Source organism: Mercenaria mercenaria, chromosome 9 (assembly GCF_021730395.1).
Source record: "Mercenaria mercenaria strain notata chromosome 9, MADL_Memer_1, whole genome shotgun sequence".
NCBI classification, from domain to species: Eukaryota; Metazoa; Mollusca; class Bivalvia; order Venerida; family Veneridae; genus Mercenaria; species Mercenaria mercenaria.
In genome coordinates this window covers 76653249-76927403 of record NC_069369.1, presented here as the reverse complement: position 1 = coordinate 76927403, position 274155 = coordinate 76653249, and the positions used below count along the sequence as shown (strand labels likewise).

At 36.1% G+C, this 274155-nt stretch overlaps 8 protein-coding genes and 1 long non-coding RNA gene across 14 annotated transcripts; 4 read left to right on the top strand and 5 right to left on the bottom strand.

The window, feature by feature from the left end:
* The first annotated feature begins 6152 nt into the window (after positions 1-6152).
* LOC123547523 (uncharacterized) lies at positions 6153-39717 on the top strand. The gene is made up of 11 exons (XM_045334696.2): positions 6153-6239; positions 11458-11616; positions 13474-13628; positions 15493-15584; positions 19702-19830; positions 23045-23264; positions 24152-24209; positions 25019-25151; positions 25821-26026; positions 31487-31596; positions 33987-39717. Exons 1-11 carry the CDS (start codon positions 6204-6206, stop codon positions 35917-35919), a joined length of 3231 nt encoding a protein of 1076 aa, XP_045190631.2. The 5' UTR covers positions 6153-6203; the 3' UTR covers positions 35920-39717.
* Positions 39718-48633: 8916 nt separating this feature from the next.
* Positions 48634-164479, bottom strand: LOC123547522 (daf-12-interacting protein 1-like). Of its 5 annotated transcripts, XM_053551773.1 has the most exons (21): positions 164223-164479; positions 155079-155231; positions 133577-133693; positions 122308-122514; positions 113698-113782; positions 97055-97155; positions 80864-81044; positions 72683-74798; positions 69836-70037; positions 69077-69157; positions 64379-64501; positions 60796-62826; positions 60175-60342; positions 56805-57183; positions 56226-56424; positions 54849-55066; positions 54295-54576; positions 52853-53833; positions 51833-52054; positions 51153-51418; positions 48634-50693 (listed from the first exon to the last, which is right to left on the bottom strand). In XM_053551773.1, exons 1-21 carry the CDS (start codon positions 164376-164378, stop codon positions 50301-50303), a joined length of 8661 nt encoding a protein of 2886 aa, XP_053407748.1. In that variant the 5' UTR covers positions 164379-164479; the 3' UTR covers positions 48634-50300. The 5 variants fall into 5 exon arrangements, with proteins under 5 accessions (XP_053407748.1, XP_053407749.1, XP_053407752.1 ...); XM_053551774.1 differs by lacking the exon at positions 69077-69157; XM_053551777.1 differs by lacking the exons at positions 113698-113782; positions 122308-122514; positions 133577-133693; positions 155079-155231; positions 164223-164479 and adding an exon at positions 98747-98785.
* On the top strand, positions 103848-105005 carry LOC128559600 (uncharacterized). The gene is made up of 2 exons (XR_008372491.1): positions 103848-104055; positions 104333-105005. It is a non-coding gene; the product is annotated as an uncharacterized LOC128559600 (long non-coding RNA).
* A 10251-nt stretch (positions 164480-174730) lies between the features above and the next one.
* Positions 174731-177491, top strand: LOC128559713 (zinc finger protein 862-like). Its single transcript, XM_053552078.1, has one exon. The coding sequence runs from the start codon at positions 174963-174965 to the stop codon at positions 175527-175529; it is 567 nt and encodes a 188-aa protein (XP_053408053.1). The 5' UTR covers positions 174731-174962; the 3' UTR covers positions 175530-177491.
* Positions 177492-185971: 8480 nt separating this feature from the next.
* LOC123547520 (bromodomain-containing protein 8-like) lies at positions 185972-228151 on the top strand. Its single transcript, XM_053551772.1, has 20 exons — positions 185972-186021; positions 196009-196105; positions 200756-200825; positions 202413-202462; positions 204380-204508; positions 208326-208406; positions 209456-209538; positions 210122-210231; positions 212151-212321; positions 213610-213721; positions 216397-216510; positions 217721-217848; positions 218027-218186; positions 219103-219164; positions 220422-220552; positions 221225-221305; positions 223840-223908; positions 224395-224572; positions 225192-225275; positions 225984-228151. The coding sequence occupies exons 1-20, from the start codon at positions 186006-186008 to the stop codon at positions 226068-226070; spliced, it is 2013 nt and encodes a 670-aa protein (XP_053407747.1). The 5' UTR covers positions 185972-186005; the 3' UTR covers positions 226071-228151.
* A 2118-nt stretch (positions 228152-230269) lies between these two features.
* LOC123547517 (carboxypeptidase N subunit 2-like) lies at positions 230270-234549 on the bottom strand. Of its 2 annotated transcripts, XM_045334690.2 has the most exons (3): positions 234504-234549; positions 233342-234120; positions 230270-231022 (listed from the first exon to the last, which is right to left on the bottom strand). In XM_045334690.2, exons 2-3 carry the CDS (start codon positions 234110-234112, stop codon positions 230573-230575), a joined length of 1221 nt encoding a protein of 406 aa, XP_045190625.2. In that variant the 5' UTR covers positions 234113-234120; positions 234504-234549; the 3' UTR covers positions 230270-230572. The 2 variants fall into 2 exon arrangements, with proteins under 2 accessions (XP_045190625.2, XP_053407745.1); XM_053551770.1 differs by lacking the exon at positions 234504-234549 and having other exon boundaries at positions 233342-234344.
* Positions 234481-238525, bottom strand: LOC123547518 (slit homolog 3 protein-like). The gene is made up of 3 exons (XM_053551771.1): positions 238417-238525; positions 235780-236575; positions 234481-235246 (listed from the first exon to the last, which is right to left on the bottom strand). Exons 2-3 carry the CDS (start codon positions 236563-236565, stop codon positions 234794-234796), a joined length of 1239 nt encoding a protein of 412 aa, XP_053407746.1. The 5' UTR covers positions 236566-236575; positions 238417-238525; the 3' UTR covers positions 234481-234793.
* A 2243-nt stretch (positions 238526-240768) lies between these two features.
* Positions 240769-253602, bottom strand: LOC123548142 (beta-1,3-galactosyltransferase 1-like). The gene is made up of 3 exons (XM_053551768.1): positions 253467-253602; positions 252019-253108; positions 240769-241783 (listed from the first exon to the last, which is right to left on the bottom strand). Exons 2-3 carry the CDS (start codon positions 253106-253108, stop codon positions 241572-241574), a joined length of 1302 nt encoding a protein of 433 aa, XP_053407743.1. The 5' UTR covers positions 253467-253602; the 3' UTR covers positions 240769-241571.
* Positions 253603-264710: 11108 nt separating this feature from the next.
* LOC123547516 (uncharacterized) lies at positions 264711-270289 on the bottom strand. The gene is made up of 3 exons (XM_045334689.2): positions 270111-270289; positions 267947-268498; positions 264711-267241 (listed from the first exon to the last, which is right to left on the bottom strand). The coding sequence occupies exons 2-3, from the start codon at positions 268484-268486 to the stop codon at positions 267209-267211; spliced, it is 573 nt and encodes a 190-aa protein (XP_045190624.2). The 5' UTR covers positions 268487-268498; positions 270111-270289; the 3' UTR covers positions 264711-267208.
* Between the last annotated feature and the right edge of the window lie 3866 nt (positions 270290-274155).

The window sequence follows — 274155 nt, the reverse complement described above, 5'->3', positions numbered from 1 at the left end:
AAGCAAAAAAAGGAGCATGCATCTAACATACTGTAACTAAGGAAAGGCAATAAGGGTATCCAAAAAGACACAACTAGTGACACACGGAACATTTACAGCTTGGGCCGTAACATGTCCAGATCAGCCTAGTAAACTTGTTTGTTAGGCTGTTCCAGACCTGTGTCGCCTCAGACCGGAAGGATCTCTTACCGTATGTAGTGGTTCTGACATTTGGGATTTCAACTGTATTGCTGTACCTGCAAGAATATTTTGAGTTTTTGAAGGTGACTAAATCATGTAAATATGAAGGAGATAAATTGTAAAGTCATTTAAAAGTTTTGATTGCTAAGTTTCTTAATCTTCCGAGGTGTAGTGTTGGCATGTTTACTCTGTTGAGGAGTTCGTTCTACGAGGACTCGAAATCATTATAGAAAATCCTCAAGGTTCTGTGTTGTAGTTTTTCTAATTTATCAGTATTAGTTTCACTGCACATATGCCAAATTACTGGGCAGTAGTTAAAAGTAGACCTAACAAAAGATTGATATTTAAGTAATTTGCATTCAAAGTTTAAAAATTTGCTTAGTTTGAGTACTACATTTAGCTGGTTAGCGGCTTTCTGGCACATTTTTTATCTGGTGATCGAAATTCGGCCTGTAATCTAAATCAACTCCCGTGGGTTATGCTAAAAGCTTTTTTATGTTGGTGTTGTTTTTCTAGAGTTACTGGTGCAGTAATGTTTGTTTTTTTTTTTTTGTTTTTTTTTTTTGCACAAAGACTTTCATGTCATAAATACAATACTTTAGGATATAGCGGAATACAAGGTATAGAGGATACAAGGCTAATAAACCCTAGCGCCAACACTAAAAAGTGGTGATAAGTTAAAGAGCTATCGACATTTCCGTGGTGCAGCTATCACCACTTTCAAACTGTAAATGTTATAATATTCTGTCTTATATTTTTATTGATGAAACTTATTTCAAAAATCGGAGAATGTAGTAAGAACACTTTTACCACAGGATGACTGTAATTTCATTAAAATATCTTAAAAATTGTGGTGTCAAAAGCTTTTCTCCTGATTCGCACAAACGCACATTTTGATATCTGTCTGTATTCGAGCAGTAATTGGATGCATAAACATACTATAATAACATTATCGCGCATGCAGATGGTCTTAAGTATGTATGATACTTACACAGGCAAACATCAGCAGTAATGAAATCTCCCTTAAAAAAAATATGCCAGTATTTTTTAAAAGTGGTGGCGCAATCGCATCAGTAATGGCGCTATACAGTAGTGGTGACGCTATGGCTATGGCATGCGTTTTCTGTTCAACTGTGGCTACCAACTTATACTTCTATCTTGTTTAAGGGGACGCATACTGCTACATTCACAGTTCATACAGCAATGCGGAAGGGGTGCATATTCAAGAAATCGATGGTGGGAAAATAAAAAACATATTCCTAAACTGATATAATACTGATGGACACCTGTAATATTCAGTATTTTGTGGATAAGGATGTGGTACTATGAATGCAATAGGAAAACAGAGGTCTTTGTGAAAGTACATTCAACACAAAATATTAAGCTTTTGTATAAGGAAAAAACAGGTTTTTTACAATAACAGTGTTCCAAATAATGTTGAAGGGATGAGATTTTCTTTCTAACACACCAGGTTTGCTTAAACATGTAAAAATTTAACGCCACGTCAGTTCAGCTCGGGATGGACGCCATATTTCTCATTGATAAAAAATGTAAACAAAAAAATCAGAGTGGGATTAGCATTGCAAGGGCATAACGTGACATTCTACACAATGAATACCTTAGAACAGATGTCTAAGATGCTACACAGGTCAGGCGGGTTAAATGCATAATGGCGATCACTTGAAATTCATCTTGAAAAGGTGGTTAATTTTAGTTTGTTTACATGGTTTTTAATTTTCCCACGACTTCTCGGCGATTCACTGCAAATGTATTACTGCGCCGGACGAAAGGTAACTCTAATAAACAACGGGAGACCACTTAGGTGTCAGCACGTGTACGATTTTTAAAAAAAACATGTCGATGATTATAATTTCTTATCAAATAATGAATCCTATTCAGATATTCGTCTTTAATATTAGAAAATTATTAATTTCTGGGGACATTTGTCAAAAAATATTACTTACATTGGACTACTTTGCGCATCAAACTGGTTTCCGCTTCAGTTGTGAGGCACTTCCGTTATACTTTTTGACAACAATAACAAAACATAAAATTAATCAATAGTCACTTATAAACCGACTGCTACTTAAATCAGTGTAAGTAAAGTTGTTGTTACAACATTATACATGTTCGTTACGTTATGAGATAAAGTTTATCTTGAACTGCATAATCCATTAATTACGTTTAGATGATATTGCATTTACAACTTATTTGACCCCATTTTTTTACGTGAATGACAGCATTCTCGTGCAACTCGTGCAAACAGAATTATGAAAAGTATGGTGGAGAATTCAAGGACAAATTATAAATGACATTAAAGTGAGGATAACTGTATATTCGTCCAGTTTTGATCATTGACATGCCTGCTGTGTATTAGTAACTTTTGTGAACAAGATTAGAATGTTACTTTTGCACATATACACATTGATTGGACCTCTCAACCAAATTTCATACCTTATTTTAGGGATTTTTAAGACAATACATTTTCAAAAGTTTGTTAAATGTGTTTTGATATTTAAGTGCATTGTAGTTCATGAATACCAAGTTAAAAATTAATAATGGCAATATTTCTAGGCCCTTATTGTAAGCCACTAGACTTCTGTAACGATAAATGTTTAATGTATTAAGGGGAATATACTCTTTAGTTTTGGAATGTGGCATTCCTTGACCACCGTATCTTTTCTTATGCACTACTTTGTAAACAAACTAAATAATGTGTTTTAGCTTACATATGCGAAATGAAAAGCAATACAGTGACCATATTTCACATTCTTTCTTTAAATTAGAATCTGTAGGACATTGATAAATGTTTGGACAAGGTGAAGCACTATTATTTTCGCACCAAAAAGTCTTAATTGTTGACTTTGAATGTACACAAGAAGTCTTATGTAATTCAACAATAACTTTCTTGTTTCAGTTTTCTCATTTTTATTTTAGTGAGCAATCCTTTGTGTACTTATAACAGTTGAAACAGTATCCATTTCATGTACCAAAACCTTGTACTTTTTTGCAGGTAAATTTTATCATACCCCACCCACTTTTTTTCTAATTTCAAAGTATGCGTCCCCTTAAGACCTAAACAAATAGAAGTTTTATTTCTCATATATAAACAACAAATCTTCAATCAATAAAAACACACAGAACTCCATCTGCATTGAATCATTTTATTACATCTAGAAACAACATACATGTAACATCAGCATGTGGAATTTTCGTGAAATTACAGAAACTCAATTTTTACATTTTTTTTTCAAATGTTTTTAGAACATCTATAAATACTTCTGAAATGGTTTTCCCTTTGTTAAAAAGAAAGGAATCAATCGACTTATCTGGCTAATTAATGACAGAGTCTTCACGTGCACCAAATTAATACAATTAACTGTCACATTCCTCCATTTTACTAATATTTTCAAGTACCTCTCCATATTCATTGTCCTGATTAGAATCGTTTCATATCTAAAAGTTTTTCTTGATTTGAAAGCGACTGACTACTCAAAAGATTTGTTTATTTTGAATGAGTTATCTGTTTAATGACCTATGTTTTGATCGGTGAACAAACTGAGCCCTTTTTCAAAGTTTTTGAGTGACGGTATTTTTGGAAGAGTGTGTTTTTGTTGTATAACTTGCCTTCAGTGAGATAATTGTGTCAATTTGAATTAATCTCTTCGGAGAAAAAGGCTTGGCAAATATTGTTCTTCATTTAAGTTTTTAGGAGAAACCCACTTTTCCCTTTTCTCTCGAGACTTCCCATCTGCAACGGATAAACAGTGTTTGCATGATACTTGAATATATAAAAGTTTTATAATTTGATTTAGAAATTAGTCGTTCAATCATTATTCACACACATGCTTCAAAATAACTTTAAGACATTAGATTTAAAAAGGTAAATGACAATTCCTGTAATAATACCTCACTTGTTATGAATAAAACTACTTATTTTGTTGTCAGACGTTCAAACGCTAACCACAGCGCCACCACTACTGTACAGCGCCAACACTGATGTGAAAGCGCCACCACTTCTAAAAATGCTAGTGTATTTCATTTACAGGACATTTTATGAATACTAATGTACGTCTGTGCGAGTATTATACACATTTAGACAATTTGCAAGCGCGATAATGTTCATATAGTGTGTCTATGCATCGAAATTTAGCTGAAATCATACAGGTGTCAAAATTTACAAACGTCGGAATCAGAAGAAAAGCTGTTGGCACCACAATTTACAAAATATCTTAACGAAATTAGAGTCAATCTGTAGTTATAATGTCCTTACGCCGCACTACATTCTCCGATAATTTATATCAACGAAAATGTAACGTAAAATATAAATTTTAATCACCTGTTTACATTTTAAAACCAGCGATAGCTGCACCACGGAAATGTTGATAGCTCTTTCCCTTAGGCTTAAAACGAATTCTTTGTTTCCGGTAACATGCTAAAAAAATTAGGGTAGGCAGGTCGGATTTTTTTTTATTAGGGGAGACTTTTGGGAAATTATTTTTGTGTCAAAAAATTAATACAAATAAGGGGATTATGCCTTTAGGGCATCAGTAAGTTGATTTCTAACATCACTGACCTTGTTTAAAGCATAGAAAGTGCAGTCTTACAAATTTTTGTTTAAAAGCTAAAAAAAATATTTTCCAAGGCCATAAAAACATTTATGGTCGGGCCAAAAATTTAGGGTAGGTCGGGATACCGGAAAGAAACAATTTTTTACGCCTTATCACCACTTTTTGGTGGTGGCGCTAGGGTTTACTAGCCATAGGATAGGTTGATAAGTTTTACATTTAGACATTGATTATTGTATAGATATTTTTATCTCATTCTATTACCGGCTTGCATACAGACATTCTGAGATATATTTAAATGTGTGATTCTTGTGTTATTTTACACATGTCATCTTATGAAAATCAGAACTGTCCTGTACTGACTAAATCAGGGTGTATGTAGAAACATTATAGTGAGTGAAAAGTGTTTTACAGAAATTTAAAAAGCTGAATGTTTTTAAGAAGAGTGCACATTGTACGTTATTCTGATTTATAGTTAAAACACTCTTTTAAAGTCTGTTGTGATGCGTTTTAACTATTTATTTAAAAAATTACCAAAACTATCTAGTAAACACTAAATTAGTGCGTATGTAAACAATGGCAAGGAGAGAAAAAGCACATGTATTTTCATTGAATGTTTTGAAAAGAATTGCACTTTCCTTCTTGTATACAGGAAGAAACTACTAAATCTATTTTTTTTTAATTGGAATGCAGGAAAAGTTTGTTAGCTATCCACTATACCCTAAAGCACTGTGATAGGCACAGGAATTATTCCTATACTATATCTAGCTGTTTCACTATGATACTATATTAATACTGACATTTTTTGAGACCTGCAGCTTCCTAATAAAGGACTTAAATAATTATGTGTCATTCAGACGCACGAAAGACAACAAAACATAGAAACATCACACTGAAATGAACATAAATAACGTTGAGATGGTGCGGCGTCATGCAGTACGATCATATATTGGGTAAAATATGACTGCTCCACCTACACAGTTTATTTTGATAGCTCTTTGGTTATATATTGTAAAAGAAAAAGAAAAAAAAAACTTGAAAGAGAATGTATTTTAAGTAGAAAACTTTATTAGGGTGCAAGATCCTTGTAGGATGTATTTCTGCAGATGGTTCTGAATATTTCTACAGCCAAATTCTAATGAGCTTTTAGGGTCAAATTATCAGTATGGTCTTATAAATAAAAAGGAAACATATATAATACTCAAAAGATGGTACTCAAGTACACCACTCCACCACGTCCCTGACTTGGAGCCTGAAATTTCAGTGATTTGGGAGTCAGAATTTTTTTTCAATATGTTGAAGCCAGAATATTTTTTAAGCAAAACCAAAGACAGGAATTGTCCGCCCCAAGAATATCAAATGGTCGGCCCCCATCAAACAATATTATGGGAAATTGTTGCGTTTTATACAGTGCCCATATGGAAGAAGTCCAAAGTTTTCCGAAAATGTTTACAAATGAGAATGGCGGGTGGAAAGAAATATCCTGACCTGGTAAATATCGGCCAGTTCCAATTATTTTCGGCATGAAACCCGCGTTACTAAGCCTTGACTGGCTTGAGTCATTTATTTTATTGTTTGAAATAATAAATGCATGCTTGACAATGTAAAATGACCCCAGTCTGGGTGTGTCGGCTCTTTCAGTTTCACTCTCCAGACATGCCAGAAATTCAGAAATAAACAATAACAGGGTTTTTTAGCTCGACTATTCAAAGAATACGTAGAGCTATTGGACTCACACATGCATCGGCGTCTGCGTCCCGATTTGGTTAAGTTCCTGTATGTAAACTAAGCTGGTATCTCACTCTCAGTAACGAAGACTTATACTCGACATCACTAATCTCGCGTCATCACTAATTTCGCGGTATTTGAGTTGCGCCACCTACGTAGTGTTTTAAGTCAAAGTTTGTGTCCTATTTTACGCATGCTAGCGAAAAGCATTCTTACCTGCAGTTACCTTGCTAAATATCTGTCAATATTTATTAAAAGCGTATTTTTCACATATCTATAGCAAAAATAAAACCCATGATACTGAGCAGTGAATTGGAACATGTTAGATTAGTATCAGATAGAGAATATTCAGTAATAGTACAATTCTTAGGCTCCGATACATTATGACCACGCCCACGACCTTGTGCAGGGCCCTCTCTACATTTTGGGGGATTGGGGCCGGGGCCCTTGGAGGGGGGAATTTCGCGTCATTTTCAAGGGATGGGGGAATTCATTCTGGAGATATGACATCTGATCATAACCCCTTAAATTAAGGTCAATTGAGTATTACAGATATCAAACTAATGTGAATATATAAGAAGTATTGTACAGAACATAATCTATTGAAAACAGGCAACTTTTATTTTCTTTTATTAAATCAGTTAGGTGACATCCAATCGAGGTTCACATGTCGTCATTAACGGAAGCACAAGCAGTATCCACGGACATTGTCTCAGCAGCAGCCGGAGCAGGGCTTCCCTTCATCGTATCTACCTGATTGTGCATGTCTGGCCCTGATGAAACAGCGGTGTCCGTGACAGTAGTTTGTTTTTTGAGAGCATGCTGCTTAAAAAGCAAATCTGTTTTTGCGCATTTCGCCCAAGTTGCATCCGTGATCATTTTACTGTATGGTGTGGATTATGCAACATTTTTTTTCAAAGGGAAGTAACTTTGCATACACGCATCCGGGGAACTGAAAAACGAGCGTATTTTACGGATCAGTAAAATCAGGGGTTCCACTAGACCTGAAAACCCAGGAGTCCCGGGACCCTTGGGTCCAAATTTTGAAGGGTCCTTTTTCAAAATACAAGAGTCCTGCCCCAACACATCGATACAATTGACTATATTTTCTTATAAAGTAATACTACGTAATTAATAGCTACTACAACCAAGAACATGTTACAGCATAATAACAATTTCTGTTTCAGGTCATATAATCTCATATTGTAAATAAATTTTTATCAAAATTCATTTTAATTTGATGAGGTTTTTCTTCAATATTTTTGTTTGTTAGCAGAAAAGTGCTAAAACACTATGTAAAAATGTATCCAAAAACGTACTATCCGGATACTGGTACACTTTTGGAATGTCGTCTGAAATGTTGTTTTTTGCCAGTTACTTGGTCCACTAAGGTAAACCAGAGATAGTTCCTCAAATAATGATGCTACTTTTCATTAAAAATTGCATTGAAAGTCAAGTTTTTTTTAGTGAATTTTGGAAAAATTGCATATGTCATCGGGTGTAATTAGAATCGTGAATGGACATTCTAAACTTATTTTTACTTTCCAAAATCATTTAAATTTGTGGATTTTCTCGTTGAAGTTAAGGTACAATCATTAAACAATGATCTAATTTAAAGTTTGCATGAAGAAATCTTGCAGGACACTTTTCACATGCTCGGTATTCAGCTGGTCGCTTAATTACGATAATTTAATAATTGGCGCCTTTTTTGACAGTATGCAGGCTCAATACAGGTAACGCTTTATCAATTAATGTTAACACTTCATTGATTCTCATTACCTATGTGCACTTGCCGTGACGTAACTTGCTGATAAAGAAAAATCAGCGTGGCATGTCCACAGGATAAAGGGCGGGAATTTAGCAGAAGATCAAAGGCAGGAGAGCATGACCGCGAGTGTTTATTTTGAATACACGTGTTTATCGTGGACATAGTTTTACTTTAAGAAATGACTGATAAGAGGAAGGATTATCAAAGGAAAATGGCAATTATCATGCCGGGTCCTTTGAGCGTCTTTTGAAAATCTCCCGGACCCGGGCTCCTAAGACTATGGGGTATCGATTTTTTTCTTGATTTTTTTTTTCTTTCGAGGGGGAATTTTTCTGTACTAGTGGGGAAAAAAACATACTATTTCGAGGGGGGAATGGGGCCGAATTTCGGCCCCAAAAATTGGCAAACGAGGGCCCTGTTGTGGTTAACTTGCAAAATATCTGGTGTGTCCACTGCCCAGAGGAAATTACTTTCGATAGTGCCATTGTAAACAGATAATATGACACGTTTAAATTGGAGTTTAAAGACATTTGAGTGTTCCTGTTAATTTGACTTAGATAGTTTTTCAATGTTTGAATAATATTTAGTGTTTTTTAGCCTATGATAGTTTGATTGCCACAATTGTTGACCTATACCGCGAAATTAGTGATGTGACGTCACATGATGACAATGGCTGACTATTGTTGTTCGAAGTACACATGATTGTTTCTTGAATGATATGTGATTCATTTTCAAGCAGTTATTGATGTATATGACATGAAATATAGTGGTAAAGACAAGAAATACTCTGTTATTTTGTTTTTTGTTTAATGTCGTTAAGTCACATGTCAAGTGCCGCGACAATACAGATGAACGGTATACAGTCTGATTTAAATTCACTTGGGGCATGGGCAGACCATTGGCTTCTTCGTTTCAATGAATCAAAGTGTGTGGTACTCAGAATAAGACAGGCTATACAATTTCAGTACTCTTTAAACAGAACACCTTTATGTGAAGAACCTTGTCACGGAGATTTAGGGGTTACTATTACATTAAAGTCAGAATCTCATATAAATGAAAGTGTTAAAAAGGCTAACAATAGAATTGGACTTATCAAGAGATGTTTTACATGTTATACACCCGAGAAAATTAGAACTTTATATACTACCATGATACGACCGGTATTAGAGTACGATTCACCTATATGGTAACCTCATCTAAAAAAAGATATAAATCATCTAGTGTCAGGTCAACGTCGGTGCCTTAGACTTGCTAATGACACGATTACTTTACCTAGCTTGGAACAAAGAAGAAATAACCAGGATTTATGTGAAACTTATAAGTTGACTCATGGCAGAGCTTTATAAAACAGATAGTGAAAAATTCTTTACATTAAGTCAGAATGTCCAAACTAGAGGGCATGATCAGAAACTTGAAAAGAAACATACAAGAACTGATGTTAGGAAATACTTTTTTGCTAAACGTGTTATTGACCCATGGAATAAGTTATCTCAAAGCATTGTCTCAGTGCCGTCCTTGAGCAGTTTTAAGAAGAAATTGAGATCCACACCTGATGGCAAAGTGGATAATCCGGAAAAGTAAAAAGTAAAGTAAAGTAACCGCTTGTGGGTATGAATTGAAACTTTACACATTTATTTACTGCACTGTGATAAACTGACTTACATTGCACAGGTTTCATTTATACTCTATTTTGCTTTTTTATTAATGCCCCTTTTTCGACTTAGAAATTTTTAGTTATGGTTTTGTATGTAAGCTGGTGTCTCAGTACCCACTAATGGGAATGGATTGAAACTTCACAAACTTGTTCACTGTCATAAGCTGATAAGCACTGTGCAGGTCCCATGATTTGCTGGTGATTGTTTATTATATAGACCCATCAGTTCACATGATTCAATTCACATTTTCACGACCATCTCCTGCTACAAAATGATCTTTATGAACTTGAAAAATGGGCAAATTTATGGGGCATGAAATTTAATGCCAAAAAGTGTTATATTTTAAGTGTCCGTCAGAAGTCATATTTTCTATGAACTAGATAAAACCATCTTACAACAAGTGGACTCAAATCCCAACCTTGGACTGACTCTGTCAAAGGATCTTACATGGGAAACACATCACCATTGAATATATGTAAAAAAGCAAATTCAACTTTGGGATTTTTAAAACGGAATCTTAGGAATTGTGCCCAAGACTGTAGGAAACTTGCATATATTTCACTTGTTCGGTCTACACTTGAGTATGGGTCAGTTATCTGGGATCCCTACTGCATTAAGGATAGCAACTCCCTGGAGAAAATTAACGCCACGCAGCAAGTTTCATTTTAAAAGACTATCACTCCAGAGAAGATGGGTGTGTTACTGATATGTTACAAAGACTCAACCTGGACAGCCTGCACAAAAGAAGACAACAGGCAAGATTAATTTTTATCTACAAAATCATTAGGGGTATGGTGGCGGCAATTGACAAAAATAGTTATCTAACACCAGTACTTAACAGAAGACGAATACGTCCTAAAATCATAAGTGACAGTATCAGTTCAAACATTGTAGAAAAATTTTGTTATAATCATTCAAACTGTTACAAAGTAAACAACGCAATTTCAGATCAATACAAACATTCTTTATCAAGGCAGTGCAGGAATAGACTCAAAGACGAATATCGCCTGCGCAGAAACAGTTGAGAGCTTTAAGTCGGCTCTCACACATCATTACTGAATGACATCACTCGCCCCAACGCCTTATACCAGAAGTGGTCCTACGTCGTATTTCATACAGAATCAGATATGACATGCAGTGTCACGTTCTATAACTCTACTTTGCATTTTTACAAAATTATGCCCCTTTTTTGACTTAGAAAGCTGGTATGTCAGTACCCACTAATGGGAATCGATTGAAACTTCACACACTTGTCCACTGTCATGAGCTGATAAGCGCTGTGCAGGTTCCATAACCCTGTTTCGCATTTGTACAAAATTAAGCTCCTTTTTACGCTTTTGTATTCATTCAGTTGACAAGGCTGTTGAATAGTCGAGCGTTGCTGTCCTCCGACAGCTCTTGTTTACTAAGAGGGTAAAGGGCCAGGCCTGTCAAGGCCTACAAACAGTCTCTACTACAAGAGAAAAAGAAATCCTGCTGTTAGAAGCTAGCTTTCGAAGTTTTGGTATTCTAACATAATAAGTAACTGTGGTATACTGTTATGTTTATATATTTCCAGAGATATCTGTTTATGCGGGGATTGATCAACCATGAACGAGATCAACGATGTCATCATTATTTGAAGTCAGCAGCGGAGTGTACATCAAGAGCTGTAGTATCCTTAGAGCTAGCAGATGAACCTATCAGGTCTGTGAAACAAGCAAGGAGGCTGGAAGGGGTAGGTAGAGGTTTTTTATCTTCATTTACATGTACACACTACGTACAGTGCAACCTCAAAAGGAATGACCTCCAGACTTGAAAAATATCCAGGTCAGAACACAGGGTATCAGGTTTGCAGATTTTTGGTCAGGGATATGGCCCTAGTTAAATAATGGTACAGAAATGTAAAAGAGAATAAATAAAATAAAGTTAAATATTAATGTACACAGTTTGTATTGCATTGTTCACTAACAGTCTGTGGGAAACATGTCAGATATTTAACATGAAATATATTTTAATTATTTCTGTATAACCATCTTGAAATCCACATCATGTCAATGGATACTGTAACTATGGAAATGGATGTTATGGATACATAATTTAGGTTATGGTTTTAACAGTCATTTGTAATCCCGTTGAAACCTAAATCACCACAGTTTAAACTGTGATTATGCAGGTGTTGCATTTTTAGCTAGACTGCTAAGTACTGCATTTGTGTCGGCGTCGCCGTTGGTTGAAGTTTTTGATAAAGTCAAATATCTCTGTTACTATCAGAGCTATTGACTTGAAACTTAAGATACTTATTTTTTTTATTTATCAAAGTCTACACCAGGAGAAACAATCCCCATGACTCTGATTTGAATTTTGACAGAATTATGCCCCGTTTTAACTTAAAATTTTTGGTTAAAGTTTTTGATAAAGTCAAATATCTCTGTTACCATCAAAGCTTTTGACTTGAAACTTAAAATAGTTATTAACTATCAAAGTCTACACCAGGAGAAACAATCCCCATAACTCTGTTCAAATTTTGACAGAGTAATGTCTCTTTTTAACTTAGAATTTTTGGTTAAAGTTTTTGATAAAGTCAAATATCTCTGTTAATATCAAAGCTATTGACTTGAAACTTAAAATACTTATTTACTATCAAAATCTACACCAGAAGAAACTATCCCAATAACTCTGGTTTGAATTTTAACAGAGTTATGCCTCTTTTTAACTTAGAATGTTTTGGTTAAAGTTTTTGAAAAAGTCAAATATCTCTGTTACTTTCAAACCTTTTGACTTGAAACTTATCAAATATTTCTGTAACTTTCAAACCTTTTGACTTGAAACTTAAAATAATTATTTACAATCAAAGTCTACACCAGGAGAAACAATACCCATAATTCTAATTTGAATTTTGACAGAGTAATGTCCCTTTTTAACTTAGAATTTTTTGGTTAAAATTTTATAAAGTTTTTACTGGCAAAGCTCAAATTCAGAGTCAAGCACTGAGAAAAGTAGAGTGCACTGTCTTACGGACAGCTCTTGTTGTGACTAGTCCTGATTTCAGGCTTTTGAATGCCAGAGGGTGCCTCCATGGCCACATGGTTAAGGTCGCTGACTTTGAATAACTTCTCCGATGTGGGTTCGAGCCTCACTCAGGGCATTGAATTCTTCATGTCAGGAAGCCATCCAACTGGCTTACAGAAGGTTGGTGGTACTACCCAGGTTCCCACCCATGATGAAATAATGCATGGGAAGGCACCTGGGGTCTTCATCACCACCAAAGGTTGAAAGTTGCCATATGACCTATAATTAAGTCGGATGGATCCCAGGGAAAGTTGTGGATTCATGGTTTAGGTTATGGTTATAGCAATCACAGGTCATTTATCAAAGCCAGAGAAAAACTAACTCTAGATTGTTTGAAATAAACTAATTTCCTAAATTAAATAGAAACTTTAAAACAAAGATTGTCACCTAAAAAGGACATTTGGCTGCATCTCTGCATCAAACTGTATTTATGGTAAATTTTCCAGTGAAGTGATGAAAATTCTTGTATTAAAGGGAGGTAACAAAATATCAAAAACAAGCTTTTATGATTGTGCCATTTCAGATTGGTGGTGAGACATGTTCAAGACTGACAAAGTTAGAGAAGGAGAAGGAATTTAGTTGTCTGAAACCTTTAGCAGGACGTTTTGTCAGCAGTGCAGGTGGTATATTGGTAGGACTGTTAGATGCCACAGAGGAAATTAGACATCATGGGAACTGGTTAGTGAAAAGATTATACTTATTCCCGGTTATCTTGATAATTTCAAACTTATTAGGTCAATATTAATATTGAAGAATTAAGAAAATTATCAGTTATTCTTTTATATTTGCTGAAAAATGTCCCTCTCCTCTGCCACTTGTTTGATCCACATTTGTAGCAAGGTTTTTCCGTTATTTCTCTTTAAGGCTGATAATGCCTTTGTTTTAAATGTGGCATACATAATTTCCATTTTGAACATAAAATACATAATCCTGGTAATTGTTTTCTCTAATATTTCAACTTGTCAAAGGTTTGAATTTTGATTAACAGAGTAGAAAGTTAAATTTAAATATGTTGTTTTTGATGACCTCGCTTTATGTGTCAAACTGTAAATACAATGTAACTTCATGTGAAGCACCAAAAGTAGAGCTTTTCCAACCATGTCATTATGCATAACATTCATTTGGACAGCTGTTACATCCATTTGAATATAATAGTTAAAGCCTTATAGAACTTTAAATATAAGACAATACCATTTATATTATACATAACATCATTAAAAAATACTCTGATAGTGGCAGTAGAAACTTTTTAAATTTTCAAAATATCTTGATTAGCTTGTAATTACATTATGCACAAAATAATAAGGTTTTTGCATTAGTACAATACTATTAGATTACTTACATCAGCACTATGAAAATTACTCAAGTTAATAATTCATATCAGAAATACATGCCAAATATCAATACTTGATATCAAAAGATTATCAGTATATATATATCGTTTCATGTCAAAAGGTAGCTGATATCAGCAATACAGTATAGCTATACAAAGTTGACAATGAAATGTCTTACTATGTATAATTTTTATGCCCCCGGCATCTACTGATGCGGGAGGCATATAGTGATTGTCCTGTCTGTTCGTCCGTCCGTACAAGGTTAACCAAATGGGACCGTTTCGTCTAGCATCAATACCCCTTACTAGAATGACTTGATACTAATGCAGATGTAACCTGTGACCATTCCTCATCTTCAAACATCACCTGACCTCAGTTTGACCTTGACCTCGTTTTGGACTTAGGATGTTTTGTATGGGCCATCTCTTGGTTAACCAAATGGGACCGTTTCGTCTAGCATCAATACCCCTTACTAGAATGACTTGATACTAATGCAGATGTAACCTGCTGTGACCATTGCTCATCTTCAAACATCACCTGACCTCAGTTTGACCTTGACCTCATTTTGGACTTAGGTTGCTTTATATGGGCCATCTCTTGGTTAACCAAATAGGACCGTTTCGTCTAGCATCAATACCCCTTACTACAATGACTTGATACTAATGCAGATGTAACCTGCTGTGACCATTGCTCATCTTCAGACATCACCTGACCTCAGTTTGACCTTGACCTTGACCTCATTTTGGACTTTGGTTGCTTTGTATGGGCCATCTCTTGGTTAACCAAATGGGACCGTTTCGTCTAGCATCAATACCCCTTACTAGAATGACTTGATACTAATGCAGATGTAACCTGTGACCATTCCTCATCTTCAAACATCACCTGACCTCAGTTTGACCTTGACCTCGTTTTGGACTTGGGTTGCTTTGTACCGACAAGGATGCCACCGGGGGCATCAAGCGTTTATTGAACGCAGCTTCTTGTTTAAAAGCAACTTTTCCCTTACATAGAGTTTGAATAAAGTTGCAATTCACGATAAACCCTAATACAGATCGAATAGTAGGGTGTACACTTTACATAGAAGAACAGTTTCTTTTACCTTTGATAGTGTCACAAAAATTATTCCCTCTACACACTCCTGGTTTTATCGTGCCAAATTATTGTTTGGCAGTAGGTCTAAAGTATTTTTTTTTAACTTTCCCTTTTAGCAGTCCAGATAAAAGTATTCTAGTTCCGGAAGGCAGTGTGAAGACACGGGCAATCAGATTGACAGAAGAACAATTTGCAGAGGGACCTAATGGTTTGTATCTTAATGGACCTCACACTGATTCTCACAGCCTTGCATTATACATGTACTATGAAATAATATATATTTTTGGGGGACTAATTATACCCCCACAAAACGAAGTTTTCGGGGGTGGGGGGGGGGAGTATATACTAGTGAGCTTGGCGGTCGGTTGGTCCGTTGGTTTTCATGGTTTCCAGATGATAACTCTTGAAAGGCTTTATCGATTTAAATAATTTTTGGTACACAGGTGCAACATCAGAAAATACAGGTCAAGATCGAATTTGGGGTCAGTAGGTTAAAGGTCAAGGTCACAGTGACCCTAAACAGTAAAACGGTTTCCGGATGATAACTCCTGAAAGGCTTGACCGATTTAAATAATTTTTGGTACACAGGTGTAACATCATAAAATACAGGTCAAGTTCGACTTTGAGATCTGTAGGTCAAAGGTCAAGGTCACTGTGACTCGGAACAGTTAAATGGTTTCCGGATGATAACATGAGAACGCTTGGGCCTAGGATCATAAATTTTTGTACACAGGTGTAACATTATGAAATACAGGTCAAGTTTTACTTTGAGGTCAGTAGGTCAAAGGTCAAGGTCACAGTGACTCGGAACAGTTAAACGATTTCCAGATGATAACTTGAGAATGCTTGGGTCTAGGATCATAAATTTTTGTACACAGGTGTAACATGATTGAATAAGGTCACGTTCGACTTTGAGGCTAGTAGGTCAAAGGTCAAGGTCATAATAATACGAAACAGTTAAACGGTTTCCGGATGATAACTTGAGAATGCTTGGGCCTAGGATCATGAAAATTGAAAAGGAGGTTGGTTAGGACCAGCAGATGACCCCCTAATTATTTTGAGGTCAGTAGGTCAAAGGTCAAGGTCACAGTTACCCGGAACATTTAAACTGTTTTTGGACAATAATTTCAAAATGCTTGGGACTAGGATCACGAAACTTAATAGGGAGGTTGATCAAGACCAGCGGATGATCTTTAATGAGGACAGAGTGACCAGGAACATTTAAACCTTTTTCGGACAATAACTTGAGAACGCTTGGGCCGAGGATCTTGAAACTGCATAGGGAGGTTGATCATGACCAGCAGATGACCGCTATTGATTTTGAGGTCAGTAGGTCAAAGGTCAAATAAGTTCAGCTTTGACATTGGCTTAGTTCTGTGACAAGGCGATATTGTGGGAGTATAATTCGTCACTCTTGTGACAACTCTAGTTTTTAGGTCAGGTGAGTTTTTCTGATCGCTTGATGTCTGGCGTCTGTCGTCTGTCTGTCGTCTGTTGTCCATCAACATTTAGCTTGTGTATGCGATAGAGGCTGTATTTTTCAACTGATCTTCATGAAATTTGGTCATAATGATTACCTTGATGAAATCTAGGCCGAGTTCGAAAATGGGTCATCTGGGTTCAAAAACTAGGTCATTAGATTAAATTAAGGAAAAACCTTGTGTATGCGATAGAGGCTGTATTTTTCAGTTGATCTTCATAAATTTTAGTCCGAATGATTACCTTGATGAAATCTAGGCAGAGTTCGAAAATGGGTCATCTGGGGTAAAAAACTAGATCACTAGGTCAAATCAAAGAAAAACCTTGTGTATGCGATAGAGGCTGTATTTTTCAATTGATCTTCATGAAAATTGGTCAGAATGATAACATTGATAAAATCTAGGCAGAGTTCGAAAATGGGTCATCTTGGATCAAAAACTAGGTCACTAGGTCAAATCAAGGAAAAACCTTGTGTATGCGATAGAGACTGTATTTTTCAATTGATCTTCATGAATTTTGGTCAGAATGATAACCTTGATGAAATCTGGGTCAAGTTCGAAAATGGGTCATCTGGGATCAAAAACTAGGTCATTAGGTCAAATCAAAGAAGAACCTTGTGTATGCGATAGAGGCTGTATTTTTCAACTGATCTTCATGAATTATGGTCAGGATGATTGCCATGATGAAATCTAGGTCAGATTCGAATATGGATCATTTTGGGTCAAAAACTAGGTCACTAGGTCAAATCAAAGAAAAAACAATGTGTTTGCGATAGAGGCTGTATTTGTCAGTTGATCTTCATGAAATTTGGTCAGAATGATTGCCTTAATGAAATCTAGGTCAGTTTAGAATATGGGTCATCTTGGGTCAAAAACTAGGTCACTAGGTCAAATCAAAGAAAAACCTTGTGTATGCAGTAGAGGCTGTATTTTTCAATTGATCTTCATGAAATTTGGTCAGAACGATTGCCTTGATAAAATCTAGGTGGAGTTTAAATGTGGATCATCTGGCTTCAAAAACTAGGTCACTAGGTCAAATCAAAGAAAAAACTTGTGTATGCGATAAAGGCTGTATTTTTCAGTTGATCTTCATGAAATTTGGTCAGAATGATTGCCTTGATAAAATCTAGGTCAAGTTTGAATATTGGTCATCTTGGGTCAAAGATTAGGTCACTAGGTCAAATCAAAGGAAAACCTTGTGTATGCGATAGAGGCTGTATTTTTCAATTGATCTTCATGAAATTTGGTCAGAATGACTGCCTTGATGAAATCTAGATGGAGTTCGAATATGGGTCATCTGGGGTCAAAATCTAGGTCACTAGGTCATATCAAAGAAAATACTTGTTTAAACTTAAGAGACCACATTTTTGGTCCAATCCTAATGAAAATTGGCCAGAATATTTGTTTCCATGAAATCACAAGGTCAGACATGTTTACACTGTAAGGTGTGTTTCTCAGGTGAGTGACCTAGGGCCATCTGGCCCTCTGCTTTTTATCATCTGATTTTTGAAATAAAAAGTATAGTATGTTACACTGAGACGTTGTTCAAATCTACTGCTTGTTAGCAAAGGATGCCCTTCTTAGCTTGTAAATCATTTTATGCATCATCCTATGAACATGAAAAAAAAACATGTAGGTTCGACACCAAGGGGTTCTTGATTTTTCTGCACATTATATGAAAAGTAAATAGTATGTGAAATGGTTTATCTGAGGCATCAAGGCTCTTGGAGATAACTGAAATTTGACTTAAAACAATTTTTTGTGCTCATATTTTCGGGACGGGACTTGAAAACATCTTCGAGATAGCCTGAATTTTGAGATAAGCGAGTTTGAAATATGAAGTTTCAGCCTTTCATTCAATCGCTAATAACTGGAAGTCCTTGAATTAATGCACCCCAGAAATATCTGTTTTCACTGAAACAATGAAAAAATGATTTCACAGAACATAGTTCTAAACCCAGTAAAAGCGCTGATGTGTGACAAGCAATACTTGGTGGAATATATTTCAAAAGATTCATTTCTGACAAAATACAATAAGGTGATATCATTGGTTTGGTGTAAGGTAAGTTGGAATCACACATCTTACCAGTACAGCTGTTGTGGCAATGGTCCCCTGGCATGGCTAAGTATTTCTGTAATAGTTTCATTAAAATTTCTATTGTTGTAAGCCATGTGCACCCCACTTTGGTTTCTTGTAGTAAGCATTTTTATTAGGTTTTACATCACACTTATTGGTGATGTGACGACTTTCCAGCTTTTTTTGGTTGAGGAAGACCCCAGGTGCCACTACGAGCATTATTTTATCACAGACTGGCATCCTGGTAGAGCCACTGACTGATACATGTTCACCAAACTTGATCAGAAACAAGGTCAAAAGCTCAGGGTCATAGGGGCAACTTAGGGCTGGACTGCCATTGCTGTTAAGTGCAAGTTAATTGTTGTAAATGAAAAGTAGAAATATAATGAGTCAGTGCGCCATATGCAATATGTATGAAAAACTTGTTTGGTCTGACAGGCTTCCTTAAAAGTTAGACTCGAAAAAAAATGAGCAATAAAAAGAAGAAACTTTACTGTACTCTCATAAATTGTTGTTAGGGACTTACTTTCATGAATTGTGTAAGTGCTATGTATTTTATCTTTTAACCGACATCCACAAAACAAAGCCCACACAAAATAGCCATTTTTACCATAAGTACACATTTTCATGCCTACAAAATTAAGTAGTTTTACAATACTCTTTGAAATTTGATGGACATGCCTATTTTAGAAAAAAAAATATACTCATTTACTCTTTTCAAGTCTATAAAGTAAAGAGATATTTTGACACAAATGACATCCTATTTTCAGACTTTTGTAAAGCCTGGTGGCGTCTCGAGGTGCTGATCAAGAGAGGATATGTCCGGAGACGCAGTCAGAAGAAATCTGCTGTGCTGCAGTTGATGCCCATTGGAAAGGATATTGCCACAAGATTACGAGGTAGATGTCACTGTGTTGTGTTAAAGCCTGGTTTTAACAGGGCAGAATTTATTAAATGTTTTTCAGTGAATTATTGAAATTTTAGAGGAAAATATAATCTTGTATTTTTACAGTGAAAAATAACAAATATGTTTTTCACTGGTAAGAAACTATAAAGTGAGTAAATTTTGTCTAAACATGAAATAAAAAGAAAGTTAATTTTGTTAGTTTTACATGTAAGCTCACAATATCCTTCACTCAAACCCACCGCTTAGCTCAATAGGGAGAGCACAGATCTAAGGATTACTGGGTTGCGAGTCCGATCCTCGGGCGAGGCGTATGTTCTCCATGACGATTTGATGAAAGATGTGTCTGACATCATTCGTCCTCCACCTCTGATTTATGTGGAGAAGTTGGCCATTACTTGTGGAGAACAGGTTTGTACTGTTACAGAATCCAGGAACACCGGCTAGGCTGACTGCCCACTGTTACTTAACTGAAATAGTGTTGAAAAATGGCATTAAACCAAAAACAAACAAACAAAATCCTTCACTCTTGAACACCACATCTTAAATGTTCTCATGTGGCTATGCCACTGTTGAAAATATTGTATCTGGTGTTCACTCCTGAAAGATATTTCAATCTTACACTGAAACAAACAAATATCCTCTGTGTAATACATGTATATATAGTGATTTAATTGTATGATTTTATTTTGGTATAACCCCATTTTTCAGTTAATCTAAACAGTGTTTTAAAGTTTCTACAACAGTATTGACTTGTTTTCTGCTGGTTAATGTCTACTGCTCAACTTTTTCCTTTAAACAACATCTCCTCCTAAACCACCAGGACAATTTTGATGAAACTTCACAGGAATGTTCCTTATGATGGTCTGCTTTAAAAATTGTTCAAAGAATTGAATTCCGTACAGAACTCTGGTTACCATGGCAATCAAAAGGAAAACTTTAAAATTCATCTTGTCCAAAACTAATGGGCCTAGGTCTTTGATATTTGGTATATAGCATCATCTAGTGGTCCTTTACAAAGTTTGTTCAAATTATCTCACTGGGGTCAAATATAGCCCGGCCCTTGGGGTCACATGGTTAATACAGACTTATATAGGGAAAACTTCAAAAATCTTCTTGTCCAAAACCACAGGGCCTATGGCTTTGATATTTGATATGTACCATCATCTGTAGAGCCTCTACCAATATTGTTCAAATTATTTCACTAGGGTCAAATATGGCCCCGTTCTGGGGATCACATTGTTTACATAGACTTATATATAGGAAAAAACTTTAAAAATCTTCTTGTTTGAAACCACATGGCCTAGGGCTTTGATATTTGGTATGTATCATCATATAGTAGTCCTTTACCAAATTATCCCTCTGGGGTTAAAAATGGCCCTGCCGGGAGGGGGTGGGGAGGGCGCACATAGTTTAAATAGACTCAGGTTAGCAATATAGGGCCATCATGGCCCTCTTGTTTCAAAATGTCAAGGAGAACAAACAGCTCACCAGGGGATTGACTGGCCCCTGCAATATTCATACTGTTAAACTGTACCAACGGACCTTACCATGCAAGATACATAATGCTTTTTAGCTCCACTTTTCGGAGAATAGGGGTGCTATTCTACTCGCCCCAGCGTAGGCGTGAGCACTCTTGGTTAAAGTTTTTCGGCAGCCTTTGTTTTTCTTTGTTACTATTGCTTATATCTTACTGTAACTTCACATTAACATTGTTTAGCATGCAAACAAAGTATGTGCAGGAGCTGGGCCCATTATACCCAAAGTCAAGGTCACAAAGGTGTTATACTTAGGTTATTCTTGAGGTAAAGTTTTTCGGCAATCTTTGTTTTTCTGTCATATCTTTGTTACTTTTGCTTATATCTTACTGTAACTTCACATAAACATTGTCCATCATACAAACAAAGTATGTGCAGAGGCTGGGCCCATTATACCCAAGGTCAAGGTCACGAAGTTGTCATACTTAGAATTATTTTCATGTTAAATTTTTTCGAAAGCTTCCTATATATCTTTGGTACTTTGAAAGATAATGGTGGGCCGGTGGTCTAGTGGTAACACGCTTGACTGTCAATCCAGAGGTCTGGGGTTCGAATCCTGGTCCATGCGCTGGAAATTTCTGAGATGCTCTTGAGTGTCTCCCACCTAACTAAGAAGCCTGTATCGGTGCTATACACCGGGCACATTAAAGAACCAGACTGTCTATTCGCAAAGAGCTAGGCTAAGTTAGCCGGACAGGCCTGTATCTAAAATGATATCTCTCTATCTGTTCTGGGGGCTTTATCTCACTCTGTCCCTCTGGTCAGATCGCTCTGTGTCTGTACTAGTAGAGGATGAATTTCGAGCCCTGTGTGGCTGCGTTACTATATATAAAGCGCCTTTGAACGTGTTTATCATGAAAAGGGCTCTGTATAAATCTGGTATAATAATAATAATAATAATAATAATAATGACTTGAAATTAAAACTATTCCTTTATAATCATCATCTGCATGTGTGGTTACAATCCCCATAACTCTAATGGTATTTTTGACAGAATTATGCCCCTTTCATACTTAAAGTTTTTGGCAATCTTCGCTTTCTGGATATAACTTCAGTACAATATAAGATAATGACTTGAAACTTAAATGTATCTTTATCATCATCATCTGCATATGTGGTAACAATCCCCATAACTCTGATTTGTATTTTTACCAAATTATGCCCCTTTTTAAATTTTTTTGACATACTTCGTTTTCTGGACATAGCTTTGGTACTATATATATATATATATATATATATATATATTACGGACAGCCCTTGTTAATATTCCAAAATGCTTCTGATTGTATGATGCCATGAGCTCTAGCAAAATAGAAAACTTTCTCAGATTTTAAGAGAAGTTTTATAAAAGTAACAGTGGATGGAAACTGTAGTCATATATTGGAAATTATGATATGCACATATTTTTTTTGTTAGACAAAAAAAAGATCAGATAATGAACGAGTTCAGTAAAGATTTTGATCATTTTTAACAACATTTGTCTTCTTGTTTTTGAATAATTAGCTTTTAGTCTTAAAAAGGATAGTTAATAATCGTATGCAGTAAAAAAAAAAAAATACAGTTAATTATTTTCGAATGCTTTTGGGAAATAATGCCTATGCTTAGTTTATGTTTAAAAATTCTAGTAAAAGAAAATTTAATCATTATTTTATGGGAAGTTAAATTTTTCAGCTCAAAATGGTCTTACATCAACAGTACCAGATATCTACCAGACACCAGGCTCGTCATATGCTATACCAAGACTTCCTTTGCTTGGTGAACCAGGGGAGATTACTCCATTGCAGAAAACTGATTTGTCATTTCTACAGTCATTGACTGGGGAGACGACTCTACAGGAACAGAAACCAAAACTAGAGGATGCTTTGTACACAAATGATCGGGGACTTGATGGGTAGGTTTATTCCTGTTAAACTTATGCAAGTTCTTAGAAAGTTAATGCGATAGAGGCTGTATTTTTCAATTGATCTTCATGAATTTTAGTCAGAATGATTGCCTTGATAAAATCCAGGTGAAGTTTGAATATGGGTCATCCGGGATCGAAAACTATGTCACTAGGTCAAATCAAATAAAAACCTTGTGTATGCAATAGGGGCTGCATTTTACATGAGATCTTCATGAAATTTAATCAATGTTTGTCTATATGAAATCTAGATGGAGTTTGAATATGGGTTATCTAGGGTCAAAAACTAGGTCACCCGGCCAAATTAAAGAAAAACCTTGTACACAATAGGGGCTGCATTTTACACTGGATATTCATAAAATCTAGTCAGAATGATTGCCTTGACGAAATCTAGGTCAAGTTAGAATGCAATAGAGACTGTATTTTTCAATTGATCTTCATGAAATATGGTCAGAATGCTAGCCTTGATGAAATTAAGGTCAAGTTTGAATATGGGTCATCTGGGGTTAAAAACTAGGTCGCTAGGATATATCAAAGAAAAACGTTTTGTATGCGATAGAGGCTGTATTTTTCAATCAAGGTTGATGAAATTTAGTCAAAATGATTGCCTTGATCAAATCTAGGTCAAATGTAGGTCATCTTAGCTCAAAAACTAGGTCACTAGGTCAAATTGAAGAAAATGCTTGTTTACACTTAAGAGACCACATTTTTGATGCAATCTTAATGAAAATTGGTCAGAATATTTGTTTCCATGAAATCACTATGTCAAACATGTTTACACTGTTATGGTATGTTTTTCAGGTGAGCGACCTAGGGCCATCTTGGCCCTCTTGTTTATTATACACACATGATGACTTTGTATGTTTTGATACTTTCAGTATTGTTATGTTGGTAGATAGACGTGAAATGGGAGGAGAGAAAAATGGTCTAGGGGAGGTAATTGTGTTCATTTTTTGTAAATGTGTTTGTTTTGTTTATCAGGTGGCAGGGTTGTTAAAGATGTGAGTTTTAGGAGAGTTTAAGTCCTGAAATTCTGTTTTATATGGTGGCTAAGTATAAATGTAAAATGTTAATATTCTCTTATTACAAGAGGAGCTAGGTAAGATGATATTGGAGCATTTTGTGAGGTGATCTTGCGAAGGTATTATGGGAATTTTGAATTAAAAGGTTTCTTGGAAAGCTTTTACTGAAGTGGTCAAGGGGAGGTAATTCTGTTTTATAGGGTTGCATTGACAAAAAAGTTTATCATGTAAGTATGCACATCCGTACAGATCATATGGTACAATTTATAAGCAATGCAAGTTATTTGTGTTTACAGTATATATATTGACTAATTTAATATTTTAAGGAGGCTTTTGTAGACCAGAGGTTATGTGTCCTGACTGGACCAGAGGTTACGTGTCCTGACTCATTCATATACCTCTCACTGCTGTGAGTTTAAAACCCAACTTTCTATTAAATTTTAGTGAGTTTCATGTGACAAAGATGTCCAACTGGCTTGTAGAAAGCCAATGGGTCTGCCCAGGAGCCCACCTGTGCTTGAAATAATGTCTGGAGGGATTCCTGTAATCTTCCTCCACTTTCAAAAGCTGGAAAGTCCCAATATGACCTACCAGTAAGGTTAAGTTGTTACTTTGAACCAAACAGAAAAAACAATTTTAAAGTAAAATAGATTTGTTATTAGTACTTTACAAAACTTGCATGACCTATCCATCTTGTTTTTACCTGCTTTTGAACTATTTTAGCTTTGCGGTCTGTTGGGTGATAATGGGATTTGTTACAAGACCCAGCATCTTAAAGCCGGAGATTACAGCTGGTTGTGGAGAGTGAATGGAAAAGAAATTGTTTTGCCATGTCTGGTGGAGAGAAAACGAGCTGGTTTGTATTGTTCTAAAGTTAAATCATGTATTTTCTATCTATAATGGGATTTTTTGGTGCAGGGCCGTGAGTTTGATCAGCTGGTGAGGTGTTTGTTCTCTGTAACAGTTTGATAGAAGACATTGTGACTGAGATCATTCATCCTCCTTCTTCTCTGATTCATGTGGAGAAGTTGGCAGTTTCTTGTGGAGAACAGGTTACTACTGGTACAGAACTTGGGAACCCTGGTTAGGTTAATATTTACAAATATATTTATTTCGCAAACGACAGTATTTGCAAATACTGTGTAAGATATTTTCACGGGTCAAAAAGTTGGAGAACTGCTAATTCCAGATCTTTCGCAAACAGAAATAATCGCGTATCGCTGAAAATTGAAGTACCAAAGCCAAATTTGTATATCTGTACTTGACCATAATGACGTGTCTTGGTGAACATAAAAATTTAGGATGGCTGATATTTTCGCAAATTTCTTAAATTCGTAAATTTTGCAAATCTTTCCAAGTCGCAAACATTTCCGACTAAATTGTGTATGTATACAGTATTAGCTAAAAAAAAACCTTAACAGATATTATGCATTCTACAGTGCTTTAGATGTGCCTAGATAGCTTACTGTTTCTTTTGTTGTAAGAGCATACATAATATATAATATGAATATGTTTGTATAAATAGATGATATAGCCCGAACATTGAAGGAAGGTCGGTTCTGGTCTCAGGTTAACAGAATGAAGGAATGGAAGGAAGGCTTCATAGAGCGAGGTATACAGTGTGCCATACATTATATACTGGAGAGAAAGCCGGAGGAGTATGTTGTCAGGTGTGAAGATGGTTGTCAGGGTATCATACAATGTGGAAATCCAACACTTACTCAAGTCAAGGTCAGTAGACTGAGACTTCCTTTCTAATAGTGGTTGTATTTGGTTATTTAAACATGTAATAGTTATCACATGTAGTGAGAAGATGGTCATTGCTTAAACATGTAATTGAGAATGTATACATCTTGAATGTACTAATGCTAGCTTGGTATTAAGATCCTCGATCCTCGGAGTCAGATATCTCTCCAGGGTCCATATTCATTAAAGATTGAAGTCTGAAACTTAGACTTCAAAATAACAAGTACTGTAAAATCATTATTTTTGGTGGACAAATTTTTGTTGAATATGTGGTTGAACCAATCCACGAAATTAAATCCCCAAGAACTAGTGTAATTGCCATTCCATTTATGTCAAATAATTTATATCCCTACAAAATAGCCATTTTGACCCAAACAAAGAAATTTCATTCTCAGAAAATTAAATTATTTTACAGAATTCATTTTGCCTTAACAATATAGCATATTTATACTGATGGAATTGTGCTGAATTGTCTGACAGTCGAATCATATTCATGCATTGCATTACAGTCTGTGTTAATTGAATTGTTGCAGAGTAAAATTTTCAAAAGTTGAAGTAAAGAATTCAGAAATAAAATGTTGATGAAATGTGGGTCAGAGTTACATCAGATGATGCTAGTACAGGAAATGTTGGTCCTGACTGTCCATTGTTTTATTAGCTCACCTGAGCACCAAGTGCTCAAGGGTGAGCTTTTGTGGTCAGTGATTGTCCTACATCCTCCATCCATCGTCAGTCAACACCTCCTAGCCTAAACCACCAGTGCAATTTTGATGAAACTTCACAGGAATGTTCCTTGCATGATCCTCATTAAAAATTAGACAAAGAAATGAATTCCATACAGAACTCTGGTTGCAATGGCAACCGAAAGGAAAGACTTTAAAAATCTTCTTGTCCAAAACCACAGTAGCTAGGGCTTTGATATTTGGTATGTGGCATCATCTAATGGTCCTCTACCAAGTTTATTTAAATTATCTCCCTAGGGTCAAATATGGCCCCGCCCTGTGGGGTCACATGGTTTACATGGATTTATATAGGGAAAAACTTTGAAAACCTTCTTGTCCAAACCCACAGGGCCTAGGGCTTTGATATTTGGTATGTAGCATCATCTAGTGGTCCTCTAACAAGATTTTTCAAATTATCCCCCTAGTATCAAACATGGCCCCGCCCCGGGGGACCCAAGTTTTACATAGACTTGTATAGGAAAAAACTTTAAAAATCTTCTTGTCTTAAACCACAAGACCTAGGCCTTTGATATTTGTTATGTAGCATTGCCTGATGGTCCTCTACCAAGGTTGTTCAAATTATTACCCTGGGGTGAAAAGAGGCCCTGCCCAGGGGGGTCCCAATTTTAAATAGACTTATATAGGAAAAAAACTTAAAAACAATCTTATTTTCTGAAACCACAAGACCTAGATCTTTGATATTTGGTATGTAGCATTGCCTTATGGTCCTCTACCAAATATATTTAAATTATTACCCTTGGATGGAAAATGGCCCCACCCTGGGGGTCCCAAGTTTTACATAGACTTGTATAGGATTTAAAAAAAAAAAATCTTCTTGTCTGAAAGTTCAAGGCCTAGGCCTTTGATACTTGGTATGTAGCATTGCCTAGTGGTTCTCTAACAAGAATGTTCAAATTATGCCCCTGGGGTGAAAAGAGGCCCTGCCCCCGGAGTCACTTGTTAGTCCCCTACTGGTTGAAAACCAGTTTCGGGGACTATAGGAATGCGCTTTTCCGTCATTCCGTCCGTCCGCAATTTCGTGTCCAGTCCATAACTCTTTTATCCATGAAGGGATTTTAATATTACTTGGCACAAATGTTCCCCATGATGAGACGACGTGTCATGCGCAAAACCGGACCCCTAGCTTAGAGGTCAAGGTCACAATTGGAGGTCAAAGGTCAACAGGGCTTATTCCTGTTTGGTCCATAACTCTCCCATCCATGAAGGGATTTTAATATCACATGGCACAATTGTACCTCATAATAAGATGATGTGTCATGCACAACTTTGAGACCCCTAGCTCAAAGGTCAAGGTCACACTTAGCAGTCAAATGTTAACATGGCATGAACAGGGTCTGTTTCGTGTCCGGTCCATAACTCTTTCATCCGTGAAGGGATTTTAATATTACTTGGCAAAAATGTTCCCCATGATAAGACGATGTGTCATGCGCAAAACCCGTCCCCTAGCTCAAAGGTCAAGGTCACAATTTGGGGTCAAACGTCAACAGGGCTTTTTTCCTGTTCGGTCCATAACTCTCCCATCTATGAAGGGATTTTAATATCAGTTGGCATAATTGTACCTCATAATAAGATGATGTGTCGTGCACAACTTTCAGACCCCCTCAAAGGTCAAGGTCACACTTAGCAGTCAAATGTTAACATGGCATGAACAGGGTCTGTTTCCTGTCCGGTCTATAGCTCTGTCATCCATGAAGGGATTTTGATATTACTTGGCACAAATGTTCCCCATTATGAGGCAACATGTCATGCGCAAAACCCTGACCCCTAGCTCAAAGGTCAAGGTAACAGTTGGAGGCCAAAGGTCAATAGGGTTTTTTTTCCTGTCCGGTCCAGAACTTTGTCATCCATCAAGGGATTACAATATTACTTGGCATAAATGTTCCCCATGATGAGACGACATGTATTGCGCAACACCCAGAACCCTAGCTTAAAGGTCAAGGTCACACTTTGAGATCAAAGGTCAATAGGATTTTTTTCCTGTCAGGTCTATAACTTTGTCATGCAAAACAGGATTTAAATATCAGTTGGCACAAACAACATGTTGTGCGCAAAGCCCCGGCTCTATGTCTAAGGTCAAGGTCATACTTAGAGGTCAAAGGGCAAATTCAAGAATGACTTTGTCTGGAGCATTTCTTCTTTATGCATTGAGGGATTTTAATGTAACTTGGCACAAATGTTCACCACCATGAGACGAATTGTCGCACGCCAGAACCAGGTCCCTAGGTCTAAGGTCAAGGTCATACTTAGAGGTTAAAGGTCAGATTCAAGAATGAGTTTGTCCGGAGCATAACTTGGTAGAAATGTTCACCACTTTTTTTAGAATTATGTCCCTTTGTTGTTACTATAAATAGATTAAATTGTAACTTTTTTATTACTGGCCGTAGGGAAAAATTGAGACCACTTTTCTGTGGTACAACATGCATGGTACATCCAAATTTTAGGTGTATTTTGATCTATCTCTACCTGGTAAAGAGTTTCTTGTGGACTTAAATTTTATAGATTTTTATTTTTATTTTTTTTTTTTTTTTTAGGGTTTATTTCACTTTGTTGTTACTATAAATAACTTTTATGATAACTTTTTGTATAATCGGCCAAAAAAAATTCCAAATGAAAACAACTGTACGTTTTTATATATGCAAATTTTAATCCAAGTGCTTTGTTATATTATATTGTATATATAGAGTGGTGGAACCTATGCTCGCGGTATCCCTATGCTCGCGGTATTTCGATGAATATGCTCTCTGCAGAAGCACTGATAAAAATATTTCATCATGCTATGTTCAACACCGGCCAGTGGTGAAATGCCTTTGGAACAAACGTAGCGATAGTCGCGCGTGCCGCTCACGTGACGTATACAGCAGCCTATACATTTTACGCAATCTGTATCCGTCGCACAAATCTCACACAAATATGTCAAAATCACTAAACTTAAGTTAGTTTTTTTAGAAATCATGCATTACATTCAGATATAAGATACATTTAAGAGCAAGATGTGATGAATGTGACGCCTGGCTACACTACGAGTGCCTTTCGAACCATGAAAAGATCGATGTTGATCTTAGTATTTTGACAAAGTCCAAATGGTTCTTTCTGAGATGTAGGGAGAAGTAAATTTCCTACACACAAAAGAAATGTAGAAAACATTAGAGAGTTAATCACTGTCGTTGTTTGAATCTTTAATACTTGAACATTCTGTTTTTAAACAACATTATTATACGTTTTTAAGCTTTGTTCTAATAGTGACTCCATTTCTGAAAGGGAAATATACACATAGAGGCACATACTAAATTTTATCCCCATTTATTTTGTTTTTCACATAATAAATGATTAATGTTCTAAATATTATATTCGCATATGCTTGTTTGTTCATTTTTAGCCTGATGATTTTTTTTTTCATCCTTAGTTTAATCGATATTACATACCACCAGCATAGGTTCCCTTCAGGGCGAATTTTCACCTTTTCACGTATGCCGTGTCGATAGCTCACAAGACGACTAAGTCACGTGATGACGCACATCAACAATATGTTTCGATAAAAGGAGGATAACTTTATGTTTTTGCATAGGCAAATCGAAATAATAATTTTTTCTTGCTTCTTAAAAAGATTATATATGTACAAAATACCGCGAGCATAGGTTCCACCACTCTAGTACAATATTGTTTATACATCATTGGCAGTTCATTATGTTATACTGCAGTAGAGAAAATTAGGTGCCTTCCAGTAGGGGACTTTGTATTGCATGGCAATACTTCATTCACTTGTTATATGTGTTATATAGCAAAAAATACTTAAAAATTTTCTGATCATATTTCCTAGACTTAGTAATTAGGGGTCACTTGACTTTGACCTTGACCTACTGGCCTACTTTTTTTGTTTTTTAAGATAGAGCCTTGAAATTTGGATGACATATACAGTTTTGCACACCATAAATGACCATGAATGTGACCTACAGTACTGACCTACTTTCTTAATATTTTAGCATCGGTTTGACATTTGAAACATGTAGCTCATATTACTCAGGTGACCGATCCAGGGTCATCAGACCCTCTTGTTCTTTTCATGTTATTTCATGTTTTGCTTGATGTTTTCTGAGAGGGCCTCTGTGGCTCAGTGGTTAAGATCGTTGACTTCAAATCACTTTCTACTTATCTCTGTGGGTCGGAAAGCTTGCTTGTAGTGTAGAATTCTTCATGTGAGGAAGCCATCCGGCTAGCTTACAGAGGTTGGTGGTTCTTCCTAAATGTCCGCCTGTGCCTAAAATAATGTCTAGTCTTCCTCTCACAGAAAGTGGCCACATGATCTATAATTATGTGGACTAAATCTAACAAAAAAAAAAAAGAAGTTTTCTAAATCTTGTGAGGCTGTAATATATGTTTCTCTGTGATTTGCATGCTTATAAGGCAATTGAGATGGATTTCAGTGTGATTTAGAACCCAGCTTGATTGCTCTAGTCTGGATATACATGCATTACGTGACATTTTTAATGGAGCATTGATATGTATATCGGTCTTTGTAACTGACTGCAAACTTATCAGATTAATAAATCTAAAGCAGAAATTTAAAACCATCTTGAACACATGACCTGAACCTCTTTTCTTTTGCCATTCATGCAGTGTTCTCATTGTATATATACAATGTGAAACATCAACATAGCTTTTTAGGTACATGGTATAAATGTGAACTATGTGTTGACTATTGTAGCTGGTGATAGAGGACTTGAAGAGGCATCCAGATCTACTTGTGAAAGAAACTGACAGTCTGAACGTAACTGTGATACTCCTGGCATCACTTACAGCTGAACTTCGTGAAAGGTTGGTCATTGAAATATGTAAAACTTGAACACTTTTTACACAGCTAAAAATGTTTTTATTACAAGGCTGAAGTTTAGGTATATAGGTCCATCCAACTATCCATCTGTAGACATAGTCTTTTATATGCAGCTTGGGCCATTCCTGTGATGTTTATTATTTTATACTAATTTATTTTAGGTTGATTGTGAAACAAGTTCTAAAACTTATATTAATCACTCTCGACACTTCATTTCTGATGGAATCCATCACCACGAGGGTATGAAAGAAGAGGCTAGTTCCCCTTTTTTAATGCTGAGCGCCAAGCAAGGGAACTACTGGTACCATTATTTCACGACTGGTATGACGTGGCCGGGGATCAAACCCACTACCACCCGCACTCAAAGCATGCGCTGTACCACTAGGCTATCGAGGCGGTGATGTTTGTTGTAGTCACTCTCCATGACATGGTTTTTAGCTCAACTATTCGAAGAATAGTCTAGCTATTCTACTCACCCTGGCGTCGGCGTCGGCGTCACACCTTGGTTAAGTTTTTGCATGCAAGTACATACAGCTATCATTTAAAGGCATATAGCTTTGAAACTTATTTATTCTTTTTCAAGGTCAATTACCAACCTCACTGGGTCAAGTTCCATAACTCTAACATGTATTTTGAGCAAATTATGCCCCCTTTTGGACTTAGAAAATTCTGGTTAAAGTTTTACATGCAAGTTACTATCTCCAAAACTAATGCAGATATTAAATTGAAACTTCACATGTGTCTTCGGGCTTATAAAACTAGTTGATAGCACCAAGTCCCATAACTCTGACCTTCATTTTAGGTAAATTATGCCCCCTTTTGGACTTAGAAAATTCTGGTTAAAGTTTTGCATGCAAGTACATACAGCTATTACTAAAAGGCATATAGATTTGAAACTTATTTTTTCTTTTTCTAGATCAATTACCTACCTCACTGGGTCAAGTCCCATAACTCTGACATGTATTTTGGCCAAATTATGTCCCCTTTTGGACTAAGAAAATTCTGGTTAAAGTTTTGCGTGCAAGTACATACAGCTATTACTAAAAGGCATATAGATTTGAAACTTATTTTTTCTTTTTCTAGATCAATTACCAACCTCACTGGGTCAAGTCCCATAACTCTGACATGTATTTTGGGCAAATTATGTCCCCTTTTGGACTTAGAAAATCCTGATTAAAGTTTTACATGCAAGTAACTATCTCCAAAACTACTACAGATATTAAATTGAAACTTCACATGTTTCTTCGGGGTTATAAAACTAGTTGATAGCACCAAGTCCCATAACTCTGACGTGTATTTTGGGCAAATTATGCCCCCTTTTGGACTTAGAAAATCCTGGTTAAAGTTTTGCGTGCAAGTACATACAGCTATTACCAAAAGGCATATAGCTTTTAAACTTATTTATTCTTTTTCTAGGTCAATTACCAACCTCACTGGGTCAAGTTCCGTAACTCTTAACATGTATTTTGAGTAAATTATGTCCCCTTTTGGACTTAGAAAATTCTGGTTAAAGTTTTAAATGCAAGTTACTATCCCCAAAACTAATGCAGATATTGAATTGAAACTTAACATGTTTCTTCGGGGTTATAAAACTAGTTGATAACATCAAGTCCCATAACTCTGATTTGTATTTTGGTCAAATTATGTCCCCCTTTTGAACTTAAAACTCTTTTGATATTTAACATTTTGGGTAATAATTTCCTGCTTCTGTGACAATATTTCAAATAGTCGAGCTTGGCTGTCTTACGGACAGCTCTTGTTAATATTGATTTGAGATTTAGGTTCAGATATTTAGTAGTAATGTATGTTCTTTCCAGTATTTCCATTGTTTTTCTCCACTTCTGATTTATGTGTGGAAGTAGTCAGTTACTGAGAATATGTCAATACTAGTCAGTATTTAGGTGTCGGGATATGGTAAAAATCCTCCCCCTCACCTGCTCAATTTGACCAAGGCGGACAAAACCACCCTTGCCTATTATAATTTTCACTTCATTCCATTTAGAATTGATGATTATCATCGTAAAAATTGTTAATTTTTCATTTCTATTATCTTCGTTTAATTAGAAATTTTTTTATTAAAAATCAGAGTGGGAATTTTGTCCATCTTTGTCAAATCGAGCAGGGGAGATTTTGCTCTAAATCGGTGAGATTTGCTATGGTCTTTTGCCATTGCATGAACATGCATCTACTCCAGTTATAGTCCAGAGCCATTCCAACAAATTTGTAACTTTACAACAGATCTTAGAAGGGGTTTTATTAGTCAGTCTTGTTTAGCAATGGTCATAGGAGAAGTTATTTGCTTAAATTCAAGATAATGCATTTCATGTTCGAAGTAGAAAATGTTTTCTTGATATTGACAGTTATTATTTTTCAGGGTTAAGAAAGGTGACTTTGACAACTTGTTACAGTCGGAATTGTCAGAGAAGAAACCTCAGCCATGTGCTGAAACATCATTACACACAAGTTCATATGTAGATGATGTTGTAACCAAAACTAAGAATGTTCAAGCAAAGAATCTAGTGCCAGCTGACCTATTGTTTGATGAGGAAATGAGATTAGCTATTGAAAGATCAAAAACTGAAATTTCCGAGGCAAATAATGTGTTGGACAGTATACCAGATATATATAAAGATCATAGAAAACAAACAGTAAGTAATACAGATAAAAAGACTCTTCATGTCGTAGATGATGATAAAGATATTGATGCTGATCTGGCTATGGTCCTTGAAAGATCTAAGTATGACACTCGCCGGGGTGGAGAAGAGGCTGGTGGAGTAGGTAGGGACATTGAATCTGAGCACCACCCTCTGATGCAGTACCATTGTACTGAAGGTGGGTCTCTCCACTATCCATCTTCAGGTGGAAAATCTAGAGAAAAACATACAGACGCATACAGACCCAAAATTAACCGGAAACAAACTGTGTCTAGCTCTGGTTTTTCAAAACAAAATGTTTATAGTAACTTTGAATCTGAAAATATGAATGTCACATCTGTGAATGAAGTTCCACTAAATGGTTTGAATTCTTCAAGGGTTTGTTACAAAAATGATGTTAATAGTAGTCATTTGTTGAATGTAAATTCAAGGGGCACACGTACAGATACAACTCAAAATACATATTCAGATAGTATTTGGAAAGATACTGTTGTTAATGACCATTTGTTGTATGAATCACCTAGTGAAAATAAAAAGCCTGTAAAGAGAAAATATTACAAAAAAGAATTTATTTTCAAACCTGATGAAAATTTTGTTGATGAATCTTATTCCAGTAACAGTGATAGTGAAAGTTTGAATAAGAAAAAGCCAAGAACTGCTCAGTTCAGTTTTACTCCAGCAAAAGAGTGTATAGAGACCAATGTATTGCAGACTGCATTTTCAAAAGGCATTAAGGATACAGCAGATGAAAGGAGATGCCATCAGACTCCTAGAAATGTGCTTGGTAAAGTGTATAGAATGAGAAGAGTTAAAGATGAAGTACTTCATACCTTGGAAACAGAACCAAGTTTGTCATATTCTAAGAAAGTTAAAGTAAAAACAGAGACAGGGTGTTCTGATGACATTGAAAAGTTAACAACGGACCATGATGAAAACGATCAGGTTGATGGATATAATTCAGGGGATGATCTTTTTGCTGACAAAGATGATAAAAGTGAAAATAAAAGTTTTAAAGAAAAAGTAGGTCCTTCTCGGAACCTCTCTAGCCATATTGAAAAAGGCGCCAATTGTGATGTGAAGAAATTTCAGAAAGACAAAGGGAAAAATTCTTATGTTGAAAGGTGTGAGACAAGAAGAATAGATTATGAGGAAGATGTTTTAGCATCAAATGTTATTGATTCGGAAGGTGTGGAGACTGGGGGTACAAGTAGAGACATTTCCTTATCTCAGGGTAGTGAGAGTGGAGAAAGTTTACCAGATATTGAACTGGGTATCACAGTGCCTGCTGGAAATGCCTGTACCACAAATAGTTCTATTAGGGCCAAGACTAGTTCTAGAAATGTGAGTCCAGTCAGAAACTCGTGTATTTCTGGTGGATCTATTAGCGGTAAGGAAAGGTCTGAGAGAACGGCTAGAATAGATAGTAGGGGAATAGGGGATGATGTGAATGTTAGCACCAGACAGGAGAGGTTCGACTCGGGCTATGATTCCGATACTTCACACCATGTTAACAATGATGAGACAGAGGACAAAGTGAAACTAGTGTTGTCAGTGTTACCACATATACCTAAGTATTCAGCAAGAGAAATGTTGAACAAATGTAAAAACAATGTGGAGTTGTGTATCACAGAACTGCTAGAAGGAAACAGTTGAAATTCACATGTGATTTTGACCAATTTTCAGAACAGGCGTTATGGAGTTATCTAGTCATTTTACTTACATTTTACATAATTTTTTTTTTCAAGAAATCTTTGTGATAGATTCTTGGTTGTTCTAGTCTTAGTTGACTTACTTAGATATATTTTGTCATGTTCGGTAGTCCATTTAACACATCTGCTAGTCCAGTCATTTCTTCTGTCTGGCTCAGATTGAAGTTAGAACTTCCATAATAAATGTTAAAATTTCCTGTAACATTTTATTGACCTAAACAGGTCATGTGATGTCATTTTACAAAAAAGTTTCACCTGAATAAAAGTAATCCTGGAATTAACGTACCTTACCATACTTAGGTATGATAGTTGTTCAGTATCTATTGTCTGTTTTGAAATTGAATTGCGTAATTTCTCTTTGCAATGCATCCTTTAGCACTTTAAAACTTTCCAAAATAATGTGCATCTAACGTAAAATACTTTACTTTTTATTAGCTCACCGGAGGTAATGCTCGGGTGAGTTTTTGTAATTGCTCGATGTCCAGCGTCTGTCGTCTATCAACATTTAGCTTGTGTATGCGATAGAGGCTGTATTTTTCAACTGATCTTCATGAAATTTTGTCAGAATGATTACCTTGATAAAATCTAGGCCAGGTTTGAAAATGGGTCATCTGGGGTCAAAAACTAGGCCGATGTCCGTCGTCTGTTGTTTATCAACATTTAGCTTGTGTATGCAATAGAGGCTGTATTTTTCAACAGTTTCGAGGGCTTAGAGCGAAACTAGTCTAAGTGTATATAGAAATAGAAGCAGATAGACTAGTTTCGCTCTGAGCCCTCGAACTGATCTTCATGAAATTTTGTCAGAATGATTACCTTGATGAAATCTAGGCCAAGTTTGAAAATGGGTCATCTGGGGTCAAAAACTAGGTCAAATCAAAGAAAAACCTTGTGTATGCGATAGAGGCTGTATTTTTCAATTGATCTTCATGAAATTTGGTCGGAATGATAGCCTTGATGAAATCTAGGTCGAGTTTGAATATGGGTCATCTGTGGTCAAAAACTAGGTCACTAGGTCAAATTATAGAAAAATCTTGTGTATGCGATAGAGACTGTATTTTTCAATTGATTTTCATGATATTTGGTCAGAGTGATTGCCTTGATGAAATCTAGGTAGAGTTTGAAAATGGGTCATCTGGGGTCGAAAAGTTGGTCACTAGGTAAAATCAAAGAAAAACCTTGTGTATGCAATAGAGGCTGTATTTTTCAATTGATCTTCATGAAATTTTGGTCAGAATGATTGCCATGATGGAATCTAGGTCAAGTTCGAATATGGGTCATCTGGGGTCAAAAACTAGGCCACTAGATCAAATCAAAGAAAAACCTTGTGTATGCAATAGAAGCTGTATTTTTCAATTGATCTTCATGAAATTTGGTCGAAATGATTGCCTTGATAAAATCTAGGTCAGGATCGAATATAGGCTATCTGGGGTCAAAAAGTAGGTCACTAGGTCAAATCAAAGAAAAACGTTGTGTATGCGATAGAGGCTGTATTTTTCAATTAATCTTCATAAAATTATGTCAGAATGATTGTCTTGATGAAATCTAGGTCGAGTTTGAATATGGGCCTCTGAGGTCAAAAACTAGGTCACTAGGTCAAATCAAAGAAAAAACTTGTGTATGCGATAGAGACTGTATTTTTCAATTGATCTTCATGAAATTTTGTCAGAATGATTGCCTTGATAAAATCTAGGTCAGGTTTGAATATGGGTCATCTGGGGTCAAAAACTAGGTCACTAGGTCATTTCTAAGAAAATTCTTGTTTAAACTCGAGAGACCACATTTTTGATCCAATCTGAATGAAAATTGGCCAGAATATTTGTTTCCATGAAATCACTAGGTCAAACATGTTTACACTGTTATGGTGTGTTTCTCAGGTGAGCGACCTAGGGCCATCTTGGCCCTCTTGTTTAGAACATTTTGCGTGTAAGTAACCGAAGTGTATACATTAATCCTTTAATAAACAAAATATGAAAATGTCTTTAAATTTTTTCATTGCAATCACCCTTGGGTATTATTACTGGACTTCTTATATAAAATGCTGCTCCATAGGGTGCTATATGATGAGTCCACACTCAAGGACTTTTAAATTTGGAAAATTGGAACCAAGAAGATTTTCGTAATGCATATATTTATGAAATATGTATAATAAATAAGGATATCGAGGTGGTAAATTGTCTGTACTAAACGAAGCGTGAACACCACTCATGAAACTTTAGTAAGTTTTGTTCAGATATATAGAAATTCAGTTGTCCTCGCCATTAAAAGATAAATAAATTGATTCGTTTGTGCAATAATAAAAAAATAAATTGATTTTTGTGTTGCAACATGCCAATGTAGATGATGTAATTTGAAACGTTAATGTAACAATGTTAAATGCTGAACCGAAGAGCAGAAGTCTGTCTAGTATAATTTCAGTAACTTTCCCATATTTTCACTTTATAGCATTTCAGTAAAACAGTCTGAGAAATGCCTACGTCGGAGAAAAAAAAGTCCATCATTATTTTAATGAATAGGTCTTTAATCAAACTAAAGTTGGGAATTTTCAATAAAAGTTTTGTTTTTGACTTTTTAATCGACTTCAGCATGTAATAAAACTTAATTTTCATAAATGAGCACTATTTGTTTTGTATAGCATGAATAACTACACAAGCTACAGGTGCACAGGCAACTGGTCATGCTTCAGGTATCAGTCCGTTACTTAGCAGACGCTATTCTCGGTGAAGAAGTTTCAGAGACCTTGACCCCAAAACAGTAGAATTCATCATTGACTGACCATGACCTTTGACCTTATGATCTCTAATACAGTAGGGTACATCTACAGAACATGAGTAAGTATCCTATGAAGTTTTACAACTGTTAACCAAATAATTCTTTAGTTATTGAGGGTGTTTTTAGTCTCGAGGTCACTATTACAAAGACCTTTGACTAATGAACCCCCAGGGGTCATTAGGGGTAATCTAGTGACCACAGGCAATCATTCTATGAAGATTGTAGGTTAGTTATTTAGCTGACCCTTGACCAACTGACCCCTAGAGTCCTCTTGACCATATGAAGTTTCACAACTGTAGGCCAAAGCATTCTTTAGTAATTGCAGATAAACTGTTTTCAGTCTCCAGGTAACTTGGACTTATTTACCTCCAAAACATTAGGGTCATCAACTGAATGCAGGCAATCATCCTGTGAAGTATGACTGTTATGACATCAAGAATTCTCTAGTTATTATTCAGAAAACCAAATGGTCTACAGACAAACCAACAGACACTGCGCGAAAAAATATACTCCCTCTTCTTTGAAGGGTGGGTGGCATAAAAAGTGGATATAACTGTTACATGTAGTTCCATTTTAAAACTGGCCATAACTTTACTGTGGCAAATTATTCCAGTGTATTTCTTGTGGTGATTGTTATGCAGAGGTAGTGGTGAAAACATGACATGGTTTCTTAAAAATTAATTTTTATCTTGTCTGAATTTTGAAAAAAAATCAACAAGCTATTGTACTTGATTGTTGAGTGGTTAATATTTTTGTTTAGGTTAACATTTTCTCAAAAACTATAGCTTTAAAACTTTGCACACTTGTTTACCATCATTTGAGGAGTATGTTGCCTTTTTTTTGTTGGCTAAGAACCATAACTCACACTTGCATTTTTTTTCTTCAGAATATTCTTAGAAAATTGTAAATTCTTCATTAAAATTCTTGTTTAGATCCACTTTTCATGAATAATACAAGAGCTATAGCTTTGAAACTGTGTACACTCGTTTATCATTAGTTTAGTAAGTAGGTCAAGCATCATAACTTTTTAGCTCACCTGTCACAAAGTGACAAGGTGAGCTTTTGTGATCGCGCGGCGTCCGTCGTCCGTCCGTGCGTCCATCCATAAACTTTTGCTTGTGACCGCTCTAGAGGTCACATTTTTCATGGGATCTTTATGAAAGTTGGTCAGAATGTTCACCTTGATGATATCTAGGTCAAGTTCGAAACTGGGTCACGTGCCGGTAAAAACTAGGTCAGTAGGTCTAAAAATAGAAAAACCTTGTGACCTCTCTAGAGGCCATACTTTTCAATGGATCTTCATGAAAATTGGTCAGAATGTTCACCTTGATGATATCTAGGTCAAGTTCGAAACTGGGTCACGTGCCATCAAAAACTAGGTCAGTAGGTCTAAAAATATAAAAACCTTGTGACCTCTCTAGAGGCCAAATATTTCACAAGATCTTCATGAAAATATTGGTCAGAACGTTCACCTTGATGATATCTAGGTTCAGTTCGAAACTGGGTCACGTGCCTTCAAAAACTAGGTCAGTAGGTCAAATAATAGAAAAACCTTGTGACCTCTTTAAAGGCCATATTTTTCATGGGATCTGTATGAAAGTTGGTCTGAATGTTCACCTTGATGATATCTAGGTCAGGTTCGAAACTGGGTCACGTGCAGTCAAAAACTAGGTCAGTAGGTCTAAAAATAGAAAAACCTTGTGCCCTCTCTAGAGGCCATATATTTCATGAGATCTTCATGAAAATTGGTCAGAATGTTCACCTTGATGATATCTAGGTTAAGTTCGAAAGTGGGTCACGTGCCTTCAAAAACTAGGCCAGTAGGTCAAATAATAGAAAAACCTTGTAACCTCTCTAAAGGCCATATTTTTCATGGGATCTGTATGAAAGTTGGTCTGAATGTTCATCTTGATGATATCTAGGTCAAGTTTGAAACAGGGTCACATGCCATCAAAAACTAGGTCAGTAGGTCAGATAATAGAAAAACCTTGTGACCTCTCTAGAGGCCAAACTTGTGAATGGATCTCCATAAAAATTGGTCAGAATGTTCATCTTGATGATATCTAGGTCAAGTTCGAAAGTGGGTCACATGCCCTCAAAAAGTAGGTCAGTAGGTCAAATAATGAAAAAACGTGACCTCTCTAGAGGCCATATTTTTCATGGGATCTTTATGAAAGTTGGTCTGAATGTTTATCTTGATGATATAAAGGTCAAGTTTGAAACTGGGTCAACTGTGATCAAAAACTAGGTCAGTAGGTCTTAATATAGAAAAACCTTGTGACCTGTCTAGAGGCCTTACCCTTGAATGAATCTTCATGAAAATTGGTCAGAATATTCACCTTGATGATATCTAGGTCAAGTTTGAAACTGGATCACGTGCCTTAAAAAACTAGGTCAGTAGGTCAAATAATAAAAAAACCTTGTGACCTCTCTAGAGGCCATACTTTTCATGGGATCTGTATGAAAGTTGGTCTGAATGTTCATCTTGATGATATCTAGGTCAAGTTTAAAACTGGGTCAACTGTGGTCAAAAACTAGGTCAGTAGGTCTAAAATTAGGAAAATCTTTTGACCTCTCTAGAGGCCATGTTTTTCAATGGATCTTCATGAAAATTGATCTGAATGTTCACCTTGATGATATCTAGGTCAGTTTCGAAACTGGGTCACGTGCGGTCAAAAACTAAGCCAGTAGGTATAAAAATAGAAAAACCTTGTGACCTCTCTAGAGGCCATATTTTTCATGAGATCTTCATGAAAATGAGTGAGAATGTTCACCTTGATGATATCTAAGTAAAGTTCAAAACAGGGTCACGTACCTTCGAAAACTAGGTCAATAGGTCAAATAATAGAAAAACCTTGTGACCTCTCTAGAGACCATATTTTTCAATGGATCTTCATGAAAATTGGTCAGAATTTTTATCTTGATAATATCTAGGTCAAGTTCAAAACTGGGTCACATGAGCTCAAAAACTAGGTCACTATGTCAGATAATAGAAAAAACGACGTCATACTCAAAACTGGGTCATGTGGGAAGAGTATGCTACATGACCAAGTTTAATGAAGATCCCTCAAGCGGTTCATAAGTAGAAGTCTTAAAAAGGCACCTATTTTTAGCTCACCTGTCACATAGTGACAAGGTGAGCTTTTGTGATCACCCTTCGTCCGTCGTCAGTCCGTCCGTCTGTGCGAGCTCACATTTGCATACTTAGGTGGCTATAGGAACAATAGGTAACTGTACTTTTTCTTTGATGTCATTCATTCGGTTAGGCTTTCATGTGGCTATTTTTCTCTTACGTGGCTAAAAGAACAATAGAGAGAATAAAAGAGTAGCCACATAAGTATCCATATGTTGGAACGTCCGTCCGTCTGTGCGTCTGTCAACAATTTCTTGTCTGCACGATAGTGGTTTCATTTATGATTCTATTTTAACCAAACTTGCACACAACTTGTATCACCATAAGATCTTGGTTCCTTTCTTGAACTGGCCAGATTCCATTATGGGTTACAGAGTTATGGCCCCTGAAAGGGCCAGAATTAGCTATTTTGAGCTTGTCTGCACAATAGCAGCTTCATTTATGATTTGAATTTAATCAAACTTGCACAAAACTTGTGTCACCATAAGATCTCGATTCCTTAGTTGAATCGGCCAGATCCCATAATGGGTTCCAGAGTTATGGCCCCTGAAAGAGCCAATATTAGCTATTTTGACCTTGTCTGCACAATAGCAGCTTCATTTATGATTCGATTTTAACCAAACTTGCACACAACTTGTATCACCACAAGATCTTGGTTCCTTTGTTGAACTGGCCAGATTTTCTCATGGGTTCCAGAGTTATGGCCCCTTAAAGGTCCAAAATTGGCTACTTTGGCTTTTGCAGCCATATAGAGACTTCATTTATGGTTTTATTTGATACAAACTTCCAAAATAACTTCAACAACAATAATTCTTGGATTCATGACAAATCAGATCCAAGCGTAGGTTCAGAGTTATTTTATATCTGATTACCTCCCCTGATTGTAATCAAAATGGATTTATATCAGAAAGTACTTATAGGACTTATTTGAAATTTCATGATTGTCATTAGTTGGACTGAGCCAATCAGGGCAGATAACTATGGACTGATTTTATGTCAAATTACCTCCCTTTATTTCAAATTAAAATTGGTATATCTCCGTAACTAATGAAGATACTGATCTGAAATTTCATTTATGTCAGATTTATTTGGCAGATCCTTCTTTTGTTCACTTACAATAATTTTTTTAGCTCACTTGTCACATAGTGACAAGGTGAGCTTTTGTGATCACCCTTCGTCCGTCGTCAGTCCGTGCGTCCGTCCGTCAACAATTTCGTGTCTGCACGATAGTGGTTTCATTTATGATTTTATTTTAACCAAACTTGCACACAACGTGTATCACCATAAGATCTCGGTTCCTTTCTTGAACTGGCTAGATCCCATTATGGGTTCCAGAGTTATGGCCCCTGAAAGGGCCAATATTAGCTATTTTGACCTTGTCTGCACAATAGCAGCTTCATTTATGATTTGAATTTAATCACTTACACAAAACTTGTGTCACCATAAGATCTTGGTTCCTTTCTTGAACCAGCCAGATCCCATTATGGGTTCCAGAGTTATGGCCCCTGAAAGGGCGAAAATTAGCTATTTTGACCTTGTCTGCACAATAGCAGCTTTATTTATGATTTTATTTTAACCAAACTTGCACACAACTTGTATCACCATAAGATCTTGGTTCCTTTCTTCAACTGGCGAAATTCCATCATGGGTTCCAGAGTTATGGCCCCTGAAAGGGCCAGAATTAGCTATTTTGACCTTGTCTGCACAATAGCAGCTTCATTCATAATTTGAATTTAATCAAACTTGCACAAAACTTGTGTCACCATAAGATCTCGGTTCCTTTTTTAAACCGGCCAGATCTTTTAATGGGTTCCAGAGTTATGGCCCCTGAAAGGGCCAACATTAGCTATTTTGACCTTGTCTGCACAACAGCAGCTTCATTTATGATTTGATTTTAACCAAACTTGCACACAACTTGTATTACCACAAGATCTTGGTTCCTTTCTTGAACTGGCCAGATTCCATCATGGGTCCCAGAGTTATGGCCCCTTAAAGGTCCAAAATTGCCTATTTTGGGTTTTGCAGCCTTATTGATACTTCATTTATGGTTTTATTTGATACAAACTTCCAAAATATCTTCAACAACAATAAATCTTGGACTCCATGACAAATCAGGTCCAATCGTAGGTTCCAGAGTTATTTCATATCTGATTACCTCCCCTGATTGTAATCAAAATGGATTTATATCAGTAAGTACTTATAGGACTTATTTGAAATTTCATTATTGTCTTTAGTTGGACTGAGCCAATCAGGGTAGGTAACTATGGACTGATTTTATGTCAAATTACCTCCCTTTATTTCAAATTAAAACGGGTATATCTTCGTAACTAATGAAGATACTGATCTGAAATTGCATTTATGTCAACAGATTTATTTGGCAGATCCTTCTTTTGTTCACTTACAATGATTTTTATTTTAATTACTTCCCTTTTACGTTACTATAAATAGCTTATTTTTAGTAAGTTTTTTATTATTGGCCGTAGGGAAAAACTGAGACCACTTTTCTGTGGTACAACATGGATGGTACTTCCAATATTTAGGTGTATTTTGACATATCTGTACCTTGTAAGAATTTTTCTTTTTGGTTAAATTTCTTCCCTTTGTTGTTCCTGTCCTTTGGACTTAGATATTTTTTCTGAGGACCTTCTTGTCCTCAAGTGCAATGATAACAGGTGAGCAATGTAGGGCCATCATGGCCCTCTTGTTTTTAAATTACTTCCCTTTTAAGTTACTATAAATAGCTTTTTTTAGTAACTTTTTTATTATTGGCTGTAGGGAAAAACTGAGACCACTTTTTTGTGGTACAACGTGGATGGTACCTCCAATTTTTAGGTGTATTTTGACATATCTGTACCTTGTTAGAATTTTATTTTCTTTTTGGTTAAATTTCTTCCCTTTGTTGTTCCTGTCCTGTGGACTTAGATATTTTTTCTGAGGACCTTCTTGTCCTCAAGTGCAATGGTAACAGGTGAGCGATATAGGGCCATCATGGCCCTCTTGTAAGTTCTAGTGGCCCCTAAAAGGAGTCCGGTGCCTCTAATTGAACAAAACTTGGGAGGGGACCTTCTAATAATGCCACAAACCAAGTTTGATGAAGATCCTTGTAGCAGTTCATGTGAAAAAGCCATTTTAAGGTATTTCTAATTTTGGCTCAAGTGGCCCCTAAGCCAGTGCTCCCTTTTGTACAAAATTTTGAGAGGAACTTATAATGATGCTATAGATCAAATTCGATGAAGATCCAGTAAGTGGTTCACGAGAAGAAGTTGTTTAAAGGTATTTCTAATTTGGTTCTAGCGGCCCCTGCTCCCATTTGAAAAAACTTCGGAGAGGACCTTGTAATGATGCAACAGACTCAAGTTTTATGAACATATACAAGTACGATTTATATCCTCCTGGATAATACATGGTTTAAACAGTGCAAACTGTTCAATTTTGTTGATGTCATTTGGAGATAAAGACAAGTTTAATGGACTTTCAAACATGACTTGAACAGTCATTAATAGGTATTTTTACTTTTAGCCCTAGCAACCCCTAATAGGGGCCAACTACCCCCATTTGAACAAATTTGGTAGAGGACCTTATAATGATGCTACAGATAAAGTTTGATGAAGATCCATCAAGAGGTTCATGAGAAGAAGTTATTTAAAGGTTTTTTCTATTTTTAGCTCTGGCAGCTCCTAAAAGGGGCCAAGGTAAACCATTTGAACAAACTTGATAGAGGGCCAAGCCAGGATGCAACTGACTTAAGTTTGGTGTAATTCTGACCAGTAGTTTCAGAGGAAATGTTTAAGTGAAAATGTGGATGACGAATCATCCACCTATACTAATAGCTCATCTAAAAATTGGACGCAGGACGTTGAACTACGGATGCTGGAGTATCCACTTATACTAATAGCTTACCCTGAACAAAGCTAAAAATAGAGCAGGGAGGAGGGGTGGGGGCGGGGGAGTAATGTAGATTGTTTCAGTCTGCACATCATTTCCTGCCTATACTAGTATTCCAAGTAAATACATCTAATAATTTTTAAGTTATGCTCTGGACACAAAATATGATTGGCAGATTTGACCTACCATCCTGGTTAATGCTTTCTGCATTTAGTTTCATCACCACCTATCTTCAACCCAAATTTGAAGTCAGTATCTTGAATGGTTAATAAGTTATGCTCCGGACACTAAATACCAGTATGACTGACAGATTTGACATTTGAGCTCAGACTGTGTCCTCGCCCTTAAACCTACAGGCCAGGTTCATTTTCTTCGCATATTGTTTCATCACTACCTACCTACATGTCAAGTTTAAAGTCAATACCTTGACGGGTTAATAAGTTATGCTCCGGACATGAAAAATGATGGACAGTTTTGACCTTTGAGCTCAATTTGTGACCTTGACCTTTGTGCTACAGAGCCGGTTCAAGCTTCACCATCTAGTAGGCTACTACCTTTAAGCCAAGTTTGAAGTCAACTTATAATAGTTATGAAGTTATGCTCCAGACATGAATTACAACGGACAGACAGACGCACACGCCATCACATAATACGCCTAATTTTTTCAGAACAGGCATATAAAAACTTGAAAGAGTACTGTACGGTGTATACTACAGACAAAGTTTGGTGATGATCCATCAAGTGGTTCAGGAGTAGTAGTTTAAATGTGAAAATCTAATGCACACAGCCCCATCACAAAAGCTCAACCTAAACCTTTGGTTCAGGTGAGCCAACAATACCTGTCATCTACTGACCATCCTTATGCAGAAGCATTTTCCAGTTGTTGACTGGAAACCATTACAGTTATAGGATTCTGTAATCAGGACTTTTTGCCATTGTGTCATTCTGTGTGGTAAAGCTTATCTTGCCGTTTCTATGAAAACGTCATTCAATGTACATCAGAATGAAAATGTACTTTGTACCACAGAGAAGTGTATGACCTAAACAGATGTTGTGTTTTACAGTCTTACTTTTTGGCAAGACCCTGCTCTTTACAATGAAATTTTACTGTGTCCAGCACTGTTGTGATGTCTTCATTTTTAAACTGAAGCCATCACTGAATGAGAGTAATACCCCCAGACAGTTTTGTTAAAACAAGAGGGCCATGAAGGCCCTGTATCGCTCAACTGACCTATTGACCTAAAGATCATCAAGATTAACATTCTGACCAAGTTTCATTAAAATATGGTCATAAATGTGGCCTCTAAAGTGTTAAATAGCTATTCCTTTGATTTGACCCGGTGACCTAGTTTTTGACCCCACATGACCCAGATTCTAACTTAACCTAAAGATCACCAAGATTAACATTTTGACAAAGTTTCATGAAGATACAGTCATAAATGTGGCCTCTAGAGTGTTAACAAGCTTTTCCTTTGAATCGACCTAGTGACCTAGTTTTTGACCCCACCTGACCCAGATTTGAACTTGACCTATAGATAATCAAGCTTAACGTTCTGATCAAGATTCATTAAGATATGGTCATAAATGTGGCCTCTACAGTGTAAACTAGCTTTTCCTTTGATTTGACCCTGTGACCTAGTTTTTGACCCCACATGACCCAGATTCGAACTTGACCTAAAGATCATCAAGATTAACATTCTGGCTAAGTTTCATGAAGAAACAGTCTTAAATGTGGCCTCTATGAGTGTTAACAAGCTTTTCCTTTGAAAATGACCTAGTTTTTGACCCCACCTGACAAGATATGAATTTGACCTATAGATAATCAAGATTAACATTCTGACCAAGTTTCATGAAGATACAGTCATAAATGTTGCCTCTACAGTGTTAACAAGTTTTTCCTTTGATTTGACCTGGTGACCTAGTTTTTGACCCCGGATGACCCAATATCAAGTTCATCCAAGACTTTATTGAGGGTAACATTCTGACCAAATTTTAATAAGATTGGGCCTAAATTGTGACCTCTAGAGTGTTAACAAGCCTTTCCTTTGATTTGACCTGGTGACCTAGTTTTTGACCCCAGATAACCGAATATCAAACTCATCCAAGATTTTATTAAGGGTAACATTCTGACCAAGTTTCATTAAGATTGGGCCAAATATGTGACCTCTAGAGTGTTAACAAGTTTTTTCTTTGATTTGACCTGGTGACCTAGTTTTTGACCCCAGATGACCCAATATCGAACTCATTCAAGATTTTATTAAGGGTAACATTCTGACCAAGTTTCATTAGAATGGGCCAAAATTGTGACCTCTAGGGTGTTAACAGTGTTGATGACGCCGACGACGGACACAGGGTGATCACAAAAGCTCACCTTGAGCACTCTGTGCTCAGGTGAGCTAAAAACCAAGGTTGACCTTAAGAGTGACCTTGATTTTGGACCTGGTGACCTGGTTTATGTTCTCTGTCATACAGGTCAACAATTCAAAATCGCATGAACACAAAGCCATTAGTCCTTTGATCTCCAAATGAGACCTCGACCTTAGACCTGGATCATCAATGTACACTGATGGTATTTTTAAATGCAACGATATCAGATACATGCCCCCTGCAAAGAATTGCAGCAGCACCGACTTTCATGCCCAATTTCAATAAAGCCCCAATATACTCTGTATCTGGGGCTATAATACAGGACAGGTTTATGATAAACCAGCTAACTGATAGTTCATGTTTTTGGAACCAAATGATCTTGCACAGGTAGAACCACCAACCATCATTTGAGATGAACAGATTTTAAGCCTTTCAACAGCAAGGAACACTTTCAAAGACTTGTCAATGTAATGGTAATGGACAACAAAACACAAGGAACATAAATTTATATTGAGAAATCTGTTTTTATTAGGAACAATTAAGAGAACCTAGACTTCTAAAAGCCCAATAGTCTGGGCTCAAGACAGTAATAGCCATATATATAGATATATGCTAGATTTGTTTTATATAAAAATAGCTCTATAGCATATTTACATGTAACAAAGATCAAATGTAAATGTGTAACATATTATGGTTTGACACAAGATGCCATAAACAACACTACATAATGATAAACAATCTGAAAATAAGGGTTAACAATGATAAACAAGAATATACATCTTTCTAATAGCGCTACAATCTGATAAGTATTCTCAAGAAACGTGTACAATAATTTCACCATTGTTAAATCAATGGTTATTTAATTTAGCATGTTCAAACGCAATTTAACAATGCTCTAATTTTGTAATGGCAATTTTCCCACACAATAATTTACTCTCAATACTCTGAATATAATAAATTTTAACGAGTCTACGATGTAAGCGAAAAACATTAAAAAAAAAAAAGAGAAAAAAAAATAGGCAACAATAATGGTAACATAAATTAAATATAAATCAGAACGACACAATTGTTACTATAATTAATAGACAAATTTTTCAAAACATACCATGTTTTACATGTCTATATGAAACACTACTGCTGCGGATTATTAAAGATGACTGCGTAACAATAAACAGTCTCTTAAAAAATATTTGAACACATTTTCTAATGTTACAAGAACGTGAAATTTAACGGGCAAAAATATTTGAGACAGTAAATCGAAAATGTTTTTGAAAGGTGATAGATCGCAATTGATATAATGAGTCAATATGGCTAGTGCTCCCAAAATGAAATATGGTTCAAATGATAAATGGCAAGCCCTATTATTTTTTTTTTAAATCAGTCCCTGTTTAAACCAAAACAAAACAATAAATGGTCTACCAGCCTGGAGAAATCCAGGGCATGGTAAAAACCTGCAATATTAATGACAAAAAATTAACTCTTGACAAAAACATGTTAGTAAAACACTGGCTCAAACAGTCAAGTACAGGTAAAAATTAATTACATACGAGAATTTTAACCATTTTGACCAAAGCCCTTTACAACTAGAAAGCATTTCTAATCAAATAGAGTTAAAAGATGAAGAAAAGCTTTGAATGCTGCACAAATCGTAAGCTATTGGGCAGATCAAGCTCTTGTTATTTTTTTGTGTTCCCAGTTTACAAGTCACATGATCAAGTCATATGACCAATCATGTGACTATATATCTACATGTATGATAACAACAATAACAACTAGAACAATGCTAATATTAAAATGTAATTGAGATCAATAGAAAAGTTTACAACAACTTTGTAATTCCAGTCTCTCCATTTCAAATCAATCCACCTTAACACATAAAATACTAAACGTCCAATCACGTTTTTTTTTAGTGGTTAATCACATCAGTTCGAGTGCAAACATGCTGGTCTTTATACTCTCGAACAAAAATTAAACATTCGTCTATTTCATTTCACAAGGAATGTTATAGTAACCTCCCTTTAATTCCTTGTGATTTGTCTTTCTGCAGTTAAATTACTGCGCTTCTTATTAAAAACATTCAGCACTATCTATGCGTAAATATCAGCACAAAAAAAGATTCACACTTCTGTCACATAAACTTTCTGACAGACTTTTTTTATATATCTAAGTATCTAGTCCTCAAGATCTTCAGGACTGGCATCATTTAGCACTGCTGTTGCGTCTTTAATAGCATGATATACAATGTTCTTGATTTGTAACTTATCCTCATGGTTCGAGTGTCCAGCCGACAAATGTCGGAACTCTTGTGTAAGCTGAAAACAGTGGTGCACGTTTTCCGGAGAAACAAAATCCTCTGCCACTTTAATACAGTTATTCAGGTTTCGCACTTGATGAGGTGCCCCAGCAGGAACAAATATGGCATCTCCCAGGCACTGAAGTATCGTGTAGCCGAGAACATTGTACTCCTTAGCTAGCCGATCTCGTAATTCCTCGTCCAAGTACCAGCTCTGATCGTGAATTGGATCGTGGTGCTGCTCTATCTTCTCACCCCGTTCCTTGCCAACCTGAAGTGGAAAAAGGATTTTTATTACTCACCACACTTCTCATGCAGCAAGCACAGGCATAATTATAGACTTTACTGATAAACATGTTAACTGATCTTTATCTGCCACAGTTTGTAGACAAATCTGAAGAATTAATATTTGCTAAAGATGTTTTTCAACATAAAATATCTCTGCCAAAAAAAGTCCCGCAATCAGAAATGTAAGTAATGATAAAACACTTAAGTAGTTCAATTTTTTGTTCTAATTTACGGCATATTCATGCAATGTAGGTCACATGGTTTCTTTCCAGCATAGATGGGCATTCAGGTAGTACCGCCTACCTTAAGTACTCCACCTGGAATACTTTCTCATATGAAAAACTTTCCCGCATGTAAAGTTTTTAACTTGTCAAGAAAAGGAGCAAGTGATTTAAAGCAACAATTCTGCCACAGAGGCCCCTCTTATGCCAGTTATATTTACCTTGTTTAAGAAGTCACGTATCTTGTCAGCATCAACGGCATCAAATATATGCCAGAGTGCTCCTGGTGTCTCCCTTACTTCTCGTATACGGCGCTTCGTGATCGGGTCACAACGGGCCATTTCAATGGCTTTGTTTGTTTCCTGGTCCTTAGGGATACGCCCCCTTTCCTCATCCTCTAGGTATCCTACATAAACCATAACATTGGTGGCATCCGACACATCAAGATGAAGGTTGGTTGTGCCTTCCTTTGGATACTGAGCTGAACCTGAAAATGTAAATGATTAACTTATCATTTTTAATCTTAATCAACGGTTTCGAAAGAAAAACGGCACATATAGAGCTGAGCTGCCTCATTTCAGTTAAATTATCACAACCATGAAAATATTTTTCAATCTCAACAAAATGGCTCAAAAATTGTTCATACAAGTTTAAGTGTGAGGTTGGACTCCAGAGTGTGAGTCTTGATTCGAGACCAGTTCAATGATGTCTAGCCACAAAACTCGTACAAAAGGAAAGAAATGACCAACAAAAATGATTGTGGGTATGTGCAATTAACAGAAGCTGAGCCTGGTACTTTCCTAAGTACATCTAAATTTAGAAAATCTGTCACGTCTTAATCTTTGCGATTTTCTGTGAACAGTAAGACCAGTCTTATTTAAAGCAGATCATTTATACTTACCATATGCTATATACATCTTTGGTCCAAGATCTGGTTTGACTAGAAAATCTGGCAGACGAGAGACAAGGTTAAGGCGACCATCACGTTTGGTATACTCTGGCAGTGGAAGGGCGTGCATGAGGTCGTTAAACTGTTGTGGCAGAATGTCACTGAAATCGTCACCTGGAGGCCAATCCTTTAACTTCAGCAACATTGGTGTACCTTCCTCATCCACCAAACGCTCTGTGAATATTATCATTATTATAACAGTTTCATTTGCAACTTGCTACAGTGCTATTTCAAACTTACATAATATATATCTAGAACATCTAAAATTATTATATTTTAATTCACTGGCTATTGTAACTGGTACACATCTAACAAAATAGGCACATTGTTTTTCTAAGGCACTTTCCAAGAATCCTACCATAAATCTTGAATATAAGCATCCTTTTACACTAGATAGGTCTTCTTTATGCATATTTTATTCCCAAGTCATTAATACTTGAAACAATTTGTGCTACATTTAAACATAGACATGTTACATTTTTACTGGTTACATGGAAAAAACTGTTCAAGTACTCTTTAAGTGATTATGATCTTAGGTGTGACAGACATGAACCCAAAAAACTTCAAATCATTGTTACTTGAAGAAACCAAGATAAATTTAATATCTTTCATGCCAATGCATAAACCTGTCTGGTTGTCAAATGTGACAGGTTAAGATATATCCCTGATGCAATTTTCTATTTATATGCCCTATTCATCCTCTTGGTATGACAAACACATAATCCTATGAGGCAAATTGTAAAATGAATAACATTTGTAAAGGATTAATTTCAATGAATAAAGATTCCCTTTCATTTAATCTTTACAGGTTAAAATTCACATATTGAAATCCTAATGAAATGGTCATTTGGGCTAAACTCCCACAAAATTTCACACTCGAGAAATTAAACAATTTCACCGTAATTTAAAACAATAACTGAAAATCAAAAGTGTTTTTTTTTTCTTTAAGAATTACAAACTGAAGATGCTTACCTTCCAAGCAACTAAAACCATCCCAGAAATGTTTCATTGGTTGATTAACGACGAGACAACTAGTTCTACAGTTGATCAGATCATTTTCAAACTCTCCAAAGTGTTTTGAGAAGTAAGCTGGCTTCCACAGATCCCCATTCACATATTTGTCTACACCAGAGACCAGTACCGGCTGGCCTCGCTTCCACTGTTCCATGAAAATTCTAAGATTCCCCTTGTGACGTGGATCGTGAAGTCGCAATAAACGTCCATCACATAGCCACGAATGTGGAACGTCCGGGTACAGAACACTTGTTTCTGTTAGATTATGGGCTATAATAGGCGTCTCCCGCACTAAAATGTGACTTGCCCCAAAACGTGGCTTATAATGCAAAAGTTTAATTTCTGGCTCGTCAGCCGTAACAGTGTTCAGAGGTCCATTTTTCTCCATCTCTTTAGGAATATGTTTTTCTACAACTTTTTGAATGATGTCATTAAGAGAGCTTGTGTTCTTAGATTTCTTTTTTGATTCACTGTTATTTTTCACTTTACTTCCAGCAGTTTTTGTAAGCAATTCCCTTAACGTTGAACAACTCGGTGGCATCTTTTTCTCGCTGCTTCCTGGCGATACAGGCTCTGTGATAGGATTATATGATTTTCCATTCTTTCCATCTTTCTTCTTGGAAAGTAATGGAGATTCACTTCTGTCTCTCGTCTTCTCCGAGTCCATTGATGCCACATCAGCCAGCAGACTAAGTGGCGATGTACTATCCGGATTGTACACTGCGTTTTTAATGTTTCCGTTTTTTGTTTTAGATTTCTCTTCACCACCAACACCATTCACCAATTTTTTCTTTGGCGATAAGTGTTTTATGGCCTCATTCATTAAGTCTGTTCTAATTCCATTTTTCTTTGTGTTTATTTTGGGACTACAAGGACATGCTCGTAAGATCTGGAACCTGTCACGCACCTCGTGCACCATGCGACCAACCTCCCAAAGAGCTGCAATCATAAATCATTTAAAAATATTGATACAGTTTTCTTCAGTTTTTCAATAAGAATTATTTCGAAAACATAAGATCACCTGATTCTGCGTTATTTATTAAGTTGAATCTTCCTTTTCATAAAAGTTACCAGTATAAACATAAACCCAGAGACACTAACGTAACATACATAACAACTATGAACATATCAAGATTATACCAAGAAAAAACCTTTTACTTCTATTGATAAGGAATGACCTCTTGGGTCACAAACATGCCTCATATGACACCAGTACTGGGTTTTCCAGACTTAAGACTCAACAGCGCGATTCAAGCACGCATCAGGATTTCATCACAGTCAAGCTAAAATAAATCAGTTTAATCTAATGATGTTTCTATAATTTTATCTTTTCACAGAAAAAGACAGTTATGTTAAACATTTTGCTTATACACAATATATTCAAGTTCAAGTGTATGTACCGTCTGCAGGAATTATCTGGGTCAACATCAATTTGTCGACATCATGGGCTTGTCTATTAGCACTGCATGTGAGCCACTGCCGTTGATCCTCGTCCTCCATCTTGTTCCCTCCATTATCAGAATCCTCATCTCCCTCAACCTCCTTGGCCTTGACCTTGTAACAGTCAAGGCAGACCACAAAACCACACTTGTGACACACCCAGTGCATGTTGAACAAAGTGGTATCACAAACGTCACACATCTCTCGTACACCAGTCACAGCTCTTTTCCATGCTATTTTGGCTAAAATATACAAACTCAAAAGTTAAAACTTTTTTATCCTTGAATTAAATTGTTGAAGATTGCAATTTTCAGAGAAAAAAAGCTTATAAAGAAATGTATCTAAATATTAATGTGATTACCTCCCTTTGACCAAGGTTCAAGCACATATTAAAATGCAATCAACATACTTTCTGGCATCATTTTAATTGTATCAAGCTCTGCATTATTTATTCTTCATTTAAAGCCAACTTCAACCTTTTATTGTTTAAGCTACAACAACAACAAGTACTCACCATTTTCCCCAGCGCAGATATGTGCCTCCTTTTCTTGCTGTATAAGTTCACAGAATTTGTCACCAAGACGCCGGATAATAAATCGAGCAGATTCTACATCAATCTTGGGTTCTATGATTGGTGACTTTGGGATCCACGGGTCAATGTCATCTTGATCAGCGTCCGATAACTCGGAGAATCCATCAATAGTAACAAACCCACGTTGGCTGTACTTTAATCTGAAAAATTTCATTTCACATAAGTTGTATGTATACATCTGGAGAAACTTTGGATAACTTATCATATTAAATAATGGAAAACTGCTTAATTGCATGGAAACAAAACTTTTTGGTTTGGGCAAGAACAGTCATTTCATGTGAATATGGATTCATGGAATTCAACTACTGTAATTGTTCAGAAACCTAATGAACTATCATAACTGTTAGAAACCTACTGAACAACCATAATTGTTCAAAACCTACTGAACTACCATAATTGTTCAAAGCCTATTGAACTATCATTATTGTTCAAAACCTATTGAATTATCATTATTGTTAAAAACCTATTGGACAACATTATTTTGTTTAAAACCTATTGAACTACCATATTTGCTCAAAACATATTGATCTACGGTAATTGTCTGAAAGTACACAACCAATAATTTGTGTTCAAGACTAATTACCCGCTAGAGTATTATATTATTCAGTTAGTTAGTCGCAAAACATTAATCACAATATAAATTGAGAAACTCATTCAAAATAATCTCGTAAAAATCAGCCATATGTGACAAACTCCTTCAGGTAAATAAAAACGCATATAAAACATTAACCTTCAACTGTAGTCGTAAGCCAATACATCTAAATGGTTTTCATAAATGTCCATAACAAATATACTCGTCTGAGAAGATTTTAACGAGAGTAATGGCAAATTTACACAAGATGTAAACATTTTAAAGCAGTTTTACTATCGACATATTCAAGGATGAATCATAAAAATCAGTAACCTTTAACACTAGCTTCCTTGAATTGTTTAGATTGCTATAATAAACCCTGGGACAGGAAATTCAATATCAGAAAACAGTCGTTTTCTTCTGCATGTTGGAGTCATATTGCAAGATTTGTTTTAACTACCACAATAAATTTTAACTTCCATACCCACTTCTTCTTGTTCAAATTTTCTGACATAAGCCATCAATTTTTAAACATATAAGTACAAAACTTGAAGTTATTAAGCAAAATAAAGACCTTTTTTTCCAGGAAAACAGCGGAAGCATCTCTTGACTAATCTTGACTCACCATATGGGGCATTCACATCAACAATATCTCCGACAACCATGCCAGTCTACCAGTTGTTTTTGGCCTATTTCTATAACATTAAATTTTTGTTTCTTTCATTTACCTTCTAAATGCGTAGAATCGGCAGAATATATTTGGAACTGTTTTGCCTCGCTGGGTAGGAGTCATTTTACATTCCCGACACTTCATCAGTTTTGGCGTGACTTCGCTACAAGATCCGTCCTGGAGGAAGGGTTCACACGTCTTGCGGAGAACTGAATCTGGAACTCGTACCAACTCCTTGATCACAGTACTTTGTTGAACTGTTGAGATTTAAAAACAAAGAAGATTAAAATCTTTTACATCTCTTTCAAATGCAGGATAACTTCGAGAACCTCAACTTTTGTATTTAAAGTTTTATTTAAATGTAAAACCTAATACATGGGTACAAGACTTGTACAAAATTCAAGCTCCAATGTCAACATTCAATAAGATTTGTTAGATGAAACAAATAATGCTCGGTCTGTCCGATCAAGATTTAGTAGTTTTGAAGAGTATTCAGTCATATATGTAAAACAATCAAGACGAAATCAACAATGAAAAAAAATCTTTCTGAAATTCAAATTTGATATTTTTAATACACTTGCCCATAACTAGACAGAAAGAGGTCAATTATATATCAAGAAAAGGCCAAAAAAATCACCTTTGGTTTCTGCATCTTTGAACATGGAAGGAGGAGGAACATAGACTGGTTCTGTCTCTACTTCTTCCTCTTCAGACTTTTCTTGCTCTTTCTCTTTTGGTTCCTTCAACTGTTTCTCTTTCTCCTTTTTGTTCTTTTTATCTTTCTTTTCCTTATTTTTCTTCTTTTCCTTTCTATCAGACTTTCTGCTACTTTCAGCATCTTGGGGTTCTTCAGTTTCAATGTCTGTCTGCTCAGTTTTTTGTTCTGTGGCATCTTCAGAGTCCAAAGTTTTATCATAAGCTTCCTCTGTCTGTTTAGGATCTTTCTCTTTGACAGATTCTCGGCAGTTTTCAACAATTTTCTTGATCTGTTCCTCAGACATGTTGTCGGCATTGTTCTGAAATACAGAAACAGTATATTTGTGTTAAACATTTTTAATATGAAAAACAACATCAGCAACTACAACGAGGTCTTTTTAGAAACAGCGGCTGAGTAGGCTAGACTATTTTAGGACTTTTTTTTCAACAACTACAGAAATGACCTTGGTAACGCAATTCTGTTTACAAAAATAAACCATCACTGCCACCATGAAACTTATCTTGACAGAAAAATGACAGATGAAATAACTCCCAATGTTTGTCTCTGGGGAAAACCTCAAACTATAAAATTATATTTAATATGGTGTCATGTAACAACATTAGCATGTGGGTTGGATCATGTTACAAGTATTATTTATGATATTAGGTCAACAGCTCAGGAAACATCACTTGAAACATGACATTTGAAAAAAAAACCATGGGGACCATCTCGAGGCATTTTTATTAGGGGGCATCTCAAGCTTTCTTAAGTCAGTGTACCACGTTAAAATGAAGTCCAGTAAAAATGGGTAAATATCACAAATGAAGTTCTTAAAAGAAGAAGCATATAAGCATTTTTTCCTTTAGTAAAAGATCTAATTTCAAAATTAATTTCACAAAAAATTAATTTCTAAAACTACTACATTCAGTATGATATATCTGTAATTAAAAAACACAATAAAATTGGAATGGCTACCAGTATATAATTTATACACCAAACAAGGAACCTTCATCTTGTAGCTGTTTTACCTCAGCCGTATTTTGTAATTGTTTAACTGGTTGTGACAGCAGACAATTACTGCTGTTATACTGAATGTTAAACACTCATTCATCTTGACATATTCACTCATCTTCGTAGAGTTTTTGTTCAATTAACATGTCGTCATAGACAAGACCTTGTCCTTTAATAAAACGAGATAAAACACGCCAAGTTGCTCCTGTTTCGTTTTGCAACTTTATCAAAATGTCACTTTTTATACCCATAACAAACTTGAATGAAACAAAACATAACTCTAACCTTTGTCTTATTAAATGTAAATGTTTTCTAGGAAAATTTCATCTATTTTTGATCTATAAATTCAACTTTTTCCCCCTGGCAATTTTATTGATTTGAGAGCCTTGCATTTCCTTAATTACACAAACAGACATTAAATGCAACATTTTATTCAGCAGGCATCATTAACTTCAGAGTAAAAAATTCTCATCCCTGGAATGGAACCAAGTTTTTCATTTTTATGGCTTTCACAGTGATTTTTCCCAGGAGTTATTTCTGATTTTTTGTTGTTTTTATGTTACATCAATAACAGGGCACAATAATGTAAAGCAGATGTTCCAGGAATACTTTTCAGTCAATCAGACTTGTGGCAGATAAGAAAACCACTTCATGCAGGTTTGAGTACAAGGATATATTTATTGGGTTCATTCCAGTGTCTTCTTTGCTGATGTTAAAATGTGGTTTATTAATGAATGCCTGCCTTTTTTTATATACCATCATGCTTGATATTCAACAAGGGCAATTGCTTAAACTATTTTAACAGATTTTGCAAAGTGTGGTTTTCTCAGTAAATTCCTGAATTCTTTTTTCTCATGCAGCTTTTTCTGCTCCTCCTTTATCAATTCTTTTAAAGGTGCTGGCAAGTTTCAAATAAAATCTAGCCAACAATACAGGGGTTTTTTAGCCGCCATTTTCTAATGAAATTCAGATTAAAATGTGACAAAACTGCAAGTACTTTCAATAATGTGCAAAGCAAGAGGAAACAAACTGGGACATTTTCCCCTCCAATATAAATGCTACATAACCGCAATGTACTTTAACAACTGTTTCTGGAAAACGCATAAGAAAGCTGTTACATAAGTCCTCTAGAAATAAAAACATCCATGTAATCAATAAAACAAGAACAGCTGTGCCATGACAACATCATGTTATAGATACATGTAGTTTTTCTCTTTTGTTTTGTACTCTAGCGTCTTCCTAATCTTATACTGTCAACATCAAATGTCAGGTTTTTGAACAAAACATCTTTCAGTTTGCAAAATGCACTGAATTTCATGGATTTCATAAAAAATTTAAAAACAATTTCACCTGTTTGCGGAGATTTGATTCCTAGGATAACCATAACATTGAAATCCAAGAAAAAAAATCCCCTACAAACAATATTGATTTAACAGCAACTGACTAGTCCTGCTAAGTCCAACCCTCTTTTTTAATAATGTCAGAAATAACAAATTCTTAAGGACAGTATCTGTCAAATTATCATGGAACAAGACAAAACCCTAGCTGTCTGCAAATTTCGAATCAAATTTGGGCAACAATGCAGGAATATTCAATAGCCATATTGTAGTCCAATTCAAACTTACAACTGGCTTAACTGTAGTTTATTCAACTCTACAACTAAATGTTGGGACATAATTATCTTTAATGCAGTCAGCCTAGAAATATTTAACTGGATAAGCAAAAGAAATTGCCACATACTACATGCAAATCACCAGGCATTTTCCATTCCATCATTTACTAAGGCTGTCAATGTGCAAATGGCCAACTTGTATGGTAAATAAAATCCCTGCTGTACTTCGAATGTAAATAATCTTATTGATATGCAAATGCTTTTTCTTTCTTACTAGAAGACTGCACTTAACATGAATATAACATGAAATGTAACTGCAATTGGCAGTAATTTGCTGCTATTTATATCTACAGATCTGGAAAAGTTGGGAATCACTGCATTACTTAAAGGAGCTATTGGTATATTTAATAAATTTCAATGAGACCAAAATGTACACTGCATAGTTTCTATCTAACACTGGGGTTTAGACTAACCACCTCTTTTTTAAATCCATTCTTAAGTACAGCAAAAAAAGAAAAATATCCACCTGGACCCACTCCTAACAATCAGTTTATTGAAAGTATTTTATCAATGCAAGATCCTGATTTACTTCAAATGACTTATCTTTTTTCTCAGCAAATTTCCAGCCAAAATAAAATCACAAAAAAAAAGCTTTTTTCCTAGAATGCACTTATTTCTTACACATACCTTTGTTTTTGATTCTTTACTTCTACGACTGGTTTTCTTTTTGCCCTGACCCGTTGTGCTTGCCGAGGAACTTTCATCAGAGTCAATCTTAGCTTTCTTTGGATTGACAGTTCTTTCTTTCTTGTTTTTTACTCGTTTTCTAGGATTACTTACACCACTGTCTGTAGCCTATAATTGGTAAAACGTCGCATACATTGTATCATTTTTCATAGCAATTCTATCATCACATACAGATTAATCAGTTTATGAAATTTTCGAATCATTTTATTCTTCTTTTTTTCTCTCATACAAACACATAGTAAAACTTTTAACTTGACATACGGTTATTTAAACAAGTTATCAAAAACTGTTACATAATATTTTTGTTATCATTACAGTGAAATACCAACGTGTTGAGCAAAGTATTTGGTGATCAAAACTTAGAAAATTAAGAAGTTCTTCTGTACTCTGAATGACAAAACACTTTCCCTGATGTGAATCCATCTGATATTGCTTAATAACTACAGCATCAGGGTAGCCATGTAACAGTGCTGCTTTTCTCTAACAGAACAAAGAGTATGTTTCAAACTCATGTGTCCGGGCAAAACATAAACTGGGACCCAAGTTAAAGACTATTCTCACCTGTGTTTCAGTCTCTGATGCTGATGTTGTTGAACTATCATTTGTCTCTGATTTGTCCAGATTTCCATTTGGGAGAATAGCACTTATAGGCGACTTGCTACCATCTTTACCTGGAGATATGTATGAACAATTCACATAACAGTTTTTCACTTCTTTATCTTTTTCAAGATCACCTGATGGATTATTTTGGTTCACATTACCACCATCCGCCACAACAGCTGGTCCCGTGACGGGATCTTGTGGCTGCGATTCTTGTTTGTCTTCGTCGGAATGTCTTTGTAACCACGCCTTTTTTAAATTTGGGTGTTTCGCGGCTTTATGAGGTGAAGGTGTATTTTCTTGTTTTAAATGAGGTGGGGGACTAGGAGCACTTAGGGTATCACTGTCTGTGTCAATTTGTCCATTGGCAACACGATTAATGCTTTCAACATATGACATTGCAGAGTTACTATTTCCACTATTTGATAAATTAGATTCCTCATTTTGTGCACTCTGTTGTGATGTGACGGGTGTACTTGACCTTTCAAGACTACTTTTTGGTTTATATGGTTGAGGTTTGTGAGTTAGTTGTTGTTGTAAATGTTGTTGATGGAGATCTCGTAAGTTGTCCGCACTTGGTGGCTTTTTAATCTGACCTTCTTTCGGCTTACCGAGTTCCGGATCAGACATAAAAGCATTCTGCACAGTGTTTTCAACAAAGGATTTAAAACTGTCCATAAAACCTGTCAGACCGTGTAATCTATTTTTGATCACAGCCTGCGATGACGTGGTCGTGGCAGTTCCTGCCTGTGTTGTGGACATAGCAGATGATAGAACACTACCGCTGCTTGTTGTGTAAGGTGACTGGTTTGACACGATCTGTGGAGTGGTACAAGGAACGGACAGATTTAATGGATTGTTATTGCTGGAAGCTGTAGGGCTGTGGCTCTGTACTTCGCTGCCTTTTTGTCTTTTACGACTATTACCTTCTTTCTGGCCTTTACGTTTTGATCCCATTGCACTATGTTGCTGCATTTGTTCTCTGTAAGAAGAGTGAGGAGATTGGGCAGCTCTCGGAACCTGGGCTGTGCCAGTTACCGAAACAGTTCTTTGAGAATCGCCACCCTTTCCGTTGGAATTGTTAGAATATATGGGGTTTGGAACTAGTCCTTGTTGAATTAAACTGTATGTATATGGAACTGATGAGTGAGGTAATGACACTGGTGGTTGAGCTATTGCAGGCGAGTATGATCCGGATGAATTAACGCTAGATGGATGAGAGACTGGGTTTGAGCCTGGACTTCCTCTCGTTTTGCTCACGTTAGGGCTACACCTATAATCCATGGGCTCCATTACTGCCGCTGAAAGTTGCTGAGGGCTGGCTATTCTCAATGGGCTCTGAGATCTGGATGTACCTTGCCTTACAGCATCTGCACGGAGAGCCGCAAGCTGTTGTGAATGTGCCGTCATCGGGTTCATTCCATGTGAGCCCGGACTTGAGGAACTGGAATGAGGCCTTTCTGGTGTATGTGCAGGTTTAGGCTGGTGATGTGGGGACATATGACTTGTGTACTGTGGACTTGCAGATTTCAAACTCCCGTCTTTTGTTTTGTTTTCCACTATCACAGAACTGTACGGTTTTGAGTCTTTTATCAAAGGCGGGGGAACTGACAAGTCTTTTTTACGAGGTGACTGAGAACGATTTAATTTAGAGTCTAATACACCTTTTTCACCCTTTATCTTCTCTAATTCATACGACTGTAACTGATCGGTGGTGATGAAGGAATACTTCTCTGGTTTGTACCCATAAAGACTAAAATTAGCCTGAACTTCCTGCTTCACATTAGTCGAAGAGCCTGGTTCACGCTTAATTGAATGCCTTTCATATGGGGCTGATCCCATTTCTTTCCGCATTTCCTGCTTGATGTCCGACTTATGATCTCCGGCAGAAAGCATTTTCTGGTAGCGTATGTATTCTTCCTGCTGGGACATAAGTTCTTGGTGTTTACGCATCATCTCTGCGTAATGGAAATCCGTCTCTCGTAACTGTTCCTGAAAAACATTAAAACAACTGTAATGAAACAACTGTCCCTAGCTTTCTGTTCAGCACATATCAGTGTAAAATTCCTTAATCAGTATGTTTGTTGTCATTTTATTGCCGTAAGAGACTGTTTCTTGTCATACAAATGCAAGACTATATCAACGCAATTGATATATTTCTGGCGAAAGTATTTCATAGAAACCAAATTGATTTCCTCTGAGAAATAGGTACCAAAAGGCAGATAGAAAATCTCTTATACCCCGTTTCTCCAAAATTCAATAACACTGACAATGTCTCTATTTATGTTATCTTTACAGTTAGCAAATTTTTCATCAAACTAATGAGGCCGATAGTTTATCCTAAAACTATCTAACAAATATTGATCAATTCTACCCAAACTGGAGCCAGTTTGTTTCAACAAATCAATCAGCGTTAAATTCAATTCTTTCCTTGCAGCCCACATACATCTTTTCTTGTTCCGCTCTCATCTATTTCCATCAACTGAACCAGACAGAAAAATCTGCTGAGTAAACAAACGGCCTACAAGCTTCTTTATAATTCATAACTTGCATAACACAGCTTCTATGCACCAATTCTTGCATGTTAAATGGGATTTTTTTTTCCATTTCAGGTATCAATTTCCTAACCCCAACCTTTATAGAGATAATCAATATGCTGCCTATTTCATAAATAATTAAATAAGGCTAGTAAATCAATACACATTATCATCTGTCAAAGACTTGTCACTATTCTGAGGAAAATCTGACACTACATTAGCCCAGTAGATGACTCCCCAATAATCTATCATAAAACAGTGAAAATTATAACCGGCCCATACCATGGTTTCCGCTACAGTTTTCTTTTCTCCCAGCATGACCTTATTAATCCTCCCAGTACGAGAGGGTATTTACTGGCGCATGGAGAATCCTGTCCTTTCACAGTATGTTCTAACGGTAACTTTTTTTGCTATTAATAAATCTATAACAAACCTTCACAGATGAAATAGTTCATTAATAAGAGAATGACGTAGGACAGGTGTCTGCTGTTAATTAAACTGACAAGTCAAAAGGTCAACATTTGGCAGTCTTATTAATCTACATACTTCTGTGACCCTTCTGTACAAGGCCTCACAACCAAATGAAAAGAAGGACAATTTTCGATAGAGAACTAATTCTGAACTAAGATTACTGCTCTCTTGAATGGGGTTTCTGTTTTTTAGAGTTGGCAGTCTAAAAAGGACCATTTTCAATAAAGAGAAATTATTCAAAACTTAAAGATTACTGCTCAGTTAAATGGGGTTTCTGCTATTCACCGATGCCAGTTCAGAGGGACTATTTCTAACAGAAGGGACTTATTCCAGTCTAAGAATACTGCTCAGTTTAATGGGGTTTCTGCTTTTTTAGGGTTTCCAGTAAAAGGGATTCACTGTTGTGTATAGATAGAACAATTTATATTTCCATGCCTTTCTTAAGACAGTTTTAAGTATTAGCTTCTAACATTAGACTTTTTATTTAAAAAAAAACAAAAACTTGGACGTAATAGGGATTCCCTAGTTTAATATACCTGTTTTATTTTCTCTTCAGGTTTAAGTTCCCCCATCTTGGATGAAGGGTGCTGGGGATCGGGTTTGGGTTTGCCAGTACCCAGTGTGATGGAAGGCTGAGGCCACATCCCTGTCTGCGCAGCCTGCAATGTACAAGAAGAAATCTTTCCATTTATTAAATGTGAAAGCATAATACATCTTCACTACATGACAAATTGTCATAAACATCTTCTATACATGACATGGGATAAGAATACCATAACGTATTCAAAAATAAATTTTCTGTTTAGCCCACAAGTCCTGACTTAAAATAATATTATCATATACAAAGTCTAGACGTAATAGATATGACTGTAAATCAACATAAAAAATAAACAAGGCAAAAACTTTAACTTTAGGACCAAACTGTGACTTCCAGCAGACCAATAATGGGAATAAATCATCCTAGCAAAAATTGAGGTAAACTTTAAACATTTTAACACAAAGTAGCAATAAGCTGAAAAGAAAGAACATCCAAATTTGGTTCATCTCCCCACATCCCTTACCCTAAGGCTTTAAACTGTAAAATCAGAATTGTAAACTGTCCATTTCATGAAAATAGGTACTCCTGAACGTGCCATTTTAGTTTTAAATAATCCTATAATGTTTCACAAGTTGGCTATATATGGCAGATATTGTTACACAAGAACTAAGTCAAATTCTAAAATACCCAACTTTAAGCGTCACGAAAATATCTGTGTTTACGGTAATTAATCTTTCTAAGAGACAAGTTTATTGTGTGGAGAATAGCTCTCTGTATGCATAATTAAGTTCCAGAAATCAACAACATCAGGAGTGTTTTATGTTACATGATGACAAGACAAAAACATTTAAACATGCTTTCCAAACATAGAATATTCACGTCTTTATTTCTCATACTCCTCTGGGGAATGTTGTTTCCTCGTTATGACATAATGAATACAAGCATGATCAATGGCAGCCATTAACATTGTGAATATGAAAAAAATTAGTCCATGTAAACTTTGTAAAGTACTTTTTATAAAGGCATGTCAAGAATTCCCTTATTTTGCGACTGTTTATTCAAATTCACATGAAAACGACCTTTTGTCTTTTAAGGCAATGGACCCATAATGCCAAACAGCAATTTATTTGCGACTACCTATACTCCATATCCAATGGTCAGAACAGAAACTTATTTTTCATAACAACCCGAGAATGCCAAGAAGGTATACTGGCAGTATGTAAACGAACAGAAATTGCTCATTGTCATTACAGACCCACTACTGAAACCTAAAGTCAGAAAGAATACCTGCCTCTAGGGTCACTTACCAGTAGCAACAAAAAATTGAGTAGGTAGGTAGATAACTTTTTTTTTTTTTTTTTCTAATTCTATTTCAAGTAAAAAGTGACATTAAAAATTGTATTAAACTTTTCTAACAAAAGAATTTTAACAGATTTTACCTAAATATCCCCAATATTTACTTCCAATGTTTTTTTTTCTCCCAAGGTCAAAGCAAAATGTTAGGGTTGGGGATCAGGTAACCCTAAACATCGATACCTTTTTCTTTCAGACCTTAATATAACATAGACTGTTTTTCCTAAGACTAACTTCTCCAACGGACTCATTCATTTACACATCCCTATTTCTTCAACCAGTTTTCAATGATTCAAGTTTTGTTGCTGTTTTTTTTTTCAACTAAACCTGGCATTTTTACCTTCTGTTGCAAAAGCTTATTATACAAACAGAAAATTTCACCATCAAAAGGGAAAAATCAATTTCAATTTACAGAATGTGTTACACATATTAACAACCTGTAATACAACTTATTTTTGTTACAATTGACGTCATGCCTAATCTCATAACATACTGATCTATCAATTCAACATAGTGATTCAATATAGATCAAACTTATTTAAATGTTAACAATCCAGCTAATATAATATACAATGCTCTTGCAAATGTATGGATGTATTTATATAACACACTTAAGTACATTTATAGTCATTGATAAGCATTCAGATGTAGAATATCAGTTTTGTCAATAATTAATGCCGCAATGTATTTCATTAACAATAAATATAGAAACTGTGTCATACATGCCTTGGTATTTATGATTTATAAGTTCATGTGAGAAGTTATCAAGGAGAAAAATAGAAATGAGGACCTGAGCACACAAAACTTTTTATTACAAAGTACTACACAATACTGAAAGAAAATCCGACTACCATGGTACCATTTAAGAGCCATGGTTTTTAACCACTTTCCCCTCATTACAGCTGCTTCAAACACCCCTCCCCACACCCACAACTTTGAATGTAGAATCGTTTCATATAACTATCCAGCCGAACCTTCTCACCAAGGTGCCCTGCCCTTGTCTGAAATAAATGTTTAAATGGGCACCTGGAGTCTTCTGAAGCAATCATATAGGAAAGTGGCCATATAACCAATATATTGTGTACTTTGACCGATTTGAGAAATTTGTCTGGCACTTTAAAACTTGTCCAAAATCCAGAAACCCAATAACAATTGCATATTTATCGGCTGTAAATATTTAAAGTATTCAGTTTCAAAAGCGTCATTAAATTGAACAAAACAAAGAAACAAACACAGACAAATACAATGACATTACAGCTGCAGTAGCAGAAGAACAGTCAAAGTCACTTAGACCATTACAGGCAAGAACAACATCATTTTCTACTTGTAATCACTCACTTACAAAGCAACCTTTTACGCTAAATGATCATCTTCCTTGTAAAGGTAGGAGTTGTTCTAATGCAAAGCATGCAAGAACACCATTAACCTCTCTGATCAATTTTCTCATTTCCCTGCTTCTGGTTGATTGATTAAATGTCACTGACAGTATGAAGCTGGCAGCCTACTTACAGGAACAGTCTAACGTTGCCATGGTAACGGAGACAGAAGTGGGAAAATGTCAACTTGTGTTTTTTTCCCTCTGATTGTGTTCCATGTATCAGATATGCATGGAAACAACATGAAACTGGGATTAAACAGTGTGGCAGATGGGCAGAATGAGGCAGTACAAACAGGATATCAAGTCGAAAAGATTGCAGAAAATCCAGTTACAGAATGTTTTAGTATCGAAAGGAAACAAATCATAGTACAGAGAAGCAGCAAGTCATAATGTAGAAGGGCAGCCAGTCAAATTTATAGGCAGCAAGTCATGGTACAAAAAGGCAGCAAGTTGTAGTACAGATAGGTGCTGTCTCAAAATAGAGATGGGCAGTAAGTCATAGTGAAGTGTAGCCAGTCATAGTATAGAAGGGCAGAAAGTCATACTATTGAAGGGCAGCAAGTCATTGTACAGAAGGGCAGCAAGTCAGGTTACAGAAGGGTACCCAATTACAATATAGATAGGCAGCCAGGTATAGTTAAGGACAGCCAATCATAATTTAAAATGGTTCCCAGTCTAGTGTAGAAGTAGAAGTGAAGTCAACCATAGTCTAAAAGGCAGCAAATCACAGTAAAGGGCAGCCAACCATCACATAAAGAGGCAGCAAGTCATAGTATAGATAGGCAGTAAGTCAAAGAAGATAGGCAGCAAGTCGTAGTATAGATGGGCAGCAAGTCACAGTATTAATGGAAAGAAAGTCATAGTATAGATGGGCAGCAAGTCATAGTATAGATGGGCAGCAAGTCATAGTATAGATGGGCATAAAGCCATGGTATAGATGGGCAGCAAGTCATAGATGGGCTGCAAATCATAGTATAGATAGGCAGCAAGTTATAGAAGACAGGCAGCAAGTCATAGTATAAATGGGGAGAAAGTCATAGTATAGATGGACAGCAAGTCATAGTATAGATGGGCAGCAAGTCATAGTATAAATGGGAGAGTCATAGTATAGATGGGCAGCAAGGCATAGTATAGATGGACAGCAAGTCATAGTATAGATGGGTAGCAAGTCATAGTAAAGATGGACAGCAAGTCATAGTATAGATGGGTAGCAAGTCATAGTATAGATAGGCAGCAAGTCATACAACAGAAGGGCAGCCAGTAACAGGCAAGCAAGTGAAGCATAATATAGTGTAGAAGGGCTGCAAATCATAATAAATATAAAAGATAGCAAGCCACAGTGTAGAAAGGCAGCAAGTCACAGACTATACTGTGGCAGTAAGTAGTATATGTATGAGGGCAGTAAATCACAGCATAGAAAGACAGAAAACTGCATAAGTATGAACTTTCCATAATATTATTGAAGTGTGAGCAAAGGACATCATTCAATTAGACTTCTGTTTAGAGAAATATCAACCTTGTTTATTGGCAAATATAAAATGAAGAACATGACCTTAGAGAAGGCAATAAATTAAACGGATTCAAATCACACAATAAAGCATCATGCACAAACAAAAGGAACATGCGTCTGCACATAATAGTTTAATAAAACATTGTTATCCTACCTTAGATGGAAACACAACAAAATATGCAAATGCCCCTGTACATGTACTACATTTTTTTCTAAGATTTATTTGAAACTTTACTTCAACAGAGATTTCCTTCATTCTTAGAAAGTCATGAATCATGAATAGCTCAATTTGACACCTCCAGACAGATTTGAATTAAAATTATTACACTTTATACCACAAACTGAAAGTTTCACTGCCTACAAAGCGGAATATTTATACAAAAATAATACATATAAAAGGCAATAAAACAGGGGATAAAGACAATGTCTAGTATAAAGAAAGACGGAGATATTACCATGTATTTTGAACGATAGTTTGCGTTAGGATATTGGTAACCGTCCATAGTTGTGTTGTGATTTTGGGGCTTCTTCCAGTTCTTTACAATAAAATAAAAACATTCTGTTACGTCCTTACATTATACAATTTTTTGTTTTTTTTTTGTTTTTTTTTTTATATATATAACTTGGCTGCTGGAGCTATCTAATTTAATGTATTAAAGTTTTATTTCTGGAAATCTGAAACAGAACAAATGCTTCTGTTCTTAACAGCAGATAAAAAAGTTTATCTAATTTATTATTAGTTAAGTTTTGCTTTAGACTCGGTACTTCTAATCAGATCACATACCACTGATAAATATAGGTCATTTAATATAACACTTATAACACATCATTCTTTAGCGATTTTGTGAGAAATGTTACGACTTTGTGAGAAATGTTATGACTTTGTGAGAAATGTTACAAAAAGTGCAAAGACATTTTGTATGATTAATCTAATGTTATTTTATCTAACAATAAAATGAATCTCAACAAAGTTGTGATATTGATTCGTTATTTTTGTGAAGTTGTTGCGAAAATTAATTCTCATTTTCTAACTTTGTTCTGTGTATATGTTCATGTTCGCAATTCATTCGCAAACAAATCACATCAGTGGCAAAATCAGACATGCTAACAATACTTTGTAACTGTTAATCACTTCCATATTATATATATTCACTGACACCAGTTAAAAAAATCTACTGTTACCTCAAAATCAGGATTTAAAAAGTGCTGCTTACCCTTTGACTCGCCAATCTGAGTGACTCGGAGAAATGCTGGTCCACAGCAGCGTGAGAGTCAACCGACTCTTTTAGGATTCGTCGTTCCCTCTCCAGTCGTTCTCTGTGTTCCCGTTCCTGTCTGTCCTTCTCCTGTTTTTCCCGCTCTAAGCGTTCACGTTCTATTCTTTCTTGTTCAACCTTCTCTCGTTCACGACGTTCCCTGTAAAAAATCACAAACAGAATTATTCTAGTTCAAAAATATACTTCAACCACAACAACACACACCAAATTCATTCCCTTTGAAGAAATACATTATGACCCCTTGCATATAACAAATCTGATGTAAACTTCAAAACTATTGCATCAAAATTAATATCTGCTACTCTTCATAGTGTGAAGATTTTGAGTATATATAACTGAGAAACATGAAAAACTTGTTTTTCTCAAGGGATTTATTGGATTTTCAGTGCATGAAAAGCTTGGTAATCTGTTAATGTATTTGACCTAGATTTGAGACTTTTATTCAGGTGCACTCATGTGTTTCCTGTATGTAGATAAGGTGTACATGTCTGACATCTAGTATGACAAATGGTACATTATGTAGGATAGGACATGTCACACAAGTTATAAACCACTGATTTATAGCTGTGTGCCTGCCAGCCATTAATGAACTGTCTATTATGTCCTGGGATGTGTAGACCTCTGTATTTTACTGGTGGAAAACAAATCATAATGTACACAACAAACAGGTTTACTTTCTGGATATTTAATAAAGAACCATTAATATATTTATTGCTATTGTGTCCAATCCCCTCCCCTACCACTCCAAGAAGTCATAAAAGTACCTATGATAAAAGCATAAACAAAATGTGTCTTAGTACTAAAACTTCATTACAGGAATTTTATAACCCATGTATGTCTCTGTGTGGCATGATGGGTAGGGGATGTCCCCGGATGGTAATAGAGTTAATGAAGTCATACATACAATTTGTTGTATTCTGAAGAACATATATATACATCTGAAGTTACCCTTCAGGATCCCTATCAACTCTTAGATCTTTTATCAGTACAACTGTACTCATAGATACAATAAAATGTACGAAAAATAGCTAACAAGTGGGTACAGGCATTATCTACATTTAAACATGAGTTACACCATGTCATGTTGACCTACATCTTGCCTCCAATGTTAGATAATATAGCAGGGCAAAGGTCACAGGTCTGATACAAACAATTAGTCATTACCCTGTCTTGATTATTATCTGGAGTGTCTGATACTTCAATCCAGAAATGTATGCATGTGTAGTGCAGATTGCCCTCCCTGCTAACACACAAGAGGTACATTTTAATTATATGGAAAATACTGACAAAGGGTGTGTGGGGGAGGGTAAGGGGTAATGGGTCGGGTGTTGGGGGGGAGTGGAAAAAAGAAGGATAAATATTCAACTGGGAAAGCCACGTTCCTAAAACATAGTCTCCCTACACCGTAAACCACAGTAGCACAGACACACATATACACACTGAAACATTAAAAGCGACAATGTATTTTATCTGCTTATCTTATCCTCATCCCCTACCCCCACCCTACCCCCACATAACATCGTTGACCCAAATCCAGATATAAAATTACCTTACTTACTCAACCATCTCTCACCCTAACCTACCCCAAGTTTCTTGCATCTTTTTTAACACCATTCAAATATTGCACTTTCAAACTTAAACTCTAATAAAACAACTTCGCCTTTTTTGAACAAGTTTGTATGAAATAATTTACACAATCTGAATGTATGTAATGTATTTACTTTTGCATTATTTTGTTTCCCAACACACATCATGCCTCAAAGCTTGAGTGCAATCAGAGCATGACAAAAGGCTGGTTCATGATAAAATATCCCGCCATATTCATTCTCCCCCTTAATGTGGCCCCTTAACACTTTTAAGTCTTTGTTCCAAAACCCTGCTCTATAAAGCCATGGGTTTAAAAGCAAAAATACAACAAAACAGTACTTAAATAGCTGTAGAAACATCCCCTTTCCTGCATTTATACAAAATATGCCTGCATGACTGCAAATCAGCAAAAATGAGTCACTGATGCCTAAAATTTACCTCAAAAACTGCAACACTGGAATGCAAGATAAAAACTATAAAACTACATTTTTTATTACCAACCCAACATCTAACAGAAACATACTACCTCAAAATAATTCCATTATTGTTTCCACACACATTAGAAAAATAAAACCTTTATCTATTTGCAAAGAATGCTGTATATTCAATTAAGAGGCAACATGCAAGCTCAAAATACCAAGATGGCGGAGATTATCCAAATCAATACAGCTAAGGTGAAGGTCACGTGCATAATGAAGGTCTTATTCAGGATGAGAAATAAATAGCAGGCCTGTAGGTTAACATTGCCATTGATTTCCCCCACATGAAGCATGTTATCAGAGATACAAGAGGGGCATAAATAGCCTCTTCATTATAAATTCAGGAGAGACAACCAAAAATGGGACAGTTTAAAGCTTGATGCGAAATAGATTAATTTTTCTGTTTTTCTCTTTCTCTTTCAGAACTACTTCAATCAAAATGGCAAAATACACCATCATAACTGTAAAGTGACCTGGGTTGAGTGCAGTTGTGTGATTTACACTGATCATATTGAAACAAATGTACCTTAGAGCTAATGAATAATTTATCTTTATTATCAGGTATCTAATTTACATAAAAACAATAACTGCATCAGGGTGCTTTTGAAACCTATAAATCATAAGGGCCTACTTCCCTCTATGAAATTACAATCTTTTAACTTTAATGGGAACAGCTCAAAACCTTTGTTTAAAACTATGAGCAAATAAAGAAACCTACCTGTCAAGTCTTTCTTTTTCCATTCTTTCACGCTCTCGTCTTTCCCTCTCTTTTCTTTCACGTTGTTCCCTTAAGTCCCTTTCTCTTTCTCTCTCTATCCGTTCAAGGCGTTCACGTTCTACGAGATGCTGTTCTTGCTGCTCGTGCAGAATTCGAGCCTCACGCACGAGATCATCCTGGTGTTTAGCTAGTAGCCATGGTGGTGGTACTGGCACAGACGGATATTTCTGTTGCCACAAATGTTCTAGCTGTGATTTGTTCATACTACCTCGTGGCGGAGGATACGACATTGATAATGCATTCCGATATTGCTCAGAAGCAGCTAATGCAGCAAGTTGTTGCTGTTGTACAGCTGCAATCTGCTGATGTATCGCCAGAGTAGCTGGGTCTAACTGATGCAAACCCGGAGGTAGCAAGCTAGACAGCGATGCCCCTGGTATTGAGGGACCCATCTGTAGTGGCGATGGATATGCTACAGAGGGTATCACTGGAGTTCGAGATGTACGTTCCATTGCACTTGATAATGGTACAGATGAGGTCATGCCTACACTAGCAGGTCGAGAAGCTTGTGTGGGAATAGGATTGTGAACCTGTGGATATGATTTGTGAGGATTATGCATACTTGGTACATTACTCCGCACTGGATTTTTGCTCATTAATTCTGGGTCCCTGTATATTTGAACTGGTTCACTTTTGTCAACAATTAATGGACTTGAAGCAGTACTACTTTTCGAACTTTTTAAATCATCAACTCGAGAAGAAGGACGATGTGCTTCATCTCCACTAAGTCCAGAACTGCAACGACTGTCACTATTCCGCGACAGACAACGTTCGTCCTGAGACCAACTGGAATTAGTGTTTGTATTTTGTAAACTGCTATTAAGTGAGCCTACACTATGCTTATTATCCCTGGGTAATGACTGATTTTCACATTCACGATCAGAAGTTGGTGAGGACAATGTACTTGGCACACTTCCAGCCTTTTCGTCACCGTTAAAGGAAGACAGTTTTCCTGCACGTGCAATCTGGTCTGTAACAGACTGATTAAAGTCAATGCTTGTTGGAATTCCACTATTCTGAGGTGTTCCTGATGAAGCACCCCCTGCTAGTAATGATTGTTTCTTTTTTATATAGTGCATATTATCCCCTGATTCATTTAAAGAAGTCTTTTCCTTTTCGATGCAGTTTCCTTTTTCCGCATCTACACTCTTTTTGGAGTCTGTGGTTTTTACCTGAGAATTTTCATTGTCTTTCTTTTTCTCCTTACGTTTAACTTCTTTTTCTTGACATGCTTTCCGTGGGGATTTTCTCTCCTTTAATTCCCCTGATATAGCATTCCCTGATTCTTTTTCCTTCTTTTTCAAAGCACTTTTAATTTCTTTGACTTTTTCCTCAACTAAATTCTTGCTATCTTTCTCACTATTTACATTATCCTTTTGTTTTGCTTTAGTTGAGCTTGGGTTTTCAGTTACTGGCTGAGGTGTATTTAAATCACTTTTCAAATCACTTTTATCTGTTTTGGCACTGCTATTAACCTTTCTATCACTCTTTTCTGCTTTTTTGTCTTTTTTACAGCTCCCTGAATTTGGCTTGATCACAGACTCGGCTTCTGTTTCCACTGGTGTCCTACTTAACGACCGTCTCCGAGGAGAGTTGCTTGTACCCCTGGGAGACTCAGTACGATTTCTAGGCGAATCAGTTCTCCGTAAAGAAGGTAATTCTACCTTATCATCCTTTTTCTGTCGAGATCTGGCTGGTGTTTTGGGCTTACTTTGTAAACTTTCAGTGTCTGACTTCACTTCACTAGTTTCCTTTGCAGAATCTTTTTTATTGTTTTCAACACTTTTCTCCCCTAACTCTTCACTTTCCTTGTCACGTTCGCGATTTCTCTGAGGCCGTATCCGTTCCTTCGCCGGAGTGTTCCGCGGAGAAACTCTAACTGGATGATTACTATCCGAGTCAGAAACCTGAGTATTGACAAGATCAGTTTTATTATGAGTCTGTGGTTTTGTTTTCCTCTTGGAAGTCAAGTTTTCAGACACAACTTGTGCTTCTACTCTCCTCTTCCTGTCTTTTGAATTTGACGTTTTCTGTTTCACACTTGTTTTATCCAATCCTGAAAGACACAATACCAAAAAATAATGTATGCATGCCCGAAACATTAAGAGTAAGCTACAAACATCTGCTATAAATATCATTCAAGCTCTAGAAGGAAAAGAGTTGGGATGCAAGTCTGATTTCAAACTCTACCAATATAAATAACTGTCAATTTCTTTAAATCGAATCCTCACGTTTGGAATGAAACAAAAGGCACAAAAATGAACCAAGAGAGCTTCCAAAATGAAAGCGCTGGCTACATCATGTCCTGTTGCAAAAAAAACAACAAAAAAACAACAACAAAAAAAAACAAACAAACATAACAGCACTGTAAAATGACTAAGGTACACAATGTTCAGCACTGTAATGGATCAAACTCAAATTCACCACTGATACAATGTAAGTTCCCAGGTAACAAAGTCATGAGAAGGTCAATCTTATATCATGTCAAGAACCATGTCTTGCCTGAAGATAATCTCTCCTACCATTAATTTCTTTTACACTCCCATCAATTCCGAAAATAACTCCTGCCGGCTGATTGTACATCTAAACAATCTATAATCACTTGTACTAAAAGTCTTTTAACAACATTCCATCTGAAATCATATTGCATTCCTTGATTAACATAACCATTTGTTTTTGTGGTAAAATGTAGCATATCAGGGGGAAAAAGTATATTAAGGCCATTCATATTCCATATTTCGTTTACTGTGTCCCGGTTATCAAATAACTACTGCAAAATATTGTCTTCTTAATCATGTTAGTATATTTACATTTTCTGTTTACATATTTTAACAATGAAACACAATCTTTAAGCAATCTTTAATCTCATTTCGCCATGAACTTTTTGTTTTTAAAATCTGAGGCAGTTGGTAAACAGCAAACAATTGTAGAACAAATAGACAGTAGCAATGTTTAAGTTGTCACTATGCCATGTTTTTCTGGCAGACCTAATCGGTTTGGCAGGTGCATCTGAGAGGCTTAGTTATTTCCAGGAATCTTGCCTACTGTTTATGAGATTACTGGCTCCAATCCAGTGATTCTCACAATCAGTCAATATTATGGTGCACCAATAATGGGGCTTGTACTTAGCAATCAGCAAACATGTCATTTGCATTCTTTGTTAAGTATCTGACATGAAAGAGAGGGACCTTACCAATGAGTGTACATCAAATTCACCAATTGACTTTCCAGTACTTAGTGCAGTGTGAAAAAGGGGGCAGACTGTTTAGGATACCTTCAGTATTTATAGCTTGCATTGAAAAAGGGGGCAGTCTATACCAGTATTTATAATGTGCATTGAAAAAGGGGGCAGTTTGTATCTATGATACCTTTGGTATTAATGTAGTGTGCATTGAAAATGCGGTCAATTTTTCTGCAGCTATTGAACAAAGTTGAAAACTGAGTGAAATTTTTCAATCTTTATTTGTAACAAAACGTTCATTCACCCTATTAACTATTTCAGTTTTTTTCCCTTCTCATCTCTTCTAGTGTTGTAAATAAAATACAACATACTTATGACTCAACATTAATTTTGTAAGCGCCTTTCATAACAAAAGTACTAAATGTGATATATCAACATGATCTATTTGTGTCAGTCAATAAATTTTAACCATGAACATGAAACTTCCTGCTTAATTTCAAAACCCCTCCCTTTTACCAGTGCCCTGCCTCCTCCCCTTCTAAATCCAAGAAGTATTGCGCTTGTTTTGCAATTGTGTAGTGTAATGCTACTGTAATTATGAGAACTGCGCACTTCAAGGTAACACACTTTTTTCGGCAAAAAAAAGAAGAAGGCACTTTACATTCATTTCATGCACCTACGATCGTCATCCAAAATTCATTACAAAATTACAAAGCATGACTTAAATCGTTAGGAAAAAGCATACAAAACATGAATACCTGTGCAATAAAAACTGGCAAAGTACTACCTCTTTTTAACTGTCAAAGTGGTAATGTAATTCCCCCATTGAAATTGATCATTCAAAAGAATATATTTACATTTCATCTTGTAATTGGATCCCAGTCATCAAACGCAGTCAGCCATGCGAAGAAAGACGAATATTTACTTTGTAATTACTTCTTCAGGCCTTTGACAAATTGTAACTTAATCCAGCTCATATTAAACATATCTGCCCACTGTGTTTCACCTATCATTAACCTCCTGATCTCTTTATACAGTCTAGTCCAAAACTAAATTACAACAATGATGAAGTACAAACACATTTCTTGTGGTATTACACAGAATAAGCAAATCCTCCTTTGGCACACTCTGAGCAGGCATCCATCCTTCCCTCCTTACACTGCATTCTCCTGATCATTTTTTGTCTTTTCAAATTCATAATCTAAATCCTTATGTATTTCAGTTAACGTTTAACAAAACTGTATTCAAAGCGCTAATGAAATAAGAAAAGTTATTCCAGAAATCAATGAATACGATATCATATATACCTACCGCTCAAATTTTTTTATGTTAACCAATATACTTAAATATTACTGTTTTACTTACTTCTTATATGTATCAAACACACCCAATATTACAGGTTTAAACATGGTCTTTAAAATCCCTTCTTTCACAAATGATAAATGTTGAATCACAATAAAGCTGAATTAAGTTTTCCAATGCATTTCTAAAGCTGGATTAATGTACAAAGGCAGCCTTTCTTCACATTGAAAAACCTCTTACTTGAACTAGTGACAGCTGTACAGATCATAAAACTGACGAGGGGAAACTATACCATAACCACTTTGTGGTTTTTTCCTTGGGGGTCATCTCAAAACATACTTTATCTGATTGTATCTTTCTGACGTGTAAGTTTATCAAATATTTATCAGTGACTGATAATTGTTTGCATCAAAGTTTATAACACTTATCCTATAAAAGATCATCAATAATTATTGTGAAATGCCCTTCTCAAACAATACTACATTATCACTTCAAATGCTGCAAAAGTGAAGTGTTTCACTACCGCCAAACAAATCATGAAACACTTAGAGAAAACAATTATCAAACAACAATATAAACAATGAAAAATGTACTTGTAAACGATGAAAAATGTACTTGAAAGTTAAAGTTTAAAGTCTCTAATAATTATTAATTTGTAACCACAAAAACAATGATGGAAGTTTATTCTTAAACAGTTTAATACTTCAACATGAAAGTAGCGGATAAGCCAACCTTATTTCTCCAAGGATATTGACAACATCATAATAATAATCATCATCATCAAAGAATTTCTTTCAAGATACTGTCAGCTGTCACAGAATCTGTTTTTTGTTATACTCTACTCTCTTGAATTCCAGTATGTTGAATAATTCACTATTTATGTATGTTTTCCCCTATTTTATCTCTCTCCCTGTCTGTTTGGTACCAATGAAAATCAATAGCAGCCAGAGAAAACCTGGGAGAGCAGACATTACCAGTACATATTCTCATCAGAATTTTGTCACCTTTGGGTAAAACTGTTGTAACTTTATATATACTTTAAAAAAAATCCTTCTGAGAAGGTAATTTCATGCAAATCTTATTAACTCCTAAGTGACCATATATGTATTTAGACCTGTACTCTGTACTCCACAAGGGAAGACTCTCTGTAATCTTATTATCTGGGTGGTTCTCAATGTTAGTTACAAAATCAAGATAAATAATTACATCATTATCTGAATGTATAAAATGTAAACAAAGATACAAAACATTTCTTTTAGTTATATTTTTAGCACTGATAATAATAATATAGGACTAGAAAAACAGCAACAATATCCTTATGTGTTACAATATCTTCTCCATCTACTACCAGTAAATGGACTTGATCATCAGATGTATTTGGCCACGATAAAGATAATACACTAATCACTCTTCCAATAATAGACACACTTTTTTGTGAGGCAAGTATGTCATACCTACAAGTGAAATTCTTCCCAGACTTTTATAGTACTTTGACAAACATAACATGTTACCTAGCTATCATTGTGTATTATATAACTATTATGAATAGATTAAGTCTGCTAAAGTCCTAGTTTGTTAAAATTACTTCTGGCTATTTCACACTGTGTTATGAAGTGATACATTTAACGATTTAAATACGAAAAATTATTGCCTGAAGGATATAAACCTCGGTCACCTTGAGAATCCCCCCTGAGGAAAAATGATACAATGCCTACATCCCAGCCATCCATCATTTGCATGTTTTACAGTCACCAAATAACCCATCCATACTGTCAATCAATAACCCTGCTGACTTCACTATCTAGCCTCTACAGATCAATGTCACCTGCTAACAGCCCTGTCACTTTGTTCACTTGGTGCACTCTTCCTAATTATTCCTAATGAAAATCAATACAACAGGAAAAAATATTTTTCCCATATTAGCTAATCAATTATCAATCGAAACTAGCCTAATTAATAAGATAAAATGTGATCAAAGTTCTACCATTCATAAGTTCTCCCTCATTATTCGTTATTGGTTTATTCTCAGATAGGGTAACTCTATTCAATCCTTTTTCATTTTTTTTCTCTTTTTTTTTATGAAATGCTGGTTCAATATCTGGAGGAGATATTCAAGAACATGTCCTCCATGTGAATAATGACTGTAAACAGAGGGAGACTTTCTGCAAGATTAATGGCTTTGATTATGCAATGAGTCATGTACAGAAAAAAAAAAAATACTTGGGGGAAATGCACATGGTAACAAAGAGACAGCCACGATGAAATATAACACTTCCTGTGCTTACGCAGCAAATCTTGTTTTTGGCTATGAAATATAAATAGCGGAGAGAAAAACAACGCCATGTGACCTATTGTGCTATTTAGTGTCATTTAAACGTTTAACCATGACCTTTTATGCTTGCTGACTGAGTCAGAAAGTTACGACATGACCAATCCTATAGGGCAAACTTGTTAAGACATTAAGTGCAGTGAAACTGTGCATTTTATATATTTTCCTCTTCTCCACAACTTCAGCTGCCGCGGTATCCATTTCTTTTGATTACCTCTTATTTGCAAACAAAATAGATTTTAATAGTTCAATTTATAGATGATTTGAGATTCAAAAATTTAGCCCTTTGTCTGCTGGCGGCAAGTTATTCTACCTTTGAGACCAGTGCAGATTAAGATCAGCCTGCACTGATCATGGTCTGCCCTGTTCGCTATCCAGTCACTAAATTTTCCGTGAACACCCCTCGAATAATAAATGGTATTGCCTTAATTGAATGATGGACCAGTACATTTTAGAAATTTCGTAGGTTAAAGGGAAATTTGGGCTTGCCAAATGTTTCCGAGGGTTATTACTTTCAATAATGCTTTTGTAACTACAATGTTATAAATCAAAGCTTCTACATTCCATAGCAGCTGCATAATTAGAAACCACCTAGACATGATTTTTTGTAATACTTTTTTTGTAATACTTTTTCTCAGAATTTATTTCAAAAAGGCTTAATATGTTTGTCCACATGATATAAGGCTGTAAGTAATGAGCTTTTCACTGCCAGACGCCTACTTTCTAAGAGGAAGCTTTTATGTTAAAACATTGTGCCAGAAAAAATTCACAGCTTGTAAATAATCGATAGCAACTCCAAGATACATCCTCCATACATCTTTCTAAGGTTTCTTTTTATAGATATTTCCATTAATTGAGACAGAAATTTTAACATCTCTCATCCTCGCGGAGGATTTCATAAGCCAGCACTTATAATGCAGAGAAATTCCGCGGTGCCAATTTGCATTGTAAATTGCTGCTTTGCCCAATCAGAAGTAATTACGTGAAAATTGCAAAAGATATTTATTCAGACATAAGCCGCCAAAAAACCGACATTATTTTGATAAATGAACTTAGATTCTCAAAGTCATTGTTAATCATAATTTCTGCATCTGACAGATCAAATCTGCATGTTTTTAATTTTTCAGCATTCTCTGGCAATTTGTCTTGCAGATCGGGAACTCAAACTCCAGCAAGTTCTGCTGCTTGCACTGGTTTTTCTTTATCAATTTTTAGCTCTCAATACATGTGATATAGTGAACATAAACTAGGTAAGAAGTATTAAAGAATACAAGAATTTCTAAAACTGCATGGATGATGATTATTGTACCTTTTATTTCCGTTCTTGCCGAGACGTCTAATGATGGTGATGCAATGGCAGTTATCGAAGATGTAATGGCAGGTGTAGAAGTCGGTGCAGGTGACTGAAGTGAAGTTCGAGATTTTTTTGGCGGCAATAAACACCGTGATGACGTAGTTGTGTGTGTTACAGATGAGCTACTTGTCCTTGTCTGAAAATACAAATATTATACACTCTTTACAGTTTCTTTCTTTAAAAGTTCTATGTTAAGTTAATACAGAGAACAAAGTGTTAATTTACACATACCTTGACAAAATATCAAATCTGTTTTCTTTTTTGTCTTTTTATAACCTTTGTTTCAACATGTTTCCTCAAGATTCTAGTATGTCAACTTTAGGGCGTGTTCTGTTTTAGTTTGTGACGTTGTTTCTATTTTTTTTTTTTAATTCACATATTATATACATTATGACAAATAATACGTCTGTTTCCTGTAAAAATTTGCCAGATGTGACAAGAAATACTGCTGGGAAGAAGATAAACCTCTTTAAATGTCAACCGTCTACTATAACAGCAACCTTAAAAAATTTCTTCAGGAGGCTTTAGGTCACTACAAGATCATGGTACAAAAACATCAATATTTAATACATAAGTTGCCTATTCTATATATTCTCGCAATGTGTAAAGAACCCAAATTTACCTGATGTCAATCCCCGCTATATCTCTAATTAAAATGCAAGACAAATATAATCCTTATCCATTCAACAAAATCGGATAATCACATATACTTCTATTATGAATGCTACATTTTAAGCACATGAAAATATGAACAATAATTTCCGACTTTATCTTTAATCAGAGCTATGTCTACCCTCTAAATATCTATAGATATCTCCACTGAATACACACTGATCAGATCTGTCACTGGTTTATCTTGATTTGTAAATCTTGAGTTTTATCTGCTCATCCTAGAAAATCAATGTAAAGATAGCATTGCTGAACAGGTATGTAATAAGAGATGCAGATCTAAAATAGATCACAACATCAGAAACAGACAGAATCATTCTCTTCTCTGCTGGAATCCAATTCTATATCTATAGGCACACCTAATCAAGTTAACAATGGGAAGGTCATACAAAAATCAAACTGGTGGGAAAACATACCGTAATAACTATTGTCTATATTGTCTTTGGATAGCTATATTTGTATTTTCATCTGTCAAATAATGATAAATCCACTTTGATATCATTATTATTTATGTCCCTCAGCAAAAAACGTCTGCTTACTATTTCTCTTAATTCATTAAATCAACCAAGAAAATCATTCAACTGAAAAACCACATCACTGAACTTAATAAGTCGGCAACATGATAAATTACTATCTCCCCCATCAGTGCCCCAGCAATCTGTACAATGTCGGAATGTGTTTTTCTTTCTTCTCTCTGGCTGGGGGCCAAGTACAGCGAAAAGAGATTGATAACAAAACATGGCTGACTTCGCACAAAGGCTCTATTTTCGGTGTGCACTAAAGGTCAACTAAAACTGATTACAATCTCAAGTACATACTAATCATAAACCCATTTCATAAATTAAACAATGCCAACCTATGAACAAACATACATATCTGAAGGTTTTGTATGTATTGCCAAAGATTACTGCCCACACTGTAATCCCCAAAGATAAATACAAAAATCAATAACTGTAACAAATTAGCCTGACCTGGACAAAAGACTTGTATTCATACCTTTTGTCATTGTATGACCTTCAGATACATGGTGGATTTATTCTTCTGTTATGACTATAATTACATTGGCACACTTTGAGGAAGCATGTTCAGACAGAGGCCAGCATAAATCTGCTTTTGACGCATGTTCCAATTATAAGTCAGACAAATCAGTCAAGTACTTGGATTCTGCTGGTTTCCCTCAAGCACCTGACCCCAATTAATGATGGTAAACCAAAAGATAAGAAAGTGACAAACTGTGATTTAATTTTTAATAAGTTTCATGCATGAAACATGCAAACAGGATCCTTTCACATTTCAACATTTTTTACAGGACTTTCTCATTTTATCTATTTTTGTTTTCCCTTTTGAAAACCCCAAATAAGCAGAGACAAGGTCAGTGGAAAGATAAGTCAAATTTCTTTTTTTCCCTCCCACCACCTGCCATTCAGACTAATTGATAAAACAGACATGCTAGCCTGTCTGCCAAACCCTCCTGTGTACAAAACTTCTATCACCTAAACATTCCTTTCACACACCAGAGAAAAAATCTACTTATCCAAATACTACAATGTACAAAAAAAATCCCACAATGTAATGAAAAACTTACCTACAAATGCAATCACCGTAAACCATAACAAAGCCACAAAGAATCCATTGGCAACTTATTTCACATGATAAATGCATCCTATTAGTTGGTAGAAATAGGTAGAAATCTACACTGCGCTATATTCACGCACATTCCATACCATCTGACTTTCCCTCAATCCGATAATTCAAATAACGTAAGTAGAGATATGTGAGAGCTGCTAATAGGTTCTCAACTATATTTTTCACATAGAAGAAAAAAATCCAATACACTTTACATCACTGTAGTGTAACAAAATCATGCAAAGAAAATAAGTTTGAAATGAAAAATACAACTTGCCTTATGCCCCCAGGAAAATACAGCTATTCCAATTCTTAACCAAAAATTTAAAAAAAGGCAATGTACAATAACTTAATGTAAAATGAAATGTTATACAGTCTAAAGTTTACCCTGCCAAGTAATCAAATAGCAAAACCACCTGTTGATTTATTGGAAAAACACACTGAAGCAAAAACAGATAAACTTACTGAAGTTAACAATCCAAATAAGGCCTACTAAATCAATCCATCAACGACAAAATGTCCAAAAAACCAACACAACTCTGTAACAAGTTACTTCCATATGCTGCAAGCAGCACGTGGTAGGTGCAAGTGCGGGCTGTGGGAGAATTGATCCAGTACATGAGTAAATACAGTGACCTAGATCTGACATAGGCAGACCTCGCTTGTTTGTTCAATGTACAGATAGCAGTGTAGAGTAATCTATACATGGGACATTAATCATGTGAACCAGGATATTTTTACACTGTAAACATTCTCTCGAGACAAGACTGTACTATCTTAACAACATCTGGTTATAACAGTTATAGGGTTTATGCTCTTGAGTGTTTAAGATATTCCGCCTCTGGCAATAACACTGACAGTAAGCCATCAACAAAACAGCTATTATACTCTTACTTGGGGATCATCTCAAAACATTTCTTTCTTTTATGTGGGGGTCATATATAGCAGTACTCTGGCATGAACCATTGAAAAGCAACAGGTTTTATCAGGGCAATGACAGCACAGATTCCATGCTCAACAAGGCCTGCATCATATCCTTGACACATGAAATAGTAAAATTTAGTACACTTATTTTTATGGGAGAGATCAATCAGACCCGTAAGAGGAGGAGAGGAGGTTTACATTTACTCAAGTAATCAACTGGAAGAAAGTCAGTCCCATTACAGCAGAATCAGTTTGGCAGAAGCTTAGAGGAATGGTATGGTCTTATACCTTGACTACATTGAGAAGAGAGAAATACTTGAAAACATCCATCCAAAGTTTCAAAAGTTCAGGGTGACCTCTAGTGGTGCTACTTCAAAACAACTTTGGGCAATTTTGATGTAAACTGTATCCAAAAATCCGCATTTTGACTTAATGTTTTTCAAAATGTTTCTGTATGTATAAGCCAAAATCATTTCCCAAGTAACAGACAATCTTAGATGGTAAGGGGATTATGTCCCGACTATGTTAAAATTTCTCCTTAGTGGCATGACGTGGTTTTGGCCAGACATACAAAGCTGAGCTTATCCCATTTACTTTCTGTTGTTTTACCATAATGTCACTGATCAACTTTACAACTTCTCCTATATATGTTCATTCAATAATGGAAATGTTTCTTTATAGCCCAGAAGCTTATAATTCTGACTTCCCAGGAGACTAACTGGAAGACAACAAACATAAGATAATGGAAAATCGTTATATACCAATATGTACGCATTTTTCACCAAGTCTGATTTTTCAACAGTACTTCAGTTACATTTCTGCACCAAGCCTTCCACAGTTCTATGGCAGTGCTAACCTTTTACCACAAACAACTTATTGGTATGAATCTGTGGAGAGGATTGACATATAATTCTGGAGACAATTTGCCTCATCCACGACTCAAATTTGTACCTTAAACATTGCTAGACTGTTTTTCTCTGCTGTAAACAAACTGGGTGGCCACAGCTCATACTTGCACCTTAAACATTGCTAGACTGTTCTTCACCACTGTAAACAAACTGGGTGGGCAAGGCTCATACTTGCACCGTAAACATTGCTAGACTGTTCTTCTCCGCTGTAAACAAACTGGGTGGGCACGGCTCATACTTGCACCTTAAACACTGCTAGACTGTTCTTCTCCACTGTAAACAAACTGGGTGGGCACGGGTCATACTTGCACCGTAAACAATGCTAGACTGTTCTTCTCCACTGGAAACAAACTGGGTGGGCATGGCTCATACTTCCACTGTAAACATTGCTAGACTTTTCTTCCTAAGTGTAAACAAACTGGGTGGGCACAGGTCATACTTGTACCTTAAACATTGCTAGACTGTTCTTCCCCATTGTAAACAAACTGGGTGGGCACGGGTCATACTTGCACCTTAAACATTGCTAGACTGTTCTTCCCCATTGTAAACAAACTGGGTGGGCACGGGTCATACTTGCACCGTAAACATTGTTAGACTGTTCTTCTCCACTGGAAACAAACTGGGTGGGCATGGCTCATACTTGCACCGTAAACACTGCTAGACTGATCTTCCCCATTGTAAACAAACTGGGTGGGCAAAGCTCATACTTGCACCTTAAACATTGCTAGACTGTTCTTCTCCACTGTAAACAAACTGGGTGGGCACAACTCAAATTTGCACCATAAACATTGCTAGACTGTTCTTCTCCACTGGAAACAAACTGGGTGGGCACGGCTCATACTTGCACCATTAACACTGCTAGACTGTTCTTCTCCGCTGAAAACAAACTGGGTGGGCACAGCTCATACTTGCACCATAAACACTGATAGACTGTTCTCCGCTGTAAACAAACTGGGTGGGCACGGCTCATAATTGCATCTTAAACATTGCAAGACTGTTCTTCTCCGCTGTAAACAAACTGGGTGGCCATGGCTCATACTTGCACCGTAAACATTGCTAGACTGGTCTTCCCTGCTGTAAACAAACTGGGTGGGCAAGGTTCATACTTGCACCGTAAACACTGCTAGACTGTTCTTCTCCACTGTAAACAAACTGGGTGGGCATAATTCATGATACATGCATTTAAGGCAGTGAGCTCTTTTTATCGTTATGATGACTGCATAGAGAGGATACATAATCAAATGGAAATCTCCAACAATTGTTGACATTAAAACGAATCCACTACCTTAAAAACAAACATTTCAAACAAAACTTTTCTCGATCAGTCTGACAGACAATTCTGTCATATCAAAACACGTTATACCTTTCCCTTGTGCTTTTTATAACACAAGATAACCAACAAAAAAATTACTGCTATTAAAGTGGGCGGTAAAGTTGTATTTAGTTATATTTGAATGGTTTTCAAATTATAGCATGACATTAAACATCATTTACTATTTTGGTATTCAAATACTTTATCTTTGTGTTATGCTTAATCACTGGAACAAATATTTTTTCTTCACAAAAATGAAAAGAAGTTGAAATATGAGAGGATAATTTACTGACACAATATAATACATGTACGGTGACATAGCATAAAATCTAACACGTTAACTAGGATGGGAGGTGCCTTACATTCTAGAAAACCAATAAGAAATCAGGTAAAAAAAAAATTTATGCAAATATTAAAAGTAAGGTTGAAATCAACTTGAAAGTTGTGAAAGATTTCTGTATCTAGGCTGAATATTCAACATTCCAATCAGTTATGTTATTAAACTTCCTTATACCAGTCCGCCTATTATATATGAAGGATGAAACATGCAGTTGTAAGAGATCGTCAATAATTCAATTATAACTGACAATGACTGCGGAAGTAACATCTACAAACTCGTAAGCAGAACTAACACGTTATAGGGTTGTTTTATAGTATTCCATATGTGTGAAGTCTGTATCAATGAGTACCAACTTCTTTTCTGTAAGTATTATTTAACAACTTCAGCACATACATACAATGTGACGGAGAACCAACATAGGGGAACCAAACCCATCAACACTTGATCGACAATCTTGTGCTCTCCCTTTAAACCACACTAGCAAATAATTTCAACCTATTTTTTTCTATTTCATCCATGTTATGGAGAGGGGTGGGGTGGGGGGTTATAAGTCATAAACTGCATTAAGTACATGCACCTCTTTTACCTTCTCTTTATTAACTTCACATAAGTCAATAAGAAACATTTTCTAATGCTGTGCCAGACAAATATTATCTTCTAAGCATATACATTGCTCAAAAGCATGGGAAAAGAATTATGTAAGTAATTATGTTAGAATACTTGGTGATTACATGATAAAAATTGACAAGCACACACGATTTTGGACCAGTTTCAACTACAGCTCAACATTACAAGACCTTCTTACTTCCACCATTATGTCACTTTATGAGTATTGTCAGATTTTTCCATTTTTATTTTGCACAATACACTAATTGTTGTAACTGCATGGGCCTTTTTCTTACATGATGGCAACAACAATTCAAAGTTACTTGAAGTCTACTATCCAATTTCTCAGCACTGATTAATGGAAGAAACTTAGGAATGGTAACCAATGACGCCATGCAATTAACATTTGATAACAGATGCTTATAGATCTATATACAGCTGAATGGGAAAAAAAATATTTTCATAATTATAAATTATACAAGTCACTTGCGTATGATTTACTAAGGGTGGGGATCTCACCCCGAACCTTACAATGTAGGTTCAAAGCCCTGCTTTGGATATAGGAATCATTCATGGGAGAAAGCAAAATGGAAGGTCAGTGGTTCAACACAGGTGTCCGCTCCGTACCTGTAATAACATCCATCTCCACCTTAACGCTCGGAAGTTGCCATTATGTATCCATGCGACCTATAACCCTTAAAAAAGAACACTGGATACTGCAATTTCATTGTGTTGGTGTTGTTGTTCTGAAAGGATTTCATACTCCACTTCAGCAATTACCTGGTTCATTGAAGTATATTTAATTATGATATTATCCTTGCTAAATATACAATAATATTATACAAAACAGAAAAATGTCATTTTCATATGTCACACACAAAATCAATAGAACTGGTTTCCCTAACTTAGCGAAATAATGGAAAATCTGGTGTTAAACAACAGATGAAAAAATGTTTTGTCATTTCATTGATTCAGCTAAAGAAACGCTGATACACATCTTTGAAGTAATGATTTACTAGGTAATTGATGTTACTTTGTTGGAAACCCTGGCCTCATTTTGTATTGCTTATTCATTGATTCATAGAGAAGCCATTAAACAGAAATTGTACTAGAGTTCTGATAAAGCAACTGCCATGAATAATTGACCAGAATGTTACTAATATATAGCTGCACATTACTGACAAGCCTTGCCCCTAGAGCATTGAATGGAAAATCAATGCACAATTAAACAAATATCTGTGATGTCATTCATGGAGAGGCCTGCAACAAGAGAATTGTTTTACAGAATTGTATGACCCGCTGTTCCAACATGAACCAGTCCATCTCATCATTGGTAAATTAATGTAATTGTCACATATATGTTTCGTCCTAAGAGATTCCTGAGAGCATGTCACCCACTAGAAGAGACAAAACTAATGAATTGCACCACATCATTTCTTTATTTTAATATTTCTTATTTTAGTTGTGCAGGCAGACAATATCATATTTATTTCCGATGCAATCAAAACTGAAATCAAAGACATTTCTGGTCTTGAAAATAAAATGACCTGAAGATTTGTATGACTGTTACTATTCTTTCATGAGGGGTAGGAAGTCAATGGCACAAAATGTTCTTGTAAGAAGAATTTAATTTTGTTTGATGCCATACTTACAAGTATTTCTGTATTACAACAGGTCTTTAACCTACTGGTGGCACAATAATTCTGCCTTTGCGACCAGTGCAGACCAAGGTCAGTCTACACGTCCATGCAGGCAGATCATCGTCTGCACTTTCGCTATTCAGTCAGACAATTTTCATTGAACACCCCTTCAAAAAATAAATGGTATTGCCCAAATAGATTGATGGACCAGTCCATTTTAGAAATTTTGCAGGCTAAAGGTTAAGTCACTCTAAGAAGTGAACTGGCAATTTTATGACATTTTTGCTTTTAATTTTACATAAATAAATGCCAAACAGTGCACTTAAAAGAAAAATCCATTACATATAAACAATACCGGTATATATTTTCAGGATAAACAGTAAACATCGGACTTGGGTTTACCATAACACTTTCTTGATGGGATCTGAGCCCAGCTATAAAGTTAGTCATGAGTTATAAATTAAGTCAGGTACAGGTGCATAGTCTGGGAAGATCAGTTAAGCCTGGGATTTAGTGACTATGGATAACTAGAGTACCTAGATTCTGTATCAATACTACTTTGGTCTCCACAATAACTGACAACTTCCAAACATGAACTAGAGGTGGGGAACAAAATGGCTTCCTCTAACATAATCTTATCCTGACTAACCAAAACCGACTGAAAATAAATGACTGGAAACAGCAATTTAATTTGACCTGATTTTCTTAAAAGGTTATTGTACACACAAGTTTCATAATTATAGAGTAGCACCCCTATCGGAGCCGTAAATCTTTCAAACTGTTAACAAATATAAGCAATTCTCTGTAGAGCACATTATTGCATAAAAAAAGAAATTTCGATGGGAAAACTGCCAAGGCTTTTTATTTTGTCTTCTTACAAATTGATTCGTTCAAAGAGGTAGGATAAGGGTAGACGCTAATTACAAAAACTTTTCAATTCGCTTTCAATGACACTTTACTATGTTACCATACAATGCATACTAACAATAATCTCCGTGTTTAAGTGTTCTAAGGGCACTTTCTTTGAAAGAGACACTTAATATGTTATACAAAAATAGTATTTCAAACATTAACATGAGCTTCCAACCCTGAAAAGCAAACAAGGCTAAAGTACAATCAGGCTAGAAAATAAAAAAACAACCTTGTAATTCATTTCCTTTGAAAGGTCAATGTGTTTCAAAAGTTTTTCTATACTGGATTAACAATAGCTTAAGTTATGAATAGGAAATTTTATTCCGGTATAATTACTAAAGTAAGCATAATTTTAAATGATTACAATGAACCTTATTTCATGGTCCCCTCAAATTCTATTAAGCATTTACAATAGGCATTTTTGCCATCTAATGATAATCTGTTGTAAAAGTTTTCACCAAAATCTCCAGTTTTTTCTATCAAACTACTGTGAATGCAACCCTCTGTGGTCGAGTGGTTAAGGTTGCGGACTTTAATCACTTGCCCTTTACTGATGTGAGTTCAAATCCTTGCTTTGGGCACAGAATTCTTCAAGTGAAGAAGTCATCCAGCTGGCTTATGGAAGGTCAGTGGTTCTACCCTTGTGCCTTAAATTCTCAAGTTCTTATATCATCACCTCATCCAGGTCTTATATCATCGTCACATTCATGGGATCCAACTCATAATTACGCTCTCACACCATCACCTCCAAAACAGATCCAATTCAAGCTTTATGTTATCCTCTCACACAGGAAATCAACTCATAAGCTCTTCATTATGTCATTGTCTTGCTCGTGGATCTAACTAATAAGCTTTATATCAGCTCCTCTCTCAGGAATCCAACTCATAAGCGTTTTATCATCACCTTGTCCAGGGAAGCTTTATATCATTATTTCAAGCAGGGACCCTACTCAAAAGCTGTTATATCACCATCTTGCCCAGGAAATCAACTCATAAGCTTTATACCATTGTCACGTCCAGTGACCTCATTTTTAAGCTTTGTATCATCGTCACATCCAGGGACCTAACTCATGAGCTTTACATCATAGTTACGTCCTGGGACCTAACTCATAAGCTTTATACCATTGTCACATCCAGGGACCTAACTCATAAGCTTTACATCATAGTTACGTCCAGGGACCAAATTCATAAGCTTTATATCATCGTCACGTCCAGGGACCTCATTTTTAAGCTTTGTATCATTGTCTCGTCCAGGGACCTAACTCATGAGCTTAACATCATAGTTACGTCCAGGAACCTAACTCATAAGCTTTATACATCGTCACGTCCAGGGACCTCATTTTTAAGTTTTGTATCATCGTCTCGTCCAGGAACCTCATTTTTAAGCTCTGTATCATCGTCTCGTCCAGGACAAGACCTCATTTTTAAGCTTTGTATCATCATTAGGTCCAGGGACCTAACTCATAAGCTTTACTCATAGTTACGTCCAGGGACCTCATTTTTAAGCTTTGTATCATCATCTCGTCCAGTGACCTAACTCATAAGCTTTACATAATAGTTACGTCCAGGGACCTAACTCAAAAGCTTTATCATCGTCACGTCCAGGGCCCTCATTTTTAAGCTTTGTATCATCGTCTCGTCCAGGGACCTAACTCATAAGCTTTACATAATAGTTACGTCCAGGGACCTAACTCATAAGCATTATCATCGTCACGTCCAGGGACCTCATTTTTAAGCTTTGTATCATCGTCTCGTCCAGGGACCTAACTCATAAGCTTAACACCATGGTCACATCAAGGGACTTAACTCATAAGCTTTATACCATTATCATTGTCAGGGTCCTAATTGTATCATTGTCACACCAATCTAACTAATAAACTTAATACTAGTGTTCCGCACAAGGATCCAACTCATAAGCTCTTGACTAGTAGTCTTGTGCTTTTTTTTACAACTGACGGGACAACAAATTTTTTTTTTTTAAATAGCCTATTATTGATGTTTTATGCACTTTATATGCTAGGTCACTGACCAAGCAATTTATTCTGTTATCAATCTATTTAAAGCGCCACCAGTTACTGTCAAACAAACTGTTTGTTTGTTTGCAGTTAATTGAGAAACACTTGTAAAAGCAGAACATTTTGTCAAGGGTTTCTTTTGCCAATTTTCTAACTGTATTTGCAAAAACAATTACTGAAACAAGTGTTTATTATCATTATTATTATAACAAGTTATAAAAGTTTCATAGTTTACTTTAACGAATATTTTACCTTTGTGTACCACTTCCAGTTTTTCAGGTAGAAAACTTCTATACTTAAGCAGTGTTCCTGGATTCAGTACCAATAACAAGCAATTTGACAACTTTTCAATCACAAATGGAACACGAACGCACTGCCTGCAGGAACACACACTTCCCTAGGACTAACCTGTGACAACCTGACTGAAGTCCTGCACTACATGCAATGTTAAAAATGTTGAGGCTGACCCGACTTACATTCTTCTACTTCTATTCCCTAAGTTACACCAAGGCCCAATAATGCTTTCTAATCATTAACTCCCATCACGTCTAGATTTGTCATGGAGACACAATTTCATTATTGTACATTTTTTTCTCGGTTTCTGGTCTATAATAACTCTATAATAACTCTATAATTCACAATAACTTTACATAAACTATAGACCAACAACTCAATTTATCTATGGGCTTTAATGGGCTTGTTTGTGTTCTACTGTTGACAGAGATCTTCTGACTTTGCACTCGATCGCCTATCTCTTCAATCTCTCTAGTTGTTTAGGGAATCAAACATTTATCAAAGATAACTCATTAATGACATCTTCAAGCCCTCATAACATTCTGTACTTGGTCTCCTTTATATTGAATCAAGGTCAGTGGCCTTTCAGATAAAATATCGTCTCTATATGGCCATGAATAATAATTATCTTACATTTTTAATATACAGTCAAACCCATCTGTAAACAGCTGAAAAGTGGTCTTTATCAACCTTTAGCCTGCTAAATTTCTAAAATGGACTGGTCCATCTTTCAATTTGGGCAGCACTACTTATTCGAAGGAGTGTTCAATCAAAATTTACTGACTGAATAGCGAACATTGCAGACCATTCTTCTTCTTCATTCGCCCTACACAGTCAGACCAGTAGCCTCAATGAAACTTGTGGTTTACCACAGATCCTCAATACCTCCATACAGTTTCTGGCAGATTTAAGAAATAATTTATAGCAAAAGAGTGTTTCAACACTATTTATGCATGATGGGCGGTTATACGATGCGCTCAATAATTTCACAAGGGCGCAGCCCGAGTGAAATTATTTGTACGACGCATTACTGCCAGAGTGTATAAATAGTGTTAAAACACGGTTCTGCTATGAATTATTTTGATTCTAATATGCTCTTAATGTAAAACAGTAGATAAAATACAGTAGCACTCTTTCTTGGTCGCAACAAAAACACTGACGTCACCGCACGTTAACATGACATCATTCATTTTAACAGATAAAAGCATATTAGAATGAGGTATCTATCGGCCAAGTCGCAGCTCTCTCCTGGTCATGCCTTTTACATTTCTGGAGTATATGCTCTGTAGTCTGATCTTTCTCACCACATGGACAGGTTAGTGATGATGCCAGTCTGTATTTCTTGTACATGTGAGCATTGAGCTTGTTGTGCCCTGAGCGAAGCCTAACCAGCATCACTTGTTCTGACCAATCAAGGAGATGAAGAGCATCTTCCTCTATCCTTGGTCTCGCTAGTGCCTTGACGATGGTGACTTTCTCCTTGTAGCTCACAGGTGTTGTTGGTTGTTTTGACTGAGCTCCTAGTTTAGCCAGCTCAGGTCTGCCTCTTCATTGCCTGCATGTCCAAAATGGGATGGAATCCACTGAAGTGCTACTTTGCAGGTGATACTCAGGCTCTGCATTCTCATGGCTAGCTGCGGAGCTTTATTGTTGATCAGAGCTTCCATGACAGACAGTGCATCTGTGAGAAAGACGACTGAGGAGCTATCTTCTGCCGAGTCTTCAATCATTGAGACGGCCTTCATGAGTGCTTCAGTCTCTGCCTTGTAATTGTTGCAGTGTTTTCCTGCGGCTGCATGAGGTGTTTCTCTCTTGTCAGATGGGTATAGAATGAAAACTCCTGCTCCTCCATCTTTGATGGTGCATATGGCTAGTGTGTGCTTAGTCGCAAAGGCAGAATTACTTGCCGCCAGCAGGCTAAGTGTTAAGCAGATGATAAGGAGTTAGAACTCGAACTAGAACTACTCACTTACCGACCTTCTAATGAATTAGTAATTACCCTGCAAAAGTTAATTTTATTAGGTCATTAAATTATCTACAACCAATACAAGAGAGTAAAAAACTTGAAAATCTCTCGTAGATTATTACGTGTCTAGACTACACTGTAACTGACTGAACATACAAATGACTGGCAACTGATTCGTTAGCTTAAAAGTTCCTGAAAGTACCCCTACCATATTCCACTTAAAGTGAATGAGGGCTCTTGACTTTATCTGCTGACTCTGCTCTCAATAAGAACACTAACCGCTAAGGACACATTTATTTCTACAACAAAGGTTTCAGATCTAACACTGAAAGAAACCTTCATAAGCCCTGGGGATATTATTTCAGAAAATGGCAAGCAACTGGGTAAAACTATCAACCTTCCATAAGCCACCTTAACTGAGCTTCCTCAAATGAAAGAATTCTACATGCCAATTAAGTAAAGTTTTGAAGCCAATGTGGTAAGGGTAGTCCATTTCCTTGTCAGTCACTTATAACTTAAGCATCATACAGTTAACTTTGTTTAACTTAAACCAACTTGAAATAAATGTTGTATATTACTGTCACTATTACATCAAGAGATATAGTGAAATTTGTATTTCACACTGTTACCTTGATTAAAGTTTAAACAAACAATGACATATACAAGTTCAAATATCGTTATCTACATACATTATATCTTACATACCTATGTAACACTAGCATATAAAATCTAGAACTATATATATATGAAGTACGTTTGCTACTAGGGCTGTCCAGTAACTAGTTATTTCTTTTCATAGCCTAATAAAATGTAAATTATAAGAGTTCATGTGGAAATTTCAAATAAACAAGGAACTGTGTTTTCAAAACACAAAATCATGCCCTCAGGTGTATTACCAAAGATATTTTTTTGGGGGGTTTTAAGTTCGGAGGAGAAAATCATATGCAGGTCAAGGTCATCTATATATAGCTCAGTTTGTAGGTCTCGCCACAAGATTTGTTGAATGCGAGTATGATATAAATTGGGTCATTTATGTGGGCTGTAGGACTAAAATGTTGTATATTAAGGTTTTGAGTCTGAAGGTCATATGAGGGTCAAGGTTGTTTATATATAGGTCAGTTTGTAGGTCTTAAGTGTGAGTATGAACTAAATCAAGTCATTAATGTATGCTGTAAGCACTCTGGTTCGTTCAGACGGATGAACAAACAGATGAACGGACAGTGCAATCACTATATGCCTGAGTGCATACAAAAATGCCCTACTAACTTAAAATTGTCGGATTTTGAATTATCCGAAATGCTCATGTCTACTAATGGTATAGATTGTGATATAATAATAAATGAAAAGAAGATTTTCCTTCCTGTTGAACATGGTGCTTGTGTAAAATAAAAAAGAAACACTGCTGTCATTATAAAAGATCACCCTTCTTAGTAACCATTGCAACCTTCTGAATCCTTTGTGGATATTATATATTGTATAAAAGTGTATATTTACTTTTTATCACTGGAAAAATTTTTCCAGCACATGATCTGTACCTTTATCATTCAAACTTTCAGTAAACTCTTCGCCCCTGATTTCAAAACAACACCTGTTACAGGTTCATATTTAACCTCATTTCTACATTAATCCATATTCTTTCCATATCTGCTATTTCAAACAGAACTTTTTCTATATAAATTATGATCAATAAACAAAGAGTAATAAAACCTGGGATAATATTGATCAATTACACAGACCACTATTAAAGTTATATCATCATGTAAGTACCAGGACTGCACTAAAAGGATTGCACCACTAATCAATGTTTTACTGTAACCCTCGATGATTTGACAGCACAATGCTAGCAACAGCTGAGGAAAAATCAATCTCACTCCTATCCAATTTCAGTTGCTCTCTACTGGTACCTAATTAACATTGCCAGAATGTCAGGTCCACAGACAATTCCTTGACTAATGAAGACCATTTCTACTAAGTACAATTATTAGATGTAAACCTTACCCTAATGAATCAGCCTGAGAGAGGACAGACATTACAATGTCCTGAAATTGTCACAGAAAAATGTCCGCCATACCCAAGGATCGAACCTGCAACCTGCAGATTGGTATCCCTGTAGTCATTATACCAAGCTGTCCAGACAGGCTTTGGATCCTTATACCATAAAACCTTCTCCTTGTTGACCTTTTTCAATCAGTTATATAATCATAATAGCCTTTTCAGAAATGTATAACATAGGTGAGGGAACAACATGCCATAAACTACTGATAAGAAGAGAACACATTTCAATCCAGGGAATTCGAAACCATATTTTTGTTGAACAGAAAAGCTCTTTGTAGTACTTGTTTACATTTGAACGAAATGTAGGCTATTTGTTTTTATCTAAAATGTACTTTGCCCCATTGCATTTCAAGAGTATCATTATCTGACATTCTTATTTACTTACAGGTGGAAAGGCCTGATAAAGCCTAAACAAAGTAAATATACCTAATACCCTTAGTAAAGACTTTTTTTGTGTGTGGAGGGTGGGGGGTCGCAATAATTTTGTTCTAAAGCATGTCTCTGTACAACCTGGAGTTAAAAAAAACTCCATGAAACATGAACTTGCATGTTCTGTTGCCAGGTAACACATAAATTACTTACTTCAACTAAAAACTTCTGTCTCATTGCTGGTATCTGTACATAAACAACTAAAAGACCAGGACTTTACGTTGTTTCCTACACCATCTACAATACTGTGACTAGACAATTATTTGTAAACCAAGGCCCTACATTGAATTTGGAGACCAGTCTAAGAACTTCAGCATGTGACTGGTTGTTCTTGAACACTATCTCAAAACTAATCGATCACAAGGCAGCATGCCTAGATTGGTCCCCAAACTTACCATCAATCAAAACACATTACTACAAAGGTCAAGGTCACTGTAAATTGTTACTTACAGTTGAGGAATTTTGTTGTTCCTTCTCCTGTTTGACCGCACGGGGGCGTCGTCTCGGAGCTATTCCACCAATCTCCACACCACGGAGAATTGAATCAACAACTGAAAAGAAAAAAAAGAACAGATCATTAGAATATTATGAGACCCTGAACGTCACAAAACTGCAATAAATCATCATGCAATATCTTTTCCTGAAATAACTCCTGAATTTTAATCAGTACTGCATTAAAATATGCCATAAACATCTGGCTGCTAGACAGTATCTTGCCAAGATAAACAGAGATAAATAGACATGAAAACAATTCCACCTGACACACTAACTCTTTTCTCCTAGCAAATATTTTATTCTCTTTGTTCTAAAGAAGCATGGATAATCTATATTATTTTTTTCTCTTGCTACTGTCTGCAGCCTGTTATTGAGGAAGAGCTGTTTAATTCTATCCTGTCTATTGACAACATCAACCAGACTTATACATTCTCAATTATTGCATTTTCTAAAGTCACTGCTGGTCTTAGATTTGTCAAAGGATTTCAGTTTTTATACTTCATAGCTACACAACTACACATAATTTTGCAAACCTATTATTTTTCTGAATATACCCTCTCTACCCATTCTTTCTTTCACCAGCACATAACCACACCCATCTTACCAACTGTATATTACAATATCTGATCTAAAATGGTTCACAGCAATCCCTATTACAAAAGACTTATTTACAACTGTTTTCTGCCAAGCTTTTCAAACATAAAAAAACAGAGCAAAAAAACCCCATCAAAACAAAGATTGAGTTACCACAAATATCATGACAAACTATTATTTGTGAAGAACTGGGTAAAAACTCAAGCAATCTGAGTAGTATCACTGAAATCTGACACTGATCTCATACATGATTATACAACATTCTAAACCAGCAATAAAACAAGGAAATATCAGGAATATTACCAGGTTCATTTTCAGAGAGAACTTCTTGTTTAATTCCCACACAAAATGGATCAGTTATAACATGCCCTCTATCCTGACCTGAAAAACTATATTCATTACACGGGTATGTATGTGTATAAGTCTGTTCCATTACTGGTATCAACTTTTGAACTGCTGAACTGTTAGAGCCGTGGAAATCATGACAGATTCCGCCAGCACTGTGGGCTTCCAAGAACATCAGCTGTTGACCTTCATTTGGCGAGGAGAAGTGACCTCCTAAAGCGGGCTCAGACATGTGATACACCTGCAAGTGTCTTGGGTTACACTCGTACAGGGCACGTACATCTGTGAAACCAGTTTGTTGGAAACTAGGCTGGAATCCAGGCTGGAAACTAGGCATTCTCAGGTCACGATAGGGAAACATTCCGCTAACTCCTGGTCGGTAATGACCTCCTGACTCTCGTAACTGACTCATATCCATATACATAGCCATATTACACTGAAAATCCATATTTACAAATTCTCCTATTGAAACAAAACAATCAAACTGTTAAGTCTTCCAAAACGGCAAAAATACCCATCAACAAACAAATAACTCGCTAAATCATATTTAACACCAAAGCTCATTATACACAGAAAATTTCAAACTGAATACAAGGGCAAATTCCTAACTCAAAAATCTCCACTCCCCTCATCAAAACAAGCTCACATGAAGCGAGAAAAGCAAGTTGACATTAAGAACATAATCTTACAAATCCAAAAACCTCCTACCTTGCGACTGAGTCAGTTGTAAACCACAATAACCCCCACTGTAAGTACATCCGTGACTAACAAAAACTGTTTTCAAGTGTCTGGTTTCCGGCAGTGATATCGTTCACCTATAAAATCCTTTGCGTCATTATCATCACCTCTATAAACTGGATTTGTCTGTGTGTCAATAGATAAACCTATCCTTTCATTATCCTCACTGCGGAACATTTAACAATCTTTTCAAACTATTTACATTCTAAAACCCTAGTGAAGGTCGATATTAAACACTTCAAATCGGAATAATCAAATTTCTGTTCTGCTCAAATACATTCGGAGGTAAGCCCTATACAGCTATAACTGTTAAACCAATATTACTACTTCAATAGCTGGTATTCACTCTCCGACATTTGAAATGATATAAATGTCATAAAGGATAATAAACATTTTTTGTGCATTTCATGATGCGCGGCATTGGTTTAAACACTGCATGGGTTAAATTTATGATCGAATAAATTTTCTTTACATAAATTTCAATAGAAGTAAACATAATAATATAACATTAATGGCATACTAAAAGAACTTGCGGCTATGAATATTTAAAACGTTGTACTTTATATATTATTTTTCTGTACGGCCACAACATTAATAATGAAACGTTACGTCAATACCGAGAGCATCAAATACAAAACAATTGTATTGGCATCACGAAAACTGTTTCTACTAGTATATTAGGTAAAGAAGGCAGTTTATTTTATCACCAGACATAAAATACAAGCATACACTCAAATGTAACATAATCATGACTTTAGAATAGAATTTTTCTTGAAAGAACTAGTGCAATGATCAAAACTTTCAACAACTCCAGTAAGGCTGTTGGCAATCGTATTACGAAATGAAAGCGAACAACAAAAACCACAAAAGGTAAATATTCTTAGAAAACTGCATCATAAAAAAAAAAACAACATCTTATACAGATGTTTCAAATCTTTATGTATAATATACACAAGGAGGAAATGCAGTATCTTACACAGTAACTCAATAAATTCTCACCTTAACCATGTAAATCCGCAAAAAAACATCTTTATGCACTTTCCTAAACAACAGGTTTTCATGTTGCAGACAAACTCTAGTAATGAAATGAGAAAGATAGGAGAAAAAGACAGCTCAGAGGATAGTATTGATCTGATAATGTATTTGATTTAAGTCTATCTCTCTCCTCCCTCCTACTGTAAGCTACTTGACAGATCTCTGTATCAATCAAGTGTCACTTGCTGGCAGAAAAACACAACTCTACATTGATTTATATACTGCAAAGGTGAATTACAAAACTATTCCATTTTCAGTTAATATTCAGCCTTCAAACGTTTGAAAGATGTACTGGTGTCGCATCTGTTATGCATCTGTTATGCTATGTTGTAAGTTGCCACGATATCTACAAAGATGATATCTACAGACAAGCTATGTTTTAACGATATCTGCAGAGATGCTGTGTTGCAATGATATCTACAGAGATGCTGTGTTGCATTGATACCTACAGGGATGCTGTGTTGCAATGATATCTATAGAGATGCTGTGTTGCATAGATATCTACTGGGATGCTGTGTTGCATTGATACCTACAGAGATGCTGTGTTGCAATGATATCTATAAAGATGCTGTGTTGCAATGATATCTATAGAGATGCTGTGTTGCATAGATATCTACTGGGATGCTGTGTTGCATTGATACCTACAGAGATGCTGTGATACAATGATATCTACACAGATGCTGTGTTGCATTAATATCTACAATGATGCTGTGTTGCATTGATCTTTTAAGATGCTGTGTTGCAATGATACTTACAGGGATGCTGTGTTGCATGATATCTACAGAGATGCTGTGTTGCAATGATATCTACAGAGATGCTGTGTTGCAATGATATCTACAGAGATGCCGCGTTGTATTGGTATCTACAGAGATACTGTGTTACATTGATATCTACAATGTCTACAGGGATGCTATGTTACAATGATACCTACAGGGATGATGTGTTGTCATTATGTCAACAGGGTTGCTATGTTACAATGATATCTATAGGGATGCTGTGTTGCAATGATATCTACAGACATGTTACAATGATATCTCCATATGCTGTGCTGTGATATCTACAAAGATGCTGTGTTGCAATGATATCTACAAAGATGCTGTGTTGCGATTATATCTATGCAGATGCTGTGTTGAGGTGATATCTACTGAGATGCTGTGTTGAGGTGATATCTACGCAGATGCTGTGTTGAGGTGATATCTACAAAGTTGCAGTGTTGAGGTGATATCTACTGAGATGCTGTGTTGAGGTGATATCTACGCAAATGCTGTGTTGAGGTGATATCTACTGAGATGATATGCTGCAATGACATTGATCAACAAAGACACTACTGTGATAATATTATCTACACAGATAATGTGTGTTTGCTTTCAGAGATGCTGTGTTATGACATCCATAAACACAATGTCATATGACATGACTTAAAGGACATAAAGACCACTTCAGTATGCTAAAGCATTAAACATCTTAGTTCAGCATATTGTATTTCTATCATATGAAAGGGACAGCTGGTTGTCTTGGCATCTTGTCCTGAAAGCCTTGGCTACAGTAGCAAGCCAACAAAAACAAACAACAACCAGACAAGAACATGGCATTCACGGTATTATTAATCATATAAAACACTTGAGAGCAGACCTCTTGAACCAATACTTCATCTACACTATATCAGATAAGGTGTCAGTGAAATATAGACATGGTCCCAGTGATTTATCAGCCCCAATATTATTCTCTCAATAAGAATCACTGCAGACACATTGATTATTTTCATTCCATTAACTCTCCAGTCTTATCAAATTGATCCATAAATTCCAATTACTTCCTAACAATGCATGGAAACATTGGTGCCAAATCAATAGAAGTACCAACAGCCACTGAACCAGATATTCTCTCTCTTGGAAATGTGGGGGAAGGTGTTTTTTGTCATCAATTAAATCTGCTTCCAGTCTCAGCATGGCAGAGAAAGTAATCAAATTTAATGATAAATATTTTACTAGGAGAGTAATCAACTTAGTAATTAGACATTCTTCCTGAAGGTCAAGGTCATTTGCTTAAAATTAAGCTAATGTTATCACCCTGATCAGAGTTTTCTCAGGAAATGTAATTACAAAACTCCTGGAGATTGTCCTAAGATCTTCCAGGCCAACAGTATCAGTAACAATTCAGACAATGTTTAAGAACTTACAGAATTAGATGATCAACTTTTGTTTTGTTTGGTTTGGCTTGAAGTTATGCCAACATAATGTAGGTTATACAGTGACTTTCCAGATTTAAAGGCAGAGGAAAACTCAAAGAAGGGATGGCTTCCTCACATATGGCAGCAAAAGGCTTCAAACTCGCGTAGGTGAGGGATTAGTATATCTAAGTCAGAAACTGTAACCACTTGGCCAGGGACATCCCCAAGCCCTAGACCATATAGTGTTTATATCAGGGTTTAGCATAAAAAATTGTTAAAATTCTTTCATATACATACAACATTTGTACATCACAGACATGTTTCTAATTTCTAATTTCCTCAGCAAATCAGAACACTGCTTTAATTAAACTTAAAACAAGTCGAGGCTTTTTTGTTTTCTTAAAAACACCAAAGAATATTTGAGAGAGTTAAGTTACCACACTTGATAATTAAACTAACTGCAAAGAAGCAAAAAATATTCCTGTCTTTACAAATTGTCTCGTCTATCTTAATGTATTCTCCATTTAGCAGATTCTGTAGAAATTAAAGAAATGCAATAATTTCCGGATGTCTTTTCAGAAAAGAAAGATGGACTATTTTTGAGTCAAGAAGTCAGGGGCCTCCACTTAAGGGTGATAAATCGGCTGAGGGCATTACAGCTTCGCTGAAGAAACTGTTTGCGCCACTGCTAAATTACACTGCTGAATGAAGGGCAGAAAAACACATGCATCATTTTTTTTAAATTTTTCATTCCTTTGTTCTAAGAACATCCAGACTACTTACAGTACTAATTTCCTCTAACAATATGAAATGAATGGAACTTACTATTTCTCTTGAAGATTGAACATTTTATTGCACAGAAAAAAACCCTATAAAATCCCTAAATTCCAAGCCCATGCAGTCCTCACATCAAATGGTGGTTTTATGCCTATTTCTGTTCTGACTACAGTCCAACTTTGTCCACTCGAACACGACCGGACTGGCAAATTTGTCTGACTTACATGTAGCTGGAGCTATCAAAAATTATACATTATATATGGATTTTGCCGGGACCTGACGATGAGTTCGGGCAAAGGGTGGTGTTTAAATTATCCAAGTTCAAGTAAACGAACATGGACTTACAAAGTTTGTCTTAAATACAGGTAAGAAACACACTTTGTATATAATTACAATGACAATATATACATACATGCTAATGTCTTATATTTCGGTCTTTGCAATATAGCTTCATTTATGTATCAAATGACATTTCCCTATGTATATCAGTAAAAAGACCACTTCCTATAACCACTGGTAACGTTATTATTTCTAACCAGGGATTATGGCAAAGGACAGGAAACGCCAGTTTTAAATTTTTGCACCAAATTCATGTATGTGTTCCATTTCAAACATTAAGAAACCTTATTACAAAACTTTGACATAAATGCACTTCGTGTATTTTAAATTCAAATGAATGTAAAAAAAATCACAATACCTCAATATGACCGAGACAGAAGCCGTTATAATTATCTTATTATTCTAATATTGAAGAAAAGTGCAAATTAAATCTCAACCATCCATCATGACGATGGCATTTTATTCAAATTTTCTAGTAATTATTCAAGCCGAGGATAAAACATCTTCTTGTTGAAAAACATTATTTTGCATGTTACATTAAATCATTTTTTCTCTTGATCCAACGATAAATCGAGTAGTAACATAGTATCATGCGTGTTCCATAAAACATGCATTTTGCAGGGATTTCTCCCTTTCTACAAAAATTACCACAAAAAAACATGAATAATGATATCTGAAAAGTTCACCAATATTAAATGTGTCAGACAAGTGGAAAAGATGGTTCAAATCCCCTAAGGGCTGCCTAAGGGTTAATGGGGATAATAAGCCAGCTACTCGCTAGGTGGCGCTAGTAAAATAAGGGGTAAACAATGCTGACCCAGATTCTTATCTCACTACACTTTGCAATGGATTCTGAGAAGAAATCAAAATATTTTGGATGGAAAGTTATACAATTACAGAGAAAATTAATAAAAAGAGGGGCATCAATCAAAGGCAGAAAGGAAGATTTGTTAACAAGGTATGTTTTTATGTTGTTATAATTAAATAATTCTCAGAAAAATAGTATTAATCCATTCAAACCTTGAGAAACCAGTACATGTAGGCCATGGTGTATATTGCAAGTTTTATTGATGCTATCTTTATTGCATCTTATTATTTGTAGATTTAGTGTTGCTTATACAAAGCAATAATACCAGAGAGTAGCCCTTTGAATAACATTTTACAGGTTAATGACTTATGCTAGCACTATATCTTGTTTGAGGAATTTATGGTGTCTATCTTTTTCTTACTTTCAGACTTTAAGCATATGACAGAAATCAAGACTTCAGGGATGAACATATATTCTCCTACCAGAACCTCTGGATTCCGACTGGTCCACTGAAGGGTTTCATCAACTGCAAGCAGACCATAGGATCCACTTCCCTAAATTGGGAAGCAATATGAAAAAAAAAAACAGCAGTTAAGAAATTTGAAAAGCAAACGGGATATAGTGTCAACAACTGTAGTTTATTCATATGTAGAGAAAGACCATATCTGGCTGCAACACCCGACGGAGTCATCAATGAACAAACAATAGTTGAGGTTAAATGTCCATATGCTGGGAAAGAAGAAATGATCGAACCTGGGAAATTGTTTCCATACTTGGAGTATACGGACGGAGAAATTGAGCTAAAGAAAACTTCAAACTACTATTATCAGATACTGGGACAGATGTATATAAGTAAAAGACAATATTGCTTTTTCATTATGTATATATTCAAGGATATTTTTGTACAAAAAATTGAACCAGATCATGAGTACTGTAACACAAAGCTAGAACTGTTCTACAAAAAGTATCTGCGGAAATAAATAGCTGATCATCTGTGAAATAACATTGATGATGATATATGTAGACATTTGCAGTACAATATGATGTTCATTCTATGATAAATAATTGTATGTAGTTGAAATAAATATATAACAGCCCAGCATTAATAGTTCATATTTCTTAGTATTTCTGCGCAAAACAATAATAGTTATGCAAGTTTACCAACAATACACCTGCGGAAATTAGCTATGTTGAAGCACACAAATGTAATCGTTGACCCAAGATTAAGTTTTGTTTTTGGCAAGTCAGATCTTAATATTTTGAAACAATATCATGTTTACTAGGTTGCCACAGTTTTGTCTTATTCCCAGGATCTTCTAGTTTACTGCTACTCTCCATCAATCCTTTTAAATGTTGTTCTTTTGGAAAATGAATTCCTTCATAACCCTTACATAGAGGTACACAACAATACTGAACCATAATCAAATTCAATCCTTTAAATAAATGTGTTTAAGTAATTCATTTGACTATTTTCTAAGACTTTATTTTGTTCTGGGTCAAATATCTAGGAAATTGCAAATTAATTAATGTTTAGGGTCAAATACCTAGGAAATTACAAATTAATTAGTGTTTATAATGCAGAATCTCTACTATATTCCATAGTAAATCTAAGGTCAGGCGAGATGATGTTTACCCTTTATTTCACCAGCGCCATCTGTGGAGATAACCAGAGGTAACTCTGTTCTTATTATCCCCATTAACCTCCACTCTACTGAGTCACTCCATGCTGCATCCTGCACCATGTTAATAAATGACAATGTCGACATTTTAGTGCCTGCATATGGCACCAGATTTCCTGAAATCCTCTGTGATTTTCTTCAGATTTAAACTTATAATGGCCCTGGGATGATCATAATTACAGGGAAATTTTTTATCAAACAAGAGCTCTCCAACATAACATATCAAGAGAGTTCCAGAAACTGCAACTTTTAAGTAGAAGCTTGAATTATGTTACATTCTACTTTCCAGAAAACAAGTTATCATCATTATAAAACATCTCCAGAGTAAAAACGACCAATTTTTGTATTTAACATTAAATTTGACTACAGAGATAGTTGCATGAAACATTAATCTTTCAACTATAACATAATAGTTATTTCTGAATCTGTAAAAACTAAAACCTGGGTAATGTGGTAGGCTAAAGTCCCCCGCCTCACCTCCCCCTCCCTCCACACACTCCTCTCCCTCTGAGAGAAAACTCTTAGTTCTTCTCTCTAAATCCTGTATTTTATAAAAAAAAAATTAAAATATTTTGTTATAACAGATAGAACCCATTCCTCACAAAACCTCACAAAAAAACATTAACTGCAAAAAATATTCTTTGATATTTTGCAGATGTACAATAGATGGCACTATATTCTAGAAAACCTAGCTCATGAACTGGCAGAAGTTGCATCAGATTACAAACAAAAGCTCAACACAAGGCCCTGGAAACTTTTTCTCTTCTTTTTTTTTTTGAAGGCAAGTCTGGCAATGTGTTTGATATCATAGGCACTCATCTTTCTGTTGGCAAGCGTGGGAAAACGAAACATATCTACAGATAATAGTACCTGGTGACTCAATGTATTGCTGTAATCACTGGCATTCCTCTAACAAATTGGTTTTTCAGATTTTTTACAGATGAATCCTTTTGGGACATTCAGTCACAAAAGTAAAAGAGGGATGGAGAGGACAGGGACAGTATTTGGAGATTGTTTTGTGTTTAGCACTCTTTTTCAACAGTATTTTAGTTATGTAACAGCCGGCAGTTAACCTAACCAATTGTTCCTGGTCTGCAAGTAACTGCCAACTTCATATTATTCAGAGGTGGACGAAATCACAAGCCCTGTTAATCATAGATCTCCACTCTCCCTACTGAGCTAAGCTGGAGAGAGCTGGAAGGTAAAGTAACTGGAATGGGTAAAAGGGACCAGTATCTGGACAGGGTGAATGAGGGCCTGAATAACTATATAGGGTTGGAGGCATAAAGTATGGACTAGTAACTGGAGAGGGTGGATGGGGCCAGTAAATGGAGAGAGTGGATAAGGCCAGTAACTGGAAAGGGTGGGGGCCAGTCTCTGGATAGGATGGATGGGGCTAGTAACTGGGGTTGGTCAGGACCAATATCTGGAAAAGGTGGACCAGACCTGTATTTGGAGAAGATGGATAAGGCCAGTAACTGGAAAGGGTGGATGGAGCCAGTAACTGGAGTTGGTCAGGACCTGTATCTGGAGTTGTTGGACTGGACCTGTATTTGGAGAAGATGGATGGGACAGGTATCTGAAGAAGGTGGACATGCCAATAACTAGAGTGAGTGAGTACCAGTATCTGGACATGGTGGATGGCTCCGAGTAACACGAGAGGCTGGGGACCAGTATCTTGTGCTTTGTATTGTTACTGTTTTTGTCAGATAAGACAAACCTTATTCATTATTGGGGAAAAAATCTGCTCTAAAAATGCAGACAGTTTACAGCAGTTTACGGCACATAAATTTCCATGTAGAAGCTATTAAGAGCCTGTGATAAAATCATACATAATTAAGGCCTGTTTATATGAAATCATTCCCTCACAGCACCTTTTTTCTGGTTTCAAGATGAAAGAAGCCATAAAAATTACAGAAACATTTAAACAAAAGGAAGCTGTCTGAACACTTTACTCAAGGCTGTATCAGCAGAGAGGTAAATGTTTATTTAGCAGAAAGTAATCAAGAAATTGATCTGTACTTCTTCTGGCTGCAAATGAAGTAAATAGACAGACTTTTAACAGAAACATTATCCATATATCACTGCAGTCTCTTTGATGAAACAGTGCTCTTCATCGAATTATACTCTGGTCAGCCTGGCAACCCAGCAAAATTGTAATTATGCCGAGGTCACTGACACACACAAAATGCATTTTTTTGTGGTGGGAAGGAAGTGTGGAAAAGGCAGTATGCTATATACCCTAAAATGACACCAAAACAGAAATTACCACTAACATATAACTAAGCCAGTGGATACTCACTCCCTGTTATCAACTACATGAAAGCTAATCCCGACTTTGCATTGAGGGCAGTATGTGCCCATCCAGTCAGCTCTCAGTACAAGTAGGATGCAAGAAGGTCAGTCACACTGTGGCAATCTGAATGTAGCAGACAATAAACATATCTTCTCACCATTTGTCCACTCCCTCAAATTTATATGCAGAAGCAGTAAAGTAACTAACCTGGAAAGCACTTCGGTGAAAAAGATTGGAATATATTACTAATCTGCTCTGAGAAATATGTCATTAAAGCAATACAAAACAAATAAACAAACAAAATGTACCAAGTGAGCTAAATACATAAATCTTCATATAATCCCAGAAAAGCAAAGTCTGCTGAGATCAAGACTTAGTGATCTGTAATAATCGCTTTCAAACTGACTGAAAATCCCTTTTCTCTCTAAACTCCTCAGAGACAAGAGATAATGTAAAATATAAAAAAAAAATCAGAAAATGCCAGAGAGATTTATTTTTAAACCACTCTTACAACTCAGATGCCAGTCCATAATGGAAACTGGTGAGCTGTTTACAGAAACTTTTTCAGTATCTGAGAAAGTGATCAACATTCACAAGGAATTAATGAAGATGTGAAAACGGTGGTAATTGGCGAAATATTATCTGCACAGTAAACAGCTGCAGTCTTGGTTCAGTTTCAGTGAAACAGTACAGACCAGAGCAACATCCTCAAGAAAGCTGGGATCTAGCCAAATATACCACCTATCATGTGGCAAATATTTTGTTAAGCATCTACTGGTGTTGTCAAAATGCTTTCTAATGTTTCTGCATGGAAAAGTGCACTTGCAGGTTAATGAAACCTACCGCAAGAATAAGTTTATGGCTCACACAAAGCGTCTGAGAGATCAGAATACAATTAGTTCAATGTTTCAGAATGAAAGCAGAAGTCCAAAACAAATTGGTAAATATACTGACAAATAGGTCTAATGATACAAGAGGGTCATGATGACCCTATATTGCTCACCTGTTAAACTTGGCCTTGGAATCATCAACATAAACATTCTGACCAAGTTTCATGGACTCTACAGTGTTAACAAGCTTTCCTTTGATCCGAGTGGTGACCTAGTTTTTGACCCCATATGACCCAGTTTCGAACTCAGCCAAGGAATCATCAAGATAAACATTTTTATCAAGTTTCATGAAGATAGGATCATAAATATGGACTCTAGAGTGTTAACAACCTTTTCCTTTGATTTGAGCGGATGACCTAGTTTTTTACCCCACATGACCCAGTTTCAAAATTTGCCTAGGAATCATCAAGACAAACATTCTGACCAAGTTTCATGAAGATAGGGTCATAAATATGGCCTCAAGAGTGTTAACAAGCTATTCCTTTTATTTGACCAGGCTGACTTAGTTTTTGATCCAATATGACCCAGTTTTGAACTTGGCATTGGTAGGAATCATCAAGATAAACATTCTGACCAAGTTTCATGAAGATAGGGTCATAAATGTTGCCTCTAGGGTGTTCATAAGCTTTTCCTTTGATTTGACCTGGTGATGTAGATTCTGACGCTACATGATCCAGTTTCGAACTTGGCCTAGAGATCATCAAGATAAACATTATGAGCAAGTATGCATCAAATCAAAGCATAAATGAAACCTTTATATGGCTGAAAGGGCCAAAATAGAAAATTTTGCCCCTTTCAGGGGCAGTAACACTAGAACCCATGATGGAATCTAGCCGGTTTTCGAAAGGAACCAAGATCTTATTGTAACTTAAGTTGTTTGTAAGTGTGGTTAAATTTGATTGTAAAATGTCACTTCCATCATGTTCACAAGGTAAAAAGTAACAAATTTTGGCTCTTTCAGTCATCAATCAGGGGCCGTAATGCCGGAACCTATGATCGGATCTGACGGATTCATCATGGAATCCAAGATTTCTGTTAAAGATATTTTGCAAGTTTGTAACAAATCAAACCATAAATAAAGTCTCTATATGGCTGTAAAAGCCAAAATAGCAAATTTAGGCCAATACAAGTTGTGTGCAAATTTGATTAAAACTGATTGTAACAAGAGCACTGCCTTGCGGGTGCTGACGCTCATCTGATTTTTTTTGTGTAATAGAAATATTGTCCTACCCATGATTTTCTAAGTCTAAAAAGGGCCATCATTCTTGCAAAAAGCAGAATAGAGTTATGTTTCTTGATGTACAGTGTCCCACTTATGATGGTGAAAAACTTTGCAAGTTTTAAAGCAATAGCTTTGATAGTTTATGAGAAAAGTTGACTTAAACATAATACTCAACCAAGAAAATGATTTTCTAAGTCCAAAAGGGGCAATAATTATTGCAAAAAGCAGGATGGAGTTATGTTGCTTGCTGTACAGGGTCAGCTTATGATGGTGAACAAGTGTTGCAAGTTTCAAAGCAATAGCTTAGATAGTTTAAGAGAAAAAGTTGACCTAAACATAAAACTTAACCAAGAAATCTGATATTTTCTAAGTCCAAAAGGGGCCATAAATCTTGCAAAAAGTAGGATGGAGTTATGTTTCTTGCTGTACAGGGTCAACTTATGATGGTGAACAAGTGTTGCAAGTTTTAAAGCAATAGCTTTGATAGTTTAGGATAAAAGCTGACCTAAACATAAAACTTAACCAAGAAAACTGATTTTCTAAGTCCAAAGGGGGCAATAAATCTTGCAAAAAGCAAGATGGAGTTATGTTTCTTGATGTACAGGGTCTGCTTATGATGGTGAACAAGTATTCCAAGTTCCAAAGCAATAGCTTTGATAGTTTAGGAGAAAAGTTGACCTAAACATAAAACTTAACCAAGAAATCTGATATTTTCTAAGTACAAAAGGGGCCATAAATCTTGCAAAAAGCAAGATGGAGTTATGTTTCTTGCTATACAGGGTCAGCTTATGATGGTGAACAAGTATTCCAAGTTTCAAAGCAATAGCTTTGATAGTTTAGGAGAAAAGCTGACCTAAACATAAAACTTAACCAGGCAACGCCGACGCCGACGCCGACAACCACTCAAGTGATGACAATAACTCATCATTTTTTTTCAAAAAATCAGATGAGCTAAAAATGTTGTCTATCGTGTTCACAAGCCAAAATACCAAATTTTGGCCCTTTAAGGGGCAATAACTCTAGAGCCTATAAATGGATCTGGCCAGTTTTCGAAAGGAACTGAGATATTTTGCCAATACAAGTTGTGTACAAGTTTGATTAAAATTGATTTCAAAATGTGGTCTGTATCCTGTTCAGAAGAAACTGTGGACAGACAACGACGGATGACGGACAGACGGACAGACGGACAGACGGACGATCACAAAAGCTAACAATTAGTTTTCACACAAAACCTGCATGTAACTTGGACAAAAATGTTCTCAACACAGATTTTACTAAAAGGAAACATTGACAAGACTGTGACAAACTTGCATGCTTTTGTAAAATTTATGATACACAGTAATTTGAAGACCCACTCTAAGATATAACCCTCTTTTAACTCCACTACAAACAGGGAGATAGGGAGAACTTTTGCCTCCCTAGGAGTACAAAATCTTTCCATAATTTTGAGATGTTCCCCATGACCTACTTTCATACTGCCGGATTAATACACCAAATTAAAAGTCATAAAACCCACCTGCTGTTTGATAGGCAGATAACGCTAGATAACCAAGGTTAATACACATTTTCTACACATGGGGATATCTGGGTATTTCTGTTTCTCTTTAATTATTTGCACAGCAATCATACAGAAAAGGAAAACTGATTATAGATATCCCTGTTTCAAAAAGCAATAAATTACAAGGTATCAAATCAAAAGTAGTATTTCATGATGAATGGCTAATACTAAAGTACTGAATGCTATTAACAAAAGCAAATTAGCAGGAAAATAATATATATACAAGTCTAATGTATCATAGTAAAAAGTATGAATATTTATCCCTGTATGAAATAATGACATTTGCTTTTCACGGAAATTGCCATATCCTCACAGTAAATATCATTGTTATAATAAGAGCTCTGCAAAGTGGGTAATATACACATGAAGTTTAAGATCACAGGAGGAAGAAATAAAATTCAAAGAAAAAAATTGAGTGTGTGTGTGTGCCCGTGTGTGTGCGTGGGTGTGTGTGTGCGTGTGTTGCATGAGCACAAGAAATAAGAAAGTTTTTGTTTGGCGGTAAAGTGGTGGGGTGGGGAGGTTGTTGGGTTTTTTTTATTGTTGAAAGCCAAGGGAAAAGAAAGACAGTAAAAATGTAGACTACAGTACTCTGCATATTGCCTCATCAATACCCACCTTGTTCCACGTTTCAGTATCTTGAATAGTTGTGCTTCAGAGACAAATTTGACATTTGCACTCAAATGTAACTTTCACCTACTATTTCCTTTAAATGCTTCCTGCACTCCATCTCATTGCAACAAATCTATGTGCCAAGTTTGAAATATATATCTTGAATGTTTACTGGTTATGCTAAAGACCTGAAATACGAGACAGACTTGACCTTTGAGCTCAATTCATGACCTTGACCTTTGACTTACTAAACGTGTTCATGTGTTCTGTAAATAATCTCAATCCATCAACGTAAATGCTAAGTTTGATGTCAATACCTTGTATGGTGATTAACTTATGCTCTGAACAGGAAATATTTGTTTGTTTGTTTGATTTGGGTTTAACGCCGTTTTTCAACAGTATTTCAGTCATGTAACGGCGGGCAGTTAACCTAACCAGTGTTCCTGGATTCTGTACCAGTACAAACCTGTTCTCCGCAAGTAACTGCCAACTTCCCCACATGAATCAGAGGTGGAGGACTAATGATATCAGACACAATGTCGTTTATCAAATAGTCACGGAGAACATACGCCCTGCCAGAGGATCGAACTCGCGACCCCGAGATCCGTAGACCAACGCTCTTACCTATTGAGCTAAGCGGGCGGGTGAACAGGAAATATGAGGATAAATCTGACCTTTGAACTTCACCTGTGACCTTGATCATTGAGCTACTGATCTGGTTCATATACTCTGCATATCGTCTCATCACCACCTACTTATATGCCAAGTTTAAAGTCATTATTCTGAATGAGTACTAAGTTATGCTCCGGATTTGAAACTGACGGACGGGAAGATGGACAGACATACACACCATCACACAATACATCCTGTTCTTTTTTTTCACTGGACATACAAGAAGTCATTTAACATTTCTCTTTTCTTTTTTTTTTAATTGAACTGTTTGGTATAAAAGCAAAACAAGTCCGACTCCAAAAATCTCAAGCTCCAAGGTCACTCTTCACTCAAGACTCAAACTCAACGTTTTGTAGTATGTCCCTGACAGCCAAGGGTTTAAAATACTAGAAGAGCCTCTACTACATTCCCAGAAAAGATATGTCTGGGGACAATATTATTACATATTTGTGGAGTTTCCCTTCTCTAATTTCCTGCCAAAGCGCATCATCCAAACATTTAAGTATGCATCTACAGTGGAGAAATGATACTTGTATGTTAACTGGTATCACCTTTCTAGAATGTAACTGATGTCACTACAAGGACTCATTATGACAATCATCATCTTCCACTCAATTACAAATTCTTCTTATGCAGTTTCTGCATTTTCCAGTTGCTATGAACAAGCAAGTTTCTATTGCATCCATAGGATGCCGAAATAGCATAATATGAGAATACATAACAGCACAGAAATTGCCGATCGCCATTACAGGTTAAGTACCTAAAGTCAATTTTTTTATCATCATATCAAAGTTCCCGACAATATGTGCAAACACTAGAGACCCTGAATACAGTTTTATATACTGCAAGACAAGTAACCTTACCTCCATCATCTATGAGGTGCATCTGTATCAGTGTGGGGTCCTCATTGTGTTCTTCCAATACAGTGTCATCTGTAACTGATAATGTCTGAAAAACAAACACAAAATTGTTACTTAAGATTCAAGAAATAATACTGACACAGTGAAGTCTGTTCCAGACAGTTTTAAATGCTGTTTTCACCTTCCTCATCATTCTGCTATCTTCTCTTTGTCAGCACTTTGTCTAAAACTGGTTAATTCTGAGACTGTTAAACCTTGAAACTTGGGTTCCAAAATCTGGGGACTAGTCTAAGAATGCAGTCCTGTCAATGGTCAAATCCACATCTGACATCAGAATCAACCAATCAGATGCCTGAGCTTATAGACTGGTCTGCAAACTCATGTTTTTTAAGCTCAGACTTTGGTTCCACTGCTTTTGTGAAATATTTAGTTAATTCAATGATAAATCTTCAAACCATTCTCTTATCTCTTCTACCCTTCATAAGGAAATCATTCACAGGTGTATTACAACTTATTTTGATCAGTTCCTGATGAATGACTTACTGAACATTAAATGCTACTGTCTGCACTAATGTTTTTCATATGTTACATAAATACTAACAATGGTTGACAACTTGGCATACATACTTTCTACTAAGCAAAATGTTTCATACAAAATTTCCTGGCAACCTTCTCACTGAGAAAATCTTGGCAGTACCTTTTGGCATAGCACTACTAGAATATGATATAGAAGCCAAATCATGACATGACAGGGTGGAATGATATTTTGCAGCACATGACTATGCAACATGTGCAAAATGCATTCCAGATAGCACAACAATGCACACTGACCAGTCATTCAAGGTCACAATTAAGTTGATGAAGAAAATGCTGGATTTATTCAAGACTTTGAGTAATCGAAATATAAAAAACCAGATGCCCACAGGCAACATATCAAGCCTGCCCTTTGACCTATAACTGTGACCTTGACCTTTGAGATAGTCAGTCTCATTGAGTTAAACATTCGTGCAAAATATAAACAGGATTCCTCAATGCATGTCAATGTTATGGGCCGGATAAGATCTGACATGACTTTTGACCTCCAATTGTGACCTTGTCCTTAGAGATAGGAATCTCGGGTTTGGGCATGACACTGTCTCACTGAGGTTAACATTCATGCCAAATATAAACAAGATTCCTCAATGCATGTCAAAATTACGGGCCAGACAAGATATGAAATTACCTTTGACCTCCAACTTTGACCTTGACCTTTGAGATAGGAACCTGGGGTTTGAGCATGACACTCCATCTCACTGAGGTTAACATTCATGCCAAATATAAACAAGATTGCTCCATACATGTCAAAGTTATGATCCGGACAAACTTATCCGAACGGACAGACACACGCACGCACAAACGCATGCACACTCATACACCGAACAACCATTTAGACAACTATGTCTTCGCATCAGCAAGCGGGCTTGACAAAAATCAAGAAATCAGCTAGTGGGGGACTGCTGTTCATTTGTTTTGTCGAATTTAAAGTCACATTGACACAAGTTTAGGTCATATGGCAACTTTCTAGCTTTTGATGGAGGTGAGGAAACCCCAGGTGCCTCTCCTGGCATAATTCCTGGCACTTGTGGGCACCTCGGTAGCACCAACTTTCTAAGCCAGCTAGATGGCTTCTATACATGTAGGAATTCTCTGGGTGTGTCAAGTTTTTTTATTATTATTATTTACAAACTGACTTTAGACTTTTAAGAGTTTAGTCTGAACACCAATCTTCAGTAATCTATCTACAAAGGCATAAACATTCCAGATTAACAGCAGAGAAAGCTCTTGGGGAAATTCCTTCTTGTTTACAACTGTTTCCAGGTAAATTAAATCATTCACCATGGTAACCTGTGCTCAGGTGTCAGTCACACTTTCTTCTGCTGTTTTCGTTTCATCAGGGGTTTTCTCAAAGCATTTTGAAATGTTCAAAACTAAAAATGGAGACCAGTTTCGGAATTTTAGTATTTTAAAATAACCTATGACAAAGCTGCACTGCAAGTAAAAACAGTATAACCAATTTTACCACAGCTTTTGCACTACAATGCATAATGCAAAGATCAAGTACTTTAAAGTGAGTAGCACTCATTAGAAAATGTCAGACTGTAATTACTTATGTCATCTCTAGGTCAAAAACAGAGCTTTTAAGAATGCCTTTCATTAAATCAACAAGTGCATAAGAATATTGCAACTCTTTATTATGCTAAAAGATGAATGTTCATCATCCGTAGGCAGTAAACTGCTTTTTAAAGAGGACATGTCTGCAAATGTATAATTATCCAAATATCAAAATTTAGAGAAGCTATCAACTTGAAATGAAATAATCATTATTCAAGAAATTATTATGGCTAGGGCTCCCTATGGCACAGCACTTTTATACACTTTGACAACTGTACAATCTACAACAAAATTAAAGAAGACTATTTATTTACACTTCACGTCACAGAGTGCCTGGACTCCTCTGCAAATAAATGACAACTTCCATATATGGCACAAAGACATTGCAGACAGATTAAAACATATCCAATCACAGGCAATTTTCAATACAAAGACTTATCCATTCTAAAGATATGTCAACCTTCCCTGATGGTTTGTGGGTCTGCACTCTCATAAAGAAAAACAATATTAGCACACAGAGAAATAATGACCTTTACAAGTGTCAACAGAGCAATTCTCCTTGAAATTATTAGCAGCAACAGACTTGTCTGGAATCATAAGCATAGTAAGTGAACATAATGGCTTCTCTAAACTTGTTATTAAGATTGCTTGGTACTTAAATAGGCTCCTGTCATCTACACACATGAAAATTAGCAAAATGAAGTCTGAAGTGGTTTCTTCTCTCTTTTTTTTCTACCTCAAAAATGCTTTGGATATTATCTATAGGCTGCAGTGGCAAAACTGCATTTTCCAAAGTGGCACTGTATTCACTAGAAGCAAAAAAGCTTCTGTGTGCAAGAGAAATATTTGACAAAAAACACTAAAATGGCATATTCTGGCTGTGTATCCCTAATGCTATCTGATTGTTTCCCTATTTAATACAATTCATCATCATGTGAAACAATCACAATACCAAGATTGAATTTACCACTTTTAAATTGGAACTCTACCAAGCTGACCTGGCAGGCTGTTCAATCATCTCTTTGACAACAGTCTTTTGCTCTCCCTACTGAGTTGACTTTGCCGACTACTTAATCACTCCTTCAACCTAGTCTTCTCCTCTCCCTACATAGCTAACTGGGCAGGTTCGTCGATAAAATTTTGTGTGCTTATCAGGCAGGCTTGTTTAATCACCCCTTGATTGGCAATCATGTCCTCCCTACTTAGCTAACCAGGCAGGCTTGTTAACCGCCTTTCTTAGTTAATCAGGCAGGCTAGTTAATCATTCCTTGATTGTACTCTTCTCCTCTCCTCCACTCCAAACCATGCTAACAGATACAAGGTGGAGGGGGAACAGAGAAAAAGAAGGCTTCATAATTACCTTTCTTTGTTGAATAGGCATGCTAGTTAATCACTCCTTAATTGGCAGTCTGCTCCTTTCTGTCTTCTACATTAATGGTGTGAGCTTGTTGATCATGTACTTATTGGCAGTTTTATGTTCTCTCTACTGCACTAACAGAGTGAGTGTTAATCATCACTTCACTGACAGTTTTATGCTCCCTCTCTACCACATGAACAGAGTGAGTTTGTAAATTATCACTTGACTGGCCGTTTTATGTTCTGTCTACTGCAATAACAGAGTGAGTGTTAATCATCACTTGACTGGCACTTTTATGCTCTCTCTCTACTGCACAGAGTGAGTGTTAATCAACATTTGACTGACAGTTTAACACCCTCTCTTCTGCACAAACAGAGTGAGTGTTAATTATCACTTGACTGGCAGTTTTATGCCCTCTCTACTGCACTAACAGAGTGAGTATTAATCATCACTTGACTGGCAGTTTTATGCTCTCTCTACTGCACTTACAGAGTGAGTGTTAATTATCACTTGACTGGCAGTTTTATGCTCTCTCTCTACTGCACTAAAACAGTGAGTGTTAATCATCACTTGACTGGCAGTTTTGTGCTCTCTCTACTGCACGAACAGAGTGAGTTTGTAAATGTTCACTTGACTGGCACATCTATGCTCTTTCTACTGCATGAACAGAGTGAGTTTGTAAATGTTCACTTGACTGGCACATCTATGCTCTTTCTACTGCACTAACAGAGTGAGTTTGTAAATTATCACTTGACTGGCACATTTATGCTCTCTCTACTGCACAAACAGAGGGAGTTTGTAAATTATCACTTTGGCACTTTTATGCTCTCTCTCAACTGCACTAACAGAGTGAGTGTTAATCATCACTTGACCGGCAGTTTTATGCTCTCTCTACTGCAATAACAGAGTGAGTTTGTAAATTATCGTTTGAAAATTATCACTTGACTGGCAGTTTTATGCTTTCTCTACTGCACTTACAGAGTGAGTGTTAATCATCACCTGACTAGCAGTTTTATGCCCTCTCTACTACACTTACAGAGTGAGTTTGTAAATTATCACTTGACTGGCAGTTTTATGCTCTCTCTACTGCACTAACAGAGTGAGTGTTAATCATCACCTGACTAGCAGTTTTATGCTCTCTCTACTGCACTAAGAGTGAGTTTGTAAATTATCACTTGACTGGCACTTTTATGCTCTTTCTACTGCACGAACAGAGTGAGTTTGTAAATTATCACTTGACTAGCAGTTTTATTCTCTCTCTACTGTACTTACAGAGTGGAGGGGGAAGGGAGAAAAAGAAGGCTTCATAATTACCTTTCTTTGTTGAATAGGCATGCTAGTTAATCACTCCTTGATTGGCAGTCTGCTCCTTTCTGTCTTCTACATTAATGGTGTGAACTTGTTGATCATGTACTTATTGGCAGTTTTATGCTCTCTCTACTGTACTAACAGGGTTAGTGTTAATCATCACTTGACTGGCACTTTTATGCTCTCTCTATTGCACAAACAGAGTGAGTGTTAATTATCACTAAACTGGCAGTTTTATGCCCTCTCTACTACACTTACAGAGTAAGTTTGTAAATTATCACTTGACTGGCACTTTTATGCCCTTTCTACTGCATTAACAGTGAGTGTTAATCATCATTTGACTGGCACTTTTATGCTCTCTCTATTGCACAAACAGAGTGAGTGTTAATTATCACTAAACTGGCAGTTTTATGCCCTCTCTACTACACTTACAGAGTGAGTTTGTAAATTATCACTTGACTGGCAGTTTTATGCTCTCTCTACTGCATGAACAGAGTGAGTGTTAATCATCCCTTGACTGGCAGTTTTATGCTCTCTCTTTACTGCACAAACAGAGTGAGTCTGTAAATTATCACTTGACTGGCACATTTATGCTCTCTACTGCATGAACAGAGTGAGTGTTACTCATCACTTGACTGGCAGTTTTATGCTCTATCTAATGCACTAACAGAGTGAGTTTGTAAATTATCACTAGACTGGCACTTTTATGCTCTCTCTACTGCACTAACAGAGCCAGTGTTAATCATCACTTGAATGCCCTCCCTACTACACTTACAGAGTGAGTTTGTAAATTATCACTTGACTGGCAGTTTTATGCTCTCTCTACTGCATAAACAGAGTGAGTGTTAATCATCCCTTGACTGGCAGTTTTATGCTCTCTCTTTACTGCACAAACAGAGTGAGTCTGTAAATTATCACTTGACTGGCACATTTATGCTCTCTGCTGCATGAACAGAGTGAGTGTTAATCATCACTTGACTGGCAGTTTTATGCTCTATCTAATGCACTAACAGAGTGAGTTTGTAAATTATCACTAGACTGGCACTTTTATGCTCTCTCTACTGCACTAACAGAGTGAGTTTCTCTTCTGCAAGAACAGAGTGAGTTTGTAAATTATGCTCTCTCTACTGCACTAACAGCGCGAGTGATAATCATCACTTGACTGGCAGTTTAATGCTCTCTCTACTGCACTTACACAGTGAGTTTCTCTACTGCAAGAACAGAGTGAGTTTGTAAATTATGCTCTCTCTCTACTGCACTAACTGAGTGAGCTTGTAAATTATCACTTGACTGGCAGTTTTATGCTCTTACTGCACTAACAGAGTGTTAATTATCACTTGACTGGCAGTTTTATGCTCTCTCTACTGCTCAAACAGAGTGTGTTGGAAATTATGCTCTCTCTACTGCAGGAACAGAGTCAGTTTATAAATTATGCTCTCTCTACTGCAGGAACAAAGTGAGTTTATAAATTATGCTCTCTCTTTACTGCTCAAACAGAGTGAGTTTGTAAATTATGCTCTCTCTACTGCATGAGCAGAGTGAGTTTGTAAATTATCACTTGACCGGCAGTTTTATGCTCTTCCTACTGCACAACCAGTGTGGACTTATAATCATCTCTGTATTAACAACCCAAACAATTTCACTTTTTAAGTTGTGAACAACATTCAAATATATGAGCAGCATTTATATTTACATGTAAGTCACTGACCTCATTAGTTCTATAAATGATGACAAAGCTGCTACAATACCTCATTTCGTTTATCTTTACAGCCTATCTTTGTGTCCTCTTCTAATATACTGAATTGCTCTTGAAAATCATTACTGGAGGGAATTTACCTCTCTGACTTTATAGAACGAGAATTAGGCCAAGTAAATATATTGATGTATCGACCAAAATAACGGATGTAACTAAGAAAGAGCCAATTCCCTCTTGGAAAAGACAGGATAAGAAATCCAATTTTCTTGGCTTTGACAGTCTAGATTACAGAAAATTCTGCCAACATCCATTTATAGAAAAGTTTCACTGATTGAAATAGGAGAAGAATGAAGCAAGATCAGCTTTAAAGAAGCTTATTATAGAGTTCCTTTGAACAATTAACTACCTACAGAAATATGTGGACATGGTGGTTTGCAAAGCAAATTTAAACACTGAAGTTAACCAGACATCTTTTTTTTGCTGGGGTGGGTGGGGAGGGCTGGTAAGGAATGACATTTTTTAATGTTTCATCAACACAGTTATAGGTCATATGGTAGAACCACCAACCTTTCAAAGGCCAGCTGGATGGCTTCCTCATAATATGGAATTCTACACTCCAAGTAGATTTTGAGCCCAAAGCAGTGAGGGGCAAGTGATTTGAAGACAACAGCCTCAACTACTTAGCCACAGAGGCCCACTTGCTAAGAGCTTTAATGACTGAAATGTATAGTATCTCAAATAGTGATATGTCTTAAGAATGAACACCACTCTCGAAAGGCAGACATTTTCCTTTATTCATATAAACATGTTTTGATAGAGGAGCGAAGATTGTCAGGAGTCTGATCCCCAGGCAAGGCATATGTTCTGCGTGACAATTTGGTAAAAAAGACATTGTGTCTAAAGTCATTTTTGTGCTCCACCTCTGATTGAGAAGTTACTTCTGTAGAACAGGTAAGTACTGGTTCAGAATCCAGAAACACTGATCACTGTTACTAACTGATATATTGTTGAAAACTGAAGCTAAACCCTACACCAACAACAAATATGTTTTCCTACTCTCTGGAGTGTTTGCAGTGTAATTTGTAGTAATTTACTACTACATGTAATTTTATAACTTACCATTTACATGTAAATCAACTTACATTACAATTAAAAAAAGCTTTTCTGAAAACTGCTTGTGAAAATGCAATTGTAATTAAGTACAATTATATTGTTAATTACTCCAGATCAGCTCATAACTTCACTGTTGAGAGTTCAGCTGTTTTCATGCTACACTAAGGCAATATCTTGTTGTCTGACACAACCTTGATTGGTCATGAAAAATATTACAAAAATTCTCTGAAAAATCCAAACTTTTCCTATTTCGGAAAAAAAATCAAGCATGACTCATATTAATGGCCTTTTCAATTTAGTACCATTATCTGCATTCTTATGATCAATAAGGTGTCCAACAATCCCAAAACAACAGCTTTTTTGTATTGATTACTTGTCTGAATAAATGTCAGGAAATGTTTTTCCACCAGAGAATATGGTTTCCAATTGGAAGTTATTTATGGTCAGGTCTCTTAGCTGACAGCAAGAAAATATGAGCAGCTTACACTCAATCTAAATATTGCATTGAAGAGAGATTTGCAAAATAAGTCTATTTCTTTCAATTTCAGTCCTCTCTCACACACAATGAAACATGCATAATCAAGTGAACTGTCAAGTGATCTTTTAGGATAGTCAACCTTTTATCAAATTGGCCTCAAGTTGAAACACCAGTCACTGGATAACCCATGCATTTCTCTACTGATATTCTAAGTATGTGCAATTTCAGGTGTTTTTCTGATTAAAAGTTTAGGTCAAATACCCTTAAATCTGCTGAAGCATATCAATATGTCAATATATAATATTTGAGATGAGGAGTGGGCTTCATGCCTACACATCCTACTTTCCAGAGCAGACAACTACACATCAGACACTGCATCCAGATACCAGCCAACTGTGGCGATATCTCAATATTTTATCACCATATGTCAATGTATCTTTTTAACTCTTGCTATGGTTAAGTCTTAATAATTCTTTATGTATTATAAACACAAAGTTCTTTTAGTCCTACCTTTGAAGTGTGATTATATGATTGTATGACTGCTGTGTACCATTGCGTTGTACCCTCTGCACGATAAACCTCTAGTCTGTACCCTACAAGTACGGTTGGAGTTGTGAGCAAGATCTTCTGACCATCTTGGTAGTCCAACCATTCCTTCAGACTATGTTGTACTTCACGTCTCACAAACGCAGTTGGGTGAGTGTTCTCGTCACCTTCCTGCAAAATATAACATCAAACAACATAATACAGAATGTAAGTACGTTCTACCTACTACCCCCACAAGAGTGGGGCGTTCATACTGGAGTATACACTTCAAGGAAAGATGGGTGTTTACACTTGGAGTATACATTCATGGGGAGGCAGACGTTTACATAAATTTTGAGTACATAGTACATGGAAAGGCAGGTGTTCATACTCAAATATACTGTACATGGGAAGACAGGCATTGATACTAAAGTGCATGGGAAAGCAGGCATTGATACTGAAGTATATGGCCTACAGTACATGGAAAGACAGGCACTGATACTAAAGTACATGGGAAAGCAGACATGTATACTGGAGTATACTGTATATGGGAAGATGGGCTTTTATTCTGGAGGGCCAAAAAGTTATACTGTATGCAAACAAACAAAATACATAATTAATCTGCCATTTTTTGTCATGAATATCAAGTGAAGCAAAAATCTATATAATACTGTACAAAAGTCCCAAGATAAGCTGGGTTTATTTTTTCATACGCTTTACTATTATCCTAAGTCGATCTCAAAACATTTATAACTCTATTCATACATTTTTTTCCCCGAATAACTTAATCGGTAGTTTAAATATACCAGAGTTAAAGGTCATTAATTCAATAAATGATAAACAAATCTTCCTATTTCTATAATATTTAAATTTCTGCCAAAGGGCTTTGAATAGAATGATTCAGTCAAAATTTAATCTCGGTAATTTATCACAGGTTTGGTACACACATGTCATAAATATTTAAGTCTGAAGTACATGTGTTATCTCTATTATCTATTGATTAAACAATATACAAGGTAAGAAGTCATCCAAGACCTATCAGTCTTCAGTCCTAGATTTAAAGAACATCTCGTTTATAAATAGTGAGTTGGGTTTATTTATTTGTTTGTTTTAGATTTAACACCATTTTTTGACAGTATTTCAGTTACGTAACAACAGGCAGGTAACCTAACCTGTGTTCCTGGATTCTGTACCTTTACAAACCTGTCTCTACAAGTAACTGCCAACTTCCTCACATGAATCAGAGATGGGGGACGAATGTTTTCTGACACAATGTCTATTATCAAGTCATCATGGAGAACATACGCCCTGCGTGGGATTGAACTCACCACCCTGCAATCTACAGATCTGCCCTCTCCTTATTGAGCTAAGCGAGTAGGCCGAGTTGGTTTTCAACATCTTTTTTCATTTTTTTTCCCACCTTTATTACAGGTACATTTGTACACAGAGTTGATTAATTGAAACTTCTTACCCTTGTTACTCTGCATTAGTAACTGATAATTTCCCCACATGAATTAGAAGTGAGGGATTATCATCTTTAGCATACAATTACCTTCAATTAATTACCAGAGGGGAAATACACCTAGCTGGGAATCAAACCTATGGCCTTGTGCTTTTAGTTTTGGGCTCTACCTTGTGACCTGAGGGGGTGTCACAACATGGTAACCCGCAGTAGAAAGTCAAATTGTTTACAAGAAAGAGACTCAGATCATTAACCAAAGTCACAAGTTCAATCCTGTCCGTAATAGATCACTGGCTAGAAATCAAAGAAGCAGCTAGTTCATGAAAACAAATCAAAGAAAATCAACAAAATGAGTTAAAATGTGGCTTCCTCGCAAATGACTGTGACCTTTAACATTGTGATAATTTTGATGTTTAATTAAAAACTGTTCTGCTGGCCATCTATACTCTTTGATGTAAAGACAATCTTGATAAAAGAAATAACTTTAAAAGCATTAATATTCATTTCAAAAGGACTAATATTCATTTAAAAAGTGACAAAGTATGCAAACTGTCCCCACAAAGACAAAAAAAAATGTTTTCTTGGGCAAACTATATCATCATTTAGAAAAAAAATTACATTACAGTGAAAACAGTCATGCTATGAATTTTTAAGGCCTTAAAATGGTTTTCATATTTGTTAAGACCTCGTCTGGCATATCTGTACTGCTCCCAAAGACATCTAAATCTTCAAAGATGACTGGTAATTTTATTAAGAAGCAGTCTGTTGTTTTTTGGGGGGGTTTTTGTGCGTTTTTTTGCAACTTCGATCGATAAATCCAGGCTTCAGCTTAAAATGAGGACAAATTTTGAAAAATGGATATTTGCACAACTTTACTGCGTCAATATTTGCTGTTTTTGTACTCTTGTGTTAATAGCTTTGAAATTTTGTAAAACCGCCTTTTCATAAGCAAACACGCAATTACAAAGACTTAGAAAAAAAAGATCTAAATCAATTTCAAAACATTCCTTAAGAGGTGTACTTAAATGTCTTAAGCACAAAGAAAGTCTTTTATATTTTTACTCTGTTTACAAGATAACCCTAAATACATTCATGCAAAACTAATTTAGTTTCCCCGCGGCTAGATAAGATTTTAACAAAATTGCCTTTTCATTCTTACCAGAGCGCAAATTTCTTATTATTTACAATGTCGCCAAATAAAGTGTCAAAACGTGAGATCATCCAAACATCACATCTTGTCAATTTCCAAACAGAGAATTTTAATTTAAAAAGTTTTTTTCACTGACTGATATAATATATAACTATATTTTATTTGGTGATAATGAGCAAAAAATATGTTACATCTAAATTGCCTTAAAATGGAAATTACCACTAGTTTCTTAAAAGTCTAAATAGTAATACATTTTATGAACTTCAGAACATATAACATAAAAACTTTATTAATCATACCTTCTTTTACCTTACTACAACATTAACGAAAAACAACTGTTGCACACCTGAGGGAAAAGTATAAAGTGCGAATATAGATGATATAATTAACCGATATCTTCATCCTATAGTATGGAGGAAGGGAGGTAACTAATACAGAGGTTGTAAAATCAATGAATTTGTATTGACACATGTATGGCATAGTATATTAGTTGCTGGTTACCGGTATGGGCAACTCCTCCAGCAGAATGTCAATAATGAGATAGCTGGACGAGGTGAGCGTACTCCAATTCTAGAAGATTCATCTGGCTCTTTAGGTTGCCAGGTAGAAAGCACCCATACACAGGACAGTTAGAAGAGCACAGGATCATACTCGTGGCCACTAGTCCCTCTATGCATGGCAGCTATGTACAATTTACTCTTCTATCATATACAGGGTCCTGATGAGCCTAAAACATGCAATATATTCCTGACTTGATCCTATATATATTGATCTGTATCCACAATATCTTGTAAAGGCTTATATGACAGGCATTTATTGTCTGGTAACAGATGTTTATGATCTTAAAATGGTATAAAAACATGTACTATGAAATAAAATATAAACCATCGAACAGAGCATTTGTTTGATTACATATCCCCATTCATATTTCAATATTCTCGGGGGTTTCATCAAGAGCCAGAGGGACGGAGATTTCTCAGAGCTATACTGGTCTGATGCCCGCTTCTTTTCTGTAGCAAGTGAAGTTCTAAATGGGTACAGACCCCACTCTGAAACTTCCACATTCTATTTCAATAATTAATGAAACCTACTTCTGCCATTATAGATTTTGTACAATATCCATAGATCTGTCCCATGTCCCTTATACAGACTTATGTTGATCTGAAAATAAGACGCGACAAGGAGCTGCATTTTCAAAAGTCAAAATCATGCCCCCCAGGTGAATGACCAAAGATGCTGTTTCTGATGGTTTTAAGTTTAAAGGTGATTTTGCTTTGTTGTTGGGTTTAACGTCACACCAACATAATTTAGGTCATATGGCCACTTTTCAGCTTTGATGGTGCAGGAAGACCCAAGGTGCCCCTCCATGCATTCTTTCATCACGGGCAGGGCACCTGGATAGAACCATCGACCTTCTGTAAGCCAGCTGGATGGCTTCCTCACATGAAGAATTCAACGTGAGTGAGGTTCAACACCATAATTGTTAGGGGCAAGTGACTTGAAGTCAGTGACTTTAATAACTCGGCCCCTGAGTTTAAAGGTGAAGATCATATGAGGGTCAAGGTCATTTACATATATAGGTCAGTTTTTAAGTCTTGCCACAAGGTTTGTTGAGTGCAAGTATTACTTAAATGGGGTAATTTATGTTGCCTGTAGGACCTAAAATGTTGTTTATTAAAGTTTAAAGTTTGAATTAGAAGGTCATTTGAGGATAACATATCTAGAGGATAAAGGTCATCTATATATAGGTCAGTTTGTAGGTCTTGCATCCAGGATTGTTGGGAGTGAGTATGAACAAAAGTGGGTCATTTTTTGTGGGCTGTTACAGCCAAAATGGTAAAATCTGGTTACTCAGAAAGTTGTTTTTTGAGGTTTTAAGTTTGAAGGTGATGGTCATATGCAGGTCAAGGTCATCTATGTTAGGTCAGTTTGTAGGTCTTGCTACAAGGTTTAATGAGTGTGATTATTAAATAAATTAGGTTGTTTATGCCAGCTGTAGGACCATTAAATGTTGCTTTTTTAAGGTTTTAAGTTTGAAGGTGAAGGTCATATGAGGTACATGGTCATCTATAAATATGTCAGTTTGTTGGCCTTGCCACAAGGATTGTTGAGTATGAGTTAGAACTAAATTGTGTCATTAATGTGGGCTGTAGGCGAAATAGTAAATGTCTGGTTCCTTCTGACGACAAACAGACAGACAGTTCAATCTCTCTATGCCCAGTGGGCATTAAAACCCAAAATTTAGATTTCTAGTTTAATTCCAAATTTCACCACTCATGAATCTTAACACTTAGTCTTTAAATTTAAAGGAGTATGAAGAAACAATATAGGGTAACAGAAAAATTATGACAAAAACAAGCATTCTGAGGCTAAGACACAAACTTTTATTCCCTGACCTTAATCTTTGGGATCCCTATTTCCTCTTATGAAGAAAAGGGCTCGTGTGATTTTGAAGAAATGTAAGTCACATACAGTGAAACTGAGGACCATTCAATAAAACGTTAATCAACAACTTTATAATTTCTGATTCAGGTGACCTTGACCTTTGGGGTATGTTGGTCCCTTACCAAGATAAGTCTTAAAGTGAAGAGCAGCAGCAGTTCTACAAAGACAAAGCCGAATTAAAACGCATGTTATAAATCTTAACATGCAACAAGAACTCAAATGTCGGGAACCATCCTTATGCTTCAAGTAATCGAGCTAAAATTTCAACACCCTGATTACCACATATTTTGTCCTAGCTTGATGTTTCTTAGTGAAGCAAACATTTAACGAAAAAGTGAAATTACTATTTCTTTTCCCTATATATAGTCGAAAAGTGTCATAAACTTTCAAGGTTCGATCAACAATGTTGATTTGAACATTACATCAACCTAATAACTTGACAACAAAGACAGGTACCCCCAGGTACTTATATCAATATTTGCTGTAAGAGATCAAAAGGTTGGAGAAGATCTCTGTTTGCCTATTTATGACTGATAATAAATCATTTTATGTTAGGAATTGGGGGGCATCTCAAGCTTCTATATTCATGAAATAAAATACAGGTAAACTAACTTTATAAAACCACATTTTAACCTGACAGAGATTATTATAAATACTAGTTATCAGTATTTCATTCAAGGTAAAACATCAATTGAAAAAAAATGAATGAGTTCTTTGTAAGTCTCACTCACAGCAATGAAAGTTTTGCCAATAGCTGACAATTTACATAAATCAAGGTCAGTATTTTTGATTTTTTTATCCATTCCTTTAGGTTCTTTTTCAAGTTTGCTTTGAGTTTAACGCCATTTTTCAACAGTATTTCAGTTACGTAAAAGCCCGACAGTTATCCTAACCAGTGTTCCTGGACACTGTACCAATACAAACCTGTTCTCCACAAGTAACTGCCAACTTGCCCACATGAATCAGAGGTAGAGGACTAATGAGTTTAGACACAATGTCTTTTATCAAATCATCACAAAGAGAATATGCCTAGCCCAAGGATCGAACTCACAACCCTTAATCCATAGATCTGTGCTCTCCCTACTGATCTAAGTGTACGGGCATCCTATATTTTGTAACAATAGTGATGGTTCTCCGCAAGTATCTAGCAAATCTGAGGTACAAGAATCTGACTGGCAACCTCTTAATTCATAGTTTAACTGAAGACTTGGGAATTATGCGAGATCCCAAATGAGAGAAATTCAGAACAAGTATGGAAATTCATTCAAAAGTAGTCGCCTATTTGTATACCAGTTGTCAAGCTGGTTTAGTTGCACTTTGTTGCTAATGTGTGTAATCATACACAATATTAAAAGCAAAAAAAAATCAAAAACAAGTTTAGTGATAATGGGTAACTGACATTTCTAATCAACTTAAAAAGCAGCTGATCAAAACTGAAGACTAGCAGGCTGCAAAACCATTAGCAGCTAACTTAGGAAATTTTCAATCTATAGCTTTCAATATCCCATCAGTTTGACATGCTTTGCATACAAGAAAGTGCAAATTTTTGTGGTAAAATATGCAAAAATTTTGGAAGAATGCTTTTAATTTGGGGTACAATTTTTAAAATGTTACTTTAGTAGCACCAAGTTTTGAACAAACACTGCAAAAATATTAAAATCAGTAGGTCCTGTGAAATCAAAATTTTTCACTACACGGGACTGAGGGGGATTGGGAGGGGGAGGGGTTGGAGAATAAGCAACTTTCTCAGATATCAAATGTTTTTGTTGGTCCACAAAATATTATCCCAATGACCACACAAGGCTACTGTCAATCATATTTTTAGGAGTAGAAATCTATGAATTTGTACAGTCCCACTTAAAAGATTTTTGGACCAAACAAAAAAGATTTATGTTAAAAATACAAGGCCAAGAAGTTTATGCCTATAAATATCCAAATGAATTTGCTATATTTTAAAAGCGAGTGAACCATGACATAGGTGGTGGGGCCATTCTGGCTAAAAACCACAAAAATGTATGCCAATGAATCACAGTATTATAGGCCATTTGGGTCAGAACAAAGGTTGTGGGCTACAACTGGTTAATGTAAGTGGGCATATCATGAGGCTTCAAGTATTTCAGATACAATCATTTGAAAGGGTGGGATATCATACATGATACAGCTGCTCTAAGTATACTGACAATTATTCATATTTCTGTCAAGAAAACCAGTGTAGTCGTATATCACTGTCAAAACCTCAGCAAGCTACCATTTGCTAGCACAAAAATATACTGGCAAAAATTACATCTATAGATCATATTTCCCTCCGAGGGGACAATAGAACAATTTGTAAGTGAATAGAGGTGAAATTTGTTTCTATATCCACACTGATAGCGAAGCTGACAAATATAAACCAGCCTTTTCCAGACAAAAGAAAGAATTTCCAGACTACAAGCAGTTCAAGAAGATAAATAGTGCCAATGCTCCTTCTGGTAGTGAAAATTTCAAATGGAATGGTTACCATCAAAACTGGACCCTAACATGAACCAAAGCAAAATAGGAATACTTCAAGACACAACTTACTCGAAGATAAGAGCAAAATGGGAAAAAGAATCTGAACTTCAAGACATCCAAAGAATTTTTCAGCACCTGCCGGTCTTGCTATAAATTAAATAACATGCCTCGACCCAAATTTTGGAGAAAAACTGTCCTTCCTAAATCAGAACTTCGTAATTTTACAACAGTCATAAAATTCCCCGTAAACGAACATATACAGTTCTAAATTTAAATTTGGTTCAGACGAGAAATAAAAGCTTTTGTTTACAGACAACTCTGGCTACAAAGTGTAGTATAGCGACTTTAATTAAATCAAGATTCTGTGTTTCCAGGTTTCAAAATTTACTTGCTGGGAGACTGTGCTCTAATTTCTTATTGATTTCCTCTTCTCTCCCATTTCTAGGACACAGTTTGCATCTGCGCTCAGTTTTTGCAGATACCAGTAATCTGCAACTTTTTGCCGCAGCTGGTCCCGTATTTAGTCACAATATTAGAATCAGTATTTAATGCAAATTCTTCTGATTGATGAATTTTGTTTCCGTTTCTACGGAAACATTTGCATGAAGCAATTAAAATATTAACATTTTTACAATCTGTCTTCCGCAAACTGATTACCAAGCAGAATATATTTCTCTGCGGCATTTACTAACCAGTCATGATTCAAACCTTGCTGAGACCCTAATACCCCGAATTGAAATCGCGTGCACTTAAGATAAACTTCATATCTTACAAACGACAGTAGAGAAATTTGCTCAAGATAAGGTAAGCTGCAGGCATACTCAAATGCTACCTACTTTTGTAGTTATTTGTTCAAGACTATATGAGTTTATGCCATACTGTTAAACAGACAGAAGTAATGTAAGCCTGGGGTTCAAACTCACTTCCTCTTACAATACAGACACCACTATTCCAACACTGACCAACAACCAAGAGCAAGATTTCCATTACTTCCACTAAAAAAAAATGCGGTCAAAGACTGCAATTTGCAATTCATATCTCTCCTTCAGAATATTCACTTATTAATCTGACCAGGGACAATGACCTAAGGAAATGGTAAATACAAAGGCCGTTTTTTTTATATATCCATTGGTCCAGTCCTCTCCAGAATATTCAGATTCAGTGTCCCTAAAGAATCAATACTAACTTGATTGATGGAGGTTTCAGTCTACTATAAACTTGATACAGTCATGCATAAATGATCCAGCACAAAAAAATTAAACCCTTTCCATAATAATCCACCACAACATACCAAAAAAAAACTATGCTAAAATTGGAGTATCTGGCCGGGTGCCATCTACTTTGGTTTGTTATCAAGAAAAACAGATCCGCGGTCTATGTAAAGTATGGGAACAAGGTCTGTAAACTTCAATTTTCCTCATTTGCTTTTTTTGGCAGATTTTACATATGAAAAAAAAATCTACACAAATCGAATCCAAAAACTGCTGCAAGACTAAGTGGAAAGAATGCTGTGGCAGTGTGCTTGTAAAAGGCCTTGTGTCAGAAAATAAACTTTTGATAAACGGTTATCCAAGAAACTAGTTGGCCTACAGTCTGTAAATAAAATATTCTGGTAACCCTTGTTATGACAAACCTAACTAATCTGAAGAGGGTTACCAAAAGAAGATTTTGGTATTATTTTTAAATCAGACCAGTAGAATAGGAGGAAACATCATCAGACATATTTTTTTTCAATTTTTATCACCATCTTATCACAGATTTTTTTTTCAAGTTTTGGGGATGGTACCAGATCCAGTAAAATGGGGGGAAAAGCATTGTAAATTACTAATTTTGGGACAAAATGAAGGAAACTGAAACTAATGCAGTATTACTAACAGCTGTAGGTGATGCAGCAGATGTGATAGTACTAGAGTGTTTTGGGGATGATATTTGTAGATGACTTGATCTGGTGTTGATAGCACCCCCCCCCCCCCCCCCCGCAGCGCCTTGACCTTTGACCTGGTGACCCCAAAGTCAATAGGGGTCGTGTACTCAATAAGTACTATCTGAAGTTTGAAGGTCCATGGTTCGCGAGTAAAGTGCCTTCATGCAAAAAGCAAACATTGGCCCCTGTGACCTTGACCTTTGACCTGGTGACCCCAAAGATAGTAGGGGTCATGTACTCAATAAGTACTATCAGCATGTGAAGTTTGAAGGTCCTGGGTGCAGTGGTTCCAAGTAAAGTGCCTTCATGCAAAAAGTTAACATTGGCCCCTGTGAACTTGACCTTTGACCTGGTGACCCCAATGTCAGTAGGGGTAGTGTACTCAATAAGTACTATCAGCATGTGAAGTTTGAAGGCCCTGGGTGCAGTGGTTCGCGAGTAAAGTGCCTTCATGCAAAAAGTTAACATGGCCCCTGTGACCTTGACCTTTGACCTGGTGACCCTTAATTCAGTTGGGGTCATGTACTCAATAAGTACTATCAGCATGTGAAGTTTGAAGGTCCTGGGTGCAGTGATTCGCGAGTAAAAGGCCTTCATGCAAAAAGTTAACATTGGCCCCTGTGACCTTGACCTTTGACCTGGTGACCCCAAAGTCAGTAGGGGTCGTGTATTCAATAAGTACTATCAGCATGTGAAGTTTGAAGATCCTGGGTGCAGTGGTTCGCGAGTAACATTGGCCCCTGTGAACTTGACCTTTGACCTGGTGACCCCAATGTCAGTAGGGGTAGTGTACTCAATAAGTACTATCAGCATGTGAAGTTTGAAGGCCCTGGGTGCAGTGGTTCGCGAGTAAAGTGCCTTCATGCAAAAAGTTAACATGGCCCCTGTGACCTTGACCTTTGACCTGGTGACCCTTAATTCAGTTGGGGTCATGTACTCAATAAGTACTATCAGCATGTGAAGTTTGAAGGTCCTGGGTGCAGTGATTCGCGAGTAAAAGGCCTTCATGCAAAAAGTTAACATTGGCCCCTGTGACCTTGACCTTTGACCTGGTGACCCCAAAGTCAGTAGGGGTCGTGTATTCAATAAGTACTATCAGCATGTGAAGTTTGAAGATCCTGGGTGCAGTGGTTCGCGAGTAAAGTGCCTTCATGCAACAAGTTGACATTGTGACGAACGAACGAACGAACGGATGGACAGCTGAAAACTATGCCACCATTCAGGGGCATAAAAATTTAATCCCAACATCAAGACCAGCTTGAAGTGGACAAAATTAGATCCCTCTGGCTTTTTTTGTGAACGATTAGTGGATAAACTGCTATTCACTTCAATTAACACATCAGTTTCAGCAAAACATTATTTCAATCATAAAAAAAGTTCATTTACATTTTTCATATCCTAATATTTATAGCTGCAAATTATTCCTTCTAGTTTACCTGGTTTAAAAATTGAAGGTAAACAACTGATTTTTATCACTATTGTCCTCCTAAGGTGTTTAGTGCCCATAGTCTTCGTCTTCCAGAAATATTACACGGCACTAAAATGAGTTTTTTTGAGTTCTGTCTTGGAAAAAGATAAAACATTTTCATCTACTGGCAGACTGTTTACCAGTGTCAGCTTTATGAAACAATTTCCACCAAATGGTTTCACAGGTAATGTTGTTTAAAGGAAAATGTGGGTAAATGGGCAAATGGGGAACTTACATCAGCCAGTGAGTGATCACAGTAGTTCTCTTTAAAGACCTTGTACTCGGGTGAGCTTCAAAGGCAAAAAAATATACCTGAAAGATCTGTATCTCTTTCTCTTCAACAAGTCCTAGAAATCTGTCAACAAGGAATTCCACTGGCTTTCTCTTACATCCTGCCAAACCAGCCTTGTCCACCACAGCTCGAAAACTCTGAAATTATACAGAACAATATCAAATTGTTTGTTTTGCTTAGTTGTCAGTCACAACAACTCTCACAGTTTTGGTGACTCCATGTCCCATGTTCACCAAAACAATTTCAGTCTCAGCTGAGTTTGATAATAAAACTTTATTTGTCATTTACATTTAAATTGCATGTTCAAAATTAAATGTTAATTTAATGAATATTTCAGTACTGATTGTCAGTCTAAACTGGAATTGAATCTTGAAGTTCTAGTAAAATTTGTAATTAAGATTTCAATCTCAAACTCAGTTGAGATCGATAATGTTTTCGAACATGGGACCAGGTTCTCCTCTCATGCGGATGACTTCATCCAAGTGAAGAGTTCAACATCGCTTGCAGGGTTTCGAAACCAGCAGGAAGGCCCTTCAGCCACAGAGGCCCAAGAGTGTGTCAGACTCTATAATTATAAATCTTAAAATCATGAAATATGAGTACAAAACACAATAATTCTATATTATAATGTCATTTCTTAGGAACCAGAGCACCACACATAAGTCCAAAACATGCTCTGTCATAGCTGTTGTTGTTTTTTCTCAGTAAACTGCTCATGCCTACACAATCAGTAAATACATATTTTTGTATTAGTATGCCCCACTAGTTTAAGTCTTTCATCAACATATTTTCTACTAATAATGTGCAGCATTTGCATAGCTTTTTGCTGGAATACAGTAGTTTTTGGCTAATCATATATGAATTTCAGTTTCCAACTTCATAGATAATTCCTCAAATTGAACTTTTTCTGACAGGGAAAAGGATGTATTTATCATTTTCTTTATCCATCTTTTCCCTTCTGTTCCTGTCCTGTGCCTACTGTGCCAGTGTACTGATTTTCCAGGAGTGCTTTTGCCCCTGTATAAGTTCCCATGCATATCATAATCTGTACTACCATTACTGTTATACAATTGCTTCAATGCCATTTTAAGTCATTTTATAAATGACCTTTAATTTTAAAGTACACTTTTCTTCAGAGAATTTTGCTGTATACTAAAAAGACATTTATATTGGTGTTTCATCACTTCTAGTATCATTAAAACAAGACTGCCATTGTACTGGTATTTACAGTAGACCATTCTGAAAGAAACCAGGTCCTGTGTTACTTGTAATGCGTATTTTATGAAAAAAAAACAAAAACAAAAAATTTTTAAATTTAAAAAAAGGAAAAAAAACAACGCAACTTGTTTTATAACCTGTTATTGCTGAACAAGAAAGACTGCAGCCTGTAATGGAGCTTAATGTCAAATGTTTTTATTTCATTTTTGTTGAGTGAAGTTTACTTATCCACCATATTTTTCAAGAGTGTAAGATATTTAAAACCCTAAAATCCTGCTTTGATTCAAGTGTTTATCAACATAACTTGCAAGAGAAGAGAAACCCATTAAGGGACGATAATTTGAAATTGAGAAAATGTGGGTATAGATAAAATTTCACCTGGCAAAAAAGTACAAGGTTTGAATGAAAAATGTTTCAATGTTAATAGTACACAGTGAATTGCTCACAAAGTGGAAATGGGCCCAATGGGTCAATCTTACCATCCCAGTGAGTGATCACAGATCCTAAGACTGGTATGATGTCATTATCTTCTATATTGACATAGTGAAAAATTTTTGAAAGACCGTGACTCTTAATTAATCAAGATAAAAATTCTGACCAATGTATTCATGAGCCATTGATAAAATGCCACTAGAGGTTCACAAGGTTTTTCAAATTGAATCCTAAGCCTAGTTTTGTTGGGCTTTTGCTCACTTTTAAACTTGACCTAGATCTCAGTTGGTACATTCTCCCAATTTTCATGAAATATCGTGAAAATATGGCTTAAGAGGTCAACAAGTTATTTTTATTTACATTCACTTGACTCAAATTTTTGACGCACATTGAAAGTTACAAACCTGACTCTAGATAACTAAGCTGAACATCTCAAATTTTATAAATTGTTGAGAATTATGCTCTCTAGAGGTCACAAGGTTTTTAATGTTTTGAACATGACCAGTTTTTCAACCCAACGTGACCCAGTTCGAAACTTGACTTAGTTCAGGGTGAACTTCTGACATAATCAGAGATCTCATGAAATATGACCCTAGAGAGGTCACAAGGTTACCATTTAAGATCCTACTGACCTAGTTTAAACCGCACGTGCCCATATTCAAACTTACATGATATCGAGTAAAACTGACAATTTCTAATGAAGTCCATTTGAAACAATGCACCCTCTAAGTAATCACAGGTTTTCCTATTTTAGACTACTGACCTAGTTTTGCCGCACTGACACAGTGTTAATAGTTGATATCATCAAGGTAACATTCTGTTAATTTTCATGAAATATTTTAGAATAATATGGCCTCTGAAGTTGCGACAAGTTATATTTTTAGATACTACTATATTGACCCCAATTCCCATTTCGAACTTCCATGATTTCTCAAGGGAACATTGTACTAATTTTCTGGATCTCATGAAAAATATGCTTCTGACAGGGTCCACAAGGTTTTTCTATTTTTAGATCTGACTCTTTTTTAACGTCCCAGCTACTAATTCGAACTACCATAGTTATAAGGTGAATCTTCAGCCATTTTAAGAAGACATTTAAGAAAAATGTTGAAGTCACAAGTTTTTAGCAATTTTTAGACCTACTGACCTAGTTTTTGACCCTTACTGACCCATTTCGAATCTTGAACCTAGATATCATCAAGTGTCATCTGACCATTTACAGAGAATTCTGAATGAAAACATGGCCTCTAGAGATGTAAAGGTATTTTCATGTAAAAGACCTAATACCAAATTTTTGAACCACGGACCCATTCGAACTGACCTAGAAATCATCAACGGTAATTCTGAACCAATTTTAACGAAGCCTTATGAATAATGCCTCTAGAGAGTCACAAGGTTTTCTATTTAGACCTACGACCATAGTTTTTATGGTACGTGACTAGTTTCGAACTTCTAAGATTCATATTAACATTCCTGACCAACTTCTAAGATGACCCATGAAAATGTAACCTCTAAGTGCAAAGCAAAAACTTACGGGACGCATACTTGACGACAGAAAACGGGGGGGGTTAAGAATCCGGAACAAAACGCGATCACAAAAGTAACCTTGAACTTTGTAACAGGTGCTATAAAAATGAGAAAAACGAAACAGAAAGTTATTGTTGAATTACATTAGACTTGTGTACATTCAAAGTCAACAATTAAGACTTTTTGGTGCGAAAATAATAGTGCTTCACTTTGTCCAAACATTTATCAATGTCCTACAGATTCTAATTTAAAGAAAGAATGTGAAATAAGTTCACTGTCTTGCTTTTCATTTCGCATATGTGAGCTAAAACACATTATTTAGTTTGTTTACAAAGTAGTGCATAAGAAAAGATACGGTGGTCAAGGAATGCCACATTACAAAACTAAAAGAGTATATTCCCCTTAATACATTAAACATTTATCGTTACAGAAGTCTAGTGGCTTACAATAAAGGCCTAGAAATGTTGCCATTATTAATTTTTAACTTGGTATTCATGAACTACAATGCACTTAAATATCAAAACACATTCAACAAACTTTTGAATTGTATTGTCTTAAAAATCCCAAAATAAGGTATGAAATTTGGTTGAGAGGTCCAATCAATGTGTATATTGCAAGCACATTCTAATTTCAAAAGTTACTAATAAACAGCAGGAATGTCAATGATCAAAACTGGACGAATATACAGTTATCCCCACTTTAATGTCATTTATAATTTGTCCTTGAATTCTCCACCATACTTTTCATAATTCTGTTTGCACGAGTTGCACGAGAATGCTGTCATTCACGTAAAAAAACGGGGTCAAATAAGTTCAAGTTGTAAATGCAATATCATCTAAACGTAATTAATGGATTATGCAGTTCAAGATAAACTTTATCTCATAACCTAACAAACATGTATAATGTTGTAACAACAACTTTACTTACACTGATTTAAGTAGCAGTCGGTTTATAAGTGACTTTATTGATTCATTTTGTGTTTTGTTATTGTTGTCAAAAAGTATAACGAGAGTGCCTCACAACTGAAGCGGAAACCAGTTTGATGCGCAAAGTAGTCTACTGTAAGTAATATTATTTGACAAATGTCCAAAGAAATTAATAATTTTCTAATATTAAAGACGAATATCTGAATAGGATTCATTATTTGATAAGAAATTATAATCATCGACATGTTTTTTTAAAAATCGTACACGTGCTGACACCTAAGTTGTCTCCCGTTGTTTATTAGAGTTACCTTTCGTCCGGCGCAGTAATACATTTGCAGTGAATCGCCGAGAAGTTGTGGGAAAATTAAAAACCATGTAAACAAACTAAAATTAACCACCTTTTCAAGATGAATTTCAAGTGATCGACATTATGCATTTAACCCGCCTGACCTGTGTAGCATCTTAGATATCTGTTCTAAGGTATTCATTGTGTAGAATGTCATGCAATGCTAATCCCTCTCTGATTTTTTTGTTTACATTTTTTATCAATGACAAATATGGCATCCATCCCGAGATGAACAGACGTGGCGTTAAATTTTTACATGTTTAAGCAAACCTGGTGTGTTAGAAAGAAAATCTCATCCCTTCAACATTATTTGGAACACTGTTATTGTAAAAAACCTGTTTTTTCCTTATACAAAAGCTTAATATTTTGTGTTGAATGTACTTTCACAAAGACCTCTGTTTTCCTATTACATTCATAGTACCACATCCTTATCCACAAAATACTGAATATTACAGGTGTCCATCAGTATTACATCAGTTTAGGAATATGTTTTTTATTTTCCCACCATCGATTTCTTGAATATGCACCCCTTCCGCATTGCTATATGAACTGTGAATGTAGCAATATGCGTCCCCTTAATATGATAAACAACTTGTAATTCAGGACTTATTATGATTTTACCAGTACCTGTCTTACAAAAAATATTTTCAATAATCATACAAACTGACTTCAATATAAGTTTTTATCAAACCTCCAAGAACAACCTAAAATAAAGATCACTGCTCGTTTTTAGCAAAGATGTTGCTCATTTTATAAAACTAGCCTATTAATAGCTCAATCTCCCATATATCTAAAGAAGTCTAGCAACTTGCTTTGTGTTGTCATATACAAAATTTGTAAAACTAGGTCAATCAACTTTATCACCAGAAAAGTATGTTTTGAGAAAGCCCCCCATTGCCGGACTACTTTCTATGGTGTAAACATGCTAATACACACACACACTAACTGATTGTACATGTATACAGATACATACAGGTGTAAAGGAGTGTGTTGAATAGGAGAGGCCTGAGAATACAAGAAAAAAAGAACACTACTGCCACATTTAAAAGGATCAAAAGGAAAGATCTTGCCATTCACAAATAGGCTATTTTTCAGACCCATAATGACAGGTTCTTGAACCCTTAATTTTTAATCATCTTTGCCATTATCTATCAGAACAATAAATCCAACTGATTCGAAGTGTCTAGGCCTATTACAATATAATTCTTAGTGGACATGTGTTGCCAACACATTAATCATATTACAACAGTTACTGTTAGCCCCATATTTTGAGGGGAAAAAAAGAAAACACCAAATCATAGAAAGAAAGGGTTGTTTTACATGAAATTTGAACAACAAATAAAACATGTATATTACTCTAAAAAAAATTGTCAATTAACTGATATATTATGCAGTGTATTCCTGAAAAGGACTGCATAAAGTGGACACACTTTCAGACTCAACGCCTATAAGAACTCTCCATTTTGAAAGATACATACATACCTTGGTTCTGATACATTTGTAATAATGTCCCAGTGCTGAAAGTTCACATATCTAAGTCGAATGTACTTTTCAACAACTGTTTATTTTTAATTTCTTTAAAAATGGCATTAATTTTTATAGGGGGGCACTTTTTGAGAATATTTTAGTATCCAGTCGTACGGGACAGTACAGTAGAACATGTAATGGATAGGTAGATTGTTGGTTAAAAGAATGTTTGTTTGCCAAATATTTCTGTGTTTTGATAATATATTCCTAAACCTTAAGCTATGGCATAGAATTGAAGAAAGACAGTTAAACTCAAACAATTACTGTCAGCACATAATAATGATACTTCAACAAAAAATTCACAAATTACGCTTAATACAAAATAAAAATGGTATCATCAAGGCAATGGCCACAAAACAATTGCAATGGTGCAAAATCCTTGTTTGGCATCCCAAATTTGCAAAGTTACAACTAGCATCAGTCAAAACAGATTCTTAGATGAAATGAGCTCATTATTGCTATGGCCCTCTAAAAGTCCATCTCAAACTTCTGAAGTGTTTGTGAGACTGAGTTTTCCCATGTTGCTGATATTCTGCCTTTTCTCAAAGATTTTTTATCTTTGAAATCTATGTAGTCTAGCATTGCAAGATTACAGCATTCCATTTTGGTCTGAAATGTATTTGGCAGCTCAACAAACAGCAGTCCAGTCAGGAAAAAAATTGTATCATTATCAAGGGACAGATGGGCAATGCTTTCCCCAGTTTCCATAACTACCGTATTATCCCTAGCTCAAATCACCACAACTATGAAATAACCGCTGCTATAATCTTAGCTGAAATCGCCACTGCTATAAATAAAAGTTTCTATGATCTGACTGAGTGACCATATATGGCCCAAAAACAGCACCTCTGTACAAAGCTCTCTGGTAACAAATACAGAGCTTTGCACAGAGGTCCTGTTTTTGGGCCATATCTATTAATGACCTAGTATTTCTACACATGATCTAGTTTCAAACTTACCATACACTTTATAAAGGCAAATATCCGGACAAACTTTTATCAAGATCAGGCAGAAAATGTTTCTTGTAAAGTTTTAACATGGCTTTTCTGTCAATTGGCATAGTGACCTAGTATTTCATCTTTGACAAAGCAGATTCATACCCGACCTACTTTTTAAAAGAGATAAATATTTCAGACAAGATTTTTCAGCTATGTTTTAATTAGTTTTATTATATTTTTGGTCAAAAATCACAATCGTCCTACAGGACAAGTACTACTGCAAGTTCCACTCGCTCGGAGCCGATTTCTACCCGTATTTACGACAGACAAGCGGATTTGTCAAGCCCTGGACCTAGTTTTTTACCTAAGATAACCCAGTTTTAAAGCTGACAAAGAGTTCAAAAAGACAAAATTTAATATTCACACAAATTAAGAAAAATATAGCCTCTAGCATTCACAAATATTTTAATCATTGTCCCAGTTTTTGTAAAGGAAACATTCTGTACAAGTTTTGTTAACATTGGGCCAAAAACCTCCACAGTGCAGATAGCAAAACAAAGCACAGCACATGACGACCACAATCTGACTAAAGTATTTGATCAACGTTTAAAAGATCTGAGAATGACCCATTCACATTCGTCTTCTGTATATTTTGGATTTCCAATATTGCTATTTTCATTTTCGCAAATCTATAGCCCGCCTGCTTAACTCAGTAGGGAGAGCGTTGGTCTACAGATCGCTGAGTCGCGAGTTTGATCCCCGGGCGGGGCGTATGTTCTCTGTGACGATTTGATAAAAGACATTGTGTCTGAAATCATTCGTCCTCTAACTCTGATAATTCATGTGGGGAAGTTTGCAGTTACTTGCGGAGAACAGGTTTGTACTGGCACAGAATCTAGGAACACTGGTTAGGTTAACTGCCCGCCGTTACATAACTGAAATACTGTTGAAAAACGGCATTAAACCCAAAACAAAAAAAACAAACAAATTTTTATTTGAACCAATCAGACGACTTGCTTCAACAAGCATTTGGTTGAACCATCAAAATAGCGTCGAATGTCAAAGGGTGAGAAAAATGTGCAGTCAATCCAGGGCTCTAACCCAGGACCCCTCGCTTACAGGGCGAGTGCCCTACCGACTGAGCTAACCGGCTGTCTGGCTCCTTATATGACCAAGTCCGTACCATGACATATGATTTCTCTCAAAACACGAGGGCTTAGTTGCAATGTGGTCGTCATAAGAATTGTAAATATGAAAAACCCAGGCTAAATATAGATTTTTTAAACTTCTACTTTCACATACAAAATGTTGTAAGTAAGACTCTGATTGGCTAGCGGAAGGGTCACCAGAAAGAGGCTATCAATAGCACTTCTTCAGATCCAATGTGCGTACTGTTAATTGGAAATGTACTTTAGTCAGACTGATGACGACCAACGAAAGGTTATCACAATAGCTCATCCTGAGCAAAAACTTCGCCTTGACTGGGGATCAAACTCTCAACCTAATGACAGACAGTCTTGTGCTGGACCAACTGAGCTAACCCAGCATATACAAATGAACACTGTTAGAAACCAGCAACAGAGGAAGATATAGATCTATGTTTTACAGCTTAATATACATAAAACCCAACAGTTACTGTAAATGAAAACATTCACTACAAGGTTAAAATTACCATAAAAACAAACCAGCTGTGATTGTCTGTATTATTACTTTGTAATTTTCCAACATTCAGCTGAAGCTATTTGAACATAAATCAAAATTCTGCCATTTCATTGTGTGCTAAAATGTTTCAGTGAAAAATCAAGGAATCTAGCTTGAAGGCAAAGAGAATTGATTCTTGTCATTATTCCAGCAGCAATGTCAGTGGGGCGAACTAGAAAATCAATGCCAGGTCCATATAGTACTGGGGAGAAGCTACTGTCGCACAATCGATACACAGGGGCATCCTAGCAAAATATGGAAACACTTAAGATAACGCTCTCTTTTTTTTTCAGAATTACGGCAGACTTATACTTTAAATTTCAATGATTCATGAAAAGAATATAAATTTTAACCTCCTTTAACACAAACTTTGCATCTGGTATTGCATTGTCTCACTGCTCTTTTTAAGACATATTCTGCCCAAATGTCTTACAATTACACATAAACATGGAATAAACATGCGTGCATTTAAGAAAATGTACTCTGTGCTAGGTTTAAAGTACTACTACGTGTTAAGTAAACACAGTATGAACTCAGGGGTTGGGGATAGGGATTTCCTCCAGCTATGGCTACTCTTCCTGAAGCAAGTGTTCTACAAGACCCTTCTACTTCACTTATTATTGAAACCCCTCTAACATTTATTACAACTGTAACTAGATAACATTAAATAATGACTGCAGCTCTTTCAAATTGAATATACTGAATATACATCAGTGATTTTTTTGCCCTTTTAGGAAAAGGTCTGGTACCGGATAAATTGGGAAAAATAGCGGGGTTTTTACTCAGATTGGGAATTTTTATAGTTAATTAATAACATCATTTAGAATGCTTTTTCCTTTAATTCCGTGTAAATAACATCAAACAAACTATTTAAATGGTTAAATCATGGTGAATGTCAATGTAACTAAGTTTTCCTTCTGCAATCATCAAAATGCAAACTTAATTTGGTCATTTTGGGAATTTTGAATGATAACTGGGGAAAAAAAGACTGCATTTTTCAATTGGGAAAAGGTCCTTTTAGGGGTACTTTATAAAGAAGGAAAAAAATCTCTGTACATATACACAATCAATTTGTTTATATATTAAGCCAAGTTGAACATATCTCTTCTAAAAATAAATCAATATCTAATGACAAAATATTTTAGCAAAAGATGGACATAGCATATCTTTAAATACTGTGTCCCAATCAGGTATATTATCTTAAATGTCAAAGAGCTGAACTACAGCAAAACTGAAGAACACTTAAACATACCTCTGTGCATGCATTTAAAAAAAAACAAACATTTTATAGGAAAAACTGCCTTGTCATTTAAGTATGATTAACCCTTACCCTGCTAAATTTCTATAATGAACTTCATCTTTCAATTTGGAAAGTATTATTAACCTTTAAAAACAATACTGACTGAATGGCGAAGGAGTGCAGATCTTGATCAAACTGCATGGATGTGCCGTAAAGCAGAATCAATCCTGTCCAGCATGGTAAGGGTGAAGACATTTATTAACACACAAAAAAATCTCAAAAATTTCTTCAATAAAAATTCTTCTTCCTTACAAGTTTGTTTCCCTTGCAATGCAAATAACATCAGAACCATCTGTGCCACTATTTAACCACTCAGAAAACAGTATTTTTTCAGTTCAATTAGTACCAACATGGCTTTACAGCACATAATACAGTGATTTAAGGTAATGCCTGGCCTGTAATGATTTAATCCGCAATTTCCGTGAGATTACGTATCCTCCGATGGTAAATTCAGCATCCTTCGGCCATAACAGAAACTCCTTTTTCGAAACAACTGGAAAATGCCGAAACCGCATCCAGAGAATACGTTAACAAACAAATATTGCCGATTGTCATAACAGGCCCACTACCTTAACCTGGTTACAATGAAACCTTGCAGCCTACTTCATAATTACAGAACTCTAAGAAATCCTTTTACTTATGTGAGAATTTTTGTAAATTTCTTGGTTGCCCCAATCCAAAAAGTACAAGGTAGTGTTGTTGTTGTTTTTTTTTTTAAATCTGGGGTAGATGATATTGTCTCCCTATGAATAGATTCTTTTTAAGGCAGGGTTCTGTAATTACAATGAAATCATCACAGAGCAAAAGCCCTATGAAACAGAGCAGTCTGATAACAGCGAGTTCAACTATTTGAAATGCTTCCACGTAGCCCTTCCACGTAATACTAGGCTAGTATTACTAGCTTTATACAAACAAAAGTTTTACCAAACATTGTACGAAAGGCAAAACATTCATTAATTAGTTATTCAACAGAAACTATTTTCAGTCTTGAGGTCCTTGTGATATCCTCTGACCTCTGACCTGCTCACCCCGTTCCCCCACAGCAAATGGGGTCATCCATTGACCACTGGCAATGATCCTATGAAGTCTGACTTTTGTGAACAAGAGCTTCGCCAAGCGGGGCATTATACGCCCTAAGGGTTACATTAGAGGATGAGAGCAAAATTCAAAGAACTTGGAGTGTGAAGCCCAAAGGACAGGAACAACAAAGGGAAGAAATTCCAAAAAAATCCTTACCAGGTAAAGGTATGTCAAAATACACCGAAAAATTGAAGGTACCATCCATGTTGTACCACAGGAAAGTGGTCTCTGTTTTTCCCTACGGCCAATAATACAAAAGTTTCAAAATAAGCTATTTATAGTAATAAAAGAGGGAAGTAATTCAAATTTTTTTTATTGTAAGTGAACAAAAGAGGGATCTTCAAAATAAAAACAAGAGCACTGCAATGCAGAGCAATAAACACAAAGCAGTCATATATGACTTTTGACCCCTAAGTGTGACCTTGATCTTGAAGTGAGTCATCCGGAACATGCACTCTGTACGTTGCCTCGGTGTGGTGAACATTTGTGTCAAGTTTCTTTGAAATCCTTCGAGCAGTTTCAAGAGTTACAGAGCGGACACGAAACAAACTTATATGACCTTTGACTCCTAAGTGTGACCTTGACCTTGAAGTGAGACATCCAAAACATGCGCTCTGCATGTCGTCTCAGTGTGGTGAACATTTGTGTCAAGTTTCTTTGAAATCCTTCAAGGGGTTCAGGAGTTACAGAGCTGACACAAAATTGCTAACTGACGGACGGACAGACACCAGCGTCATAACATAATACATCCCTTCGGGCATACAACAAACCACTGGAAACCGAATGATCTATCAACACCAAGACCAATGATATGATATCATATAGCAATTTTCCACTTTTAAAAAAATGTCAACTACATCATATTTTAATTTCCACCAGTGCAATGCCAGTTAAAGGTCCATTACTAAGGGAAAATGAGTTGGCAATTTTTTTCATAGCCAGTGCATAGACTTCTGTAAGACACTAAATAATGAAGATTGGCAGGTCAAAATTTACAGAAGGTCTTTGGAACTCAAAGAAATGTATGTGTATTATGTTGAAATTTCAATGAATCGACAGAATGACCCCCCAGGTCTTTTTAACTTTCTTCATACTTCATAGAAAAATAATTGTACATATACTGCGATTTATTTCGAATTTCTACATACCAACTTTCATTTTCCAATAAAATGAAATAGTTTCTGTGCTTTTTAAAAGAAATTAAAATGTTCACTTTCCTTAGTATTGGACCTTTAAGACTCAAACATCAGCAGTGTGATGTCTTTCTGTATATATATTTTAAGAGAGGTACAACATATCTGAGACTGAAATATATGTATCTTATGGGCCATAATTAAAACAGTCTTTCAAAAGCAAATCAGAGTACTTAGAAAAGTTTTAAACCCACAGGCCGAAGAAAATAAATGTTTAGAGTCTCATCCTAATTTTGGGAAAAAATGGGGCGGGTGGGCACTTTTTATTTTTTATTTTTTCATCAATCTGACAAATCAGATTTAAAGTATCACTGTATTGCTAATTCTAGTGTTTGTTGCTGTGTCTTTAAATTGCTTGTAGATCTATATATAAAACTCTTTTTGATATATATATATATACGAAAACAAGAGCTGTCTCCATAGGATGATACATGCCCCTGATGGCACTTTGAATGAATAGTTATGGCCGATATTAGAGTTTAGGACCTTTGACCTACGGACCTGGGTCTTGCGCGAGACACATTGTCTTACTGTGCCACACATTCATGCGTAGTTATTTTAAAATCCATGCATGAATGACAAAGATATGGACCGGACATGCCCATCATTGCACTATCAGGGACTACCTTAGCCTGGAAAATTAGGGAGAAGTGACTTCTCTCTCCTGGGGAAATAGGGAGAAGTTTTGAATTTTTCGGAGCAGCAGGGATCGAATTTAACGGTCGCTAACTCGCGAAATTCGAGTAAAAATAAAAAAATGCGAGTAGGAAATAATGGCACTCGAATATTTTTGCGACCGCGTCCGAAAATCAACGCATTCGCTCAAACTGTCCTTTGTGCTTTTTAAAACTACTTTAGGGTAATTTTACCGATAACCACGTGACCGATTGTAGACGCTTGTCGTTTTATACAAATGTAATTATCGGATATTTAAGTAAGCGTCTATACGATATTTGTTTACGATTCGCAACATGGATGGAAAATGAATAAAATAACTAGTTTCTTCGGGAGAAAAAGGCCCGCAGAGGCTGACAATGATAGTGAAAGCAAGGGGAGTGACCCCAAAGAACCTAAAGCAACATCGGCCGTTTCGACGACGTGTACTTTGGTTCGTACCGCTCAAACCACAAAGTCCCGGTCTGACCCCACGGCATCTGTCAAAACTGTAAAAAAAATGGGAATCCGAGCTAAATATAAAACTTTTGTATGAAACAAAAGAAAATGATGACAATACAAGTAAAAACGTTACACTGGTACCTTGTGGCTTTATTGTTAGAAATTTTCATGTAATAGTCAGACAGTGGATAAGTTTGTATGAATAAATAACAAAAACATTAAAGGTTTTTGTAGTTTACTTTTAAGTCAGTCAGTAAACACAACAGCAGAGCTGTACATAAAACAACAAAAAATATCACTTTAGGAAATTAAGTTATAAAATTTAGTGAGCCAACAACCTCTAAATAATTGCTAGTGGAACTAACCATTTTGCTAGTAGAAAAAAATGGCACTAGCAAAATATTGCTAGTGGAAAAAAAAGTTAAATTCGATCCCTGAGCAGTTCGGCAAACATAAGACAGCTAGGACATTGCTTACATGCATTAAATAACAATAATAGTTTATTCAGTTCCATTTGTAGTATTATCTTTTTATGACATAAATAAAAATAGTGCAATGTTTCAACAATACAGTACATATTTGCACTGTTTTACTGCAAAATGTTTGACAACTTGACACAACAAATCTTTCCTCATATAACCAGTACTTAATATTCCTTGGATTTCTTTCTTCCTAGAGCCGCCTTTTCACGTATGTGAGCATTTTGAGTTAAAAAAAAATTATATGTAGTTCCTTCAATTTGACAAACTACAGAGTTTAAAAAACTCTCAAACTTACAATGAAGTGTTATTTATATTGATCAGTAGATAAAAGACTTAAAAATCAGGGGCAGTATTTTTTAAAACTATGTATTTTGACATAAAAAATTTAAAAACTGGTTAAATGTATTACCTCCCTTTAACACATTTCAAAATGTACTAAAGGAGTTGTCTGCTATTTTTATCAAACAACAAATTTAATAGTTTGTCAAGGGTCTTATGTTTAACTTATATGTTTTTAATGAAAGAGAAATGCAGATTAAAATGATTAGTAAGCAGATACCGATTAAAAAATTAACGTCGGGAGTAACGGGTAGTCTGCATTGTGATGGCAATAAAAATTTTGAAACGATTTTTATCCCAAACCATGAATTACTGGATAAGACATCTCCTTATGAAGTACCGAGGGCGTTCGGTCGACCCGAGGTTCCGTGTTTTGACCCGCGAAAATGAAGAACAAAGGCGCTGCCAAGTGGGGCAATATACGCCCGAAGGGTTACATCACAGGATGCGAGCAAAATTTAAAGATCATGACTATTGAAGCCCAAAGGACAGGAACAACAAAAAGAAGAAATTCAAAAAAAAAAATATTTCTAAGTCCACAAAAAAATTCTTACCAGGTAAAGTTATGTCAAAATACATCTAAAATTGGATGTACCATCCATGTTGTACCACAGAAAAGTGGTCTCCGTTTTTCCCTACAGCCAATAATAAGAAAGTTCCAAAATAAGCTATATCAGGGTTCTCACTAGCAATTTCAAGTTGCAGTCCTGGTACTCCCAAAGCTGAAAAAGTTGCAGTCCCAACTACTGACTAGACTGACGGACAGACTTAAACGTTTCGTCAAAACAAAGGCCTCTATTGTACTGTCAAATTAAGTGTAGACCTACGGACATTTTGTAATCACAATTTTTCACCCAAATATTGTTAAGATGATATAAAAAGGTAAAGGTAAAATGTAGTCAAAAATTAATGTAGGACAAAATCACCCCTGGACCCCCACCCCCTCCCGACCCCTGCTGTTTCTGATCTTCCTGGACAAAATCCCCCTGTGAAATTATCAAGGTGGACAAAATCTCCCTTGTGAAAATATCAAGATGGACAAAATCCCTCGTGATAATATTTTTTTACCTTTTTATTTCATAATGGAAACGTATATAAACATGCAGTGAAAAGAAAATATATGAACAGTTACTTCTTTTATTTTAGAGCATAACGTTAAAACATTCTTATATGAACAGTTACTTCTTTTATTTTAGAGCATAACGTTAAAACATTCTGTCTAAAATACATTAAGAATGCACAGTAGGTCTATGATCAACATATTAATAAATGCTTCTTCAGTAACTTCAGCGATTTTGCAGAAAAATAATCTCGTTACTATAAGACCGACATCGACAGCATCTTAAAATTACTCAGACATTCATAATTAAGCCTAATTATCACTTTTTCTAAAAAGTTCTTAAAAACTGCCTACTAATTAGTACGTGAGAAAACAATCGGAGTTACTTCAAACACTACGTAATCCGTCGTTATCAATTAGAAATTGTCACCTATGCAATCACGCCAACAATCACATGTATTCGAGTTGATCATACATATGCCGCCTGTCTCGCGGTGTAGTGGAAACGGGCAACGCTGATTGGCTATACGCGGCTATCTGTGACAAGCGAGTAACTCCGCCAACATATTTTGCTCTTGAGTCAAACTTGTGTATATGGTTTATGTAATCAATTAATTTTCATTGCGTCTCACTGCAGAAACGTGCGTCCGGGGACTCCCAAGCTGTAATAAACACACGTATACTGGGACCAATTATGCGTACAGGGACGCCGATTTCGGCGTTTCCGAGAACCCTGGCTATATATAGTAACAAAAAAGGGAAGTAATTAAAAAAAAAAAAAATTATTGTAAGAGAACAATTTTTGAGGGGGAATTTCAGACGTAGGGGAATTTCGGACTGCGGTAGGGGAAATCCTTGGCTGTGGGGGAAATCCTCGGCTGGGGGACGAGGCCGATATTTGGCTGCTGCTATTGAATAAAAAAAAAACCCTGATATTGCTATGCACTGCAGTGCTCTTGTTTCCATTTGGCAGATCCTTTTTGTTCTCTTACACGAAAATTGCGGACAGACTTCGGGGGCATAAAAATAACTTATGTCATAAACTTTTATCTTACTTATAATTTGTAATAGTAAATCTTTTTTTCTGATAGCTGGTTGTGTCCTGTAAGAAAAGAATCTACACCACAAATAAATATTTGTCTGGTCAGTGTATTTGCAAATTCAAAATATTTAGTTCTGTCAAAGTACAACCAACGTATGTAAAGAAAACAATCAATCTCTCATTCCTGCTGCTGAGCACATGTTAAAAGCTATGCCCATGGAGCTGATAATGATGCCGTCGATCTTCGACCTTAAACATACAAAATGTGTAGAATCAAGCAGTCCCCTAGTCAACTCATACCCAGTCAACTTGTCGTATCCCTTGACGATTCTAATTGTTTATGGGAGATCACTCCGTATCAGAGTGGCAGAGTTGGCAGGTTTGTAGGGGCTTCAGGTTTATGATGTAAGCTATTTCCTAAGGAGTCTTGCAACAGGTCATACTGTTTAACAATACTGCTCAGAGCACCTGCACATCCCTTAAGAAAATATCATCTATTCCATTCAAAAACCTGTGGAATTTTTCACCCACCAATCAAAATGTACAGTTTTAATCAGCTGTTAACTGACCTTCACCCCAGATATATACAGGAAGTAAAGGTGAATTCAATACCGGCCGCAGGGGCCAAATAAGGGAAAAAAATTGTAAAGTCTCAAATTAATATTGTTTCTAAAACTAAATGTGATCAAAATATCTTGTTGGACTGTTTGGTCTCCGAACCAGGTAAGAAAATAATACTCATATTTTAATTTTAACCAAATAAAAAACATTTTATTATTTGTTATTATGTATCACATTAAAGCATCAGCAGTGTAACGTACATTTAAATGTGAAGATTTGTAAGTACTTTCAATTTTTTGTCAACGCCCCATACACACCCAAGCAACAGAAACCAACCCCAAAATACTCTGATTTATGAATATTTAGAATTTTTTGGAAGACAAACCAAATAATAACAGACTACTATAAACCTGCAAACAAAGGAAACCACGGAATCAATATTAGACTTACATTGCTATGATTAAGCGGTCTTCTATTCATGATAATTTTTGTAACTTTAATCTTTCCCTATTATAGAGCAAACTTTAATCAGATAGAAATTGACAAAGAAAATGTTCTCTTTACACAAACGTTAACAATATACGAAGAATTTATTTACACTTTGACAACGTCCCCATTCAAACACATAAAATGAAGTTTTCAGAAAATGGGCAGACTAAATCTTCCATCGGAAAACAGTATTTAACAAACACGCTTCATTTTTTTAGCATCATTTAAGTTATTTGTAAGATATTTTAAGTTATTTGTAAGATATGCACTCAGTCAACAGTGTACATTCCTTTAGGTGTTCAAATAGAAAAGTTTTTCAACTATATCAGAGAGAATCTTCAAAAATGACTCCTCAGAAAAACGAAACAGCCTTACAACACCCATATTTCAAGTGATTCAATACACTTCACTGTGGCTCACAATACACACAGAAAGTGTCTTTGCCTCTCAGTGGGGTTCTCTGATCTACACAGATCTCTATATCTACACTTGGCACTACATCAGGCAAAGTAAAAGGTAGAATGTGTAGTTCAGGTCATGCAAACCGTAAAGGAGCCTAATTTTCATCCTTTTTTTTATACCAATGTTGATTATTTTAGAAAGTGACCAACAAGAGGGAAACACAACACAAAAGACATGGTACTAAAAAGACGTCTTTTTCAACAATTTTTCAGTCGTATAAATGACAGTGTCTACTTGCAGCAATAAGCCCAACTTTGTGCTTGTGGTTAGCTTAAAAAATGTTTATGGAGTGACATTGTGAACTTAGACACAATTCATGGATTTGGTCATCATAATGTAACCCTGTCGCTCATTTCACATAATTTCCACACACAAAAAAATCATTTCTTAATTGAATGTAAAACAGTCAAAAAGAACATTTTGTGAATTGCATGTGCATCCATCTGTCTATCTGTCATACTTCATTGTCCAGAGCACAACTTAATAACCATTCAAGGTATTGACTTTAAACTTATGTGTATAAAGGTAGGTGGCAGTGAGAAGATGTGCATAGCACATGAACTAGGAAGGTAGGTCACAGGCAACATCTGTCCTTCAATTTTTTTATCATGAGCATAAGGTAATAACCATTCAAAGTATTGACTAGATAGGTGGCAATGAGACAATGTGCCAAGCATAATTATGAACTAGATCTCTAGGTCAAAGGTCAATGTTACAAATGGTGGTCTGAGGTCCATTTTGTCTTTCATATACAACATATTATCTGTGTCCGGAGCATAACTTAAAAAGCATTAAAGTATTGGCTTGGCATATAGGTAGGTGGTGATGAGAAAATGTGCAGAGCACACTATTAGGTCACTTGGTCAATGGTCAAAAACAATTAAAGGTAAAATCTGTCAGTTATTTTTTGTGTCAAAAGCATCGCTTTATAACAATTCAAGCTAATGACTTCAAACTTAGCAATTTAGGTAGGTTGCAATGAGAAAACGTACACAATTGTATGAACTTGGTTAGTTCAAAGGTCAAAGGTTACAGCGAGATCAAATCTTTCAGTCATATCTTATGCCCAGATTATTATATATATAGCCACTAACAATTCAAGGTATTGATTTCAACCTTGGCATATAGGTAGGTTTGATATGTAACGATGTGCACAGCACATGAACCTCATCGACAAGTCAAAGGTAAAGGGCACAAAGTGAGTTCAAATGTCAAATCTCTCCTTTGTATTTTGTGTCCAGAGAACAGCTTAACTATTCAAGGTAGTGCATCAATCAACATCACGTCCCCTTCCCCCCACCCAAAAACACATATTATCCCCATCCCACCACACGAAAAAAATCCTTTCTAGTTTTTTGTGCCCGAGAACTCTGTAAACATCCCCTTTCAAATGTTTATTTAAGCGGTCAAACACCTAGTTTTTCTTTTTCCAAAAGGAAACTAATTTTTCTCATATAAAAGTTTTAAGTCTAAAGTATGGTTTGCTATATGTTCCAAAACATTCAAAACTACGTTAACTATTAGTTTTCCAAAAAACCTTTTGTAAGCAACTTCAATTCATCATAAACACACCAAAGCTCAAAATATGGGTATTAGGGTAACAGACTACCTTAGGGCAGTAACAATGACATAAAATTTAATTTACATTTTGTAAACTGGGGTTAAACAGTAATCAAACACATTTTTTCTACAGTTCTCTTATTAAATCCATTGTGAACTTCTTAACCATAGCTAAAAAAATCTTAGATGCTTCTATTTTCTCTTCATCACATAAATTCCATAATAGTCTGTTCAAATAAACAGGCTAAATTGACAATACATTGATTGAAGGCAACATGTTTTACAAATCACAAAATGTAGGTAAACATGTATAACAACCAAGTCAACAAGCATGTAGACTGGTGCAGAAGAATTCATTACAAATCAGATAAAAGGACCCGCAAGTGATAGCTGGGACACGCCTCAGCCGGAAATTTAGTTCTGTCAAAGCATACATAATGGCAACGGTTTGTTGATGGTGAATTTACAGTGAAAACTTTTTTCTACTGTATACTGTACAATGCAATTAATATAAAGAACAAACTAGAAAATGCTTTTGTAAAAAAGCGCATGTCTCCCCCAATGCAAAGTCCTATAAGCAAGAAGTCAATAGGGGTCAGGAGCGAAAGTCAGAGACACTGATGGTTGGCTGCACTAAGGATCATCTACTTGGCATGTCCAGTCATCCCACTAAATTTCAACACTCTTGGCCTAGTGGTTCTCAAGTCACTGTTCAGGCTCCTGTGACCGTGACCTTTGATCAAGTGACCTCAAAATAAATAGGGGTCATCTACTCTGCATGTCCAATCATCCTATTAAGTTTCAACATTGTAGGTCAAGTGGTTCTCAAGTTGTTTCCAAAAAATGATTTTACATGAACAGGCCACTGTGACCTTGACCTTTAATTGACTGACTCCAAAATCAATAGGGGTCATCTACTCTGCATGTTCAATCATTCTATGAAGTTTCAACATTCTGGGTGAAGTGGTTCTCCAGTTATTGATCGGAAATGGTTATCAATGTTCAGGCCCCTGTGACCTTGACCTTTAACGGAGTGACCCCAAAAACAATACGGGTCATTTACTCTGTATCAACAATCATCCTATGAAGTTTGAACATTCTGGGTCGAGAGGTTCTCAAGTTATTGATTGGAAATGGTTTTCCATGTTCAGGCCCCTGTGGCCTTGACCTTTAACAGAGTGACCCCAAAATCGTTAGGGGTCTTCTACTCTGCATGACCAATCATCCTATGAAGTTTCATCATTCTAGGTCAAGTGGTCCTCAAGTTACTGACCGGAAATGGTTTTCAATGTTCAGGCCCCTGTGGCCTTGACCTTTCATAGAGTGACCCCAAAATCGTTAGGGGTCATCTACTCTGCATGACCAATCATCCTATTAAGTTTCAACATTCTGGGTCAAGCGGTTCTCAAGTTACTGACCGGAAATGGTTTTCAATGTTCAGGCCCCTGTGACCTTGACCTTTAATGGAGTGACCCCAAAATCGATAGGGGTCATCTACTTTGCATGTACAATCATCCTATGAAATTTCAACATTCTGGGTCAAGTGGTTCTCCAGTTATTGATCGGAAATGGTTTTCCATGTTCAGGCCCCTGTGACCTTGACCTTTGACGGAGTGACCCCAAAATCAATAGGGGTCATCTACTCTTCATGACCAATCATCCTATGAAGTTTCAACCTTCTGGGTCAAGTGGTTCTCTAGTTATTGATCGGAAATGGTTTTCAATGTTCAGGCCCCTGTGACCTTGACCTTTGACGGAGTGACCCCAAAATCAATAGGGGTCATCTACTCTTCATGACCAATCATCCTATGAAGTTTCAACATTCTGGGTCAAGTGGTTCTCTAGTTATTGATCGGAAATGGTTTTCAATGTTCAGGCCCCTGTGACCTTGACCTTTGAAGGAGTGACCCCAAAATCAATAGGGGTCATCTACTCTTCATGACCAATCATCTTATGAAGTTTCAACATTCTGGGTCAAGTGGTTTTCTAGTTATTGATCGGAAATGGTTTTCAATGTTCAGGCCCCTGTGACCTTGACCTTTGACGGAGTGACCCCAAAAACAATAGAGGTCGTCTACTCCAGCAGCCCTACAACCCTATAAAGTTTGAAGGTTCTAGGTCAAATGGTTCTCCAGTTATTGCTCGGAAATGAAGTGTGACGTACGGACGGACGGACAGGGCAAAAACAATATGTCTCCTGGGGAAGACATAATAAATACTTACCAGTCCTGGCCAAGACAGTGACTGACGAGGCTTATCAGGGTCTGGCCTCTCCGCCCAGACCAAAGTATGTTCCACAAGGAACAACTGGAAGATATCATGGACACGTACCCATTCACGACGTGTCCAGTCTATATCATCAAACTCGATCAAAACCTGAAAATATAAAACATAATATTATATTCCTAGTATCGTTTAGATGTTTGTTATAAAATTTATGTACTAGTGATCTCTTTCAAGTACCTTGGTCATCCATGATGTACATTTTGTATAACGAGGGACACAACAATACCATAGCCATTATCATTCCTGGGGGGATCATTTAAAAGGATTTCACGGTTGCGTCAAACCACATCCACATGAAATAAAAATAACCATTTTGACCAAAAAAACTACAAAATGTTTTGCCCAGGAAATTAAATGAACTCAAAGTACGTTTTCTTAAAAGTTTTTTTTCTTGTATCAAGTATGCTTGAAATAATTAACCAGGGTAGGGGGGGGGGGGGCATAAAAGACCTATGTATGCTACTAAAAAATTTTGGAAACTTTACTCAAAACGTTTATTAGGTTAATTAGTTTAACACACTGCAAATAATATTCTGTTTCTTTGATCTGAAACTTAGAAAGACAATCATCTTTCATCCTATCATACCTTGGCAAGTAACAAGTTCTTTTTTATTATTTCAATTCTACTGGTGTTTATTCTGTTTTATACTTAACTGCAAAATCAAAAAAAAAAGCAGACACAACGACAGCTGAAATGAAGCTACATGTAAATGTCCTTGTCTGATAAGAAGTTGTAAACTACTGCAGTTTATCCATACAACAAAACAATGTAAATTCAAGTTAATCACAGCAACTGGAATATTTAAATGACAGACTTAAGTCTCTCATCCAAGTCAACAAACATATGAAATGCTCAAAAAACATTAGATAGCTAACCAGGTTTCCACAGACCCGAAAACCCAAGATCCCAGACCCTTGGCCCAAATTTTGAAGGGTCCTTTCCAAAATACAGGAGTCCTGTCCCAACACGTCATATAATTTACTATAACATTTTTTCATTTTTTTAAATTAGTTTATCTCATTTTTTTTAATACAAACATGCTATAACACTCTAGAAAAAGTAATCCAAAATGTTACTATCCTAATACTGTTAACACTTTCAGAATGTCACGGAAATAGTTTTGTCGTTTTATTTGGCAAACTAAGCTAAATCAGCGATAGTTTCCTCAAATAATGAGCACTTATCATAAAAAACTGCATTGAAAGTCAGGTTTTTTTAGAATTTTGGAAATAATGCATTTGACATCGGTTAATTAGACCGTGAACGGACTTCTAAACTTATTTTTGCTTTCGAAATTCATCAAATTTGTGAAGTTACTCTTGTTGAATTTACGATATGATTCACTAAACAATGATCTAATTTAAAGTTGGCATGAAAAATCTTGCAGGCACTTTTCACATGCTCGGTAATTAGCTGTACGATAATTTAATAATTGGCGCCTTTTTGACAGTACAGATCGCTTTATGAATAATTCAACACTTCATTGATTTCTTGTTACCTATGTGCACTCGCCGTGACGTAACTTGCTGATAAAAAATCAGCGAGGCATGTCCACAGAAAAGGGCGGATTTAGCAGATTCAAGAGAGAACATGACCGCGTGAGTTAATTTTGAAACACGTGTCTATCGTGAAATAGTTTTACTGAAGGAAATTAATGATAATGAAAAAAGGATTTAATCAAAGGAAAATGCCACGGTCCCGAAGTATGTACTGCTACAGGCTGAGTAATTCTGCCAGGGTCCTTTGAAGCTGCTTTGAAAAATCTCCGGGTCGGACCCAGGGTCCCGGGTCAAATGGAACCCCTGGCTAACTATTATCTGTTGTCCCTATAATTTGTTCCTTTTTTTTTCATTTTAATAAATACTTCTAATAAGGAGCTGCATTTTCAGAACGCAAAATCAATGTAAATCATGCCCTCGGGTGTATGACAACGGAAGTTTTTGATGTTTAAATAATTAAACGTGAAGATCATATGAAGGTCAAGGACATCTATAATGTATATGCGAGTTTGTTGAGTGTGAGTATGAACTAAACTAAATTAAGTCATTTATGTGGGATGTAGGACCAAAAACGTTGTTTATTAAATTTTTAAGTTTGAAGGTGAAGGTCAATGACATCTATATATAGGTAGGTTTGTTGAGTGCAAGTATGAACTAAATTGGGTCATTTATGTGGGCTGTAGAACCAAAAATGTTGTTTATTAAAGTTTTTTAAGTTGAAGGTGAAGGTCAAGATGATTGCCATATATACAGGTCAGTTTGTAGGTCTTGTCATAAGGGTTGTTGAGTGGGAGTATGAATTAAATCAGGTCATTAATGTGGGCTGTAGGCAAAATGGTAAAATCTGGTTAACAAAAATGCTGTTTTTTTAATGTTTTAGTTTGAAGGTGATGGTCATAATTATGAAGGTCAAAGTAGGTCTTGCCAAAAGGTTTCGTGAGTGTGAGTATTAACTAAATTGAGTCATCAATGCGGACTTTAAGACCATTAAATTTTATTTTTTAGATTTTAAATTTGAATGTAAAGGTCATAATTATGAGGTTCAAGGTCATCTATATATAGGTCAATTTGTATGTTGCTGAGTGCAAGTATGAACTAGCTGTAAGCGAAATGGTAAAATCTGATTCAATCGCTGTATGCCCAGGAGCATAAAAACTTACTCTCTTGTTTTTCTTCTGTCATTAAATAATTTATGATGTAATGATGGAGTCTAAATGTTTCATGTGTCCAAATGTGCAAAAGATAACCGTTTTAAGTGTCTGTGTATTATGGTGAACATTAAATTTTTGTGGTATGTTATTCGAATATTCATGTACCAACATAAAGGCTGCATATGACTGTTTGTGCCAGGTTATTCTAATACCAAAGACTGCATAAAAAAAGTTACCTACTGAACAAGAAAAATGAAAAGAAAAATCTTATGTAAGTTTGATCTTGACCTTTTACAGGTAGGGGTCCTGAACATGATATGTTGTCCTGTTATGGTATATATCTTTACCGTGTTATCTAAATATCCACCTCTGCATAAAAAGGCTATATATCAGAAAAGAAAACTTCTCTTAAATCTTTTGACCTATAAATGTGACCTTAATCGTTGAGATAGGGGTCTGGACTTTGCAAGCAACATGTCATTTTGTGATGGTGGTTATTTCTACCAAGTTACTTCAAAATCCAAGAATGCACAACAAAGAAATTAGCCAGACCACACACACACACACACACACAAACAAGTGAACAGACTCACAAACATGTGGACAGGGGTTTAAAACTGTTATGGATGAGGCGATTCAAAAAATTAAATCCCACTGAAACTCTACATTCAATGACCTGCAATGAACATACACAAGCCGGAATTAATACTTCTTCAAACATCTGGTTAAAAAATAGTACACAAAAAATATGCATAATAATCAAGTACTGAAAAGTTGTTGGACTGTAGCCAAAATCACACTGTATCATTTCAATGCTGCTTTCAGATTCCATTCAGACAAAACTTTTAAATTTAGTCAAGACAGAATATTAATAAAACTTGTAGAATCATAACTGCAAAAATATACAGTCATATACGAGGACCACTTCAAATTAGTCTGAAAAATCTCTGAGGGAGAATCTGTGGCTAAGTGGTTAAGGTCACTGACTTCTAATCACTTGCCCCTCACCTCTGTTGGTTCAAAACCTCGCTTGCACCTGAGGAAGCATTCGATCATCGATTCAAGTATTATTCTACAAAGGTGCCAACCTGTGCCTGAAATAATGCTCAGAGGGGTACCTGGCATCTTTCCACCATGAAAAGCTGGAAAGTCGCCATATGATCTATTAATAGTATAATTGTGTTGATGTGATGTTAAACTAAACAAAAAAATCCCTGAAAGACATGATTATCATTTTTGCAAATAACACTACCTTATCATACAGCAGCTACTATTTTAGCCCGGGGAAAACAAAGATGTATGCATTTTGAAATCCTTACCTGGTGGAAGAGTACAATTTTAGAATTCATAACAACTAGTATCATGAATGCTTGAGTACAATCACATCTAAAATGTAGGTCCAGTTCCTGGGTGGGAGAATGGAGGAGGGGTGTGAGGCATTTTATAACTGCTGTATCATGGAGGAAGCTCATACTGTATTTAAAGTTCAAAACTGTGGCGAAAGTGAAATTGTAAACATGAAGGATGACCTTTTACTTAAAGTATAAACAACATTCCAAGTGTTCAAAATATGCACTGTAGACAGTGTCATAGGTACACCTCTGTTGTTTATATTACTTGTGTGTCTAACTCCAGTCTGCATAATAAAGTTTGTAAGCTTTCATTTCTAATTTTGATCTGTCTGACACTGAAATAAAATGTACCACAGTTTGGATAATTTTCATGTCACATGACAACTGACATTAATTTGGCTTCACAAATATCTATACTGGGATTATGCTCTTATTTTCAATTCACCAACATTACGACAATTACCCAATGTTGAATGTACAGCACACCACCAAGTTAGTTTATGTTAAATGACCACAGGGCATTCAACTTTACACATCAATACATTATGAAGATCTAGGCCAGCGATCACACACTATCCAATGACAGACCAATCACACATTACACACAAAGTCATACTTAATGGTGCCCCCAGGTCTACACACTACAGGCACACTATAATTTCTTAATTATCAACACTTCTGGAAAATAAATTCTTCACTGAAACCAGTGTGTTCATTTTTATTGTAAAAATATATACACAAAATAAACCTGAAATATGATTTTTTGTCAGATCATGCAAAATCATTCTGCTTATTTCAAATGCAAACTTCAAGCACGTATTTAAACAAATATGTCTTCAGTCTTGTTAATTGATGTATTATTGCAGAACTTAATTTTGAATTCTGATTTAGCCAATTTTCAATGAAAGGTTTCTTATAATAATTCACTTTTTAAGGGATGTGTCTCTCCTACTTTATGATGTCTTCCTCCCTCCCAGCAATTTTTTTAAAAGAATAAAAACAAAAAGTTTCAGTGTTTTCTTGGCGGCTAGTTACACGTATTTGTATAAAAAAATAAATGTGTGGAACTAAATGGTACCCTGCTTGATGCTACCACTGTACAATGACTGTTAAATGACAATGTAAGACTACTTAAACTTTCATTTTACCTTGGGTTGGCGATATGAAATCAGAAGCAGAGCAGGGGGTGGGGAATATCAAAATGCCTGAAAATTATCTGAACTGCCTTCTTCAGATTTCTTCAAAATTCAAATTAAAAATACTTATGGTCATCTTATTTTCAACAAAGTAAAGTTTAAGTTGAAATATGAAAATACTGCCAAACTGTTCTTTTCATGTCTGCATTTGTAATTAGACTTGTGGGAATAAATTTATTGATAAAATCTCTTTTTTGGAAATATATTGTACTCTGATTTTATTAAATTCAAATATTTAGCTATACAAATTGCCCAAAAGTGGTGGTTAACACATTAAGAAATGTAAATATTCTTTCTGTTGTCGAAATTTGCATGGAAGATTTGTCAGGTGTGAACAGTTTCTGACCAAGACTTAGAATAATTAGCAGAAGGATCTGCATCTAGACTTTGAACAAGACACCTTTCAGTGTTCAAAATCGAAGTCAAAGACTCTTTGACATTCCTGAACACCGATTCCTACGGATCATGCAGTTTTCCCCAAAAATTGACTTTATATCAGGTTTTTTATTCCCCTTTGCCCAAATACTGAGTTATTTTCCCCCCAAATCACAGGCCTGGGCCCCTTCCCCTCCTGCTACAAAAAAACCCTGGGTAGAAACAAAAGCAAGCATAATACAATGTAGTACTGTAACTGTGAGCACCTTTGCCTGTATACAAGGCTGAAGTCGCATCCGGGAGGCTGGGGAACCTTTAACAGATTCAGTATAACAAAAATGCCATGCTGAAACACTGCCCGTGTGAAACCAGCTGAATTCAAAAATCAAGACTCATTTTGAATTGTATTTGCGATCTTTCTGTGCTTTTGATTTTTGTTTTTACCTGACTATTGACTCCCATTTTTGTCGGCGACCAAAGTTCTAACAACGAATTTGTCCAAAGGTTTGAGAGAATTGATTATGTTTCCGGTTTCTATTCGCAGAGTTACCGTGTGCAAAATCACGTGAGACAAAGACCCAATCAGAATGCGGAAAAAGACGCTAAATTTAGAAGCAAGTGTATGGTTTTCCAAAACTGCAGCAATCAAGAAGCCCTCGGTGGGTAAAACATGGATTTCATAGATAAGATTATTGTACCCCCCGACAACAAAGTTGTAAGGGGGGGGGAGGGGGGTATCTGCGTTCTAGTTGTTTATCCCTGCTTCTGTCCTGCGCACGTAGTGTCCTTTTAGAAAGCAGAATCTTGTGACGCACCATCTTGTGCCACTCTTATCCCCTTGACAGCAATTTAATGAAACTTCACACAAGTGATCAGTACCAACAGTAGTTGTGCATTGGGCATGTTAGGTTCTTTTAGAAAAATTTTTTGCAGAGTTATGGGACTTTGTTTTTTTGTTACTATACTTAATATACATAGACACAATCTTGTGCGCACCATCTCTCCTTATAAATCCCCTTGACACAATTTAATGAAACTTCACACAAGTGATCAGTAACAACAGTAGTTGTGCATGGGGCATGTTAGGTTCTTTTAGAAAAAAAATTGGCAGAGTTATGGGACTTTGTTTTTTTTATTACTATACTATATACATAGACACAATCTTGTGCACACCATCTCTCCTCATCCCCTTGACACAATTTAATGAAACTTCACACAAGTGATCAGTATCAACAGTAGTTGTGCATGGGGCATGTTAGGTTCTTTTAGAAAAAAAAATTGCAGAGTTATGGGACTTTGTTTTTTTTGTTACTATACTATATACATAGACACAATCTTGTGCGCACCATCTCTCCTCATCCCCTTGACACAATTTAATGAAACTTCACACAAGTGATCAGTAACAACAGTAGTCGTGCATGGGACATGTTAGGTTCTTTCAGAAAAAAAATTTGCAGAGTTATGGGACTTTGTTGTTTGTTACTATACTTAATATACATAGACACAATCTTGTGCGCACCATCTCTCCTCATCCCCTTGACACAATTCAATGAAACTTCACACAAGTGATCAGTACCAACAGTAGTTGTGCATGGGGCATATTAGGTTCTTTCAGCGACAAAAATTGCAGAGTTATGGGACTTTGTTTCTTGTTAACATACTATGTACATACAGTCTGCATATGCAATCTTGTGCATGCCTAATCTACCAAACTCTTGCACACAATTTAATGAAACTCCACACAAGTAATCAGTACCAACTCTAGTTGTGCATGGTGCATGTTACATTCTTTTAGATAAATATTCTGCATAGTTATGGGACTTTGTTGTTTGTTACTATACTGTATACATACAGTCTATATACATACAGTCCACATAATTATGCAATCTTGTGTGCGTCAAATTGCAATGTACTGTGTCAGTGCATGCGGGGGGTACATTCATCACCTTTAGTGATAGTTCTAGTTTTATCACCTCCATAAACTTCAAGCAAAAGTTTTACTAAATTATTCTTGGTTTTTGCTCAATCTAAATTACCTGAAAATGTATGCTTGTCTGCTGACAAACAGACTGAAAAAAATGCACTTGTCCGCCAGGAAAAGTCCCAAGTCGGACATAGGAATTCCACACCCCTAATGTTCTACATGTTCATCCCCTATGCTCAGTTTGGGTCAAAGTGTCTGTGTGTAGCACTATGCCCTGCCATGCCAGAAGAGTGCAGGACACTATGTGCCTGAAGAGTGCAGGACATTGTGTTCTATTCCCGACTTCTTCAAATTACAGATAAGTAATTCAAATATACAGTGACAGATGACAAGTAGTAAATTCCTGGTAAAATTCTAACTGCAAATGGCTATGTTCAAAAAGTTAAAATGGAACTAATTAATGGTTCATCATGCACAATTTCGTTCTTGTATATTCATCAATAGATAATTAAATTGCCAATTAAAAGATTTTATCTTATTTATGAAATTTTTTTGTCCATAATTAATACTTTTAAAAATGTTAATGAACTTCGCTATTTTGAATCAGTTCCAGGTATTTTTGGGCCATATACTGTATGTTCATGTCTACCTGTTGATGCCTATGTTAGTTTAGGGAAATGGGTTTCAGAATGCTAATAATGTTGACTCAGCTTTATAATTGTTCGAGTCACACATAACAATAACTTTTAATTTAAAAATAAGAGCACAATAAATGAAGTAACTTTTTACTGTCATTATTTTTTTAACATTGAAACAAGCCATTATTCAATGTAAACTGGTCCGGACTAACTACTGACCATGAATTCAAGGCATAAATGTAAATAAATGGGGTAATAATATAGAGTATTTAAGGGTGAACAAGGGAAGCCTGAGATTTACAAGTTAACCAACTATTTGGTATAGAAATATGATTATTTGGAATACCCAAATTTATTGATTTTTTTTTAATTATACATTTTTTTTAACAAAAATATTTCAAAATTCATATACTTAGTGTGAGTGGTGTATAATGTACATGTATCTTATCCATACATGTATTAAATTTATTTCTGTAAATCTTCCACCAAGAAGAGAACAGCCCTGTATTTTCTCCAGCATCTCAAGTCAACATAAGAATTTAAGATATTCTTATAATAAATACCTTGAAAAAGTATATATATGTTAAAACCTATATAGACCTAGACTGTATACAGAGTTAAGGATTAAAAAAATAACAATTTTCTAATATTTGCACCAGTGTTTGTTATTAGCTGTGACCTTCAGATTAGGAATTTAGTAGTCTGTTTTATGAAGGTAAATATCCGGACCCTAAGAATCGTTCATAATGAGCCCTTTTTCAAATTAATGTCTGATGAAATATTGTTTACTAAATTCAAGGCCGTGCCACTGACCAAAAATATATGGCCTGTGACAGACCAGACTTTTATAAGTGAGTAAAAGTGGGCAGCTTAGCAACACATTTCTCATTTATTGTGTACCCAACACAAACCACAACACTGGTAAATTAAATTCACCATACTTACTGATAAATCGAGACTGCTCGAATCTTTGCTGGATACGGCCCGTACAACTCCGGACCGCCATTCCCACTCAGATATTTTTTGGATTTTAAGCTTTTGAGGGCTCCGAACGGAGATAAAACGTTTTCCAACCAACTCTTCCCTATAGCGGCAAGCCATATTACACTTTACGTATCCATATTGAGTAAATATATTCCAAAATCCAGAGAATTTTGCTAAATTATCCGTTGGAATGTCTACTCACAAGATTACGCTGCGTAATGATACACAGTATAACTTTGACATCTAGAAGGTCATTAGGTCACGCACTACCGCAGCAAAAACAAGTTCGCAAGAATAAAACAGAAATTTGCATGTTCTGTTTAACTGGAAAAGAAATGCAATGTACATTTTATATGCTATGTAAGAACAATTACATGCAGATTTGTTAAATCAACGTTCAGATGAAAATTAGGGAAACATAAATCAACTACCTTATGCAGTTCCCTACTTCATTTATTTTTCTTAATAGATATATCTATATTGATCTTTGCGTAAAGTTGAAAAGTAAATGCTTGCTAATTCAAATCAACACAAAACTTTCAGTTTTTCTTCTTTTGGTATATTCTTCCTAGTAATGATCTTGTGTTTCACAACCGAATTTGGAATCTTTCCAAAATTCGGAAATATTAGCCAATTTCAGTGACACCTGTCATATCTAGGGAAGATCTCAAACGTTTTTTTAGTCAAACGGCTTAACAAACAAATTTACTTATTATGATTATTCATTATAAGCTTGCGTCCTTGACCTAAAGCAGGTATATATATCTTACGGACAGGTTTTCATAGAAGCTCACTAAGTGATAAAAATAGGTTACTAGGTCATATAATCGAGCACAAAGACATTTATAGCGATGCTATTGTACTGTAAGAGTATTATAAATTGCTCGTTTTATACTGTCACTCACGGGCTTATCTACGTCATGAAGCATAGTCAGAATTAATGCAGTTTGTTTTTATAGAACATTATAATTAGGCATAGTGACCTAGCTTTTGACACCGGATAACCATAGCCTTACAATGTTTTTCAATCAAGGTGAAACTGGGTTATCTGGGGTCAAAACCTATGTCACTTTTTCAGAACAATAACGGATTTTCTACCAACATGATCAGTATGGCATTTTTCTTAACTTAGATCTACGTAAAACATTGTCATAATGGTATCACCTTGGTTTTTACAAAATCAAAAAAAAAAAAAACATTGACACACATTTGGCTGGGTTTTCATGACGCTTGGAACTTATATGTCAAAACTAGGTCACTAGGTCAGATACTGGAAAATCTAATGAAATCTAAGTTATTTTCAAAACTGAGTAACCTTGTTAGAACTAGGTAAAAATGTCATATTCTAAGAAAACCTTGTTGATGCTCTGATGGCCATTTCCATCAGAAGTGCATGGGAAGGCTTGTGTTACTCAGGTGAGCGATATAAGGCCACTTTGACATTTGGTTCTTCCACGAAAGTGAAAGTGTGTGTGTGTGGGTGTGTGTGCGTTTGTGCAGGATATAGCCTCAAAAGTAGCTGTATTGACAACGCTTATTTACTGTGTCTACAAATTAAGGTATTGTTCTGAGAAATAAATAATGATAAATTTGGCCTATGATACGTTAAAATATACTTTAAATCCGGGATGATCAACTCAAAATTCACAGTGCCTTGATAAATACCGTTTTTTAAGAGCACTATTTTGAATACGTGAACTTTCTGAATGTACGATTTCACGTGCAGTGGCCAAACTATCCTCATTAAAGACATGTAAAGTACATCAAAATACATTCGGTAACTTTGCAATAGTGTGATAATACAAAAGGGTTGGACCCGTCCCTGGGTGTCAAATATAGTTTTCAAATATAAATTTACATTTATAGTAGAAGAGTTTTAAGATAACAAGCCGTGTATTGTACCGGGGATAGTTTTCATGACGAAAAATGCGCATGAAATAAGACAATAATCCGGTATTTCACTAATCTTACTTTGCTTACGATGTATGTCACTTGCATTCTCATTGAATTTGAACTTGAAAATTACGTTTGTCCTTTGCCGCCTGTTTCTGGTTCCTTGTAAATCTTATATTGCTGGGGCTTACAGAAGAAAAAGAATCACTTAATAATGATAAAATAAAAATAAATACCAAAGAACATCTGAAAACATTTGATTTAGTGAGTATAATGTGATGTTTACTCAATTTATAACTAGAGACTTTTTTTCTTTGATACTTCCTTTCGAAATGAACTGAAATGACAGGTTCAGTACAAGCTGAAACAGCTGTGACTGCGTGATTATACAAAATCGGCTTCATCTTTGACTATTCTTAAACTGGTGGTAGGTGCAGATGGGAATATCCTGCTCGATGATAACTGTTTCTGGCGGTAACGAGGCTCCACCGAGTTACCGCTTAAGCCGGATATTTCCATCTGTACCTACCACCAGTGATTGAATCTTTTTCTTGCATGCCATATTCAACAAATAAAAGTAAAAATGAATTAAAACAAATTATTTTCTTATAGCACTTTTTTCTTATAGCAGCGTATTAACAAAGCGCGGGAACTTTACGTCTGTAAAACAACGTAATAGTTCCGGTTTTGTTTTATCATCTGCAGTAAAACGTTATGTTTTTTTCCGTTAAATGACGTCTTTTGAATCGAGAAATATGTGATGAGGATCGAGGAGCAACTATTAAGGTATTTGATTTTTACTCCGTTTTACGTAAAACATAATTATTACTACGCAAACCTACAACGCAGTTGTGCTTCATTATACGTCATTTACAGCACGAGAGTTTTACAACCCGGGGTGTAAGATGGAGTTTTCCAGCACCGGCGAAATCACCAGAAATCCCCGTCTGGTATGCAAGAAAATACAGCTGCATCCCCTATATGCTTCTTGCTGCACTTTACTATTGCATGTGGTAGCTAGCTTTTGCAACGCCGATTTCAACAATAAAAAAAAGTCTCAGAAATTTACGTTTTCTAAAAATGTTGAAATTTAATGTGCTTTGAATGTGCATAAAATATAAAATATCTACAGTAGCTGCAACGGGGATATTTTTCACAATATTTGCATATTCTTTAAATATCTAAGATATTGTTATATTACCACCATACTGTATTTCACAGTTTTATATTTTGTTAATAATTTGCATCTGATTTGCTTTCAAGTTTTTTCTTTAAACTGAATTGCGAATTATATAAGCCTGTGTAAAATACGTTTTAAATCTTTCTAATTTTAATTTGTATGGTTTACCAACAAATGAACAAAGGATCTAATATATTAAAATTAGTTTCCATGGTTATCAAATCAAGACTTCCACGCTAAAAAAGAAAAGATATGCGACAGGCGCATACTTGTAGATTGAGAATAATTATCAGTTTCTCAATTTACTTACTTCTTGTTTTGTTTTCTGAAAACAGCATTTTCCCTCATCCTCATTTCTTGTTATATTCATATGCTTAACATTTTCCGAGTATTTTCAAAATAGCAAATTGATACGCCACAACTATAAAGTGTGGCCCCAGTTTAAAGCTAATCATTTTTTCGTTGTTGTTTTTTTTTTTTTGTTTTTGTTTTTGTTTTTTTTTACTGAAAATTGTTTCCTGCATGAAATATGATTCCTGTTGTTTTTTTTAAGTCAGCAATGACGTTAGATACAGTGCAAAAACAAACACACACACATGTGGAGGTTATGTAACAAAATCAACTCAGTATGTCCGACCAGATCAAAGAGAACAAGGCAGTCTGAAAGACAGCTAAATCCCCCGCCACTGCTATGGATAGTGAAAGGATAAACCTTGGATTTTAGCTGTGACCTTGACCTTAAACTGACATGGCTGACTCGTGAATTCTGCACAACGTCTTGATGTGGTGATCATTTGACCCAAGTTTCATGAAAATCCTTCAAGGGGTTTAGGAGATACAGAGCTGAAACCTTTGACCTTCAGTTGTGACCTTTACCTTGAGTTGACATGGCTGACTCATGAGTTCTTGATGAGGTGATCAGTTGACCCAAGTTTGATGAAAATCTTTCAAGGGGTTTAGGAGATCTACAGAGTGGACACCAAATGGAAGGCTCAAACCTTCGACCCTTAGTTGTGACCTTGACCTTGAGCTGGCATGGTTGACTCATAATTTCTGCACATCGTTCTGATGAGGTAATCATTTGACCCAAGTTTTATAAAATTCCTTCAAGGGGTTTAGGAGATACAGAGCGGACACGAAATGGAAGGCTCAAACCTTTGACCTTCAGTTGTGACCTTGACCTTGAGCCGACATGACTGACTCATAAGTTCTGCAAATCGTCTTGATGAGGTGGTCGTTTCACCCAAGTTTGATGAAAATCCTTCAAGGGGTTTAGGAGATATAGAGCGGACACAAAATGGAAGGCTCAAACCTTTGACCCTAAGTTGTGACCTTGATCTTGAGCCAGCATGACTGACTCATGGGTTCTGCACATCGTCTTGATGAGGTGATCATTTGACCCAAGTTTTATAAAATTCCTTCAAGGGGTTTAAGAGATATAGAGCGGGCACAAAATGGAAGGCTCAAACATTTGACCTCGAGTTGTGACCTTGACCTTGAGCCGGCATGGCTGACTCATGGGTTCTGCACATCGTCTTGATGAGGTGATCATTTGACCCAAGTTTTATAAAATTCCTTCAAGGGGTTTAGGAGATATAGAGCGGACACAAAATGGCAGGCTCAAACATTTTACCTCGAGTTGTGACCTTGACCTTGAACCGACAAGGCTGACTCATGGGTTCTGCACATCGTCTTGACGAGGTGATCATTTGACCCAAGTTTCATGAAAATCCTTCAAGGGGTTTAGGAGATATGGACCGGACACGATTTTGTTACGGAAGGACGGACGCAGAACATTCCTATAATCCCTCCGCCACGGCGGGGGATTAACAAAGGGACGGACGAACACATGCAGACGGATGGAAGCAAGACAACGCTAGAAAATGCATCCACCAAACTTCTCCGTTTTCAATGGATAATCATTATCACAGTCTCATTGTTTATAATACATTATTTAACCCTAGTACATACTTTAGTCGAATTATCTACCTAGACTATCTTAAAGCATAATAGTTTTCGTCGGGAGAAAATTCGAGAATTATTTTACAGAATTCAGAAAATATTTTTTAAAAATATCTACAAATAACTTAAATCCGCCATTTTGTAAGCAAATGGCTATATATCATTTTGATAGAATATTGAAATGTTCATAACTTTAGATGTATAAGAAGACCCCTCTGACGGGAGTAACACTGAGACAACCATCCCCACTAAGGTGACATGAGGAGTGTTGCCATTTTTCATTACCTGTCATGAAATGAATCTGCAAAAACAATGATCTAACAAGAATTGTTTGTAATACACGTATGATCCCATGATAGTCCCATTTTCAGTCCTGTGATCACTATGACCTTTACCTACTAACCTCCAAAACACTAGGGATCATCTACTTTATAAGCCTAATCATGCTATCAAATTTGAAGATACTGGGTCAATATCTCAAGGTATTGAGCGGAAACAGTTTTCAAAGTTCAGACCCCTGTGACCTTGACATTTGACTTACTGACCCAAAACAATAAGGGTCATCTACTTCATAAGCCCAATCATGCTATTAAGTTTGAAGATACTAGGTCAAGTTGTTATCAAGCAGAAACCTTTTACGAGATTCAGGCCCCTGTGACCATGACCTTTGACTTATTGACCCTAAAAACAAAAGGGGTTATCTTCTTCAGAAGCTCAATCATGCTATCAAGTTCGAAGGTTCTGGATCAAGTGGTTCTCAAGAGCTGAAATACCTTTCAATGTTAAGGTCCCTGTGACATTGACCTTTGACCTACTGACTCCAAAAAAAACCCAAAAAAAAACAATAGACGTCATCTACTTCACAAGTCCAATCATGCTACCGAGTTAAAAGGTTTTCGGTCAAGTGGTTCTCAAATTACTGAGTGGAAACTATTTTCAAATTTCAAGACCCTGTGACCTTAACCTTTGACTTAATGATCCCAAAAACAAAAGGGATCACCTACTTAATAAGCCCAATCATGCTATCAAGTTTTACGGTTCTTGATCAAGTGGTTCTCAAGTTACTTTGTAGAAATAGATTCAAGGTTCAAGTCCCGTGAGCTTGACCTTTGACCTATTTAATCTCTAAAACAATAGGTGTCATTTACTTTATAATCCAATCATCCTACCCACTTTGAATGCTCTGAGATAAGTGGTTCTCTAGTTATTGGGCGGCGACCGTTTTCAATGTTCAGGCCGCTGTGATTTACCCCAAAAACAATAGGGATAATCTATTTCGTAAGTCCAATCATGCTACTGAGTTTGAATGTTCTGGGTCAAGTGGTTCTCAGATTATTGGGTGGAGAGCGTTTGCTCTACCGACCGACCGACAAGAGCGGAGCAACATACACCGCTTCGTCGAAGTGGGGCATAACAATGAAAGCCAAGCTCAAGAAAAGCAACAACTCAATCAAAATCCCATTACAGTGTATGCATAAATGTAACATAGACATGGTAAAAATATCGACAACATAGACGTTACAAACAAAGAAAATAACGAAAATAACACCAATGACTGAATGAATACCGCCTTAGAATAGTCAATGCCAAAAACACCACGGTTAATGGCGCCCACAAAACACAACATGTTCTAAAAGACAATATAGATAAATGTTATTTCCGTTGAGTCTTCTTTTAATTCGCACTCATGCGTTTGTTTCTTTTGACGGATCTTCTTTCTGCTGACGCCGTATCTGGTAATCATGCAACTACCTAGATACCGTTTTGTGATGATTGCGGAAAAGAGGGACACCAGAAGTCCAAAATCTGTCACTGTCTGTAACTCATTTTTGATAAAAAAGGAGATCAATGGCTTTCCGGTCCACTAAAATAAGACACAAGGAAAGATGAGATGTACTGTACGATGAACAAACCTGACCTCGAAGGACTGCAATTCGAGCTTAGCAAAAACAATTGTTAGTACCACGTAGTGCCCCACCCCAGTGCTAGATAAGCAAACACCAACAAGATGAAACTCAACAGATAGCGCAAAGAATAGGCAAAAGTGAGAACTTGGGATTATGCTAATTAAAGAGAGACTGGACAAATGGAATAGCAGAGGACATTAACTGGGCAGGTGTCTGAAACTGTTAACTTGAGTTCTGATTTAAGTAGTCGGAACAGTTGTCCCAGACGACATCGCCGTATTAAAGTAGAGGACGAATAAACGAGACATATAGTCGTTCAAGATTCTGTCTAGTTAAAAGGTATTTAAAGGAACGTAGAAGTGCAAGCCATTGCCAGGCTTTATTGACTGTGTTTGTGATATGCGCATTCCACTTGCAGTCTTCCGACAATGTTAGACCTAGATGTTTGTTTGTACTTACAGGATTTAACAAGACATTATCAAAATATAGGTCAGGATGTACAGGTTTTGTCGTTTTTCTAGAGAAGGTGCGAGTCTCAGTTTTGGAAGGATTAAAAGTGACCAGCCAAGTCCTAGACCATTTCCGAACTGTCTCGAGATCTTGGTTTAGGGTTGCTGCCGACGTAGCAGGATCATCGACAATAATGTACATACTAGTGTCTTCAGCGAACAACCTCACATTTGAACGTAAATTGAGAATAATGTCGTTTATGTAGACAAGAAATAGAGCAGGTCCGAGGATTGAGCCTTGAGGGACACCAGCATTGATAGATGACCGATCAGACGAGGTATTGGCAAATACCACTCTTTGCTTTCGAAGAGTGAGATACGATTTGAACCACTGAAGTAGGTTACCACAGACACCAATTGTGGACAATTTAAAAAGAAGACCTTTATGCCATACTCGGTCAAAGGCTTTGGAGATGTCGCAAAATACTACTCTTACTTCTTTACTGTCATCCTCGCAAATGTCATTGTAGATATACACAAGCTGATTGTGGAATCACCACGTATAAATCCTGATTGATAACTACTGAGTATGTTATTTTGTGCTAGAAAATTGAAAAAATGTTTGTGTATACATCGTTCCATAAGCTTCCCAACACAGCTAAGAAGAGATATTGGTCGGTAGTTTTGAGGGTCTGATGGATTAGACTTTTTGTAAATTGGAGAAACATTTGCTGTCTTCCAGACTGAGGGAAAGTAAGACTTGGTAATTAGTTTATTAAACAGTATAGCAAGCGGTGCAGCTAGGACGGAGGAGCCTTCTTTTAGAAGCCTTGGACTGACCATGTCCGGACCACAGGATTTAGATGGATTAATAGTCGATATTGCATCTGTAACATCTTGTTGTGAGATATAAATAGATGAAAGAATATGGGATGGTTATTCTGGGCTAACAGGTAGTGAGTGGTTGCTGTCGTTAATGTTTGATTGTTCGCAGAAATACGAACTTAAAATCAAAATTGGAGTCCGTTCAAATTGAAGCATTAAGAATAATAACGGGAGCAACTAAATATTGTAACTTAGATAAACTTTACAACGAATCCAGTATTGAGCCCTTAGTTAAGAGACGTAGAAAACACAAACTTTCCCTTTTATTTAAAATGAAAAATGAACTAGTGCCGTGTTACTTATGCAATTTGATTCCTCCCAGAGTTGATCATAGGTTTGAACTTAGACACTCTCAAAGGTTACCGTTGATACAATGTAGAACAGAGTTCTATAGAACATCTTTCGTACCCTCTGCATACGGGAATGGAACAGTTTACCAGCTTCTGTTACAGACCAAACGACCATCCATTCTTTCAAAAATGCTTTAAATGATAGAAGCAATCTGAAACCCAACGCACTGTTTAAAATTGGTCAGCGCAAGCTCCAGATGCTTCATACTCGCCTAAGACTGGGCTGTAGTTCATTAAACTTTGATCTCCATCGGCGTTCACTAATTGACTCTCCATTGTGTAGTTGTGGCTTAGTCGAAACTGTTAGTCATTTCTATTTATCCTGTCCCAACTACACCCAGCAAAGGCAAAATCTTTTGACTAACCTCCCTTGTCCCGCTACGATTGACAACCTTCTGTTCGGCAACGAGCATCTGTCTTTTGAACAAAATAAGCATGTCATAATCAAAGCTCAGCAATTCATAGCAGCGACAGGTCGTTTTGATCCGAGTCACAACGGTTGATGAGTGGGGGTCCCCGAGTAGCTGACTATATATATATATAGTTTACATTACTTTCTTCTATTTTCATATTTTTTTCATCCGTCTATATTAGGTTGAAAAATTACTTAGTTTTTACCAGGTAGTACTTCAATTTTCTTCTAAGTTAATTTTTCTACGACGTTAATCATTTAACAGTATTAATCTTGTTGCAACCTGTCATAACAAAAAAATTATTTGTATGTATTAGGAAATGGATTCATATAAGTTACCTTGTAACTTTTTTCCTAATCCTAACTGTATTTGTTACAATGATGTTTATGTTATGTGTTCTTGATTGATTGAAATAAATACTGTTTAAACTAACTTGAGTTCGATTTCTAGTCCGTCCTGTTACTAGCACTAGCAAACTTGCACATACATTCGGAATTCTGGTGATGTAAGCTTATGTATGTACTGTGCACCGTGCGATAAAAAAACTCAGTACCTTCGCATAACCGTGTTCTGTGATTTATCATCCATTATTTGGTCCTTATAATTTTCATGTCACAAATATTAAACAATCTGAGCGTCGAATTATGTTGGCTACCGCATCGGTTGTATTATTTTATTAAACTGTTAACATTTGTTACTTACACGGATCTAACAAAGTTCACAGAATGTTCTGATATTTCAAATAATGTATTAGATCTAAATATGATTATAGCAGAATATTCTATGAACTAGATTGGTAAATCTGCCCAGACCTACGACATTATAAATTTTGGTCTAGAATAATTGTGTGTACTTGTATGAAACTACTTCCAAAACTGTAAATTCAAATTTTCTTCATTTTTTTAAAGGGTATTATGTTGCCCTCCAGATCATTCAAGCTGGTAAGGACTACAAGAAATCGGCCGAGATCCATCTCTCTAAGTCTGAATCTGCCATTACTGCTGCAATGAAGAACCTGTTCTTCATGTCTGACCACAGCCTTCCAAACATGTTGATTTCTGACTTCAATGACCACTGTATTGACCAGGTAGCCTAGCTATATCATTTTTACTTATTATTTCAGGGTGACACTGAACCAGTAAAAAAATTGTTACAAATTAAAGTGTTAGATCTATCACTCTTGAAATCTCATTCTTGATGGTATAATCAATGGCCATGAGGGTACGACAAAAAAAGTTGGTAATTCTTTTTTATGTTTTGAACTCTTACCATTTTGCATTTGCTTATATGCAGTAACCAAATAAATTGAAACATAGAGACATTTTCAGTAGAATATTTGCAAATATCAGCTAATGTGTTTGGCCGCTTTAACTCTATAAGCAGAGTTAATAGGTAAATTTTATTTTTGACAGGGGTGTTCCAGCCTGAAATCCCTCAAGGTCGACAAGCATACCACTTACGAGCACAGTACGAGTGTCGACGAGATGCAGGAGTGCGTGGTTTCTGTAATTTGTGATAAATTCTTAAGTAACATAGGGGACTCAAAGTTCAGTATCATGGTGGATGAGTCTACTGATGTATCTGTTGATCAGAATATGTTGATATATGTGAGATATTTAGAACAGTCTCTTGGATCATTCTCCCCTTAAAGTGTTCTACTAGATGGACAAGCAACTCAATCTGAGTAACTTAATAGGAATAAGTACTGATGGTGCAGCTGTGATGACGGGAAAGAAGAGCGGGTTAGTGCAGCAACTGAAACAGGAAGTTCCCACACTCCTGAGCACTCACTGTATCGCCCATCGTCTGGCTCTTGCCAGTGGTCAGGCAGCAGACACTGTGCCGTACTTGCTAAAATTCCAGGAACTTGTAAATAGTATTTATAGATATTTTGACAATTCTCCCAAGAACATGTCCCGTCTGGAAAAGAAAAGTACAATATTGGAAGAATCCAGTGACTTTGTCCGCTTTAAGCAAGTGTTTCACACCAGGTGGCTCAGTTTTGAGGTCAGTGTTAGACCCATTTGTGAGAATTATAGTCCCCTCATTAGTGTGTTGGCTGAGGATAAGGGAGCTAAGGCTCAGGGTCTTCTGAAGAGCATATCCACATATAAGTTTGTTTACACATCACACTTTCTGGCAGATGTTTTGAAGCAATTAGGCATCTTGTGCAAGACTTTCCAATCAAGTTCTATTGATTTCACCAGTGTCTCTTCATGCTTGGAATAGAGAAAAGTGGAAACTTCACAGGTCGCTCAACACGACAAAAACGAAAATGTTGCAGGCTCGGTTTGATTGAGCCTGTTCATGGACGGTAGTGGAAATGCATGCTACCGTCCACGCCCTCTAGCCCCGGGTTGAGCAGAACTCAACATTTACACATGCTACAAAAAGCAATTTAGAGACATCCGCAGATGTATTCAAACGGCGGTGAACATGGAACCTTCAATGATACACGTGTTGAGGCGTGTAATTCCACGAAGAGCGGCGTTTGGTCCCCAGATAAAGTAAAGGGTTTGCCCCAAACGAGAAAACAATGGGCAGAACTAAACAAACTGGAATTTAGAAAGGGGATCTGAGGTTATGGAGCCTGCGTATCACAGGAACTGTCAAAAGACAAAATTAAAAAGCAGGCACTATATCTAAGGGGTGATCATACAATACCCAAGACTATGAACGCAGGAGTATTGGAACCACCCAGGCCGAAATGGTCATGTTGAGAAACTAAACAGTACCAATAACACGACATAAAAGTCGTGCTGAACGATCTGAGAAGATCGAAATATAACAGCCCTGATTGAATGTACGGGGAGACTTTTTACGGCCGCCACTGTTGGTGAAGTCAAGAGGCTGACTGAGTCAAAGCAAGGCAAGATGCTCAAGTGTTTCAAAGCAGCTGGTCCAGAGAGTGTTGATGGCTCTGGTGAGAGTGAGTAAGGGCCATGTAATTAATGATAGTGAGAAGCAGAGAGTGGAGGCAGAGAGGGCATGTGAGCAGTTTGGGGAGAGAGTGTTGGTGAACTTGGAGGAGAGATTTGCAGATGTGGGTGACAGTAAGATTTTGAGAGGCTTTTGTGATCCGTCTGTGTTTGTGAGAGAGGGTGAGGTTTTAGAGGAGTGTATTAGGACTGTGAGTCAGCATTTGGGTGAGGAAGATTTTCGAGAGGAGTACATGCGCTTCAGTGGTGAGGTTATAGAATGTTTTGCAAGGGTGGCAAATGATGTGAATAGTGTGTGTCAGTTGGCCTTTAGAAAGAGAGATATGTATGAATGTGTGGCTGATGCAGCTTACAGACTGTTGTGCATCCCTGTGTCGAGTGTAGGGTGTGAGAGAGGGTTTAGTGTACAGAACTTGATAAAAACCAAACATAGGAACAGACTTGATACAAGATCTTTGTATTTATTGATGAAACTTCAAATTGATGGTGGTCCAAAGCATTCATTTGATTTTGCAGCTGCATATGGTAAATGGAAGAACATGAAAAGCAGGAGAATCTGTGGTTACTAGAACTTTTCATGTTCTGCCATTTACCAAATGCTGTTGGAAAATCAGATGATCAACATGATAGTACAAGTATTCATGAAATTGCCATATTTCACATACTTTGCATTTGTTTATAATATATTTTTTGATGCAATATCTAAATCATGTTTTCATGAAAATGATAGAATACATGTATCTGTGACTGAGCTACCCACAAGTAGTGATTATTTTTTTGAAATTTGTTGATGTCTATACAGATTTCATTGTTGAATTTGTTTCCCTTCTTTGCTATATGATATATCTGTTTGATATTTGTCTTTGTTTTTGTGTGTGTGCACGTGTATGTGTGTGTTTGTGGTGTGCACGTCTGCGTGCTGTAGGTTTCGTTTTGGGGAGGCTGCGATTTTGGTACGTGGCATTCCCTGTTTGATATTTGTCTTTGTTTTCTTTTTTAGTGTAATAGTCATTTTATAAGGGAGCTAACTGAGCTTTGTTTGTACATTTTTGTGGAAAAGAGACAACTAAAACATAAACTTGTTTGGTTAAAATTGTCTCCTATTAATGATTTAAATTGTTTACAGTGCAGCCTCTCTGATTGACTACTTATCTTAACATGATAAATCAATGTATATGTGTATGCATCTGACTGTTGAGTTATTTGTAGCTTTGTTGAATGTAGAAAATAAAATAAAAAATACTGAACTGATTGATTGATTTTATATTCTTTTTGTACATTTGAAGTACATGCAATTGTTTCAATAATTGAACTACATTACAGACAATGGACATTTTGTACTTGTGTTGTTTTTTCAGGGTTGTAAAACCTAAATTTTTCGACATTATAGACCCTCTGCCGCGCGCATAATTAGTGGCGGAAAAAAAATCTGCCCAGTGGAAACCCTGCATTCCCAAGCAGCACCTCAGCACAAAGAAGTACACATTCTGTCAGTCAATCAAATAGCTTGAACTCTAAGTCGGTACAGTTGGAGGCACGGTTGCTGTCAATGTGACGTTGAATGTGAATGGACCAAGAAGGAAACCCCAAAAGCTTTTGCCAAACAATAAGAAAGTAGTCTGAAGGAAGATACATATTTCACGAATCTGGTCACCGGGAGTGGTAAGTGGATCTTCGAAAGAAACTAGGTTTTATTGAAGTTGTCCAAACTATATATCGAAAGTAGTCATTTGGTCAAAGAAAAACAAGTATATGGGGAGATTTGTCCATTAGGCATATCGCTGCGATTAAACTTATGAAATGTGTTTTTAATAGCGTCAGTGACATTCTCTTCTCTGTTGATACTGCAACCAGATTGTTTTTAGTAGAGTCTCTGTGGAGCACTGTCAAAGCCATTGGATCAGAGCAAACAGTATTTAGGTGTTGAAAAGCACGGGCAAATAACTGAACCAAGAATGATGATTCAGCTGGCTGTAGCTGGTTGAAGAAATGGGATAAAATCTATAGGAACAGCCTTTGGAAACATAGAATGCAACCAAGCAAAATAATAGCAGACTCGGTTTGATGGTGTCGGTTGGTGAGAGGCAATGGAAAAGGCAACACACCTCATGTCCTTTGCAACGGCTTAGGCGGAATATTAGTACATAGATATGGAATGGACTTCTGATCCCAAATGAGCAAAACAAAAAAGATGAACACTGAATCCAAGTACGGGGTGACTTTTTACGGCCGCCACACGGCACTTAAAGACTGAAGTTGAGATTCTTAATAAAATCTTTAGGAAGATCCTTCGGCAACATAAAAAGCAGCCAAGCTAAATAATTACAGACTCGGTTTGAATTAGTCTGTTCATGAGAGGTAATTGAAAGTGCAACTTCCCTCACGCTCCTGTCTCCCCCACTCCTAGCAATGGCTTAAGCGGAATTCTATGAAATAAGTATTGAATAGACTCCATGATCCCAAAGGACAAGGAAACATAACAACACTTGAAGTCATCTATTGACAGATGTTAATACACATCTACGGACCCGCTATTGCGATGTAATAACAGCGAAGCATGCCTCCTGAAAACTAGCAAACTGATTTCCTTCTTTGTGTTGTTAGCTTTCTCTCTTCTCTCTTGCAAGTCTTGCCTTAGCCATGATTGTCTGATTAAAAATACCTTCCAATTTTCTATATACATCTAATTAAACTTGTATATTTCTATAATGATATAACATAAAGTATCACGAAGTATACAATCGTGATGCCACCGACATCATCAGTTTAAGAAATGGCGACAGCTTCTGTCACAGAACACTTTCGATGCGGTCTTCAGCCACTACGTATGCACGCCACTTAATGAAATACACGACTCATCACAGCAATTTTTAGTTTAATGAATGTTCTATTATGTACAAATTTTCCTGGCGGTGCCAGTATTTTAGAACAAAGAACAGTCCAAGAAATCCTCTTAGGCCCAATACGATTTATTCTTTGATTGTGCCTGAAGACAGCAGGTGACAATTCAATGCCGTCTATCTTGAATTGGTTCAGAAAGCCGACTAGGAAAGGAGATGCTTTGACGTCGTTTCGTATTCTTCGCAGATTTCGTACGACCTTTAATGGGTTTCTCTTGCCTTTCGGACTCGGACTCAATGTTGTTAACAATTCTGGTCCTTTGGGATACAATAATCAGAAACCAATAAACTAACTAGAGACTTTGTCGCCATTGCCTTGCTTTTTCCTTCGTAGACAATAATTAGTTATGGACGAGGATTTAGTATGTTAATGCAACGTGAAAAAGAAATCATACAGTATACTACTAAGACCCACAGAATTGCTAGCTGAGAGGTTTGTACTTCATGTGCTTTTCCCATATCTGTTCATCATTGTTAATAACATGTCTTTGTCTATGTGCACCTAGCTAAACTGAGAATAAACGAACTAGGTCACTATGTCTAAATGAGGTAAATTTTGTTCTAAGTTTTGTGAATCGCTTTAAACACCCTAGTATGGTTTTGCCACTGACCATTCCAAGGCGGTGCCCAACGTGTTTTTTGTTTTGTTTTTGTTCTTATTTAATTCGTCCTTGTTGTCTATACATTTACTTTGTCTAACAAGACTGATTTAGTATTTTTATTTTTTTCGTACTTTATCTTGTCGCTGAATTAAACCTTTTTAGCACTACATGTATATAAATGTTGCCTAAGGTTGATAAATGTGACTACTCTAATTTTTTGCTTCTGCTTTAAAAAAAACAAGGATAAATATCCAACAGGGAAAGCCACGTTCCAAAAACGCAGCCTCCCAAAACGTTAACCCAGCACGCGGAGGCGCACACGATCAACACACACACACACACTCACACACAAAGCCAACACACACTCTCACACAAAGCAAACACACTAGGACAAAACGAAAAAATAAAGGAACACAGTGAGACACCGCCTTGGGTCGGTTAGTGACAAAACCACCAGTGGGTGCTGAAGAAGACTGTTAGTAAGTCGGAGGGTTGTGCAAGATACGGAGGACATTCCGATTCCAGAAGCTTCTTTGGTTCTTTTTGGTTCTAGGTGTAAGGCGCCCATACATGGGGAACGTATCACAAAGTTAGTTAAGTTTAAAATTCCAGTTTGTTTAGTTCTGCCGGTTATTTTTACTGGGGACCATACGCCGTTTTTCGTGCAAATACACACTAGTGTATCATTGAAGGGTACATTGGCAACGCCGTATGAACACATCTGCAGATGTCTTTAACCTTTAGCCTGCTGACTGGTCAATCAATTTGGGCAATACCATTAATTATTTGAAGGGGTGTCCACTGAAAATTTCCTGACTAAATAGCGAACAGTGCAGACCCATGATCAGCCTACACGGAGAATCACTTGCCACTAGCAGGCTAAAGGTTAATTGTATTTTTGTACTTGTAACATGTATAAGTGTTGAGTGGTCTATAGGGCGCGAACGGTAGCATGCATTTCCACTGCCGCCCATGGACAGGCTCAGTCAAACCGAGCCTGCAACATTTTCATTTTTGTCGTGTTGAGCGACCTGTGGAGTTTCCACTTTTTATCTTATTATCACAACAGCGTTGTTTGTGCCGTGAGACGGGCGTAAAAAGTATTCCCGTACATTCAATCAAAGCTGTTATATTTCGATCTTTTCAGATCGTTCAGCACGACTTTTATGTTGTGTTATTGGTACTTTTTAGTTTTTCAGCTTGAACATTTCGGCTTGGGTGATTCCAATACTCTCGCTTTCATTGCTTTGGGTATTGTATAATCACCCGTTGGATATGTTGTCTGCTTTCTAATTTTGTCTTTTGGCAGTTCCTGTGATATACAGGCTCTGTAACCTCAGATCCCCATTCCAAATTCCAGTTTGTTTAGTTCTACCCACTGTTTTCTCGTTAGGGCAAGCCAATTATATTAACTGGGGTCCAAACGTCGCTTTTCATGGAATTACATACTAGTGTATCATTGAAGTTTCCATGGGCACCGCCGTATGAACACATAGATCCGATGATGTCTCTAAATTGTATTTTTGTACTTGTAACATGCGTAAATGTTGAATTCTGCTCAACCCAGGGCTAGAGGGCGTGGACGGTAGCATGAATTTCCACTACCGACCATGAACAGGCTCAATCAAACCGAGCCTTCAACATTTTCATTTTTGTCGTGTTGAACGACCTGTGGAGTTTTCACTTTATATTTCATTTTGATGAGCGGGGGATCGAACTCACGACCACTGATTTCGTAGTCAGACAGTGTTAAAGCTTGATCACTGTGTCTTCTCTTGTTTAACACGCACAAAGCTTCACTTTATATGTCAGTTAATGTTAGTATTTCCCACATAATGTTGTGTAATTGACATATTGAATATTGGATAGTAAGTGCATTCAACACATCTGTGACGTTAATGCGCACACTATACTCAATTTAAATTGATGCAGGTTGGTCCATTAATTAAATTTAACAGTCATGGCATTTATATACATGAATAATATTTTTGTGAAATTTCACAGGAAATTATTTGTCAATATGTGAAACCTTGTATGTCGTTATTTTACTTGGTTGCTTCCAAAGGATCTTCTTAAAGATTTTACTAACTATTACAACGGCAGTCTTTATGTGACGCGTGGTTTCTGTAAATGTCTCGTTGTTATATTTTCTGGTCCTTTTGGGATCATGGAGTCCATTCAGGTTACCTGTCATAAACAGACTCAGTCAAACCGAGTCTGATATTATTATCTTCGTTGTGCACTGTGCGGCCAAAGGATCTGCTATATGATTTATGAGTTTATTATATCTTAATCGTTTATTATTTCTTGATCGTCGCAGACTCAGTTTGACCGAGTCTGTTCATAAGAGGTATTGGAAAATGAAACTCAGTCAAGAGTGTGGACTTGTAATACCATATGTTGGAGACTGCATGCTGCAATTCAATAGACATTATGGTGATGTATTGTCTGTTGATCAAATCAGCCGGTGGTGATCAGCTGTTTCTCATAGTGTGCTTTTGCACCTAGTACTAGTGTCTCTCTTAGGCAGTGTTGTTGGTCACATAGAATGTTGTTATGTTACAGATACTTTGAAAGATGTAAATGACACGGGTTGTAGTTAGATTTGAAGAGAGGTGTTACATATGTTCCTTTCCAGTCGTGTGATACTTGGGCTTGTTCGTATGAATACCAGACTGTAGGTTTTAGGGCTAATATGAAGCTACCTGACATGTTTCGCTTGCAATGTAGGGTTTCACATCCTTCTTCAGGATAAGGAGAGATGGTGCATCTTGAAATTAGATTAAGTCTATCATTGGAAGTTTTTTTTCTCTGATCTGACGGATCCGAGGTCTGGCTCTTGAGGATCTCGGCTTCGTCCTTCTTCTCAGATAAATTAACTCTGGCCTTCTTGAATGGCGAGACATCAACGCTGCCTGATATCATGTTTTGATGTTTTTATTTTTGTTTGTAGATTCTTAACAAACCATGTTATGTATTCCTTGCGATGGTAGTTTGTTAGCAACAGGACTGGTGGCTAAAGAATAGAATCCAGTGTCTTTTCAAGCAATGATGCGAAGTTGATAGTCTGTCGACAGCTCAAGTAATTGAAACTTTCAAAGTGTCCATGAAAGTTGACTGGAATGGTATGGCTGTGACAAGTCTTGCATTTGTTGTCTAGTCAAGTTAAATGTAGATTCGCATCTCGGGCTAACAAAATATATGGTTTATACATGAACATGCAGACTGGTGACAGCTTTTAACAACTGCCCCGACCTCCCAGTTATGATCAGAAATTGATTGTTGGGAGTATCTCCGTAGATGTAGATGTAGATCTTATGCATATTCCATCTTATTCTCTCTTAATGTCAGTTGGTAGATACGTTCCTTATTTTGCACGTGATAGTACCAACGTTTTTTTTGTTTTCATTTCCTACATTCTTACGTACATTCTCTTCATTTTGACGGACAGTATTTCTCTTTGTTAGAAACGTTCCGACAACTTAAATAAAGTTTGGTTGATTTAATTTGACATGAGGTCCCAGCCAATCTGATTAAACCCTCGATCTTCTCGTATTCGTAGGCTTAACGGGATGACTTGTTATCCTGTGACGGGACAGCGACAGTCAAAAGTTATCACGCTGTCCCAAAACGTCCTTATTTGGACTAGCCTCTGATCTTCCGGATACCGTGGTAACGGGGTACGCCTATAGTGTGCAATGGAGATAAAGTGCGCAATGGAGTCAATTTTTTTAGGGATGATTATTTATTTATAGGAAATACCATTGGAAGGGTAATTAAATAATAATAATTAAAAAGGGAACACAAACATCAAATAATTTTATATTTTTACATGTAATTTTTATATATTTATACTAATTTTAATCGTATTTGAATGATATATATGATGTTGAAAATATACAAACTTATGCATTTGATAGATTTAAAAGTAATGGTAAATGCAGAATAATTTCAATTTTTTCTTTAACAGAAATAATATATTTAAAAGAAACAATGCGATGAAAACATAGCAAAAACATTTAGATTTTTATACATTTTTTAAACATATAATATATGTCATATATGCGCGGCCCTAAGTCTTTTAAATTTAATAACAGTCATAAAAGAATTTTTCTATATCAATATTTCCTGAAGTACAGACAAAGTCAGATCAACAAACAACTGAATTTAAACAAATAAATTACGTTAGAACAATATTCACAGACATTTGATTCTAGATAGATTCGAACCCATGATTTAACATTTTGAAAAAATTATAGACAGACAGTCAGACATACAGATAACTTTATTTCACCTATGGTATTATACAATACTACGTTATACGTTATATACAATACAATACAATACAATATCATTTTATTGCATTAAACATATTACAATGCTTATAGCACAATACATTTTAAACATAAGCAGATGAAAACATATCCAAAAGAGATAGAAAAGGACATTCGTAGATTCATATTTCTACTTATAACAGTGAACCACTGATTTTTTATATATATATTTCTTACTCTATACTTTTTTAAAACAACAAAAAAAATAATTATGATTATGCAATTCGGATTTTATTTGCAAAGAAGATGAATTTAGTTAATTGATTTATTGACTTTTTAGATTTACAATTCATAATCGAATCGAACTTGTTCAAAGTTGGCCATCGGCAGTAATAAGGTTTAAGGTATTTTTTTCTAAGTTCGCGGTAGTTGGGACACACTAGCAAGAAATGATATTCATTTTCTAATGTATTCATACTGCAAGATTTACAAATACGTTGATGGCGTTCAGTGTTATCATAGCGACCTGTTTCAATAAATAAATTGTGCGAGGATGTTCTAAATTTCGACAGTGCAATTTTGTATTTATTTTCCGATATACAATTTAAATACTGTTCAGTTTCAAAGTTGTGTTAAAAGATACAGTATGATTGCAGGCGGGCCGAGTTATTAATATCAGTGTACCAACGCTGTAAATATACATCAAAAATACGCTGTTTAATAACTTGAAATGAAATATCTATAATAAATTGATGCTTCCAAATGTAATTTAATCCATGTGTATCTAGTATTGTTTTTACCTGACTAGCCCAGTTTTTACCTCTATAGTCTATACCGTTGTCAACGTCTGACTTAAGGAACATATATGTTTGATTAACTAATGAATTATCGGGATGCTTAAGGACTTTAATCCAATATTTTATAATGTTGATTTTTCTAATAACAGATAGTGGTATACGTCCAAGCTCACCATATAGAGCGAATAGATTTGTAGAGCGTTTTACGCATAATACTCGACGCAAAAATTTAGTATGAACTAATTCAATATCTGTTGCTTCGTGCATTCCCCATATTTCAGAGCCGAAGTGGAGGATTGAACCTACAAGGCTGTCAAACAAATAAAGTATCTGTTTAATTGGTAATTCGATGTTATTTAGAATTGAGAACAGGCTATATAAAGCCCGCGACGCATGTTGTGCAATACATTTTTGACTGCGGTACCAATTACCATTTTTAAATAATGTTATACCAAGGTATTTAAAGGATGTTACAGTTTCCACTGGGGTGTTATAAATATAAAAGTTATGATAGGTGTGTCGGCTTTTCTCGAATATCATTGCCTGAGTTTTTGATACATTTATTTTTAATCCCCATCTCTGACAATAGTTTACAAGATCATCAAGCATCGATTGGAGGGTCTCTGGTGATTTTGCGAAAAGCACTTGATCGTCAGCATAAAGTAACAAGAAATATTGAAGTTCATTTACAGTAAAAATATCCGCCATATTTGAGTTAATATGCTGAGAAATGTCGTTTACGAAAAACATAAAGAGGAGAGGGGAACTCGGGTCCCCTTGTTTTAAGCCGATATTTGAGGAAAAAAGTCAGATGTCTGGGAATTGAACCGTACACAAGACCTAACAACCGTATACATTGATTTCAAGGCTTGTACTAATTTTCCGCTGACGTTTTCTTTCAATAGTTTTTGAAAAAGGAATGATCTATCTATTTTATCAAAGCACTGCATGTAATCGATAAAAATACAGTAAAGTTTTTGTCCCGAAGCCAGAACCTTGCTTATCACTGAATGCAGAATAAAAATACAGTCTATTATTGATTTACCCAATAATCGACGCTATAAAAAAATTGACTCCATTGCGCACTTTACCTCCATTTCGTACCATTGCGCACTTTACTTCCATTGCGCACTATAGGCGTACCGGTGGTAACGGAATTTATCGTTAAAAATCCAACAACAACAACAATAGTTATGGCTGCGCCCATTGGTTTGTATTTTTCTCTCTGTATTTTTTAATTATGTTAGGTTTTATGAAGGTCATTCGTAAATATTTGCGGGTGACATATTGTTAAACTCTCTTTGCATCATCACTTAAATTAATTAATTAATTTTTATTGGAAAGTTTTTGTCACTCCAACAACATAATTTGGGGCCATAATTTCTGATATCCCGGCTCAACCTGTTTCCGACCACCACCTATTTTCGACCGCCATAGACTTTGTATGATAAAAATCTTTACCAGCAAAATATAGTATGAACTTAGGTGCTACCTAGAAGGCAGAGCTCCCTTGAAAAATCACAAGTGCCCCTTGAAAATTAAAGGAGTGCTGCTGGAATGATCTGGAATTATGGATCCGTTTTAGGAAGTTTATGTTCTTTAAAATCTATTAAAATTTTCATGAATAAATGATAATTCATGATTTCTGAATGAATGTCTTAGAATGCATTAAGATTAAATATTGACATGCGAAAACTCAACAAATATGCTATATACGAACTAAAGAAAGTTACAGTTCTTTTTAGAAAGAAGAATGTGTCCAACTTTAAGGCAAAATCCTGCTACGATAGACCTCTGGTATGGGAGAATGAAAGTCATTTACATGTACTAAGCTTGTTTAAAAACCAAAAGACCAGCCATCTTTAAAAGTTAATGATGAGAATTTTTCCCAGAGAAAATCACTTTTTTCCGAAATTCTCAAAAACTTCTGTTTTATTTACTGAACTGCGAAGTTAACAGTCTATGACATTTTTATGGTTAATGTTTTAGCACAACTGATATAGAATAGGAATAGTAGTTACTAGTAGGAGCCTTTTTGATGTTTATGAATAATTCATAGTCAGTAGTTTTTTTTCCTAGTAATAAACTCTGGTCAGTGATTTTTAAGCTTGTGGATGAAATATATGATAACAGGGAGAAGAGCATATTGTGCTTTTCACAGTTCAATGCCTGTAAATTTTGATCCAAAAACCTTTCTTTAAAAAAAAAGTTTTATCTACTGACTACTGTACAGACAGTACTACTGTACAGACAGTACTACATTGGAACCCGACATCACTAACAAAAACACTTGTTAAATTTCACATGAATCACATTATTTTTTTACAATACTTTCAAAACCCATAAATAAAAAAAGAAAAAAAACTGAAATAAAAAAGAATTTAAAAAAAAAAAGACGCTTCTGGTGAGGATCGAACTTCCGACCTTTGGATTTCAACACGACCTCGCTAACCACTGCACCAATGTGGAAGTATGACGTCATAAATACAAATATAAGTATATATAATAAATTTCAGTTGTGGCAGCGTGACGAAAATCGTTTCACATTGAAAATATTGTATTTTACCTTTCTTTCTTCGTAGAAAATGTATTTAGCACTAAATTCTTATTATCAGGCGCTCATTTACATTTTTATTCAACGTTCAAAGCAGTAAGCGAAACGCTTTTGTCAACCGTAAACAGCAAGCGTCTATTGACGTCTAACTGATTAATTACTATGAGCATTGCGTACTGGAAGAAACCCGAACAACACCGATTCCAAAAACTTACCACGATTTTTCAACTCGATAGTAATTCAATACACAGTTTTATTCATTTTCTTTTTCACACGTCTAACCGTAATGCGACGCTGTCGGCGCCACTTTGCAGCGCCGGTAGCTCTGCTATCAGTTGCGATTGTTTTATTGTTTACAGCTGACAGAACATGTTAACATGTAGAAACCTCTTCTCCCTAACTTAAGCAGGCTGGTAACATTGCCCGATCGGGCTTATGACACAAAAAGTAATATTTCTTGACCAATAATGAAGATATTTCTTTCAAACTTGGTCCATTTATTAAGCAATACATATAATGCTTATCAAGATAGAAATAACTTTGTTGCCTTCAGTTTAGTTAGAATTACTTCCCTTTTTCAGATTTTTATGATGCATAATTTTTGAAGTCCAAAAATATTATGTTTTAATGCAATGTTTAAAACAGAAAATGGTTCAATGGCTTTCTAGTGCTCCAAACTTGTGCGCCAATACCTTTATTCTATATATTTAGGGTAAATACGTTGTTTTTAGTGCAGATGTATGAGCAATTTTTTTAGGACTAACATTTCTCTATAATGTTGTAAGTGAAAGCAGAGTAAAATGTTTACATTCATGTACTAGCGCATTAATTTAGAGCATTAGAAAGCCATTTAACCCTTTTTTGTTTTAAACTTAGCATTAGAACATTGTTTTTTTGGACTTCAAAGATTATGCGTCATAAAAATCTGAAAAGGGGAAATAATTCTACCAAAACTGAAGGCAACCAAGTTATTTTTACTATAATTTGTATCATTTGTTATGCTTAACAAATGGACCAAGTTTGAAAGAAATATCTTCATTATTTTTCAAGAAATATTACTTTTTGTGTCACAAGCCCGATCGGGCAATGTTACCAGCCTGTTAAGTTATGATGCTTGGAAGTTTATATAAATTCCTTGGCATAATCATGGCAGGGTTTTCCCGGACGCAGGTTTTCTGCGTCTCTGACGCGCTTTTACTGCTTTGAACTCGCATTTTTTAGTGCCTCTGCGTCCACTGGACCCGCAAAATCGGTCACGAAACTCCTTTGCACTGAAGCCTCCTTTGCGCAGATACCCATGTAAAATGCGCAGTCTTTTACCACCGGGACCATCCCCGAATCGTGGGTGCTCATTATACACAGGTATAGACGATTTTCCAACTTCAAAACAAGTTTTGTTATCGATGTTCGCCATTTTGGTAAAGGGAAACTACTCTCCGCGCTAACTGTCATCGCTAAAATCTAAAAGTGCCGTTACGTTCCGTAAAAGATCGAATGGTTTATTTTTTTATTAAACAAAATTAATTTCATATAAATTTAAAGTATTTTGATGAAAAATATTAATAAATCACAAAAAATTATGATACTAATTAAGGATCGAGTATTATCTTTAACCGAGATAAAACTGTGAACAACATAATTGACACGAGGTGACACCTTAATTGCCGGTAATTACCCCAAAATCCCCTTGATCAAAATCCCCTCCACTGAAAAATGACTGGGTGTTACAAAATCCCCTTTGCACATTTGCAAGGGGTATCATAATCCCCTCTGTGATCAACATTATAGATATATAGATATCAGTGCTCCAAATTACATTATGTTGCTAAAGGCATTGTATTTACGTGCTTTATGCAATACACTTTTAATTTGTATATAGCTGTATTTGAACATGATGAAATAAGTAAAAATCACAGAGGGGATTATGATACCCCCTGCAAAAGTACGAAGGGGATTTTGTAACACCCTGTCATTTTTGAGAGTAGGTAATTTTGATCAAGGGGATTTTGATTGTCTCCCTATTTGATCATAACAAAAAGACTATCACATCTTTTGTAATCGGTCTGAATTGAGAAGCTCATGCCATTTTGAAAGATACCATTCCAAAATATAGAATCAACTGCTATCTATTCATCTGTTCATTCGTTTTTAGGGTAAATTTTTATAGTAATAATGTCCATTTTCAAGATAAATAATTTGTGGACCCCCCAAAATTATTAGGGACCCTTAAATTTGCAGCCATGGGAGTCCATGGACTCCCAAATAAAAAACCCGAGGGAAAACCCTGCATGGCATTGTCCCCTATACGGAGTGTGTTATATCCACCTTGTCCCCCGATCACCACCCCAAACAGTGTCTGCAACTTTTAGATATGATTTATAACATTCAGAGGGAATGATAAATTTGCACCCAGGCCAGTCGCTGGCTTCAAAAAAGTGGTACGGCCATGGGACGCAGAAGGCATCCCGCGAGTGCTGAAGGCAGGAGAGGGGGAGGGCACGAGAGAGGGGATTCACCCCCCCCTCCCCACCTCTTAAGGGCGGGGTTGGCGGGTCTCTATCAACAAAATTTTAAGATTTGGAATGCCAATAAGTGCGTTTTTCTTGCATCTTGAAAGCATTTTCAGTTATGATTTTCAGTCAATTTCATAATATTTTTCAAGGATATCTATCCAACATTTGCCCAATTTTAGCAGATTGCCATGAATGTTGATGTATTTCAGTTTCTGAGTGTCAGCCAAGACATAGAAACAACTATTTCGACGCCCCTACGAGTCTCATCAGCGGTGGCAACGATTAAGTCTGAGTGGAAGAAACTAAAAATAACTTTGGTGATATAAAAAGGTTAAAACTTGGGTTTGCAGGATAACTAGGGCGAGGCATGTTCAAGGCTGCAAACTGCAGCACTGAACTGCTCTAGGGTAGGGAGGTAGGTGACACTGGCGGGAAGTTGGTTCCAATGGTACACTGTTCTCGGAAAATAAGAAAACTTGTTATAGTCAGTGGTTGCAGTAATTGGGTCATTGGGGTCAGGTAATCTACACGTGGGATAGCAACCAGATCATGATGAATCTTATAGAAGAGTGATAACCTAGAATCTACGCCTTAAGTCCAGTCGACGAATGTTTAGGGAGTGTAGCATATCTGTTACACTGGAAGTACGGCCGTAGTCGGTCTTGATCCAACGGGTGGCTCTCCTTTGGACGCTTTCAATTTGGTCAATTTGAGTTTGGGTGTGGGGCGACCATACCTCGGAGGCATATTCAAGCTGGGGTCAGACTAGAGTCTGGTAAGCAATGGTCGTAATGGGTTGGGATTTGACCTTAATGTTTCTTCGTAAAAACCCTAGGGTTTGGTTAGCTTTCTTCGTTGACCTGTTTATGTGATTGTCCCATGATAGGTCATTTGAGATATCCATGCCTAGGTATTTAGCTGAGCTGACCGATTCAAGTTGGACTCCATGTAGGTAATACTGGGTAGGGATAGGATGTTTCCTTCTAGTGGCGTGGATCACTTGACACTTGGAGGGGTTGAACTCCATATCCCGCTCCATCTCCCACTTTTCTAGAAGTTTTTTCTGATACGGATATCCCTGCTACAGTTTTTTTAATTTTATTTTTTTGTTTCTTTTATTTCCCTTCTCTTCTGTCTTTGTTTTTATTTAAAAAAAATACAATTATAGACATAGTATTCAATGCATACATAAACCTGACATCATCATAACTAGTTGTAAATATGAGATATATAGTAGCGTAGCTCAGAATTCAGCATTACATTTGACCGAGGTCATAGTCACTCATTAAAACTTCTGAATGCACAACATTATATAATTATGCAATTGTAAACATAGTATACTAGGTCCGCAGGAACCCTCTTACCATATTACATGTTTAATTGAGCTCATCAAAGATCCATCAGATAATCCAATCAAGCAGGGTCAGTAGGTTTGACGGGACTCGAGTGTGCCAAAGTTGTTTTCACACCTGCCAGCAATCATGATGGACACCGCTATCCAATGTTTCCTACCAAAATTGTGAAGCATACCAAACAAAATTATTATACCAATGCAATTTTGATGCCTGTCCCTACAACAGTTTTCTTAATTTTCTGAGCATTTTAAACTATTGAGATTCAAAAGCTTAGCAGTAAAGTAATACATTGTCATCTTTGACAGTTATCAATGTAGCACATGTAACATATAGATTCTCTCGAGATACTTTGCACATGATATAGCTCTTTAGATAATGCACTAACTATTGCTTGCCATTTATTTCACCCTACCCCTTGTAGTCTAGCTGTCAATTCAGGCAAGTGTACCTACGGTATATTGATCTGCCATGTTTGTTACCAGACCTGATTTGTGGGTGTTCTTTGTTTGCCATGGTGAAAGGAAACTACATTAAAAGTTTGGTGCTGTTTCTTTTTGTTAGAGCGAAAATACCACACATGGTCGGATTTAGGTTGTAAATTTCCAGCATGACTTCCTACTGACGACTTCAAATATTAAAGATCATGCCAGAGATTCAGTAAGAAACTTGAAACTTAAATGGTATGCTTTTATAGTATTTATGCTGATAGAAAGTGTGAGACAATAAACCAAAGAGTTGGACTTGCATGTGAGCAAAACTGGAAAGAAAACTTGTTAAGCGGTTGGAAACTGGTTGTGCTGGGATACCAGCCTACAGTTTTCTATACATTGGGAAATATCCAGAACTATCGGCACATGCCTCAAAAGAAAACTTCATATTGCTACACGTGTCCGTGTAAATTCAGATGTTTTTTGACAGTTCGTCTTTGACAGGTTGCTGTGAAGGAAAATTGGATTTGCTGCTTAACAAACCCAAACAGTTAGGAGAAAAAAATATCTAGACTACAGATGCGATATCCAATCATATTTAGGCTTGTAATATAAAAAAGTTGTCACAAAATCGATTTTATTGGCCCTACCCTCAGTCAGCATAACTAGAACGAGGTAGGAATAATTCGGACACTAAAATTGTTTTTAAAAAGTAAAATTCAAACGTCTGGAAAAGAATTCAAATTTAATTCATTTAATAATTGGTTCAAGATAACAGTGATTTTTTTCCTTATTTACATGTAAGTGGTATCGAATATCGGACCCGTTCACAATTGCAAACAGTCTTTCACAATTTTCAAATTGTGTCCGCTGGACCCATTCACAATTGGTGTGAAAATCTCTAAAAATAGTAGAAAACATAAAAAAACGCATTGAAAAACTTTAAAGAAGTTTGTTATCAAAAGCGTCTGATTGATCAAGATTTGTTACGTTCGTCACCCTATATTATATTATATCGACCCTTGAACATTAATTCATAGTGCGTTTGGGTAAGGAACGTTAATTCAGAGTGTTAGGTAAGAATCTGGTACGAATCATTTAAATGGTGTTCTCATTTGTTTTGTAATAAATATATGAATGTAAATTTTAGATACCTATCTTTTTACACCCATATCATATTCAATCATTAAACATTTTGATTCACAAAGTATTTTAAAAAAAAATCACAATAAGGGGGGAAAAATTCACAATTTTGATAAAAACGAAGCTAATTTTCACAATTTTTCTGGTACCGGACCCATAAAAATCACTGAAGGTAAAGATATCATGTACGAACTTTACAACAGTTCTAGTCCAAGGAGTCTGCAATATTCCTTAACCCTTATCATGCTGGACACGACTGATTCTGCCTTTGCGCCCATTGTAGATCATGATTAGCTTGTACATCCGTGCAGTCTGATCATGATCTGCACTGTTCGCCATTCAGTCAGTATCTTTTTGGTAAGCACCCCTTTTAACAGTTAATGGTACTGTCCAAATTAAAAGATGGACAAGTTCATTATTGAAATTTAGCAGGGTAAGGGTTGAAATTGCATGTGCGAGTTTTTCCTACTATTAGAAAACAGGTGTTTTAACTCAGGCACAAACTTTTGCCTCATTTTAGACAATTCTTTGATTTTTGGGAAAAACAATTGATATCATTGAGTTTTTTAGACATTCATCTTTCATTCTGAATACAAAGTTAAAAGAAATACTACCATATAATTCCTGATTCAGCAATTGATTCCTCGTGAAAAAAATCCCGCTTTGCAATGATATCGTTGTTGTTTGCCGAAAGAATGAGTACAACGTCATTACTTTGTTTGTTACGTCATTGCAATGTTTGGCGAATTGGTTATATTTTAATTAACAGAAACAGATCAATTTCACAAAACAGACATAAATAAGCTTTATTAGGTGGGAGAACATAATTTTATAGATTTGACTTTAAAACTGTACAAATTAAGCAGATGTCCGAATTTTCTCGGACGCCCCCCTAAAGGGTTAGACAGTATTGAAATTGGATTTGGAAGATAGAAGTGCCATAGATCTACTTAATTTCCTTGGAAATGCGTTTTCAGTTCTTATTCCTTGGAATGTGCATGATTGCCCATGGAAATTGTTCTTTCCAATATTGTCAGTGTCAGGATACTGGTTATATGACCCAGGGAAGTGCCTACGCCTTTAGTATCTTGAACAATGGTTTGGGTTCAATCGCTAAGGTGACTATGTCTTAGACTAGCTGACAAACGATGTAGAATGTCCTTTGTTAAAACGTAAAGCTGGTGAGACCAAATATCTCAGATATAGAATTTTCCTCTGGCTACCTTGCCTAAATGATTCGTAACCAATGATTCGTAAATGATTTTAATTATAAGCTAGTCAATTTCAGGGATCAGGCAAATCACTTATTGTTTCAAACTAACAATTTTCCATTAGCTCAAACTCCTATAGGCTGGAGACTCTATACTTGACTGGTCTTTTTGTTGAAGTTCCGGTCAGACAATGTCTTTGAATCAACAACATAAGAGTCCTATCGCATAGATGCTCAGCCTCTGTCCTCTCAAACTCTATATGATTGCCCTGACTCCTGGATGCTCAGCACCTATATGCTATCATATGTAGCATTCAACTACCATATAGGTATATCCCCGATGCCTTGACTGTACTTCGCCAGTAATGCTGAACCGTCTATAAGCTGGAACTCTCTTACTATCTTAGTAGATTACCAAACTCTGGATCTCTGTCTCAGCTTCCCGATGCTCAGCCTATATATGCTATCGTATATAGCATTCAACTACCCTTAAGGTAAAACTCCTATGCGCTGGCCCTCTAGCTCGAAACCTTATCGAAATTCTGCTACTGTACTCTTCTTTAGTCTAAGAACTTCCAAAGTCTTCTTTTTAATAATTTATCCGCCCTGACAGGGTAACTGCAATAGTCTCCTTCTCAAGGTACTGGGATAAATTATTAGTTGAATCCTCGATGTGACTTCTTCAACCGCTGGATACCGAATGAGCTCTCTATCATTCATCTACCTATTTATACCCCAGCAGACGTGCTATTTTTAGAACTTGTTTCTGATTGGTCCAAATTTAAACATAACGTTTTACAATGAGTACTTGCTCTATCAAATATCTGGTTCCCTTTAACTTTTATATATGACATAATGTGCGAAGCTGGGACCCAGTCATCCACATAATGAACCCAAATCAGCCACAAATGACCCAAAGTCTATTATTAACAACAATTCAAAAATAATTTTAGCAATGATAGCATGGAAAGGGAGTCAAGCACTATCTGTGCTTAATGTGTTACGTTATAAATATATCAAATATACAAATTATTCTGACAGTCAGCATGCATGACATCATTTACACTTTGTCAGCACTGCATCAATATCATTTAGGAACAGAGGCAGGTCTCTCAACATTAAAAATATATTTTAATTGAGGCCTTATCAATATCAGGATTTGAAAGAGTTATTTTCTTTAGTTAAGACTGTTTCTATGAAAACTATATTACCAGTTTATGCATTTTAAGCTCGACTTTTCAAAGAAAAAGTAGAGCTATTGCACTCGCCCTGGCGGCACCGTTGGTTAAAGTTTTTGATGAAGTCAAATATCTCTGTTACTATCAAATCTATTGACTTGAAAATTAAAACAGTTATTTACTATACAAGTCTACACCAAGAGAAACAATTCCAATAACTCTGATTTGAATATTTAGAGTTATGCCCCTTTTTAACTTAGAATTTTTTTGTTAAAGTTTTTGGTAAAGTCAAATATCTCTGTTATTTTCAAAGCTTTTGACTTGAAACTTAAGATAGCTATTTTCTATCAAAGTCTACACCAGGAGAAACAATCCCTATAACTCTGGTTTGAATTTTGACAGAGTTATGCCCCTTTTAGAATTTTTTGGTTTAAAGTTTTTACTGGCAAAGCTCTAATTCAGAGTCAAGCACTGAGAAAAGTCGAGCATGCTGTCTTACAGACAGCTCTTGTTCGATAAGGGATTCTTAAAAACTTTTGATACACACATGTATATATTATAATAATTTTTGAAGCAGGCTGAGAAAACTTTCAGTATTAACAATTCATCATATCAAACCAATAGCAGCCAAGCAAACAAACTTTTGCTAAAATGCATAATAATTATCATATTACATGTATATATTTTATAATTATCATATTACATGTATAATTTTATAATTATCATATTACATGTATACATTTTATAATTATCATATTATGTCATGTATATATTTTATAATTATCATATTACGTGTATATATTTTATTTTCATAGGATATAGATTACCACCAAAGAGGCCTTTGGACAAATGGTCTACACGTGAACGTCTCGCTCTAGCATCTTCTGTAAAGAAAAGTGGGGACCAAAATTGGTAAGTTCATGCTGAATATTAAATAAGCTTGTTACGTATGAAAAGATATATAATGTCATAACATATTTATAACCGCCTCAATAGCCTGGTGGTAGAACGTTCGCTTAGAGTGCGGGAGGTCTTGGGTTTGATCCACAGCCGCATTATACCAAAGATGAAAAATGGTACCAGTAGCTCCCTTGCTTGATGCTCATCATGAAAAGGGAAACTGGCTTCTCTTCTGTCATACCCTCGTGGCGATGGTTCCATCAGGAATGAGGTGTCAAGAGTGATTACTATAAGTTGTAGAACTTGCTTTACAATCGACCTAAAATAAATTATGTATAAACTATGAGAAGAAATGTAGACAGAAATATTCAGCATCATGAGATGATTTCACAGGACAAGTTACATAACTCTATCTTTAATTTTGTTAAACTTATGCATCTTTTTAATTAAGAATTTCAAAATGTTGTTATACCCCCACAAAACAAAGTTTGTCGGGGGATATATAGGAGTGAGCTTGGCGGCCGGTCGGTCTGTTGGTTTTTGTGGTTTCCGGATGATAACTCATGAAAGCCATGACTGATTTAAATCATTTTTGGTACACAGGTGTAACATCAGAAAATACAGGTCAGGTTTGAATTTAGGGTCAATAGGTCAAAGGTCAAGGTCACAATGACCCTGAACAGTTAAACAGTTTCCGGATGATAACTTGAGAACGCTTGGGCCTATGATAATATATTTTGGTACACGTGTAACATCATGAAATACAGGTCAAGTTCGACTTTGGGGTCTCTAGGTCAAAGGTCAAGGTCACACTGACTCGGAACAGTTAAATGGTTTCCGGATGATAACTTGAGAACACTTGGGATCATAATTTTTGGTACACAGATGTAACATCATGAAATACAGGTCAAGTTCGACTTTGAGGTCTGTAGGTCAAAGGTCAAGGTCACAGTGACTCGGAACAGTTAAACGGTTTCAAGATGATAACTTGAGAACGCTTGGGTCTAGGATCTTAAATTTTTGTACACAGGTGTAACATGATTATATATAGGTCGTGTTCGACTTTGAGGTTAGTAGGTCAAAGGTCAAGGTCACAATAACACGAAACAGTTAAATGGTTTCCGGATGATAACTTGAGAATGTTTGGGCCTGGGATCATGAAAATTGATAGCGAAGTTGGTTATGACCAGCAGATGACCCCTAATGATTTTGAGGTCAGCAGGTCACAGATCAAGGTCAAAGTGACCCGGAACACTTAAATAGTTTTCGGACAACAACTTCACAACGCTTGGAACTAGGAGCACGAAATTTAATAGGGAGGTTGGTCATGACCAGCAGATGACCCATAATTATTTTGGGTTCCAAAGGTCAAAAGTCATTTAAATCTTTTCCGGACAATAACTTGAGAATGCTTGGGCCGAGGATCATGAAACTTTATAGGGAGGTTGATCATGACCAGCAGATGACCTCTATTGATTTTGAGGTCAGTAGGTCAAAGGTCAAGCAAGTTCAGCTTTGACGTTGGCTTAGTTCTGTGACAAGGCCATATTGAGGGGGTATAATTCGTCACTCCTGTGACAACTCTAGTTTTGCATGTAAACATGTTCCTCTTCACATCACGAGATGACTTCAAATTGCTTACATTTAGGCAAAATTAAGTCCCTTTTTCAACTTTTTTGTATTTTTGTTTATAAGCTTGTATTAGGTGTTTGGACTTTATGTAGTTGAATGTGCTATCATTAAATAGCTCCTGTTTATTCTGGTTTTACAATGCATGATCAAGCTTATATTTTAGGGACAAAATTTTTATTCCGATACAACGAAACTTTTGCTGACAGGACTTCAGAATCGCTTAGACACTAACAAAGTGCCAGTGAATTGAATTTGACTTAAACTTTTTCATGCACTTGAAATTTCCTTTGAGAAGCTGGAATTTAGAGTTATGGGAGTTTGAGATACAGTATTTCAGCTGTTAGAAGGCTGTCAGTCTTGATTGTTGAAGGTTGATGTTTCTACCAAGTAGTCCCAGGGTCCACTATTCAGTTTCAGGGAAACAGGGACAGGGCCCTTCAGGGGAAATTTATATAACATGTTTAAGACAAAGAGGATTGTTTTTCTAAAACAGATGGTCAAAAAAGATGATAATTGAGATACAACTCTTAAGTAATGGTAAATGATATTTCATTTTTTGTGTGTTTTCTGTATCAAATGTAGTCATTGGACAGTGGATTATTTATCCTTTTTTTTTCATTCCTAATAAAGTTTATTATGTGTGATCTTTCAGATTTCAGTTTTATTACATTTAACAGTAAGTTGGGAGATAAGAATATATATTCCCATGTTGTGGAATGGTAGTGGGGTTGATGGGTACCAGAGCTAAATTTCTGCCCCTCCCATCCAAAATTCCTGAAACAAGGCATAGGGTGTCACAAGTATTATACTCCATACTCAGTAATTTCAGTCTATTGCAAAACTAGCAATATATGCAAGATTGTATATTTCACACTTTTTTGAAAGTAACACTAGAAAATCCTATAAGGGTGATATACAGAATATTTTTACAAAGATGAAATTGAGAATATTGTAAAAGCTGTTATCACAAGTAACAACAACTTGGTCTCAGTTGGGTACTTTAATGGTAATGCATCTATCTGTTAAGGTTAAAGGGAGATCATAATTGGGAAAATAAATGAAGACATATTCTTCCAGTTATGAATCTCCTTGAATTACTGGGACAGATTTTTTGTGAGCTTTTTTTACTGACAAATAAAATTTGAATAAAAAAAACTGGTTATAAAGTGACATCTGGTGAATATGTTTGAATAACCAATGAAAATGGGTTTCCCTCAGTTGCTTGCTTAATTTACATATGATAATTGCTTGTTAGTCAGTGCATTTGAAGCTAGCAGTCAAAACATAACATGACCTCATTAATAGAATGGAGTAATAACAAAGCAATTACTGTCATAGGATACAAAAAAAAAAAGTTTGAGCTTGCATAAATGCACTAAAATGATGGCCTGAATAGGACTTGTTACAGAAATGAAATTTTTGGGTTCTTTTTTGATTATACAGTATTTTTTACCAATATGACTTCGATACGATGTATCAATCAAACTTTAAATACAGCTTTTGATTAATTCCCCGTCAGGGGTTATAGGAATGGTCTCCGTCCGTCCTTCTGTCCGTCCGTAACACTTTGTGTCCACTCCATATAACTTAAACCCCTTGAAGGATTTTCATGAAACTTGGGGCAAATAATCACCAAGATATGATCAACTCATCAAGAGGATGTGCAGAACTCATGAATCAGCCATGTCAGCTCAAGGTCAAGGTCACAAGGTCAGGTTTAAGCCTTCCATTTTGTGTCTGTTCTGTATCTCCTAAACCCCTTGAAGGATTTTCATGAAACTTGGGTCAGATATGATTAACTCATCAAGACAATGTGCAGAACTCATGAGTCAGCCATGTCGGCTCAAGGTCAAAGGATTGAGCCTTCCATTCCATTTTTTTGACCGCTCTGTATCTCCTAAACCCCTTGAAGGATTTTCATGAAACTTGGCCTCATCAAGACAATATGCAGAACTCATGAGGTAGCCATGTCAGCTCAAGGTCAAGGTCACAACGCAAGGTCTAAGGAGACAGTTTCATGAAACTTGGGTCAGATATGATCAGCTCATCAAGACGATGAGAGTCAGCCATGTTGGCTCAAGGTCAAGGTCATAATTTCAGGTTTGAGCCTTTCATTTTGTGTCTGCTTTAAATCTCCTAAACCCTTTGAAGGATTTTCTTGAAACTTGGGTCAGATATGATCAACTCATCAAGACGATGTGCAGAACTCATGAGTCAGCCATGTCAGTTCAAGGTCAAGGTCACAACTCAAGGTCAAAGGTTTGAGCTTTCCATTTTTTGTCTGCTCTGTATCTCCTAAACCCCGTGAAGGATTTTCATGAAACTTGGGTCAAATCATCACCTCATGAAGACGATGTGCAGAACTCATGAGTCAGCCATGTCGGCTCAAGGTCAAGGTCATAACTCGAGGTCAAAGATTTGAGCTTTCCATTTTGTGTCTGCTCTGTATCTCCTAAACCCCGTGAAAGATTTTCATGAAACTAAGGTCAAATCATCACCTCATCAAGACGATATGCAGAACTCATGAGTCAGCTATATCGGCTTAAGGTCAGAGTCACAGCTCAAGGTCAAAAGTTTGAGCCTTCCATTTTGTGTCCGCTTTGTATCTCCTAAACACCTTGAAGGATTTTCAAATTCATTGATGTTGTCATACATGTGGACTATAAGATATACTTAACAACATCAATGCTTCCATCCAGTACCATCAACCCTTTCACTATCCATAACAGTGGCGGGGGATATAGCTTTCTTTCAGACTGCCTTGTTTATATTGAGAACAGGTAAACACCACTAAGCAGACTTTTTTTTCTCCAAATATATGTTCATACCAGTGCAAGAAATATCATTGTATTGTATAGTTCTGTCAGCTGTATCAGATATGTTTCAGCGAAGCAAATAGACCAAATTTTATGGAAATTTAAATATCGTATACATTTGCAGCCAAAAATATTGTCTGAATACAAACTACATAGTGTGTTAAGACATTGAGTGATTTAGACAATTTGAAAGAAAATTTACTTAATATTTCAGGGTGTCTGTAAGCAGAGCCATCAAACCATTCGTAGAATCTTCCCGCCCATCAGACTGGTTTTCACAGAAGGTAAACTTCATTTATAAATAAAAACATAATTTTGTTGTCATATTTGTGACCTTGAAATTGGTCAATTTCAAAATTGAGTCCAGATTCAACCAATCAGATGCTTGGGTTTTGAGACTGATCTCCTGTTTCTGTTTTAATTATGAACTGTTGCTACAAAATTTGACAGCCCATCTAACTAAATGACTTTGTACTATTTATTCTGAGGTGCCTTTAAGGGAAAGGCAGTGGTGTTCTTGTGTTAATTCTGTTTGTTAGGATTTCTTCAATCATTTAAGGAAGTGAATGAATTTTCAAAATTGGCTTAAAGATGATAAAGTAATGAAAATGAAATGGTGGATATATATATCTGAATGTATTTTCTTATTTTTATGAAATAATTGTATACTTTTTCCAACTATAATGCAAGAAATTACCATGTTTTGCATCTTAAACACAAGGAACTTTAGAAATTAATCTATTCAAATGGTTATTTGCTAAATAAAGTATTAATATTCAGATGACATTATAAACACTCTAACGGTCAGCAGTTTTCTTAAATTTGAAACTGCCGTATCTTTTAAAAGTTTTTCAAGAGTGTTCCAATTTAAAAATTTAAGCAATTTATTGTCAGACATTCCATGCCTATTCATGTTGCCTGCCTGGTTAACTCAGTAGATGGAATAAAAGACTTCTAATAAGGATGTTACAGGTTCAAATGAACTGTCTACTTGATGGGTATATTTGTTTCAGAACTGTTTCTACATGATTGATGTTTAACGTCAAACCTATGCCTTCTTGATTTGCATTTTATTTCAGAAGAATGTTCATTTGACTGCGTTTTTTTATTTCAGAACTATGCCTACTTAACTGGTATCTTATTTCAGAACTGTGCCTACTTAACTGGTATCTTATTTCAGAACTATACCTACTTAACTGGTATCTTATTTCAGAACTATACCTACTTAACTGGTATCTTATTTCAGAACTGTACCTACTTAACTGGTATCTTATTTCAGAACAGTGCCTACTTAACTGATATCTTATTTCAGAACTGTGCCTGCTTAACTGGTATCTTATTTCAGAACTATACCTACTTAACTGGTATCTTATTTCAGAACTGTGCCTACTTAACTGGTATCTTATTTCAGAACTGTACCTACTTAACTGGTATCTTATTTCAGAACTGTGCCTACTTAACTGGTATCTTATTTCAGAACTGTGCCTACTTGATTGGCATTTCATTTCAGAACTTTGTTTACTTGGTTGATTTTTATTTGAGAACCACACCTCGATTATAAGTATTTCATTTCAGAACTGTGCCTGCTTAACTGGTATCTTATTTCAGAACTATACCTACTTAACTGGTATCTTATTTGAGAACTATACCTACTTAACTGGTATCTTAATTCAGAACTATGCCTACTTAACTGGTATCTTATTTCAGAACTGTACCTACTTAACTGGTATCTTATTTCAGAACTGTACCTACTTAACTGGTATCTTATTTCAGAACTGTGCCTACTTGATTGGCATTTCATTTCAGAACTTTGTTTACTTGGTTGATTTTTATTTGAGAAGCACACCTTGATTATAAGTATTTCATTTCAGAACTGTGCCTTGCAGTATGCAGACCTTCTAGAAAAGGCAGAGACTCCAAAGTAAGAACACACATAAGTAATATAGTCAAATGATATTAAACAACCAGCCATCCAGTTGGCTTATGGAAGGTCAATGGTTCTACCCAGGTCCTTGCCCGTGATGAAATAATGCATGGAAGGGCACCTGGGGTCTTTCTCCACCATCAAAGCTGGAAAGTGGCCATGTGACCTATAATTGTGTCACTGTGACGTTAGCAGCGAGCCTAGGGAACAATGCAATCTGGCCACTTAAGGCATGTGGCTGCCTAAGACAAGTTGAAGGTAGAACAGAAAGTTAATTCTGGAAGTTAGCTGATAGCTTCCTTAGTAACTAATTTGGATAACCAGACTGGTGGCTCGGCGATATATGACCATTTTGTGTCGATTCGCCGTAAAACCCAACTCACTCACCCCCAGACTGGTGGTATTCTGTTTAAAACTTAATTTCAGATTTGGTGTATAGCATGTTTATGTGAAAAAACTACCTTTGGTCTGTATTTTGGGTTACTGTAGTCAAGATCAGGGTTGCTAACTGGTTTGGAATGAGATATTGGGATGAAACTTAGGATGTAGGTATCTTACCAGGAGAGAAAGGTTCAAGTTGCATTTGAGGTCACAAAGGTCATGATCATGATGACTAATACAGAAAAACTGAAACTCTCTAACAACAACTGTTCATAGAGGATTCAAATGGGCCAATGGAAAATCAGTGGTACATGTTGGCTAAAGTACCATTTTTTATCACAATGCTTTGACAATAAGAAAGTCACAAAATTTCAGATTAAAGAAATTGTATGACAGGAAGGTCATAATTAGTATGTTTCTGTCTATCTCACCTTCAGAAATATCTGGCACTTTAATGAGTTAAGGGACGTCATATTAGGTTAGTGATTGTCTGATATAGATTTTGTATTTTCTTTAGAAATGTCCATATCAGCATATATGTAATGGGTAGTTAGCAAGAATAAAGTGTTACATGGTTTATTTGGTAATAGAATACAGGATATAAGCTGTATCGGAAATCCTTTTATTATATACCTACAAATTTTCAGTCTGAAATACAGTCTGTATTTCTCTTATGAATACAAAACCCTGTATTCAACTCTCATCAGATAAGGAAAAATATTCAGTGGTTGGACTACTTGTTTTAGTTATGACATTCCATGCATCAAAAAAATCACCGTTTCAAATGAGTTTTCGTCCATATTTGTCTGGAATTATAGTCAGTTTTGGCTAACATAACAGCAGAAATAGGTGTATGTATATAATAAAAGGGTCATGAAAGCAAGCACCTCATGGGATCCAGGCCTGGCAAAATCCACTCGAGCCAAATACAACATTGCAGATCAAGGTGCTGTAATATCCATTCCTTGACAGCATTTATCCCTGTCTGGTCACAAACAATTCATGTTACTGAAAATAAACAACAACCTGTATTACTAATGTCTTTAAATGGAAGTATTATCGCAGTAGTTCTGTAGCTTGGTATACCAGGACAGTTCAGCAGATTTACACATTGCGAGGTCGATAGTTCAATCCACAGGTGTGGCATATGGTCTCCGTTATGATTGATAAAATCATTCCTGTTCCACTTCTTATTCATGTGGGGATGTTTGCGGTTACTTGTGGAGAACAAGTTTTTACTGGTACAGAATCCAGAAACATTGCTTAGGTTAACTGCCTACTGTTACATAACTGAAGTACTGTTGAAAAATGATGTTTAACCCAAAACAAACAAAAAAAAAACAAAAGTTCAGCTTAAAATAACATAAAATTTTCAGAATGTTTAAAATATTTCTTCTATTTTGAAGACATCACAGTTAAAAGGCAATGTTTCTCTTCATTTTTCAAAGGTACATATAGATAGGATCAGAATGTTTTATGTTCTTTAAGAGACATGGGTGTTTTAAAACTTATTTTCTGGAATTGTTCTTTCAGACGTAAGCGTGGCGAGAAGGGTGAACGAGAGGTGGTAGAGACACCAGCCAATCAGATTGTACGTAAACTGACAATAGAAAGGATCGAGGAGCTGAAGGAGGTTATTCAGGAAGAGCAGCAGAGATACAAGTTAGCAAATTTTCAAAAGAAAGTAGGGTTTAAATTGTGAAGTCTGAAAAATAGTGTATAAATTGTGAAATTTGAAAAAAATTGTGTTTAAATTTAGAACCCTGAAAAAAATAGTGTATAAATTGTGAAGTCTGAAAAAAATAGTGTATGAAATAGTGTATAAATTGTGTGGTCTGAAAAAAAATAGTGTATAAATTGTGAAGTCTGAAAAAAATAAAAAGGTTTAAATTGTGAAGTCTGAAAAAAATAATGTTTAAATTGTGAAGTCTGAAAAAATAGTGTTTATATTGTGAAGTCTGAAAAAAATAGTGTATAAATTGTGAAGTCTGAAAAAAAGGTGTATGAATTGGTCTCTGTGAAGTTAGCAGAATAGCAGACTAGCAGAATAACTCCAGCAGAATAGCAGAATAGCAGAATAACTCCAGCAGAACAGCAGAATAGCAGAATAACTCTAGTAGAATAACAGAATAGCAGAATAACTCCAGCAGAACAGCAGAATAGCAGAATAACTCTAGCAGAATAACTCAAGCAGAATACCAGAATAACTCTAGCAGAGTAGCAGAATAACTCCAGCAGAACTGCAGAATAACTCCAGCAGAATAGTAGAATAAATCCAGCAGAATAACAGAGTAGCAGAATAACTCCAGCAGGATAGCAGAAATACAGAATAGCAGAATAGCAGAAATACAGAATAGCAGAATAGCAGAATAACTCCAGCAGAATAGCAGAATAACTCCAGCAAAATAACAGAGTAGCAGAATTACTCCAGCAGAATAGCAGAAATACAGAATAGCAGAATAACTCCAGCAGAATAACTCTAGCAGAATAGCAGAATAGCAGAATAACTCCAGCAGAATAGCAGAATAGCAGAATAACTCCAGCAGAATAGTAGAATAACTCCAGCAGAATAACAGAATAGCAGAATAACTCTAGCAGAATAGCAGAATAACTCTAGCAGAATAACAGAATAGCAGAATAACTCCAGCAGAATAGCAGAATAACTCCAGCAGAATAGCAGAAATACAGAATAACAGAATAACTCCAGCAGAACAGCAGAATAACTCCAGCAAAATAACAGAATAGCAGAATAACTCCAGCAGATAGCAGAATAACTCTAGCAGAATAGCAGAATAACTCTAGCAGAATAACAGAATAGCAGAATAACTCCAGCAGAATAGCAGAATAACTCCAGCAGAACTGCAGAATAGTAGAATAATTCCAGCAGAATAGTAGAATAACTCCAGCAGAATAGTAGAATAACTCCAGCAGAATAACTCTAGCAGAATAACAGAATAGCAGAATAACTCCAGCAGATAGCAGAATAACTCTAGCAGAATAGCAGAATAACTCTAGCAGAATAACAGAATAGCAGAATAACTCTAGCAGAATAACTCTAGCAGAATAACTCTAGCAGAATAACAGAATAGCAGAATAACTCCAGCAGAATAGCAGAATAACTCCCAGATACAGAATAGCAGATAATCACAGAAAGCAGAATAACTCCAGCAAAATACAGAATACAGCAGAATAACTCCAGCAAATAACAGAATAGCAGAATAACTCTAGCAGATAACGAGAATAGCAGAATAACTCCAGCAGAATAGCAGAATAACTCCAGCAGAAGCAGAATTAATCCAGCAGAAAGCAGAATATAGAATAACTCAGCAGAATAGTAGATAAAACTCAGCAGAATAACTCTAGCAGAATAGCAGAATAACTCTAGCAGAATAACAGAATAGCAGAATAACTCCAGCAGAATAGAGAATAACTCAGCAGAATAACAGGAATAGCAGAATAACTCCAGCAGAATAGCAGAATAACTCTAGCAGAATAGCAGAATAACTCTAGCAGAATAACAGAATAGCAGAATAACTCCAGCAGAATAGCAGAATAACTCCAGCAGAACTGCAGAATAGTAGAATAATTCCAGCAGAATAGCAGAATAACTCTAGCAGAATAGTAGAATAATTCAGCAGAATCAGAATAATCTAGCAGAATAGAATACCTAGCAAGCAGAATACTCAGCAGAATACAGAACAACTCCAGCAGAATAGCAGAATAGCAGAACAACATTAAAAAGACAAAAATGCTAAATGATTTTTTTTTCATTTTACCTCGCATCAGTATGACAATTAAAATTAGCCTAAGACTATTTTTGCGGTAAACATGTAACCCTGATTTGTTAAAAACCCTTTTTTTGTCAGTAAAAAATAACTTTAAGACCGACTTTAAACATTATACGTCCCGCATATTACCTCGCACAATTAACATTAGCCTAAGCTAGAAGAATAGCAGAATAACTCCAGCAGAACAGCAGACAGAAATGCTAAATGATTTTTTTTTCGTTTTACCTCGCATCTGTATGACAGTTAAAATTTGCCTAAGACTATTTTTGCGGTCAACATGTTACCATTATAATTCTAATGCTATTCTGCTGGAGATGTTCTGCTATTCTGTCTGCTGTTCTGCTGAAGTTGTTCTTTCAACAGACTAAAATGATTTACTAACAGTCATTAAAGCAGTAATGGTAACATGTGTGTCGAAAACAGTCTTACGCTAATGTTAATTGTGCGAGGTAATATGCAAGACGTATAATGTTTAAAAGTGTTGTTTTAACTGACAAAAATGTATTTCTAACAGAATATAATGGTAACATGCTTACTGCAAAAATAGTCTTAGGCTAATTTTAATTGTCATACAGATGCGAGGTAAAATGAAAAAAAGTTATTCTGCTATTCTGCTGGAGTTAAAAAAAAATCATTTAGCATTTTTGTCTTTTTAATGTTGTTCTGCTATTCTGTTGAAGTTATTCTGCTATTCTGCTGGAGTTATTCTGCTAGAGTTATTCTGCTATTCTGCTGGAGTTATTCTGCTATTCTGTTGGAGTTATTCTGCTATTCTGCTAGAGTTATTCTGCTATTTTGCTGGAGTTATTCTGCTGGAGTTATTCTGCTATTCTGTTATTCTGCTGGAGTTATTCTGCTATTCTGCTGGAGTTATTCTGCTATTCTGTTGGAGTTATTCTGCTATTCTGCTGAAGTTACTCTGCTATTCTGTTGGAGTTATTCTGCTATTCTGCTAGAGTTATTCTGCTATTCTGCTGGAGTTATTCTGCTATTCTTCTTGCTTAGGCAATTGTTAGTTGTGTGAGGTAATATGCAAGATGTATAATGTTTAAAGTCGGTCTTAACGTTGTTTTTTTTACTGACAAAAATGGTTTTCTAACAAATTGTGGTTACATGTTTATCAGGCTAATTTTAATTGTCATACAGATGCGAGGTAAAATGAAAAAAAAAAAATTCTGCAGTTGTGCTTGAGTAATTCTGCTATTCTGCTGGAGATATTCTCTTATTCTGCTATTCTGCTGGAGTCATTCTGCCATTCTGCTATCCTGCTAACTTTACAGAGTTTATGAATTGTGAAATCTGAAAAAAAAGTTTATAAATTATGAAGTTTGAAAAAAGTTTGTAAATTATGAAGTCTGAAACAAGTGTATAAATTGTGATGTCTGGGGAAAAAAGTGTATAAATTGTGAAGTCTGAGGAAAAAAGTATATAAATTGTGAAGTCTGAAAAAAAGTGTATAAATGTGTATAAATTGAGAAATCTGAAAAAAAAAGAGTATAAATTGTGAAGTCTGAAAAAAATAGTGTATAAATTGTGAAGTCTGCTTAAAATTTAATGCATTTGACCATGGCTAATTCGTAGGGACTTTGATTTATGGCTTTTGAAGTTGTAAAGTTTTTAGTTATGCCATTAAATTTTAGCTTACATTGTATACCCTGGTATGTATGTTTAAAGTAATTTTTGCATTGCAGAAAATTGAAAAAAGAGGTTGAAGCAATCAGAGCTGGCAAATGTGATGGAGAGATTAATGAAATATGGGAAAACATGCAAGCGTAAGTTAGCTTTAGTGTCAGATTTAGGTTTACTTGCAGTATATGAAGTTTATCGGTGATAATGATTTAGTTCAGCTTGATTATACAGGAAGTGTGAACCTTACTTGAGTCACTCACAGGTTTGCTGGTAATAGTGATTTCAGATATTAGAAGGTGTATTTTTGAATCCATTTTGAATGATATATGGTTATAATGGCCTTCTTGTCTTTTGTAACATGGTTCTAAACAGTTATAATAGTTTTGTCCATCTTTGAGAAATGTGGTAGGCTTTCTAGCATAAGTTTTAGTATTCTTTTTGCTGATTGTTTTTAATATATGTAGTAAGAAATGGTTAGCATTTAACATTGAGGAATTAGATTTAGACATTAATATATAAGACCTCAAGATATAAACATTAATAATATTTCAGATTTAGACATTTCTTACTTACATTGACATATCAGTTTAGACATTAATTAAGGATATTTGTGCCAGGTTTAATTATTGATATATATACCAGATTTAGACATTTATATGATAGACCTTGGTTTACTAGTAGCCAATTTTTGTATCCTGTTTATATATCTCAGATTTAGATATACCAGATTTAGACATTCTAGATTTAGAAACTGATGTACCAGATTTAAACATAGGTGTGATAGATTAAGACATTTTAGATTTTAACATTAATGTACCAGATTTAAAACTTTATACCCGAGTTAAACATTGATATACCAGATATAGATAAAGTTGCAATTAGTATTTCGAATTCCAAGGGATTGAGCATTTTACTTCAAGGTGATTGAAATTCGACTTAAAATTATATTTTGTGAACACGTTTTTGGGACCAGACTTGAAAATGTTGAGATAGCCGGAAGTTTGAGATAAGAGAGTTAGAGATAGAAGTTTGAGGTAAGTGTTTTCGAGATAGAAGTTTGAGAGAAGCGTTTTTGAGATAGAAGTTTGAGATAATAGTTTTTGAGATAGAAGTTTGAAATAAGCGTTTTTGAGATAGAAGTGGAGATAAGCATGTTGGAGATATAGAGTTTCAACTGTTTGTGTTGTTACAGGGAGAAAAAGGCAGCAGAAGAGAAGAGACTGGAAGAAGAACGAAAACTGGCAGAAGATGCTGCTGAGAGAGCTAAAGCTCAAGGTCAGAATAGTTAACATAATAAGCTTGAAACTTTATACATTATGTTTTAATTCTTTGAGCGCTTTTGAACGTTTATTTTATAGATGAAAAGAGCGCTATAAAAATCTGGTAAATAATAATAAGACGCAATTCCTAAATGTTCACAGGGGCGGCGAAAATCATTTGTCCGACTTGCCCATCTTGTACCAGAGCCCATACAGGCAAGAAAAACTTTACCATATTTTAATATATTACCATTACACAAACAAGTAGACAATAGCTCTCAGCAAAAGCAGACAAGGAAGTCAAAATCGGATTTCGCCAGCCCTGGTTCAATAGTTTTTTGTTCTGTATGCTGTTTTTAGCAGTTTATTTAAAGTTATGTAGAAGGACATCATCACATTCTTTGATCTGTTTAAAAAAAAAACTCTTTTCTCAACAGTTTTTTATCCAACATAAAATGGTCTAATATTGTATCTTAATTTCTAACCAGACTGGAGGCATGAGTGGGCAAGTGGTTAAGGTTGCAGACTTCATACCAGTTTCTGATTAGCCACAAGATGTCTGTACTGTGTGTGTCAACTAGTATTACTTGTTATTTCAGCTTTACGTAAGATGTCAGGTGGAATACATAGAACATCAAGTACATTTAGTTCAGTGTCAGAGATGGATGAAAGTACCCAGGATTCCATGCCAGATACTCTAAATGTAGAGGTTTGTGTCATAAATCAATTATTTCAGTGCCAGAAATGGATGATAGTACCCAGGATTCAATTCCAGATTCTCTCACAAAAAGGTTTGTTAGTTCAGCATTGGAGATGGACTAAGTACCCAGGACTCTATATTGGATACTCTTAATGTAGAGGTTTATGTCATATATCAGTTTGTTTGTTTGTTTTGGGTTTAATACCATTTTTCAACAGTATTTCAGTTATGTAACGGTGGGCAGTTAACCTAACTAGTGTTCCTGGATTCTGTACCAGTACAAACCTGTTCTCCGCAAGTAACTGTCAACTTCCCCACATGAATCAGAGGTGGAGGAAGAATGATTTCAGACGCAATGTCTTTTATCAAATTGTCATGGAGAACATACGCCCAGCCCAGGGATATAACTCACAACCCCAAGATCAGTAGATCAGCACTCTCCCTAATGAGCTAAGTGGCAGGCCTCAAATATGGTCTGGATCCATGCTGGTCGCAATGCACTATGTTGGTTTTGTCATGGGGCAGCTCGAATGATTAAAGATACAGTGGCCTCTGTCAAGTTGCAACAGAGAACATTGCCTGACTCCGATCTGAAACTGGTAGCCGTGTGATTAGAAGTATTGTGCTGTATCATCTGAGCTAACTGTTGGAGTGTTGCTGCAGATATCCTGGAATTGAATTAAGAGTTTTTCTTCTTTATTCAACTTTGAATTTTACTGTAACATGTCACAAATTTTATTGAAGACTCGGCTTATTAATTACATTGTTGACAAAGCGTGATGTGATTGCATGTTGAAATCTGTCTTTAAAACATTGGCCCAAATTAATCTAAGTTTTGCGTTACATATTTAATTCCATTGACAGAATAGCCATTCTTATTTATTATTTTGGATGGCAAATGACATCAGTCAACAGAATGATTAAATATTGACCAATAATGGACGATTGATGGTGGTATGTTTAAGATCAGGGAAATACCCGAGTTATTATGTCTCCCACCACACAGTGGTGTGGGAGACATATTGATTTACTCCAGTCTGTGTGTCTGTCTGTGTGTCTGTCTGTCACAAAGCTTGTCCGCACTCTAAGTCGAACACTTCTCATCCGATCTTCACCAAACTTCAACAAAATGTGTCTGCCAAGAAAAAAGTGCTCAGCCAAGTTCGATAACTAGCCAAATCGGCCTAGGCACTTCGGAATTATGGCCCTTGAATTACCAAAATCACTCTGATTTCTTGCGTAGTTTACCTCCAAACCGACCCCTATACTACTAGTAGTATAGGGGTCTTTTTGGTGTCAAGTAAGCGCATGCACATGTGGATTCAGTAAACAGTATATAAAGACTGACTTATTATTTAGATGATTAGGCAGTTGTGGGAGACATGCGCTTTTCTCAAAAGCATCTCTAGTTTCATTGACTGAAATCCATAAAATGATATATTGACTGATATATCAACATGACAAATCAACACTCAGGTTGTTTTTGTGCTGACTAATTGACATGTAAATATTGACCAATTTCCAACAGTTATTAACATTTGGTATAATTGTTGAATTAAGATGAAGCACTCTAAGTATAGTTCAGAAGCTTAGTATTAAAAAACATTTTTTTGCTGCCCTTATTTTAACTTGGCAGCATTCGTCAAAAAAACATGGCCACCAAGGGATGGTCAGTTTTCCCTATTTGTGGAATGTTTTCTTATTCCCAGACTATTCACATATTTTGTGAAAGCAGCTTTTTAAAGAATAGTTTGTTAAAAAGTTTTCTCTTGTTCTGTTCTATTCTGTTATCAGGAAAATTGTGCCACCTGATACTAGTGGAAAACCTAGAAAATTTAGAATTCCAAAAATAATCTATTTTCTGTTTCTTCTAACTTGTTTCTTACATCAGAGAATTCATGTAATATTTATGTTTTCTATTTTTGCAGACGACAGATGATGAGCTACCAACCACGCCCACTGTGATTCAGCCAATTACAATAGAGATTCCACAGTCTGCGACACAAGATACAAAACCAGCTCCGCCCACTTCACCATTACTATCTTCCTTACTGCAGAGTAAACAGTTCTCTGTAGATAGTTTGCAACAGATCAAAGATGTATGTGCTTGTATACTTAATTGTATGTGTATTCATGTATGTTGCAAAGTAGATGAAGTAAACATGTTTTTAATATCCTTGAATTCTCCTTGCTTTAAAAAGATTCAAAGAGAAAAATTTAAAATTAGTTTTAAATGTGTGAATACCCATTAACAGTGTTGTTTTTTTTGTCATAATTCAAAAGCTCTGCTACCATAATGAATTTTTATTACTTCAAGCAGAGAATTTAGACACATTGTATTACCATGTATATTCATAAATTTATATCAAACGTTTAGTTAAGTGAAATTCCATTTTAGAAAAAAACGAAGATTATTTTGTTTTTATCAAAAGTTTTTAAACATTTTGCTTGAGCATTTATAAGCAGTATTTCATTAATATATGATAAATAGCTCACCTTGAACCAGAAGTTCAGGGTGAGCTATATTGACAGTGTTATATCAGATGTTCATCATTAGCTTTCTACTTTAAATGACTTCTCAGATTTACAAGATGGATCTTCATCAAACTTTTTCGGAAGCGTCCTTGCATGAATCTTTTTCAAGTTTGTTCAGATGGTTCAGCTTGACCTCTTTTAGGAAAATACTTTTAACAACTTCTTCTTATGAAACATGATCATCACCAAACTTGATTTATAGAATGCTTGTAAGGTCCTTTCTCAAATTTATTTAAATGGTTCTGCTTAGGCCTGATTTAAGGGCCATTGGAGCAGAAAATAGAAAAACCTTTATAAAAACTTTTTTTGAACCACTTAATTGATCATCATCAAGCTTGGTCTGTAGCATCCTGGTAAGGTCCTTTCTCACTTTTATTTAAATTGTTTCACTCGGCTGCTACAGCTAAAAATAAAAAAAAAATCCCTATAAATCATGGCTTCGTCTTGTAAACCACTTGATAGATCATTTCCAATCTACATTTGTAGCATTCTTGTAAGGTCCTCTCTCAAATTTATTCAAATGGTTTCTTCATTTCAGTTTACAGTAACTAAATTGTTGTTGTTTTTGCTTTTAAATAGGTGTCTTTGCTTTTGTGATGCTGTCATAACAGGCCCACTCTGGAGAACGTTCCTGAAGGTCCTTTAACAGCTCAGTAGTTGTTCTCAGTATGTGCTGAAAATGTATAGACTGTTTAAAAACATAAGAAGTAGACGTATAGTACTTGACTATATTAGTTTTGCAGGCGAGTGATAGAAAAAATTCGAAAGGTAAGATATTGCAAAATTTTGAATATTGACACTGTCTTCAATGATGGACTGGAGCATTTGATTTAATTGTTACTGTATATTCAGGAAGCAGAGGCAAACCATGCTTTGAAGGCAGCCAATCAGGCGGAAGCACTGCAGCAGTTGATCAATCAGCAGGCAGATAATGTGACACCTGACACTATTCAAAATACTACAGGTACTTTTCTGTCTCGGAAATATTATTTCTTTCTTTGGTAAATCAGATAGATTGCTTGTTTGTTAATATAAGTATTGTGGAAAGTCCAGTAGTTCTTTAATTTTAATTTGATTTGATTTTCCAAAGAGATGATAGATTATTTTTTTTAGCTCACCTGTCACAAAGTGACAAGGTGAGCTTTTGTGATCGCGCGGCGTCCGTCGTCCGTCTGTGCGTCCGTGCGTCCGTAAACTTTTGCTTGTGACCACTCTAGAGGTCACATTTTTCATGGGATCTTTATGAAAGTTGGTCAGAATGTTCACCTTGATGATATCTAGGTCAAGTTCGAAACTGGGTCACGTGCCATCAAAAACTAGGTCAGTAGGTCTAAAAATAGAAAAACCTTGTGACCTCTCTAGAGGCCATATATTTCACAAGATCTTCATGAAAATTGGTCAGAATGTTCACCTTGATGATATCTAGGTCAAGTTCGAAACTGGGTCACGTGGGGTAAAAAACTAGGTCAGTAGGTCTAAAAATAGAAAAACCTTGTGACCTCTCTAGAGGCCATATTTTTCATGAGATCTTCATGAATATTGTTTAGAATGTTCACCTTGATGATATCTAGGTCAAGTTCGAAACTGGGTCAGGTGGGGTCAAAAACTAGGTCATTAGGTCTAAAAATAGAAAAACCTTTTGACCTCTCTAGAGGCCATATTTCTCAATGGATCTTAATGAAAATTGGTCAGAATGTTCACCTTGATGATATCTAGGTCAAGTTCGAAACTGGGTCACGTGGGGGTAAAAACTAGGTCAGTAGATCTAAAAATAGAAAAACCTTGTGACCTCTCTAGAGGCCATATTTTTCATGAGATCTTCATGAATGTTGGTCAGAATGTTCACCTTAATGATATCTAGGTCAAGTTCAATACTGGGTCATGTTGGATCAAAAACTAGGTCAGTAGGTCTAAAAATAGAAAAACCTTGTGACCTCTCTAGAGGCCATATTTCTCAATGGATCTTCATGAAAATTGGTCAGAATGTTCACCTTGATGATATCTAGGTCAAGTTCGAAACTGGGTCACATGCGGTCAAAAACTAGGTCAGTAGGTCTAAAATAGAAAAACCTTGTGACCTCTCTAGAGGCCATATTTTTCAATGGATCTTCAGGAAAATTGGTCAGAATGTTTACCTTGATGATATCTAGATCAAGTTCGAAACTGGGTCACGTGGGGTTAAAAACTAGGTCAGTAGATCTAAAAATAGAAAAACCTTGTGACCTCTCTAGAGGCCATATTTTTCATGAGATCTTCATGAATATTGGTCAGAATGTTCACCTTGATGATATCTAGGTCAGGTTCGAAACTGGGTCACGTGGGGTCAAAAACTAGGTCAGTAGGTCTAAAAATAGAAAAACCTTGTGACCTCTCTAGAGGCCATATTTCTCAATGGATCTTCATGAAAACTGGTGAGAATATTCAGCTTGATGATATCTAGGTCAGGTTCATAACTGGGTCATGTGCGGTCAAAAACTAGGTCAGTAGGTCGAAAAATAGAAAAACCTTGTGACCTCTCTAGAGGCCATATTTTTCATGAGATCTTCTTGAAAATTGGTGAGAATGTTCATCTTGATGATATCTAGGTCAAGTTTAAAAGTGGGTCACGTGCCTTCAAAAACTAGGTCATTAGGTCAAATAATAGAAAAAGCTTGTGACCTCTCTAGAGGCCATATTTTTCAATGGATCTTCATGAAAATTGGTCAGAATTTTTTATCTTGATGATATCTAGGTCACATGTGCTCAAAAACTAGGTCACTATGTCAAATAATAGAAATAACGACGTCATACTCAGTTCAACACTGGGTCTTGTGGGGATAGGTGAGCGATTCAGGACCATCATGGTCCTCTTGTTGTTTTTACTTTCCTCCATTCCTGTTAAAGGGAGGTAAACAGACATACTTAATGGACATGAAAATCAGTTATAAAAGATGAATGAAAGTTTCTCTAGAGTTTGAAGGAAGTGACCTCAATGAAATATAGACTTATAGCGGTGTACATACGTAGCCTCATTTGAAGATTTCATGTGTGTTGCAAGTTTAAAACAAAGATAGTGTCTTAAAGTTTTCAGGCACCTTTTTCACTAGTCACTGTCGTGAGTTTTATATCTGTAGATAATATCTCGACAGAAATGAAAGGTACAACCCCCCAACCTTTCAAATAAGGTTTGCAACGACCTTAAAAATTCTTTGAATTTGATACCAGTTCTTAAAAACTTGAAAATCATGAAAATCCTTAAAAAAGAAATAGAAAAAGTTCTTGAATTTTAAAAAAAAAAAGAATGCTTGAATGTCAAGCAAAACTCCTTGAATTTCAACCATAACTTTTTAAAAAATGGTCTGTCAGCAACTTGTTTTGTAGAAAGAATAAATTTCAAAAAGAAATATTTTATAGATTTTGTGCTAGAACAGCATACACACATGTTTGTTTCATGTTATAACATTTGCAGAATCCCACTTGATGCATTGGTACCCTCACTCTATTGGGCTCGGGCACCAACCAATTCCTCCGGATACTGCAGATGTTATAACCAAAAAAATGTGCATTATCCCTATAACATACTGATTTTCAAAATTATGTGTTGACTTTATATAAGGAGAGATATGGTCTTGTCTTTCTATAGTTGATTCCTTTTTACAGACGAGCAGCCGAGTATGGAGGATGTTGCCATGGCAACACATATCAAGGTAGAGAATGAAGTTGAAGTTATATCAGATGTCAAAACAGAAGTAGATGTTGAGTCAACAGATCAAGGTAGTTAGAGTCTTAATCTGTTGAATTAAATCATGCAAACAGTACTTTATACAGGGTGTTTGTTCATTGGATTTTAAGTTAAGGTCAAATGGTGACTTTGCAGCACTTTTGATGGTGAAGGAAAAATGCAGATCAGGGTCTGAGCATAATTTCGAGTTGTAGGCATGGGCAGGCACTTAAGTAGACCTGTCAGCCTACAATAAGAAAGCCAGATAGTTTCCTTACATGGAAGATTTCTACATCTTCTGCTGGGTTTTTAACTCACATGAGCACAAAGTGCTTGGGGATGAGCTATTATGATCACTCACTGTCCGTCATTAGTCTGTCTGTCATTCCGCTCTTTAGAATGACATCTCCTGCAAAACCATGTGGTGGAAGTTGATGAACTCACCAGCATATAGTTTGGTTGGTCTTCTTCCAAAATTGTTCGCAGCTGTTCTGTCCGGTTTCACATAGTGGCTGCCAGAGCTGAAATAGAAAAATGTTCAAACAACTCGCTTAAACAGCTATTCTGATTTTAGAATTATTTCATGGTCCTTCTAGCAGGGTTGTTCATATTCTAATTCGTCAAAGAACATGGCTGCCAGAGGGTGTGGTAATTTTTCTCTACATGTGTATGGTGCAAAAATTTACAAATCTTCATGTATGAAATTGCCAGCCCGATTTTAAATTAATTTCACACAAATGGTCCTTGTGTGACCCTCTACCAAGACTGTTCAGATTATTCCGATTGGTCAACAAACATGGCCGCTATGGTACTTTTCCCTATATTTATATAGTGGAAATGTTAAAAATCTTCTTGTATGAAACTGCTAGCCAAATTTTAAAATAATTTCATGCAAATGGGCCTTGTGTTACCCTCTTTTAAGATTGTTCAAATTTACAGTTCTTCAAAAAACATGGCCACCAGGGGGCATTGTTCACTTTTCTCGATATGTTTACAGTGGAAACTTGAAAAATCTTCTTGTCAGAAACTGCTGGCCCAGTTTAAAAATAATTTTACACAAATGATTCTTAGGTGACCCTTTATGAAGAGTATACAAATTATTCTGTTTTAGTAAAAAAACATTGACTCCGTGGGGTGTGACCACTTTTCCCTACATGTCTGTATTGTAAACTTTAAAAATCAAACAGATTTACTGTAAAATAATGAAATGATGTTGAAAATGCCATTTAATTTATATATAAGACAAACACAATTTCATTTCAGTGATAGAAGTGGAGAGTATGGATATAAAGGAGGAAATAGTAGAGTGTCATGATATGGTTGTCGAGGAGACAATAGAGGTCACAACACATGAGAGTCCTGTCAAAACACAGCAACCTAAACAGGAAACTGTAAGTTGATGCAGATCTTAGATTGATCATTCATCTTGCTCATTAAATTAGTATTGATGAATAAGAGTCAGATCTTAGATTGATCATTCATCTTGCTCATTTGTTCATTCATTCATTTGTTCATTTTTCATTCCTTCGTTCATTCCTTTATTCATTCAGTCATTCATTCATATTACAGCCAGTTGTAGAGGAAGTTAAGGAAGTAGAAGAGACGGTTCCCCCAACAAGTTTTGTTGATGATGAGGTGTTGGTAAGAGAAGATCCACCCTCACCAGCTAGTAGCATCTCATCACGAGTGAGTGAGGCAGGCAGTAAATCTAGTTCTAGAAGATCTAAAGGTAATGTTTATAGTGCAAATAAGTTGATTTGATGAAAAATAACATAAATTTTTATGCCCCCGGCATCTACTGATGCGGGAGGCACATAGTGATTGTCCTGTCCATCCGTCTGTACGAGGTTAACCAGATGGGACCGTTTCGTCTAGCATCAATTCCCCTAACTAGAATGACTTGATACTAATGCAAATGTAACCTGTGACCATTCCTCATCTTCAGACATCACCTGACCTCAGTTTGACCTTGACCTTGAACTTGACCTCGTTTTGGACTTAGGTTGCTTTGTATCGACAAGGATGCCACCGGGGGCATCAAGCGTTTATTGAATGCAGCTCCTTGTTGTTTTAGTGTTTGATTCACCAGTTCTTATTTGCAAGAACCTGTCAAATAATGTACATCATTTTAAAGGGGTAGTAGGAATGTTTTTGAATTTTATATCTTTTCTTTTTTATGGCCAAAGATGTATTTTCATGTTAATGTATTGCCCATGTCAACAATAGATAATGTATCAGAAGAACAATATACAAATGAAATTTTCTAAAATCCCTCTTCCACAATTTTTAAGAAAGAATTTGGAAACAAATTCAGTAGTTAAGTCACTACTACAAAAATAACATTGACAATTTTATGTTATAATACTTTTTGTGTGCCTGAAATCAGGTATTATGTGATGACACAGGTCAGCTGTACATCTGTCTGCTCAATAACTTCAGAATAGTTTGATCTATGATTTTAAACTTGATAGGTAAGCACATTGCTCTAAGCATATTATGATCTACATAGCATTGCTCTTGTTGAAGATTTAAATTTGTATTACTTGATAGAAAAAAAATTCATGAATGTTGAAATTTTATAACGTAATAACTATATAATACTTGAGAAATTAATGTTTTGACAGAACTGTAATGACTTTCTACAGGTGGTCGAGGATCAGGGGGTGCAAGACGAGGAAGTATAAGGTCAGCCCGGAGATCTAACACTGTAAGTATTTGTTACGGAATGTACATTTCTTGAAGTTCTCATTTCTGCTCTAATTGAGAGTTTACTTATTATACAGAGATTTCAACAAAACTTGACAGATACACAGTTTAGCAGAATGGATTAAAATGAATGTTCTTTGGAGCTCTGATCTCTAATAGATTTTTCATTTCCTCTTGATTTCTTATATACTCTATTGATTTTTCTTTGTGTGTACAGTTACATGTCAAAACAAATTTCCTCAGACTTTCATGTATTTCTTTTATTTTTATAAACATTACTTCATTTTTTCTGTTTTATCAGCATTCATGAATATAAGATATTTAGAAAGGTTATACATTAACTTGAAAACAGACATGACATTTGTATAATCATAAAAGTTGAAGTGCATGTGAGGCTATGCGAAAATTTTTATGTGACTTAATTTTGCACCTTACTGTAGATGCACAATAAAGAAGGAATGGTGTCATTGTTTTGGTTGCCCTCTATGGTTAATTCTAATATGCTTGCCTCTGTTAAAACACTCCTACACTAAAATGACGTCACATTAACATGCGGTGACGTCAAAGTTTTTGTTGCGACCAAGGAAGAGCGCTTCTATTAAGGGCATATTAGAATCGAAATAATTTATAGCACACGCATGTTTTAACACTATTTATACACTCAAGTGGTGATACGTTGTTCAAATAATTTCATGAGGGCTGTGCCCTCGTGAAATTATTACGCCCGACGTATAACCACCCATTGTGCATAAATAGTGTTAAAGCACTCTTTTGCTATAAATTATTTCTTAAGTCAAGACCATGATTACTAATAAAAAAAGAATTTTCATGTCAGATCCCTTAAGATTATTTGTGAGAAAACTTGAAATGTGGTAATATTACTATTTTCTTATGAATTCTCTTTTGATCTTGGAAAATTTGTTTCTGTGCATTATCTAAGAATTAATGCTGAGTGACTATCAAAAATATGCAGTACCTTTGTAGAAGAAACAGGGTTATTTATGAATGCTGTTGCAGGAGAAAATTACATTACATTGGGACTTTTTAAAGTATGAATTTCATAAAAAAATGCAATGAAACTTTTCACCTTTTAAAAATAGAACCGTGTTATGAAATTCAATATTTTTTTGATAAATGATTAGACTTGTGTAAATATCAGCATGTAAATAAAAAATGTATGAAATAAAAACCAGGCTGCATAAGATATGAACCCAATGATTGATGTTTAGAACAAAACTATTTATTCTTGTTACTACAGGATGATCTAAGTTCACGACCAAGTGATGCTGATACAACAGATGATGATGGTGACTCAAGTATTGTACTCCCTACCTCGGGTAACATTGCTCTGTCAGAGTCGATACCCAACAGTCCTCATAGCTCTCACTGGTTTGTTTTTGTTTTCTTTGTTTTTAGGCCTCCTTTCCAATTGATTGCCGCTCACTGCTGTTGATTCAATCCATCTTCAGCTGTATAATTCTTTGGTATGAAAAAGCTGTCCAACAATCATGCTGAAGGTCGATGGCTCTCCCAAGGTGCTCAGGCATTACTGAATCAATACCCAGAAGCACTTAATGTTATCTTCAGTTGAAATTGGAACGTCGCCATATGATCTAAAATGTGTCAGTGGACATAAAACACAACAAAAACAAATCACTTTGATAATTATAATTGACCTTGAGCCATGTGTATATTTCAAGACTGTCTAAGAACTTACTGCTATGGCTCCTATGGTAGTGCAGATATATCACACATTGTATTCTGTTTGATATACTTCCAGTGCTTATGATTCTTCATACATCATGCTGAAAACATACTGCTATTCTTAGCAAAATGTTGTTGGATGTAGCACTCATTTTTTCCACATTTGGAAAAATTAAGATAGTTCAACTTAACGGAGTAGATAAATTTCAATTTTCTTTTGATTTTGTTTATGTACGAGTATGTCACTTTTACCTATGCACAAATCTGTCAGAAATGATTTTATTGACTTTTTAAAATGGCAGAAATTTCCTCTTATAAAGATGATAATGTGATATGTAATGTTTTTGTTATTTTCAGCTCTGACACTGAAGATGATAAGGCATACAAGTCATGGAAGAAATCTATCATGTTGGTTTGGAGAGCTGCGGCTAATCACAAGTAAGTGTTGAAGAGAGCTGAGGCTAATCACAAGTAAGTGTTGCAGAGAGCTGCGGCTAATCACAAGTAAGTGTTGCAGAGAGCTGTGGCTAATCACAAGTAAGTGTTGCAGAGAGCTGCGGCTAATCACAAGTAAGTGTTGCAGAGAGCTGCGGCTAATCACAAGTAAGTGTTGCAGAGAGCTTGGGCTAATCACAAGTAAGTGCTGTGACACAAGAAAGGTTTCAGGCTGCGCTAATCACAAGTAAGTGTTGCAGAGACTGCGGCTAATCACAAGTAAGTGTTGCAGAGAGCTGCGGCTAATCACAAGTAAGTGTTGCAGAGAGCTGCGGCTAATCACAAGTAAGTGTTGCAGAGAGCTACGGCTAATCACAAGTAAGTGCTGGAGAGAGCTGTGGCTAATCACAAGTAAATATTAGAGAGAGTGGTGGCTAATTACAAGTAAGTGTTGAAAAAAGCTGTGGCTAATCACAAGTAAGTGATGGAGAAAGCAGTGGCTAATCACAAGTAAATGTTAGATAGAGTGGTGGCTAATCACAAGTAAGTGTTGAAGAAAGCTGTGACTAATCACAAGTAAGTTCTGGAGAGAGCAGTGGCTAATCACAAGTAAATGTTAGAGTTGTGGCTAATTACAAGTTAGTGTTAGAGAGAGTTGTGGTTAATCAGAAGTGTTGGAGAGAGTGGTGGCTAATCACAAGTAAGTGTTAGAGAGTTGTGCCTTTTCACAAGTAAGTGTTGGACAGAGCTGCAGCGATCACAAGTACGTGCTGGAGAGAGAGAGTAGCGGCTAATCACAAGTAAGTCCCGGAGGGAGCAGTGGCAAATCACAAGTAAGTGTTAGAGTTGCTGCTAATCACAAGTAAGTGTTGGAGGTAATTACAATTACCGTTAGTGTTGGAGAGAGTGGTGGCTAATCGCAAGTAGGTGTCAGAGAGTTGTGGCTTATCACAAGTAAAGTGTTGGAGAGAGTGGTGGCTAATCACAAGTAAGTGTTGGAGAGAGTTTTGGCTTATCACAAGTAAATGTTAGAGTTGTGGCTTATCACAAGTAAGTGTTAGAGAGAGTGGTGGCTAATCACAAGTAAGTGCTGGAGAGAGCAGTAGCTAATCACAAGTAATTGTTGGACAGAGCTGCAGCTAATCAGAAGTAAGTGTTTTGGAATGTGCTTCTACAGAAAAAAAAACACAAGTTAGTGCTGGAGAGAGCAGCGGCTAATCACAAGTAAGTGTCGGAGAGTTGTGGCTTATCACAAGTACGTGTTGGAGAGAGTTGTGGCTAATCACAAGTAAGTGTTGGAGAGTTTTGTCTTATCACAAGTAAGTGTTGGAGAGAGTGGTGGCTAATCACAAGTAAGTGTTAGAGAGTTTTGGCTTATCACAAGTAAGTGTTGGAGACTTGTGGCTTATCACAAGTAAGTGTTGGGGAGAGTTGTGGCTAATCACAAGTAAGTGCTGGAGAGAGCAGTGGCTCATCACAAGTAAATGTTAGAGAGAGTTGTGGCTAATTACAAGTAAGTGCTGGAGAGTGCAGCGGCTAATCACACGTAAGTGTTGTAGAGAGCTGCAGCTAATCACAAGTACCGTATGTTTTGGAGAGAGTGGTGGCTAATCACATGTAAGTAGCCGAATACTGAGCTCTGTATATAGATCTACCACAGAAGGTACTACATAATAAAATACGTGTATTTGTACAAAAAAGTTATTGCAGAAGCTGTCATTTTGTGATGATGTTTGCATTTCGACTGACTGTGTTGCTAGTATATTAAAATTTGATTGTTATTGATAGAGATTATTTAGGCTGTAACTTTGGTTGCAAGAAGCTAAAATTTGCCTGAAATTTGACAGGGTTTTATTATGCACCCCTCCAAGGAAGAGGTGATATATTACTTTGCCCATTGTCAGTTTGTCTGTCAGTTGGTCAGTAAACCATTTGGATTCCTGTCAGTAACTAGGGAACTCTTAGCCTCATAATAGTCAAATTTCATAGATTAATTGCCTGTGGTCAGTAAATGACTTCAATAGTTTTGGGGGTCAGTTGGTCAAAGGTCAAGGTTACAATGACCATGAGACTGAAAACTCGGAACTAAAGAACACCTTGGCATACAATCATTAAAACTTAATAGGATGATAGCCTATGGTTAGTTGATGACTCTTTTTAATTTATGGTTCAGGATGTCAAAGGTCACATTGACATTGAAACTGGTTTCAGGGCGATGGGTAAAGTATGCTTTCACCTACATTTCCAAAACTTCATGGAATGATTGTCCCTGGTCAGAAGATAACCGGGTCAGTAGGTCAAAAGTCAAAGTCACAGTACCCTCAAGGCTAAAAATGGCTTCTGCTCAGTAACTCAAAAATCCTTAGACCTACTGCCTTCAAACTTCATAGGATGATTGCCTGTGATCAGTAAATAACCTCTAACGTTATAGCAATCAGTAGGTCAAAGTTCAAAGTCATAGTGATAACTGATATCTGAACTTAAAAAGGGTAAACGTGGCTGATATATTATTGTTTATTATTGTTTGTATCTTTCAGGTATGCCAATGTTTTTCTCCACCCAGTAACAGATGACATTGCTCCTGGCTACTCTATTGTTGTTAAAAGGTATGATTTTAAACATCCATGTAGTAAGCTGTGTATAATCACCTACTATCATTTCTTTATTGTTTAAGTTTTTTTTAATTTATGTTGTTTTAATTTATTGCATAGTGTCTACATTTGAAGTTATGAATCAAAGGTCAAATAATCCACTATTAAACATTGGCAATTAGAACGACTGACATTTCATCGTGGTTTTACTTGGCATAATTCTAATGAGGATTGTTTAGTAACTGTATAATATGCTAGGACTGTGTGTCAACTGAGGAACCTGGTTGGGCTGGAACCCGTGGTCTCAATTTTGAGAGACTGTCACCTTAACTACTTGCCTACCACTCGCCTTGTCATCAGGAATATATTGAGATACAACCACAATGAATATAGCGGTTCTTAGGAGAAAATGTAGCTTGATTGTATTGTGAGAAAGTATAGTTATACTGATACACAGCACACTTACATGCACCAACGCCCAAAAAAATTTTATTTTCACAGACCAAAGGATCTGACCATCATTAAACGACATATAGAGAATGGGACGATCAGAACGACGTCAGAATTCCAGCGAGATATGATGCTGATGTTTACAAATGCCATCATGTACAACAATGCTAATCATGATGTATACAGAATGGCAATAGAAATGTACAACGATGTTCTAGAACATATAGAGGTAACGCTACTCTAGCACTAAGCGTTTTAGCTGGACTATTTGAAGGATAGTTAGAACTATTGCACTCAGCCATTTATCATCATTAGCTTCCCTGTTAATTTTGGTTAGGTATTTATATGTAAGCTGGTATCTCAGTACCCACTACTGGGAATGAACTGAAACTTCACACACTTGTGTGTTCATTGTGATGATTTGACATGCATTACACAGGTTCCATAACTCTACATTGCATTTTTACAAAATTATGCCTCTTTTTCAGCTATTGTATTAATTCAGTTAAGTTTCTTTAGTGAAATTGCTGTTGAATAGTCAAGCTCTTGTTTTAATTGAATGTTTAATGTCAATTTACTTTACACTTCTTAATAGACTTTTTTTAGGAGTGACTTTATGCTCTTATATTTGTAAATGTTTGTCACTTATTTTTAACTTTTTCTGTGATGCCCTTTTGCAAAAGTTAACAGTCAGAATTTCTTTATATCTGTAAGAGAATATTTAATTTAAGATGGCTTGTTACCTAGGTAAGTGTTACCAGTCTAGAGTGATTAATATTATGTTATGGTAGTGTTGTAGAGTATTCATATTCAGCAGTTCCTTCAACTCAATTTCTGCTCCATTTCAGCAATATGTCAGCACTCAGCTAATGGTTCAAAATACAGAAGCCAAGTTACTCCGACCTACCAGGAGGAATGAGAGTAGTGATAAGGTAACATAGAGATTTATTGTTTCTTTTTCTTGTATTACCTACCTTGTCAGCTGAGTAGGAGGAACATGTGTCATAGATTGAAAGTTCTGTCCCGAGGTGTGATGAATAATGACTTAAAAGTGTGATGAATAATGACTTAAAGGTGAATTATGATTTGAGAACAGGTTAACAGCTGTTCATTTGAAGAGATGTCCAAATATAAGGAAAGGATTGTGCTGTAGATAAAAAAGTATTTTCAATGGTTGGCACCAAAGTGTACTGAAATGATAGTACTTTAGATAAAATATTCCCTATGGTTTGTGTAAGGAAGCAAAGGTATTGTAGATTGACCAATATTGCTTGTAGTTAGTGCCAGTGTGTAAGGAAAAAATTGTACTGCAGATCAAATAATTTTCCTAAAGGTTGGTGCTTAAGTGTAAGGAAAGAGTAGTACTGTAGATCAGATAATATTCCCCAGTGGTTTTAGTTTCGTTAATTCTTGCCATCATTGTAAATGACAGATTAAAAACCTTTGTGAATGCTAATCAGCATTATTTCCCAAAACATAACCAGCTAAGATAAGTGAATTCTTAAGAATTCAAAATCATTGTTGAATTCCAAAACGTGAAGTGAAACAGATTGGAAAAATATGCAGTCTACCATAGTATGTGTAAAATGTGTTCTCAGCAAGCATTCAGCATCAGTTTTTAAACATTTTTCTCATTACAGGAGGAAGAATCCAGAAGGCGGAGAACATCATCAGAAGCTGAGGGTGGAAAGTCAAAGAAACGAAAGTCACGAGCTGACGAAACTTGAATAGTTTTTTTATCCATTTGGAAGGCTTCAGATTTTTGAGGGGGTATTATATCAGTATAGGGACAGACTGTATAGACTAAAAAAGCTGTGCTTGTTTTGGTTTATTGAGGATATTAAAGCGCAAGTCACAGTTTTCAACAAATCTGTGGAATTATAAAATGCTAAGCAAAACTGGTGCTAGATAAAAGGCAGAAGAGGTCTAATTCATAGAATGTGGGTTTTTCTTTTTTCTGATAACTGTTTTCAAAATCAGGATTCTGTCTACGTTTTTACAAATACACTTTGTGTTTAAGACAGATTTTTACTTTTGTTATTCCTTAATATCAGATATAGATAAATCAGATCATAGTTTACAAGGATATTCAAAATATTCACCCCACCTGGTAGTAAGTAGCTTCAAATTTAAGGCAAGTGAAAACCATTTTTGATGAATGTGCTTTTGCCGTGATGATGTCCATATTATGTTTATAGGTACCATATTGAATAAAATTAATAATTTTATATTTTTCATTGAAATTCATTCTGAATTTTGAATAGTTCCTTTAATAGTTCAGGTAGTTTATATTATATAAATGATCAAATTATTACTTGTGACCTTTTTGAGATTTTGGCATCTTTTAATATGAAATTAAGAAACTTACAAAGTGTACTGTATAATGTACCTGAGATTGAATCGGAGGATGTACAAAATTAGCTGGGACAGCGATGATACAAAATGTGAAAGTAAATGTAGAATTAGAACCAAATATTAGATTGAGGTAAATCTCCTGTGAAAAATGTAACCTTTATTGAATTTGTGAGAGAAAAAAACAGTCAGGAAAAACAGAAATACCAAAATGGGAAAGTAGATATGCGAAATCACACACAAAAAAATGTAGAATTTAGTATAGCAGCATTAAAAATAAGTTTAGAAAATGTGCTAAAATCAAGGTAATGAGAAATGTAAAAGGTTGAAAGGTTTTTGCTATAGATATTTGAACTGTGAAAATGCAAGAAATAGGAAATATAGAAGTACCAGTCTGCTAAGAAAGACAGCAGGCTAAGGGTATATTCATTGATTGCATGATTTGAAGATGAACATTCTGTTACTGTGCAGTCATATTTGTTGGAGAGCGGACTTCTTTTGCTTAAAAGCAGAAAAAATTCTGCATTCAAGTGGGTTTGGTTGCAAATTTTTGTACAATTCCTTGTAGAAATTTTCAGGCTTTGCATTACTAGTTTTGTTCTGTTTTGTGTAAAGTGGGACACTCGTATATAGTGTATGAAGGATGGTAATTATAAAACAAGGCAAGCAAACTTTTTTGCCCATTCAAATATTGGTTTGGACTGGGGCATTTAGATTGTTTGCTTTGATGTGAATGCAATTTTTCATACTGATTTGTATCTTTGCTGTTAAGGTCAGATTTATGTCTCCATATCTGTTACAAGAAAAGGTTGGTTTTTTATCAGGAAACTGATAACAAACTGTGTGGTAATAAAACCAACAAGTTTGGAGACCAGTCTCAAACTTCCAGCATCTGCCTGGTTGATTTTGACCAGTAGCAAATCTACATTCTATAGACAGCCTGCCCACTTTGTTCAGGGAGAGCACAGATCTATGGAACATGGGGTTGTGAGTTCAATCCTTGGGTAGGGTGTATGTTCTTCGTGATGATTTGATAAAAGACATTGTGTCTGAAATCATTCATTCTCCACCTCTGATTCATGTGGGGAAGTTGGCAGTTACTTTCGGAGAACAGGTTTTTACTGGTACAGAATCCAGGAACACTGGTTAGATTAACTGCCCACCATTACATTATTGAAACATTGTTGAAAACTGGTGCTACACCTAAAACAAACATTCTGTAGACTGGTCTCCAAACTTAGTTTTATAACCACTGACCATGGCTTCTTTTTCAAGTTTTTCAATACAGTCTGTGTTAAACCTGTGGTATCTCCTGAAATTTGATTTTCTAAATACTGGTATTTTGTTTAACTTGACTGCCACAATTGTGTTCAAACTGCCTGTATGATTCAAACATTAACTGTTATTTTCTATGTCGATAATTAATGTGGATTTTGAATAAAACATTGGGCTGATATTTCTTGTTGTTTTGAAGTAAAACTAAAAAAATCACACAAATGTTTGATTTGTTAGTAAAAAGTATGTGAAACCAAAGAGCTATAAATATACTTCTTTGGTGAAACCTTGGATAGAACTTTCTAAATTTGTGTATAGAAGGAACTGGAACCACTGTCTTAACCTTACATAATCGTAAGAGATGATTAATCAGGTCTGAACACGAGGTTTTGTTGTATCTCTGTTATTCCAGTGTGTATAAAAGTTTTGATTCCATGCCATATAACATGTACTGTGTTGGTTAACCATAAAACCCAAAGTAACTAATCTATTGAAAATCTGTCTGTTATATAAGAGTCATTATACACCCAAAGGGACGTATTATGTTATGACGCTGGTGTCCGTCTGTCCGTTAGCAATTTCGTGTCCGCTCTGTAACTCTTGAACCCCTTGAAGGATTTCAAGGAAACTTGACACTAATGTTCACCACACCAAGACGACGTGCAGAGCGCATGTTCCGGATGACTTGCTTCAAGGTCAAGGTCACACTTAGGGTCAAAAGTCATATCAGTTTGTTTCGTGTCCGCTCTGTAACTCTTGAACTGCTGGAAGGATTTCAAAGAACTTGGCAGAAATGTTCACCACATTGCAACGATGTGCAGAGCGCATGTTCCGGATGACTCGCTTCAAGGTCAAGGTCACACTTAAGGGTCAAAGTCATATATGACTTGCTTTGTGTATATTGCTCTGCATTGCAGTGCTCTTGTTTTTATTGGCAGATCTCTTTTTTTAGTACTTACAGTAAATTTTTTTGTAATTACTCCTTTATGTTACTATAAAGAGCTTATTTGAAACTTTTTTATTATTGGCCGTAGGGAAAAACCGAGACCACTTTTCTGTGGTACAACATGGATGGTACCTCCAATTTTAAGGTGTATTTTTACATACCTGTACCTGATAAGGATTTTTTTGTAGACTTTGAATTTTTTTTTTTTGTGGACTTAGATTTTTTTTTTGAAGTTTTCCTTTTGTTGTTCCAGTCCTTTAGGGCTTCAACAGTCAAGTTCTTCCATCCTATGATGTAAGCCTTTGGGCGTATATTGCCCCGCTTGGCGGCGCTCTTGTTGCACTTGCAATTGTTTCAGGCTGAACACCACTAAATCCGGCTGTTCTTTATTCCGTATAAAATCCACTTACTCTAAAACGGTTTTTCGACATTTTCTAGCATATCAGATTTTCAGAGATTTATATTCCCATAAAAAACTATATCGCTACTTTAGAAAAACAAAAAGAAAATGGGCTGCTTTCGATAGAATGCTTAGTAATACATACTGAAACGCGGTAGAGTGAAAGAAAACACGATGCTATTGAGAAAGGGCACGAGAAAAGCCAGAAAGGTTAGCACTAGTTATATTTAGACTACTTGTGATAGACATGCGGAGGCTTACACTTGATTTGGTAGTGATCTGCTAAATCATATGGTCGAGTGTGCACGTTGTCAAGGCCATAACTTTGTCAAAACATTATTTTTGACCTCAGATTTGTCGGGAAACTTCCCGTTCGGTAACACAACCACTGGGGATTTCCCTATTTCCTGAACGGCAGTATGTATCATTAAAAGTTTACATACGTCGCTGAGCAAAAACCTGATTACAAAAAAAAATCTGAGTGGGTAGGGGTTAAGTTCTGACTGAATGCATTTCATTGTAAATATACATATCTGTGTTTCCCCATTGGGAAGTTACGTTTCCTGTTAGGGAAGCTTTGAAGTTTACTTCGGAAATATTAAAGTTGAATAAACATTTTGTTAAGACATTAAAAAGAAATCTGAACGGTAGCAGAAATTCAGTAGAGTATCTAAGTTTGATTTAATGACACCGTCTATTCTCTTATGCAGGAAACAAGTAAAAAATGATGACGGGAAACAAGTTACTATATTTAGTAACAAGTTTCCCGTTCATGAATATTCCGGGCCAATACTGTCAGGAAGCAGCGAAGTAGATAAAAATTGTATTGAACCAAAGAAGTATTAAATAGCACATTGATTGACATCAACATTGATTCGTATGTTAAACACACAATTATTATCATAAAGCAATTATAAAACTGAAACAGCCCTGACACGTACAAATCGGACACATTTAAATGTTTTCACTTTTTTATTGAGTTCGTGTTTTATTATACAAAATAAAGTCTTGACCCTTATCATGCTGGACACGATTGATTCTGCCTTTGAGACCAGTGCACATCTTGATCAGCCTGCACATCCGTGATCAAGATCTGCTCTGTTGCCATTCAGTAAGACATTACTATATTCATGGTAAGCCCCACTTGTAACAGTTAATGGTACTGTCCAAATTGAAAGGTGGACAAGTTCATTATATAAATTTAGCAGGTAAGGGTTAATTAAGCTTTGAAAGAAGAAAAAACAATATTTTTTTTACTATGGACAGACAAAGTCGCTTGGCTTAAGAACGTCCCATGCTTTTCCGGCTAATTTTGCTGGTCCAGCGCACGTGATCAAGTGTGGATCCTGAATCACATACGAGGCGTTACCAACTTTCTCCCGTAACCATCGGAGGTGACAGTCACAGTACCAAGGATTGGTGTCTATATATAGCTCGGACAGTTTCGGAATGTATTTAACATCGAGCACTTCCGGTTGTAGTGTTGACATTTTATTATCTTGTAACCATAATTCTGACAAAGAAGCAAAATGGTGAAAGGCACCAACTTCGACTTTTCTGATGTTGTTGGAGTACATGTAGAAGGTCTGTAAGCTGGTAAGACTTGTAAATGTGTCGTTGGTGATCACAGATACCTTGTTCATATTCATGTCAAGAATCGTCAAGTTTCTTAACCCATAAAATGCATTGTCCTCAATTGTAGTTACCTTCCAAAATAGAACAGAAAAAAATGTTAACCTGAAAGTATTTACTGTTTCTTAGTTTAATCATATTATGTTGTACATACATATATTTCACATACACTACATACATGTATTTAACATACACCAGTTGAAGAGTACATAAATTGGGGTGAAGACAGAACACTGACGACGACCAGGCACCTACGATGACAAACAAAACGCCACGTCGACAAGATATTACTACAACTACAATGTATAAACCAGAAAAGACATGTACTGGAACCGACTAGAAAAAAACAACGCCACCACAAAAGTTGCGATACAATTGCAATTTTCGCATGGCCAGTTTCTCTACTGTCCATCTTCTGCATGCAATCACCCAGATGAACATGCAAACCATCAGCTAACAGCTGAAGCTCTACACAGTCGCATAGGAAAGTGTCAAACCAGTCAGCATGGAACGTCTCATACCGTTGCCTGTGCATGGCCTACTATTATTATGATATTTTTTTATGATTTATGTTCTTTGATAAACGTACTTCAAATTATGTCTAAGGAAAGTTTCAATTTTTCTTTTATTGCATTTCAATTTAATTTCGCATGGTTATTTATCAATATACATGATATATTAATGTTTTATGCTGAAAAGGGAAATTTATTATTAATAGAGAACCTAACAAAATAAAAACAACAACAACAAATGTTGTTCATATTGGACTTTTTCGATATTCCACAGAATTTTGTGGATAAAACAGAATCTACATTACTCTTATTTCTTCACAGAAATTGAGTTTAATCTAATAAATCAGCAACTGATTTTTTACTCCCCCGAAGGTGGCCATAATGAGACGACGTGTCATGCGCAAGACCCAGATCCCTAGCTCCAAGGTCAAGGTCACACTTAGAGGTCAAAGGTTAACATGGTCTGTTTCGTGTCCGGTCCATAACTCTGCCATTTATCAAGGGATTTTGAAATTACTTGGCATAAATATTCCCCATAATGAGACGACGTGCCATGCGCAAGATCCAGACCCCCTAGCTCTAAGGTCAAGGTCACACTTGGAGGTTAACGGTTAACATGGTCTGTTTCTTGTCCGGTCCATAACTCTGCTATTGATGAAGGGATTTTGAAATTATTTGACATAAATGTTCCCTATAATGAGATGACGTGTCATGCACGAGACCCAGGCCCCTAGCTCCAAGATCAAGAACCTAGAATTACGCGTGCACACAAAATCATACGTCCATGTATATATTTACACATACACTGGTAAATATATAGGTGCACGCGCAACGAGCACCCAGAATTACGCGTGCGCGCGTAATAATATACGTCCACGTATACATTTATGCGTAAACTTATAAACATAAAAGAGCACGCGTATATTTAAGTGCAGCTAGAATGTGCGTGCACGCATTAATATATGTCCACGTGTACATTTCTATACGCGCATGCGTAAATATGTAGGTGCATGCATAAATGGACGTTCATTCGTAAATTTATGCGTGCAGGCGTAATTACAAGTGCATGTACGTTCATGCGTAAATTTATGCGTGCAGGCGTAATTACAAGTGCATGTACGTTCATGCGTAAATTTATGCGTGCAGGCGTAATTACAAGTGCATGTATATGTATACACGCGCACGTCCATATAAATGTGCGCACACGCAAAGCAGACTCTCGACCCAAATGGTACACCATACATTCTTACCACTTCCAGGATAGTATCAAATGAGTGGCATTAGACCCCCGCACGAACTTCGTTAGTTATAATTCCTCTAAATGATTATGCTTGTAAATATATACATGTAGACTTTCATATTTTCTGCCTATAGAAATTGCCACACTTCTTATAAAGCATCCTGTTGTCAATTTTGTCAATTTTCGTTGTCGCGCTTAATTAGAATACCTTTTCTTTGTTTTTTGTTTCCGAAGAGTGACTGTTTGAAACACACAAACTCGGAACATTACGTGAACATGTTACTGGGCACCGGGCCCTTAATGGCCAAGTGGTTAAGGTCGTTTACTTCGAATCACCTGACCCTTGCCACTGTGGGTTGAAATTTCTCTTTAGGTTGGGTGTTCATTCTTTCATGTGAAGAAGTAATCAACAGTGGTTCTGTCCAGGTGTTCGTTGGTGCCTGAAATATGTCCAAATAGGGCATCTTGGGTATTTTTCCACCAAGTCGCCACATGTAGTTGTGTCAGTGTGACGTAAAACCAACAAAAGCGACTAAAACAGTTAATGGGCAAATGTGTAAGTTTAAATAAAACACAAAATTACAAGTATATTAGACTTCTAAATGAAAATTTCCTGTCTAAATTGTGAACAGTGAACGTACCTGGCCTTCCCAAAATGCCAATGTTTCCAAGTTTGGCAAATCCACGAAAAAATATGCCGGAATCGTTTTTATTCGGTTTCCAACGTAATCCAAGTGCTGTAGAGAACGCGGGAGGTATTTTAGCATGTGTTGTAATAAGTTGAAGCGAACTGATAATATCTGCAGGTTTGATGTTCTGCTGAAAGTACCCGGGGGTATGCTGTCAGCTGTTAAGTTATTGAATGAAATGTACAGTGTCTGTAAAAAGAAAAGAGGATCGAACACTCCCTTTTCAACCACAGACATTTGGTTATTGGAAACATCGAGGTACTGCAAGTCTGTGTAATTAACGAAACTGTCCGATTTTAATAATTTTAGATTATTGTTAAAAAACCAAAGCTTTCTAATGGTCTTTGGGAGACATGTCGGAATCGTCTGGTATTGGTTATACGATAGATCAATTGTCAATAGTTTTGGTAAATCCAACGCGCCCGTTTCTATGCTGCCCTCACTGAAGCCGTTTACTGATAAGTACAGTTCTTGCAGATTGTTAAGTCCCTCTAAATCGTCCTTTGCAATATGTTCTATGCCGTTTTCCGATAGTTCAAGAAGCTGTGTATCAGATGGGATACCGGACGGCACGGCTTCTATACCAGTCCTGTTGCAGTACACAGACTGCAGCCCTTCGAAGTTCAGACATCTGCAAGGTGATGGACAAGAAGTTCCTCGATATGCAGCCTTGGTCGCATACAGCATTAGAAATAACGTTGTAAGATGGAAAAAATATGCCATTTTTTTATCTGTAACGTTGAATAAGTATCTTGAAAAATAGTAAAAAAAATTAAAAAAGAGTTGAACATGATAACCATGAATAACCTGAGCAACAAAAATTTTGCGCATACATGCGATATTGATAAATGCAAGTTATATTGCACATAAAATTATACTACTCATTTTAGATAATTGCGGCTACTCAAGTTGTGCAACCGGCTCATTTTTATCATTCAGAGAGAAAATTTTATATTCGTTCCTACTGCAGAAAATTTTGAATAAAGCTGTTGTTCATGTTGTCAGAAAAAAATCTAAATCTGCATGGTTACAATATAACAAAATGAAATTACAATTGCTAACAAATGAATATACTGTAATAGTTTGAGGTGTCATGAGAATAATAATTTATTACCTTTACTTGGCTGTCAATCGAGATTATAATACAAGTGATATCTGATAAATGTACATTTGCTCTTGACATAGATACTATTTGATATAATATTTATGATAATAATAGTAAATGGGCAAAGCTATTCAACTGTACTGCTGATAGCTATTCATAGCATAGCCTTTGTATAGAGAATACATATCCCTATAAAGAAAAATGAGTCAAATTTCTTTTGGCAGGGGATGTGCGATTATTTATTCACGTACGTATCGTTGGCGTATGTGTGTGTTTTTTTCACAACAAATCGTTCTTTTCTAAGGACAGACAAAATCACTTGGCTGAAGAACGTCCCATGCCTTTCCCGCAATTTTTGCTGGTCCAGCACACGTGATCAAGTGTGGATCCTGGATCACATAGGAGGCGTTACCAACTTTCTCCCGTAACCAACGCAGATGACAGTCACAGTACCAGGGATTGGTGTCTATATATAGCTCGGACAGTTTCGGAATATATTTAACATCGAGCACTTCCGGGTCAAGAGCAGACAATTGGTTTGCTTGGAGCCACAATGACGACAGAGAACTGAAAGAACGCAGTGCTCCTGGTTCGATTCTGCTTATATTATTCTCGTCCAGATAAAGGGTTTGTAGCCCAGTCAAACCGTTGAATGTGTCTTTAGTTAAGACAGAAGAAATCTTATTTTCCATGAAGTCAAGAAGGGTAAGTTTGTGCAAGCCGTAAAACGCATTGTCTTCTAGTGTCGTCATCTGCAATTCGTATTTATTTAATTTAATTATGCCGCATATGTTTTTATTTATATTTTACTAATCATTAACAGTTTACAAAACAGATACTAACTTATCAGCATAAGATTCTTCTCAATGCAAAAGAATTCAAATACAGGACTATGATTTCGCCCTGTTTTAAGTTACAAAAGATATATTTAGCCTAGATTATGAAAAAAAAACTGATCTGGAATTCTCATGGAACATAAGAGTGAAGTCTCCCTAAATCTCGTGACAATCAAATGAGACATCGTTTATCAATGAAGACACTTTCTTTGCTGTAAGCATCCTTGCATTTGATACCATTGATCACGTTGATAACTGACCCCCAAAACGGTCAGTTCCGGTTCTGTTGTTTACCATTTCTTTGGTTTGTCATACCAAGGAAACTTCGTATGGTCAGAGTGTTCGTTAAATGATATGTGAGCTTTTCTTAATAATTCTTTATTGAACGGCATGTCTTAACCAATGTGTAAATGTGTAAATGAATAAGGTGTAAATAGGGTAAGGCTTACCTGCCCTTGCCAAGCTTCAAATGTGTTTAGGTTGGGTGTTGTTTGGAGTGCATACGCTGGCAGCATGGTAATCTGGTTTCCGACATAATCCACGTATTGTACTGACGGCGGCAAATCAGGCAACACATGTTTGAATTTGTTGAATCTCATTTCAAGTTGAGTGAGATTAAGATTCTTGGAGAAAAGATTAGGCGGGATGCCACTATCCGTTAGATTGTTGAATCGGATGGAAAGACTTTGAAGAGCTGGGAGAGGAGTAAAAGCCTTAGTCTCGATTTTGTACAAACCATTGTTCTCTAGTCGCAAAGTTTGTAAGTTTGGATATCCATTGAAACTATCAGCTTTCAGTACAGTAATTTGATTTAAATCAATTGTTAGGGAAGTCATTTTATTTGGTAGGGATTTCGGGATCGATGTGTAAGAATTGTCGTCCAAGTCAATATCTGTTAGTTTAGGCAAATCGAGTGCACCGAATTCTATACTCCCTTCATGATATCCATTAGAATTTAGAACAATGTACTGCAGGTTTGGTAGATTGTTTATAGCACCGACCTTGATGAACGTTATCGGATTCCGTGATAGATCGAGCAATTGAGTATCTTCCGGAATACCCTGAGGTACGGCACTTATCCCCGTGTTATTACAGTAAGCAGACTGGATGCCCAAGAACTCGTAACAACGGCATGGTGATGGGCACGGATGTCCTTTGTAGGCTGTTCTTATGGGATGTAGTAGTGTAGATAACAACAAAAGGCTGACCGGTAATAATGTTGTCACAAAAGCCATGGTGAACTATCTAAAATAATAACACAAAACTTACTAGATCTAATGCACATTTGTTCGCATTTAAAAATGTAGGATTAATAATACTATTATATGTATGTTTCTTGAAAATGTCTTTGATTGTAGTTTCAGATTAAAACGTTTCCAGCAGTCTTAAGGGATTCTTCAACGGATTTAACTAGACTAAACAAAAAGTTTTAAACTCTTTCTCTCTTTGTATTTAATATGATTGTAGGAAAGTCAGTGGTTATAATTTTGCTTAATTTGTATTTGTTTTGATTATTTGAAACAAAAAACATTTTACATCAGATGAGTTCTGTGAACAGCTTTGTTTTAGAGAGAGAGAGGGGGAGGGGTGGGGGGTGGGGGTCACTCTCGAGCGAACACCGCTGTGAAAATTAAAACCTATTATGTTGTAAAGTTGGTACAGGGGTTAATTGTTTCTTAGAATTTTGTCTGATTGGAAAAGAAAATATTTACTCTTGTTGAAATGGGTTTGCATGGTAGAGCTGTGATTAATGAAAGTTGTACCGTCTTGATAAACTTTTTTTTCAATCATGTCTTGCTAGTCAGCAACTTTTCAGAAAATGAAAAAAAAATGAAGATGCAGTGCTCATGGAATCAGAATTTACCTAAAAATTATCATATCAGATATATAAGGGTTGTCCAAAGTCCAACTGACAATCTTAAAATTATGCCCATTAATGATACCAACAAATCTTCCACCTTCATTCCTTTTGGATTTCATAATTCACAATGATTCAATTCTTAATCCAGCAGCCTTCCAAAAAAAAAATAGAAAAAAAAGATTTTACTTAAACTTTCTCTCGTGCACTTCGCGCTTGTTTCACACTGCCTTAAAAGCACAATCATGCTTCCGGATGTACATGAATTGATATATCATTTTTTAATATAGCACTGAAATTGTGTAAAATCATACATGAATATCATTCGGACTGGTATTTTATGCAGTTATACACCTTCTAGTTAACATCATCATTTTTCCTGCGTGACTAACGCGAAAGAAAAATTTGCTCAACACTTTGACATTATGTTTACAATAACAAACAGGAAAAATACTTTATTATTTTCAAAAAATAAATGTTATAAACCTAGAGACACACCCTTTACAATAAAATAGTAGGGGTAGTATTTAGGCAATTTGATTTCGAACAGGGGGAATGAAGTCCTGAACCGTCCACTTCTGGTTCATGTGAGGAAGTTGCGAGTTACTTAGAGAGAACAAAACTGGTCCGTGTATGGAGTCAATGAGCACTGGCTAAATCCCCCTTCACAGAAATTCTGTTGAAAAAAAAAATACATGAAAATGTCAAACGAGGAAACAGTCGATCTCGTAATTTCAGTCTGTATACCAGCATCTTATATAAACAATATCTTTGAAAACGGAATATTAAGTTGCCATGGCGACAAGTTTCAAATTAAACATACTGCATTTTATACAAGAAAAAACAGATGTCAATGTAATACAAGAGTTGGACAATATTGATATTCAATTTTCTAGCATGAATATAAGAAGGGAGTATGTTTGCTTTGATGGAGATATCTAAGTTTTTCAACAATATCGGTGCTCAGTTAGTTCTGAACTAGCATGTGCTCATCAAGTAACAGGCCCGCATGAACCAGTCGCATGGATGGCATACGCGTGGGGATGCATGACATTTTACCCCATGTCGGGCTCCAGTTTAAAATAATGATGTACGTCCGTGGATATGCTCCTGTATGATAATTATATACCTCACATCATCAATGCAAATAATCGGATATTGAAAGTAATTATTTTGGAAAAAAAAGTTAAATGTTTTTGTTTTACTGTAAGTAAATAAAATCTCTTACTTTGAACGGGTATATCAGTCCACTCCAGTTCAGGGGTGATGTTATCTTTGTTTTCATGATAACATATTTAAAGATAACAGCGGCGATAATTTTTGACCTCAACTTTATTATTGAAACCATTTATGTATAGAGAACTGCATACATCTCCATGATGGTTTTAATCTTTATATTTTTCCAGTGTTGAAGTCGATGTCATTCTAATTTTTTCTTGGTTGGACAAGATTCACAATGCCTTCTTATAATCACTGAGTAAACTCATATGAGTGTGTATTACCATTTGCCCAAGTTTCGAACAAAGCCGTTGGTGGAAATTGCGACACACCTCATGTAGTCTACCACCTGATTAAGTGGACTTCCCTTATACATGTACAGTAAAAATGATCGGGCTCCTGGATCCAAACGGACAAGAAGTAATAGAAGCATCGAGTCCAAATACTCAAGGATTTTCATATGAGGTAACAAAAGCTGTACAAAACATGATACAGTACCAAACATCTTATAAATTGCAAATACCACATTGAAGTAAGACAAATTCTTATTACTGTCAATCGTTGTTAGCAAACACGCTGACATGAAAGGCAGAGCAATGTTCAGTTTACTTGGAACATTTACCCGAATGCAAGGTATGTACAGTTGAAACCCAGTATCTCGAATTCCAAAGGACCGAGCGTTATACTTCAAGGTAAACGAAATTCGACTTGTATGGTGGCATATTTCCGCCACCAGATAGCTATCGCGATACTTTAAAAAGTTATCTTAATAAAACGCAGTTTTCTGAATAGTCGAAAGTTTCCTTGAAATTTTACTACGATTAATTACTCTAGTATCGCGATATTTTTTGCATAAATTTGTCATTTTCGTGCACAATCCTTTACACTTGTACGCATAGGCGTAGGAGCAGGGGGGGGGGGGGGCAGCGGGGGCCAGGCCCCCCCAAAGCTAGGAAAGTATAGTTTGGCCCCCCCGAATATTTTGGAAAAGAGATATAAATTGCAGTCTAATATAACATTTACTTAGCATCATATAATTCTTTTCAACCTGATTTCTGATTTGCATTTGGCCTTCCCTTGTATTCTGACTAAAAATGTCTCTTTCCGTAGTGTGAGTACTGAAATCTGTACGCGCCACGCCAAGAATTGTTTACATTTTATGAAAATAATATATCATTGAGCGCAATCACTACAGTTCCGGTTTGAGCGTCTGCAAAATCAATGTAGCCTAACTATTAAGCCTGTTTACGCATGTAAACGTTACGTATTTTTTTGTTTTTCATTGTCCATTCAAGGGAAATGATATTTCCACAACTTTATACCACAATTAGACAAATGCAGTGCTAACTGATTGTATGTCCAGGGCTTCAACAGAAGAATGTAAAAAAATGGCACACTTAATGTCACGAATAATGCACCGAGGATACCTTGCTGCTAACCCCCCCCCCCCCCCCAACAAACCGCCGGTCGAAAAGGTTTGCCCCCCCCCCCAAAGTTAAACTCGCTCCTACGCCCATGGTACGTATATGTGAAACCACATGTTCAAAATGTAAACAAATGAATAAAAGCACATGTGACTGTTTTCATTTTCGTAGAAAAGATAGAAATGTGATTGTCAATGTTCCCGATACGGAATATATATAATAGTAATATAATATATATAGTAGAGTGAATTTATACGAACTAAATCACTGCCACAATATACCAGACCAATTACGGCAAAGCGCAGTACAAACGAACACGCACATGCCACAGCAAGTCCACTAACCCAGTAAGTTTAGTTTCGATGCTGCTTTGTATACGAGCCCGAATTATACTACACATTCGAACTGGTTCAACATTTGCATATGTATATACTCAAATCTCTGTTTTCATGTCTCACAAATCATTGACTTTTAGTCTTTTTAACATATATAAACACGAGCCGTTTCTTCTTACGTGACTAACAGGAACACAGTAAGCGATTGTTTATTTATTTCATTAATGTTCTAGTAACCTTTGACACTGTTTTCGAATGACAAGTGGTTTGTGACAATCTACAATACATCCATTACGTACGCATAGATCGAAGACTATTCATTGCCGTTGACGGCTCTTCGCTAGCCAATCAAGCTAGCTTAACATTGCAATCTACATGTACATTGACTTGCTATTACAATCTATGTGTAATTTAGATAGCGTTGCTCAGTCGTGCACTGTTTGAAGCGAGGGTCCGGTTGAGTCTGGATACGCATATTTCTATCCTTTGACAACGACAATGTTGTTGATACATAAATAGCATAATGGAATCCAATATACAGACGAATGATAGGTCGTCTCAGTTTCGTTAGAAATCAGTCTTTGCAGATTGGTGTGACACATAGGGCGTCCTTGGGCGCTTCGTTCTTCACGTTCTTCTGTGTCCGACCAGAGATAGAATCACCCTATATGACACGAACAAGGCCAAAAAACATTGTTCTCGGGTAAAATTTCACACCACCTCCTGAACGGGAGGACCTCGACCAATGCGAGAACAATATGGCGGAATGAAGGTACAACTTCAACGTCAAAAGAAACATCGTAGCGAAATAAACATCGATATTTATGACCAAATAAGATATTTATTGAATGAAAAAATGTACACTACTTTTGTAGAAATGTTGGTTTCTCCCGTCGATAAAGTAAACAAGCGCCGTAAACAAGGCTGTAAAATTTCACTTGCGGTTCCCGGTGTTAGGTTCATAATGAATTGCACTGAAGTTAATGGCGGAAACATTTAACTGAACTTTCACAAAACAATAAGGAAATCAGATTGCAGACATGCACTATAAAATATATAACTTTCAAATACATGTAATGAAATGATCTAATTTAATGTACAGACATAATACAACATACTGAGTTCTGTAGATCGTGGTCGCTTATAAAAAATTATAGTAAAGTTGCTCGACCAAATCTGCCGCTATTCTTGCTGTTCAGTACAACTTTACTCAAGACATGTTCCCGTAACTTGCATAAATACCCGTGTACAGAACAAACTGAGACAAATCATCCAAAATCTTAAAACATGTTTACTTTCCCAGCCAGGTTAGAAAGAAAATGATCGCACTATACTTAAGATTGACCGATGGCTTTTGGCAACACCATTCTTTCGGCAAGTCTAAGATTATCATTTAAGTATTATCGCTAAGTGTCGGCATGTTTAGTTACATCGTAACAGTTCCTTAGATTTCTGTAACCTAAGGCTTTCCATAGTTTACGTTTTCTGTCATCGTCTGTGTTTGTTGCTGCTATACGAATGTCATTGTGGAAACCACATAGCCTCGGTGGTTTTTCATTCCACCTGGTGAATCCTTTATTGTCAATCAACTTTAAACCTAGAGTTGTGCGGACGATACCTGCAAATATATAAACGAACGCTGAGGTCAATTATAGCTGAATGTGCGCTGGACCAACCGGAAGCAGAGGTTGACAATTAAAGACACTTGCTGTAGTTTCTTGTACGAGAGATGGGGCAAACATTTCCCAATAATAGAATTTGTTCAAACTTAGTATATGAACACAGTTTCATGTTAGAAGCAGAAAATTGCAAAAACAATCATAGGTCACCGTGCTTGTTTAGGAGTTATCTGCCCTTAAAACTGGATTTTCTTCAAATTTGCGGACAGATAACTCCTGAACAAGCATGGTGACCTTCGACTTTTTTCATTATTCTGTTTCTAACATGACACTGTGTTTTTATATAAACTTTGAACAAATTTTATTATTGGGACATTTTTTACCCAAAACTGCCGCAACCGACCTTAAGAACATACACTCATATCACAGCATTGTGTGAGATAATATTTGATACTTAAATGCTCAGATGCAAAGGTATTCAATAATTCGAAGAAAAGAAAATCACTGTTTGATATAATTATATTATTCTGATTATAACACGATATCAAAGACTATCATCTTCATATTTGACGACATCCACCAAATATTTGCCTGTTCTGTGTGCTTTTCTTTTCCAGCGTGTTGCTATATGATGTTTGACGCTATGGCGCAATAATTGTGGCGTGCAAACATTGACTTTGTTGTATAATTACAGACAGGTTCTGTCTTATTTGTTAAATAGGAAAATATATTGTTAGAATTTCATATAAACAACATTGATGTAATTATATCATGAATAATCCATTAGGTGAAATAGCGCATGGGATTTGGCGCCATTCACAGAACATAAACAAAATGGCGTAGATGTCAGAATTCAAAGGAACATTTAACTATAGCTAAAACGAATTTTTCTGACGTTAATAGAAAACCAACTATTTTGGTGTTGATAAAACAGAAGAGAATATAATGTCAAAATAAGAGTTCATGCGAAATGAATGCTCTGCAAATTTAACATGACTATGGATTGGTGATATCGTGTCGTTCATTTCACATGAACTCCGTTTTTAAATATTTTGTTTGCTCAAGGTAGTCTTACTATCTGACCATAACATTTGAGGACTACGTGTTCCGTTAGGGTTCATCATTGTTTCGCCCCTTTAGGTTGGTAAGGGCGATAGTGTGTTAAGATGATGCGAATCATAATCGGTAACTGTATGTCGAAAACAGAGACTGATAGTGGTGTTTTTAATCAACAAGGGAAGCATTAATTCTTTATTTTAGATAAATAATTTTTATATCTTTGTAAAGAGAAAAGAATGACGAACACTTCAATAGGATAATAAATATTGTGTGTTCATTCTAATAAAAACAATATTTGTTCAATTTTTTTTCCTTCTTTGTTTCTATTGGAAAATATCAACCAGATAAAACTCGATATCGTACAGCCAGGTGATTTCAAGGGGGACAATTATACCGATAAGACGGCAAATTTTACCTAATTGTTCATGATATAGTGTGACGAAGGCCAATGCGATGACGTCATAATACGAGGCCAATGACGTCATAATAAGTGGCAAATGCGATTGCGTCATTATAGAAGACCAATGCGATTGCATCATAATACGATGCAAATGCGATGGCGTCATAATATGAGGCCAATGCCATGGCGTCATAACAAGAGGCAAATGCGATTGCGTCATTATAGAAGACCAATGCGATTGCGTCATATTACGAGGCAAATGCGATTGCGTCATTACAGGAGACCAATGCGATTGCGTCATATTACGAGGCAAATGCGATGGTGTCATAATACGAGGCCAATGCCATGGCGTCATAATAAGAGACAAATGCGATGGCGTTGTAATACGAGGCAAAAGGTTATTGCGAGCACTTTCGCATACTGTTTACGTGTTTTCGCATCATATGTCTGCAAGATCGCCTCTCAAACTAAGAGCGAAGTACGAAAAGTAGTAAATTCGCACTGCCATGCTTTCGATATATTGTTCTTTCGTTAAAAGGACAATCGTGTGATAATACAATGATGATATCGTACCCTTAAGGTAAGACAATAGTAAATAAATTTGCTATATGTTTAATATAAAATAGCCAATCTAGCCAAGCCCATTTTAAAATGAATTAGTAACGCCACGTTCATTAATGATCTATAAACCATAAAAACGCCACGAAAAGTAGGGATCACGTAGTAAATATCTTATATATAACAAAGACTTTTTATCTTACAAGTCAACACTATATGGACCATTTTCCTAACTGACTGGTAAAGTGTCGTTATGAACACGTCTGTAAATAGGTTTGTTTACGTTTCTGTAAATGAAAAAAAAACGTCTTTGAAAATGGTACCAATATGTCAAATATAGGTCCATAATTAAATAATAAACAGAAACTAGCTTATAGAATACATGAAAATAATACGATTACTCGACCTATCGACTTTCCCCATCGTATTATCGCCATCGCACAGTATCATCGCGCCATCGCACTTTCGCAGCGTACTATCGCACTGTCACCCTTAACAATGTATAAGGCTGGAAGGGTGGAGTGAGAAAACATAACATGGAGTAAAAGGCGAGGGGGCAAAAGACAGACAACATGGGATAAAACATTAACCGATATCGATTCAACGTACGGGAAAAAACTTCCGATAATATGTATTAAAAATTATTGGTCTTCAAACATGAACATTTCTAGGAAAATTATATCCAGTTTGTATGTATCGGCGTGAAGTTGGCAGTACAGCAGTAGCAGCAGTTAACTGCTCCTACTGCTGCTACTGCTGTACTGCCAACTTCACGCCGATTTTGTATGTATCACATTTTACGCATGTAAAAAGAGACCTACGATTTCCGTTGGCATGGCGACCATGGAAGTTGTCAATGTCTCCCTAGTATACTTAAACTTATTTTCCTACAATGGCCATTATTGACGGTAATTCTCGTATTAAATTACAGATACAACCTTCAATGTACTGCCTCAAGATTATTAAGAAGTTAGTGATTTTCATTTAATTTTGATAAGAATAAAGTGATTCAATAAACTCTCTGCCATATCTATTTGCAACACTATGTAGACTGTAAAATACGTAGAAAAGTCTATTTAGCGTTTGTAAGATGAAAATTTACTTTAGGCCACACAAAACTGAAAAGTTGATTTTTGGATGTTTTTTTTTTCCAAATATAATGAGGCGGCGAACAAGAAATAGATATAAGTATTAAATTTTGTTCTAGATTGTTTTCGAGGAAAAAGCAGAGAAATATGTTTATCACGCTCTCGTTATATAATTCTTTCACATCTGAACTACAATGATTTTTTATTTACTGACGACAAATCACAAAATGAGGTATGTTATTTCTTAAACAAATTCAAGTAGCCTACGTCACTATTATTTCATAGCGTCCACCGACATCGCGGCACGCTGGAAAAGAAAACCACAGAAAGGCAAATACTTGATGGATGTTGTCACGGCCGGCCGGACCTTGATACTGTCTTAGAATCAAAATAAAATATCCTTAAGAGTGACTTGTTGAATAAAATAAGTGTTTGTCCTTCAGAAGCGTATTTTTTTATCACTCGGGCCACGCCCACGTGATATAATGCCCACGCATCTGAACTCCGAACAATGACTTTATTAAAACCAACCCACTGTTTGGGATATATTATATCTGTTACATTAACAATAATTTACCATGGATAGATAATACAAGGAAATCGAATCGGAGTTCAGCAAAAAAAAAAAAAAAATCTAGCAAAATCCGAATAAAAATTGTAAATTTCAAAAAAGTTCTTGACTAATATTATACGATGATAGCGGGTTATATGAATACCATGAAGCAATCAACTGAACAAACTTGGGTAAGGACCTTACAGTGATTCTACAGAACAAGTTTGATGGAGATCCATCAAGCGGTTCATGACAGTTGTTTTCTATTTTTTTAGCTCTAATGACCGCCTAAAAGGGCCAAACACTCCCATTTTGATCAAGTTTGGGAGAGGACCTTACAGTGATGCTTCAAAACCAAGTTTGATGAAGATCCATCAAGCGATTCATGAGAAGAAGTCATTTAAAAGGTATTTCTATTTTAAGCTCTAGTGGCCCAAAAAAAAGGTCCAAATATTCCCATTCGGCAAGTTTGGTAGAATACCTTATAATGACGCTCCAGACCAAGTATGATGAAAATCCATCGAGAGGAAAAAGTCATCAAAGAGGTATTTCCGTTTTTAGCTCTAGCGGCTCGTAAAAGGGGCCAAGTGCCCCCATTTGAACAAATTTTGGAGAGAAATTTACAATGATGCTACAGACCAAGTTAGATGAAGATCCAACAAATGGTTCGTGAGAAGAAATCATTTAAAGGTTTTTCCATTTTAGGTCTGGCGGCCCCTCAAAGAGGCCAAGGTAAAACATTTGAACAAACTTGACAGACGTCAATGCCAGGATGCTACTGACCAACTTTGGTGTAATTCTTACTGCAGGGTTCGAATTTAAGCTCGCATACTCGCGAAATGCGAGTGCAAATTTCAAACTGCGAGGTGAGATTTCGGACACCAGCATTTTTTTGCGAGTGATAATTTTTGGCCGAATAATGTGCATTTCTAACGGTCGTCTCAATCTTACACTGTTCTTTCTTTAACAACTCGCGGTCATTGTCATTTGCAGAACGAATTTCGCAGCACTCTTTCATTTTTCGTCGTAAACGGAAGTTTACACACGATTCATGTCCCGTGCGCATGTCTTTTCAACTGCTGACAAGTACCTGCGCTAATTTTGATGACGTTTACCGCATCAGGTGGGTTTTTTGGTATCTATTAATAAGTTACTATTTATATAGCGCAAATACGATTGGCTGGACTCGTCACGTGGATGTTTGGTTTCCCAACTTTTATATTCATGGCTGGCTGCACCGGCGAAATAAAAATGGACAAGTTTTTGAAAAGACCCAGCGCTAGCACTAGTATAGAGGCCGATGTCGATGAGAAAAGGTCAAAAGTTGAAACGGAAAAGGCATCGGCTAAGGGTGTTTCCGCTAGCTTAAAAACTGTTAAGAAATGGATGAAAGAGTTTAATATAGATTTGCAGTATGATGTTGAAGATGACCACGTGACAAAAATTGTCTGCAAAACTTGCAAGTCATTTGCACAAGCAAACATGTCCTCAAATGTAAGCCATTAATGCATACTAAACAGGCTCTTGATTTTTACTTGGAACCATATATAAAACTATCAGATATTTTGTAAACTAATAAAAATGTTGAGTTTGAGTTGAGAGGCACATGATAGTAGTTAATACGACTTTCAACCGGAGGCTCCGGTGACTTTGAGTTGAGAGGCACATGATAGTAGTTAATACGACTTTCAACCGGAGCAGTCCAAAACCTCTTAAAATAATATTTACCGATGACTAGATTTAAGTGTAAAAAATGTCTGAAAGTTTCAAACAGGATGATCAATTTATAGGTGCATTTTTTTTTCAGTTTGTCTCCGGTAACACTACTGTCAAGAAAGAGTCGGTTGCTTTCCATGTAAAATCTGCAATGCATGAACGAGCCATAAATTCAAAGTGTGCCCAAGAGAAAAAGGCCAGAAATGAGCCCTCTGATCTTGAAAAGGGTTTTCAAAAAATAGATATGGGTACCTCTGAGAAAATGAGCAAACTCTTTAGAACTTCATATTACATTGCCATGAAGGAGAGACCATTTACAGATTTTCCTGACTTAGTAGACCTTCAGACCATTAATGGTTTGCCACTTGGTGACACTTACCATACTGACAAAGCTGCAAGAAATTTCATTGAGCACATTGGTGGTGTTTATTTTGATAATATCAAAGGTCTTATTCATGATGCTGATTATTTTAGCATATTTTGTGACGGATCAACTGATAGGTCAGATACTGAAAAAGAAGTTATTTTTGTTAAATGTTTAGAAGATTATTATCCAAAAATGAAATATCTTAAACTTGTTGAACCTGAAAACACAAAGGCAGAAGGCATCTTAGCAGCTATTGACCAAGCATTTTTTGAGTTTGAGCTTAACAATTACAAGCAGAAAACTGTAGGCTTTTGTTCAGATGGGGCATCAGTTATGATGGGGTCTAAAAAGGGTGTTATTCAATTGCTAAAAACAAATGGCAATGCTGAATGGATTAAAGCAGTCTGGTGTTTGGCACACCGGCTAGAGCTTGCTGTAAAAGATGCCTTCAAGTCAACATACATGGATAATGTTATAGAAATGCTTGTTTCTATTTACTATTTTTATAAGGGCTCAGGCAAAAGGTTTAAAGAAGCTGAAGACATAGCAGAGTTATTAGGGGAACATTTTATGAAACCAGAAAAAGCTAATGGCACTAGGTGGGTTGACCATAAACTTAGAGCAACCAGTAAACTAATTCAAAACTGGCAAGTTATTATCACTCAGATGGAGAATTATGCTGAGGACAATTCAAACAGAGGACATGATAGGGAAAAAGTAAAGGGCTACTTAAGACGACTTAAGCAACATAAAATGGTGGTGTTTATGGGGTTTGTTAAAGATGTTTTGAATGAAGTAGCCAAAATAAGTTTGCTCTTTCAGAGAGAAGATATCACAGTTTACAGTGCTGTGACAAAACTCCAGAGTGCTGAAACTGCCTTAAGGGCATTAATTGACAATGATGGTCCATCTGTCATTGAGATTAAAGAACAGATAAGAGATGGAAAGTTTCATGGTGTTCAGCTCCTTAATTTGCTCCCTAATGATACATTGGCCAATGACAGACGTAGAATCACACAGTCAGTACTGGACTGTTTGTCATCTAGATTAGAAAATTTGACAACTGATGAAATATTCCTGGCTTGTAATGCTTTTGATCATAAAAACTGGCCACTAGCTACTGAGAGAGATGCTCTTTTGCAGTATGGCAATGGTGATGTCAGGGTTATCTACAGGCATTATCAAACAGTTTTAACCAATGCTGACTGTAACTTGGTCAATGCACTTAGCCAATGGGCTGATCTGAAGTTTCATGTATCTGGAAATGCAAGATATACCAACAAACATCCACTTTTAGTTTGGCAGCTAGTTAGTCAAATGGACCAAGATAAGGGTGACTATAAAGATATACTTAAAATAATACATCTGACAAATGTCTTGCCATTGGCTAATGCCTCATGTGAGAGAGCATTTTCCACAATGAAGAGAATAAAGTCTGACTGGAGGTGTAGGCTAGGAGCTGAAGTCCTTGACACTTTGATGCGAATCAAAGTTGCTGATGTTGCCCTTAGAGAGTATGACCCAAAACCTGCTGTGACAAGATGGTGGTTGTCTGGACAAAGACAGAAAAGACCAAATACTCTGCCATATGGAGCCAGAAACTGAGATGCAGTTTCTAGGCCAAACTATTGCAAGTTCATGTATCTGGCACTGCCAGACCTGCGTTCACTGTCACAGCAAGTTTTGGGTCATGTACATTACAATGGCCATGATAACAGTGTATTGCACTATTAATTTAGTTAATATTTTGGTGGTTTAGAATTAATGTTTGATAATAAAGTGACAAGTCGTGGAAAATGCAAGTTGTTTTTTCATTTAGCAAGTTAAAAAAAAATACCACTTGCGAAAAAATGCAAGTAGAAAATCTGGCTAAATTCGAACCCTGTTACTTATAGTTTCAGAGGAGAAGATGTTATAGTACAAATGTTGACAACGGACGACAGACGCTGGAGCATCCACCTATACTAATAACTCACCCTGAACAAAGTTCAGTTGAGCTAACAATCACGGAGAAATAAAGGTTCTATTGAGAGAATTCCCCGGGTCTGACTTCAGGCTACTCCCACTGAGAAGGCTCTTCATCGGCGATCAATCTGTGAACTAGTATTAGCAAACTGCTTTGAATGACGTATATCTGGTTTAAATTGTGCTTTTGAGAATCACTCAAAAGCTCTACAGAGCTTACGTGAACTGTTTCACAAAAAATCTTTTTAACATCTGAATCAATGATTTCTCATTTTCTAATAGACTTTCAATTCTTGAAGTGTCATATTTATATAATGGTTAAGTGTCAGTCATAAAATCAAAACTCCCAGGTGTTTTCTTTGAAATAAAATCACATGAAGCTCTTGGCATCCACATACTTAGAATAGATGGTATTGGAATAAATGGGAACAATTAATAAATCAACGCCGATACAGTACATATATGTATATCCATTATAAGATATTAAAAGTGTTTGTTATTCAAATCATCGTGTATTTCTTTCAAAGGTACATTCAGTATTTTGCTCGGTATTTTGAACGAATGTGGGACACAGTTCCCCGACTAACTTACTCAGTTCAACTAAATAAAGAGTGAGAATACCTCCCACTCACAAACACTCTTCCACGGTTATTTTGTTAAAATGGAACTTTGAAATAAAAACAATTATGCCAAACCTGTCACAGTATACACCTATCTCATCAGATTACTTGTAACTTTTAAAATATTCTTATTACTGAACAGTCTAGTTAACTAATTCAAGAGCCATAACTTATCGGAACTGCATGGTATTCAACCTAGACACATATTTTTATAGAAATTAAGCCCACCCCCACCCCGCATTTGCACAAATGTGATAGAGGACCTTATAATCGTACTATAGACCAAGTTTGATGATAAAAATCATCCTGCAGTTCATGTGAAGAAGTTGTTTAAAGGTATATAACTCCAGTGACTCTTAAAAGCAAGCTGGTGCCCAAATTTGAACAAGTTTAGGAGAGATTCTTACAATGATGCATTAGACCAAGTGTGGAGAAGACCCATCAAGCTATTCATAAGAAGTTGTTAAAGGTATTTGTATTTTTAGTTTTAAAGGCCACTAAAAGAGACTATTTAGAACAAAATTGGGACAGTACCTTACAATAATGCTACAAATCAAGTGTGATGAAGATCTACGAAACGGGGTATAAGAACAAGTCGATTGAAGATATTTCTATTTTTAGCTCTACCAGCCTCTAAAAGTGTCCAAGCGCCGACATTTGAACAACCTTAGGAGAGGACCTTATCGTAATGCTGCAGACCAAGTGGAAGATCCAAGAGGTTCATGAGAAGAAGTTATTTAAAGGTATTTCTATTTTAGCTGTAGTGGCAAGCTTCCCTGTTTGAACGGTGTTTTAGGAGAGGACATTACAACGAAGTAACAATTCAAGTCTGATGAAGTTCCATCAAGCGTTGCACTATTTTAAGCTCTAGTGACACCTAATAGGGGCCAACTACTACCCTTTGAGTAAATGTGGAAGACTACGTTATAATAATGCTACAAATCATGTCTGATGAAGATCCATCAAATGTATTGTTATCACATATTCTACATACATTATGATCTGAAAGCTGTTTTTTCTTGGAAAGTCAATGTCTTAAACAAACTTAATACTGTTCTAATTTGTAGTGTTCAACATTAAAAAATTAAGATAACCAAAACAGTGATTTGTGGTTGCATAAAATCATTGTTTGGAGTTCAGATGCAAAGAAATTATATCACGCAACCCGTGTGATAAAATAGTACGCATCTGAACGACAACTGATCATTTTAACCAACAGACAATCACTGTTTTAGATATACTGTTTCGATTCTAACATACATGTAATATCAATCATTAGGGCTATTGGTACCTATATCCTTGACCTAACTAACAAGTATTAGCCTATTTCGTATGTTTCGTATGTTTTTTTTACTTTTCCTACATTTCGAATCAGACTAATTTCCATGTAATAATAACCATCTGCTTTCCACCGAGAAGAAAATAACAAAAAATATATCCAATACCATTTGATATGTTGTAAAACATAGTCATGACGACATTATATTTAATAAGTACAACAGCAGTCCATATGATGAACACTCTGATACACTCTTAAAACATACTTTATGAGTATTATTATTTCCAAATGTGTTCTAAACCATTCTAAATTGAGTGGAACCGATTTGAAATGTTTTGGAAAAGAAACAAGTATACATTCAGAAAACGTACCCGGACCACAGTACGAAACTGACCCCTGCCACTTATGCCAATTTCGACAGAAGTATACATAATGAGAATACTTGTTTTGTAGCCGACTGTATCTATCTTTGTGTGACACCAAGCGCCAACAATAGGACTATTATTTCCTTTTTGAGGTAAATCAAACTGTATACTTAGTTTGTATACTAGTATACTGTCGTTGGAAAAACACTGAAAATGGACACATTCTTATTTAGAAAAAGGTATATATAAAATTTCAAAACTTGCCTGTTATAAAAGCATCTTCAACCGTGATGTATGGCATGCGCTCTGCTGCTTCAAATAAACTCCCAACTGCATTACCGGAAATGACGTAACAGTTTCCATTTGTATAATTTGGGTAATTATGCATAGGGAATCTAGTTCGTTCTACACGCCATCTTCCAGTCCTGAGCACTTTTGACTCACTATTTTGAAAGCCTATCATGGCGCCTTGGGCAGGGATGGGTAAAAAACTCAAATATTTTATAAGATTAACTACGTGCAAAAAAGTATCCTGGTCTATTTTCGTAACAAATTTTGCTTTGGGACAGTACTTCGATACCCATTTTAATCCCATCATTACTTTAAGAGTTAAATTAGAATATGTGTCTTTAAAGTCAGCTACTGCAATATCGCCAAATCTGAGTTTCTCATCTGTAATGATAGTTTTTTTAACCAATGAATTTTCATGATCACCAAATAAAAACACCAGTTTTACAGTAGGAATCTTAAATCGAAAACTTGGCCATTGTCTTGTTCTTGCCACACTTCCCCATGTTTCCCTAATTGCTTCTCTTGTTTCAATGTCGTAAAATTGTGTAAGACACAGAATAACTAGAAATGGTTCTTCGTCTTTTTCACAAATGTTTTCACCGGTTTCAATAAACTTAAATTCAAATGGATTGATTCTAAAACTTCGCAATTTATAATACTGCTCTTTCATCCTTTTTTCGGCTACTAATTTTTCTAGACTACTTTGACGTTTTTCGGTAGAATTACCACTTTTGTTATTAGCAGCACTTCCTTCCGTTTCGACAGACTTTTTTACTTCCGGTAGCAAATTGCTCCCTTCATTGACGAAAAGATATTGGATGTCTTTATCTGGAGGTTGGTCGGCTACTATTTCTCCAAATGCATTTTGTACGCCGAGACCTTGTCGAAACAATAGTTGACGATCGAACCCTCTCATGCCGACATCTCTGTAAAATGCATCTAAGCCATTCATGTAGATCATTTTCCCTCTTGCCTCACTAAAGTTTGTCATTATGGTTACCATGACGTAGAATGCTGTTACTATGATGATGCACCACAGAAAACAAACCAGTTTTCGCGACATCTGAAAGTCGGACATTGTTAAACAGTACAGTAAAGAACAGTGCAGTGCAGTGGAATGCAGTGATATGTAATTTTATTAAAGTTCGTGTAAAACAATCTGTTTTAATATAGATATATTTGGCATAATTTCAGCACGTAGGTCCTTGCACAGCTTGAGCCGCCAAGTAAAATGATACCTCATGAAATGATGGAATAATTATTTATTTTTTACCATATTTGTCAGACTTTCGATTATAATATTACTCCCATTTACTCCAATTTGTCTTAAAAATTCAAAAAGATATTTTTGTCTTACAATGTCTCATCCATCATTGATTCTGTTTAAATGAATTTTAACACCAAACTTTTTTATTACTTACAGTCTGTTTGTATCCAAAATATAGGCACAGAATATCTCAAGCTCAGTGAAGCATCTTTGTCAACGAAACCTACGTGATGCTGCAAATAAATTTATGTCAACTTTTTAATAATAAATCATGCGATACTATATCCACTAGTGCAATGGACATACTACCATGCTTTATCCAATATACAAACATTTGTTTTTCTGTCAGTCGTGAAATTTCTTTTCAGAAAAATTAATTGGAGATGATATTACTTTCGCATAGCAACCATTCAGCCTCGGATTGCCTGGGGACATCATAGGATCACGCCAGTATAAAGAGAGTTATAATCGATATAGATATAAAGGTTGTCTAATTAAACAGAAATTATTAAGGTATAGGTCCATGTTTCGGAGAAAAAAGTTCGAACGTCATCAAATCATAGAAAGAAAGCATTGTTTTACATGAAAATTTAACAGCGTATAAAACATTTATATTATTCTACAAAACCATTGTCAATTTACTGATATAAGTATTGAATTCCGGAAAGGGACTGCATGAAGGGCCCGGGCCACACTTCTGGACAGTTCAGCGCCTTTAAAAACTCACCATTTTTTAAAAGCTGTTACATGTCTTCGTTTAGATGCATTTGCAACATCGTGCGAGTGTTTAAACTTTACATAACTAGATAAAACATCGTTTTTGACAATTGTTTACATTTATTTCTTTACAAATGGCATTCTTATTTAAAGGGGGACAACTCATTTAGAATATTTTAAGTATCCAACTCTGTGGGACAGAACAGTAAAACATGTATTGGACAGATAAGTTGTGTCTCAAGATGCTGTTCATTTACTAAAAAAATCTGTTGTTTTGTGATATACTGCTAAACCTTAACGTATTAAAAATTCTAACAAGTAAAAATCACCTCACTCTCTTAAAAATGAACCGATCACTAAAGGTCCGTCAAAATCACAACAAAACGATAACCCCGAGCTCACTGCATCAGAGGTTTCCCGTCAAAAAATCACAAAACGAAAACCACGGGCCTCTCAACTGCATGCATCAGAGGTCCGTCAAATAAAACTCCACCATATAACGTAAAAACCCGAGCTCACATGCAAAATCAAAAGGTTTCGTGTCAAAAATCACGAGACGAGACCATCAACCTCACGACCATCACCTGACAAATCAGCACGCGCACGGACGAACCCGGGCTTACTGTATCAGAGGTTCGTCAAAATCAAGAGACGAACCCGGGCTCACTGCACCAGAGGTTCGTCAAAATCACGAGACGAACAAGGGCTCTGGTAAGCGAGAATGCAAAATCACAGACATATGTGAATTTTTTTTTGAAATATTTTGTTTAATTTCTTCCCAAAATTTCTTTTGGTAAATCTTTTTTCATTTGAACAAGAATCAAATATTACGCAACCGATTTTGGGTTAAATACGGTAACCACACATAAAATTATTTATTTCTTAGAGCATGATAATTGTATTTTTTTGCTATTGTTTTCTTTGTTTCGTTAAGCAAATGTCTTGATTACTGTTTGATCCGCCTTATCTGTAACCAGTGTTTCTCTTGATTTCTCTTTGAATGTAAGACGAGTCCATTAACATTATACTTCGTCCTATAGAACTGCCAGGGTAGTAATAAGACCTTCTTAGTTGTTTTTTCTCTCAAAAACTCTTAAATAGTTTTAAATTTTAAAAAATCAAAAATATCCCACTAGATCTACCACTCTTGAAGGCATTTAGATGGACATACAGATTATCTTGCAGACTAAAACTTCAAATTACGAAAACAATTGCTATGGATTAGGTGGATCAAAAAGGAGACTGAAAATTACCATTTATGCTTACAAAGTCTGTATTTGCAAACAAATGAATGTAAGGTCTTTGGATTATCAAACCTGAAACCATAGACTCGATCTGCTGTATTACGTACTTGTCAATGACACAAGGTTCAGATCAGTACTGCACCTCTGTAACACGCGAAGAAGTTGTAAAGATCAAGGAATATTAGCAACCTGAATTCTGCAGACAAAACAAGGTTTGAAAGCGACCTAGATAAGTGCCAATATATTATGAAAATGCGGTTTTTAGATTTTAAAGTCACTAACAATGTAAAGAGACTAAAGTTAGGATCGTCTTCATATCACTTCTTATTATCTATTACTAACAAATATATTTAAATATACATGATTCCATTTCAACACTGATTAAAGAAAATTTTAAAACACGCTTACCTTATTAGTGGGAAATCCGTATAGAAATCGCAGCAGCAGAACTAATGTCAGATTTACTAGTCATAGCTCCAACATACGTAAAAGGCCGAGTCTCGGTAAATTTATCTCATTGAAAAATACTGCCCATCGATTTTACTGGTGATATTTTACCAATAAAACAAAAAGGAAGAATAAAGTGATTAACAAATGCTCGATATTTAGTAGAATGAAACATATCAAACTGTTATAAATTAACTGTAAACAAAGTAGTCTCATAATTATTGATCTTCAAATGTTAAAAATTGATTATTTAAAATGCAAACAATCCGTACATATGGCGCATTATAGTAACCCAATCAGTCTCCCGTTAACGGATACAATTCTAGTTATCACCAACACAGGTAACCAAGCAAAGATGCCACGGAATATCTATTTCATATCATACTGTAATTCAATATATATACCTAGTATTTACTTTTTGTAAATTATAACCTATTACAAAATGATGGACAGAAATATAAGAATATTTATCGATAGACTCTACAATGAAATATTTGCGTGGTCCTATTTTAATCAGTTACGTCAAAACAAGCCCGACCCTACAGTTTATTTGGAATATATTTAGGTATATTAGTTTTGAAAACAAATGTTAATGAAATTACAAGAATTAAACCAACGCAATACCTTAAACCATGTGATGAGTCACATTAGGGTTTTATAGTTGACTCAACTGTCCAGGGTATTAAGGTTACTGTTTCAGCATATGCATGTAAACACACCACAGGCACGCACGCACGCATGCACAGAGAGAATATCAATTGACCATTCAGTACGGTGTTATTCAATATATATACCTAGTATATATTTGTTTGTAGAATTTATAATCTCTTATGTACACAAATGTTGTGTCAAGTAATATAAGAATATTTATCCCATAGACTCTCATTATGAAATATTGCGTGAGGTCCCTATTTTTCAAATCAGTCTAGCAAAAAATCAAGCACACGACCCTATCATTTTTATTTGCTGAATTTTCTAGGTATATCCTAAAGTTTTGAAAAATCAGAGTTTAATCAAATTCTACATTGTAGAAAAAAATTATATCCAAACGTGCAGAACTACCTTAAGACACATACGCTAGAATGACGTCACGTTAACGTACAGTGACGTCAATGTTGTTTTTTTTGCGACCAAGAAAGAGCGCCACTATATTTTATCTACTGTTTTAGATTAAGGGCATTTGAGAATCGAAATAATTTTAATATACCAAAACCGTATTTTAACACTATTTATACACTCGGGCGGTAATACGTCGTACAAATAACTTCACTCGGACTGCGCCCTCGTGAAATTATTACGCCCGACGTATAACCGCCCATCGTGCATAAATAAGTGTTAAAACACTCTTTTGCTATAAATTATTTCTTAAATAAATTGTAAAAGATACAGTCACGTTGACAGTATGTTAAGTACAAGAGTGTACAAGTTCATATCATGAACACTCTGATACACTTTTAAAACTATGGAAGCCGTGGAGGGCCACTTTTGAGTTTCGACTTACGGGTGTTTTTGACTTTTGAGTTTTGACTTACGACTTTTGACTTATGACTTTTGGCTAAGGCTAAGCATTATACACGTGTTCTAGAAGCTGAAGGCAACTACGTTGATTTCAGGTATGTAATCCATATTTTAAACTTTTTTTCAAGCACATACGCTGTGAATCAAAATGAATACCATTATTCTTGCTCAATATCGCGCATATTTAATGTGGTTTGTGACGGAGAAGAGGATGTGGGGAGGAATTTGTGTCAATGTAATAATCCTCAACATGTATGAAGTGTGTACATATATTTCAGGTTTTCCACGGTAATTGTCCCAAGCTGAAGCCTTACATTCCAGTGGAGTGGCGTTAGATATTGTCCTCAACCTGAACGTTCCAGACTACATGATCATAGACAGAATAAAGGGAAGGTAGACACATGCTCCTAGTGGTCGTATATATCACAGAGAATTTAATCCACCAAAAGTGCCAGTATGTTTTGTGTATCATAAATTTTCAATCTTGTTATCGCTTTAATAAATACTTTATATCCATAGAGAATGAGTTCAACAATTTGTTGACCATGTTGTAAATGTTTTCATGTTATTAGTGCTTATACTCTCATATCACTTTTAAGACATCCACAGAACCGGTATTAAACATGTATAAGTAGGTAGGAAATACACTACAACTAGCAAACACAGAACCAGTACTGTAAATCCGGTATTATTCGCGGTGTTTTAATTTTCGCTAGTTTTCGCGAAATGGGTGCATCGCGAATTCATAAATCTGCGTAGATTTTCTTCAATAACATACAGACATATCCGGAAAAAAATGTCCAAAATATAGTCTATTTCAGCAATGAATACTAGCAGTCTGTACACGATGTTTATTAAAAGAACTTCAATTTATTTCAAAATGTTATGAATAAGTATAATAAAAATCATCGAAATTACATTTCATGTAGAATATACTGCTTAAAGACAGAATTAACGCTAAGGCCTAGAGGTTGGATTTACATGCAGCTGGCAGGATATTATGTTATATATATATAACATAATATCCTGGTCAAGGCACTGGAAATTTCTGAGATGCTCTTGAGTGTCTCCCACCTAACCAAGAGGCCTGTACTGGTTCTTCCCAGGAAAGACGGCTTCTCGTGTATCGGTGCTATACACCGGGCACGTTAAAGAACCAGACTGTCTATTCGCAAAGAGATAGGCTAAGTTAGCCGGACAGGCTTGTGTCTAGAAGGATTTCTCTCTATCTGTTCTGGGTGGGCTTTATCTCACTCTATCCCTCTGGTCAGATCGCTCTGTGTCTGTACTAGTAGAGGATGAATTTCACGCCCTGTGTGGCTGCGTTTCCTATATGTAAAGCGCCTTTGAACGTGTTTATCATGAAAAGGGCGCTATATAAATCTGGTATAATAATAATAACAATAATAATATTTTTGTTTTTAACAGTTTACGGAGAGCATCTCCTTGATGCACTTTGTATGTGTCAAACAAGCAGAGCGCGTGATTTTTTATACATATTGTTTAGATAACAATAGGGATTAGCAACAATGTGTCACGCCATTGTATTATATACTTTGTACAGAACAGAACAGAACAGAACATATAGTTTATTAAGACTTAAGCTTAACAGCCCATCGTCATAAATAATACAATTTTACAAACATGCAAACACAAAGAAATGGTAATACATGTCAATACAGTCAAAACTTGTCAAAACGTGTGAGAGTGTTCATTTACATCGCCCAATAAATGTATAACAATCGTGGCAAATGTACATCAACTTTAAACTACAGTCGGTACCTTGACATAGATAAAAATATCAACAACAAACTTTAATTTATGTTTACCTGGTTTCTAACCTCAAATGCTTGGATACAAAATTTAGCTTTGTACCGTACAATTATTTGTGAAATGACTGTAACAAACTTAAAACATTTGATCAAGTTTCAAGTTTCAAGTTTATTCAAAACTCAATTCATGTAGTCCATCTTCTTCTTCTTGTCGTTCGCGACAACACTGTCAGACCAGTAGCCTCGATGAAACTTGTGGTTTGCCGCAGATCCTCAATGCCTCCATATAATACAGTTTCTGGTGGATTGAGGTATCTATCGGCCAAGTCGCAGCTCGCTCCTGGTCATGTCTTTTACATCTCTGAAGTATATGCTCCGCAGTCTGATCTTCTTCACCACATGGACAAGCTGGCGAAGATGTCAGTCTGTATTTCTTGTAAATGTTGAGCATTGAGCTTGTTGTGCCCTGAGCGGAGCCTGACCATCATCACTTGCTCAGACCGATCAAGGAGATGAAAAGCATCTTCCTCCATCCTTGGTCTCGTTAGTGCCTTGATGATGGTGACTTTCTCCTTGTAACTCACAGGTTCTGTCGGTTGTTCTGACTGAGCTCCTAGCTTAGCCAGTTTGTTTGCCTCTTCATTGCCTGCAAGTCCACAATGGGATGGAATCCACTAAAGTGCTACTTTGCAGGTTATACTCAGGCTCTGCATTCTCCTGGCTAGCCGCGGAGCTTTATTGTTGACCAGAGCTTCCATGACAGACAGTGCATCTGTGAGAAAGGCGACTGAGGAGCTTTCTTCTGCTGAGTCTTCAACGAGGAACAGCAAGTCTCACAGTCACTGAGGACAGATCATTCGCTAGTGGGTTTATAATGCCTTCCATGACAATGTGAGCTAAAACATATATACATATTGAAATATATAATGTACGTGTCTCGTTTTGTATAAAGGAGGGGGATACGTTTATAATAGTAGTCACCATACATCCATAAACTACAATGTTTATTACTAGTAGTCACCATACATCCATAAACTACAATGTTTATTACTTCTACTTAGAAATATCAAATAAAAATGGCCAACTAGATAATAGGTGGCGTTACTAACGGAGACGAATCAATAAAACCAGTTAGTGCATAAAAAATCAAACCTTGCATGATACAAATAGTTCATAAACATTACATGTTATCAGCTATTTAAATGTAATAAGAATAATCGCCCGTGAATTGAATAAAGGATTACAACAGTGGCGATACCCTGGGTATGCAGGGGTGCAATATGGCGGCGGAATCTCTCGATTCAGGTAACATTTTTCATTATTACTGTCTTAATACTTAACCAATTTTAACGAAATAAAGACGAGTGCCCGCTCATAAGAATACTACACCCTCGGCTATAAAGCTTGAGCTCCTGAGTTTCGTAGCTTTTGTGAAAAGTGCAACGGCGCAACCTGACGGGAAAAAATGCAACTGCTATGTAGGGGGGCATTTTTATGAAAATGACTAAACCAACTATCCCCGTGTGTTTCGAAAAACGGCTTGTAGGGCGGAACCGGGCTTGACATGTTCCAAAGCTGTTGTAGAACTTTAGCAAGTGAAATCGCCAGTTTTCGGCGATTCCGGGCGATGGAAAGGAAATGCTATGTGGGGGAGGTGTTTTCATTATGTTATGTGGGGGTGCCTTTGACATGTGGGGGTGACTTAACTGGCTGCTAGAGACACGCAATAATACGGACAAATAAAGCCAGTGAAAAATACTTTTAACTGTTAAAGGCATATTATATGTCAATATATATTGTGATGATGTCCGTCCGTTCGTCCTTGCATGTTTCTTCTCATACATCGTTGGCACTAGAAACTTGAAACTTGATCACGATACTGCTATGGCCTTTGGAGAGTGCATTTTCATACGACACCTAGATATAAAGCTGTAGGTGTCATAAGGGGCCTAGATCTATTATATTAAATTTGGTCATAACTTGTTCTAAATTAGTACTTGACCGATTTGGCTAACATTCAAACAACAACCTTGTTGACAAGACGTTCAATTATATTCTTTAATATTTGACCTTTATGCACACGCGTAATAATGGCGGATACAAATTGTCCTCAGTTTTTTTTTGCTCTGTAGAGCTATTTTCCTTATTTTCTTTGCAATTGTTTTGCTAAAATCACATGACAGATCTATGCTTGACATGTAGGTAGCATTTTCATAATGAAATAACAACATGACAAAATTTTTCATGGAAACGTAGATCATACACAACCAGTATAATTTGGGGTCTCATTTTTTAGCTGATTTTGCAGTTTGTGTGTTTGACAGAAATTATTTTTCTTGCATCAAATATAACCCCCACTTTTCTTTTGATTTTTAGTTAGCACTGACAATATTCTTCAAGAAAATGTAAGTTACAGACATTTAAAATGGGTCCTGATGTGTGCTGCGGTCATTGGAAATAGGTCAGTGTTATATAGGATAAAGAACAACAACTATTTGACTTTTCATCTTTACTTTTAAAAGTCGGAACATAGTCATTTTGATGTCCATCTGATATTTGACATCTACTGTTTAAACGCTAAAAGCAGTTAGTTTGCTGTAATATTTCTTATTACTTCACACATTTGACTCGTATTCACAAATACCAATTCTTGTGACAAGATGTTCACTTTGATCTATTTTAGTATGACAATGTCCTTCATTTTACTTTGATCTTTGCGTTTAAAAATCAGAAATAATTAAATTCCCCATAGCCTTCGTCAACTTGGCTGTAATGTAAACTGAACAATCCATGCGACAAAAAAAGCGGCGTATGGTAACATTCATAAAAACTCTTTTAAAGAAATTGGAAAAAAATATTAAAGGTGGCATTAGAAGTTGTATTGTACTGAAATATAGTCATGACAGTTGAAACTTAAAATATTCTATGATTCTAAGTGGTAAAGCAGTTATCATTAATTAGCATTAATTTGATAAATAGGAAAATTGCCAAGTGTCTTACCGTGAAAAAGTTATCATGAAGGTCATGGTATCACGTCTATATATCAATGTAAAGGTAATATGAAAAAGAGTAAAGTATGTGAGTTTCAAAGACATCAATTAAGAAATTAAATATTTTTATGATATGTTTACGTTTTGTGTGTGAGAGAGAGAGGCCAACAAAGATATTGCCCCCGATTTAACGGATACGGGGATAAAAACACAGGGAATATTATCAAAATACAAGTACGAATCTGAGCGGACGGAGTTGACAATATGTTCCAGAGATATGTACCCAAATGTGCCCGTAGAAGGCAGTCATATGTTTACTTCACATCCACCTTCAAAATGAAAAATTCTTGAAAAGATTTTTTCCACTGAGATAATTTCTAAAGTATATTTTATATATACTTTATATATCAAATGATCATATCACTGCGTGCCTCTAGCAGCCAGTTAAGTCACCCTCACAGGTCAAAAGCACCCCCACATAACATAATGAAAACACCTCCCCCACATAGCATTTCCTTTCAATCGCCCGGAAATGCCGAAAACTGACGATTTCACTTGCTGAAGTTCTACAACAGCTTTGGAACATGTCAAGCCCGGTTCCGCCCTATAAGCCGTTTATCGAAACACACGGGGATAGTTGGTTTAGTCATTTTCATAAAAATGCCCCCTACATAGCAGTTGCATTTTTTCCGTCAGAATGCGCCGTTGCACTTTTCACAAAAACTACGAAACTCAGGAGCCCAAGCTTTATAGCCGAGGGTGTAGTATTCTTATGAGCGGGCACTCGTCTTTATTTCGTTAATATTGGTTAAGTATTAAGACAGTAATAATAAAAAATGTTACCTGAATCTAGAGATTCCGCCGCCATTTTGCACCCCTGCATACCCAGGGTATCGCCACCGTGTACAAGGCGCTCTCTCAATTTCAGTCGAACAAAAGCAATTTGTCGATTACTAATACCAGGGCTATTCTCCATTATGATGCAGTTAACCGCGTTTTGCCTTTCCAATGTTGTAACTAATATGTAAGTAGTAACAATGAATTAATAACAAATAAGTAATGACAAATCAGTCATAAGAAGTAACTAAAATGTCGCCCCATTTGGAAGCATGACGCGCAACTTAGGTAAACCGACGTTAGATTTTGTAAACTTTGCTGAGCTAGTCAACGGTCCATTTATTTTGCTTATATTCAACATAACTGAGATAGAAAGATCTGACTTAAGATCTGACTAAAATATACTTGTATAGGCTACCATTGACCAGTTATACAAAAAGAAACAACTTTTATTCAGAATGAGTGTCTTTGGGTTTATATATTGCAATAGATCTAGCTGGTTCTCATCTTGTTACTGCGTTTGTAATTGTTCGTACAGAAAGCAAGGTACAAAAAGCCTCCATTTCGTCGTTTTTAGACAAAAGTTCTATCGTAATACCGACCGACGACCGTAATAAATAATAGAAGACTTTATAAATTTAAAATTGGCTTCATCATGCACGCACATTTCTAGGAAAATTATAGCCAGTTTGCATGTACGATATACATATACATATGTACAAAGAAACCCAACAATTCCTGTTGGCATGACGACCTTAGAAGCTGTCAGTGTCTCTCATAATTATAATCTAACTTTTCTACTACGGTGGTTTATTAATTTTATTCTAAATCATAAAGACGTGCACAATGTATACAGGCAGCTTTGAATTTGGTATCTTAATGCTCGTTCCTTTAAAGCATGCCTCAAGATTTATATCAACACGTTTGAAATTCAACGAACGTAGCACTCCTCCTCCTAAACGAACGTTTACTTAGCATTTCGGTTTCAGTCTAGACGAAAATATTGTTCTGACAGTGCAGGCGTGAAATCAAAGCTGGCGTCCAAGACGGTCGCCGCTTTTGCATATGGTATGTGGAAACAAGGTTAACTTTATGTAGAATTAAGGTAGTCAGTGGCCGGTTTTTTATGCTAATGTTCAACATTATTGAGAGTGAAATATCTAAGAACATATTATACTGGTATACCTTCGAGCAGTTACGCAAAAAGAAAAGAACTTTCATGTACATAGTGTCTCTTCGTGTTAATATATTGCAGTAGCTGGTTCTCAGTTTGCCATTGTATTTGCAACTGTTCGCACAGACAGCAAGGTAAAAAAGCCCTCGGTCTTTTTTCGTTGTTTTTAAGATCTCCATGTATGATTTTATGAGAGTACTGGTTCCATAGTGGAGTGTATCTGTCTCTAGTAACCTAAATGGCAAGAAGACCGAGCCCCCACAAAAAGGTCTACTCTTTCATGAATTGACACTGAAAGTCAGTTTTGAAGTAAACATTGTATGCACTGTATAAAACATTATGTGATGGACAAAAGCCTGGTATTTTACTGCATTTGTTGTTTAGAAAAAGGTATATCTTCCATTTAAAAATTTGCCACTTAGGCCTGTTTTAAATGCATTCTGTTGGCTTCAGATTTAGTCCCAAATGCATTACCGGAAATGACATGAAGGATCGTAGATATTTTCGCATAGGGTATCTAGCTCGCTATACATGTCGTATTCAAATACTGAGCGCTCGGCAGAGTCTCGCACATTTATTACTGTATTCGACTCGTTTTAATAGATTCAATATGAAAAGACACTCATGTAATATCCTCCATACAAACTGAAATGAAATTTTTCCTATTAGTCTGTATTTATTCAGTGAAAATACGAAAACTGAACTCTTGATATTTTATTGCAATTATGTTCTACAATGTTGCAAAAAAAACTTTAATGACAGCAATATCATCCGCCAAATACGAAGTTTAAATGACATATAACTAAGTTGGTAAATGGAAAGGGCAGAGAAATGATTTTACAGGATAAGGAAAATATAGTACAACTAAATATCTACGAATAAATTAAATTCGCCATTTCCTTTAAGATGTCATGCTTCGGAAGCAAAATGCCCGATATTTTAATTAGATATTAAAATGTTTTTACATTGTCATTTCTAACCCGATTTTGAAAATGCGTTTACTTATTTAAATGATTTAAGAGGACCTGGCTGTTAGGATTAACATTAGCTCAGCGTTGCCTTTTCAATTCTATTATCTTCTGTAAACATAAATAGACACTTAAAATATAACAAAGGTGTTTTGCGGCTAGTGAACCACCAAAGGCCGAGATCTACCCTTAAAGTCGTTAATTTGAATGTGTTCATAGTAAAACATAAAACAAATTCAGTTCATTTCAATTTTATTCTGACTTAGTAACTGCATTGATCAATGTCCCATTACAGAAAGGTGTTGAGTATTTGCAAAATGCATGTACATATATCTTGGTGGGTTAACTAACTCGTTCTCATAGAGTGGTTGTCCTAATAAACTGTGCAACGAAACCAGTTCACAAGTGTAACTAAGACGACCATAACTATTTCAGGTGATCCCTTATGGGTCCTAAAGTAAATACACTTTGCTTTAAGGAACAAGCGGAAGCAGAATTGTTTCATAGAAATGCCAGTCACTTCCGGGCTGTTTTTGATAGATTACTCACTATAGAAAAGTAAATGGGAAATTATACTAGATATATCATTTTTCAGTTTGCAGAATATTTCATTTGCTAAATATGCATTTAGTATTATTTCATTGAATTTTTTTTTCTCCTGAAATTTTAATATAAAATATACATTCTAATACGGTTCGATTTATTTTAAACAAAGAAGGAAGTCAACTGTTGTATATTCTGCGATAAACAACGGTTGACACGCGAACTTGTGAGGTAATATTGTGACATCAGTAATGCCGTCACGTTCAATTTTCCTGTGAACCGTGGCAAATCGAAAAATAAACCGCGCGAAGGCTTTGATTATGTGATGTCAAAAACGTATATATATGTAAAAGCAAACGCCAATGCTTGAGAAAGTCTAAAAGGTGTATGTCTTTATGTACATATGTGGTCGTCATTCATAGGTAAAGATGCACTGAATATGTTTAGTTTGTAACTGGTATTTAGAGTCAGGTACCCCCTAATCTCAGATGGTTGACTGTATATGCAAAATATACGTACAATTCGTCATACTATCCGAGAGAACGGCCGTTTGTTCCCATCTGTCCGTTTTTCTTTCACATACCGGAACCGACTGCAACCCGCAGATACTTCCATTAACGGAATTTCACAAAGGTCAGTATGCATCTTCTTTATGTATTTTTTATAAAGTTAAAACTCATTCTTTTTCGTCTATGACTCTCAACAAAAATATTATCAAGAAAATTATAAGAATTAAGACTGAAGACAGTGTAAAAAGCGCGCGACTATATTACATATGTTCAATATTTAATACTGAAATTTCTCGCCTTATTTTTGGTAGATCTAGGCCTTTTGTTGGTAGAAATCTAGTACTGTTTGGTTGTCCGTAACATGTATTTTAAATAGTAAAGTATATGCATTAATATTACATGCACCGCCGAACAATTTAAATTATTACACTATAAACTTAAAATAACCAAAACAAAATATACCAAACACGTCAAAGCATCTAGAGCTATAACAAAGAACTGATACAAGTATGGCATCTAAACAGGATCAAACATACAACATTGTACAAGAATGTTTAAATGTATAAATATCATCTGAAAGTGTTTGTTGAAAGATAGGTCAACGACCACCAATTCAAAAAAGTACAAGGAACTTAATCATATACCTGGTAATAAAGTAATATTAAGTCCGTTCTGATTGATCAGAAATGTAGAGTGACAAACCCAACAAATGGTATTTTTATTCAAAAGTGAACCATTTTACTGCGTTTACAGTGTTTTTCATATTTTTCTATTTTTTTGTTACATTTGCTGAGTATTGAAACAAGGTTTGAACATGAAACAATTTTCTCCCGCCATGCCGACGAACAGGGGGTCATATCATTCGCGCGAAAATTACACAAATAAATTATCAGTATTCATCTGTTTTTGTCCGTTATTTCAATGTAACTAAGATTTAGAGTAAATATCTCGAAAAATTAAGTAAATGTATAATATAATATATACACCTGGTACAAATACCCTAAACATAATAAAACGTGAAAAGTTGGCTCTCGCTACCCTGAGGTTTCACAGAAAATCTTGTATAGTCTTTCTCTCATAGTCAATGTTCAACTATTACGTTTTTGCGTCTTGTATTACAGAAATATCTTCAGGCACCTTTTTTCCCCCACGTTTCCAATACCCATCGCGACCCATTTTAACGTTGTCCGAATTGCTGCTGGCCGAACTTCTGAAAAAGAAATTTAATAAGATTTAATTTTGTTCTTAAATTGAGTTCTGTTACTGGTCCAACAAACATAAAAGTAATAATAAATTTAATAAAAGAGTCATTAAAGAAAACAAGGTTGAACAAAAAGATATTTATTTCAAGAGTCACATAGAGTAATCGATTTCGGAAATTAAATGAAAATACCTAAAAAATTTTTGCCATAGACGAGTGAAACCCGACATTATGCTCAGAATTAGCAAATACATAATTTATACATCCACATGCCTTTAACCAGGTAATTATAGTATGGAAGCTCCGAGGTGGCAAGTGTGTGTCTCTTTTTATCTCGTGGTCACGAATCTCGTGCCACGAAATACTGAAATAGCGGCGATGAAGTAGCATCTCGTTCTCGCGAATTAGTCTATACTATCTCGTTCCCACAAGACTCGTGTCCTCGAAATAACTAACTCGTATTCACAAGATAATATCTCGTTTCCACGACTTAGTATCTTATAGTCACAAAATAACTCGAGTGACAAGTGTGCGGATTTTCAATCTCGTAACCTCGTGATTCTAACTTTTGGAAACGAGAAAGTATCTCTGGGTTACGAGATAACTAGCTCCTGAGAACGAGATAATATCCCCTGGCCATAAGATAAAAAACGATCACTTGTCACCTCGTAGCTTCTGTATTATATACAAAGAATACGCCAACTCCGAACTTACCGCGGGACCAAGCCCTTTGACATCTGGTGTCCCTTCGGGTACAGCATAACTATTCCAGAATCCATTCAAACCAAACCCATGAACAGAAGGTAAGTGTAGCTTATTAATAAGCCAGGGAAACTTTGTTTTGAGATCCTCTGGTATAGCAATATGTCTCTGTCTGTCTTGTGCGACGGCCTCCTGCCACGATTTGTGCTTTTTATAACTTCCGTACTGCCCAAAATTCCTACCATACGTTGTTTCAAATCGTTGATTCTTATTTAAACTCCGTACTAGACTCTCCGTTCCTTCCGGTCGATTGAACGTCTCTAAATTCTGCGCGTTGAATACAGTGTTTTGTCCTACTGCACCGATTCTAGGCGAAATTTGGGCAGCGCCTAACATCTTATTACTACGTTCAGTTTTATTCTCTTGAGGTACTCTTTGTTTTATCCGAGCTCTGTTATTGATATCCGTTTGAGCCCCATTCAGCTGTCCGGAGGCGTCATAACATGACAACACCAGCAGAAGCACAGCTACATTTTTTCGAAGAATTCCCATTTCCGGTTCGAACTGAAGGAAATAAGATTTGAGAAATATTATTTTTACAAGTTCATTATCTGAGGTTGCAATGTAGGTCACAAAATATATACATAAACATAAAGAAGAAAACTCTCCGAGAGTGAAAAAAAGATACATGCCGCAGGTAGTGCCTTGACTGATCTACATGTATATCTCAAGAGCTGCTGTGAGAATAAATCGCAAAATTAATTGCAACATAAGAACTCTTTCGTGTTGCCAGAGTGGGTGTGGGGTTGTTCCTTGGGTGATATGGGACTAAGCTTGATTTTGCAGAAGATGCGGTTACGCTCATTTTCGGTCAAAGACTAATTTTGTTTTCTTTTGTTTTCAGAAATCTCTCTACACATAACCACATTTCAGACATATTATTTCATCCCCATTTGGATACAGCAGATTGACTATTCCTTCGTCATAACTACCATAAAAGAAAACTTGGTATAAGATATAATATGCTTCGGAAGATTTAACCCAGTTCAGGTCCCTTGAGTAAAAATGTCACAATTATGTTCTCGTTCTAGAGTGCTTTTACGAGGGATGGGATTCCGGCAGTTCTAAGGTGCACGGAAAACCATTACATCAATATTGTTATGTTTAAGATTAGCAAAACCTTGCTGTTTTCGGCTAACAAGATAACTGTAGACGTTTTGATCGATTTCCTTTGAAAACTGATGAAACAGTGCATAGAAACAAGGTTTTTTTTTTCTGTTGGGTCAAGCGTTCAACTGACACAATTCAGGTCTTATAGCGACTTTGCACACACACAAAATTTCTTGCGCTCCAGTGTAACTCTATTTTGCAGTAACTGATCCACATTGAGGAAAACGCGTTGCTATCTAATTTATGATAAATCTAAGCATTTTCCTCAATCCATGCAAAAAAAAGAAGTAAACAAGAACGTATGCTCATAATAAAAACGTAATAGCGAATATCTTTTCTGATAAAATACAATATTGCTCACCAATATGTCCTTGTAACATGTTTATGTCATACTAAATGAATAATCAACAAAAGGCATTTCCTGACAAGTTAGCAAGATTGTGGTTTCGTGAAACTCTTTATGAAAACTTTTGTAAACATGTCTTTCGCGAAAATTTTTGATTTGATTTCCTGGTAATTCATTAAAACTCTTGACATCTGTTTTCATGAAATCATTCATTACTAACGTGATAACTTACTTCATTTTTTGCGAAAGTTTTCATGAAAACGGTTAAGAGGTGGCACTTATAAACCACTATACGTGCTTGTCTCTTCTTCTTTTTTTACAATGCATTTTTTTTGTCTCTATGTATATCTCTGTATGAACGTTGGTACAACTGAATTAAATTTTCTTTTTACAAATTAAATATTTTCAAAAAGCGAGAATGTTCTAATAGGTTACGTATTTTACAAATGTCATGAATAATAGTTGTATATAATTATGAAGGTTTTTTTTTATTTCAGCACAACTAATTTTGTTTCTCGCAATGGATTAAACCTTATAAAACAGAATCATAATAAAACAAAGTCGCTTTAAATAATTTGACTGTTTGAAAGAAAACTGTATCCAACTTTGAAAACCCAAAATTTCAGTTACAGCTAGAAATACAAAGATTACAGGTATTACCTTATTTTAGTGGCGAATTTACATCCATAACATGTATAAACTTTTGATTTGTTTTGGTCCTTACATAGTAAAGCAACAACAACAGATAATTTAAATTTTGCACTTTTACAAGGAAAAAGAAGTGAGAACGTATTGCGTGTGTCAAAATAATTTAGGCGGAAGTGTTAAACGTAAAATACGTTTAAGTCAAATTGCCAACGGCTGTCACCACTACTATATGTAATGCATTACTATCAAAATGCTTGCGAAACTAGCCAAGATTTCTAACGTGATTTAGCGGTTACATTAACCACAGTGTTACACCACGATATTCGAAGACGAGCAAAACATAGCACAGTCCGTACAACACGACACAGTTCGAACAACACAGCAAATCCCCTGCAACACAGTACAGTACGACACAGCATAGCGTAACGCAACATAGTAAGACGCAACATAGTACCGTGAGGCATTGTAAGAGACCGGGAATTTCAATCAACTTACAAGTGAAAAAAAATCAACATATTTAATGAAGCCTAGTATACCAACTCTGGACAACAATGTCTGATACTTTTATTGCAGAAAATGTTTGTAGCTGTTAAGAAAACTTTTCACCACAGTTTTTATTTATTTAAGAGAATTTCTTTCAAATTGAGGTACTAATACAATATTGTAGGACATACGTTTTACGAAAGGGTTATATTTGAAGAAACAATTGCTTTTCAACTGGCATCTAAATGACTGATAAGAACTGTGTACCTTAGGTCAACCAGTTGCTAATTCTTGTGTCACAAGAAACCCTTTAATGTTTTCTCATCAAGAACTTGCATTCTTTTTACTAATCAGATATTCCTGTAGTACTTTGTAAAAAACATTGACCTCTAAGTTTGTAGGGCGGGAATATTCAAATTCAAACAGCTAGGAGTTTGCTATTTCAAAATAATCATTTCATTTTATGGATTTTAAGATTAAAAACAAGGAGCTGCGTTCAATAAACGCTTGATGCCCCCGGTGGCATCCTTGTCGATACAAAGCAACCTAAGTCCAAAATGAGGTCAAGGTCAAACTGAGGTCAGGTGATGTTTGAAGATGAGGAATGGTCACAGGTTACATCTGCATTAGTATCAATTCATTCTTGTAAGCGGTATTAATGCTAGACGAAACGGTCCCATTTGGTTAACCAAGAAATGGCCCATATAAAGCAACCTAAGTCCAAAATGAGGTCAAGGTCAAACTGAGGTCAGGTGATGTTTGAAGATGAGGAATGGTCCCAGGTTACATCTGTATTAGTATCAATTCAATCTTGTTAGCGGTATTGATGCTAGACGAAACGGTCCCATTTGGTTAACCAAGAGATGGCCCATATAAAGCAACCTAAGTCCAAAATGAGGTCAAGGTAAAACTGAGGTCAGGTGATGTTTGGAGATGAGGAATGGTCACAGGTTACATCTGTATTAGTATCAATTCATTCTTGTAAGCGGTATTGATGCTAGACGAAACGGTCCCATTTGGTTAACCAAGAGATGGCCCATATAAAGCAACCTAGGTCTAAAATGAGGTCAAGGTCAAGGTCAAACTGAGGTCAGGTGATGTCTGAAGATGAGGAATGGTCACAGGTTACATCTGCATTAGTATATAGTTATTCTAGTGAGGGGTATTGATGCTAGACGAAACGGTCCCATTTGGTTAACCTCGTACGAACAGACGAACGGACGGACAGGACGATCACTATATGCCTCCCGCATCAGTAGATGCCGGGGGCATAATAATTAGTAAGGCTTGTATTTGAGCTGTTTGAGGATATTATATCATTCGTACTCTTTTTGTTAATTCACTTAAATGGAACCATATGGCATTTCCATTCTGATACATTTCATTTTGAATCCTTTTAATTTGGTTGTCAAGTCACAGGCAATAATGTCGTGAAAACTTGTGGCAAAGCTCTGGTAAATGGTAGAGACTCTGTTTGAGAAATTTATATTCGTACATAAACTAGTGCTCTGCCGAATTAAACAATAGATACTTTTGTATGTCTTCGTATTGAAATCTGCTCTGTTTAAAATAAGGCACAGCAAAGTACAACAAAACACTACGGTAAGGTTGAAGGCAACACAGCACAGTACGGTTCACTGCGGAAAGCATTGCAATACACAGGAAAGGTAAGATTATCCAGTCCAGTACGACAAAGTACAACGCAACATAGAACAGCACAATACACTTGCCGTTCTGAACCCATTTTGGCTGTAGAATTATTTCATGTGAGACTATTCAATTGGCTTTTTGAAGACATATGGTACTATCCAGATGAACCTGTGACAGAAATAATTCACGAAGGAAGAGCAAGGTTTTCCTCCACCTTTAAAGCTGAAGAGTAGTCTTCTGACAAAGCATCGCGTCTGCCACATTAAAAACGTACTCCATTCATTTGAATTTATCAATTTTTCCCGTGAATACTTGCAAAGTTTGATAGCTCATTTGAGGGCCGCAGCTCAGTTTCGGTTGAAGGTCATCCAAGGAACATTTCTGCAAAAAAAAGAGAGAAAATTTTCCATATTACTTTTTAGACCCATATAAGAATCAACATGGCCTTAACGGTTTTAGTGCAGGACAGAAATACTAATGGTTTAAGCGGTACGACAGAGCATTAGTGTCAGATGATGTAATTTATTAACTCGAGAAACTTAAGTCGAAAATTCGACTAAGCACCTGGAATTTTCAAGTTAATAAACAACATATACCTGGCACTTATGCTCTTCAGTAAGGAGAAGAGTGCGTTTTAACTATGTCTATGGCGGTAATGATTTCGGACAAATTCCATTTATTTTCTCCTGACCAGCATTCATATATTATATTATACCAAATTGATGACTAATAACATTTTTGTGCACAGTCGTATATTAACAGAGCATAGAACAACTAATTGCCAAGACAAATTGACCTCCTATCGATGTGAATAAAATCTGTGAAGATTACTATTCAAGGATTTGAAACATTTTGAAATGACCGTTGCGATGCCCAACTGCGTTCCTTAATCTCTTGGTTTTGTCCTTGTTGTCTATGTAAAATGTGTACATGTTTGTCGATCACGCACGCACGCACGCATGCACCCACCCGTGCACGCACGCACGTACGCAACAGTTTGTCATCAAAAGTTGCTGTCCTTTCCTTCATTGTCGCCATTTGCAAAACAAATGTGAGATTACACCTTACATCACAGATACTTCAATTTAAATATAGGGATGGCAGGTTACTCCGACCAGTATATTACCTGATATCAAAACCAGGTCATTCGAAAAATGACATACAATGTCATGGAAAGTTGCTGTCCTTCCCTTGACGTCATTTGAAATCTAACACTCATACCACATCCTCCAAGGTTACCCTCTCCCTTTTCACCATTGACACCATTTGCAAAATGCAGGAGAGGAAACGTTAAAACGTGCTCCAAATTATTTTGCAAATGGGTAGGGAATAAACTGTGGCTGTGGAAAAAAGAGGTCGGTTTGGGCAACCTCTACTTTATTTTGCAAATGGCGTCAAACCAGATAGGGGCAGTAACTAATGACGGGAAAAGGTCAGTTTGGGCAACCTGCACTTTATTTTGCAAATGGCGTCAAACCGGATAGAGCCAGTAACTAATGACGGAAAAGGTCTGTTTGGATAACCTGCCCTTTATTTTGCAAATGGCGTCAATGGGGTAGGGGAAGTAAGTTTGGATTCGAAAGAAGATGGCTAGGGTAATCTCCGCTTTATTTTGCGAGTAGGGAATGTAACCTTGATGGAAAACAATTATAAATTGGTTAGGGTAGCCTCCCATTTGTTTGTAAATGGCGTCTAGGAGGTAGGGGAAGTATTCTTGGATAAAAAAGGTTGGCTAGAGTAACTTGCCCTTTATTTGCAAATGGCATCCAGGCAGATAGGGGAAGTAACCTTTGATGGAAAATATATAGGTCGGTTAGGGTTACCTCCCTTTATTTTGTAAATGGCATCTAGGAGGTAGGGGAAGTAATTTTGGATGTAAAAAGTAGAGGTCGGTTAAGATACCTCTCCTTTATATTGCAAATGG

What these genes read in the sequence shown, in the direction of transcription:
- LOC123547516 (XM_045334689.2), bottom strand. Translation starts at nt 268,486, where the DNA reads ATGGGAATTCTTCGAAAAAATGTAGCTGTGCTTCTGCTGGTGTTGTCA. An exon ending in TCAAAGGGCTTGGTCCCGCG is followed by an intron (nt 267,242 to 267,946) that starts GTAAGTTCGGAG and finishes TTTCTTTTTCAG; the next exon opens with AAGTTCGGCCAGCAGCAATT.
- LOC123547517 (XM_053551770.1), bottom strand. Translation starts at nt 234,220, where the DNA reads ATGCGCAAAATTTTTGTTGCTCAGGTTATTCATGGTTATCATGTTCAA. An exon ending in TGGCATTTTGGGAAGGCCAG is followed by an intron (nt 231,023 to 233,341) that starts GTACGTTCACTG and finishes CTATTTTGGAAG; the next exon opens with GTAACTACAATTGAGGACAA.
- LOC123547523 (XM_045334696.2), top strand. Translation starts at nt 6,204, where the DNA reads ATGAGAATGGCGGGTGGAAAGAAATATCCTGACCTG. An exon ending in AATGATCGGGGACTTGATGG is followed by an intron (nt 23,265 to 24,151) that starts GTAGGTTTATTC and finishes TGATACTTTCAG; the next exon opens with TATTGTTATGTTGGTAGATA. An exon ending in AGAAAAATGGTCTAGGGGAG is followed by an intron (nt 24,210 to 25,018) that starts GTAATTGTGTTC and finishes GAACTATTTTAG; the next exon opens with CTTTGCGGTCTGTTGGGTGA.
- LOC123547520 (XM_053551772.1), top strand. An exon ending in GAAGAGCAGCAGAGATACAA is followed by an intron (nt 204,509 to 208,325) that starts GTTAGCAAATTT and finishes TTTGCATTGCAG; the next exon opens with AAAATTGAAAAAAGAGGTTG. An exon ending in TGAGAGAGCTAAAGCTCAAG is followed by an intron (nt 209,539 to 210,121) that starts GTCAGAATAGTT and finishes TTGTTATTTCAG; the next exon opens with CTTTACGTAAGATGTCAGGT.
- LOC123547522 (XM_053551773.1), bottom strand. Translation starts at nt 164,378, where the DNA reads ATGGCTTGCCGCTATAGGGAAGAGTTGGTTGGAAAACGTTTTATCTCC. An exon ending in CATCAGAGACTGAAACACAG is followed by an intron (nt 60,343 to 60,795) that starts GTGAGAATAGTC and finishes TACCAATTATAG; the next exon opens with GCTACAGACAGTGGTGTAAG. An exon ending in CCAGATAATTCCTGCAGACG is followed by an intron (nt 53,834 to 54,294) that starts GTACATACACTT and finishes TTATGATTGCAG; the next exon opens with CTCTTTGGGAGGTTGGTCGC.
- LOC128559713 (XM_053552078.1), top strand. Translation starts at nt 174,963, where the DNA reads ATGGACAAGCAACTCAATCTGAGTAACTTAATAGGAATAAGTACTGAT.
- LOC123547518 (XM_053551771.1), bottom strand. Translation starts at nt 236,565, where the DNA reads ATGGCTTTTGTGACAACATTATTACCGGTCAGCCTTTTGTTGTTATCT. An exon ending in TTGAAGCTTGGCAAGGGCAG is followed by an intron (nt 235,247 to 235,779) that starts GTAAGCCTTACC and finishes TACGAATTGCAG; the next exon opens with ATGACGACACTAGAAGACAA.
- LOC123548142 (XM_053551768.1), bottom strand. Translation starts at nt 253,108, where the DNA reads ATGTCGCGAAAACTGGTTTGTTTTCTGTGGTGCATCATCATAGTAACA. An exon ending in TGAAGATGCTTTTATAACAG is followed by an intron (nt 241,784 to 252,018) that starts GCAAGTTTTGAA and finishes ATATATTTGCAG; the next exon opens with GTATCGTCCGCACAACTCTA.